Source organism: Ahaetulla prasina, chromosome 2, assembly GCF_028640845.1.
Source record: "Ahaetulla prasina isolate Xishuangbanna chromosome 2, ASM2864084v1, whole genome shotgun sequence".
Lineage (NCBI taxonomy): Eukaryota > Metazoa > Chordata > Lepidosauria > Squamata > Colubridae > Ahaetulla > Ahaetulla prasina.
The window spans coordinates 145,751,100-145,997,876 of NC_080540.1; the positions used below are offsets into that span (position 1 = coordinate 145,751,100).

Below are 246,777 nucleotides of genomic sequence, written 5' to 3' on the forward strand. Positions count from 1 at the left end.
ACAAGAGTTGGAAGGGACCTTCGAGGTCTTCTAGTCCAACCTCCTGCTCAAGCAGGAGACCATACATATATATATGTTGGTATGTTCGGGTCTTTTCCCGTGTAAGATTGGAAGTATTTAGGCAACGTTTCGATGAGATCTCACTCATCACCTTCAGGCTTTGGCTTTGTTCTTATGTGAGCAAATTTTTGCTCACATAAGAACAAAGCCAAAGCCTGAAGGTGATGAGTGAGATCTCATCGAAACGCTTCCTGGACTCCGCAGATTTCTAAACTTACCAATAGCCCTCCACTACTCTTCAGAGCGCGCGCGCATACGCGCGCACACACACAAACTCATTTTAAAAAAAAAACCCTGCGCTGATTTTGTCCCTCTTGCCCTCCTCCTGCTGCCTAGCGTGCAAGCGGCTTTCCTCTCCTATCCTTTCCTCGCCGCCGTTTCAGCCGAGGCTGGCTCTGCTGTTTCAAAGGGTCGCCTGGCTGGCTCTGCCTCGTCCCCATTGGCCGGATGGGGCCCTCCTTCCTGCTGGGGCTGCTGATGTCAGCCACGCTCTCACACCCTTCCTAAGCTTGCAGCCGCCGCCGCCGCTCCTGCTGCTGCAGCAGAACCTCCTCGGCGCGATCAGCCAAGACCCGGAGAGCGGCAGCCTCTCCGCCGGGGCGAGGCCAGCCCCGCAGCCGATCCAGGGACCGGGCTCCTTCCTTCCGTCCTTCCTTCCTTCCAAAGCTCGCCCGGAGAAGGCGGAGGACGCTTGTTTACCAGGCGGAGAAGGAAAGGAGAAGGTAGCGAGCCGCCTTTTGTCTTTGGAAGGAAGCATCTCCTTTTTGGCGGCTGCCGATCTTGCCCGGGTCGGGGAGGCGCGCTTTTTGCTCGCTCCAGCCTCTTTCGCCCGGACTTCGGCTTCGGGCAACAATGTCTTGAGGCTGCGGCGGCTCAAGAAATGCCTCTGGCTGTAGCGGTCCCGGCGGATGCCTTTGTATGATCGCCGCCGCCGCCGCCGCCTTTGGCTCCCGAGCCTCCTTCGGCGTGTGCATGTTGTGAAAGGCACAGCAGCGCCTGACCGCGGTTTGAAGCTGCCAACCTGGAAGATCGGATCGGAGCAGAGAGCATCGCGGGCTGTTTTCTCCGTCTTTCTCCCCAGCGGGCTGGGTCAGGCTGCTGCTGGATGGTGGTGGTGGCGGCAGCAGCGGCGACGTCTACGGCCCCAATTGCCAAGCAGGCGACCTCCGGGGCGCTGTAGACCGGTGGCGGCGGCGGCTTTGCCTTTTGCAGGATCGGGGGTGCCCCGCGGTTCGCGTTTTCTCCTGAACTGCTGGGTTGCCTTGAATGTGTCGGAATATGCTCATGAAGGAGTATCGGATCTGTATGCCTTTGACAGTTGAGGAGGTGAGTGCGCCTTGCCTCATACGGGCTGAGGGGAATCGCTTCAGGAGGGGTCCTTATGCGGGGTTTGTGTGTGTTGGGGTGAGGGTTTAGAGAACCGTCGGCGACCCAGTGGCAGTTTTTTCAATGAGTTCTTTTTATTCCTTGCAAATGCACGGTGGGGGGGTCAGCAGCCTCGTTCTGCAAGAAGGTAGGATGTCAGGCACCGTTGCATCAGAATCTCCATTGGCCACCCAGCTTTGCTATGGAAAAAGCAAAAAAAAAGAAAGAAAGAAAGAAAGAAAGAAACACTTTCTCACACACATACCTTGGGTGGCCCTGATGTGGGCTGCAATTAATGTAAGAAGAATGTATTTGGTAAACAAAAAACAAAAAAACAAACCTACTAAATTAACAAGAAAACATTCGCTCTTCCTTTCCTTCCCCCACCCCCAACCCTTTCTTTCCATTTCCCAAGTTTATTTAGCTAATAATGCTTGGACGTTTCTGTTATTTAAACTTCTTTTAAAGAGCGATTGCCGCTTTCCAATACGTGGAATAAAGTAGCCACAGCCTTTCTTCGGGTATTCGACTGAAAGCAATGCGTAGCATAAGCATGTGCGTGCTGCGCTAAGATGCCTAAATCGAAGCGGGGGTGGGGGGTGAACGAGCATGACGGCGGAGATCTACATACAGGTCGTGTGCAGAATGCAACAGGTTTCGGGGGGGTCACACCAGCTGTACAGTTTTCACCAAACTGATAATAGTCGCTTTACTGACATAAAAGTTTGGATGTTTGCTTATACAGTAAACTTCAGATTGTCTTTCTTTTTTCTTCCCTCTTTCTATTAGCCTTCGCGGGTTTTGACTGTGAAACTGAAAGGCTGTGATCTGAATCGGTGAACAGTTTTAAACTGCAGTTACTGCTTTAATGGCAAACCAGTCAATACCATTCAAGTTTCTTTTTCGCCTTCATTCGTTTGGCGCTGCCAAATGTATATCGGTCTCTCCCTCTCGTTCTTTCTTCCAAAATATGCTATGCGCCACAAGGGGGCACGTTTTGGATAGAATTCTCTCTAGAGCGTTGTCCTTTTCCTTTCTGTTTAATGCAGATACTGTAGGTAAGGTGGGAAGAATCCTTTATTTGTAGGGGGAGGATAGGTAGGTAGGTATTTTTTTAATATAATGTTTTATTCTTGCATCCCTATATTTCTGGCTCCTTGCTACGACCTAAAATGAGTTTTCCAGCTGCAGAAAAACTAGTTTAAATTAAATATTCTGGTGATTGCAATTTGTGTCAGGAGAAAATAAAAATGCAGATGTCAGTCATATAATTCACCTTATTCCACATCTATATTATTTGAGCCAGCCCAAATTCAGTACAATCTGTTTTGTATTTTTAATACTGCGGGCTGCCTGGATGTTGTAGGAACTTTTCCTCCAGCAGCTTTGTGGGGTTTTTTCCTGGCTCTTCTTTTGGAAACCAGCATTCTAATAATTAGGAGACTTTTGCCAAGAATTCAGCAGACCTTGCTGTTCCTTAAAACGAATGCATCTAAACCTGTGTTGTTAATGTTCCTCTTTAATTTCTCAGTAGTTAAATTTTAACACCACCTCTTCCCCCTTTCCATTTCAAAACTTTTACAGCCTGGTTGCCTGGAGCCTGTCACAATCAAACGAGACAAATGGCTGTTTACAAGCCTGACTTAAAATGTACTTTATTATAGTTCAATATAGAGGACCAGTTTGATGTAACGGTTAAGGCAGTGGGTTAAAAACCAAGAGGCTGAGTTCTAATCCTGCCTGGGGCATAAAGTCAGGGTCATCTATTTTCTCTCAGCTCTAGGAAGAAGGCAGGAGCAAACCGCTTCTGAAAAATCTTGCCAAGAAAACTGCAGGGACTTGTCCAGACAGTCACCAGGAGTGAACATTGATTCAAAGGAATATACTCACATAGACTAATATAGTTCGGTAGAAGTAAAAAGCCAATTATTTTTAGCTCTTTGCACAGATGTGAAAAACATTGTACTTCCTTTCCTGAGTTATGCCTGAATTTGCAAATTGTGGCTCATGCTTTCCTTGCAGAATAGGACTGGCGCAAATTATTTTCCACTTTGGGAAAAACACAAAACAGGTTTGTTTAAAGTGAAAGAAGGAAGCACAGAAATGTTCAATTCAGATTTGGGCTTGTGTCGCCAAATCAAAATTTTGTGTCATATATGAATGAACGTTAATGAACTCTTGGGGGCTAAAAATATGAATCGGGAACAAAACGCTGTGGATTTTAGGTCCACCTTTTTTTTTTTACACGTAATCTCAAAGGATTATGTTTATGATTGTGCAGATGATGCGAGGTAAGATTTTTCTGTATTCACAAAAAGTATAGATATGCCATTCCAACTCCTGGAGACACGTGAGTCCTACTCTCAGTCCTGCTTCTAGAACTGTGGTGGATATCTCAAGGTGGATATCCCATCTTATCTCAAGGTTGTAGAATTTCAGTTCTCAGTACCTACACCCAGCATGGTCAATGATAGAGGGATGCTAGATGACCACTGGTTGCCCCTTTCTATTACAAAAAGCTTTTGACACTCACCTTGCCATCTTGGCTGCTTGCACAAGGGGATAAAGTTCAGTAGTCTTTACTTTAAATCTGTTCTTCAAATTGTGCTTAGATATCAAACCCAGCTTAGAACGATCATACCAAGAACGAAACAACTAATCCTTTATGCAGATATAAATTCTCTACTCTGTGGTTTTGAATTGTGCTATTAGTTGAAAACCATAGCCGTCAGAGACTGTACTTGTTTCTTCACCGAATACTGGGAAATGTATTTAAACGAGTTCCCCCTGATGTTCTTTATTTCCCTCTCAGAAACTGTCACCTTCTCGTTAATGCTTGGAGTCTTTTGCCATGTTGTACTATAAGCAGTGATAAATGCACGAGTACATTATGTGACTGGGCTTATAGCAACAAGCTGTAGTTTTCCTTGGATCCTTGACTACTTAAGTTGCTTTCCTTTTATTTAAAAAAAATGACTATGAGTATCTGACCTTTAAATCATCAAACTGGACTTTTTCCTTGAATATTTTGTGTATTTGCTGTAATCCCCATGTGACCTGAGTCAGATTGGGATAAAATGTCAAAAGCTCAGATTTAGACTGCTGCTATGATAAAATTTCCGGTAAACTTTCTTCCCAGATGGGAAGAAATATAATATAATGTAGAAAATCTGACTTTGTTAAATTGCTGAGTGTATGTTGACTAAGGATCTCATTACTCGGTTTCTATTGCTTTAATTAAATACAGGTAGTCCTTGACTTACAACAGTTCATTTGGTGAACTTACAGCGGCATTAAAAAAAATGACTTATGACTGTTTTTCACACTTATAACCGTTGCAGCATCTCCGTGGTCATGTGATCAAAATTCAGATGCTTGGCAATTGGTTCATATTTGTGGCAGTTGCAGTGTCTAAGGGTCATGTGATCACTGTTGCGACCTTCACCTAACAATTGTGGCAAGAAAAGTCATAACATAGGGGGTGGGGAACTCATTTAATAATTGTCTCGCTTAGCAACATAAATTTTAGACTCGATTTTGGTCATAAATCATGCACTACCTGTACTGCATTCTGAGCAAATTCTGTCACTCAATAGTATTTCAAACAGACATTCACATAATAGCCACTTTAATACAAAAATACCCTAGGTTGAAAGCATTAGGCTGCTTCCTGATAACTATTAATGTTTGCTTACAATAGACAAAGTCCCTTTGGCATAATTAACATTTAGGATTGGAAAAAGGTCTGAAATAAATTTTCCCTGAAGATTTAATTGTTCCTGGTTTTTGTGGCATGTAGGCAGGGCTTCCTCTTAACACAATTCCCCAGACTTCAACTAAGTTACGCAATGCTGTTTTAATTTCATGATTGCTTATAAAAATAATTTTACCCTTCACTTTCAGAAAGCGATAAAAGAACCTTCACGGCAGCTGTCAGAACTGATAAAAACAATTCATTATAAATGAAGCATCACAATGAAACATGCAAACTAAACATAACTGAGGAGCAAAAGGGACATAGAAGAAAATATTCAGTTATTGAAACAGATGCAATAGCAGTAGCACTTATATTTATATACCGCTTCACAGTGCTTTACAGCCCTCTCTAAGCGGTTTACAGAGTCAGCCTATTGCCCCCAGCAATCTGAGTCCTCATTTTACTTACCTTGGAAGGATGGAAGGCTGAGTCAGTCTTGAGCCTGGTGAGATTTGAATTGCCAAATTGCAAGCAGCCAGTAGTCAGAAGTCGCCTGCAGTACTGCACTCTAACCACTTGTGCCTAGTATAGTAGAATTGAATTGATCTGATGATTGAATTTAATAAAAAAGAGCTTCCCAGGAGTTCTAGATCTTAGATGCTGAATCGAAACATAATTCCCTATTCAAACTGTGTCGTTAGAATCTTAAATGAGAAATACTGCCCAACAAAAAACAATTTTGTATTCCTATTAATGTTGTGCTGGTTAAATGCATCCATAGATTATTGGTGTCTGCAGCTCTCATAGTGGAATGAGCTAGTGAAAGAAATGAGATGCTTGATGCAAAGCTTAATCGGCTTCAAGATGTCTTAAATTGACTACTGGTGATATTGCAGGTTGGCCAGCTATGATAATTTACAGATAGTCTTTGACTTATGACCACAGTTGAACCCAAAATTTCAGTTGCTAAGCACGTCAGTTGTTAAGTGAGTTTTGCCCCTTTTTATAACCTTTCCTGTCACTGTTGTTAAGTAAATCACTGCACCTGTTACGTTAGTAACACCATTAAGTGAATTGATTTCCCCATTGACTTTGCTTGTCAGAAGGTTGCAAAAGGTGATCACATGACTACAACCATCATAAATACATGCCAACTACCAAGCGTCCAAATTTTGGTCACGTGACCACAGGGATGCTGCAATGGTCATAAGTGTGAAAAACAGTTATAGCAATAGCACTTATATACCGCTTCACAGTGCTTTTACAGCCCTCTCTAAGCGGTTTACAGAATCGGCCTATTGCCCCTAACAATTTGGGTCCTCGGAAGGATGGAAGGCTGAGTCAACCTTGAACTTGGTGGGATTTGAATTGCCAAATTGCAGTCAGCCAGCAGTCAGCAGAAGAAGCCTGCAGTATTGCACTCTAACCACTGCTCCATCGTGACTCTTATGTCACTTTTTTCAGTGCTGTTGTAACTTCAAAGGGTCACTAAATGAATGGTTGTAAGTTGAGGACTACCTGGTGAGATTCCATGTTGGAGAATGGCCTTCCACCTCAGTTTTCCCATTCTAGGTCCCATACTATACCTTAACTATACCATCACTTTCTAGCTATAATCATTTGGGTCAGAACTTTTCCTCAGTTTGGTCTTGTTATAAAAATGGCAACATTTTTGCTTCCCGGTAATCTATTTCCTTTTTTGTACTGTCCATGTGGTTTTCCCAGTTGCAATGTATGGCTGTGAAAGTTAGACCATAAGAAAGGCTGAGTGCCAAAGAATTGAGGCCTTTGAACTCTGGTGCTGGAGAAGACTCCTGCGAGTCCCTTGGACTGCAAGGCGAACAAACAAGTCAGTCCTAGAGGAGATCAACCTTGAATGCTCTTTAGAAGGCCAGATCCAGAAGATGAAACTGAAATACTTTGGCCACCTAATGAGAAAGAAGGACTCACTGGAGAAGAGCCTAATGCTGGGAAAGATTGAGGGCAAAAGAAGAAAGGGACGACAGAGAATGAGGTGGCTGGATGGAGTCACTGAAACAATAGGCGTTAGCTTAAATGGATTCCAGGGGATGGGAGAGGACAGGAAGGCCTGGAGGAACATTGTCCATGGGGTCGACATGGGTCGGACATGACTTTGCAACTAACAACAACAACAATAAATCTATTTCCAATTGACCTTGGGAAGTGAGGTAGCTCTGAAAATTATTTAGGTATGGAATCTGTCAAATGTCCTCTTTAATTCAAGGAAGTGGAGGTAGATGGGTTTTTCAAAAGGATTTTTTAAAAATATTATATTCCCCCCCCCCCCCACTTCTTAACCTTTCAACTCCCTCAGCGAGAAGAGCTCATTGGTATTTCTTTTTGCCAATTACAAATACTCAAAAAGGGATACATGTGACATTGGCATATCTTTTAGTTATTCTTGCATGATATTTTGACAATGTTCTATGGTATTTTTAGGATGCTGCAAACTTTTTCCTCCCTTTTGATCTGCTCATTTTTTTATTTCAAACATGTTTTATGTTGATGACAAGCTGACAGCAAGAAATACTCTAAAATTCTCTTTTGCTGGGTGTCTGTAACTCTTACCCAACCGGCAAATTATTAAAGTCATCTTTGCACAAAGTTAAATTTAAGCCCTGCAGAAATAGAAGGTGGTGAGACTCCTGATTATTGCAAACACTGCTGCAATTTCCAGATCTTCCCATTTTGTACGATATCTGTATACAAAGGGTACATAACTAAATAATGCTTGCCCTAGGAGAAATATATAGCCATATCCCCATCTGGTATCATTCTATGAAGATTATAGGTAGACTTTTGGCCAAAATTGAGCCCAACATTTCCGTTGCTAAGTGAAACATATGTTAAGTGAGTTTTGTCCCATTTTATGACCTTTCTTGCCACAATTGTTAAGCCAATCATTCTTCTTCTTTTTGTGCCAAATGTGTCACTAGTCCCTTAGATTTTGAAGCCATGATGTTCTTCTTCTGCCTGGACCTCATTTGCTTTCAATCTTTTCTTGAATCATTACAGTTGTTAAATTAGTAACACAGTGAATTTGTCTTCCCCATTGACTTCACTAGTCAAAAAGTCACAAAAGATGGGCACATGACCCTGGGACACTATAACTGTCATAAACATGAGTCAGTTTTCAAGCATCTGAGTTTTGATCGTGTGACGATGGAGATACTGCATCGGTTGCAAGTGTGAAAAACAATCATAAGTCATTTTTTTCAATGCCATTGTAACTGCAAACCGTCACTAAATGAACTGTTGTAAGTGGAGGACTTACAACAGTACTTACTTTTAATAGAGGAACACATTGCATTGAACTGAACTGCTTTTTTGACTTCTGCTATTTACCTACCGAGAAATCCATTGTAGCAATGCTAAGATGTGTGGCAACTGTGTTTACTAGGCTCTAAGAAATGTTTCATTCAAAATACGTTTTAATGTATTTTACACTCTTATTTTTTGAGAGTCTCATCTTTCTATTGACTTTCTTTTGCCATCATACACGTCAGCACTGCAGTTTTCAGATTCAGATCTCTCTCTTGTTTGTTTGATTAATTCATGCCTAAGCCTCATTAGCTATAATATTTCTGCACCCATACAAATGAAGTTATACTCCATCAGGAAAAACAACAACAACCAAGGTCCTTATGGTGATTTAAAGCCTACTTTATTTAGTATTACATATTTCAGGGATGATATCCATTTCATTATGGATTTTTATGCTAAAATTGGCATTTCTATACGCCCCTACTTTTGAGACACTGAGAACTGTAAACACTGAGATTAGACAAAAATGAGATAAAAGAATAGAATGTGATAATTACCTTATTGGTTGTGGGTATTCAAAAGACAGAGCAAAAGTCTAGTTTTTTCCCTACTGTTTTTGGGAATCTTAGCTGTAGGCATACTGTGCAAGAGAAGCTGAGTTTCAGCCATCTTGTTCTGTCCCCCACCTCAGTCCGGGAGGCACGCGAACTGACTCAATTAGCCAGCAATTTAGTCCATGGTAACTATCAGCTCTGGCAGCAAACCAGCGTCCGTCTGCCAAGGTTCTCTTTATCTCCTTAATGCCGGCGTCGCAGAGCTCGTTACCGGAGCAACCAGGAAGTCAGGAGCAAAAGAAGCAACTCAGGCCAAATGCTCAGTCAGATAGTTCAGCTCAAGTTTTCTCCAGTCAGTTGATTTGTTCGTCACGAAGTAGTATAGCAGCCCCTCCTGCTTTTATACCCTGTGGGGTGTGACTCCGTGACTCAGCACTTTCTAGGCCTGCCCCACCCCTGCTTCTGTTGTTCCCGCCTCTCTTGTCTACAAAACCTGGGATTTAACCAGGGCTGATTGTCCACAGCTGGGTCTGGAAGCGTTTCCTGGGCGAGGGGAGATACAGGAGACAGAGGCCTCATCACCTCTTCCACCTGGCCTGCCTCTGGCTCCTGGAGCTGAGCCAGAGAGGCCGGCCCTGCAGAAGGGAGCCCTGATGGCCCTTCCCCCTCACTCTCTGAGTCACTTTCAGGCAGGGGGCCAGGCCCGGGGGCGGTGGGGGGGGGCTGGAACCACAACACATCTCATACCTTCCTTTTGGGAAAAGTACAGAATAGAATCAATCTAATGTAGTAGCTAAAATATTGGATTAAAACAGGAGACTCACTGTGTAATGTTGTCGCTTGAACCAAGTAGGAGAGAGTGTCATAAGAGAGTGCATGGGGAGAGAAAGGGAGGGAGGAGAATATCTGTCTCTGCCTCTCTCCATCCCTATCTCTAGTTCTATTCCTATCCCTATTTGACAAGTACATTCAATAGGGAAGCCAGATTCACTTGGCAACTGTGTTTCTAACTTAACAATGGCAGTGATTCACTTAACAACTGTGGCAAGTTTGGTTGTAAAATGGGGCCAAAGTCACTTAACAGCTGTCTCACTTAGCAACAGAAATTTGGGGCTCAATTGTGATCGTATGTCAAGGATCTACCTGTACTTACGCTTGGGGGGGGTGTCTCTAGTCGATTTCATCTATCAGCAATTCCCGTCTTAATCTTTCTGGTTGGTTTGAATCGGCAAAAACCACCTGGCTCCATTTTTGTCGTTGCTGTAAGCAGCCTGCATTGAACTCTTGCTCTGCCCCACTGCCCTGACCCTGGACTCACATGAGCCATTTCTCACTCATCACCCCCTCTGCTGCGACTTACAATCCCGGCTGCAGCTGTTGGAAAAAATGCTCCTGCTTGTAAAGCAAGGCTATCAGGCCATCTTCACAGCTTCTGGGAGGAGGGGAATCTATACACAGGAAGAAGGAAAAATTGTGATGGCTGGGCAGCTTTCTCTTCCTACCAATTCATATTTTTCTCCCGCAAAGCAGCTTCCACTGAAAGCTATTAATAAACCGTTTTTAATTCTACCATGAGTAAAAGGAAGTTGCATAGACATACCTTTGATAAGAGATTAGGACATAAATAAGTAACAAGGTATTATACAGCCAGAGAAAAGAGAATTGGACTTTAATTGTCAGTTTATCCACGTAGCACTACTCACAGTCAACCATTAACAAACATGACAGTGAAAATGTATTCGGTCTCGCACGAGTGCTGCCATTTATAAGTGAGGAGATTCTGAGAAGCAAGGCAGCATCCTAGTCCCACGGAATGGGACTTTGTGGCTCAAACCATTCGCCTTGCCTGTTTCGCCTTAAGTTTTTCGCCTCTGTGTTATTAGCCACACACTTTTCTCCTCGGCTGGCCCTCCCCCAGTCTTTCGCACCGGCAAATCGGCCACAGCCAATCTCCCCCAGTCCCTTCCCCACAGCCCATTTCCATGTGCTTTATACCCAACCCAGGTGGCCAATTTAATTGCAGCCCTGAAAATCTCAAATCAAAGCGGGTTAATAGAGAATATATTACAGGTAGTCCTCGACTTACAATAGTTCCTTCGGTGACCATTCAAATGGCACAAAAAAAAATGACTTATGACCGTTTTTCACAATTATGACCATCGCAGCATCCCCATATTCAGATGCTTGACAATTGACTCACATCAACAGTGAGATGGGTGGCAAATAAATTAACAAATAAATAATAAAAACAAAATTATGAGGCGATATCCTCGGAGAATGATTAGTGGGGCTATTCCAAGTCATCATTAGCCGTCTTTGTGCAGTGGGTGAATTAAGTCTAAGTGTAACAGCATTATAGGAAAAGTACCACCAAAGAAAGCCCATTTCAAAAAAGATTTTCCCACTTGGGTACTCTCCAGATGAATGGGCTTTAGCTTCCATTATTCTCAATGACAGTCATGCTGATTAGAGAATTTTTGGAACTTTAAGTCCAGTTCAATACCAGGGAAAAAAGGCTAAAATACAGATAGGCCAGAGGTGGGTTTCAGCAGGTTCTGACCAGTTCTGGAGAACCGGTAGTGGAAATTCTGAGTAGTTTGGAGAACTGTTAGTAAAAATTCTGACTGGCCCTGCCCCTATCTATTCTCTGCCTCCCAAGTCCCAGCTGATCAGGAGGAAATGGGGATTTTGCAGTAATCTTCCCCTGGAGTGGGGTGGGAATGGAGATTTTACAGTATCCTTCCCCTGCCACGCCCACCAAGCCATGCCACGCCCACCAAGCCACACCCACAGAACTAGTAGTAAAAAATTTTAGAACCCACCACTGAAATAGGCAACCAAGCGTAAGATGTGTAAAGAATGAAACTCTTCTGCATCACATGTATAATTTGCTATTAAATACCAAGGCAGTCTTGCCTGTTGAAGCATATGTTTGATATTTGTAAATTTTGTGTCACCATGCCAATAATGCATACAGGTAGTCCTCAACTTATAAGCATTTGTTTAGTGGTTGATGTGACTTGAAAAAAGTAACTTATGACTGTTGTAAACATTGCTGTGCTCACGTGATCAAAATTCAGACACTTGGCGACTGCATGTATGATGGTTGCAATGTTCTGGGATCATGTGGTCCCCTTTTGTGACCTTCTGACAAGCAAGGTCAATGGGGAAGCCAGATTCACTTAACAACCATGTTTCTTACTTAACAACTGCAATGATTGACTTAACAAATCGGGCGAAAAAGATTGTAAAATGGGACAAAACTCATTTAACAACAGTCTTGCTTAGCAATGGAGATTTTTGGTTTACTTGTGGTCGTAAGTTGTGGAATGCCTATATTTATTTATTTATTTATTTATTTATTTGATTTTTATACCGCCCTTCTCCCGAAGGACTCAAGGCGGTGTACAGGCAAGATAAAACCAGCAATACAATATACAGGTCAAAATACAAGTTAAAAAACTTATTTAAATTAGCCTGGAGATTAAAATTTGCCATACTAAAAAACCCCGTTTAAAAATTAATCAATTTAACATTAAAATTCCAATTTAAGCCAGCCCCGCGCGGATAAAAAGATGTGTCTTCAGTTCGCAACGGAATGTCCGAAGGTCAGGTATTTGGCGTAAACCCGGGGGAAGCTCGTTCCAGAGTGTGGGAGCCCCCACAGAGAAGGCCCTTCCCCTGGGGGCCGCCAGCCGGCATTGTTTGGCGGACGGCACCCTGAGAAGTCCCTCTCTATGGGAGCGTACGGGTCGGTGGGAGGCGTGTGGTAACAGCAGGTGGTCCCGTAAGTACCCAGGTCCCAAGCCATGGAGCGCTTTAAAGGTCGTAACCAACACCTTAAACCCTTTGGTTTCTTGAATTTGTTCCTAGCATCATATGACCTTGCATGTATATAATCCCTGAATTCTTTTTCAGCATAAGGTGTTTGTGATTTACTAATCATAATAGTAATTTATTAAATAATAATTTATTAAAATTGTATGCTGTCTGACTCTCAGTGACTTTGGGCAGGTCATAATAATCTAGATTTATACCTCATTTTGCACTCTGTTATAAAATCACTAATTAGTGCTTGTACTTGAAAGCTTTTATTTCAGTGATGCTTAATTTGGATCAATAAAGGTTCAGGACTAATTAGGATCTTGAGTTTTTAGAATTTTTCTGAAACAATTTGTAGATAAAAAAAATTGCCAAAACTAATTTAAATGCTGATTTTTAAGAATAATACATAGATATCTTAAAGAGAATCCAATTATATTTTAGTTAATTACTTCTTCTACGATAAAGTTATTTATTTGCTTTAATTGAACTGTCAGCCAACATCAAAGTGAAAATCTTTTGTGTTCTCTAAAATAGAGATTTTAGAATGTACTAATTAGGATTGCTTTTCCCATTAGTAAACAAATTGGAGGGATATTTTGATGTGACAGTTTGTGGTTTAATCAAGATTTATTATTCTAGCTCTAAATAATATGGGAGTATAGTAACGATATTTATTGAAATTATGCATGTAATTTTATTAATTTTATTAAGGATTAGTCTCCAAATCCTTTCCCTCCCCTAAATATTGGTTTGAGTCTTTCTTAGAACTATGTGTCTAAAAGCAATCATGCATTAGAAAAAACACAAACAGAGACAAAAATATGGAATAATGGAACTCAGATTTGTATTAGAAAGGCAAAGTGCATCTAATCCAGACACTAGACAGTATTTCAATATTGACAAGGGAGTAATCCTGCCTGCCCTTTTATCCTAGGGTAGTAATGAGTAGGAGTAATTTTTATTGCTAGTATTGTTTTAATATATTGTTGTATATTTTTTTAAATTATAAACCATCCAGAGTATTTTATTGAGATGGGTGGCAAAAAGAAAAGAAGAAGGGAGGGAGGGAGGGAAGGAGGGAGGAAGGGAGGAAGGAACAGGGAAAGGGAAAGGGAAGGAGCTTTTAAGGTATGAAATGCATTGTTGTTCACTTGGCATCTGTCCTTTGTAATAAGGGCAAAATGTCATTATGAGTCCATTAACTGAGCATGTCTGACTCTCAAACAACTACTCAGCCTCCTTCATCTCTGTCCTGAGTATAAAAGAAATGTGGAGTTCAAGTGTGGTAGGAGAGCTTTGCCAAATCAGACCAATATAGCACAGTGTAATTCAAGTTCGGAATGGGACAACTTGCCATAGCCAATTTGCCGGGGCCAACTCACCACAGCCAACTCGCTGCAGGACAACTTGCCACGGACAACTTGCCATGGGACAATTTGCTGCAGGACCATTTAACAATTCTATTTGATTATTTAAAATAAATTAAACATTATTTTGATGTTTGCAATTCACATTTCATTCTGCCCCTCCTTTTACATCCTTTCTTTGATATTAGTGTAACTCTTGTCCTGCAGCGAGTTGGCTGTGGCCAGTTATCCCGCAGTGAATTGCCCAAGGTGAGTTGGCTGCGGCAAATTGTCATAGACCCATTCAAGTTAACATCACGATCTATAAGCTGGCATTATTCTCACAGGTATCAGTATTTTTTTTAAAAAAAACTACTGCGGTTAAGAGTTGAATGTTTAAAGGGATAAAAAAAGTTGCATTTAATTAATTATAATTAATCAATTCAACAAATGCTCTGCCCCCTTTCAGTTAAGCAAATCAGGATGTCCCATTCCAGTGGTGGGATTCAAATTTTTTTACTACTGGTTGTGTGGGCGTGGCTTGGTGGACGTGGCAGGGGAAGGATACTGCAAAATCCCCATTTCTTCCCAATCAGCTGGGACTCGGGAGGCAGAGAATAGATGGGGGCGGTGGTATTTACTGGTTGTCTGAACTACTCAAAATTTCCACTACCGGTTCTCCAGAACTGGTCAGAACCTGCTGAAACCCAACTCTGTCCCATTCCCTTCAGCCAAAGTCAGCCTTCTGTAAAATTGATGTCCTTCCAATGGCTTGGAAGTACAATTCAGAATGTCTGAGTGAGGACAAGGAAAGCTGAGAGTCTTCCGAATGACATCAAGTTGAAAAGGATGACCCTAAATTATGACTATATGTATGCATATATATTTTAAAACTTATATTAGTAATTCCTAGACAGGGTGCAGGTTTTCCAGGTTTCTTTTCCAGCAGCCAACACATTTCTCTATCCAGCCTCCCTATTTGCAGGAGAAAGAGAAAAGCTGACTAGGAGTAGGAATTTTCTACTGCTGTAAGGCCTTAAAATATCTGCTATTTTACATGCATGCATGGGAAAGTTTTCTATAAGTCTTTCTTCTCCAATGTCACTTTAATCTAGCGGTGAAGGCACCAGGCTACAAAGCGCGAGACCGTGAGTTCTAGTCCTGTCTTAGCCACAAAACTAGCTGAGTGACTTTGCTCCCACTCAGCTCAGCCACCTCACAGGGTGGTGGTTGTGGGGAAAATAGGAATGTGGAGGAATAGGATGTGTTGGATATTATGATGATGATGATGATGATGATGATGATGATTCGTATTTTTATACCGCCCTATCTCCCTAGGGACTCAGGGCGGTTCACAGCCAGATAAAATATACATATAAATACAAGATAAAACATCATTAAAAACTTATTACAAATGGCGAATAATTAAAAATAGCAATAAATAATAAAACCCATTAAAACCAATTTAAATTTAAAATCTAGTCCAGTCCTGCAGATAAATAGATGTGTTTAAGCTCACGGAAGGTTGGAGGTCAGGAAGTTGGCGGAGTCCTGGGGAAGTTCGTTCCAGAGGGTGGGAGCCCCACAGAAGGCCCTTCCTGGGTGGCCAGCGGCACTGCCTGGCGGCACCCTGAGGAGTCCCTCTCTGTGAGAGCGCCTGGGTGAGAGGATTCGGTAGCAGCAGGCGGTCCCGTAAATAACCGGCCCTATGCCATGGGCGCTTTAAAGATGGTTACCAAAACCTTGAAGCGCACCGGAAGGCCACAGGTAGCCAGTGCAGTCTGCGCAGGATAGGTGTCATATGGGAGCCACGAGGGCTCCCTCTATCACCAGCCGCATTCTGAACTAACTGCAGCCTCCGGATGCCCTCAAGGGAGCCCCATGTGAAACATTGCAGTAATCCAGGCGAGGCGTCACGAGGCGTGGTGACCGTGCATAGGGCATCCCGGTCTAGAAAGGCGCAACTGGCGAACCAGGCGAACCTGGTAAAAGCTCTCCTGGAGCGGCGTCAAATGATCTTCAAAGACAGCCGTTCATCCAGGAGGGCCAGTTGCACCCTCTCCATGGGGCCAATGGACTCAACAGTCAGCGGACTCAGCTGACTGTACCGGGATGCCGGCATCCACAGCCACTCTGTCTTGGAGGATTGAGCTTGAGCCTGTTTCTCCCCATCCATGGGGATATGTTTGCTGCCTTGAGTTATTTGTAAAAATAATAAAGCCGGGCTATAAATTAATTTTTTTTAATTAATTAAAATAAATGTCTTCCCTCTCCCCTCTCCCCTCTCTCTTGATGAAGGAAAGGTTAAAAATATCTTCCTTGACCAATAAAAGGGAGAGGAAAAAAAAATCAGAAAATATTTTCTGCTTTGTAGGAAGAACTCGTCCTTGTTTTCCCATATTTTAAACCACACTTGGAAACCAGTCTTTTCCCCGCCACCCCACTCACTGCTTATAAGTTTTGTTCTCTGGCTTTGCTTCTTGCTGTTGTGCAATCCTGAAACAACACCCCAATCAACTGCCAACTCAAAGGAACAATCAAACAGTATACAGCCTAATCAGGGAATCTCCAAGACACTGACAGAGCGAGCCACTTGTACATAACCAAAGAACAAACCTCACTCCTTCTAGCATTGATGATGTTACCTAGTTTGGTAATAAAACATCTACAGGAAAACAACCAAGATGTGAGAGCATCAAGGACCCCACCCTTTGCCACAAATGTTCTCTCTTATTAATCCTGCAATTGTTTGTCAGGAAATAGTTTGGCTGTTGAATTGCAGCAAGTGGCTTGCATTCTTTTTAGACCACTGGTTTGAATTAAGCATGAAGAAACAACCGTGGCAGTTTGATCAGAATTGAGAAACTGCTCTTACAATGGTGATGGGGAATAGAATAGAATAGAATAGAATAGAATAGAATAGAATAGAATAGAATAGAATAGAATAGAATTTTTTATTGGCCAAGTGTGATTGGATTGGACACACAAAGAATTTGTCTTGTATTCCTTCAATACCTGAAGGAACTCTGCTTCAAGTATCTAGTATGGGTACTGACAATTTTTGTTAAGCCTCTAGATTTATTGCTGTTTGCCTGGCTGACTCATGGAAACTATGGGGCTTTGAAGACCTCCCTCCCCCTTCCTCTAATCTCTGTTTTATCTACCCCCCTCATCTTTCCAAAGGCTGAAAAGGAGGTAGTGGAAAAACCAAACAATTGCTGAGTCTCCAAATGTTCCTGGTAGAGCAGGGGTCTCCAACCTTGGTCCCTTTAAGACTTGTGGACTTCAGCTTTGCTGGCTGAGAGACTCTGGGAGTTGAAGTCCACAAGTCTTAAAGGGACCAAGGTTGGAGACCCCTGTGCTAGAGCACTTGTAACTCCAGCTTTGCTTTAACTCCATGCAGGATGGAAGGAAATGAGTGACATGGAAGAGGGTTGATTCTAGGCATGGAACAGGATATTTCCTCCTGTAGGAATTTAGCACCCACCCCCCTCCTAGAAGAATGAAATATTCTAGGAAATATTTTAAAAAGCAGAATATTATACCTTCCTGGATGAGAAATGGAGAAACATATTTTAAAGACAAAGGAGCTCCCTGCAACTTCCTGACTCCCCCCCACCTTTGTCAATGGGCCATTAAAAGCCTCAGCTAAGCTCACTCATTCTCCCCACCTTTGTCAATGGGCAATTAAGGCTTCAACCAAGCTCACTCAATCCCCCCATGATTTGCAACACAATACAACTGAAACTCACCACATGGCAAGGCTCAAGCAAGCTTGAGAGACAGCCAGCAAGGCTAGCTAAGACCCCCACCCCCTGGGAGTCTGACAACCAATCAGGATACTCTTCCTGTGCCCCAGAAAGGTCAAAGCTCAGAAAATCATAAAACCAGGGAGCACACAGGATCTCAGCCCTTTTCTGTTCAGGAACTCAAGCCATGTGATCCTGACCACCATTAAACCATCTTTCCAAGCAGCCTCCATGTTTCCAGTGTCTTTGTCCCCACTTGGAACTGAACCCAGATGGATATTTCTTCCAACAATTGGCACCCCAGATGGGACTCCAAGCTAACCTAACCAATGGACCTGGCCCAGGTAAGCCTCCCTTGCTAGCAGCAGACCCATTGAGTCTGTGGGTAAGTTTTCCTGGACCTTGGCCATTTGGAACTAGGTTTTAAAGCGGTTTTGCGTGTTGGGCTGAAAGGCTGCTTGGAAAGAAGGTGAGTACCTCTAAATTTTAATTTTAAGCATGGAAAAGTATGGGAAATATGTGTATGCCTGCATGTGTGTGAATGAGAGAGCCCTGCTCCCAATCACAGCTGGATCTTGCATCCTCTGTGCATTTCCTAACCGCAGAAAGACCAAAAGTCTGGAGAGCATGGGGGTTTTGCCAGAGCACAGGACCTTCTGTTAGGGAAGGAAGAAGTGTGTGATAGTGGGATTCCACCTAAGGAAACAGTCTGATTCCACCTCTTTGAGCAACCTCTAGCCGCACCTCTGCCTACTGCTAGCTCCACCGAGCCGTGACCGTAGGATAGAGAAAGCAAGGGGAAGCCAAACGTGGAACTTTGTGTTTATTGGGAACGGAAGCCGAGCGAGAGGAAAGTAAGTGTGAATGAAGCAATTAAGAGAGTAAAAAGAAAAAGGAGAAAAAAGGAAGCAGGAGATCTGCTTGGGGCCCTGGATGCCCGGAGGCTGCCAGTACTGCCTGGTATGCTAAAAGGAAGCAGGAAGCAGTGTTGAAGAGGTGCTCGTACCTACTGGCAGGGCAGTAGGTCCTCTGGGATCACCTTTTTGATCCAAACTGAAGCTCCCTTAACAGGAAGGTGCCCATACTTCGACAGAAGGGAGTCAAGTCCTTCCCAGAACTTTTTTCTGAAAATTGTAGGAGGATCCACCCGCTAGCCAAAGTGAAAATAAAACCTCACATCGGAGAGGGAAACATGGGAAGCAGTAGCTCGAGGGTGGAGGGAAATCCCTGGAAAACCTGCTGGGGCCTGGAGTGCCCGGAGGCTGCCAGTTTTACCTGGTATGCGGAAAAGAAATTGAGGAAATTGTGTAATAAAGATGAGAATAGGAAACAAATTTGGCTAAATAAAGGTACTTAAAAGAAAGGAAATATATAAATAGGAATGTTTGGGTTTTTGTTTTGTTTGTTTGCTTGTTTGTCTCTTTCTCTTTCTTCTATTGAACCACGTGGTCTGTCTGTTAAGATTTGTGCCTTCCCTAATTTAACTGAGATTTATGGGAATGATCAGTGTGTGTGTAAATCTCAGAGTTTTGTTTTCCTCTCTGTCCTCCTTGTTTTTATGTGTGTATGTCTGTCTTTGTGGGCCCTTGAAGTAATTGTAACTGTAAAATGTATCTGATCTCTAGAGACAAGAATTTTAAATTGTTAGGGAAAAACAAAAACAAAAGGTTGAAGCAATAAAATAGGGAAAAGAGAGAGAGAGAGAAAGAAAGAGCCTTTGCCCTATTTTCGTGTGGCCACCAAAATAGTACAGAACTTTTCATTTCTGCTTTTTTCTCCTCCTCTTTATCTTAAAGTAACAACTCAAGTTTATAAGGAAACATTTTAAGTTCACTTACAAGAGAAAAAAAAAATTCAGTCTTGCATTTACTGTGTGTTTAAATGATTTTACCTGTTCCTGAAGCATGTGAATCCAGTTTTTTCTTTCTCATCAGTTGTTGAAACTGCATTTTGTTGAAACTGCATTATCTTTTAGTAACTGCAATATTGATGTGTTGTTTCTTTTCAAACTCTGCCTGCAAGATATCTACCCCCCTCCTTTTTTAATCCTGTTACAATGCCTTTCCTGAGAAGATTACCCACAAAAGTGGGGAGGAGATCCTGTTCTAATGTCTTTCAGCCCTGAAAAGATGACTCTGCAACTGTGGAAGCAGAGCACATGGTTCCAGATGCTGCCCCCAGAGGAGACCTTCCATTTGTTGGAGCCAGGAATTGAGTTTGAATCCAGCCCCCACTGAAAGTCATCACAGCAACCAGATTGGAGCAGACCTTTCCAAACCTGACTGACCAACAAGCATGCCACCCAAAAGATATGAAAGAAAGGACCCTGAGATGTATAAGTAAAGACTAAAAGACTCTTTTCAATTCCCAGAAGACAACTGGAAAGACTATGGGGAGGTGGTAATTCATTGTAAGGTTTTCTGTCTTGTCTCATTTACATTGTAATCAGTCTAAAGTACTCATGTAAGGATTGTATTTGAGTGGCTACCACAGCAAGTTCTGAACACCTGAGATTTCTGTCTAATGGTAGGGAAATTTGTCCAGCATGTTTGTATTGTTTGTATTGCCTGTATTGTAAAGGTAGCTGCATACACAGGTACACACAGAGACACACACCATTCAGAATTAGTCTATTCCCTTCACTTACCTCCACACAAGACTTCTAGGTTGATTTTTGCTCTGTGGCACTAAAAGCCCAAGGAGTCAGATCTCCCTGCTAATTCCATAGGGGAGGGGCATCCCCCTCAAGCAATTCCTCTCTTGAAGAGATAGCAGAAAAAGTGATATCCAAAACCCAAGCCCTGACTATGACTCACAAATGATGCTGCCCAGTTGCCCAGTAAAGCAAGATATGTTGCACTGGTGGTCTAATGAGTAGAAGTCCCAGGGCTCATTGTGCGTAATTTAAAAAAAAAAAAAAGAAAGGAAAAAGCCTGGATTGCACACTGATTAACCTCAATTTGGACTGAAAAATAATCTTGGATGCACTAAAGTAAGAGCTAGGGCAGGTTCAGTAACCAACCCTTGGAAATGGACAGCCTGTAATTTAAAGGAAAACCATGGCTGTGAAACTTTTGGGATGTGTGCTTGCTTGACCTGACTGGAAGCTCTCAGAAAGTGATATCTAACAGCTGAAATTAATTGGCATAGAAAATTGGATACTGTAAAATTCTTACCAGAACTTTTCCCCTGGCTGCTAGACCTTCATGGTTGAAAGCTTTTGGGAGCCACTGAAGGAATCTTTTCCAGCAGCCAACACATTTCTCTATCCAGCCTCCCTATTTGCAGGAGAAAGAGAAAAGCTGACTAGGAGTAGGAATTTTCTACTGCTGTAAGGCCTTAAAATATCTGCTATTTTACATGCATGCATGGGAAAGTTTTCTATAAGTCTTTCTTCTCCAATGTCACTTTAATCTAGCGGTGAAGGCACCAGGCTACAAAGCGCGAGACCGTGAGTTCTAGTCCTGTCTTAGCCACAAAACTAGCTGAGTGACTTTGCTCCCACTCAGCTCAGCCACCTCACAGGGTGGTGGTTGTGGGGAAAATAGGAATGTGGAGGAATAGGATGTGTTGGATATTATGATGATGATGATGATGATGATGATGATGATTCGTATTTTTATACCGCCCTATCTCCCTAGGGACTCAGGGCGGTTCACAGCCAGATAAAATATACATATAAATACAAGATAAAACATACATTAAAAAACTTATTACAAATGGCCGAATAATTAAAAATAGCAATACACATAATAAAATCCCCGATTAAAACCAATTTAAATTTAAAAATCTAGTCCAGTCCTGCGCAGATAAATAGATGTGTCTTAAGCTCACGGCGAAAGGTTCGGAGGTCAGGAAGTTGACGGAGTCCTGGGGGAAGTTCGTTCCAGAGGGTGGGAGCCCCCACAGAGAAGGCCCTTCCCCTGGGTGTCGCCAGCCGGCACTGCCTGGCCGATGGCACCCTGAGGAGTCCCTCTCTGTGAGAGCGCACGGGTCGGTGAGAGGTATTCGGTAGCAGCAGACGGTCCCGTAAATAACCCGGCCCTATGCCATGGAGCGCTTTGAAGATAGTTACCAAAACCTTGAAGCGCACCCGGAAGGCCACAGGTAGCCAGTGCAGTCTGCGCAGGAGAGGTGTCATATGGGAGCCACGAGGGGCTCCCTCTATCACCCGCGCAGCCGCATTCTGAACTAACTGGAGCCTCCGGGTGCTCCTCAAAGGGAGCCCCATGTAGAGAGCATTGCAGTAATCCAGACGAGACGTCACGAGAGCGTGAGTAACCGTGCATAGGGCATCCCGGTCTAGAAAGGGGCGCAACTGGCGAACCAGGCGAACCTGGTAAAAAGCTCTCCTGGAGACGGCTGTCAAATGATCTTCAAAGGACAGTCGTCTATCCAGGAGGACGCCCAGGTTGCGCACCCTCTCCATCGGGGCCAATGACTCGCCCCCAACAGTCAGCCACGGCTGCAGCTGACTGTACCGGGATGCCGGCATCCACAGCCACTCTGTCTTGGAGGGATTGAGCTTGAGCCTGTTTCTCCCCATCCATGGGGGATATGTTTGCTGCCTTGAGTTATTTGTAAAAATAATAAAGCCGGGCTATAAATTAACTAATTAATTAAAATAAATGCTACAGTCTTCCCTCTCCCCTCTCTCTTGATGAAGGAAAGCTTAAAAATATCTTCCTTGACCAATAAAAGAGAGAGGAAAAAAAATCAGAAAAGATTTTCTGCTTTGTAGGAAGAACTCGTCCTTGTTTTCCCATATTTTAAACCACACTTGGAAACCAGTCTTTTCCCCGCCACCCCACTCACTGCTTGTAAGTTTTGTTCTCTGGCTTTGCTTCTTGCTGTTGTGCAATCCTGAAACAACACCCCAATCAACTGCCAACTCAAAGGAACAATCAAACAGTATACAGCCTAATCAGGGAATCTCCAAGACACTGACAGAGCGAGCCACTTGTACATAACCAAAGAACAAACCTCACTCCTTCTAGCATTGATGATGTTACCTAGTTTGGTAATAAAACATCTACAGGAAAACAACCAAGATGAGAGAGCATCAAGGACCCCACCCTTTGCCACAAATGTTCTCTCTTATTAATCCTGCAATTGTTTGTCAGGAAATAGTTTGGCTGTTGAATTGCAGCAAGTGGCTTGCATTCTTTTTAGACCACTGGTTTGAATTAAGTTGTGTGGTTCCAGCATGAAGAAACAACCGTGGCAGTTTGATCAGTATTGAGAAACTGCTCTTACAATGGTGATGGGGAATAGAATAGAATAGAATAGAATAGAATAGAATAGAATAGAATAGAATAGAATAGAATAGAATAGAATTTTTTATTGGCCAAGTGTGATTGGACACACAAGGAATTTGTCTTGTATTCCTTCAATACCTGAAGGAACTCTGCTTCAACTATCTAGTATGGGTACTGACAATTTTTGTTAAGCTTCTAGATTTATTGCTGTTTGCCTGGCTGACTCATGGAAACTATGGGGCTTTGAAGACCTCCCTCCCCCTTCCTCTAATCTCTGTTTTATCTACCCCCTCATCTTTCCAAAGGCTGAAAAGGAGGTAGTGGAAAAACCAAACAATTGCTGAGTCTCCAAATGTTCCTGGTAGAGCAGGGGTCTCCAACCTTGGTCCCTTTAAGACTTGTGGACTTCAGCTTGTGGACTCTGGGAGTTGAAATCCACAAGTCTTAAAGGGACCAAGGTTGAGACTAATGCTAAACACTTGTAAGTCCAGCTTTGCTTTAACTCCATGCAGGATGGAAGGAAATGAGTGACATGGAAGAGGGTTGATTCTAGGCATGGAACAGGATATTTCCTCCTAAGCACCCCCTTCCCTTTTTGCAGCTTGCTTTAGGTAGATGACTGGCAAAATCTGATCTATAAGCAATGCCCTATGTTCTTTGCTCCATATGATTTAGCCCCTTTTCTCCCATAACTTAGAATCATTTCTACAGGTAGTCCTTAACTTACAACTACTTGTTTAGTGACTGTTTGAAGTTACAGTGGCAATGGCAAAAGTGGCTAATGGCCATTATTGACACGTTGCAGCATCCCATGGCCCTGTGATCAAAATTCGGATGCTTGGCAGCTGGCTCATATTAATGACGGTTGCAGTGTCCATGGGTCACATGAACACCTTTTGTAACCTTCCGATAAGCGGAGTCAGTGAGGAAGCCAGATTCACTGAACAACAACCGTCATATTCACTTAACAACTTCTTTTTTTATTTGCATTTATATCCCTCCCTTCTCCGAAGACTCAGGGTGGCTTACACTATGTCAAGCAATAGTCTTCATCCATTTATATATTATATACAAAGTCAACTTATTGCCCCCAACAATCTGGGTCCTCATTTTACCTACCTTATAAAGGATGGAAGGCTGAGTCAACCTTGGGCCTGGTGGGGCTTGAACCTGCAGTAATTGCAAACAGCTGCTGTTAATAACAGACTGTCTTACCAGTCTGAGCCACAGAGGGTAGTGGTTTACTTAACAACTATGGCAAGAAAGGGTGTAAAATAGGGTGAAGCTCACTCAACAATTGCCTTGTTTATCAACGGAATATTTGGGGCTCAATGGTGGTCATAAGTTGAGGACTACCTGTATTTGCTCTTGTTTTGGGGCTGCCCATATCAAGGGCTAAACCACTAAAATATCAGCAGTCAGTCAAAGAGCATGAAATGGAGACATTTATTGTAACCACATTAGTAGATGGGAAGCCAGTCATTTGCTGATGTGAGAAAGAAGTTATGTCATGCTCTAACAAACTGAATGAAGAAGGCAGAAAACGGTTAGTCTTCTGCGCACGATAACACTGGTGCTTAAAAATAATTTTAAGTTTTACATATCAGTCTCTGCTTTCAGATATTACTTGAGTTTTGACTCCCACGATTTGGAAATTCTAGTTGATATTTTGCTTCAGGCAAAGATCAACTCCTCCTTTTGATTGCTTTCCTTTCCCCTGCGGCTTTAGAACTGTACAACACTGACAAACCTTTGGAGGAAAGCAAATGTAAACTTCTCCTGTTTTATCCAGGAGACTTATTTACGGTACATGAACCACACAAAGAGAAAGTGGCTTTCGGTGCTTACTGTCATATGACATATAGTCCTTCCTTTCAAAAATTAAATAAATAAAGCGGAGATATATTTGGCAGACAGTGAGGAAGAAGTACCTGATCATCATTGCTTTAAAAATTCAAGTTAGCTATTATCAAATTGATTCTTATTATGTACAGTAATTTTCTTTGGACAAACTGGAAGCATGAGTGAATCTGGATTTTGATGCAGAGTCCTAATGTATTCAGAGTTAGGAGACATTTTTGAATTCAGATTTAATATAAAATCATGTTTCTTACTTCGGGACTGATCTTGCTGGAACCTCCAGACTGATGCATATTTTATCTTGCCTGTTCATGAGAAGATAAAACGTTGGCTACTGTTTTTAAAATAAACCTGTTGTTTGGGGTTTTTTTTGTTTGTTTCATTTTTTAAACGGTCTACTGTTTGTGGCAAAATTCCATCTCTTTTGATGAAGTCAATATTATATTAAAAACAACATATAGGAAAAGACATGATATTTACTTGTTTTAATAATATGTTTTGGAACAAACCATGGGGCCCTGGTTCACATATCACTCACAACCAAATTGTATTTGTGACATAAAGATAGTGTGCGAACTCAACCACTAATTAGGTGCCTTTTGTGAGCAGAAATTCATACAATTCATGCAATTATGACGTCAACTTGCATGTAAAAAGAGATGCCCTAAATTAAGGTCAACATTTGGTGACTTCATGGGCCGAACTATTCAGTCTTCATGCCTTTGTCCAAATCTATTATTCTATCTATTGGTTTTCAGTATTATGAAGAGTAGCCCTTAATATTAACAGCATTCATTCACATATGTAGCCCATCTCATTTAAACTTGGGATTGTCAAAGTTGAGGAATTGAGCTAAATTCTTCTGAGATCCTATACATTTTTGTGATTTATAAGACTGGCACCATCAGAATGTCTCCATCCAGGGTGTGGACTCAAGAGATCTTATTTTTCACCCCATGTCTGGGGAACTCCAAAGCCTGTTCCACATAAGGTGTAAAAACATCATACTATACTATACTTCCGTGTTGGAAGCCTGAGGCGCTCCCATGGTGAAAGAATCAACCAGTGACATCACCATTTCCAGGAGACACCCAGTTGGGGGCTCTCCTGCCATTAAAATTGCCCACCAAAGTGGTACCTAGGAAGGTTACAAATGGGGATCATGTGATCCCAAGACAGTGCAATTGTCATAAATACATGCCAGTTAACAAGCAGTCAAATTTGATCATGTCGTTGTGGAACCACTGCAGTGGTCATAATTGTGAAAACATAATTTCATAATTGTGAAAACCAATCATAACCAGTTACAACCAGTGCTGTTGTAACTTTTGTGAGAAGACAACTGCTAGGCCATGATTGAACCAAAAAGCTAACAGGCCTCAAATGAATTGCTATATAATAAAGTACCAGCTAGAATGATTTCCTAAGGATAACATAATATTTGTAATTTGCTGTTCTAGCTCAATGTTGCAATTTGCATCTGCAAAGTAAGTAATTTTAGAAATTAATTTTGATTAGGAACTTCAAAGATGTGTTGGAAGAAATATCCATCTGGGTTCAGTTCCAAGTGTGGAAAAAGACACTGGAAACATGGAGACTACTTGGAAAGATGGTTTAATGGTGGTCACATGTTCAAGGCGTTGGGTGAAGAACCAGAGAGGAGAGGAGAAGAGAAGAAGAGGGTAGAAGGGTAGCTGAGTGCCTGAGTTTATACTCTCTGTGGGGCCCCACCTTGGTGTTTCCTGTTCCTGTATAAGAAATGTACCCTGATTGGTTGTCAAACTCCCAGGTGGTCTAGGGGTCTTAGCTAACGTTGTAAGTTGTCTCTCAAGCTTGCTTGAGCCTTGCCATGTGGTGAGTTTCTGTTGCTAGATGAGTCCTATTGTGTTGCAAATGATGGTCCATTGACAAAGGTGGGGGGATTGAGTGTCTGGACCTCATTGCAATGTGTTACTGATGTAAGTAATGCTATGATGGCTGCTCATGTTCTAAATTGAAATATAATGAAATAAACGTTTGAATCTTAAAGTAAGAATTGTTTATTGTATTACTGTCTCCTGTTTCTTCTATTGGGATTTGTTTTATGACACTTTGAACAGTCACTAAATGAATGACTGTAAGTTAGTACCATCCAGTGGAGCAGGGGTGGGGAAATATGGCCCCCTTTATGATCTGTGGACAAGAACTCCCAGAATACCTGAGTCAGGATGGCTTAGGTCCTAAAGGGGCCATAGTTCCCCAGTCCTGCATTGGATGCAATGGAACTTGACTCTCTTTGAAAACTTGCTGTCTTAAAGTAACATTAACCTGGCTGGTTGCCTCTTCCTGACTGAGCCACCCAAAGTCCTCTCTCTGGTTAAATACTGTATTTTTCGGAGTATAAGATGCACCTTAGTTTTTGGAGAGGAAAATAAGAAAAAAGCTGATTAGCGGGTGGATTGGCCTCCTGGAATACCCCCAATCTGCTGTTCCCAGAGGTGAGTTTTAGCAACAGGTACGTTGATTGTGAGCTCTGTGCCTTGCTTATTTTTTGCCTCTGAAACTTCTGAAACACTGTTTCAGAAAAAACTTTTTTTCTGCCTCTGAAAGCCTCCAAAACAGAGCTTCAGAAAAAAAGCCTCTGAAACTTTGTTTCAAAGGCATTTTTTCTGAAGCTCTGTTTGGAGGCTTTTTTTTTAATGAAGCTTCATTTCTGAGGCTTTTTTCAGCCTCTAAAACCTCCGTTTGAGAAGCTGGGCAGGGCTACATTCGGAGTATAAGACGCACCTAGATTTTCACTCTCTTTTTTTGGGGAAAAAGGTGCGTCTTATACTCCGAAAAATACGGTATCTCCATGTCTCCTCCTTAATTTGTGCTGCCTCTGGAAATGTGCTTCGCCTCACCAGGTCCCTCCCTCACTTGAGCTCTGCTCTTTCTTGCACTGTTGTGGTGGATGTGGCCTCTACTCCCCCCCCCCCAGATATCTTGGAAGTTTATTTTCAGCATACAAGTAAACATTAAAGCTATCATTCCTCTTCCATACCTTGCTTGGTCGATGCTTTTCTCTGCCACTGCAGAGAGGGAATCCTTGCAGAGCACAAATGGTCTGGTCCCTGTTGCTGGAGAGAGAGAGGAACCTCCATTTTATCCCTAAAGTACTTTTCTCTCCTTGCTCCTTTTATTTAAACCACCCCTCTCAACCTCCTTGCCTTCTGGCCAATTTCTGCTGTGCAGGCACCTTCTTGCTTTGCTTCATCTCCTTCTCCCTTTTCTTTCATCAATGTCTGCTCTCAATTTTCCACTAAATTTAATTTTGGCTCCCCTCCTCCTTGGAAAAAAAACCATCCGTCTTGAAGACTTTTTGACTTTCATTTCTCTTCTGTTTATGTTTAACTCACAGAATCATTTATGTTTATGTTTATAAACATATATATGTTTATGTTTAACTCACAGAATCATCTATTGTAATGTCCTTCCTGTTAAAGACAACTTCAGCTTTAATTGCAATAATACAAGAGCAACCAATAGATTTAAACTTAATGTCAACCGCTTTAATCTAGATTGCAGAAAATATGACTTCTGTAACAGAATCATCAGTGCTTGGAATACTTTACCTGACTCTGTTAAGTTCTGGAAGTAACGAGGCTGGAGACCAGGGTAGTGACAACAGCTCTTTAATATAGGGTGAACCCAGCAACTGGCTGGGGGAAAAACCTCTCCTTTTATACAGTTCTACTGGAGGCTTCGTCCAATCAACAGCGTGCTGATTTCCGCTCAAATATTTAAAGGTACAAACATGAATACATAACACTCCTCCTCCCAGAAAACACTTTGCCTCTATTTACATATTTATTTACATGTTATTTTTCGGCGTAGTCACGCAAATAACCTGGGCGTCTCCTAGTTCTTTCTGACCTCGCGGTTCAGTTCTGGGTGGTGTTTTGAGCTGGTCGGAGGGCTGTTTTCTCCTCCCAGCTCTTTCTCTGAGCCAACGGGCTCCGGATTATTGGCCGACTCTTTTTCTTGGCCATCCGGCCTTGGATTATTTTGAATTTTCCTGCTGTTTCCCTCGGGAACCTGATGGCGTCGCTGGAACTCTGGGACCTCAGCTAAGTCTTGCGCCTCCCGGGTCATTGTCAGCTGTGGATTCAAATTGGTATTGGTCATGATCTGTTTCATTTGGTTGGTTTGATCAGTTATTCGTTTCCTTATCTGATCTATGTGGCGCCTCCACACTCGGTTGTCTGGTAGCTCTACCACGTACGATTTTGGGCGGTTATCTTTATTATTTGTCCTGCGAACCAACTAGGGCCGTCCCCATAGTTCGGGCCCACACCGTCGCCTATGCTCATTTCCTTGTCTTTTCTAGTTCCCCTTGTAACCCTCTGGTGTGTAATGGGGTTCAAGCGGTCAAGTGGGCACGGGTTTCCGTCCCATTAGTAATTCGGCTGGGCTTTTTCCGGTGGCCGTGCTTGGGGTTCTGTGCTGGGCGGCTAGGAAAAAGTCTATCTTTGTTTGCCAGTCACCTGGCTTGAGCCTGGACAATGCCTCCTTAGCGCTCCGGACGGAACGCTCTGCAAGGCCATTCGGCGCGGGGTGGAAAGGCGCAGAGAGGGCATGTCGGATGCCTCCTCTGCCAGGTATTCTTCAAACTGGGCTGCCGTGGTGGGGCCCATTGTCGGACACCAGAGTGTCCGGCAACCCGTGAGTTGCGAATAGGTGGCGCAGGGCTGCGATTACTGCTTGGCCGTAGTGGATTTCATGAGTATGATCTCCAACCATTTGAGAATGCATCAACAACCACTAGGAAGTTTGGCCGTGGAAGGGCCAGCAAAATCAATGTGGATTCTTGACCAGGGCCCTTGGGGCTTTTCCCATTCTCTGACTGGGGCCGTTGGGGTAGAGGTCTGGACTCTTGGCAAGCCTGGCATTTCCCTACCCTCTCAGCAATCTCTGCGTCCATGGTGGCCACCACACATAGCTTCTAGCTAACCCCTTCATCCTTACGATCCCTGGGTGACCCTCGTGGAGGAGGTCCAATACCTTTCCCTTAATTTATCAGGAATTATTACACGATCACCCCATAACAGGCACCCCTTGAGCCGAGAGCTCATCTCGTTTTTAACAAATTCTTTGAACCGTTAAGCCCGGCGCAGCGGCCACCCTCTCTGTACCCAACCGAGTACAGTCCTTAACACAATGTCGGTATGATGCCGAGCCACTTCCTTAGATGTGACTGGGCCAGAGTCAAGAGTCAATAAGTAGGATGGGCGTCCCGGGTGGGGTCTTGATGCCCCTGGTAGTGGGCATCGGCTTAGCGTCTGCATGCCCACTTCTTTTCCTGGTCGATGCTGCAGCTTATGCGAATAAGCGGCTAGAATATAGTCCATCGGGTCAGCGTGGCGAAAGTGCCACAGGCGTTGGTGATCGCCAGCCAGTATCCTAGTAGCGGTCTGTGGTCAGTCACGATTTCAAAATTCCGCCCAAAGACATATTCGTGGAATTTTTAACCCCTGACACAATGGCTAGTGCTTCTTTATCTAATTGGCTGTAGTTCTCTCTGGGAGGACATCGTTCTAGAGTAAAAGCTATAGGGGCTTCTGTGCCGTTTGGAAGTCTATGGCTGAGTACAGCCCCACCCCATAAGGGAGGCATGAAACCAGCACTAGGGGTAATGAGTTGTGATATTGGATGAGCAGGCTATCACTTGAGAGCAGGTTCTTTACTGCTTCAAAAGCCCTATTTTCTGACTTTCCCCAAGACCAAACAGTATTTTTCCTAAGAGCCTATGCAGCGGTTCCATAGCAGTTGCTTTGTTCTTTAAAAGACCGCGTAAAATTCACCAATCCAGGAATGCCTGCAGCTCTGCTTTGTTTTTGGGCGCTGGAGCCTTCCTAATTGCCTTAACCTTGCTCTCAGTAGGGTGAATTCCTTTCTTGTCTATCCGGTAGCCCAAGAAATCGACGGATTCGACCCCTATCTGGCATTTGTTTGCCTTGACTTTTAATCCGGCTGTCCGGAAAATGCCCAAAACCTTTCTTAACCGCTCCCCCAATTCCTCCATGTTTTCCCCTGAAATTAGGACATCATCGAAGTAGGGAACTACCCCTGGGAGCCCTTGCAGTAGTCGTTCCATTAGGTTTTGGAACAGCCCTGGTGCCACACTAACCCCAAATTGCAATCGGGTGCACTTGAAGGCCCCCCTGTGCGTTACAATCGTTTGGGCTTCGGCTGTGCGGGCGTCTACGGGCAGTTGTTGGTAGGCTTGGGCCAAGTCTAACTTTGCAAAGACTTGCCCTTGCCCCAAAGAGTGCAATAAGTGTTGCACCACGGGAACCGGGTAAGCGCTTTTCTGTAAGGCTTTGTTAAGCGTCGCCTTGTAGTCAGCGCAAATTCTAATTGACCCGTCCGGTTTATTGGGGTGACGATTGGCGTCTCCCACTTTGCGTGATCGACTGGCACCAAAATCCCTGATTTATGAGCTTGTCCAGCTCCTTATCGATTTTGGTTTTAGGGCAAAGGACTCTCCTCGCCTTAAGCCTAATGGGGGCTACCTGGGGTCTAAGTTGAAGGAAATAGGGGTCCCCTTGTACTTGCCCAGGCAGTCCTTGAAGACATCTTGACCTCGTTAAAGAGAATGTCTTTCAGGTTACAGTCACTTCTGTAGATGCCAGTCACTCCCATGCCCAGGGCACGAAACCAGTCTAGTCCCAACAGACTGGGCAGAGTTCCTCCGACGATCGTGATGGGCAGGGTCTTCTTGTGTGGACCGTGCTCGACTCGGACGGAGGTGGTCCCTCGAACAGGGATGCGATTCCCTGGTAATCGTGGACTCGTAGCCGTTGTGCTTGCAGGTGGCGCTTGCGACGGACGGCAGCGACTTCGCCAAAGTGTCCCAGGACATGATGGTGATCGCTGATCCGTGTCTACTTCAAGCCGGCACCGTACTCCTCTATTTTGGCTTGGTGAAGATCTTCTTCTCCACTTTGGTTGGCGCGGCCTATGACCACAGTTGTTTGGTTGGAATCGCGCCTTTTTGTTTGAGCCAATCGCGGGTCGCCTTGCCGATTCAGCGCTCTGATTGGCGATTTGAATTTTCGGCGGGAAGGTTGGGCGCTCGACAAACTTGAGCTAGGTGCCCTTTCTTCCCACACCGCCGACATGTCGCGTCCTTAAACTTGCAGCGTTGGCGCTGGTGTTGACCACCGCAGCTTCCGCATTCATCTCTGTCCCCTTTGTCGCGTTTCTCGGTTCGGCAGACCCTTCCTCATCTTCACCGTCGGATTCGGTCTGAACCTCCTCCTGGTGCACGGGGTTGCCTTGCGCTCGCCTTTGGTGGGACAGGCTTCTGCAGTGTCTCCGCCGCTTGGGTGGACATTTCATGTGCTCTGGCTTCGTCCAGGCGTTGGCCAGCGTTAGGTTGCTCTTTGCTAGCAGCCGTCGCCGCAAACGGATGTCTTTGACCCCTCGGATGAGTTGCTCGAGGAGCACCTCGTCTAGGTCACGGTATCCGCAGTCCTTGGGCGCCTTTCTTAGGGCGGCCATGGAGGCACCAATGGTTTCGCCCTCCATCTGCCTTCGCTCTCCGAATTCAAACCGCCGCGTATTTGGGCGGCGTTGGTGCAGTGGTTTTAGTAAAGTCTGTAGAGTTGGCCACGACACCGACTGCAACGGCGTTGGCTCTGCCAGGGCTTCCGCGATATCAATGACCTCCGGACCACAGTGGCTTAAGAAATAAGCCCTTTTTCGGTTATCTGGAACTCCTTGCAGTTCGTTGGCTTCTAGAAAGCTTTCGAAACGGGTCATATACGTTCCCCATTTCTCCTTAGCCGGGTCAAACGGTGCGGGCGGAGTGTAACTGGCCATCTCCGCTTTTCTGCCCTGAGTTTGCTGGGTTCGGGTCTATCGTGCTTCAGCTCGGTTCTGGTTCTCCTTAGCCTCGAGATCCCACCTTCGTCGCCAATGTTAAGTTCTGGAAGTAACGAGGCTGGAGACCAGGGTAGTGACAACAGCTCTTTAATATAGGGTGAACCCAGCAACTGGCTGGGAGAAAAACCTCTCCTTTTATACAGTTCTACTGGAGGCTTCGTCCAATCAGCAACGTGCTGATTTCCCGCTCAAATATTTAAAGGCACAAACATGAATACATAACAGACTCTGTGGTCTCTTCCCATAATCCTAAAAGCTTTAACCAAAAACTCTCTACTATTGACCTCACCCCATTCCTAAGAGGACCATAAGGGGCGTGCATAACGCACAAACGTGCCTACCGTTCCTGTCCTATTGTTTTTCCTTTCTTCTTCCTACATATATATACGCTTATACCTCCTCATATTTACTCATATATGTGTTTATATACTATATAATCTTTTTTGTATGATACCTACATATATTGTTGTGACAAAATAAATAAATAAATAAAATAAATAAATGTCTTGCCACAATTCTGCTGGCACCTAACAAGCAGAAGGTTGCCCAAATGGACCTCTACAGCAGCATCTGCTTATCAGAGCATTAGATTAATGGGGCATCCAGGTATCTATCAGAGGAGTAAATTCACAGGGTACAGGTAGTCCTCGACTTACAATCACAACTGAAGCCAAAATTTCCATTGCTAAGCAAGGCAGTTGTTAAGTGAGTTGTGCCCCATTTAATGACTTTTTTTGTCACAGTTGTTAAGTGAATCACTACAGTTCTTAAGTGAATCATATAGGCGTTAAGCAAATCAGGCTTTTCCCACTGATTTTGCTTGTCAGAAACCAGCTGACGGTTGCAAATGATGATCCCATGACCCTGGGACAGTACAACTACACGTCAGTTGCCAAGCATCTGAATTTTGATTACACAACCATGGGGGTGTTGCAATCGTCATGAGCGTGTAAACTCATCGTAAGTCCCTTTGTTCAGTGCCTTTCGAATGGTCCCTAAAACAAATGATTGTAAGTCAATGATTATCTGTACCTTTTTTTGCCTTTGTGCCATAATCTATACCTATGTAATGTTTTATTTGTCTTTCGGCAAGTTATTTATTGCTCTTCAGAGTAGAGGTGGATGAGAGGAAGCCAAATGTATACATTCTGATTGCTGAAGTCTTCATTCATCTTTTCTAAACGATTCAGCTGCCTAAAGCCTTTGCCAAGAAGGCAAAAAAGTAGAAAAGATGCCATTATCTACAGACGCTCTAGCTACCGATAGTTATTCAAAAACAGCACTAATTTCTGGGCAAATAAATACTATTTTGTTGACCGTAAACCTTCAGGTTTTAGCAAATTATTTGGAGGCACAGGGGCATGGGGCTTGGGATAGCTAGGGCCACATAAACAACATTTTCAGCCCTTATAGAAGTAATGTGGCACTGAAACCTGAGTGGGTTTTCATTAGACGGAAGAAGGCAGGCCCTGAGTATCAGATAAATGCTTTGCCAAGCAAGTCAGCAGAAAAAGACTGTGGTGTACTATAACTCCAGAAAAGGAGTTAGTCTGTAATCAAGGGCCTAGTTGCTTAGACTGAAACCACAGATGGAGATTTATAAGCTCAGATGAAACTTACTGATCCTTGTATCACCTGACTGTTTTACAGGGACCTCTTGTCCTTTGGATTATCATCCGATTTTGTAAATTGTGACTACAGTTTACATCCTCGATTTACAACCATTCATTTGGTTGTTCAAAGTTACAACAACAGTGGGGGGGAAAGTGACATGATCGTTTTTTCACCAGACCATTGCACATCCTCATGATCACTTGGTCAACATTCCAGACACTTGACAACTGACATGTATTTATGACATTTATCTAGTGTCCTAGGTCATGTGGACAAGGGCCCATTGAAACTGTAGCTCATATCCTGCTATACTGCGTCTTCTATAACAGGGGTCTCCAACCTTGGCAACTTTGAGCCTAATGGACTTCAACTCCCAGAATTCCCCAGCCAGCTTTGCTGGCTGGGGAATTCTGGGAGTTGATGTCCACCAGGCTCAAAGTTGCCAAGGTTGGAGACCCCTGTTCTATAAGGACTCATGGACTCAATACACCTCACCTAATAAAATATCTGGGAAATATTGATCTGTTTTATGTGCAACTACTGTTTTCAGATCAGTACAAAGTAGTTTCTCTGAACATGTCCACATTCTGTTATGCTGTATGCAAAATTAGACAGACTAGCTACCTACTGACAATCCACCACCAATCACAACATATTATTCTGTCTATCTTCTATTTTTTTTGTTACTATTAAAATGTTTTTACTTATAATGCTGGTCTGTAATAAAAATTGATTGATTGAAATGAATGCATGAATGAGAACTATAGGAAGCCAGGAGTTTTAAGCTCCACCAAAAGGAATTTCTCATATTAAGTTTTGGTGAGTGCTACTATTAAATCATTGTTTAGTGAAATAAGTTTCTCAACCTCAAAGATTCATACTCTCAGCAGAAATTGACTCAATAATTTTGCTACATATATCTCTCTCAGAAACCTCATCTGGAATTCTCAAAGAATTGTCCTTTATCTATGAGCTCCAGGCAGTATTTAAACTCTTCTTTCTATACTGTAAAAGATATTTACTGTCAGACAGCTTGAAAGACCAAGTTAAGAGTAGATCATCACATAGAAAATCTATGTACGTGTTCATTACAAATAAAAAATGACTTGGTGGTACACAGTCAGAGAATAATTAAGAGCAGTGAAAGAAGTTTACTAGTTCAATTGGTTTTTTATTCAAACCTATTTCTGATCATTTCTTTTATTAATTGTTCCTCATATAACTCTTCCAGAATGGCACTGGCATAGCTTAGTTGCTCAAATTAAGCTTTTCAGCATGTTCTACAGAAATATGGTCAACAAAGGTTAGATGAATTTGAATAAATATACTAAAGTGGTTATTTGACTTTCAAGATTAATACATTTAAGAAACATTTTCACACATTCTTAAATGAGTTTCAGAATACCTGATGTTGATATTTATCTACTTATTCATTTGTACTATTTAAGCCCAGGAATACTATACCCAAGCTTGTCTGTACCCTGTTTTCTCAAAAATAAGGCATCTTCTGATAATAAGCCCAATCGGGCTTTTGAGTGCATGGCAATAAGGCCAAGTGCTTATTTCAGGGTTCAAAAAAATATAAGACAGGTTCTTATTTTCAGGGAAACATGGTAGACATTAAAGTATGAGGATACACAGCATTTCTTACTGTAGAAAGATCCATCTACTTCTAGAATTTGTATTGCTTTTTTAAAAAAATGAATGATTTTTTTTGGTTAACTTGATTAAATGGGATTTTAGTTTCAAAATGGTATCTTTTGAAACTGGCCTTTTTCCCAAAAAGATGGTTGAAGGCAATGAGAAATTTCAGTATTTATGGACAAGAGTTATTATTATGGGAATGTCTTTTTGAGTATCTATTTTTTGAATTTCATTCTCAAAATCAGAAGCCCTTGGTAAAGTTTATTACATCAAAGTTAGTGAAAAATTTCCGTATCATTATACAGAACTACTATTATTCAGGATTAACAGAGGATGCTGCAATTCTGTTGGTTTAAAGGTGTGCAGGCTCTCATTCATTTCATTAAAAAAAATCCAAACTTGCCTATTAAAAATATATAATATTTCGTATAACAAAACACAATAAAAATTTTTTTTTTTGTAAAACTATAAAATAAAAAAAATTATTAGCAACAGCTAATAGTATGACTGGTGAAAGATTTGAACAAACAAATAAATAATTACTTATTATTATCTTGATATGGACACTGAAGAAATAATTTCACACAACAGAGGGCATCCTTCTCAAAATCCTCACTGAGTGGTCAGCAGTCTTTGCTGTGGAAACAAAAGCATAGGACCCAAAAGATTAGGCAGACCTTTATAGAAGAAGGAGATTCTTCAGATCTGGGCTATTTCAATCAGAATAGAGCTGGAAGGCACCTTAGAGGTCTTCTAGCCCAACCACCTGTTCAAGCAGGAGCCCCTATACCACTGATGGCTAATCCTTTTTTCCTCGGGTGCCAAAAGCGTGTGAGTGCACCCTCTATCACACGCGCGTATGTGCCCACACCCATAATGCAATGCCCCTCCCACACGCCACGCTCCCTGCACATGCGCATGTGACCCCACGCATGTGCACGCGACCCCCACATGCACACGTGACCCCTGCTCCCCTCCTTTTTGGGCCTCACATCCCAAAACAGCATTGTGGGGGGGGGGGAAACTCTCGCCTCCCAAAACAGCTGGAAGAGGGAAAAAAGCTTTGCCTCCCAAAATGGCTGGGAGGAGGGAAAAAGCCTCCCAAAATGGCTGGGAGGGAGAAAGAAGCCTTGCCTCCCAAAACAGCGCTGGGAGGGGAATCTCTGGAGATCTGGGAAGGCACAGGCAGCAGAAAGTGAGGAGAAAGGTAGGTCCCCCTGTGCATGCGCGCGCGTCTCTCGCTTGCAGGGTAGACCCGAAAATCAGCTGGCCGGTGGGAAGCGTGCATGCATGTGCAGTGAAGCTGAGCTGGGCGATGGCTCCCATGCCCGCAGGGAGGGCTCTGCATGCCACCTGTGGCACGTCTGCCATAGTTTCGCCATCATGGCCCTATAGCTTTTCAGACAAGTGGCTGTCCTGTCTTTTCTCAAAAGGTCTTTGTTACTCAGCTACAAAGCTGAACATGGATTGGTAAATAATTATAAATCAGTGCAGAGTTTTCAAGCTAGGCATTGTTTGGGTACAATCAGAAGATCTGACTTAGCTCAGATTCAGAATCATTTCTGAACTTCCATTTTTCAAACTAAGTTGGGTGTCTTCATTCTTTCCCCTCTCTTCACTTTAGTTTGCTTCTTTACTGGGGCAAGATCTGAATACACAAAAGTATTCTCTCCAAGGTGAATGTGCAACAGAGGTGGGTTTCAGCAGGTTCTGACCAGTTCTGGAAAACCGGTAGTGGAAATTTTGAGTAGTTCGGAGAACTGGTAAATACCACCTCTGACTGGCCCCGCCCCTATCTATTCTCTGCTTCCGGAGTCCCAGCTGATCTGGAGGAAATGGGGATTTTGCAGCAACCTTCCCCTGGAATGGGGAGGGAATGGAGCTTTTACAGTATCCTTCCCCTGCCACGTCCAGCAAGCCATTTATTTTATTTATTTATTTATTTTATTTCCTTGATTTTATATTCCCTAGTGGGAATATGTTTCAGGTGTTGTTTTTTAATCCTGAGGGTGTTGAGAGAATACTTGTAGAAATGTACTTTAGCATACTTTAGCTTTATTAGTTTAGCTTAATTTAGCTTAGTTTAGTTTAGCTTAATTTAGCTTAGTTTAGTTTAGCTTAATTTAGCTTAGTTTAGTTTAGCTTAATTTAGCTTAGTTTAGTTTAGCTTAATTTAGCTTAGTTTAGTTTAGCTTAGTCTAGCCTAGCCCAGCCCAGTCAGTCCAGTCTAGTCAGTCCAGTCTAGTCAGTCCAGCCCAGCCTGGCTTATCCCAGGGCATTTTTTTCTTGCTCAAGTTAGTAGAGATAGTCCTTGACTTATAACCACAATTGATCCCAAAATTTACATTGCTAAATAAGGCAGTTGTTACGTGAGTTTTGCCCCATTCCACAACCTTTTTTGCCACAGTTGTTAAGCAAATCACTGCAACTGTTAAGCGAATGATGCAGTCATTAAAGTTTGATCTTGAAAATCATATACTGATTTTCTTTATATGCGGCGAATTTTGTTAATGTATAATTTTTCTTCCAGATTTTTTTCCCAATCTTCTAACTCAATATTATGTCCCACATTTTAGCCCATGCTATCATTGGCCCCTTTACGATTTCCTCTTCCAGATCAAAGTTTAATAAATAATGATATATTTTAGATAGTAATTTCTCTTCTGGGCCTGTTAATAATTTGTCTAGTTGTGTTAAATTTGGTTCAGATCCAAATTCCTCTAAATCTTTTTTGTATCTCGATTGTAGCTGGAGATACAGCCACCAATCTATAATTATTCCCTGCTCCTTTAATTCTTGGTTGGATTTTAATCTTCCCCCGTTATCTAAAATTTCGTTATATTTTACCATAGATAAAAAGAAGACATCAATTGTGTTTACATATATTGATCAAGTAGGAATATCTGGGAATATATGAATAGAGTTAAGATTTGTGTACTGTCAGTACAATTATTATGGACGTATTCTTGTTACAGATGAATTTGTATTTGTATTTGTATTTTAATATTTTAAACTGAAATAAAAGTTTTGAAAATTAAAAACATATTATAATGTGGCGAAATAATTAAAACAATTTAAAATCTTAAAATATAAATAACCCCAATAAAATTCTATTCTATTCTATTCTATTCTATTCTATTCTATTCTATTCTATTCTATTCTGCCTTCTACTTACCAGTAGCTTTCCAAGGTCCCAAGAGATTCCTAGTATTATCTTTATTCTAAATACCATTTTACTGAGTATTACATTATGCCTTGATAATGTTAATTGTTTTCTTCCTCAGCCTTAACTACAAAGTCATTACTTAGTCTTAGCTTATTAAGACAGAGCTTAATTCTTAACTGCTAAGGTTAAGTAAGCATTGTGCTCAGTGAAGCCGATGTATAATATAGCAGGATCACTTTATTGGAACAATAAAATATTCCATTATTTTATTTCCTTGATTTTATATTCCCTAGTGGGAATATGTTTCAGGTGTTGTTTTTTTTAATCCTGAGGGTGTTGAGAGAATACTTGTAGAAATGTACTTTAGCATACTTTAGCTTTATTAGTTTAGCTTAGTCTAGCCTAGCCCAGCCCAGTCAGTCCAGTCTAGTCAGTCCAGTCTAGTCAGTCCAGTCTAGTCAGTCCAGTCTAGTCAGTCCAGTCTAGTCAGTCCAGTCTAGTCAGTCCAGTCTAGTCAGTCCAGTCTAGTCAGTCCAGTCTAGTCAGTCCAGTCTAGTCAGTCCAGCCCAGCCTGGCTTATCCCAGGGCATTTTTTTCTTGCTCAAGTTAGTAGAGATAGTCCTTGACTTATAACCACAATTGATCCCAAAATTTACATTGCTAAATAAGGCAGTTGTTATTTATTTTATTTCCTTGATTTTATATTCCCTAGTGGGAATATGTTTCAGGTGTTGTTTTTTTTAATCCTGAGGGTGTTGAGAGAATACTTGTAGAAATGTACTTTAGCATACTTTAGCTTTATTAGTTTAGCTTAGTTTAGTTTAGCTTAATTTAGCTTAGTCTAGCCTAGCCCAGCCCAGTCAGTCCAGTCTAGTCAGTCCAGCCCAGCCTGGCTTATCCCAGGGCATTTTTTTCTTGCTCAGGTTAGTAGAGATAGTCCTTGACTTATAACCACAATTGATCCCAAAATTTACATTGCTAAATAAGGCAGTTGTTACGTGAATTTTGCCCCATTCCACAACCTTTTTTGCCACAGTTGTTAAGCAAATCACTGCAACTGTTAAGCGAATGATGCAGTCATTAAAGTTTGATCTTGAAAATCATATACTGATTTTCTTTATATGCGGCGAATTTTGTTAATGTATAATTTTTCTTCCAGATTTTTTTCCCAATCTTCTAACTCAATATTATGTCCCACATTTTAGCCCATGCTATCATTGGCCCCTTTACGATTTCCTCTTCCAGATCAAAGTTTAATAAATAATGATATATTTTAGATAGTAATTTCTCTTCTGGGCCTGTTAATAATTTGTCTAGTTGTGTTAAATTTGGTTCAGATCCAAATTCCTCTAAATCTTTTTTGTATCTCGATTGTAGCTGGAGATACAGCCACCAATCTATAATTATTCCCTGCTCCTTTAATTCTTGGTTGGATTTTAATCTTCCCCCGTTATCTAAAATTTCGTTATATTTTACCATAGATAAAAAGAAGACATCAATTGTGTTTACATATATTTGATCAAGTAGGAATATCTGGGAATATATGAATAGAGTTAAGATTTGTGTACAGTCAGTACAATTATTATGGACGTATTCTTGTTACAGATGAATTTGTATTTGTATTTTAATATTTTAAACTGAAATAAAAGTTTTTTGAAAATTAAAAAAAAGATACTTCATTTAATGACCAGTGGCTTCATGTAGGTGTTAAACAAGTGGAGAGTACCAACCCCTATGGAATCCTGTAAAGGAGGGGCCAAGAATGGGATCTCTCAATTAACACCAATTAGAACTGATCCTGGAGGAAAGACACTAACCAATGCAATCTCATGACACACACACCCGCCCTAATACCAAGGTCCATGGTATCAAAGTGGAAACACAAAAGGCTACCAAGAGGTCTAGAACAGTAAGGATGGATGTACTACCCATATCCCACTCATGCAGCAGGCCATACAAAAACAGAACCATTGCTGTTTCAGTCCCAGGCCCAGACCTGAAACCAGCCTGAAAGGGATCCAGATAATCCACTACATACAGGATTCTCTGAAGCTGTTGACCACCACTTCTCAACAACCTTCCCTAAAAAGAAGAATGGATAACTGGTCAAAACTTCCCCAGTATGGTTGTGGGTCATGATGAGAAGGGAATCGGCACCTCATTTCATCTCTTTTTCTCTTAAAATGGTCAGACATCCTTTAGTTTTCCACAGCTACAAGGGGTTTCCACAGAGATTTTGAGTGACTGCCCCAATGAAACACAAGATCAGTTGGATGAAGCTGCCAGCAGCAAAACAGGAAAGAAGAAGAGGCAACATTATTCTTGCTGCATCCCAGCATTTGAGTGAGTTTCTGGGGGAACAAGTGATGGGCAGCAGCAAGGCAGTTCATGTAAGTTAGCAGAGGATGCTGAGAGGTAATGCCAAGTGATAGGTACCAAGAAAGGGCTGAAACTGCTGGTCCAGTTTTGTTCCAAGGAGTTGGTTGAAAATGACAGGTGATCAGCTCCTACCCACGAGACCCCAGCTGATCTTGTAAGGATTGAGGACAATCTTGAGTTTCTTGAGTTTCCATCGAATATTGATAAGACAGTTCTCTCCCTTTCAGAGAGGTTGATCTTAGACAAGATCTAAGAAAAATGTTCTCCCCACCACCATTTTCCAGCTTTTCTGCTATTATTTCCCAAGGGTGAGCTCTTTGCTATACTGTAGGCACAGTCAAGAAACAGTCACACCAGGGATTTCAGGAGTGACTTTTAATGTAAGAAAGAGCAACAGAATCTTGAAAGGCTGTCAGAGTTTCTTTCTGTCTCATCTTATACTTAACAAAATCAAAATGGGATTTCTGTTTCAATTCCAGAACAATCTTTTATTCCCCCCACCCTTCTTTTAATGATTTGCTCATCCCTTCTCTATTTTCAAGGCTGGATCTACATTCATGCACACCAAGGACTGCAAAAATAACATTGTGTATCTCGTATCTACAGCCGGTTCACCCTTCAATGTTTGTTAGCAAAAGAAAAATAAAAATAAAAATGAAAGTTTCCTATAGTTTTCTGTTAATACTGGAGCCTCCCCCCTTTCTTTCTTTCTTTCTTTCTTTCTTTCTTTCTTTCTTTCTTTCTTTCTTTCTTTCTTTCTTTCTTTCTTTCTTTCTTTCTTTCTTTCTTTCTTTCTTTCTTTCTCTGGCTGATGGAGCATAATAGGGTGTCCGACCTCATGGGGTAAACCAGACAGAAATCACAACCTAATTCTTTTTTAATTGAACTACATTGACAAAATCTTGCAAGTCTGAAAGTACAATCTTTCCCCCTCCCCCCCTCTTCTTTACAGCTCAAAAAACTACGGAAGACTCTTCTGAGCCTTTTCCCTGCCCTTTTTCCAGCTGCAGGCTATGCCGTCTCTTATCTGTCAGTTCCCTTGGCAGCCTCTCTGGGGCCAGCCTTTCAAGGTCTTCACCATGTACCATCATAGGTGGACACAGGAGGGAGAGGCCAGAGTTCCCCATCTTAGTGCCCCCCCATATTCTGGAAAACAACTGGTGCTTGGTTTTTTGATTGTAATTGATGGAGGAGGAATGATAGCCAAGAGTTTACAACAGGGGTGGGAAACAATGGCTCTTTTATGGCTTGTGGTTTTCAATTGGAATTCTGGGAGTTGAAGTCCCACAAGTCATAAAAGAGCCATAGTTCCCCACTTCTGGTCTACAAATTGCATCCCTAAAATTCCCAGTGTTACCTTGGGCGGAGATAGGAAATAGCAACACTGCCTAATAACAACCCTTGACAGCACAGTAATGGGATGCTCTTGGCAATACAATTTAGGTCAACAACTTATCTATCTGTCAGCCTCAAGGACAGAAGGCAAGCATGTTAAAGCAGCTGCATCCTCATGGCACTCTGGAAGCCTCATTCTCTGAATCGCATGAGGTTCGGGGAATGACACAAGGCATCTTTGGGAAAAGGCCTGGTGCAATCAGAAGCTGCCTCGAACAGGATGCATGGGCTTCTCAGTAGCAGGAGGAAAATGGCTGAAGGTGAGCAGCATGTGGCATATTCCGAGAAGTGCTCAGAAAGCAGGGCAATTGAACCAATTCTCAAGCCTTGCACGCCTTGAAAAATGGCAGGAGGTGCCATTTTTCAGGGGCAGCAGTACCGCAAGGGCTGAGGTGAAGGCAGGAGGGTGGTGACAGTTAGCTGAGCCCCAGGTTTCTACTTTAGGCCATGCCATGATAGTCGCAATGCAGGGTGGCCTAGATGGAGGGGGGGAATAGGCCGTTGGGTGAGGGGGAGAATTGCAAAGCTGCTACTGTCATAAATGTGGGAAGTTGCCAAATGTCCAAATTTTGATCATGTGACTGGGTGGTGGTGGTGTCACTTCATTCAGTTCCATTGTAAATTGGCCACTGAATGAATATTTGTAAGTCAAGAAATATCTGTATATATTTTACCAGCATTTACGGTATTTATTTATTTGTTTGTTTAATTTATATTTTATTTATTTGATTGATTGAGTTTTGTTCAGTGGTGGGTTTCTACCAGTTCGCACCAGTTTGGGAGAACCGGTAACAGTAATTTGGCCAGGGTCGCTGAATTGGTAGCGAGTGGCTGGCCATGCCCCCAAACCAGTCGCTGCTCACTTGCCCCACCTGACTGCCAGAAAGCGGCTGGCAAAGAAGTGGCAGCTGGGACGCTTCTCGCAGTCACATCAAAAAAGAAAAAGACTCCCATTAAAAGCTGCTTTGTGGTTGTGGCAGCTGGCTGCAGGCCACCGAAATCTATCGGAGGTCATTGAAAAAGCTGCTTCCGTTTCATCCCATTGCCTCGCGCTAAGACTGATGCATCCCATTGCCTGCTGCGTCAGTCCGAGTGCAACACAGCAGGCAATGGGATGCACGTGCACGGCTGTGCAAAGAACAGGGTGATAACGGCAGCAGCTTTTTCGGTGACCTCTGGTAGTTTTCTCTTTTTCGATGCAACTGTGAGAAGCCTCCCAGCTGCCGCCTCTTTTCCAGCTGCTTCTTGGCAGTGGTGGCTGGCTGGAGGCCGCCGAAAACTACCGGAGGTCAGTTTGCTTTCTGGACTCTGGACTAGCCACCGCGGGAGGCAGGCAAGCACCTGAAGAAAGAGATGGTGATGGGGGAAGAAACGGGGCTAGCGCTGGGGCCGCTGAAGGAGGGGAAACAGGGCAACATGTGTGATTGGTGAAGGGAGGGCGGGGTGGCATGCAGGAAGAGGCCTTTGATAGATTAGGCCAGGCCTGGGCAGAAAATAAGTAGATAGGTAGAAATTCAAAAAAAATTCCTACCTTTTTCTGTGGGCATGGCTAGGTTGGGTGATCATGTGACTGAGTGGCCATGACCATGAGTGATGTCAAGTTGGTAATGCCCACTCGGTCACATGACCACCAAGCCACGCCCACAGAACCGGTAGTAAAAAAATTTGAAACCCACTACTGGTTTTGCTCCACCTTTATTACTTTATAAGTAACTTGAGGAGGCAAACCTTCATAATATTCCTTCCTTTCCTGTTTTCCCCACAACAACAAGCATGTGAGGTGGGTTGGGTTGAGAGGGACTAGCCCAAAATTACCCAGCCAGCTTTCATGCCTAAAGTGAGACTAGAACTCACCATCTCCTGATTTCTAACTCAACATCTTAATCATACCAAACTGGCTCTAGTCTGTAAAAAAAGATTAGATAATAAACAAAGCATAGTAGATCAGATATTTTTCAAACTTACTATTGTCCTTAATCTTTCCTTTGATCTCTTGGAGCTTTGCTTCATGATAATTTATTTGGGTAATTCACTTTTTAGACAATAATTAATAGGATAAGAGATTGCTTTAAAAAGATTCTTAAACATAAGTATTATCAAAAGTATTTTTGATACTAAATTTTGATACTAAATTTAGATAGGGTTAATATGTACAGTACATGCTTGAGCCTAGTGAGATTCACATTTGGAATAAAAAGATAGATCTACAGATCTCTACAGATTCTGGAATCAAGTCCATAAAAGCACGTAAATGCTAAGCTAGAAGTGTGATTCCTTCTACTAGTGATTGAATATGATGTCCAAATAGAAATCATGGGTTGATACACCCTTTATAAGCCAGGAGAAGAATCTAAGCTTTGCTCCTGTCTTTAAAAGCTTTTTTTTTATTTGGAAACAGCAAACAGCCCCAGTTTTCGGCAAAAGCTTTGCTGTATAAAATATGAAGGACAGGAATAAGATCTATAAATTGCTATGCCAATAGATGTCATGCCCCAGTGAATTTGTGCAAATATTGAAAAGCGGTGAAGAAAAAGAGATCTTGAAGCATTCCACAAAGTAGGGGCTCTGTTCCTCCTATCAACACTAATGAGAGCTGCCCATTCAGGAAAAAGAACTACTGCAAATCACTCCCCCTGTTCCAGTCTCTTGGAAACAATCCAGAAGGGTACCAGTTTGGTCTAGTGGTGAAGGCACAGACTAGAAACCAGGGAACTGGGAGTTCAAGTCCAGCCTTAACAATGAAAGCCAGCTGGGTGATCTTGAGTCAGTCAGTCTCTCAGTCCATCAGTCATCTCTCAGGGTTGTTGTAGGGAAAATAGGAGGAGGAAGTTGTGTTGGATATGTTCGCCACATTGAATTATTTGTAAAAATAATAAAAATAAAGATTTATTAAGTTAATAAATTATATTCATAATTTGATATACATACATGCATGCATGCCATGGTTGATATATCAAAAACCACTGAGAGGTCAACGAGAACCAAGAAAGTCGCATTCCACCGGTCTTAACTTCCATTCCTCTACATTATCTGATTTTGGCCTAGCTATTATAAATTATAATACAGGATTGCATTAATAAAAACAATAGTTAACCCTATGGAGTTGTCATAAGCTATGTTTAGTTTCAGCTGTATCTCCAATCTGCATAATGAATCTAAAACTTCTGCACAGCTGCAGAGTTGCTGTAATCTGATATGCACCATTAATTCTTGGGCATAGATCTTTCAATATAAGGGCAGTAAGTTCACTGGTTTAGAATTTGCATTGGTAGGGCTATTTTCAATTATTTTACAATTTACACAGAAAGATTTGCATGATTCTATAATCGTAACCCATTTCAATAGAATAGAATAGAATAGAATAGAATAGAATAGAATAGAATAGAATAGAATAGAATAGAATAGAACAGAATATAATTTTTTTATTGGCTAAATGTGATTGGACACACAAGGAATTTATCTTGGTGCATATGCTCTCAGTGTACATAAAAGAAAAGACACGTTCATCAAGAATCATAAGGTACAACACTTAATGATAGTCACAGGGTACAAATAAGCAATCAGGAAACAATCAATATCAATATAAATTGTAAGGATACAAGCAACAAAGTACAGTCATACAGTCATAAGTGGAAGGAGATGGGTGATGGGAACGATGAGAAGATTAATAGTAGTGCAGACTTAATAAATAGTTTGACAGTGTTGAGGGAATTATAAAGTAGAGTTCTAGTCTTCCTATGGATTCAGTTTCCTGGTCTGTCTCCTTTGTAAATCTGAAGGGACTCTTGGCTTTAGTCAAGAACTTTTACCATTCACTTTTTCTGAATCTGAAAATTGGTAGGTTGCTGTGGTCCTATTCACTGGTCTATGTCAGTTCATTCAAGACAAGATTTTTTTTTTAATCTGGCAGCCTGGTGCTCTCCAGATGGTTTGGTTTTAATTCCCATCGGCTCCAAACAATTCCCATCCGCTCCATGCAAAGAGCACGGGGCTGCAAAGTATGTAGTATAAACATCTGGAAGATACCAGGTGCTTGCTTCTGATCTATGGGACAACGTTTCAATTCCTAGCAGTTAAGTTTGCCATCTGTTATCCACTGGCTGAGATTAGTTTGCTCTTGCAAAAACGTATCATGATTCATGTTCTAAAATATATCAAATTAAGTTTTAAAGAAGACATTGTTGTCACATCAATCACTTGGTGTTCTAGCTAAGTATTCCAGCTTGAGAATGCTAATGATGATAATTTTAGGCAGCAAGTAAGCTTCACAAGAAAATGTTCATTCTCTAACGGTTGCCCTCAAGTTGATCTTCCTTACATAATGTCTCATGGCCATGAGATTAGAAACACTCTTCACAGTTTTGTCATTCCTAATACGTAACATGGTACTGACAGAAAACAAAGTGGTTAAGTACTATCACTAATGATATCAACATGAGTTGACAAGACCTCAGAGGAGCTAATAGTGACTGATAATCCTGATGAAATTATGCGCAGCAGGTAACAGTAGTCAGAGGCAACTGAACTGCTGAACAAAAATATGTTATGACACAAAATAAGGTTTTCAGGGACACACCATCTGTTTTTCTATCGAGGATAATACACATAATTCTGTCACTCAAAGAAGCATTTAGTTAGATATTTTTCACAAGTGCATAGCCTCAAGTATAAATCAGTTTTAGTACATGCAGAAGTAAATGTTTCCCCTGTCCAGTTGTGTCTGACTTTAGAGGGTAGTGATCATCTCCATTTCTTAGCTGAGAGAAACAACATTGTCCAAAGATGCTTTCATGGTCATGTGGCTGGCATGACTATATGCCGAGGCGCACAGAACAGTGTTTCCTTCCCACCAAAGTGGTATCTATTTATCTACTTGCATTTGCAATCTTTTGAATTGCTAGGTGAGCAGGAGCTAGGGCAAGAAGTAGCTTTGTGAAGTAGGTTTTGATGAGAGAGTTACTGGTTCCCAGCTCTGTTGCTGAATGAGAATTTGAACTTAGGTTTCCTGGGTTACAGGCAGTGGTGGGATTCGGCAGGTTCGGGTGACCCGGTTGTTAAATTGCTGGCTGGCCCCTCCCTTCCCCACCCCTTCCCTCTCTGCCCCTTCCAGGAGTCCCCACATGCCCCATTTTGGCTCCCAGATAAGTGCAGGGAGGCCTACTAGGCCCAAAATGGGGCACGGGGAGGTGTAGCGCGCCCACCCATGGCCAGTTTTGCTCCCAGGGAGGTGCAGGAGGCTGAATGCTGCCTGTCACACCCCCTGGCCATGCCCACCATGGCCATCCCCATCCAGCCAGTCATTAGGACAGATAACTGGTTGTTAAATTATTTGAATCCCACCACTGTTACAGGACAATGTAACTACACAAACACACATACACACCGTACGATTACTTTATGATAACTATATCAATCCATTATGTGCAGTGTAGGTAGTACACTGTATACCGGTATTTGTTTTATCCTGGAGAAGATCAACATTCTTTAATGATAAATTGGAATACTTTTGTATATTGCAAAATACTTCTGCAGAACTCTTATTTGTCATTATACTATCTGTTTCTTTTACCTTGCTTTTTCCCCCCCAGAGACTCTAGGATAGAAACATCCTTCTGTATCACAGCCATCTCTTACAATTGTTTTCTAAAGATCTAGGTGCTTGTTCAGTAAGGTTATCCTCACCAGAGGTTATTTTCACCATGTTCTTGTTCCCTGAAAATGTTCCTTTCCAAAAATCTTCCATTGCAAATCTTTGAATGTTTCCTCATAGATTTTTCTGGACAATTTACAAGATTAAAGGCAAATGAATGTTCCACAAAATTTAGTGAAAGAGGGGATCTTTAGCATTGAATAAGCTATAATGGCAGTGTGGGTAATCTAGAACAGCGGTCACCAACTGGTGGTCCGTGGACCCACTGGTGGTCCGCGAGAAAATTTTGGTGGTCCACAGAAAAATTATTTCCATTTTTATATTGCACTAAATCAGGGGTCCTCAAACTACGGCCCCTGGGACAGATACATGCAATGAACATCTTTGTTGCTGCAGTGTGTCTCTCCCTTCGGGGTCTTTTTGTGTGGTTTGGAGTGGGGCAGAAATTCCAGCTTGGGATCTGCTTTGGCCTCTTAGTGAAGGGCTTTGGATGAAGGCTGGAAGGAAATGTCACTGGTGGCGAAGAGCTGGTGGGCCTTGTTCCAGTGGGACTGCATCATGGCCTGGACCATCTCAGCCCGCTGACCCTCCAGGCGCCGGTACCTGGCCTTGTACTCCCACAGGTCTTCCCTCTGCTTGGGAAGTCTATACTCGTAGTCCTCAGTGAATTGCTTCTGCTGAGCCTCCTTCTTGGTCAGATCTAATTTGAACTGAGCAGTTTTGCCAACTCTTTCTCATGGTGGCTGCTTAGCTCCAACAACTGCTTCCTGTTGAGGCCCTAAGAAACTGGGGTGGGGGGGGAAGCAAGGAGTGGCTGTGAGGGGAGGGGCGAATAGAGGCTGGTGAGGCACCTCTCGAGGTGAGTGACATCGAGTTGGCCATACTCACCCAGTCACATGACCACCTAGCCACGCCCACCCAGGCAGTCATTAGTGGTCCATGGGATTTAAAATTATGAATTTAGTGGTCCTTGAAGTCCGAAAGGTTGGTGACCCCTGATCTAGAGTGATAAAGAATTCTGGAACTTCAACACTATTTGAAAATGTACAAGATCCCCATCTTTTCTGTATTAGGATTTTGCTTTTCTGATTTTAATTGTTACTTTGAATTCCATAGGGATGTGTAAAACTAGCTTTCTCTTACCTGAGAAAGCTTCTATTTTATGCAAACAGCTAATGCTAGTGCTTACTGGATGTGAATATAAACTTTTGTTTTTCATTTTCCATGGAAAGAACTGAGAGTGAAGCCACAACACTGTAAAACATATGAATGGTATTGCTATAAAAATACATAGAATATTTATCAGCTATGTTTTGTTGAGCTCAATTCTGCGAAAGTAACATGTCTATGTAATTTTGGAACCAATTTAGTGGGACCAGCTGCGTTTCATGGCAGACTGGGCCTGCCCAAACCAGGAGGCGGGAGGATCAGCATCTGGAAGAACAAGCTTCTGAAAAAAATGTTGTTCTTTGGCATCCCGCTGTGAACGGGCAGAGGCTTCCTTTTTTTTTGTCCAAAAATGCATCTTACTGAACCAGAGCCTTCAGAGAATTGCAGTAGTGCCGTATTTAACACTTTGCAGTAGTTTTCACAAAGAGCAGTACACCATTGCAGGTTGCTTAGCACTGGTGGGTAGCTTTTTATATCTATATATGTTTAAAATATTTATGAAGACTAGGGGTAAGATTATCGTCTCTTTGTTCTTCATACTATTTGTTTATTCTTCTTTAGATTTAAAAAGGTTTACAATATTGTTAAATTGATACTTTTATAGGACTTTTTAACTTTCAACTATAAATCTCTGGAAATAATGATGATGGTGGTGATTAGTTCAGTTAAACGGAACTTCGGGCCCAGTTCTAGGACGAAGAAAGTCTTGCCTGACTTATTCACAGAATTATAGATTTGGAAAGTACCTTAGAAGTGCTACTCCAGCCATCTATTGTGTGTAAATTTCACTATTTGTTGTATATTTTATATACAATGTATATTTTATGTACAATGAGAGCATATGGACCAAGACAAATTCCTTGTATGTCCAATAATAATAATAATTGGCCAATAATATTGGCCAATAAAAAAATTATATTATTATATATTATATTTTCCTGTAAAATTCGGAATCTATTCTTCTGCTTTTCCATTTGTGTAGATTTTTTTAACCCCGGTCCTTGGTTTTATGTTTGCCACCATCCATCTTTTTTCTACTTTTAGCATCTTCCTGATGAAACTACCGAGGCACCTGTCAAACACTTTCCTCCCAGTTTTTGTAATAGGCATTTTGTCTTTTTTAGGCTTCCTTCATGAAGTTATGCAAGGGCCATTATTATAGAATCCAGTTCTTTTTTGCAGCATTGCATAGCCATACTTCCAAGGTTCTGTTTTCTCTTTTTTTTTTGCCTTAATCCTCAACTTGGGAACTGAAGAAACTACCTGTGGTCTCAATTCCTTCATTTTACTGACTAAAGTATCATTGTATTTGGAAACTCTTTCAAGATTTCTTCTGGCTCCATCCTTCTTCTGTATGTTTATCAAGAAGAAGGGTAGTTGTTGGTGGGTGTGGAAAAAGGAGTGGCAGAACCTGGGGATGGAATCAAAAGAGGAACCAGTCTAGAGTTTCTTTAGAGTCATAGACGGACTTAGACTGATTCCTCTTTTGACTCTGTCCCCAGGTTCTCTCCTACAGTGAGCTTAAATAGTCAGGTAATGACTCCATCATGTCCTGGATATAACCATTAGGAAGACAATATATCTTCTCCAGCAGTATATCACACTGTGTACATCTGCCTCTGTTCCTCTTAGCAGGGAAATCGTCTATTGTTGTGATGAACCTCTTCTTTCTCAGGGTGGCTCTTGAGGTGTTTTTTTAAAAAAATTCTTAGGAGCCTACCTTCTCTTACAAAGATCTATGGCACTTGTGTAGTTTGCTCCGATGACTGTCTTTTATTCTCTAGAAGGAGAAATTGATGATGGTTCTCAAGTGTCTTATATTTTTCTTGTTGGAAGAATGTTGGGTCACATTCTTCCATGTATTTGGAGGAAGAGAATGAAATGCAAGTGTTTCCATCGAACCAGATGCCAAGAATGCTCTGTAGAAACAAATTTCCTAAGGCAGTTGGCATATTCTGAAATAATCGAATGGATGGAAATGAGATTGAAAATGAGCCGGGAACATTGTGTAAACAATTGCTTAGGAGAGATGTGAGACTTAATAGCTTTGTGCTTTGTGTTAGCTCTGTTATTTTATATGGTCCAAGTTCTAGTCTTGTGAATCATTAGAAGTGGGCGGACATCTTAACCTATGCTTCCCTTTGCCAGACAAAAGTAGAAATAATATGAAATGGCAGTATGTCATCCAGGCAATCATTGTGGGAGTGGGAGGAGCATTTCCTTTTGTTTGCTCTTTATAAGAAGTCTGCTTGCATTTCTACTGAGTAAAGTCTAATTTCTAAGCCCATATTATTACTCTTAAATACATCGAAAAAGGAATCAGCCAGATGTTAAGCAAAAAGTACCATTCCCAGCAGTCCCAAGTAGAATAGGCTCTACAGCGGGCTTCTGGAAATTGTCTCTCAGCGCATTTGGAAGATCAGAAGATCCTCATCCCAAAAGGCACAATAGTAATTATTTAAACCAGGGGTCTCCAACCTTGGCAACTTTAAGACTTGTGGACTTCAACTCCCAGAGTTCCTCAGCCAGCAAAGCTGGCTGAGGAACTCTGGGAGTTGAAGTCCACAAGTCTTAAAGTTGCCAAGGTTGGAGACCCCTGATTTAAACCATGTCTTCTACCTAACATTCCAGGTTAGTTTGTTTTTGAAAGCATCCTCATCAATCATCACCACCACCACCATCATCATCCCTGTGTTTCTCTGCCAGGGAAGATTAATGTACAACCAGAAGTTTAAGAATACTTCAGAATTAATCTAGAGCTAAATTAGCAGGGTGATAAGGAGAAGCTTGCAAACCACGATTTCTCCTTCGGAAAAACTAGAGACAATTAATATGTAGATTTGGCAGTTAATTTATTTCTTTTAGATAATTGCAGTTTGTTCTTTAGAATAGCTTACATTTCAAATAAATGACTATCTTCTCTAATCATCTCTGCTTGGCAGCCACAAGCGCAGTTAGCCATGAACTAGAGGACTTGCTTCCATCCACTTCTCTGTGTTTGAAACATGTCAAAAATTAAGAGAAACAGATTATCTTTCACACGGGAAAGTTTCTTCTGATCGGAGACACATTTCAGAACTTGAAAAGCCACAGTGACCAACTACACATCCTGAGTATCCTTAAGAAACGGCATTTCTCAAAGAAATATTCTTTGGTTGGTTTGTTCTTTATTAATGAAATAAAAGTTGCTACTTTGTTGTGGATAAACAATGACAATAAGTTACCTGTACCCATTGTATTAGGAGCTTGATCTTTGCTCTCTGATTTAGTGATGTGTCTTTGTAAGAACTCCATAAGAGAATTCAGATTTAACATATATAGACTTTATTGTAAAATTCTATGGATGCCTGTAATACGTCTGAATTTCAATTTTCAGTTATATTCCAGCCAAGTTTAATTATTACTTGCCAACAAGGATACAAAACAGGAATCCTGATTGCTAAAACATTTTTAAAAATAAAATTATTTGTTTACACGGAAATCATTGCACCTAGTAACGGGTGTTAAAGAACGATACTTTGAGTTCTACGTGAATTATAATGGAATTGTTTACCTTTATGAAACTGATTTTTGTTAATGATAATTTCCTGCAATATGGCTGAGGCTAGCAGTGTGTCAGCTTGGGACCATATTATTATTTTCTAGGATTGTGGATAAGTCAGACATGATTCAGAACAGCTTTGGACCCTGCCCACCATAAGCACAATCCCTCAATGCTCATTAAAACAGCTGTGTCTTTTTCAGGCTTTTGTGCAAACTGAAAGATGCTACCGTTTTAAGAGTCACTTTAATGAATTGAATATTTCTTAGTACAAAGAGGTTCCCAAGGTGCAAAGCAGTCATTCCAGATCATTTTTTTATCTATATGCAGGGCCATAATTTCTACTCTTCATACAAAATAGATGACCACGTGGACCACAATAAACTAAAGGCCTGGTGCTCTTCCTTGGGATTTTAAAAAGTGCAATTCATATTTAAGTTATTGCTAATATTGCAGTCTTCTTGCTCCATCGTTCACCAGGGATAGTTTCTGTGGTTTTCCTCTGATCTGCTTAGACTTTATCCTGCTATTAATAGTTCTGCTCTTAAAGTACTATAATGAAAGTAATGGTTTCAGCCAACTAGTTTCACTGTTAAATATTTGAAGCAAATCTATTATTTCCTTTTTTTTTTGTTCCTCCTACCACCACTGGAGTTAAATAGCATTTGTTTTTCCTCTCATATTTTCTCCTCCACATTATCCTACCAAATATTTTGGTAAGTTTTGATCACTTTTTTTGAGAAAATGGTGAGTTTTTTTTACTCTAAGAATTCAGCAAGCTACAGTTCTGACTTTCTAAAATGAACCATGGGCGGAGGATTTCCAATCACTCCAGTCTTGAAGTGTTAAGAGACTTCCCATCCCCCACCCCCAAAAATCGCTTCTTTGAACCATTTTTTAAATTGGCTAATTACTGAATTCTCTTTTAATTCACAGATATTTTGCCTCTATTTTCTGTTTACCCTTAACATAATGCTTCTATTGCACTTATTTCCCCAATACCTTAAATAGTTCTTCAGTATTGGCAACACATTTCTCTAGCAGTTATTGGCATCAGGAGAGCTGCAGGGAAAAAAAGCAGAAATCAGTTAGTATGGAATCAAAACAAAACAGATTCTTGGCCTATTACATTTTATTTGATTATTTGGCAGCACATATTAAGTGTCAAGGATATAATTAAATTCATAGCAAACATCCAACATCCAAATGTGTTTGCTTTTACTTTTATTATATTTTCTTAGTTTTCCATGCAGTTTGAGAAGCATAAAATATTTAATCTTGCTATTCTCTGGATTCATTTAAAACTCTTAAGACTGATTCAAATCACATTGAGACAGAGGTGGGTTTCAGCAGGTTCTGACCAGTTCTGGAGAACCGGTAGCGGAAATTTTGAGTAGTTCGGAGAACCGGTAGTAAAAATTCTGACTGGCCCCGCCCCCATCTATTCTCTGCCTCCCAAGTCCCAGCTGATTGGAGGAAATGGGGATTTTGCAGTAACCTTCCTGTGGAGTGGGGTGGGAATGGAGATTTTACAGTATCCTTCCCCTGCCATGCCCACCAAGCCACACACGCAGAACTGGTAGTAAAAAATTTTAAAACTCACCACCGCATTGAGAGATGAATATATTGAAATCTAAAGCTCATATCCTAGCATATAAGACATATGACATTCTCAAGGAATACCTCTTCTCTGTGTGGAATCTTTTATATATTGAATCAAACAAACTGCTCCAGGAAGTTGCCAATCTCATTTGGTCAGGTCATACCCTAGTTCTTAAAAAAAAATAATTTGAAGAAAACCATTTTAGGCATGACACTTAGGAGACTTGTTAGGGAATTGCGCAGCAGGCCTGCAAATGAAGTCAGAAACACTGACACAAACTTGTAGTTTTATATAAATACATACATTTTATATCTATATTTACAGCAGGGAAGATATCCAGGCAAACAGGAGCATCATGAGGTTTATCACAGAGCACCCAGATAGTAAAAGGCAGGGAAAAGGGGACACTTTCCCTCCACACCCACAGCAACAAATTACAGTGCAGGAGCTAGCCCTCTCCAACCAATCAACACAAGGGGTGATTTTATTACATTAATTTATTTGATTTCTTTTGAGTTTTACTGTTTTTTAAATGTGGTTTATTATATTCTGTAAACCGCCTTGAGTCGCCCTGGGTGAATAGCAGTGGTGAGACTCAAATAATTTAACAACCGGTTCTCTGCCCTAATGATTTCTTCCAACAACCAATTCACCAAACTGCTCAGAGAGTTAACAACCGGTTCTCCCGAAGTGGTGCGAACTGGCTGAATCCCACCACTGGTGAATAGGCGCAATATAAATCTAATAAATCTAATAAATAAACAAACAAACAAACTATAAATATCTGTTCTCTGGCTCACTACACAACGCCACGGCTCCAGCTACTAAATTTAAAGAGGACTCCCTATTTAAAAGTATTTGCATCTCCAACTTTTGAAAATATACTCAAGTAAGTTTCTTCAGTGAGAGCAATGCTAAATTATTTAAAGAAGAATTGTGGGACTAACTCTCCATTGAGGAGAACATTTTCCAGGAACATTTTCTAGGACGGAATACAAAAATGTGATTGAACCTTTGTTCCTTTTTATGGATATTATTTAAATTATTTAAAAAAAAAACAAAAGGGTCAGGGATTCAATCACATGGTTGTGGCCACCAACTTGACTTCTTGTTTTTTTTAACTTATCCCTCCAGATTATTCTGGATAGATTGAAAATTATTATCAGGCCTGAAGAATGTTGAATTTTCAAGCCCCTTAGACTCCTATTCTTTGCAAGTGAGATTTATCAGCAGCAAGTTTAGATAGTTGTTCAGAAGACCTGTGATTTACAGTTAATACTTGATTTACAACTGAGCCCAAAATTTCCATTTCTAAGACAGTTATTAAGTGAGTTTTGCTCCATTTTACAACCTTTCTTGCCACAGTTGCTAAGTGAATGACTGCAATTGTTAAGCTAGTAATATAGTTGTTAAGTGAATTTGGCTTCCTCATTGACTTTGCTTGTCAAAAGGCCTCAAAAGCTGATCACATGACCCCGGGACACTGCAGTCATCATATATACAGTACATGCCAATTGCTAAGTGTTCAAATTTTGATCACATGACCATGGGGATTTATTTATTTATTTATTTATTTATTTATTTAATCGCATTTTTATACCGCCTTATCTCCCGGGGGACTCAATGCTGCAAGTTTTTTAAGTATGAAAACCAGTCATAGCCGTTGCAAGTCAAGTGGTCAATAAACGAATAGTTGTACGTCAAGGACTACTTGTATTGATTGTAATCTGTGTCTTCGTTTTCCTGTTTTAAACTTCTCATTTAGGACTTCCAAAGCCGCCTTTAGTTTAAAAAGAATAAAATAATTTTTTAAAGGAAATTAATAAAAGAGCCATTTTGTTTATTATTCGGGTATTTTGATGGATCACCATAAGGCTATATATATCATTCAAAGCAAAAGATAACTACCAGTTGGATATTTAGCGCTCATAAGTGCACCCACGTGGGAAACTGTCATTGGAGAATGTTACTTTCCATTTGAGGAAAAATATATTTCTATGTCAAATGTAGCAAAAGGGTTAGCATATTTTTCAGCTGTATTTTTTTTAAATTGACTAAAAAGGAAGCATATTTTCCTGGAAATCTTAGTTAAACATGGGAGCAAATCTCTTATAAATATTTCTGTTCTGGAATTCATAGCTTATGTGAAAGTTTAGCTATACTTGTCCTAAGTCATTCTGGGGAGAAATAGTTATTTTATTATTATTATTATTATTGAGTGCAGAATTCATCTAGGAAATTGAGGAGAGTTTTGTAAAATGCACCTCCTCCAACGTCAATGATTTTATTGATCCCTCAATATATTTATTTGAGAAGAACTGCTTTTTAATTCAATAGAATTCATTTTTGATTCATTGCATTTAGGATTGAAATGTTAATATTGACTCTGTGTCCATTTTTTTACAATCCAAAAGCATAGGATTAAAACAAAACAAAAACCCTCACATTTGGTTTATTTTCAAATGAAGCACACCTGAGGGCTTATTATTTGTCCCTTGCAAGATACAATTTTAAAAAGAAAGAAATCCAGATGTATTTTTTTTTAAAAAAACCTTTTATTCAATAGTACAAATTTTGAACTGTCTGTTTTAACACTTAGAGCAGGGGTAGTCAACCTTTTTATACCTACCATCCAGTTTTGTATCTCTGTTAGTAGTAAAATTTTCTAACCACCCACCGGTTCCACAGTAATGCGCCATGTATCGTCGTCTGTGCATGCCTCTCGCGCATCGTGGATTGGGTTTGGGGGGGGCGCTGGCTACCAGCTCTGCTTGTCTGTTACAGCTGGGTGGTGTGGGGGGAGATGTGCAAGCTATTCTGGGACGAGGCTGTTTTGTTTGTGGTCGCACTATAGCGCCATTAAGTTTCACTTACGTAACGTGAACTAAACTTATGCGCGGACCATACAAGCAGTATATTTTCAGAAATTTAAATTGTCACGGGGAATTTTATGAAAACCTAATGACAATGTTTGTAAATAATGCTATTCAAATTTTTTAAAAAGTCAAATTAAAAAAATGAAAGTGCTTCAGTATCGGACAAAACCCCTACCGCCCACATGAAAGCTGGAACGCCAACTAGTGGGGGGTAGGGACCAGGTTGACTACCACTGATTTAGAGCATTCTATTGACACTGCCCATTCGCTGGAGACCCATGTAACACTGCACTGCTAAAATAAAACAAATAAAACCCATGGCCCACCAGGAACTGGGCCGCAGAAGCGAGCGAAAGCCCATCCTCGCACACGCAGGATCCATACAGCAGTCAAACCTCCCCCCCACCTCCGATCTGTGGAAAAACCACCCTCCACCAAACCAAACTCTGACCCAAAAGGTTGGGGACCACTGTTCTAGTGTAACCCCCTCCTACCATCTCGGGCAAATGATTATCCAATTGTTTGTTGAAAACCTCCAGCGATGGAACACCACAATTCCAGGATTCTGCTGTTCTCATTTTCAAATTTTATTTATTAATTTTGTTGGAAGAAACATCCATCTGGGTTCAGTTCCAAGTGGGGAAAAAGCCACTGGAAACATGGAGACTGCTTGGAAAGATGGTTTAATGGAGGACAGGATCACATGGTTTGAGTTCCTGAACAGAAAAGGGACCAGATACTGAGTGTGCCTTGGTTTTATGCTTTCTCTGAGCTTTGAACTTCCTGGGGCACAGGAAGAGTATCCTGATTGGTTGTCAGACTCCCAGGGGGTGGGGGTGGAGTCTTAGAATAGAATAGAATAGAATAGAATATTTTTATTTATAGACCACCCTTCTCCCGAAGGACTCAGGGCGGTGTACAGCCAAGAATAAAATACAGAAAGAAAACAACAATACAAAACTAAAAACAACCCTTAACAAACCTATTTGATATGGCTACTTATAGATAAAATATTACCCTCTAAAATTTACAAAAAATTTAAAACCCATAAAATCAATTTGATAATTTAAAATTTAAGCAAGTCCAGCAAGATGAAATAAGTAGGTTTTAAGTTCACGGCGGAAGGTCCTAAGGTCAGGTATTTGTCGGAGTCCAGGGGGAAGCTGGCCTTAGCTAGCCTTGCTGGCTGATGTAATCTTCCCAGGTGTCATGTGGTGAGTTTCTGTTGCTAGATGGGTCCTATTGTGTTGCAGATGATGGTCCCATTGACAAAGGTGGGGAGAATGAGTTTCTGTCTCTGACCCATTGACAAAGGTGAGGGGAGGCAGGAAGCTGCAAGGAGCTGCTTTGTCCTTAAAACATGTTTCTCCATTTCTCATCCAGCGAAATATAATATTCTGCCCTTTTTAATATTTCCTAAGATATTTCATTCTTCTAGGAGGGTGGGTGGGTGCTAATTTCCTACAAATTTTTTATGCCATCCATCTCCCCTACAGTGACTCAGGGTGGCTTCTCATGGAAAGAATGTCGCTCCTTCCCCCTCTATTGAAATTTCTCCAAAGCAAAGTAATAAATGCTGAGGTAGAGAGTGAATAAAATGCACCTTTTCCAATTCCAACTCTATTCTTCCCCAGCTTCTGCTCCACCTCCCTATCTTGAAATGTGGATCCTTTGATGACTTCTTGGTCAACAAGTCTTAGGCAAGGATTCAAAAAGCACCAAACTAGTTTGCATTCCTAAGTCAACTTTAGCCTGTGTTCTGTAGCACTGGTTCTCTGACAATGTATATCCAGATCAATCAAAACAGATCACGGTATCAATCAAAGAAAAGTCAGAATTTGACTACAGTACATGTTTGCCTCTGAGTATGCCTAAAGCTGTTCTTTAGATCTCAGTATTTTTCCTTTATGTGCATATTTGAAGAAAGAATGATGAATTAGAATTTCCTCCAGCAAAGCTTGTTTCATTTATGAGAGTGCTGAAATATTTGCAACCAGGTAGAAATGTCCCTGTGGCATTCCTCCAAGTTCCAAGAAGACCTAATATAAAGTAAATTGTGGACATTTTCCCTGTCAGTACAACTGTTCTCTCTACGTGCCTGCATATCCCTAGCCAATTTTCTTTTTGTAAAGATTGGAAATCTGTACTTAGGACCTGGGTACTTACGAGACCGCCTGCTGTTACCCTTTGCCTCCCACCGACCCGTACGCTCTCACAGAGAGGGTCTTCTCAGGGTGCCGTCCGCCAAACAGTGTCGGCTGGCGGCCCCCAGGAGTAGGGCCTTCTCTGTGGGGGCAGTGATGCTCTGGAACGAACTTCCCCCTGGCCTGCGTCAAGTGCCTGATCTTCGGACCTTCCGTCGTGAGCTCAAAACACATTTATTCATTCAAGCGGGACTGGCATAACTAGTGTTGGATTTTAATTGGGTTTTCTTACTATTTTAAAATTTTAAATCTAATTTTTAACTATCAGCCTTTATAATTTGCTTTGTTTTAATTGTTATCTTAATTGTATATATTTTGTTTTACCCTTGGCTCCCTGAGTCCTTCGGGAGAAGGGCGGTATAAAAATTTAATAAATAATAATAAATAATAATAATAATAATTAGCAAAAGGGGATTCCTGTAGCAATACTTAAAAATGGGAATTGACACTATTCAGATTGACTAATGTTGACCCTTGAACGTTTGCCTCTATAACTTTGTCTGCCTACTTTATCACAGCATAGTGGGACATGTGTCAATGACTCAGCATCCCTGCCAGAAGGCAGATTCTTCCTACATGAATTTAGTTTTGAGAATTGCTAATAGGGAGAAGTCAAACTTCATTCGTATGAAAGCCCTGGGGTACCCACATACTGCCAATTGCTCAAGGTACTTAACTGATTGAAAATGGTTCTTAGACCTTCCCTTAGGGGTTTTCTATTCAGAATCCTTTATTTAAGCTTTGCATAACCTACTTGTAGCCCAAAGGCAGAAATATCCTTCAGAGAACCATCTCCATGTGGAAAGTGTCACTGAAGCCCTATTTTAGGAAGATTGATAGTCATGAACCATAGTTAGAGGGGTCTTATGTCAGAAAAAATAATTTTACCCGATCATTGAATCCCAGCCTGTATTTTATTTATCAGCCCCTCTTCCATATGAATTACCTTGCTAGAAATGCATTGTACAATCTAAAACAAACTTTCTTAGAAATTTGGATTGAACTGCCTCAAATTTAGCTTATTTAGAGGTGCATGAATAATACTGGGCCCCACAGACAAACGATGCAAGTGCCTTGATTGCCAATAATTTTACTGTGATGAAAAGTATTTTACACTAACTAGTACAGGTAGTCCTTGACTTACAACCACTACTGAGTCCAAGAGTTCCGTTGCTAAGCAGGACTATTGTTAAATGAATTTTGGCCCATTTTATAACGTTTCTTGCCACAATTGTTAAATGAATCACTGCAGTTGTTAAGTTAGTAATGTTGTTGTCCGGTGAATCCAGCTTCCCCACTTACTTTGCTTGTCAGAAGGCCGCAAAATGTGATCACATGACCCCAGGACAGTCTAACCGCCATAAATACATGCGAGTTGCCAAGTATCTGAACTTTGATCATGTGATCGTGGGGATGCTGCAACTGTAGTAGGTGTGAAAACAGGTCATAAGTCACTTTTGTTTTAGCTGTTGCTTCATGGTCATACTACAGATTCTTCAGCAGGCAGATGAAGGGACCTTTTATACCTATATTTATAAGAGCCATCGACAATTTGTTCTAACAGTTAAAAGTCTTTGTAAAAATCAGGAAAGCAAAAACAAATATTTTTCACACCTTGCCTTTTTCATTATTCATTTGATATTAGAAATTTGTCCCCTCGGCATCTAGCTTCTACAGCTTGCATTCTTGTTCCTTGTGTTGTGCTGGATTGCAAAATCTTGACAGTATTTTACTAGCATGTAAGAAAAAAATGTTGTTGTTGCTGTTAGTTGCAAAGTCGTGTCTGACCCATCGCAACCCCATGGACAATGTTCTTCCAGGCCTTCCTGTCCTCTATCATCCTCTGGAGTCCATTTAAGCTCACGCCTACTGCTTCAGTGACTCCATCCAGCCACCTCGTTCTCTGTCATCCCCTTCTTCTTTTGCCCTCAATCTTTCCCAGCATTAGGCTCTTCTCCAGTGAGTCCTTCCTTCTCATTAGGTGGCCAAAGTATTTCAGTTTCATCTTCGGGATCCGGCCTTTTAAAGAGCAGTCTGGGTTGATCTCCTCTAGGACTGACCGGTTTGATCACCTTGCAGTCCAAGGGACTCGCAGTGTCAACATTTTCAACTTTCAATTTCCAAACAGTAGTCATGCTCAAAAGTTGTGATATGTCTTGGGGATTGTAAAGATATTTTGGTTACTTTAATATAATTTAGATTTGCTTGGCAAGTAACTACATAAATATCATAACTTTTTAACATTTTGTTGTTTCATTTTGTAAGATAAGTGCAATGGTTTGTTCATTTAGGCATTCTTTAGCACTGTTCTTTTGTGTTTTGAAATATAAATTGATTTTTCCCCAATTCCTTGGTCACTGCTATGTTCTCCATACCTAATTATAAATTACAAGTGCCACTTTAGTTGTAAGATTTTAAATAATCCTCCAGTAGTTCATGAACTCATGCAACTTCTTTCATATTCATTTTCCAGAATTTTTGGCTTTAGTTCAAAAAAAAGTTTGTTAATATCAGTTTTGGAGTCTTTTCCTTACAGTTCTTCTCTTTATTTCATCTTTTTGTATCTTCTTTCTCTTTAAAAATAGAACAGAATTCTTTATTGGCCAAGTGAGGACATTGGACACACAAGAAATTTGTCTTGGTGCATACGCTCTTGGTGTACATAAAAGAAAAGATACAGCCATCAAGAATAATAAGGTACAACACTTAATGATAGTCATAGGGAAACAGTAAATATAAGTCTTAAGGATACCAGCAACCAGGTTACAGTCTTACAGTCCAGGGGTGGGTTCTACTTACCTTTACTACCGGTTCACAACGGAAGCGCACATGCGCACTTGTGTCATGCGCAGAAACCAAATATGACATCAGGACGGGTGGGCAGAACCTCCCGCTGCTTTTACTACCAGTTCTCAAGAACCGGACAGAACCAGGAGCAACCCACCACTGATACAGTCATAAGTGGAAGGAGATGGGTGGTGGGAACGATGAGATTAATAGTAATGTAGACTTAGTAACTAGTTTGACAGTATTGACAGAATTATTTGTTTAGCAGAATGATGGCATTCAGGAAAAAACTGTTCTTGTGTCTAGTTGTTCTGGTGTACAGTGCTCTATAGCGTTGTTTTGAGGGTAGGAGTTGAAACACTTTATGTCCAGGACGTGAGGGGTCTGTAAATATTTTCACAGCCCTCTTTTTGACTCGTGCAGTATACAGGTCCTCAATGGAAGGCAGGTTGGTAGCAATTGTTTTTTCTACAGTTCTAATTATCCTCTGATGTCTGTGTCTGTCTTGTTGGGTTGCAGAACCAAACTGGACAGTTATAGAGGTGCAGATGACAGACTCAATAACTCCTCTGAACTGTATCAGCAGCTCCTTGGGCAGTTTGAGCTTTTTGAGTTGGCGCAGAAGGAACATTCTTTGTTGTGCTTTTTTGATGATGTTTTTGATGTTAGCTGTCCATTTTAGATCTTGCGATATGGTAGAACCTAGAAATTTGAAGGTTTCTACTGTTGATACTGTGTTGTCTAATATTGTAAGAGGTGGTATTATGGAGGGTTTCTCCTAAAGTCCATCACTATTTCTACAGTTTTGAGTGTGTTCAGTTCCAGATTGTTCTGGTTGCACCACGAGACTAGTTGTTCAACTTCTCGTCTGTATGCGGATTCATCACTGTCTCAAATGAGATTGATCACTGCTGTGTCATCTGCGAACTTCAATAGTTTAACAGATGGATCTTGTATAGCTTTGCCTCCTTTGTCTTTTATCATATCCCTCCCACTCCCCACCCCACCCCCGTGCATAAAATACATTTTGTGCCTAACTCTGAATAACAAGTTCCCTTGATTTATGTAATTTTCTAACATAAAACTCTCATTGTTTCCATTTGATTGTTAACCTCAATTTCTTTTATTGCGTCTTTAAATATAGCTCATCTCTTTTGAATATCACTTTGAATTCCTTTGAAAACTTTACAAAGTGAATGACTGTAGGCAGTGTAGTGGGAGATAGGATATGCAATTAATGCTGAGGAATTTAACATGGAATATGTAATTAGTTTAAGGTCTGATTTTCAGGAAACAAACTGCTTTTGATTGTTTCTTGGAATGGGTCAGTCTCCGGGACTCTTACATAACACCAGCATTTTTTTGGTTGTTATTGTTGTTTTAAGTCAAAACATGTGCTGCTCTGGTGGCTATTCCTTTGATTGGACTAAAGTTACTTTTCTCTAGTCCATTCTTTCCTAAGTGGTGTTCCCAAAAATTGAAAAGTGCTACAGCTTCTCTCATGCTGACTGGGGATGAACATAGTTGTAGTCCAACCCATGTGGAGCACATCAAGTTGGGAAAGATTGATCTGGTCTCCATTTTGTTCTGCTTGGAGTTTCAATATTTCATTCATTTCCTGCTCAATAGCAGCCCAGACTACAAGGGCGATTACATTTCTGAGAAGCAGAATACTGCGGTAGTGCAGTGCAAAATCAACAGCTCATTCTGTCTGGTTCGTTGACATTCTGTCTTTACAAAGCTAACTTTTTTTGTTCCAATGTTTTGAGGAGTCTAAACATATTCAGAATATGTTTCTTCGCCACTGTGTTTTTCACATCCTAATCTTTCAAGCAAGGTGAACAGACTTAGGTACAGTGGCAGTGGGTGTACTGTTGGAAGAACCGAAGGATCTGGTAAGGGATAGATGGTCTTGGAGAATATCTATGTGGTTTCTAAGAATTAGCACCAGTGATGGCACATAAACAGCCTTTCAAAGGCAGTTTTTAATAAACAAGGCACTGCCACTGAAGTTGTAGACCTAAGGCTAAGGAGGAATAATCCTTCATGCCCAAATTATCGCAGTAAAAATTTATTGACATTCAATGCCAAACAGACTGGAAAGAAAGAAAACACCAAAGTACCCTATTACCAGGGGTGAAATCCAGCAGGTTCTGACAGGTTCTGGAGAACCGGTAGCAGAAATTTTGAGCAGTTCGGAGAACCAGCAAATACCACCTCTGGCTGGTCCCAGAGTGGGGAGGGAATGTGGATTTTGGCAGTATCCTTCCCTTGGAGTGGGGTGGGAATGGAGATTTTGCAGTATCCTTTCCCTGCCACGCCCACCAAACCACACCCATAGAACCGGTAGTAAAAAAAAATTGGATTTCACCACTTCCTAGTACTTTCATGCACATGGTCCATTGCCAAGAAGAATATCTTATTTAACTTCCCTGACTTGACACTGAGGGGGAGATGTAAAGCTGTCAAGCCAACATTCCCTTTATAAGACCTTTTTGAACCTGACAGGAGAGTGAAGATGGAGGGTGAAGGGAAGGTCCCATGGAGAAAAACTGCCCGTGTTCTGCACAGCTGTGGCAGCTTTAAAGTCAGCTTCAGGGCAATTCACTTGCACTGCATTTGAGCCAGAAGTAAATCAATTTAGCAGCTAAAGAGAAACGATGGCATGGAATCAAGGGGACTATCACAAATACCTCTTATGGAAGTGCTGTAATAAATATTTAATTGCTTTATTGAACTGAAGCATTGATGTTAGGCCTAGAGAGGCCTTGGGACCAGCAGCCATGCCCCGTGTTCTCTAACCTTGTCAGTTTTCAAGCGTTCTGCTTCTGCGGTATAGTTAATTAACGTCTATCTAATTCTAGCTTCAGCTGCAGTATTAACGTTTTGCCCCATTAATGCTGGAATTGCAGGGCAGGCATTATCTCATTGGCTGGAGTTCTCGCTTCATCCTAACTCCTGAGTCCCATGACCTTCTCACTTGCCTACTGAAAAGGCTGTGGTTGTCACAATTTCTTACGAAGACTTATGAAGTCAAGGGGACAGAGAGCTCCTTGCTACCCTTTACGCGGACATCATAATGTTATTATTCATTTTCAATTTTTTTAAAAGTTATATTCTGCTTTTATTATTTTTATAAATAACTCAAGGTGATGAACATACCTAATGTTCCTTTTCCCCACAACAACCACTGTTTGAGGTGGGTTGGGCTGAGAGAGGGCAACTGGCGCCAGATCACCCAGCCAGCTTTTATGGCTAAGGTGGGACTAGAACTCTTGGTTTCCCATTTTTTAGCCTGATGCTTTAATGAGCAATGAAGACAGCTGGGGGAAGGTTCTGACATTTTGGGAGGTTAAAACCGGTGGCTTTATGAAAATACTCTGAGGGATGGTGGAAAAAGTGACATTTGCTATTATAATTACTTATATTTTTTAGGGATTGTTTTTATGCCCAAGATGACCCAGGGTATTATTGCCCTTAAATTTCTGTTGCTGTTTGATTCTGATGTGGCAGGAATGATGAACTATGTCTTTTACAACATAGTGCAAGCAACTGTTGTGTTTCTCAACATGGTCATTGCCCCTTCCTCCTTTAAGGTTTTCCATTTAATGTGAAAAGTACAACTTGCAGTCTTCAAAGCCCTATTTGGAGACCACCAAATAGAAGCGGCTCTGTGTCCAAAACGGTGCAGCATATTTTCTTTGTAGATAAGTCACAGGGACAATATCATTGTAATCTTCTCTCACGCATATGAGAGATTGTTTAACAAGGAGCTCATTGAAACTGCTGTGTCTCAAAAAATCTAGGGCAACTTTGGAAGGCTGAATTACTCCACTGTTGCACTAATCTACAAGGTTTAGAATGTTTACCCCAGTTAAGTTATTTTAATGAGATTGTCTTACTTTTATTGTGATCTGTAGGTCTTTATGAGGCGTCTTATTTCAGTAAACACAGCTAAAACACAGCTAAAAGCACAACTTAACAATGGGGTTAAACTTAGGAATAGTTCCTAGGCATTTGTGGGGCAAAGGGATACTTAAGCTTGGCTTCGACTCATACACAGAGATTCTCGTTAAATTCTTGGATACTGAAATAAATTCAATGGTTGGCAGCTCTGTTTTCCTTATCAACTATAAATAAATAGTTTCCCATTAACTTATCTACAAATGCAATCACCCCAGGGAATAGCATACTCAGGTCAAAAGAAGGCTGGTTAAATGAACTGTGATACCAAATTAACCCAATTGCTTCAGTCTGCACAATAAAGTGAACTATATGCTAATAACACAAGATGAATCTATGCAAAATATTGTCACCCCAATTTAAAAGGCTATGTTCCTGTCCTTGAGCTGGTAGAAAACTGTCCTTTCTCCTTGGTCTGACTGTCAGTAGTGTTACTCTTATCTACACATCCTATATGTGATAAGCAAAGTCATTAGTGGATTACTTCAACTTTGCAATCCTCTTTCCCTCTTCTGAATATCACCAGCAGTGGGGAAAATAGCCACCAATGATTGCTTTGCAAGTTTGCAACAGGAATGGATCAGATCCAGCATAATGTGTGCTGAATAAAGTTTAAAACCCTAGCACAGAGATTAGAGTAATAAAGGCAACTGACGCTTGAGCAGCATTTTTATATAGAATGTATCTCTCCTTTTTTTGTCCTCCCAGGATATAGGCAACAAATGCCAATTTTCAGATTCTTCCATGATCTCTTTAGGAGGCATGGAAGGGATACCTTCCATTGTATCTATAGCCATAGCACTTACTTATATACCATTCCATTGTGCTTCCAGCCCTCTCTAAGCGGTTTACAGAGTCAGCCTATTGCCCCCAACAACTGACCTCAGAAGGATGGAAGGCTGAGTCAACCTTGATCAAAGATCAAACTGCTGGCAGTGGAAAGCAGAATTAGCTTACAACACTGCATTCTAACTACTGTGCCACCTTGCCACTGATCTGCTATTTCAGTCTTAGGTTAATCAGTAAAATACCCCAAGTCAATAACACTTATGGGGCTGTTGGTTGATGCATCTAGTAGGAGGGCTGTCAAACTTGTGGCCCGTGGGCTGGATGCATCACACGCTGGCCACGCCTACCCCCGGTTTAGCAAAGGGGGGGAAAGTTGCGATACATGACGTGATGACAATGTGACACCACGAGTTTGACACCTCTGATCTTGTGCTATTATGCAGTTCTTGATTTAACTGTGACAGCCATTGGATCAACCCTCTAGTCCAGGGGTGCCAAACTCGCGGCCCGTGGGCTTCTTCATGCGCTGTCCACGTCCACCCCCGGTTTAGCAAAGAGAAAAAAAGTTGTGATACATCATGTGATGACAACATGTCATCGCGAGTTTGACACTCCTGCTCTAGCCCTTTTTATCGGGACTGAAAAGGGTCAGTTCCTGGTTCTTGAATATTCAGGAAAGGGGAGGGTTATTCTGATACTGCCAAACCTCACCAACTGGGAAAGATCAAGGAAGCAAGAACTAAAGAGATTCTGCTGTATTTTTAATGCTAGTCTTTGATAAATACAGAATCTTGGAAACTGCAGTAGAGGTTTCTGAGTCTTATTTAGGATGATTAAATTCAGGTGGAATTTCTTCCAATGATTTAAGCTTTTCCCAGGTTTTTCAACTGGGCTGAATTGCTGTTTATGGACAAGCTGTTGGCTGACACACCTGCAGCCTCTTTTTTTTTTTTTATTTACATTTATATCCTGCCCTTCTCCGAAGACTCAGGGCGGCTTACAGTGTATAAGGCAATACACTGACTCTTGACTTTCCTTTCTCAGCCTCCTCACAATCTTTCACAGCTGCTGCTCTCAAAAGTGTGTATTGTAGGCTTCTCTCTTTGCTTGCACTCACAAATATATTCTCTGCCATGTCACCGTGTTCAATCAAGGATGTAAGTTGAAATGACATAATTTTTTCTTCAGTATTATGAAATGATGCTGAACCGTATTAACATATTTTGCTTGTAATTCTAGAACATCTCTGAAAGTGGTTCTGATTTTTATTGATAAGTGCCAAGTTGGAGATCAGGGATCCCAAGAGATCAGGGCTCTCCAATCTTGGCAACTTTAAGATTTGTGGACTTCAACTCCCAGAATTCCCCAGCCAACCATGTTAGGTCTAGATCAGGGGTGTCCAAACTTGGTCCCTTTAAGACTTGTGGACTTCAACTCCCAGAGTTCCTCAGCCAGCTTTGCTGAGTGAGGAAGTCTGGCTGAGGGACTCTGGGAGTTGAAGTCCACAAGTCTTAAAGGGACCAAGTTTGGACACCCCTGGTCTAGATGCTAAGCACCTCTGCCAATAGATCATCATTACATTATTGGCAGTGGTGAAATGTAAAATTTGTTACTACCAGTTCTGCGGGCATGGCTTGGTGGGGTGGGTGTGTAATGTGACTGGGTGGGCATGGCCAACTTTTTTTTTTACTTTTAAAAGCATTTTTTCTACAACCTCTTTGGCCGAAGAGGTTGTAAAAAACTGTTTTTAAAAGCCTCTGACGATCAGGCAACTCAGCTGAGATTGCCAGAGCTTTTCAAAACGATTTTTTCAAAAGGATTTTTTCAATCCTGCGCAATCATCAGAGGCTTTTTTTTCCTTTTAAAAGCATTTTAAAATTCTTTTAAAAGCATTTTTTTGGCCGAAGATGATCGCTGACCCCTGATTATTGGTGTCTCCAGCACTTTAGGGAGACAACAACAGAATGGAGACAGATAAATTTGACTAAGGGACTGGAGGAGAGGAAATGTGTCCTCTGACCCAGCCAGTAAGCATTATTCTTATCCCACCAATTAATGGTCATTTCACTTTGCCTCTGATGAATGTATCTATTTAAATTTATTGGCCACCCAACTCCAGTGGACTCTGGGTGGCCAATTCATAGTGAAATATAGCACACTTGGGTGTTGCTCTCATATGCTGTGAATTTAAGGGAGGAAAGTAATACTGATACAGTTAAAGACAATTTGAAGGTGTCATTTTCATGGCTAGGTATAAAACGAAGATATGGGGACACAGTGGGGAAAAATGCTGGGCAAGTTGTGTTCTGTGAGTAAAGCCCCATATTATAATTTAGCCCAGTGGTTCCCAACCAGTGTGCCGCGGCACTAAGGGGTGCCGTGAGATCTTTTGAGGGTGCCGGGAACTTTTGAGCTACGGAGATTTTAAATATCTATTTCCTTATAAGGGTGCCGGGAACTTTTGAAAGGCTTTCCAAGGGTGCCTCAAACAAGAAAAGGTTGGGAACCACTGATTTAGCCTATTGTGCAGATCCAGCCTATATAATGACCTTAATCACAAACCTACCTTAAATACCACCCTTGTTTTTGACATGAAATGAAAAGCTTCGAAACTAGAATGGTTCAAACTGTGAGTAGGAGAGAAGTAAAGTTCAGTTCTCTTTTCATTCACACAGGATTATAGCCCCTTATACATATTATTTAGGGAGTAAAAACCAAGCACACCGAGGCTGTGGTTACAAGTTATATCAAGCCATGGTTTTCGTAAACATGGTTCACAGAATAAAGCTTTATTGATGGAGTTTAGGCTAAGCATAAAGCCAAAACCGAACAGTCAATGATTTAGGCATAGGTGTTCATGGCAGGATAGAGGGAGAGAATGCAAGTGACTAAAAATGAGGACACTGTAAATGCTGTGACCTGCATGTAGTCCTTTTGCCCTATATCAACCGGCAAGTGCAAAAGGCTGGGATTTGTGTCTTGATTTCATGAGGCTTATTTGTTTGTTTGTTTTTGTCCTTGCAGTTTATAGTGGTTGCCTAAGGGCTTAGTATGATCAGGCAGTGACTAATATAATAATGCAATGCTCTCTACATGGGGCTCCCCTTGAAGGGCATCCGGAGGCTGCAGTTGGTCCAGAATGCAGCTGCTTGCAATTACTGCAGGTTCAAGTCACACCAGGCCCAAGGTTGACTCAGCCTTCCATCCTTTATAAAGTAGGTAAAATGAGGACACTGTAAATGCTGTGACCTGCATGTAGTCCTTTTGCCCTATATCAACCGGCAAGTGCAAAAGGCTGGGATTTGTGTCTTGATTTCATGAGGCTTATTTGTTTGTTTGTTTTTGTCCTTGCAGTTTTTGTCCTTGCAGTTTATAGTGGTTGCCTAAGGGCTTAGTATGATCAGGCAGTGACTAATATAATAATGCAATGCTCTCTACATGGGGCTCCCCTTGAAGGGCATCCGGAGGCTGCAGTTGGTCCAGAATGCAGCTGCGCGGGTGATAGAGGGAGCCCCTCGTGGCTCCCGAGTGACACCTATCCTGCGCAGGCTGCACTGGCTACCTGTGGCCTTCCGGGTGCGCTTCAAGGTATTGGTGAACGTCTTTAAAGCGCTCCATGGCATAGGGCCGGGTTACTTACGGGACCGCCTGCTGCTACCGAATACCTCTCACCGACCCGTGCGCTCTCACAGAGAGGGACTCCTCGGGGTGCCGTCGGCGCGACAGTGTCGTCTGGCGACACCCAGGGGAAGGGCCTTCTCTGTGGGGGCTCCCGCCCTCTGGAACGAACTCCCCCCAGGACTTCGTCAACTTCCGGACCTCCGAACCTTTCGCCGCGAGCTCAAAACTCACTTATTTATTTGCGCTGGACTGGGTTAGCTTTTTATGGGTTCTTAATTGGGTTTTATCGATGGGTTTTTAATGGGTTTTTAATGGGTTTTATTATTTGCTAAATTTTAATTGCGGCCAAATTGAATAAGTTTTTTAGTGGTATTTTAATAGTATTTATTTTGTAATAAGAATGTTTATTTTATCTGGCTGTAAACCGCCCTGAGTCCTTCGGGAGAAGGGCGGTATAAAAATTTAAATAATAAATAAATAAAAAAAATAAAATAAAATAATAGACCTGTTATTAAAACAATATTTCATTTGACAGGAAATGGGAGGGAATATAATTGTCAATGAGGAGAAATAGGAAGTTTTATGTCTATATAGTGACTACTTGATTTGTAAGCAGATCTAGTAACAATCTGTGAATAGCCTTCAAAATCAACACTGCTGTCCTAAAATCATCTGAAGAATATTAACAACAGAAAAGACAAGCAACTCTGCGTATACCTTTATGCTTTTTTAGAAAGAAATATTCTAATTTTTGCAGCATGTCTACCATTTTAAAAATCTATTAACAAAATGTACCACAACATTCCCCTTGGGATGCAAACTGCAGCATACACTTGTTATCCTGTCCATCGCTGATATGATAAAACCTAGAACCTCTTGTAATATTAATGGATAATGGCATACGCTAGTAATATCATGCAGTAAATCATGAATGCTTGGACTTTACATGGACCTCTGTGGCTCAGACTGGTAAGACAGTCTGTTATTAACACAGCTGCTTGCAATTACTGCAGGTTCAAGTCACACCAGGCCCAAGGTTGACTCAGCCTTCCATCCTTTATAAAGTAGGTAAAATGAGGACCCAGATTGTTGGGGGCAATAAGTTGACTTTGTATATAAATATACAAATAGGATGAAGACTATTGCTAACATAGTGTAAGCCGCCCGGAGTCTTCGGAGAAGGGCGGGATATAAATGCAAATAAAATTAAAAATTAAAACAGATTTCTCCAGTAGATGTTTCAAGGATGCAATGCACAGATTCCAGCCAGCAGATTCAGAAGCAAAAGTTGGTTCCAGCTCCTCTAAAATGTAGAGGACCAAGAAAACTGCATTAATGTAATATTTTATCTAAAATTGTATTGCACTGTATATTATCTGACCTAATACATATATTTGAAACTGTTGTAACTCAGCTGCTCTAATTGCAATTTTTAAAAAATGATTAAGCTTAATGTAAAGTAGGAAAATCATGTAACACTGCAGCTTGTTTGTGTTATACCAGCTTCCCGTGATTTAAGAAATTGGGAATGCGCTGAATCAGTGTGTACATCCTTTAAGCAAATACAACTCCTAGTTCTACACATAGTCGTTGACTTATGACCATTTATTTAACCACCATTTTAGGTTATGATGATATCTCAAAAAGTGATTTATGCCCTTTACTCATAGTTACAACTGTCATGCCACCCTTGCAGTTGCAGGTTCCCAATTCAGGCGCTTGGCATCCAGCCCTCATTTATGACCAGTTACAGTGTCCCGCAGTCATATGATCACAATTTGCAACCTTTTTTTTTGCTGATCTGTGGCAAAAAAAGATTATCACGGGGAATGTGGGATTTGCTTAATGCCTATTGTCAAAACTATCATAAAATCAAGGCAATGTTATTTACGACTGCAACAACTTATGGTGGAAAAATCCTGTCCAAATTGTGGTCGTAAGTCAAAGACTACTTTGATAGACATGATGCTTTCTGTTGATGATTCTTTGTGGTCAAGAAAAAGGAGAAGCAAGAAATCCAAAATCATGAAATGTGTAGATGGGCAGTTCCACCATTTTCAGCACCACCACCAGCAGCAGCCCCATTCCCAGTATTTCTGTGAATAAGGCTAGGGCTGGTTGTAGAACAGAAGCATTGTTACAAACCAAGACACTTGTAATAGGAGCTGAACAAAGGTTGGTTCAGATCAAACACAATATGGCAATCTAGAGGGAAATTTGGACCAGCAAGGTCTTCCTTCTTTCGGTAATATGCATGTCTGGCACCATGTCCAGAGTAAAGAACTGTAGCTCCACATCAGGTAATTAAACAGGATCTTAAACCAACATTACACTGTGATTTGTAGGCTGATTCTCTGCATGTTTCTGGATCTGGTAGCTCAATGATGCTTCATACTAGCTCTGTTGAGGATGTTCTCCAAGCTATGGCTGTTGCCCTTATTCCCATGAGAGGCTGAAGGGTGCAAGCCTTGGATCCAGGACAGATTTGCTCCCTCAGATGTAGTCACTAATTTTTCAACTGATGACTGATGTTGGGGTGGGATGCCCCAACAAGTGACTTGCTTCAGGACCTAAAGAGCTCTGCTTGATTGGCAATGACAGCAGCACAGTCATGCTGATACACTTTTCTGACAGTACCAGGATGATATGATAGCAGTATAATTTGGTGCAATGGAAAGCTCATAATCCAAATTTAATTACTAAGAGCTTGCATTTCTATCTCTGCCTATATTCTAGGGACATCATCATGCATGTGTCATTTGCTCCACAGTAACCAAGGGGAATTTATATTATCCCATAATAAAGCACTATTATGATACATTATTTCTTCGGAAGGCAGAGACAATTTGGCTGCATATCACTTCACAGAAACAGGCAATATAAAGGGGTCTTCCAGTTGGTTGGTTGGTTGGTTGTAAGAAAGAATGCATTGTGTTTGCAGAAGCATATATGAATGTATTCCTGCTGATTTGAAGGAAGGGAACTATAGCACACACTCGGCTGCACATGTCTTCATTAAGGCCAAGAAAGCCTGTGACTTTGGGGAGAATTTTTAGCTTGAAAGACAAAGCTTGGCCAAGGTTTACCAAACAAGTATTTCAACCAACTTCTCACTGGGGTTGGTGCTCTGCTCAGTCATCACCCTGGTTAGGAAAGCTTTAGAATTGCAACTGCCATGAATGGCTTGTACTGTAAGAGATTGCTGGAACTTTGAAATGATGGCTTGCATAGACTTTTGAAATTAAGCCATGAATGGTTGCTTCCAGTTTTCTTACTGTTTTCCTATACAGGCTGTCTTTGCTTTCATTGCCTTCCTGCAAGTTCAATTCACATAGAACACAGGACTTTGAGGGAATTGACCCTACTTGACCTGGTGGATCTTGGTTGAAAGGTATGAGCAGGATTCAGTTATATGACTGAATATAAATCTAGATAAGTCTTTGCCAGAGAATTTGAGTCTGTGTATTCAGGGTGTGTTGGGAAACTGCCAGCTAGGCTGAAAGGTGGGGTCAAGTGAGGGCCTAGCTTAGAGTCTTTGTTCTGCCACAAGTCGCATAAGGTTGATTTCTCCCAAGATCCATGAAGCCTTATCTGGTTGTTCTCAGGGGAAGGCAAGTAGCCTGGGGAGATTTTTGTAACATAAGTGGTAGACAATAAAGTTGTTTACAGTAGCTATTTATAAGTGGCTCTGGTTGTTTGTGCCTGACAGGGTATTTCTCATACCAGTTCTTCAGAAAAGCTCCTTCCATAGGATCACAGCCACCTTTGATTTTAAACATCTTCTCAGGACATACATTTATTATTTAGAGAAGTGTCATAATCATCTGTTTCAGTGTAGCCAGATTCGCTGGTCTCTCTCACATCTATTATTTCTCTTTGGAATTCCCAATTAGTGCATTTGGCCTCTGCATGTTGCTATGTTTTAAACTGTACTAAATTCCACTTCTGGAACAGGGTGATTATTTAATATTTTCCTACCATAATCCCATTTTGTAAGTAAGCTGGACAAAGTAGTACAAAAACTCAGAAGTGACCTTTTCCATTTAAAAAAATTACACCATTTACAGAATGACGCAAACTAAATTTTTCCAGATGTTACCCTAAATAGCAATCAGTGCTTTTTTTTTAAGGTCAGATCCACACTTGGCACCAAGTGATGACATTCCGGATAATTCGATACAGTACATACAGCCAAAACTTGATGTTCCCGAAGTGCTAGTAACTTCAGATGGCAGTTCATAATTATTGTATGAAAACTAATATCGGGGAGGATTACATAAATGTTCTCCTTAAAAAGAAGAATGAAAGAAGAGTTGTGTTAACCTTTTAGATTGCTCTAAATTTAAACCCCATATTCTTGTCTTTAAAACGAGCCAAACAGTTTTGGATGAAATCAAAGAAAAGGGTTACTAGCAACTAATTAATTCCTCAGTTTAAAATGGCCAAATCTTGCAAAGCTCAGTAAATTCAACTCTTCTGTTTTATGCTAATTAGATAGTGATCTAGTCACAGTTGTCAATTTGTCTGGAAAACCTTATTAGGTGCCAAATTTGTAGTGCTGATGTGTTTCACACTTTTCAATGACCACAGCATTAGAAGACATATTGTATTTTCTTGTAATGACTCAATATTTTCATTTCTTCCATGTTGTAATACAATTACTGCTGATATTGTAGAACAATTACAAGGACATGAAAAGGATTTTAAAGGTCGCATTTTCATTTTATTTCTCCATTTCTTCTTCCTTGATCAAGACATTGCAATTTGGCTAAGCATGTTAAATCCTCTATCTGTCAACCAGACAGTATTTATTTATGATTTACAGGGCATCTGGATACTCCTGTCTGCCAGCTTTGAATGGCATGCAACTTCCCAATATATATTTGAGTTTTTTTTAAAAAAAAACCCTAATATCCAGTTTGCTGTAATTATTAAGATGTTGGCCTAGAAACCAGGAAACTGTGAGTTCTAGTCCCACTTTAGACATGAAAGCTAATTGGGTGACTTTGGGCTAGTCACTCTCTCTGTGTCCAACCCACTTCGCACTTGGTTTTTTTTTATATGTTTTATTTATTCATTTTTCTTTAACAAACATAAAAACTCAATATCTACACGAACAATGTGTTTCTGAATACAGTTAGTTTTAAAAAATAATAATAATATTCATATCATTGATAATAATCACATAGTAATATTTGCTTATCCCTACTAATAAACCTTCATTGTATAGTTAATCATTCTCTTAACCTTTTAAGTTTCTAACTTCTGGTTCTGTTAACTAACCATTGGTAAAATAAATCCCATGTTAAAAAGTATTCTGTTTCTCCTTCTCCTTTTTTAAAAGTGTTAATCTATCCATCTCTGTGCATTCTAATATTTTTTTTATTACTTGTGTCTTTGTTGTGGGGAAAATAGGAAGGAAGAGTATTAGGTGTGTTTACTGCCTTGAGTTATTTATTAAAATAGTAAAGACAGAATATAAATAAATGAATGGGCAAGCAACTGCATGAAATACTTCTGTGGAAGTGGAGCTGTAATGGAAAACATTAGCAATAATGAAAGGTATCCACTGTCTTCAGAGATAATTGCAGCAAACATACCACCTTGGCTTGACAGACCAGGTCATGAACTTCCCTAAAAGAAGGGGAAGGGGCCAATCCCTCTCATTTCCAGAGCAGTGGTGGGTTTTAAATTTTTTTACTATGGGTTCTGTGGATGTGGCTTTGTGGGCGTGGCTTTGTGGGTGTGGCAGGGGAAGGGTACTGTAAAATCCCCATTCCCTTCCGATCAGCTGGGACTTGGGAGGCAGAGAATAGATGGGGGGTGGGGCCAGCCAGAGGTAGTATTTACCAGTTCTCCAAACTACTCAAAATTTCCACTCCAGAACTGGTCAGAACCTGCGGGAACTCACCTCTGTTCCACAGCTATTCCAGATGAAGAGGGTGGGTAGTGAAAAATGTATTTACATGGCCTCAGATGCTGAAAGACTCTAATTCAGGAGACATGAATTGATCCCACTTTTCAACATCTTATCAGGCTGGCAAATATGGCAGGAAGAAGTTGGTTCTACAGACCCTGAATCTTAACCATGAAGGACAACCAGCCAGCCCATTATCTTTTTCAGGTGAACAGTTGTGATTTGATTGATTAATTGTTCTATGGCAGGCTAATTAAGCTGCAGTAGCTTAATTAACAAGACAGAATAGTAGTTAGAATGCCAATAATTTCTAAATATAAAGGTAAAAGGTAAAGGTTCCCCTCGCACATACGTGCTAGTCGTTCCCGACTCTAGGGGGTGGTGCTCATCTCTGTTTCAAAGCCAAAGAGCCAGCGCTGTCAGAAGACGTCTCAGTGGTAATGTGGCCGGCATGACTCAATGCCAAAGGCTCACGGAACGCTGTTACCTTCCCACCAAAGGTCCCTATTTTTTCTACTTGCATTTTTTACGCGCTTTCAAACTGCTAGGTTGGCAGAAGCTGGGACAAGTATGCACACTATCCAGCTGTTTCATATTATATTTCTACTTGTACGCAGGTACAGATGCACCAATGTTTTTTATTGATATGTCAGCATTTACAAGTAGTCCTCGAGTTACAACAGTTTGATTAATGACTGTTCGAAGTTACAACAGCACTGAAAATAGTGACTTAGGACCATTTTTCACACTTATGACTGTTGCAGCATTTTATGGTCATGTGAATAAAATTCAGATGCATGGCAACTGACTCGTATTTATGACGGTTGCAATGTCCCAGGGTCATGTGATCACATTTTGCAACCTTCTGACAAGCAAATTCAATGGGGAAACCAGAGTCACTTAACAACCATGTTACTAATTTAACAACTGCCTTACCAAATGTGTTAAGAAAAGTCATAAAATGGAGCAAAACTCACTTAACTAATTTCTCATTTAACAACATAAATGTTGGACTCAATTGTGGTCATAAGTTGAGGGCTACCTGTACTTTATTAAGAATATGTTGAATCTAAATACATTACTTTTATCTAACCCTAACCAGTGGTGGGTTTCAAATTTTTTTACTATCGGTTCTGTGGGTGTGGCTTGGTGGGTGCGGCATGGCTTGGTGGGCGTGGCTTGGTGGGCGTGGCAGAGAAGGATACTGTAAAATCCCCATTTCCTCCCGATCAACTGGGACTTGGGAGACAGAGAATAGATGGGGGTGTGGCCAGTCAGAATTTTTACTACCGGTTCTCTGAACTACTCAGAATTTCTGCTACCGGTTCTCCAGAACTGGTCAGAACCTGCTGAAACCCATCTCTGACCCTAACCCTAACCCTATCTGGCACTACCAAATAGGTTGATTTCAACTCTCAACAGTCATACTAACTGGAAATTCAAGGAGTTATAATCCCAACACATATGGCAATTCAACCAAATGGTGAAATAAATTAGGGATGGATTGATGTCTGTTACATAAAACATGAATTAAATCACAAGAAATCTTAGTTGACAATATTATTGATTACTGAACAATGTTCTTCCTTAAGTATCAAAGGACATAACAGTATCAGTATCATATTTGTGAATTGCAGTGTTACATTTGGGAGTTTGCAGGAGGACATGTTTATAGCTTAAGTATTTCTATAATTAGAAATATAAACCTTTTAAACCCATTAAAATTAATAAGAAAATGGTTAATTAATATTCCCAATGAAATTATTTTGATCAGCTGAGAGAAGAAAGAACAGAACAGTTTAGAAGAATGAAATAGAATAGAAAATACAAAATGGTTCACTAGAATCTATCTTCAGACTCTGGAAAAACGTAGAAAAAAAAATGGGATATTTTCACACATATTTTTATTCATAACCACCTATTGCACTTTGTACAGTACTAGAATTTATCGGAATAATAATATTTCACTTATTCTTTTACAATAATTTGCTTGTTGCAAATGAATGTTAATTTAGCTCCATATACAGCAAAAATATTTCCCTGGACAATGAGGTGGAAAAGTACCTTGTTGTGCTCATTGAAATCCAGATTTATTATGGGCTAAAAATATAGTTCCTAAAGTGCTAGGCCAGTACAAAGTAAAATGAGGCAGATATACCGAGTCCTAGATTTTGTCAAAGGATCAGTCATTGCAACAACCATTTCCTATGCATAGCCTATCATGTGCTTATTTATCTCAATCCTTAAATATTAAACTCTCAAATTGTGTCCTTATTTATCTCAGCCGTCCAACCTTGGCTCAAATCTCTGTATTCTGATGGTTTAATTGACCATTCGATTAGAAGACATTATGTACAATGTACAATGAATACACCTTATTAAACAAAAAACATTATTATGTTGTGTTAAAACTGTAAAAATCCCAAGTCATTCACTTTACAATGACCAAATAGTAAAATAGGGCTGGCAGAATAGGATTTGGGGCAATACCACTATATATTGTATTGGGACAATTAAATCCTTGTGGCTGGAACTGTTAATATCTGAAAGTACCATGTTTCCCTGAAAAGAAGACCCAACCGGAAAATAAACCCTAGCATCATTTTTCAGGATGCTCATAATATAAGCCCTACCCTACCCCAAAAATAAGCCCTAGTTAAGTTTGTTAGCCAGGTGGACACATTTAGTATCGTATTTCCCCAAAAATAAGACCTAACTCAGGGGTCTGCAACCTTAAGCACTCAAAGAGCCATTTGGACCCATTTCCCAAAAAAGAAAAAAACACCGGGAGCCACAAAACCCTTCCCGTGCCTGACTATTTCTTGAGCGGCCACAAAACTAGCATATGTTGTTGAATTAAATGTTTTGTTTTCTTCGGAAACTTTTTTTTCCTTGGGTTTATCCATGGTTGGCCTACCAGGGGTTGAGAAGCTCAATAAATCTCATGCCAGCGGGTGTTGCACATTGGCAGTTGTGATGCATATTTTGAGTGACAGGGAGCTGCAGCAGAGGGGTGAAAGATCCACATGCGGCTCCAGAGCTGTAGGTTGCTGACTCCTGACCTAACTGAAAAATAAGTCCTAATGCGTCTCTTGGAGCAAAAATTAATATAAGACCAAATCTTATTTTTGGGGAAACAGGAAATTTATCATTTGAACAAAGGTATATAGAGCAGTGATGCTGAAGATCATGTAGATAACCCTTCTTCAGGGCAATAGTGGTTCCCCCCAGATCTATTGGACAGGATTTCTATTGTGCCATGGAGGTTGTTTATCCCACTGCTCTTAAGGACATCAGACTGGGGTTGATTGATTTGTACAAAGCCCAGAAGTCAGCCCCAGACATGGAAACACCCCTGGGATGAGTTGCTATGGGATAAACAGAAGGATCTCACGCCTAGAGGATCTCAGGATATTGACATTTATTTTAGATCTCAAAGGCACACTTGCACACACTTGTAGCAGACATTAAGCAAAGGCTGTTTTCCTTTACAGAGGGGGGTACCTTCCATTCAAACCATGCAGGTGGAGAAATCTGATGAGGAACATTCCCTCCCACAGGTCTTTCAGAACACACCTGTCAGGAGTGTTAGTGAGTGAGGAATGGACAATGAACCCATTTTTGCAGGTAGAATAGGATCTGACTACAGAATGGCAGGAAATTTAACCTAAAGATACTTTTGGTAGCTGTAAAATTCTTAGTACAATCAGTTTGTTGTATTGTCTAAGGCATCAGTCCAGAACAATAGTGAAATCCACATTTTTTTTACTACCGGTTCTGTGGAAGTGGCTTGGTGAGCATGGTGTGGCTTGGTGGGCAAGGCAGGGGAAGGATGCTGCAAAATCCCCATTCGCTCCTCACTCCTGGGGGAAAGATATTGCAAAATCTCCATTCCCATCCCAGTCGGTGGCCAGGCAGAGGTGGTATTTGCCAGTTCTCCAAACTACTCAAAATTTCCGCTACCGGTTCTCCAGAACTTGTCAGAACCTGCTGGATTTCATCCCGGATCCAGAAACTACTGTAGGAGTGTGTGAGTTGTAGTCCCACCATTGTCACAAAGCTGGGTGACCTTGGCCCAAACCCTCCCTCTTAGTCTTAGGAAGTAGGCAAACCACTTCTGAAATCTTGTCAAGAAGACTGCAGGGACAATTGCGAGAAGTCAACATTGACTTAAGGGTGTACATGCACAACTATGCACAACGCAAATCCCTAGTGAGCTTCCTTTTTTTTTTTCCATCCCAGAAAAAAATCTCCTGTGAGAAGAGTTTTCCCCTTTTAAACCTACTTTTTAGCAAGTATTGCTTATGAATGTATTTAACAGAACAGAATAACAAAACTGGGAGGGATCTTGGAGGAATTCTAGTCCAACCCTTTGCACAAACAGGAAACCCTACACCTGTGATGGCGAATGCGGAGCCATATCTGTGGGCATGCGAGTGTTGCCCTAGCTCAGCTCCAGCGTGCATGTGCGCACCAGCCAGCTGATTTTCAGGCCTTCCGGTCCTACCGGAAGTCGGAAAACGGGCCATTTCCAGCCTCTGGAGGGCCTCCAGGGAGGGTGAGAAAGGCCATTTTCACCCTCCCCAAGCTCCAAGAAAGTCTCTGGAGCCTGGGGAGGGTGAAAAACAGGCCCACTGTACCATCACGTGCCAAAAATGGGGGGAGTGCAGGCGGGGGGTCACATGCGCATGCATGGGAGGTGGGGCTCATTGAATTATGGGTGTAGGCACGCACATGCGTGACCACCTCACCCCCGTGTGATCGCCGCTTTTGGCATGCAACAGCAAAAAGGTTAGCCATCTCTGCCCTACACTATTCTGGACAAATGGCTGTCCAGTCTCTTTTTAAAAGCCTCTAGTATTTCCAAATGCAACCTTTTCTCTTTGAGAAACTTTTGAATGGTTTGCAGGTAGCTCTGAGTTTATGGATTTCTATATATTTTGAACAACTTCAGTAGCACCCCCACTCCATACCAGTACCTCTGCTGCAACATGATTTGCCAAGTTATTGAAATAGATGAAATTGTTTATGTATCTGACTACGTAATCGATAAAAACGCTATCAGAACTTTGAAAGATGAAGTCTGGCAATAATAACACTATGACAAGTTTCCCATTTCATCCCCTGGGTAGGTAGAGCATTTTGAAATGTTTTGTGTAAGTGCAAAATATAAATATAAATAAATAGGAAGGGTTATTCCATGCGCCTGAAGTGGTTGAGAAACAAAACGGAAGCAGGAGTTACACTGAGATAGGAGCAGTTTTGCTTCACCAGGCATTCATTGGGGTTTAAATAGCTGTTGTTTTGTACTTAACCTAAAATAGATTGTGGCTACTCACCGAGCCCCATAATGACTATTCATTCAGGTTTAGATGAGACAATAAAACACTTCTTTAGTCAACTGTAAAATCATTAGAAGAGCCAGTTTGGTGTAGTGTTTAAGGTGTCAGGCTAGAAACCAGGAGAATGGGAGTTCTAGTCAGTGGTGGGATTCAGCCAGTTCGCACCACTTCGGGAGAACCGGTTGTTAACTTTCTGAGCAGTTTGGTGAACTGTTTGTTGGAAGAAATCATTAGGGCAGAGAACTAGTTGTTAAATTATTTGAATCCCATCACTGGTTCTAGTCCCACACTTTGATACAGCATAGCTGACTTTAGCATGCAAGTATAATCCACATGATCCCGGATGGCTACACCTTATGTTCATTGCTTTCTGATCTCCACTTTTTAGAATTCACACATTCATCCTTTTCCCACAGGAAAAGGATACACTGGTACCAAATGTATCATGTTCTACTTGTTTGTTCATTTTTTCCCTTGTAGCTTGGCATGGAAGCCCTGCTTTAAGAACCGAGAAAGCTGATCTCATTGTACCCTATATTTCAAGATAAATGGAATAAAAAAAATGTATATGAGAGTAATAAGAGCTCCATAACTCTTGTTTTTAAAATAGGATCTAGCAACACACTTTTTTGTTTTTTTCCAAATGGAGACAAAAACATAGCAGACAAGACATATTATAACTTACTTTACCATAGCCAGCTAGTTGTGGTTTGTTCCTAATTGCGATATGGAAGTTTTTGACTGCTTTAGTTCTCCATCTGCATAGCTAACCTTATCCCCACGCTCTAAAAATAACAAATGAAATTGTGACACCTTAATGACTTATCAGTTTATTAAACAAAAATGGATGTGCGTGTTTTGTTCACAAAAGCTGATGCCATAATAAGTCTAAGGGCCTTTAAAGGGCCATGGTGTTCCTCCTTGTTTTCATTGCTAGAGTTAATAGATGCAGTCATTAGGGTTTGGTCCAGTGTTGAAATCCAATTTTTTTCCCTACGGATTCTGTGGACGTGGCTTGGTGGGCATGCTGTGGCTTGCTGGGCGTGGCTTGGTGGGCATGGCAGGGGAAGGATACTGCAAAATCTCCATTTCCACCCCACTCTGGGCCCAGTCAGAGGTGGTATTTGCCGGTTCTCCGAACTACACAAAATTTCCGCTACCGGTTCTCTAGAACTGTCAGAACCTGCTGGATTTCACCCCTGGTTTGCTCTCTTGATTGGGGCACTGCCAATGCAAACAAACCAACAGTAAACAACAGCCTAAACTACTGAGATCACTCCCACCAATACTGACAGAGCAAACCACTGGTAGATAAATAAGGAGAGCAAACGCTGTTCCCTTCTAGCACTAATGATGTTTAGCTTAGTTTGTTAATGAAATGTCTGCAAGAAAGCCATCAAACTCAGAGAGCACCAAGGACCTGCAGTTCAGCCCTGAGCTACAAATAATTCTCTTCTGTTGATGCAGCTAGTGACCTACGGCTCAGGTCCAAGCTCAGCCAGATTTTTTGTTGTCAGCTTGGAAAGTAAAAAGCTAAATCACTTGCACCAAGGGCCCGAGGGGCTGGATCCGGCCTGCAGGATGCTTCAATCTGGCCCACAGGGCCACCCTGGAAACAGCGAAGGACCGGCCCGCGGTGCCTCTGCAAGAGAAAACAGAGGTTGGGAGGTTGTTTTAATTTGAGTTGAACAATGCTGGGAATGAGGTAATTCTCAGCTGTTCGAATAAAGGTGGTTTTTTTTCCCCCACGGACTGAGTTTCCTACTTCCTACTTGGGCCTGGGTCACAATAGACACAGCCTGTCCAGGACACCCTGAACTGAGTCCCTTTTGCTTTTTCCTGCCTCTTTTCCATGCAGGTTTCTCTAAGCAAAGCTGCTCTTCTACTTTGAAGCCTTGCACAACTTGCAGGCAGTTTGTGCTTCTGTGGGTGGGAAATCTTGTCTCATCTGATCACCTGCCTCTGAACCACAGATTCTCAATGTTTGACTGAGGCATTGCTTAGAAAGTATGTTTATGGAGATGCTCAGTCATCCAGGTTATGATTGTCCCAAAGGTGCTTTTTTCAAGGGCAACTGGACTTTCTGGTTTTTTTCTTTGAAGACCTTTCGCTTCTCATCCAAGAAGCTTCTTCAGAGCTGAAGAAGCTTCTTGGATGAGGAGCGAAATGTCTCTAAAGAAAAACCAGGAAGTCCAGTTGCCCCTTGTAAAAAAGCACCTTTGGGATGGCTTAGACAGGGGTAAAAAGTAAAGGCAAAGGTCAACCTTTTTATACCTACCACCCACTTTTTTATCTCTGTTAGTAGTAAAAATTTTTAACCGACCACCGGTTCCACAGTAATGGTGATTTATAAAGTAGGCTGGGTGGGGGGGGCTCCGGCTACCAGCTCTGCTTGTCTGTTACAGCTGGGTGGTGTGGGGGGAGATGCGCGAGCTATTCTGGGATGAGGCTCTTTTGTTTGCGGTCGCACTATAGCGCCATTTAGTTTCACTTACGTAAGGTGAACTAAACTTATGCACGGGTAATACAAATAGTATATTTTCAGAAATTTAAATTGTCACAAGGAATTTTAGAAAACCTAATGAAAATGTTTTTAAATAATGCTATGATTTTTTTTAAAAAGTCAATTAAATTAAAAAAAAGGAAAGTGCTTCAGTATCGGACAAAACCCCTACCCCCCACCATGAAAGCTGGAATGCCCACTAGTGGGCGGTAGGGACCAGGTTGACTACCACTGACTTAGAAAGTATGTTCTAAACTAGGGAGTCTCCAATTTTCTTGATTCTGCAGACCAGAGGTGGTGGCTTCTGCAGTTTCAGCGGGGGGGGGGGGAATGCTTTCACATGCAACCTAAATCCTGTGCATGCGCAAATAAAGCTTCGCATGCTTGCCCCACTGTTTCAGTGGCCTAGTTCCCAACAGGCCACAGCCAATAGCAGTCCATGACCTGGGGGTTTTGGACCACTGTTCTAAACTTTAGGAGTTATTATCCGATGCCATAGAGGCCTTAGAAAGCATTAGGATCTCTGTCTCGGGATTATTTGTGATATTTGAGCAATGTTGCAAATCATACAGTTCATGGAAAATATTAAATCAAAGTAAATTTGGCCCATTGAACCACAAAAATCTTATCTGATAAATAAGACCTGTTAAAAATTGTGTCTAATAGTGCCTTTTAGGGGATGGGGAGACTAGCCTTCTAATAGGGTTATTTGGATAATTCTGAGGAAGCTGTGATTTTCTAAAGAAAAGTTTATTTACAGCTTATTGAGAGTTGATTAAACATTTCTTACTTGGTTTATTTGGTCCAAGTGCTATTATTTCTGATTAACATTTGTGGAGAAATTAATTTTGGCATCTAGCTGAAGGAAAATATTTCCTCAGAGAGTGTTTAATAAGAGTCTGTTGCAACCACACTGCTGTTGAAGATATAATTCTGTTGAAACATTAACTCATACGGTTTTGTCTTGCCAACAACAGTATGGTCAATATGACTTTGGGTTATTCCCTCTGTATTAAGAATACATATCTTCCTCTTGGCTATATAAGGAAACTTTGAAATCTATGGAGCCATAAAGGACTTGGAATTTTCGGGCATAGCTGATGGTTGGAAGGATTGCCATACAACATTCAAAGACGAAATCTGTCCCTGATTTACTGTGGTATGATGGATTGTTAATATGTATTTTTTTTTGTCCACAGTTGAAATAGTATTCTTTCAACAAATGTGCACACACACATACACACACAAACTTTCCTTTCTATCCTAGTCTAGCCCAGTGGTGAAATCCAATTTTTTTCCCTACAGGTTCTGTGGGCGTGGCTTGGTGGGCATGGCTTGGTGGGCATGGTGTGGCTTGGTGGGCATGGCAGGGGAAGGATACTGCAAAATCTCCATTCCCACCCCACTCTAGGGCCAGTCAAACATGGTATTTGCCGGTTCTCCGAACTGCTCAAAATTTCCGCTACTGGTTCTCCAGAACCTGCTGGATTTCACCCCTGGTCTAGCCGTTGCCATAACAGCATGCAACCTTGGGTTGAATTGCTAGTGATAGTATTGATTGCAAAAATTGAAGTGCTCAGTCCTTTCATCTTCATCACTAGAAGGAGAATTTTTGAATGAGGAAGAAATGCAGTTTTGCAGCCAGAAAGCTGCTCCTAGTAGGAAGAAATCTAAGTTTTTGCAATTGATCAGCCTAAGGTAGGCACTGACCAATTCACTAATATCTTCCAGATTTTAAGATAGCTGAGGTAAACATGAAGTGGACTCCTAATTGCTTTGTGTGGACTTGGGGAAAGAAGTGGTGATGTGCAAATGCCACATGGTTTCAGGAAGTTTCTTTCCTCCTTTTTGATCATAATATGGAACCACAAAGCCCGAATCCAAGTTCCTCAATTTATGATTTCTATTCTGTTAGCATGCCCTTGTTTTCCAAATGTGGGTCTTCCACGTAGGTGTCTCCAACATTAACTATGAAAAGTTAATGTGGAATTAAGCAAATTTTAACGGATTTTTTTTTCTGATATAAAAAGTGATGGGAGAGCCCTGAAGAGTTAGAGATGAAACACAGTGTTCTCTGGATCTAATGTAAAATTCGCTGATGATAAAATAAAAGCTTTGTCTGGAAATAGTTTGTTTCCAAAGCTACTTTTAGTACACATTACTATTGCACACGGTGCATCCATGGTAGTTCATATAGATCTATGGAGGGGTGCATAAATGAATAAATTTGTATTGTGATACAAAGTAGGTAACGTAGGTATTTGAATTTGATACTGGGAGACAAGTATGAAAGGCATAGCTCTATCACGATAATGCACATATCCCTCCCTCCCTCCCTTCCTTCCTTAGAATAGAACTGGAAGGGACCTTGGAGGTCTTTTAGCAAGCAGGAGATCCTATACCATTTCAGACAAGTGGCTGTCCAGTCTCTTCTTAAAACCTCCAATGATGGAACACCTACAACTTCTGAAAACAAGCTGTTCCACTGGTTAATTGTCCTCACTGTTAGGAAGTTACTCCTTAATTCCAGATTGCTTCTCTCTTTGATTAACTCCCATCCATTATTTCTTCTGGTGCTTTGGAAAATAATTTGACCCTCTCTTCTTTGTGGTAGCCTCTCAAATACCGGAATATTGCTATCATGTCACCCGTACTCCTTCTTTTCTCTAGACTAGCCATACTCAATTCCTCCTAAAATAGTTTTCATATATTTTAGTGTCCAGGCCTTTAATCATCTTAGTTGCTCTTCTCTGCGCTTCTCATCTTTTTTGTAATGTGGTGGCCAAAACTGGATGCTGTATTCTTAAGTGTGGTCTTACTAAGGCTTTATAAAGTGGCCAGCTGTCTTGAAAAAGTTTCTCCTGTCCATCTTGCAATTGTATTCATTCATTCATTCATTCATTCATTCATTCATTCATTCATTCATTCATGGTTTATAGAGGCCTGTAGTAAATCATAGGAAACCAAGGAGGAGTGATTTGAGGTTTAACAATCTGTCAAAGGAAAAGAAATGGGGAAGAGAAAGACTGAAAGGATGAAGGCAAAAGTAGGGATGAGGATAAGAACTAAGGGATCTATCATAAGGACCACTTTTTTGCCACTGTGCCTGGAGAAATGAAAGGACAAGAGGGAAAAAAGAGGAGAAAATTGGAAGGGCACCCTATGTATGCAAAGCAGTGCAGGTCATTATTAAATAAGTGTGATATGTAGAATAATGCTCTGTTAAACATTGAGGGTTATCTGAATGACCATTTTAATGTTACATGGGAAATCTTTAACCACTTTAATATAACATTTGAGTTGACAGTCAACTCAAAAAGGTAAATTCATGTAAATAACAATTGAAATATATTAAGACAAAATCCAAAAATATGGTTTGATTGAAAAAAATCATGGCTGTTTGTTCAGTCAGGACAATGACCAATATAATAAGATTTATAGACCCTAATTGCTGCATTTATTCAACCATATTAAGCCTTAACATGGTGATTAAACTGCATTACGGAAGGTACTGCTTTTTTAATACTTGGGTTACAGGGAAATACATTTAGAGCCAAATTACTGGAAAGCCACTCCTTTTAAAGAGATTATGTCTCCATGCTATTTCTCTTCTGTGGGTATCCCACAGAAGATGGCTTATCTCCAGCTAATAACCCATGTTTGACTTCCTGGGTTGACATCCAAAAAAAGCCAGGTAAAGAATGGACTCACCAAAACATGTTATCTCTGAAACAGAGCTTGGCATTTATTGTTAGAGGTGCACAATGGACAAAGTAAATTTAGTACCCTTGCAGCTTTTTAGGGATGCCACTCCTAATTGTGCATTCTCTCTGTGTCACAGGGAAACACAAGGCTAGCAAATGTAACCTTTAAACAGCAGGGATGGAACAGCTGCATAAATTGTTGAATGTCACATAAAGCATTGTCAAAGCAAAGCACAGCCAGTTCCTCTCTGTAATCTGAATGTATTTATAACATTAAAAATGAAGATAAAACAAGATTCTGTTCCCAATTACAAGCAACAAGGGGAGGTGGAACCACTGGAGTTATTCGTCCAAGCATAGAAGAAGCAAAATTTAGCTGTCTTTAGATCTCAGCTCCTGGGAATAGATTTTCCCACTACCGTGGTAGGCAGCAAGCAGGAAAATAGCTACATCTGGATGGATATGTCTGTATCAGGATCTTTAGGTTGTCGAATAGAATAGAATAGAATAGAATAGAATAGAATAGAATAGAATAGAATAGAATAGAATTTTTTATTGGCCAAGTGTGATTGGACACACAAGGAATTTGTCTTGGTGCATATGCTCTCAGGGGACATAAAAGAAAAGATATATTTATCAAGAATCATAAGGTAGAATACTTAATGATAGTCATAGGGTACAAATAAGCAATCAGGAACCAATCAATATTAATATAAATCATAAGGATACAAGCAACAAAGTTACAGTCATAACTGGAAGGAGATGGGTGATGGGAACGATGAGAAGATTAATAGTAGTTCAGATTTAGTAAATAGTAAATTGGGATACTATAGGAAGAATTTTGAATGGGCTGGACACTCCCACTGCAAGAGACAGCTTCTGTGTTAGGTGTAGCAAGTACAGCATTGGCCAACTTGCCTTTGCAAAGTTAAAAATAGGGAGAAAAAGAGTCCGTGATGCTCATCTGAACACTTCACTTAAGAACAAGAAATTGTACATCACCGTGGAGAAGTGTAATGCATGATCATTCCCATCTCTCTTTTAACTTCTTGACTTCATTGGAATGTGAAAAATGCTGGTAGTCCTCAACTTACAACCATTTGTTTAGTGATGGTTCAAAGTTACAACAGTAATGAAAAAAGTGACTTACAACCGGTCCTTTCATTTACAACTGATGTAGCATTCCGCACGATCATGTGATCAAAATATGGGTGCTTTCCATTTGGCATTTTTTTTACAATAGTTGCAGTGTCCTGGGGTCATGTGATCACCATTGGCAACCTTCCTGGTTGGCTTCCAGCAAGCAAAATCAATGGAGGAAGCCATATTTGCTTTAATAACCACACGATTCACTTAACAACTGCAATGATTTACTTGATAGCCATAGCAAAATCATAAAACTGGGCATGATTTACTTAATAACAGTCTTGCTTAACAGCAAAAATTTTGGTCTCAATTGTGGTTGAGGATTGAAGACCACCTACATAATCCAATGTACAGGTACTCCTCGATTTACAACCATAATTGAGCTTAACAATTGTTAAGTGAGACATTTGTTAAGTGAATTTTGCCCCATTTTACAACCTATTGGCCTCCGTTGTTAAGTGAATCACTGCAGTTGTTAAGTGCATCTGGCTTCCTCATTGACTTTACTTGTCAGAAGGTTGCAAAAGGGGATCACATGATTTTGGGACACTGCAACCATCATAAATATAACTCAGTTGCCAAGCATCTGAATTTTGATCACATGATCATAGGGATGCTAAAAATGTTATAACTGTGAAAAAAGGTCTTAAGTCACTTTTTTCAATGCCGTTTTAACTTATTGAATGGTCACTAAGCGAACTGTTGTAAGTCGAGGACTACCTGTATTTAAGTTCAGGCTCCTCAACTTATCTGCCCTGACTGTGATATAAACATATCTCTGTATAGTACACTCTGTATAGCCACACAAACCCCAACCCACAATTGAGGCCACTTGAAGTTGTATTTAGCTGTTCGATTCATAAATAGAGTTTTTACTCTTCCCTGGCATAGTATTGCCATAAATGTGCTGTAACACGCTTCACCGACAATGTGGTTGCTGGTATAGTCGCCCATGGTGAATAATGGGTTCGCTTAACAACCCTGACATTCCTGTAACATTCATAATGATTGCTTAACAACCATTGGGTGTCAAACTCGGTTGCATCACGTGATGTATCATGACGTTTTTTCACTTTGTGGAGCCAGGGTGGGTGTGCCCCGTGCGTGACTCATCCGGCCCACAGACCGACAGTTTTGAGAGGCCTGTGTCTAGGTGGTTCATGTAATCATGATTTAGCATAAAGCTGAATCCCTGGACAATCAGCACGGGATGTGAATTCATGTAAGTAGATAAGTAAGGAAGATTTAGCTCATCTCATTTCCTTATATTCCTTGAGTTGTAAAAAATAACCACAGACATATTCGCATACAGATAGTCTTCAACTTACCGTTGAACCCAAAATTTCTATTGCTAACCAAGGCAGTTCTTAAGGGAGTTTTGCCCCATTTTACAGACTTCCTTGCCACAGTTAAGTTAACCACTGCAGTTGTTAGTAACAAGATTGTTAAGTGAATCTGACTCCCCGACTGATTTTGCTTGCCAGTAGGTTGCAAAAGGTGATCACATGACCCTGGGACAATGCAACCGTCATAAACACAAGCAGTCGAATTTTGATCATGTGACCACAGGGATGTTGCAACAGTCATAAGTATGTACTCACAAGCCCAGTTTTCTCAGTGTCGTTGTATCTTCCAACGGTCGCTAAACAAATGGTTGTAAGTTGAAGACTACCAGTATAGGCAAGGTATTAATATATAGCTGAGAGAACCAGTTTAAATAAAAAACTATACTGTTGCAATATCTATTGTATCCTTTAAGAATTAAGAAGGAAGAGGCCAAAATAAAAACCTATATATCGTTGAGGGAGGTGCGATGTTATGATTAGTCACTGAACTAGGCTGAAAACAAAATCACCACATAGAAGCACTAGTTGGGTCAGGGTCATGTTTATTTCGATATAGGTGGAAATTAAAAGCTTGGGATTGTTTGATCAACTAAATGCCTAAGTGAAAGAATCTGATTGCATTAAAAATGTATCAGAGAAATTAATCCAATAAAAGTGGAATAATTTGAATTAAAATTAGCAGGGATTCAAGAGCAAATAAATAGGCTAATTATAGGTAAGGTAACTGGTGATTTGAGAAATGTTGCCATATACTGCAAATGAATACTGAACTTTCCAAGTCGATGTAAATATACATAGCTGTCATTTTTAAGTAGATAGCTCTACCCAGTACTCAGGAGAGATTAAGCTACAGGGAGTCACATAATCCCATGCTATGCATTAATTCAGTGTGCTAACCGAGTTTATCCCAACTAAAAAGGCAGAGATTACAGTCTTGCTTTGGGTGTACAAGTACATTTCTGTTGTATGGGTAAAAGCAAGCGTGGCAAAATTTACTGTATATATCTGTTGACATAATTTATAGGTTCCATTGTGCTAGCTCCAAGCAGTGAGTGTAAATGATATGCATACATTTCAGTAAAAGAAGAAAAATCTGTTGCCCTGAGCACCATGGCACTTACTTAAATGTGCTTAAGTTGGGTCATGGTCACGTTTATTTCGATATAGGACAATGACTGAGGTTGTGTAGTGGAATGGAAACCAGAAACTAATCCATCTAGTTATAGATAGCCCTTGATTTACAACCATTTGTTTAGTGACAGTTAGGAGTTACAACGGCACTGAAAAAAGTGACTTATGACCAGTTTTCACACTTAATGACTATTGCAGCATTCCCGTGGTCATGTGATCAAAATTCAGATCCTTGGCAACTAGCATGTATTTATGACGGATGCAGTTTTCAAGGATCCTGTGATCACCTTTTGCAACTTTCTGACAAGTCAAGTCAATGGGAAAGCCAGATTCACTCAACAGCCATATTACTAATCGAAAACGGCAGTGATTCCCTTAAGAACTGGGGCAAGGAAGATCATAAAATGGGGCAAAACTCAGTTCTAACAACTGTCTTGCTTAGCAACAGAAAGTTTGCTCTCAATTGTGATTGTAAGTCGAGGACCAGCTATATTTCCCAGCACATTGGGCATCCTGAGGTGCTCCAGTTTATAAAATGGTAAACGTGTATTAAATTGATTTATGTTCCATCGTAAATAAGGGGCTTGTAAGAGGGGGGAAAGCAACGTTAATGAGCATTTTAAAGGTGAACTCTTGCAGAGCAGAGAAGATGTGGGTCTGTATTTGCAAGTCAATTGCGTTCCCCCTTTTTCATTCTGATGCCAACTGCTAAGCAAGCTTTACTAATAGCATTTGACTGTTAATCATTAGATTATTTCTCAGAAAATGGGAACCATGGGTGGAAAAGTAGAAGGGATTACAACTTTTCCTAATGCTTTCTTATCAAAACAGTAGGCTCAAAACAATTCTGTGCAGGGGGTTTGGTTGGTGAGTTTCTCCTTGTTCTGACTGGCAAACAGGCTTCAAGGCGGCTGCGTGTGCTATTAAACACACTGCCAGCCCTGCTCCTCCTCCCTCTCCTCCTAAAAGGGTTCAGGCTCCCCCAAAGAGGACCCCACAATAGATATCTGATCTCTTGTCTTTAGGTAGCTAAATTTGGTCTCCGGCTAGAACTTGGCTGAAATCTTACAGAGATGCCTGAGTTAGGGAAAGGTATTTTGTGCAGGCAATAAGGGAGACCTACAAAACAGCTGAGTGCCCATCCTGTGTGTATGGGTGTTAAAATCCCAAACTGATGGTTCAGACATGTGGTGTTTACTTCCTGCCTTTTCCTAAAGCAGGACATGAAGCTGAGCAGTTGACTGTTTACACAGTTACCAACCCTGGTCTGAGATCTGCCAAGCTCAAGTTCACTTTTCAAATTTTGCATCCCTTATACTGGGTTTTAAATATTTAAGGAGTGCTGTACTTCCTTAATTGAGATATTAGCTTTTCTTCTTTTGTGTCTTGTTTTTATAAAGCGTACATTGTTAGCATGGAACTTGCTTTAAAAATATGGTAAAATGCCAAGAGCTACATTAGATGTGTTGAATATAAAAATGATAACCAACGTAGATTTTGGAATTGACTTTGTCCATATGGAGTCCAGTCCAATATGGAGATTATCCATGTGGGTACGCGTATGAGTATGTGTAAATAATGTAATATGTTGGCAGCTGAAAAAAGGGAATACATATATTATTTTTCCCCGCATCAGAAAATGTGGACCATTTGAAAGTCATGGAATTGAAGAAAAGCAGATAGTAAAGAATAATTAATTGCAGTGAGCTCAGAGAGGATGATAATAAAGATAAGAAGCTCTCTTGAGCTAGCAGCCTAGAAAACAAGTACTTGTGTACATTGCTTAAAATCTGTTTTTTCAGCAAAATACTGGTGTCATATTTGTACATACCTGGTTGCAATGGTGTCTTAGTATGGTGGTACAAAATAAGAATGCCCTGCCTACATCATGGCAAAATATTCCCGTTTTATATTACACTTTGGGTAATATCCAATTACTTGAAGTGGGCCTAGAAACAATTTTGCATGAACATAACTGTTGAAGTATTATATGTCAGGCATGAAGAATCAGGATCACACATAATTTCCAGTTCAGAAGATTTATTGCTCAAAGCTATACACAAGAATCTAGTCAACTCACAGTTGACATGAAATTAGCACCAAACAAGACAACGGAATTCAAAAAGAGCTGAACTTAGAGCAGGGGTCTCCAACTTTGGCAACTTTAAGCCTGGAGGACTTCAACTCCATATAAACTTAGAGCTTTTAGAGACACATAACAATTCTAGGTTGAGTCCTTTCTTGACTCTACCCTTTAGGCTGTGCCGACTCTTCTCCTATACTACTGAGCATTCAGCACCTCACTGTTGGCAACTTAATGCAATATATACGACTAACAAGCTCCAGACTCTTTTCAAGGGTTAACCCAGATAGCCCTGTAAAATATAACTCGGGGCTGTTAAATATTTAGGAACTTGTGAACATTTGTAGCCTCTCCTCTCTACAACTTTCAGAGTTTACAATAATTGTACATTACACATTCCCTGAAAACCAGACATTTTTTGCTCTAATCAGAATGGGTGGATTACACTGAAGGCTTTTCATTTCCAGAGAACATCATACGTTTCCAGTTGAATAGGTTTTGCACAAGCCTGTGAAGTGTAAGTAAAGAGAAAGGAATCAATTTACTGTATATACCACAAGTCATTATAGATCTTCGGTATATTCCTTTGGAGGGATTCCGGGCAATCCCAGCCCCTTCACTGCAATGAGCTCCAATATTAGCAGATCTGTTTTGACAGCTCAGGGTCAATATTGGTTGGTTGGTTGGTTGGTTGGTTGGTTGGTTGGTTGGTTGCCTAGCAATATCAGTCTCTTAGTCTCTTGGTCAGTTGATATTCCTGTGGCAAAAATAGCCTATATTTTCTCAAGTTGCTGCACTGATGCTCCCCACCAAGCTTTGTTGAACCTTCTTGTATCCAACAGAAAAGATATTTATTTATTTTATTTATTTATTTATTTTGTCAAATACATATTAAATAATATATATAAGTATAAGCATGAATTGAATACATAAAATGAATACAACTAAAGGGAACATTAGGACAGGGACGGTAGGCACGCTGGTGCTCTTATGCACGCCCCTTACAGACCTCTTAGGAATGGGGTGAGGTCAACAGTAGACAGTCTTAGGTTAAAATTTTGGGGATATTGATGGTGTCTTCATAAGGGATGACTAAATTGTGATTTAAATAATTTGATCCTTCTGATTAATGGTTTAAATAAACCCCACCCTGCTAATAATGCACTGTTCATTGTCTCTTCTTCCTTATTAATACATTGATGTTCCTAAATGCAAAGCCCAGAAGGGTAGCTCCTTAGGATTACTGAAGCCAAAGAAACAGATAGGTTTTTTTCTGACATGCATTTCTGAAGACTAGAGTCTATTTCATCAGTTCAGACTTCAATTTAGTTCTGTTTGGTATTTATGTGGTTAATGGTTGTGTATCAGTAAGGGTTTCCCCCCCCACCCCTCTCTTAAGTTCTGGGTGACGCACAACTCCAGATGACAATTAGAAAATGCTTAGTAAAAAGGTCAGTCATATGAGGGAGAGAGATGGGATTGTGGACAAAGTTCATCATTTGAAGTATTTTGCATACAGTAACACACCACACTGAGAGAATCAAGCACCTCAAATTGATCTACTATCTCATTCGCTTTCTCATGAGAAAATTTGAAATATGGCCCTGGTGTAAATTGGAGATGTGGAATTATTCAGATATCTATATCTTCTGCTTGGATGTTAGTAACCATTTTGGACTGTTTTAGGAATTGCTGCTCTCCTCAGAACTAATGTACAAGTAGTCCTCAACTTACGACCACAATAGAGTCCAACATTTTCTTTGCTAGGCAAGACAAAGGTTAAATGGATTTTGCCCCGTTTTATGACTTTTCTTGCTACAGTTGTTAAATCAAACACTGCAGTTGTTAAATTGGTAGCACAATTGTTAATGAATCTGGCTTCTCCATTGACTGCCTGTCAGAAGGTCACAATCGATCAGGAGTGTCAAACACATGACCCTCAGGCCGGATATGACCCGCTCAGGCCACGCCCACCCTGGCCCCACAAGGGCAAAAACAATCCTGATACGTCACGATACGGCCTGTGATGCAATCAGGTTTGACACCCTTGCAATAGATGATCACATGACTCCAGGACACTGCAACTGTCTTAAATCCATGCCAAATGACACATTTAGTCATGACTAAAGCAGCTTGTCCCTAGATATTTTTTGTCAGAAAGTCAAGGCCACAATCTTTTTTCTTTTCTTTTCTTTCCAGTTACTTTTGGGATAAGGAGGGTGGGAGAGAGGAGGAAACGTTAGTGTTGTATTCTATAATATGCAAGCCAGATCTTTTGACGTAAAATTATTCTTGGCTTCAACGGAGGAAAGGCTGGGTTTGGGGAGCAATCTGCATTTACGCTGTTTTAAAGAAGAAAAGTATCTCCGCAGGTCAGAAGACTCACAAGCGTTTAAATATTATGTTATAAAAGCGGTCGTCTGGGGAATTCCTTAATTATAACAAAATCCTTTATGCTCTTGTTAAGCACCATTTAAAAATAACAATTTAAATGTTAGTTCACGCAGCTGAAGAACTTGTTTTTTATAAAGCACTCAAAGGCCAAAATATTGTGCTTTGTTGTGGGTATTGATACAATCTCAAGTTGTAGTACTTGGAGAAATGGCCATCTCCACAGTTCTAGGAGAAATGCCTAATTATATCGCCCATTCTATCTTAAATAGCAGGATCTTTCCCTTTTACATTATTAGCAACTCCAACAGGTTTTCATATTGAAAATCACACCACAATTTGATACTAGCTCTTTGTTTAGCGTTGTCTAACAAGGCTAAACAAAATGGAAAACAACAAACTTTGAAAAATACCCAGTTTGGTCACACAAATATTTACAGCTGTGTCTAATTCCAATGAAGGGAACCAGTGCTACAGTGGACTAAAAAACTGTATTAAGAGTTGTTTTCCACTCCGCTAAATTAAAATCACATTCTGTTATGAAAATAGCTAAGTAACACAGATTTTAGCTGAATGATTTTTAACTAAAAACCTCCCCAAAATTGTACTGAGTTTCACATAACTGCAGATGCTTCAATTAGTTTCACATGATTTATTTATTTTTTTGTTATAACAGTTATGAAACATTGGGAAACTTGGACTTCTACTTGCAGATAGATTCCAAGGAATTTCCAAGCTCCATTGAAGATACCTTCAGTGTTTCATTATTATTCTTCTCTTCGATTGAAATGTCCAGGTTAATATGCAGAGCAGTGATGATGAACCATTTTGGCACCGAGTGCTGAAAAGGTCGCATGGAAACATTGTGCGTGCACACACATGTTCGTTGGGGCCACGCTCCGGCAAAGCCAAATTTCCGGGTTCTAGCCTGCATGTGCACCTGATGATTAGCTGGCCGGTATGCATATGCAGGCAGGTTTTCCTCACTGCCACACGAGTGAAGGGATTACACTCTGGAAAAGCCAAACTTCTGGGTTCTGGCTTGCATGCGCACCTGACAATCAGCTGGCTGGCGTGCATGCGCACACCAGTTTTTGGCACTGCCCCGTGCACGGACAGCTGATCATTGCACATGCATGTGCACCAGAAACCTGGAAAACAAACAGGCAAGGCTACGCATGCCAGGTGACATGGCTTCAGACGTCCCGCTTTTGGCGAGACAGTCCCGCTTTTTAATAATTTGTCCCGCGTCCCACGGCAATTCCAAAAAGTCCCGATTTTTTTTTGTTTCACTCTCATTCTGAAAATGGGAGGCGGCAACGCAAGAGGAGGAGGTGGAGAAGGGGGAGTGGCAGAGAAGGGGGCACGAGAGGGAGGAGAGACGCCGCTTGACTTCACCCGAGAGGAAGAGAAGAGCCGAGAGGAGAGCCAAGCCTGCCTGGAAGAGCCAAGAGAAGAGTGGAGAAGCAGCAGCCGCTCCTCCTCCTCCAGGCAGATGGCAAGACTCAGCACGCATGCGCAGCCCCTCCTCCCCCCCGTCAATGGTGTCCCGCTTTGCCATTGCTGAAATCTGGTCACTTTATTCATATACCACTTTGGGCACGCGTGCCATAGGTTCACCATCATGGATGTAGAGTCTATAAGGAAATCCCAGGGTTTCAGGCTATATGTCAGGGTTGGGCAACTATGGCCCCTTTACAGGACTTGTTGACTTCAACTTCCATAATTCCTGAGACAGCAAATAGAAGAAGGCAATGGTAAACCATGTCCATAATGTTGCCAGAAAATGATAGTTTGTAGGATATTTTACCTGTGTAGTATGTCCCAACTAGATCAGATCTGGTTCATCCACAAAATGAACTAAGTGACAAATGAGCTGTTTATATAATCTGTGGAGTATTTGCAATCTCTGGCTGCACTTAGAGTTCAAAGCCTATGTTTATATATGCAATAGGTTGAAATGCTACTCCCCCTCCCCCTTATATTCTTGAGACCATTTCATTTGGGATAATTTACAGATACATCATACTATAATTGTGTCTAGATAGTTATCAAAGCTTTCTAAGGGGGCTCTGTATAAAGGATTCACCAAAGATATTATTATAACAACAATGTAGAAGATGAGCAGGCTGACCTGGAAGGCTGGGTTAAATGTGTAATTAGTTTGGAATCATTGTACAGCCACAAGAGACCCAAGTCCACCCATCCACCTTGAATTCTTTTGAAACTTATCTAGTGCCAATTTAGCTTTGGCCATTAGTTGATTGGGTTTTTCTGTATAGGTAGCAAAAATAAACTCTACTGTGTCAGGAACAAGAAACAAGGTTGTTTAAATGAGTACAGGTTTATTCCATGCTAGCTCTCTACAAGAATCTGATCTACTAAGGGTCAAGACAAATTGGTAGATTAGAGACAAGGAAATTCAAGGTGGGCTGGATTTAGATTTTTTGTGGGTGCGAAGGAACTCCAAATTTACGACATGCTTGACTCTTCCCTCGAGCTCAACTGGGTCATCTCCTGCATCCTTTACTTTGAACTCAGTGAGTGTTCCTGGTTCTTTGCACCTGAAACAATCAGCTTTTAGCATTGTTAGTTGTTTCCATAATTATTTTTAAATGTGCTACTGTGAAGATGTTTTCCTTAACAATTTTGTAAAAAGAAAATAAACCCATCACCTAAATACACGTTTTCCTTCTTTTTGTATTGCAGTACAGAATTGGACAGCTGTACATGATCAGTAAACATAGCCATGAGCAGAGTGATCGTGGAGAAGGTGTGGAAGTGGTACAGAATGAGCCCTATGAAGATCCAAACTACGGGAATGGTCAGCTGACAGAAAAACGGGTCTATCTGAATAGGTAAAAATTCCTGTAAGCCTTCTGCCGTTGCATCCTCCCCTAAGGCATATGCAGCTTTGGGAAGTAAACTGAGGCTTTAGTGCACTTTGCACCAATCCTCTGTTTGTGGCTTTATGAGGATCACACGTTAGGACATACCCTGAGAATGGCCAGGACTCCTCCTATAAATTACATGCTTCCTGGTTCAAATATGTGGCCAGTTGCTTCCTTCCTCCAATGTTAAAAACTTTGGAGAAAGGAAAATTGTGAAAATGAATAGAGTCATGTCAGATGCTTATGGGTTCATACATTATGCTAAGTATAAAATAGTAAAAAAGCAATTGTAAATTGTAAAAAGCAAATTATAAATAAAACTAAGCAAACTATGTGTTCACATGGGAAAAAAACCCACAGAACAGATAGTCCCTGACATACAACAATTTGTTTAATGACTGTTCAAAGTTACACTGGCACTGAAAAAAAGTGATTTATGAACGTTTTTCACACAAGATCATTGCAGCATCTCCGTGATCACATGATCAAAATTTAGATACTTGCCAACTGGCATTTATGCATGACGGTTGCAGTGTCCTGGGGCCATGTGGTCACCTTTTGCAACCTTCTGACAAGCAAAGTCAGTGGGGAAGTTATATTCACTAAAGAACTGTGTTTCTAACTTGACAACGGCAGTGTTTCATTTAACAACCATGGCAGGAAAGGTCGTAAAATGGGACAGAACTCACTTCAGAACTGTCTTGCTTAGCAAGTGAAATTTTGGGCTCAGCTGTAGTCACAAGTCGCAGACTAGCTGTACTGTATGTGGTCTGGATCATCAATGGGAATTGGTACTGATCAAAACTTGTGCAATTTACAGGTTACACTTATCAATATTTGTGCAGATTTGCATGAGCAAATCCCCCACAATCTCAAAGATTTACATCAGGGTGTTATGTAAACAAACTCTTATAGAAATCCAACACATGTGAATGCTTGAAGGTAATTTTATGGGCCTGAGTATGATCATGCTTGACTTTCTGCTCAAAAGGAATCAGATATTAATTTGTTCATTTTTTCTATGGTTTTCAGACTACAGTATCTGATGCATTAGATACAACAGAAGAGAAAATGATATTCTCTTGAGGCTCAGTGAAGTAAATGCGTCTGAAACTCCCAAATCAGTAGCAAAAACCTTTGCAGGGAGAAAACTTGCTTTTAAAATAAAATTCTTTTTGGTACCAAGGTCAAAATCTGACCTTGTTTCCATTTGTTCAACATCAGCAACTTGGATAAAAATCAGTCTGGCTCACGGCATACGAAGAACTGCTTACAACAGGAATATCCAACCTAGCTTCTTAAGAAATATATTTTAGCGAGCTCCTTAGGCGGCAAAGTATCTTGGTAAAGAACAGCAGCATCATGAATGATTACTAACCTTGTGCATCACTGCCCCAAAGCAGCACTATTAATGATTTATCAAGTGAAATACTTTTTCTTGTCTGATACCTTCTTAAACAAAGCCTGCATATTTTGTAAGATACTTAAATCTTGTTACTTTTACTGACGTTCAAGAGATATATTGTAGTTTCTAAAAATTATACATATTGCTTCATCTACCACTGTCATTTGATTAGTGGTGGTCTAACTAAATATTGATGCCTTCCTTTTTTCTTTTCTTTTTTTGCCTCGAAGCCTGAGGTCCATTGACTTCTATTGAGCTTGTGACCTTGGTAACAGACATAGCAACTATGTGCCCCTTACATCATGCAGTGCAGCCCTAGAATCTTGATACGTCTGACCTTTTGCAAGTGTAGCATTTACTCTATCAGCTATGTTCAAGTTGAAAAATCTGTTGAGGCAAAACGTTTCTTTAAGCTCAACCACAGCATTGCCCTCAAACGAGAGCTGGGTGTGTTAATCAGCCTTGCGCACAGACATCTCATTCCAAGCATGGCTAGAATTATATCTTTATCTGACTGAACCTATTGAGATAGATGTTTCGGAAGGGGTTGTCAGAGCTTGTGTAAGACTGGATGCTTGCTAACTTTTATTGACATCAGCGGAACAGTTAAGTACCAACAAAATCTAAGAGTTACCTACCAGGATGAAACCTGTCAGACTTGGTTTGTTCAAAGAAAAGAAAAAGCAAGAAAGGTCAGTTGCCTCTTGAAAAGCATTTTTGGGACAACCATGACCTGGATGATTGAGTATCTCCATAGACATTTGCCAGGTTGAAAGCTTGTCTCCAGCAGCAGGCCTGATGATACAAAAAGAGGGGGAAAGTACTTTAATCATGAAAAGTATCCAGAAGAATGCATTCAGCATAATAACTCATCCACAAATAATATCAAGAAAACTTGCATTAGAATACCACAAGGAGGAATCGTTTCTTTAAACCAAACTTTAACAAGGCTTGAAGGCCACAGTATAGGCCAGGGCTCTGCAACCCATGACTCTGGAGCCACATGTGGCTTCTTCATCCCTCTGCTGCGGCTCCCTGTTGCTCAAAATATGCATCACAACTGCCGATGTGCGACACCCGCCAACACATGATTTATTGAGCTTTTTGACCCATCCTTTTTTTTTGGGAGGGGGGGAGTTCAAAATGTTTTTGTTGCATGCAGAAATAAAAATGTGCTTTCTCTGTAGCAGGTCATTGATTTCATAAATGCAACACACTATAGTTTTTTTTAGACGTAGCATAAAGGTAAAAAAAAAACAATATATGCAATGTTATCTTCATTTTAGATATCAAAAGGGTTTTGTGGCTTCCGGTGTTTTCTTCTCTGTGGGAAACGGGTCTGAATGGATCTTTGAGCGTTTAAGGTTGCCGACCCCTGGTATAGACTGTTAGAGCAAGCAATTGAGGAGGCAGGAGACAGGTTGTGTGTAACAACAGCTCTTTATTATATGGTGTGAACCCAGCAACCAAACCACAGGAGAAGCCCTCCTTATATACCATTCTGGCTGAGGCACAAGCCAATCAGTAACGAGTATTTTCCCTCCAAAAATTCCCTCCAAAATTCAAATACATTACACAGACCAAATAGATGTTTTTCACGGGAAATTGGATTTGCCTGTGAGAATAAACTGGATCAGGATTTCACCTCATCTATTTCACATCTTTTTTTGTTTTGTTTACATTTATACCCCGCCCTTCTCCGAAGACTCAGGGCGGCTTACAGTGTATAAGGCAATAGTCTCATTCTATTTGTATATTTTTACAAAGTCAACTTATTGCCCCCCCAACAATCTGGGTCCTCATTTTACCTACTTTATAAAGGATGGAAGGCTGAGTCAACCTTGGGCCGGGCTTGAACCTGCAGTAATTGCAGGCTTTGTGTTCTTAATAACATCTGTATTTCAAGTGAGACATCGCCATGCAGATCTCCACATCAAATAGCCTAATTCTAATCAAAGAACTTTATTTGACACAGATTGAAGATTGCACAATGTTGTTCTTATGAATTTTGTCTTAATTGCTTTTGTGGACATTTTATCTTTATTAGCATAGAGTGCTGTAGAGTAGGAGGCTTAGCACCTTTACTCTAAATAATTTAACTATTGCGGGACAAAGTTATTACCATTTGCAATGAAAAAAAGTAATTATAATGTTCTAAGCCTTTGGGGCACATTTATTGTAATTTCTCAGATTTTGCTGTTTCCAAGTACTAGGAGATTAAAAGTAGATTGCTAAAAAAAAATATGTGAAGAGCACAAAATATTTAGTACTGCACATATTAACCGCTGCCAGGATAGCCTTCGCTCAACGTTGGAAACAGTGATGTACACCCGCAAAGAAACTTGTCATACAAAAGGTCATGAATTGCGCAGAAATGGACAAATTAGCGCTGAGTTTAAAAGATAAAGAGGCATCGATATTTTACAATGTGTGGGAACACTGGTATAACTGGACAGAACAGAGATAGATTAAAGATAGATAGTTATTAAGTATAAGTAATAGATAAAATAATGTAATTACACACAATTTAATTTTTGTAAATAATGCACAAATTATTGTCACAAGAAAAACACTACAAATAGCTTGTGAGTGATATAATTTTTTATGTTTTTAACATAATAAAAGTTTAATAAAGTGTATTAAAAAAAGTAAATTGCTAAATATTTGAAAACCTCACTCTGTTTAGTGTGGACATCATCCCCCCCAATTATGATGGCAGTTGGAACGTCTCTTATTGAATATGACCACCTCCATTTAGAGTAAAATGAAGGTGTTGGTTTTTTTAAAAATTTTGGCAGAGTATTGCTAATGGCTGGAGACACTGGGTATAGGGTCTGTTTCTTGAGCAGAGATCCTTCCAAATCTGTTATTCTGTTATCCTAATCTCTGCTGAAGGATAAACCAGGTCATGGAAAGAATGATGACATCTGCAGAATGGAAGATAGAAATGGGCTGATGGGGAATTTAAATTTTGAGAAAGCCTGTACTATGGGATTGATATACAGGTAGTCCTCGATCTACACAAATTCATTTAGTGATCGTTCGAAGTTACAACAGCACTGAAAAAAGTGATTTATAAAAAAAGTTTTTCACACAGCCGTTGCGGCATCCCCATGATCACATGATCAAAATTCAGTTGCTTGGTAACTGACTTATATTTATGATCGCTGCAGTGTCCTGGGGTCATATGATCACATTTTGCGACCTTCTGATAAGCAAAGTCAAGGGAAAAGCCAGATTCACTTAACAATCCTGTTACTAATTTAACAACTGCAGTGAGTCACTTAACAATTGGGCAAGAAAGGTTGTAAAATGGGGCAACATTCACTTAACAAATATTTTCACTTAACAACATAAATTGTTGGCGCTACCTTTCTCACTGGGTGCTAACTTATGGCACTCCGCACTGGATATTGTAAAAGCCGGTGTAAATAGCTACGAACAGCTGTTCCCGACTTAATTTTCCCTCTCTGGTTGAGAGAGCAGGGGAAAGAGCAGTGGAGAGAGTGGTAGATTCCCCTAGGGGCTTTGTTTTTGTTATGCAAAGTCCCGAAAGGTCGAATCCCATTGAATTCCTCCTATCTCCAGTATCCAGCAAAAGCAGGAAAAGAGGAAGGTGTCCAAGTTCTGCTAACAATTGATTTCTTTTTGTAGATTTCTATAAGCAGACAGAAGAAGCATGAGTGAACAATTATTGGTTTGCAAGTATTGTTGATTTCCTGACTTCCTCCTTTTTTTAAAGAGAGAAAAAAAAAATTTCTTTCTCTTAAAATGGCGTTTGAGACTAACTGCAAATAGACCGATAGCCTTGCTGCAAAATCGAAACTGAATGGAGACGTCATCTTATTGTGTTGGATTGTGGATTGGTGGATTATATTACATTGTTTAAGTATTTCATAAGGGGATTTTCAGCAAGAACTTTGCCATGAAGGTTCTTTCAGAAGAATGGATTCATGACTTTATACAGGATTACACAGAAAGAATGTATTTAATTATTCAAAAATACGAACTGATAAAAAATGGGGACTTTTTGGATCAAGGCTTGGAGGAAATTAACCAGTGTGATCAGGACTTAAATGCAATAGAGGAGATACAAACAAAAGTGGATAAATATGAAGATATGATCGTGAATAAACAAGTTGATGTAAAGAAGTTTCCTTTAAATAGTTTGGATGAAATGTCAGAATTTGTGTTACAGGAGGCTGTCTCCCGAACCAAAAAAATTTACAGGCTTAATGCTTTTCAAAAATTCTCTCTTTGGACTGATGGAATATATGGTAGTAATTTGTGGATTTTTGGACATAAGGAACTATTAGGCAATATTGTGACTGACTTTTCAAAAGGAGTAATGAAGGAAAGACAGAGACTAATGCATCAAAAAAAATGGCAAGAGACAAAAGTATTATCCTTGAAACGAGGTTGTTTTGAATTATTAACAGACAAAAATATTACTGTCCCTGAAAGACAATATGTGAGGAAGATCTGGAAGAAATGGGTTGATTATATGTTTTATATCTATCATAAAAGACTAGGTATTTGGATTTATACTGGATTTTGACGAGGAAGGACTAAATTTGAATAGCTACTGTAATTCTTGGTATTGAAATTTTATAATGTGTTGTATTGTATTTTGAATAGAATATTTTTGAAAGAGTTTATGTAAGAAAGACCTGGCGGAAAAATTATATGGTTATAGAAGCTATAAGGGAGCTATTCTTTGAATTGGATTGGATTTTTATGCTTTAGTTGGTTTTAAATACTTTAGGATTAATTTGTTCTATTGATTTATATATTTTGTTACTGTTAATTGTTAATTTTTTTATTTTTTTTTCTCCTGAAGGATTTTGGTTATGTTAGGAGGAAGTCAGAGCTAGAGAGGGAAAATTGGTATAATAGTTTTGGGGGGAAATTTTCTTAGCATATGTTTGTTTTATTTTTAACTATACCTTGTGCTTCATCCGGGAAGTCAGGGGGGAGGGATTAGTGAAGGGAGGGGGGTTGGGGGGAAAGGGGGAGAAAATTTTTTTTTTTGTAAAACGTTTTGAATTAAAAAAAAAAACACCATAAATTTTGGGCTCAATTGTTGGTTGTAAATCGAGGATTACCTGTAATAGTTAAATAAGAAGGGCAATGATGTATCACTGTTTTAATAGTCTTTAGAGTGGGGAATGGTAGAGAAGGATTTCATCATCAGAGCAAGTAAGAATTCTCATGCAACGCCATAATTGGTCAGAGTAAATGATGATCTGTAGTTCTGGTTTTCAATCTCTGTCTAGGGATTAAATCAAATGCTATCTTTAGCTCAGAGAAGGCAGCACAGGGAGTTTTTTATCGGCAACTGCTGTATTTTTCTGCTGGATATTATGCAATGCATTGGTCAAAAGTTGATCCATTAAGTATATGAGCTGGCTTGTTCTTTAGCTGGCGCCTTTGCTTAGATAATCCAATCAAGGAACTTATTATAGAAGAATTTAGCACACAATTTACTTTACTAAGCAAATTAGGCCAAAAGTTAGTGAGATTGAATTATTGCAATTGGAATTGTTGTAGATCGACCCGCTCTCTGCCCATCTTGAAGGAGCAATCAATACGGTAAATAAAAATGCTAGCACAGGATCACATTGTTCAGAATTGTGTTTGAGGCATTCTGCCTTAGTCTGAAGGCCACATCCCAGAGATCCCCAGCAACTTTATAATTTTTCAGATCAACAATGGGTTTTGGAATTTTCTGGACTGATGATAGAAGGCCAGTCAAGAAGGGGACCAGAAGTCACCAGTTGTAAGATCTGCTTCGTTATTATTAAATAGTTCATAGAAGTGGTTAATTTATACTGTATACTGTAGGTAGGTTTAGAATCCTGGCCCCAGAATTGAACTGGACATCAGAAGACAGGAAAGCTTTGTCCTTGGGCTGCTTTGTATCAGTTTTTCCCAGTTGGCCAATTGTTGTATCAATTTCTTTTCCATCCCAGAATTGCAATAGAATAGAATAGAATAGAATAGAATAGAATAGAATAGAATAGAATAGAATAGAAATTCTTTATTGGCCAAGTGTGATTGGACACACAAGGAATTTGTCTTGGTGCATGTGCTCTCAGCATACATAAAAGAAAAGATACATTCATGAAGAATTCTGAGATACAACACTTAATGGTAGTCATATGGTACAAATAAGCAATCAGGAATTTAAATTTTTTTTCATGACACAAAAGTGAGCCAGTTTAGTCTAAGGGATAAAATGCTGGCCCTGAAACCAACAAACTGCAAGTTCTAACCTTGCCTTAGGCATAAAGCCAGCTAAGTAACTTTGGGTCAATTTTTCTCTCCCCCATCCCTCTCCCCTCTCTCCCTCCCTCCTTCTCTCTCTCATTATTTATAAAAATAAGAAAGGTGAGGTTTTTTTAATAAAAAAAAAGTATCCCGAGAATGTTGTTTACTGCCACATCCGGCCTTGTTGTTCCCTTTTTCTCATCCCCAGACTGAAGTTTAAGTCATCCTTAGCTGTAGTCTGATAACAACCACAAGGTATGTGAAAACTGTAATGGTTTGCCACATCTTATTTCAAAAGTGGAGTGACCAATACTCAAAGCATCACTTACTGACTGTTTAAAGTTGATGCGGGCATGCTCTGTCTCCACCATTCTGCAGTCAGCCGTGTCTGCTGTCATTTGGCTACTGTTTATGCTATTGGTTTAAAGTGTGGAGAGAGTGCTGTGACTACAGTCCATTGGCACTGTACAATGATGCTAAACTACCCAACCAACAGTATTGGTAGAACATAAGGAAGATAATCTTGACAGGCTAGATCTGTTACCATGCAATAAGCAGAAATGCTTGGCTTAAGTTCAAAACAAGTAGACAAAGGGGCTCAGGCAAATACCGCCCTAATTCACATGGGTATAAACGGGGGAGGAGGCCCATGATAACCAGACCTGCAAGATTCTGCAACTATAGCCACCGTCAGTAAAAGTGATCTTAGCTTCCTATGGAGTTGATTCTTAGTCTCGTCTGCCTGGTGGGTTTGACAGTACTACAAATGGTTCTACTCTGTAGCCTTCCTGACATTCCAAAAGGGTGAAAAAAATATAACAGTCTATAGTAGCACAACAATGCAGTCTTTTCATTGCATCCAAGGTGTATTGAACCAGGGGTGAAATCCAGCAGGTTCTGACAGGTTCTGGAGAACCGGTAGCAGAAATTTTGAGTAGTTCAGAGAACCGGCAAATACCACCTCTGGTTGGCCCCAGAGTGGGGAGGGAATGGAGATTTTGCAGTATCCTTCCCCTGCCACACTCACCAAGCCACACCCATCAAGCCGAACCCACAGAACTGGTAGTAAAAAAATTTGGATTTCACCACTGTATTGAACCAAGGCCTGCTAAATTGATGCTTCACTATAACCGGTTGCTGTTCAATCTGCACTCAACCTGCTTAATATATTGGTAGTAGGTGGTGTTGCACTTTCGATAATGAAAGACTTATAACTCAAAGAGAACATGAAAAGATAGCTAGGCAGTTGTTTACGGTAACAGTTTGCGAGTTTTGTGGTATCCCCTGTCATCATAATGGATGATTTGAAGTTGGAGTTGCTTAATGTAAATGGTTTAAAGACAGTGATGAAAGCACATAGAAAAACGATGTGGGGATTTTTGTGGTTGCTGCTGTTCGTGGAATGAGAGATGGGAATTAACATCCATCATTAAGAAATTGTTCATTGTAGAATGACTGCATACGGCATGGTACGTGGTATAGAACAGCGGTCTCCAACCTTGGCAACTTGAAGAGTTGTGGACTTCATCTCCCAGAATTCCTCAGCCAGCAAAGCTTGAGACTTGAAATACCTGGTCCTTTCTTCTTCTCCCACCCCTTCTCCTTTTTAGATATTTCTGCTTCTCCCCCTTTCCCTACTTTTGTAGTGTGGGGCTTGAGGAATACTTCTGGAGATGTCAAGAATCTATACTTTTTTATGCTATTGGCTTGCCCTAATAAAGATACAGGCAGTCCTTGTTTAGCAACTGCCATGTTTAGTGACCGTTCACAGTTGTAGTGGTGAGGAAAAAGAAACTTTGGTGACCCGTCCTTGTGTTTACTAATTTTGCAGGTCTGAAAAGCAAGGGAAAGCTAGTAAGATTGTAACATTGTGATATTTCACTTAATTGCTTTGCTTAATGACCAAGTTCCCAGTCCCAGTTGTGTTCACTAAAGAAGGACTACCTGTTCAGGAATACTCAGTTCTGGATATTGATTTTTTTTTCCTTTTGCTTTTTTGAGTAACATATCCAGTAACATATCTCCGATTTAAAAAAATGTCATGCTTGCAGGCAGGCAGACCTGATTCTTGGAATATTTATTTATCACTAGTTTGGCAGTATTTTTAATTTATTTGTCAGTAAAATCAAATGACTCATGGCAGTACCACCAGATTGCAAAACAAATCCAGGTGGCTCATAGCTTATAGTCACTGTAGAACAGCACAGTTGCAAATAAAACCTTATAACAAGATAAAAATATTTTCTCAAAGACCCATTAATCTTCCAGGAAAGAACATCCATCTCCTATGATTGCCCTGTTCATGTAGATGACACTACCATCCCACAAAACACCTTATGAAAAAGTGCTGTTTTTACTGATTTTCTGGAGGACATTAGGTGGGGCCTCTGATGATAGGCAAGAAAGTCTGCCCCTGCCACCCCTAACTTCATAGAGAAGAGAAACCTGAAATTTCCTTTCCAATACTGTGCATATAGGACTAGCATCTTCAGCTTGAAGAAGTCTTGGTGGTATTTAGGAGCCAGGCCATATAGAGTTTTACAGATTAATTATCAGCATCCTCAAATCTATTGGAAGCCAATGCAGCATCCACAAAACATGATTGTATCAATTTTCAGATACAGTAGACGGGCCATCCCATAGTGCAGCAGTTACAGGTTCTGAACAGTTTTCAAAGGCAGCCCCAGACCAATTACATTGCTCTAGTCCAACCTCACGGAGATCGTGGCCCCCTGAGTCAAGTCCCACGTAGCTGGCAAGCCAAGAAGTGAAAATTACACAAATGTGAGGAAGACACATCAGACTTAAAAATTAAATAGACTCTCCATCTTGAATCTCCCTTCCCATCCAATACCTTGTAAAGCAAATTGAACTATTGACCTGCAGATATACATAGTGAATAGAATAGAATAGAATAGAATAGAATAGAATAGAATAGAATAGAATAGAATTTTTTATTGGCCAAGTGTGATTGGACACAAAAGGAATTTGTCTCGGTGCATACACTCTCGGTGTACATAAAAGAAAAGATAGGTTCATCAAGAATCGTAAGGTACAACACAATTAGTCATAAAGTACAAATAAGCAATCAGGAAACGATATCAATATAAATTGTAAGGATACAAGCAACAAGGTTACAATCATACAGTCATAAGTGGGAGGAGATAGGTGATAGGAACGATGAGGAGATTAATAGTAATGCAGACTTAGTAACTAGTTTGACAGTGTTGAGGGAATTATTTGTTTAGCAGAGTGATGGCGTTCGGGAAAAAACTGTTCTTGTGTCTAGTTGTTCTGCTGTGCAGTGCTCTATAGCGTCGTTTTGAGGGTAGGAGTTGAAACAGTTTATGTTTAGGATGCAAGGGGTCTGTAAATATTTTCACAGCCCTCTTTTTGACTTGTACAGTATACAGGTCCTCAATGGAAGGCAGGTTGGTAGCAATTGTTTTTTCTGCAGTTCTAATTATCTTCTGAATGTCTGTTTTGTTGGGTTGCAGAAATAAACCAGGCAGTTATAGAGGTGCAGATGACAGACTCAATAATTCCTCTGTAGAACTGGATCAGCAGCTCCTTGGGCAGTTTGAGCTTTCTGAGTTGGTGCAGAAAGAACATTCTTTGTTGTCCTTTTTTGATGATGTTTTTGTGTCCATTTTAGGTCATGAGATATGGTAGAACCTAGAAATTTGAAGGTCTCTACTGTTGATACTGTGCTGTCTCGTATTGTGAGAGGTGGAAGTATGGAAGGGTTTCTCCTAAAGTCCACCACCATTTCTACGGTTTTGAGTGTGTTCAGTTCCAGATTGTTTTGGTCACACCACGAGGCTAGTTGTTCAACCTCCCGTCTGTATGAGGATTCTTCATTGTCTCGAATGAGACCGATCACTGTTGTGTCATCTGCGAACTTCAGTAGTTTAACAGATGGATCGTTTGAGATGCAGTCATTGATATAGAGAGAGCCTTATGGGGCTCTTGTGCTAATTGTACAGGTATCTGATGTGATTCTGCTTAGCTTCACCTGCTGCTTCCTGTCTGTATGATCCATTTACAAGTGTGTTCAGGTACCGCTAGCTGGTTTAGCTTAGTTAGAAGAATGTCTGGAATGATGGTGTTGAATGCTGAACTAAAGTCTACAAAGAGGACCCTTCCGTAGGCCTTTGGGATTCAAGATGTAGGATGTAGTGCAGAGCCATATTAACAGCATCATCTGTTGATCTATTTGCTCGATTTGCAAATTGCAGGTGGTCTAACAGTGGATCCGTGATGGTTTTCAAGTGAGACAGCACTAGCCTTTCAAAGGTTTTCATAACTACAGATGTTAGAGCAGCTAGTCTGTAGTCATTCAGTTCCTTGATGGTGGGCTTCTTTGGCATTGGGATGATAATAGAGCGTTTGAAGCAGTGGGAGTTCCAATTTTTTTTACTACAGGTTCTGTGGGTGTGGCTTGGTGGGCGTGGCAGGGGAAGAATACTGTAAAATCTCCATTCCCACCCCACTCCAGGAGAAGGATACTGTAAAATCCCCATTTCCTCCTGATCAGCTGGGACTTGGGAGGCAGAGAATAGATGGGGGCGGGGCCAGTCAGAATTTTTACTACCAGTTCTTCAAACTACTCAAAATTTCCACTACTGGTTCTCTAGAACTGGTCAGAACCTGCTGAAACCCACCTCTGGTTTGAAGCCAGAAGGAATATAGCACATCTCTAGCAATTTATTGAAGATATGGGTGAAGATAGGGGCCAATTGGTCAGCACTGATTTTAAGCAAAAAGTAGTTATCTTGTCTGGGCCTGGAGCTTTTCCTGGCTTTTGTCTGTGAAATAGGTCTTGTACTTCCTTTTCTGTGATCACTAGGGGTTGTGAATCCAATGGGATGGGGTCAGTTATAGGAGGTTTGGCTGTTGTTGGTGTGTCTGAGATGGGGTCAGTTGTAGGAGGCTTGTGTCGTGTCCCACTCCTCCGCTGACGGCTGGGTCCGGGAAATCCGAATCAGGCGTGCCTCCGCAGCTCTGCCAAAGTCCTAGCAAAGTCCTCAGGGCAGGCAGGAGACCAGAAAGTGACTTCAGCAAGATATGTTTAGACTTTGCCTGACTCAGAGAATGCCAAAAAGCAGATCCTTTATATAGGCCATGGGGTGTGGCTCCATGACTCAGCACTTATCCAGGCCTGCCCCTCCCTTCCTTCTGTTGCCTCCGTCTATCAAATCTTCTGACGCGTGGGTCACTCCAGTCTGCATCTGTTGGCAATTGACCTCCCTCAGGCTCACATGCTGTGGAGGAGGGGGAGGGGTCTAGTTGTTCCGTTTGCCTGGGCATGGAGCCAGAGCTGGGGGCTGGAGATACTTCCTCCTCTTCAGCCTGTCTGGGCATGGAGCCAGGGCTGGAGCCGAGAGGCATACTAGGACATTCCTCCGTGTTCGGAAGCAGATAAGAAGGCCCTGGCTGTGGTGAGATCGGACGAGACACAACAGCTTGGCTGTTGTTGATGTGTCTGAGATGGGGGTTGTGGAGATAGGTGGCTGTTGTTTCCTTTCAAACCTGCAGTAAAAAAATGTTCAGGTCATCTGCCAGTTGTTGATTTCCTTCAGCCTGGGAAGGAGGTCTGCCACAAGCCGTGATATTTTTAAGAGTTTTCCACATGTTTGCTGATTCATTTGTTGAGAACTGATTCTTTAGCTTTTCAGAGCTTTGCTGCTCTGATCTTAATACATTTCTGGCCTGATTGTACAGCATTTTATCACCTTTTCTGTAGGCTTCCTCTTTGGAACAACGTAACTGCTTAAGTTTACCTGTGAACCAAGGTTTGTTGTTACTGTATATTCACAAATTCCTGGTGGGAACACATAGGTCTTTATAGAAGCTGACATATGATGTTACAGTATCTGTGAGTTCATCTAAGTCTGCAGAGCTACTGTTGAAAACATTCCAATCAGTGCAGTCAAGGCAGGCCTGTATCTTTAACTTTGCCTCCTCCATCCAGGTCTTCACTGATTTAATTGTTGGTTTTGTGGTTTTAAGTCTTTGCCTGTAAGCAGGTACAAGGTGAATCATGCAATGATCAGAGTGTCCCACAGTTGCTCATGGTAAGGACCGATAAGCATCTTTTAGTGTTGTGTAGCAATGGTCTAAAGCAGCAGTCACCAACTGGTGGACCACTGGTGGTCGCAAGAAAATTTTGGTGGTCCGCAGAAAAATTATTTGCATTTTTTTATATTGCACTAAATTAGGGGTCCTCAAACTATGGCCCCTGGGCCAGATATGTGCAATGAATGTTTGCTCGTTGCTACAAAGAGTCTCACCCTTTGGGGTCTTTTTGTGTGGGTTGGAGGGGGGCAGAAATTTCAACTTGGGGTCTGATTCAACCTCCTGGTGCAGGGCTTTGGGCAAAGGCTAGAGGGAAGCTTCGCTAGTGGCAAGGAGCTGGAAGGCTTGTTCCAGTGGGAGTGTATCATGGCCTGGAACTAGCTGACCATCTCAGCCCGCTGAGCCTCCAGGCGCTGGTACCTGGCCTTGCACTCCCGCAGGACTTCCCTCTGCTTAGAAAGCCTATGCTCGTAGTCCTCAATGAGGTGCTTCTGCTGAGCCTCCTTCTCAGCCAGATCCAATTTGAATTGAGCCAGCTGTTTTGCCAACTCTTTCTCATGGTGGCTGCTTAGCTTCAACTGCTTCCTGTTGGGGTCCTAAGGAACCCGGGCAGGGAGGCGAGGAGTGAATGGCAGGGGAGGGATGATAGAGGCTGATGAGGTGCAATGTGAGTGACATTGAGTTGGCCATCGTTGGCCATGCCCACCCAGTCACATGACCACCTAACCACACCCACCCAGCTGGTCATTAGGCAGATCATATTAGTGGTCCGCGGGATTTAAAAACATGAATTTAATGGTTCCTGAGGTCTGAAAGGTTGGGGACCCCTGGTGTAAAGTATTCATACCTCTAGTGGGACAATTGACATCGGAAAGTAGCTCTTTCCTTAAGTTTGCTTTGTTTAGATCTCAATAATGGCCAGTGAATTGGGGTATTTGGCTTCAGCCAAATATAGATTATTATTTTAATTTTAAGATACTTTCTGTCTTAAAGAAGACATTAACCGCCCTCTGTTCTCCATCTCCCTTTTCAAATGCCAAGTAAGGTGCTAATTATATTTCATTACTTAATATAATTTCAGCTGAAATTGGGTACTGAAAGCAATACTGTATGCTAAAATGCATTGTTCCATTTAAATCAGTTAAATTACTGAGGCTGTTAATTCCTTTTTATTCAACTGGTACAGCCTATTATTTTCACAGATAAGAACTTGTAAGACTGTTTAGTGTATCCAGAAAAAGAAAGTTTTTAATAAGGTCTCATTCCATCTTGCGTGAAATTTCCCAAACCCATATGTTAATATTTTGTATAGCCCCAATTCACATTGCATTCACTTTTAGTTTGATTACGTCCCATCAAGTCAGTTTTGAACGTTAGTAACCATGTAGATATTTTACATGATTAAACTGATTAAGCTTTATTCATTTATAAATTGTAAGCCAGCTTTTGTCTAAGTAGATACTAGAGTAGAGTATGACAACTTCTGGAGGCAAGTTGTTCCCCTGATTAATTGTTCTAACTGTCAGGAATTGTTTTCTTAGTTCTAGATTGCTTTTTTCTTTGATAAGTTTCCATCCATTGCTTCTTGTCCTGCCCTCAGGTGCTTTGGTTATTAAGTTTCTTCTGTTACCTAACCAAAAGTCTAGATCAGAAACTTCAAGCTAAAGTCAGGAATTTGCAAAGATTTTCTTAGAAAGAGGAGTAACATGATCAGATTTTCTCAGTTGATCCATCAAAACAGTTCTAGGTTAGTTAAAATGTAATCACTTATGTATCTCAGATTTTATTCACTTCGAATAAACTTCAAGCAACTGAACTCCAAGTAGACTTGATCTCAGCACACCCAGAGAGACCCCATGCCATACATAGGCCTTGGATTGAAGACCAGGGGGTTGGACTAGAAGGCCTCCAAGATCCCTTCCAACTCTGTTGTTATATTATATTATACTTGATCTCCCTTATTTGAGGCATTCTAGGCAGACTGTTACCATTTCTATATCTACTCAAGTGCAAGGAGCCAGAACAAGATTGTGAGCTGATCTTTATTATTACTTGCCTATTTATCTCACCAGACTGACTGCATCTCTTGGAAACAGTCAGGTAACTAAGTTTCAATGATTTTTTTTGGGGGGGGGGGTGTTTCAGATTTCAGTCTCTTTCTTCCCTGCAACCACTCCAAACTTGCCAGATTCATAAATCCACTCCCCACTCTAGCTGAAGATTCCACTACAACTTTCAAATATTACTTAATGTTTTATCTAATATTATGTTAACTATTTAAATCTTATAACTATTAAGTCTCTGTATTAGTCTTAATACACTTCTATATAGAAATACAGGAGTGTATCTAATGAAGAGTTAAGTACAGTGTTCTTCTATGTACTTTAGATCCATATTTGTTTTTGTGTCCCTCAATCTCCCACCCACCCACCCTTCTTTCGTTTATGCAATCTGCATAACTACTCCCCCTCCCTTTTTTTTCCTCTACCCTGTCTTTCTGTCAAGGAACAGTTAGTTTGGTCACTAACTGCAAACAAAAAAAATAAGCGCATTAGCAATCTATCTCAGTGACATTCTCACATTTGCAATCGAATAGATTTGGAATCAGAAATGTGAGACTTATAGGTACAAGAGACAAATACCAGACAATAAATACAAAAAGATTAATTGGAGTGGATATATTAGTACTACAGAAACCATCGTTTTCCCTTTTTTATTTATTTATTTATTTATTTATTTATTTATTATTTAAATTTTTATACCGCCCTTCTCCCGAAGGACTCAGGGCGGTGTACAGCCAAGATTAAAACAATTAAATATACAAAATTAAAATATCAGTTAAAATACATATTCAATAATGGCCAAATTAAAACCGTCAAATTGACCCAAACTAAAATACCCCATATAAAATTAGTAAAAATAAAAAATTTGAAAATTTAAAAATCAAGCCAGTCCCGCTTGGATAAACAAATAAGTTTTCAATTCACGGTGAAAGGTCCGAAGGTCAGGTAGTTATCGCAAACCGGGGGGAAGTTCGTTCCAGAGGGTAGGTGCTCCAACAGAGAAGGCCCTTCCCCTGGGGGCCGCCAGCCGACATTGCTTGGCAGACGGCACCCTGAGAAGACCCTCTCTGTGAGAGCGTACCCGTATTTTTGTGCTAAAATAGATACCGAGGAATATTTATCTTTGCAATAGTGGCAAATATTTATCTTATATATTGTTAGTCATTTCTCCTGCCTTGTGCAGTTGAGAGAAAAAGTAGTGGACACAGCACTAGTGGGATCAGAAGCTAAGCAAGGGTGGAACTAGGAATAGGAAACCATCAGGGGATAATACGTTCATAGAGGTTTGATGAGGAAGTAAAAAAAGGGCCCAGAGGACATAAGAAATCAGTGACGCACAATTCTGTACTTCTATGCATAAAACTGCATAGATGTATACATATCAGGAGCTGACCTGAGAGAGACTCTTTTTTGATCAGTACATTCACAGCAATAGAAACATCAAATGAAGTTTCCCATATGTTTATGGCAGGGGTGTCCAAACTACGGCCCGCGGGCCAACTGGGGCCCGCGGGTCAGTTTTTATTGGCCCGCAGCAAATTCTGGAAGTATAATTTAATATGGCCCTTTTCGTGCTGCGAGGCTCGCGGCTCCTCCCCATGGGCGGGGAATAATGAAGGGAGGGGGCAGAGGAGGCGGCGAGCGGGAAAGAGGCTGCTGGCCGTGCCTGCCCCCAGCAGTTCTACCCTCGCCTTCCTCGGGCCGCCTGGCGAGGCTCCTCGCGCCTCCCCATGTCGGACACGCGTGGCGGCAGTGACAGCCATCGAGAAACAGGTGAGGAGGCGGCAAGCGCAAAAGAGGCTGCTGGCCGTGCCCGGCCCAGCAGTTCTATCCTCGCCTACCTCGGGCAGGGAATAACGAAGGGAGGGGCAGAGGAGGCGGCAAGCGCGAAGAGGCTGCTGGCCTTGCCCGGCCCAGCAGTTCTATCCTCGCCTTCCTCGGGCCGCCTGGTGAGGCTCCTCGCCTCCACCCCTTGGGCAGGGAATAACGAAGGAGTTTCAAGTTCATACCAAATACAAAACAAAGTTAAGATTGGTGTCCAAACTTGGTCTCTTTAAGACTTGTGGACTTCAGTTCCCAGAGTTCCTCAGCCAGCTTTGCTGGCTGAGGACTCTGGGAGTTGAAGTCCACAAGTCTTAAGGGACCAAGTTTGACACCCCTGGCCAAGATGAATGAATATGAAACATTTTCCCCTTAAATGAAGATGATATCCACATATTGTTGCTTTTAGTAGACTGACTGTATCCATCTGTATTGTAATGTCCCAGGTTTTCAGGCCTCTAATATAGTCCTAAATATTTACCACGAGTCATCAGAAATGGCAGCAATCAAGAAACGCAAGCTAGCAAGTGAGTGTAGAAGATTTCAAACACGGTGGGAAAATGAATATTTCTTTAAAGAAATCAACGGAAAGTGTGTCTGTTTGATTTGCAATGAAGATGTTGCCGTGATGAAAGAGTATAATGTCCGTCGGCACTATGAGACCAAGCATCAGAGCTACGATCGTACACAGGTGCCAAACGAGCACAGAAATTCAAGCAAATGGCAGCTAGCCTGCAAGCTCAACAACAGTTTTTATTTCGTGCTAACAAAATACAGGAAAACGCCACAGCAGCAAGCTATGAAGTCGCAAAACTTATTGCCCAGCATGGCAAACCGTTCTCAGACGGTGATTTCATAAAGCAGTGCCTCATCAAAGTCACAGAAGTAATGTGCCCGGAAAAAGTGCAGGATTTCAACAATGTGACCTTATCCAGAAATACAGTGGTGCGGAGAATCGAGGACTTGTCAGCTAACCTGAAACTTCAGCTGAGAGAGAAAGCTTGTGCTTTTGATTTTTACTCGATAGCATGCGATGAGAGCACAGACGCCACAGACACCGCACAGCTTTTAATTTTTTATGGGAGTCGATGATAATTTTGCTGTACGGAGGAGCTGCTTGATATGATGAGCCTAAAAGGCACAACGACAGGTGGAAATATTTTGACGCTGTGTCAGAGGCAGTTGAAAAGATGGGGCTTAAATGGGACAAGCTCTGTGGAGTAACAACGGATGGAGCTCCGGCCATGACGGGTGAGCGCAAAGGAATGGCATCCATGGTGTGCGTCAAGGTAAAAGAGAGCGGAGGTGAGGCTGTTAGGATGCACTGTATAATCCACCAAGAAGCACTGTGTGCCAAGACTGTGCAGCTGGGCAATGTGATGAACACTGTTGTAAAAACTGTCAACATAATTCGAGCTAGAGGACTGTACCACAGGAAATTTCAAGCTTTCTTATCTGACTTGGATGCTCAATACGGGGATGTACTCTACCACTCTGATGTGCGCTGGCTCAGCCGTGGCTCTGTGCTGCAGCGGTTTTATTCGCTGAGATCAGAAATCGACAATTTTTTGAAAGAGAAGGACCGACCTCTTCATGAACTGAGTGACCCTCTGTGGCTGGCAGACCTGGCATTTTAGTTGATCTTACTCATCATCTGAATACACTGAACAAGAACCTACAAGGCAAAGAACAGCTGGTATCACACCTGTATGCGCACATGAAAGCCTTCTGTGTAAAGCTCCGCCTGTTTGAGACACAACTACGAAGCTTTAATGCTGTACACTTCCCTCGCTGTCTGAAATCAAGTCTGCTTTTCCAAAGGCAGACCTTTCTGCTAAAAAGGAGAAATATGTTTCTGTAATTACATCTCTCGTGACAGAATTCAACCAGCGTTTTCAAGATTTTTCTGTCATTGAAAAACAAATCAAGCTGTTCTCGACCCCCTTCCTGGTGGATGCAGAAGAAGTGGAGGAGAGTCTGCAGTTAGAACTGATTGAAATGCAATGTGATGATTCTCTGAAGAGTCAACATCAGCTTCTCTCCCTCCCTGACTTCTATCAGAATTTGGATCATGCCAAGTTTCCTCTGATGAGACGCCATGCAAAAAGAATGATGAGCCTGTTCGGCTCAACATACATATGTGAACAAACATTTTCTCTGTTAAATCAGAACAAAAGCAGACTGAGATCCAGAATGACTGATAGCCATCTCTGTGAAGTCCTTCGTGTCTCAACTACCAAACTTTCCCCTTACATCCCAGCCATCCTTCAATCAAAGGACAGCATCACTGCTCCCACTGAGAGCAATGTATAAACTCATTATAGGTGAGTTAGAAATACACACAGTAATCATGTGTCAATATTTCTTGTGTGTGTGGCCCGGCCACACATGAATTTACTAGGCTTATATACTGTTTGTTGTCCAGCCGCATGCCTTTCTGAATAATTATATTTTAAAATATTACATTAAAAATCAACATAACACAAACACACACGTACACAAACATAGAGATACACATGCACATATATATAACTCACACACATATAGTATACTTAAGCCTAAACTGTGCATAGGGACTACCCAGACGGCTGAAAAAAGTGATTTCTGACAGGTTCTCACACTTTTGACTGGTCCTCACACCTACAACTATCTTTACATTTTGCACCCTATCTTGTAACCGTGGTGAAGAGAAGCAGTTGTGAAATGAGTGATATGGTTGTTAAAAATGCTGCAATGGGCATAAATGTGAGGATGGTCATAAGTGTGAGGACTGGTCAAAAATTACTTTTTTTAGCCCTCTGAGTAGTTTCTATGCCCATAGCCACATCCACTCAGTCACATGAGCAGTTAGCCACGCCCACCAGTCACATGACCACCAAGCCACACCCCAAAATAAGCCATGCCCATTCCCCTCCCCCCCCCCCCGGTGGCCTGGGCCTTTGCTTATTTTTCTGTATTTGGCCCTCACTCAAAAAAGTTTGGACACCCCTGGTTTATGGTATAGCAAGACTAGGCACATTAGTGCCTTCTGGAAGATTTGAATGTCAGTTATGACTAGCTGGCGTGTTCAGTGGTAGAGGATTGTGGGAGCTGCAGTCTAAAATCTCTGGAAATCTCTCCGTCATAGTCCATGGGCTATTATTTCCCTGACATGCAGAAGAGTTCCTGTTAAGACAGGTAAACACAAAAGGCATTGCCTGTGTGTAGAGAGAGAAGGATGGATAATTATAGTTTATCAAGACCTATGAACTTAACTCTAGTGAACATTTTGGCTTGGGAAAAAAAATCTGCAAGAGCCAGTGTGGTTAGAAGATTGGATTCGAACTTGGCAAACATACCAAAAAGGTTTAACTGTGATGTTAAGGGAGATTGATTTGCTTTTCCTTCCACTAGTATCACCCTGTTACATTTAAATGTATTTAAGACCATGAGTTCAAAAATCAGTGAAGTGATCAATGCAATGGGTGTTTTGAAAGGCTTATCAAATAATTACAAATGCCCAATCATAAACTGCCAAAATTACGGTTACCGTAAGAGGCAAAAGCAAACATTGAACCTTCACAGAAATATTTCAATTGTAATCTCAATTTGTTTAAGAAAAGCACTTGTGGGAAACCCAAATAATTGCCTTTCAAGAGGGAAGGCTGTGTACATTTGCCAAATATGTAGCAATAAAAGCAGGTGCTGTTGAAAGTGGAGAGGAGTCATCAAGGGAAAACAGGAAAAGGCTACTAACCCCCATTCCTCTTCTCACTTTCCAATGTATGTCTGTATAGTGGGAAGCCTCTCTGTCCATGGAGGCTCGCCCTACAAATGAAGAGTGCATGGAGAATCTCCATGAATAGAAAAGACTACCATATAGTACTGCCATATCCGAATTGCAAACTCCAAACACCCACCAGAGGGCAGCAAAGAGATACAAAAAATGAACTTTGCTGCCATCTGGTGGCTCTTTAATTTTTGTAGGTGAGATACAGTATTGTACTGCATGTGATAGAGGCCCTTTACAGGTGAAAGGTAATAAGGAGAAGGGAACTAGCATTCAGACTGAATGAGACTAGAAATCCTAAGTATTTCCCAGATACTGTAATTTGCACAGTTGAACTCTCAGCACACAGTAATCAGATCTAGATTCCTGTTTGCCTTGCAGGCTTGCACAAATCCCCAATTATTTTCCTTTTTGAAGACCGAAAGAGACACAGTTTTAAAGTTCTCCAGTTTTCATTAGAGCCCCATAGAACAAGCTGGCTTACACAGAGCTATCTACAGCATAGCAGGTGCCTCTGCCCACAAGCCTGGGGCTGAGAATCATGGACCAAAGAGAATCTTGCTATAGAGCAGGGCTGTCAAACTCCCAGCCCACAGTCCGGATGCATCACGTACTGGCCACACCCATGCCTGGTTTAGCAAAGGGGGGAAAAGTCCTGATATGTCACGTGACGCTGCCATGATGACGTGAGTTTGACACCCCAGCTATAGAGTAAGCCTGCAAAAGTTTATACTCAGAGTCCTGCAAATAGATGCATGAAAGAGAGAACTGTGTTTGTATATGTGGGCTGGAGATAATTAACGTTACAAATTCGTTTCCCTATTTTGCAGGCAATTTTTAATCAGCAGTTATTAATTCAATTAACATATTTTGCTTTCTTGGACCAGGAAAGGTGTGTGTGTATGGGGTGGCTTTTTTAGGTATGTATGTATGTATGTATGGACGAGGTGGCTCAGGGGCTAGGACATTGAGCTTGTCGATCGAAAGGTCAGCAGCTCAGTGGTTCAAATCCCTAGTGCTGCCGTGTAACGGGGTGAGCTCCCGTTACTTGTCCCAGCTTCTGCCAACCTAGCAGTTTTGAAAGCACGTAAAAATGCAAGTAGAAAAAATAGAGACCACCTTGGTAGGAAGGTAACAGTGTTCTGTGCGCCTTTGGCGTTGAGTCATGCCGGCTACATGACCACGGAGACATCTTCGGACAGCAAGGGCTCTTCGACTTTGAAACGGAGATGAGCACCGTCCCCTAGAGTCGGCAACGACTAGCACGTATGAGTGAGGGGAACCTTTACCTTTATGTATATATGTGTGTGCCTGTCTGTCTGTATATGTATATGTATATGTATACACACACACACACACGTGTGAATAGCAGCAGGTGTATCTTAGTGGCTCCAGAAAAGAAGGCCATTTTAAATATTTTTTTTCACCTTTGGTTTGCCTGAGGCAGTTTCCCACTTTCTTATCCAGCACCTTTGCTACTATATCACATTGTCTCAGTATCACAAGAACTGGACTTTCAGATAGATAGGCCCTAACCCAGGTAAGGTTTGCTAGCAAGTTAAAATGTGTCTGAGAAATCACTGTTTTAGACCATCTGTGTTCTTTCCATTAAGTGTCTTTGCTCCAAGTGGGCCCTGCTTAACCAATATGTGGTTAGCCCAAGAAGGCATGCTACCAAGTCCTCCCCACACCTCTTTCCCAAGGAAGTAAGGAAGCCTGGAGGATGATCTTGGCAATATTGGTGCCTCACTGAAGAGTAGTGGGCCTGTAGGTCTGGATGGCCTTTACTTAACCTGTTCTGATTTAAAAAAGCAGTAAACCCCATGCTTTTCTGCAAGGCTTTCAGAGGGCTGAGCAGTGAGCACCATATAAGGCAGTCAGCATTTTACTGGGAAGTTTTTGGCCCTGCCAATACATACAGTATGGTGGACTAGTTTTGATAATGTTATTCTTTTAGAATTGTAAGTTACCTAGAATTAATTGTGTGGGAGGCACATTCTTGCGCTCTGTTTTCTTCAGTTCTTTATGACTTTATTAGTTTTCTTCATTGCCTTTGATAGTTTACAAACTTGGTTTAATAGCTCTAAATTTAAACCAGAATCTTGTTGATGGTCTCTAGCCAGTGTGGTTTTAGCCAGTTTCATTTTCTAGCACCTCCATTCTTAGCATAGTTAATGTAAGGAATTTGAATAAATGATATGAGCAAAATAAAAGTGCCTGAGCTTGGTAAACATAGTTTTCAATGATATTTATTTCTTGATGTTATTCTCTCCCTCTTCTTCTCCCTTCCCCCCATCTCTCATGTTCTCTTTCTCTCCCTTTGTGTCTAAGCTCTGCACAGTAGCAATCTCCTTATCCATAATTTGAAGGAATTTAATTTCCATCTGTTCTTGTTATCCATTTTCCACAACTTAGATAATTACAGAAAAAACAGTAGCATTTATTATTCTGCACTTGGTATTAAGACTGATATCCTTGCTTTTCCAGATCTTCATATGCTGGTCACCACAGTCCACTCAAGTGATACAGTATTCTGAAAAATCACATAAATCAGTTTAAATGAATCAATGAAGTCTTTTTTAAAATGTCGACACCAGCAGTGCAGAAGGGATAATATCTTCAATGTTGCATTTTACAGTAAACGGCGCTTCTGGATACCTCTCAAGATTACACTCCCATAACAGCATCTGACAATAACGGCAATCATGACTGTTTCCCCCCCAACCAAAATACTTTTTATGTTTGGAAAACACATTGCTCCTTTATCTTAGCTCAGTGAATGCATGAAGAAATGTTCCCCATGCACAGTAGCCCTGCCCCCACGTTTTCTGTGCATCCAGTTAGTAAGCATATCCCAACTCATTGACTACCTCAATTTTTCACGTTGTCTGGCAAAATTCCCTGTTCTGTGGTTTGGGCATATTTGAACCGAACCTTATTCATCTTATTCACCTTCTGTTTAAGCTAACCACAATCCAATTCCTGTAGGGTTTGCCACCTATCTCTTTATCATCTTCCCTGCTCTTTGTTGGATCCTTACCAGCATATGAGAAGGATTTATACTGACGTCAGCATGCAAGCAGACTGCATTTTTTCCCATGTTAGGAGTATCATCACTCATTCAGCCACCACTCGATAATAAGAAAACAATTTTAGAATTGGGAGAGCAAAGTAAACCTTAAAAGTTATTAGGGTGCGATACAAAGCTAACTTTTTGGATCGTTAATCAGAAAAATGCTACCAGGCTGTACTTTTGTTGTTGTTCATTATTCAGAGTTTATACAGCACCTAAACATTATGTCGTGTCGGGAACACTGGTGTGATTATTTAGATGAAGACAAAGGGTTGAGTTTCTAAAACGTACAACTCATATTTGAAAAATAATCAGAACATTTTCATTTTAATAAGATACTTATTGTGGTCCTTTACTCATTTATAATACATTATTGATGCCTGAAGTGTATATTTGTTATAATAAGTAACTGGCTTATTAGAAAAAGGGTTAAGTAGGGGAGGGGATCCCCTGCCCTCTGGAACGTCTTGCCCCATACCTCCTATCCGTTCATAAGGGCCTAAAGAGTCTGCCAGTTAGCTCGGGGCAAACATATATATATGATTGTAAACTACCCAGAGTTAGCCTGAGTGGGATAAGATGGGAGGCCAATAAATTTTATAAATAAATAAATAAATCATGGGAAACCCCAGGTGTAGGCTAGAAATAAACCCAGGTGTAGGCTAGGAATAAACCCAGGGATAGGCTAGGAGAAGGTAGTGGCCAAATCAGTTGTAACTTGCTGCCAGGAAAACTATAAAACTGCATTTCAAACTATATTTACTGAATGGTAATGCTGGGAAAAATAATCCCAATTTATGGCTATTTAAAACTAAGCTTTGAAGATACATTTTGAGCAGTTGCCACTGTTAAAAAAAAAAGAAAGCTGCTACACACTGTGTGGACAACAATTTCCCAATTTATAACTGCAACATCACCCATTGGGAAGATACATCTTCTTGGGGCACTACTGTCCAAGTTCTAAATGTGCGAATGAGAAACATGGGAAATTTTAGGCTTCCGTTTTGTAATGTTTAGTAAGAAATAGTTATTTGTTTGCTTATTTGTTTAATTCATTTGCCACCCATCTTCTTTCAAACAGCTGTGGGCATAAAATATATATCTGCGCCACCACCAAGAGCAGTACAATGCAGTATGGCTCTTGATGCAACAATACAGTATTGCATGCTAACTTACTGCCCACTGCCAGCAGTTCAATCCTCACCAGCTCAAGGTTGACTCAGCCTTCCATCCTTCTGAAGTCAATGAGGACCCAGATTGTTGGGGTCCATATGCTGACTCTGTAAACCGCTTACAGGGGGCTGTACAGTACTATGAAGCCATATATAAGTCTATATGTCTTCAACTTTAATACAACTTTATGTCATCTACTAATTATTATTCATTAGGGAAATTAACAGGGTGGATTGTGTTTGTGATTCAAGTTTTTGTTTCTCTTGTAGCAAACTTCCAAGCTGGGCAAGAGCAGTTGTCCCCAAAATATTTTACGTCACAGAGAAGGCATGGAACTACTACCCATATACAATTACAGGTATGTTTTAAAGGGGTTGTGATGGTAAAGAAAGTAGATGTTTTAATTATTTCAGTTGTTACATGATTCTGCTATTCTATCTTGGATTAAAAATGTTATTACCATTTAATATTTTAGAGACTAAATGCTCCATCCAATGCGTATTAATTTTCAGTTGGCTATACATATATTATTAGTTTGGGTTTAGAACTGTAAGCAGTGAAATCAGAGGGAAATGACATGCAAAGTCTACACAAGAGTGACAATTAGATTGTAGGTTGGTGTTAAGCAAAATAATCACCGTGACTTTTTATAATGGCAGTGACAGTTGATATACAACACTGCTGAATTAATTACCCTCTGCAGTGAAATGGGAAATCATGGATTCTATTGAGACAAATTAATAGAATGGAACTTTAGCCAAAGTCTTCCCTCAGAATTTCTTTGTTCACGAATGACCACAGGAAGGATAATAGCAGGCCAGTGGAATCCTGAATGACTCCAGCTGACTCTGAAGATTGAATTTCTAATGTCTGATTTGCATCACTTGATTCTTTTCCATGTCCTGTGCAAATATAAAAAGATATGCAAATGTAAAAGAGGGGCATTTTTTAGAGTGGGGGTTGTAGATTATGGATGTGAACAGGATATTTTTTTTCCTTCCCCAACACTACCTGCTCTCATTTCAGTTAACTTCTGTCGATCCCCCCTCCAAATATAGAAACTGCATTTGGGCCCATCACTAGACAGCCTTCTGGGTAGCTGAATTTTGGACTTCACTCCTGTTTTGGTTCAAGAAACTGGAGCTGTGGGCCCTTTAAATAGCAAATGGGTAGCCTCCTGTGCCCAGTAGTAATCACCTGGTCCCTGAGAGCCAATAGAAATAAAGAAGATTTGAGATTTTTTTTTTTTGAGATGGCCAGATAAGGAGGGATTACCTCAGGCAAGACTGAGTTGTTTTATTATAGACCAGGGGTCTCCAACCTTGGCAACTTTAAGACTTGTGGACTTCAACTCCCAGAATTCCTCAGCCAGCTTTGCTGGATGAGGAATTCTGGGAGTTGAAGTCCACAAGTCTTTAAGTTGCCAAGGTTGGAGACCCCTGTTATAGACTACAGGTAGTCTTTGACTTAAAACCATTCAAAGTTACTGTGGCACTCAAAAAAGTGACTTGCAACCATTCCTCGCACTTATAACCATCATAGCATTCCCACAATCATGTGATCAAAATGTCAGCACTTGGCAACCATCATGTATTTATGACAGTTGCAGCATCCTGAAGCCATGTCATTTACAACTTTCCCAGCTGGCTTCTGGCAAATAATGGGAGAAGCCAGATTTAATGGCTTAATGACCACATGAGTCACTAAACTGCAGTGATTTGCTTAATGACCATGGCAAAAAAGGTCATAAAATTGGACGTGACTCATTTCACAACTGCCTTGCTTAGCAGCTGAAATTCTGGTCTCAAGTGTAGTTGTAACTCAAGGACTACCTATGTTTCTCTCTCTCTCTCTCTCTCTCTCTCTCTCTCTCTTTTTATACTATATGTCCAGTGTGAGCATTCTTATCTTGCCTCACTTGTAATAAAATTATTTCTTTTTTTTAAAAAAAAATCTGGAGTTGACAGGCTGCCTTCCAGCTCCCATTTCAGCTGCAGATTTTTCAGTGCCTTTGTGACTTTGAACAGTGGCTTAATGAGTGGTTGTAAATCGAGGATTACCTGTCGTTGAAGAAGGCTGGCTTATTCTCTAATACATTTCACAGCCTTAAAAGTGCCACACAAAACTGTTATTTTCAAAGCACAAATTCACAGATAGTCCTCTGGTCATTTTTGTTGTTTATTTCCCCTTAAATTTCATAAGTGAAAAGTTTTATAAATTACTGATTAGAAAACTCCCTAATCCCTTCAAAAATAATGACTGCCCATATTTTTGTTTCTTGGTCTAGTTTTTGCTAGATACGTATTGCCCAACTCTTTTCACTGCTGCTTAAGTGTTGCACTACGTAAAATTGTGAAGTAGGTTTGATAATTCATCTGGTTGCTATAGCTGATTTCTCTCATAGTTAACCTAATAGCTGTATTGCACCAGGGATATTATTTAGTAGGGGTTACAAGGATGAGGCACTGCTTCATTCAGTTCATCCAAGGACAAGTTACCATTCTTCATAATTAGAACTTTTGCTAACTGGAGAGGCAAGCTGAACACGAATTAGTCATATGGCTACAAATTATTGTTTATGGTACCAGGGTTCAGTTTGCTCTCTCTACATACCTATCTGAAAATTGCTTTACATGTCCAGGGCATACCCAGTGTTCTTGTAAAAAATAAAAACAAAAACTCTGCTCTCACTTCTGTCATCTGAGGTAAAATGTCAAGGGCATATTTCTCCTGGCACCCTAGAGTTTCTTTGGCACCAGAGGAGGAGAGCAAATGTGCTCTAACTTTCAGCTAACAGGGAATTGGAGAATTGTGCTGCCTGAAGGAAAGCTGGAGTTGTGAGATGTATACATTCTCAAAAAGCCACAATGAAGACCTGACTACTCTCCCAGGACAGAAATGATCTCCTTGGGTTGTGTTATTCCCATCGACTACTCCCTTTAGATTGTTGTGCGGAACTATCCTTGCGATCTGCCTCATAAGAATTTCCAACTGCATCAGCACCATTTCCAAGAGTCCGCTGGAAAAAAGGGAAGGTAGCCTAGTGGTAAAGCACACATTGATTTCTCCAGTTTACAAATTAAAAATGGAGGAGGTATCATGGAAGTCTTCTGCCTAAGAGTGGAGCCTTGGAGAGCAGTTGTCAGTCAGAAGAAAGAATACTGCAGAGGGAACAACAACAAAAAATCTCTGGACAGATGAATCTTGAGGGACTTTTGCTGTATCCCATCAATTTAGTTGTCTTATATGGTGCCAGTTTAACTTTCATGTCCAATTCTTCACCCCAAACTGTCGTATCTACTTTCCTAAAAGAAGGCAACTATTCTCGCAGATGAAACAGGATTAACAAAATATAACCTTCTCTAAAAAGTATTTTGCAGTTATTTGAGGCAAACTTGTTATGTTCTCCATGCTGATGGGAAGCTTAATCTTTCCCTTGCCCTCCAAAGTGAATGCTGTAAAAAATAGATAAATCATGAATTGGAAAGACATTTTGGAGTAATATTTTTAAATTTTGTTTCCTCCATTGTATTTCTTGTGGGAGACTGCAGGGTTAAAGTTTCTTGTACATATACACATGCACAGTTTTTATGCTTCCCTTGGTGTTGTACAGTTAGTATGTTGATATAAACCATAAATTTACATCACAGAGAAGTGCACACATATTTGTAGATGCATCACACACTGGCCACACCCATCCCCATTTTAGCGAAGGTGGAAAAAGTTGCGATACTTCACATGATGTGATGACGCGAGTTTGACACCCCTGCCCTAAGGACTATGCCTGACTCACATTTGCCATTATTAAGATAGCATTTGACACAAATTCACAATGCTTCGATACACTAGCATTTGACTCTAACTTGAATTTTTATGCAGTTTGCTGATTGGAACCCTGGAGTATTCTTGATATATTAATTCAATTGATTTTCCAGTAAAATTTTGAATAACTTATATACATTTAAGATAAAATAAAACCATCTAATTTGTATGGTGTATATGTGCATACATGAACACACATATATACCATATACACATTTAAACAATTCTGTAACGTCAACATTTCATTAAGAGTAGGGAAGCTGAAAAGCAAAATTATGCAAAAATGACACCCATCAAGTTCAGTTCACAACTTCCAATAATTTCGCTGCCCATTCATTATCGAACAATTACAAATAGTGCCCCTTTGAATTATGTTCAACTCATGTGATTCTTAAGGCTTTGTATCATGCATCAAAATTAGCAGTGTATTTTGCATTTTATTGAAACAATGTGAACAGTGAAATAATTTTATGCCATTATTTTTCCTTTTCTTTTATTCCCATCGGCCGAATGTGGATCAGAATACACGGTGAGTTCTGATTCTTCTTTGTCGTGTTAAATAGTATTTAAAAGCTATGATTAGAACAAAACAATAGATTCTTGGCTTTTTAAAAGAATAAAAATACTGATCTTCAACAGCAGATTGCTCCTTCTTTTATGTAGCCGAAGAAGAATAGTGCTTCTAATATTATCAGTTATGTCACTGATATAAAAAATGTAATAATTTCAAAGCTTGATATATTTTGTTGCCCAGTAGCTGTAATAATAATAATAAAAACCTTTCTCTCTTTATATATATAAAAAAAGAGAGATACAGGTTTAATATGCTGGTTATTGCTAGTAATAGAGAGACAGTTTTTCATTTTATCTTTCATTAACTTATAAAACAACCATCTGTCTTGATACAGTACCTGGAAAATGCTGCAATCTCCAGACAGAATTAAACAATTCTGGGCTTGGTGCCCAGAAAACATAAGAACTGAACTAGGCAGTATAAGACAGAAGAGATACAGAGCATACTTAAAAATACTGTACCCTGCTCTGAGCAAAATCAATTTCTGTTTCATTGTCCCCTATGAAACAAATCGTGTAGAAATATATATCTGTAGTCTGCACCCTTCCCTATAACAGTTTGATCAACATTCTAGAAAGAAAAAAAAAGATTCCATAGCTAGTTTAAGCAAAAAGATGGGAAGATTGACCTTCACAAATTCAAAATGTAAAGATGTCCTTAAGTCAAGCTTCTCATATTGACTACTTGCATCTGTTTATTATCGCCAAGCGCAGTTAGGAATAATTCAGAAGAAGTCAAATATGTATGAAACATCTGTCAGCTGCTCATTAAAATGAGCCTGAAAAGGTCTGTGTCAGATGTAACTTTTCTCATAGTAGAAGCACTTCTTCTAAACTATTTTGAAGCATACATAATCCTACGGTCCATGTAGATTTCTTGGTAGCAGTATGGTAGCGCCTTTGTTAATACTGTCTTCTGGGATTCTATAGTTTACATCCCAGTCTTGGCTATGGTCTTCGGGATCCTTCCATCCAAGTAGTAGCCAACCCCAATGGTAAGTTTTGTGCCTAGACAAGGTTGGGTCAGGTGCTTCCACATGTTAGGAGGTTTGATAATTAACAGAGCTAAACATGAGGTTTTAACAAAATGTCAACCAAAAATGAGTCCAGTCATTGTAGGGTTAGAGATGTGTGATACAAAAAACTTAAAGACTGCTACAGAAAACTATATCTCTTTGCTCTCAAATTGTCCAAATTTACTCAGCTCGGACCTGGTAAATCCTGGGAGTCCTAGAAAAGCCTAGGATAGGGGTATAACATTTGCTTATGCTTAGAGTCTCCAAGAGAGTTTACGTGAGAGTTTAATCTCATCTTTGTTATATTTAGTTTATTAATTATTCCCTTGACGCATTCCCAAGACAACTAGTGCTATTTTCTCTCCTTGTGAATGTTTCCTCTTCTGGATATGATCTTTAATATTTGTTTTGAAGAATAGTGACTTAAAGCACTTTATTGTTGAGATAATTACAAAGTATATTATTGTGAGAACCATCAAGGCTTTCACTGTTGAAGACACGAGGCTGTATGTGTTTAAAATATTCTTCAGTGGGAAGGAGGGCAGGAAGAAACAGGTAGATATAAAGTCCCAATGCATGAAAAATATCAGAAAAACTTGATTTTGTCCACTAAAAATAGCTATTATCTCTCTATGGACAGAGGGAATTGCACTGTCAACAGGTACTTTCCATTCCTCTTGCAAATAGCTAAACCCTCAGTATATGTGGTCCTGTTCTCTGAAGTACAGCTATTCCTGAGCAAATACATAGTAGTAGAAAAGCAAATTCATGTGCAGGAGCTGTAACTAAGACAGCTATATCCATGCTTGCATTGTGTAAAAAGCAGAAATTCTACTGCATTCATTTTCTCATGCCTAGTGAACATAACTGCAATTTGAATGGAAAATGCTGCATGGCCAAATGGCTACCAATGTAGAACTTACTTTCTTGAAAAACCAATTATAAAGCTGATGTGTAGTCCTGGATTTTCAGCTGCAGCCTCATTGTTTTTATTCATCTCAGCTAGAATATAAATTGTGTCTGTTTGCAATAAAGGTGGTTCTACACTAGTTATCCTATTATAGTGAATCACACTAAGGCTTTTTAATTGGGTCTGTTCTTGAGGAATGTTTGGTAAGCCGGTGAAGATGGCTGCTGCAAGACTTTTGACCAGAGCTAGCTATTAGAAAGTCTGACTCTTTTGTAAATCTGCCCTCTGCTCTTAAGAACATTTCTCATGTGGGTCCACAAGATCTATTTTATTCCTGCTTTTGTTTAGGGCAGAGGTCTGCAAACTTGGCTCTTTTAAGACTTGCAGACTTCAACTCCCAGAGTTGAGCTGGTTGAGGAACTCTGGGAGTTGAAGTCCACAAGTCTTAAAAGAGCCAAGTTTGCAGACCCCTGGTTTAGGGTGTCTGTATAAAGCTATAAAAAGTAAGACATCAAACACACATTGAACAGGTTATCCCAGACCAAGTATTCCAAAGGCACCTTGAAGGCTGCCTTAATCTTAACAGTTTGTTCTCCTGAACCATCACTAAGATCAACTGAGACAATCTGTTTAAGAGCATCATCTATATAACATTACATACCCAATTTCAAATGTATCACAAAGGCTTACAGAGGAAAACTGTGATCTGGATTATCTTATCGTGAGATCAGATACAGTTAATAGCCTATGCATTCGGCAGAATTATTTGCTGCTTGTAGCTAAGCAGCAGTTGATAGCAAAGTTTTCTGTTTTATGTTAAATAACAAAAACTAAAGTTAGTATTTACACATATGTCTGGTGCATAATTTAATGCTAATTGGAAACCATTCTGGAACTGCAATTTTATATGTGGAATTTGCCATATCCAAAATTTGGGTTTAGAATCCATATTCTAATTTGATGTATAATTTATACAGGGTGGAATGCATTATTCATTACTATAGTTTTCTTTCAATGATGTGAACAATATGAACCAAGCATTTTTTAGCTTAAAAGCTGATGGGCTTATGGATTTTGACTTAAAAAATGGATATAAAATACACTACTATAAGTTTCTAATGATGTATTAAAATATATTAGCCTGATGATACTTAACATTTGTTGTTTATCTGCCCATTTCTCAATGGCTAGATAATATTTCTCAATCTGTAGCTCATTTTCTTATTTGTACTACCTATTTCTTGTATTCTTTCAAAATATATACAGGTAGTCCTCGACTTACAATTGGAATCAGAACTTTTGTTCTGATCTGAACTAAGCAAGGCAGTTATTAAATGAGTCATGCCCAATGTTATGACCTTTTTGCCAGAATTGTTAAGAGAACCACTGGGGTCATTAAATGACTCACCCAGATGTTAAGCAAATCCAGCTTCCCCCATTGACTTTGCTTATTGGAAGTCGTCTGGGAAAGTCACAAAATGGAAACGTTGCAACCATCATAAATACATGCTGGTTGCTGAATTCCCAGATTTTGGTCGTGTAACATGAGGATGCTGCAATGGTTATAAGTGTGAGGACTGGTCATAAATCATTTGTTCTGCACTGTCATAACTTAGAATGGTTGTTAAACAAACAAAGTCCATTAATCGTGGACTTCTCTGATAAGGAAATGGGAAGAGAAATATCTTTTGAAAAATAAGATTTAAAATGTCCTGAAATCCTACGAACATATGAACTACCTTTCTCTGAGTCAGACTCTCAATCTATATCAATCCAACTAATAATATGTTATACAAACCAAAGCTATTAACTGAAAATACCAGAAATTATGCAAATTATGTTTCCCTTTGCCCCAGCAACTTTTTCTAACTCTTATTTGGTTTTGATCTTTTTCTGTTTAATATATTTGTTCTTCCTAATATTCTGAAAGAAGTGGGAGGTTGAACCATGCTGTCCATGATGCTTCAGTTTCATATTGAGGGAGACTGATCTGTTATCTTTCGCATTTATATTAACCATTACTCAAGGACGCTTGGAAGTTAGAATATATCATATGCACAATAAGTAGCTTTCAATCACCATGAATCATTATTGTGGTAATGAAAGAATTTAATCAGCTACTTTAGAACTGTAATTAGACAATTTCAGTTGAACTGTAAACCTGCATTGTAAAAACTGTTTATTTCAACAGTATGATTACACTTACTAGCTAATATTATTGATGGCTTCTTGCATTTAAATTGGTGCATAAAGTAATTGAAGAGAAGATTGATAAATTGTCTTGGAATGTCAGACAAAATGCTTGCACTTTTTATTATAATCTGGCTGGGTTCAAAATCACTGTGTTTCAGAACTTTCACACTTGAAATGTGAAATATTTGTGAAATATTGTGTCTCTGAAGTAAGATTTGGTCTAAAATATAGAGATTTGTGGCCTGAAGTTTACATTTCCAGACTAAGTCTGAAATATATCCATTACTTTTTAAAGAGTTGGGAGAAAACAGAGATATATACAAGGACAGACCACACAGCTTCTCTGTTTTCCCCCCCACCCCGTCCTCTCAGGAAATCATGTGCATTTATTTGCTGTCCTGAGGGTAAGGCTTACTCATTTCCTGCTCCTGTGTTTAAAAAAAACCTCAGTTATCCCATTACTTTTCTTAGAAATAGCATAATAATAAACCGTTTTTATGTCGTGATGGGTGAGTTAAAATGCTAAAACATCAGCATTTTAATGATTTGTGTACATATTCTTTACTGCCAGAAATAATGAAAATAACAAGAGCATTAACCACTGTTGTCCCCAATTCGGGTCAACAACCAACACAAGGTGCAGGTTTTTTTATTGCTTTTTATTGGAGTACTCAAAGGAAAAGGGCTCCTGGCCAAAATGCCAAGAACCAAGAACAAAGGATTAAGAAAGCTTTATACATTTTCACAAAAGAAGAAGGCGGGACAAGGCGGGATAATAAGAAATATCATCTAATAAACATTTTAGTAATAATTCTACAATTTGTTCTATTGGTCTCTAGAATAGAATAGAATAGAATAGAATAGAATAGAATAGAATAGAATAGAATAGAATAGAATTTTTTATTGGCCAAGTGTGATTGGACACACAAGGAATTTGTCTTGGTGCATACGCTCTCGGTGTACATAAAAGAAAAGATACGTTCATCAAGGTACAACACTTACAACACTTAATGATAGCCATAGGGTACAAATTTAACACTTAATGATACAACACTTAATGATAGTCATAGACTACAAATAAGCAATCAGAAAACAATCAATATCAGTATAAATCGTAAGGATACACGCAACAAAGTTACAGTCATAAGTGGAAGGAAATGGGTGATGGGAACGATGAGAAGATTAATAATAGTGTAGATTTAGTAAATAGTTTGACAGTGTTGATTTAGTAAATAGTTTGACAGAGTGATGGCGTTGGGGAAAAAACTGTTCTTGTGTCTAGTTGTTCTGCTGTGCAGCGCTCTATAGCATCGTTTTGAGGGTCGGAGTTGAAACAGTTTATGTCCAGGATGTGAGGGGTCTGTAAATATTTTCACAGCCCTCTTTTTGACTTGTGCAGTATACAGGTCCTCAATGGAAGGCAGGTTGGTAGCAATTGTTTTTTCTGCAGTTCTAATTATCCTTTGAAGTCTGTGTCTGTCTTGTTGGGTTGCAGAGCCAAACCAGACAGTTATAGAGGTGCAGATGACAGACTCAATAATTCCTCTGTAGAACTGGATCAACAGCTCCTTGGGCAGTTTGAGCTTCCTGAGTTGGTGCAGAAAGAACATTCTTTGTTGTCCTTTGTTAAATTGGTCTCTAGTTGTCCCTATTCCTAAACCTTTGCTAATGAATGCCCCAGGAGTTATCTAATACATATTTTATTTGCTGAAGGCCATCTCTATTCCTCACTTTTAACTGAGGTCTTCAGGTTGGGTAACTCTTTGTTACTTTTATCAGTTTTCTAACTACCCAGCATTGTTACAACTTTACACATGCATATTTCTTGTGAATAGGCAGTCTTTGTTCTTGTCAGACAAGACTCCACAATTACAGGCTTCCTGATTTACTTTCAAGTGTGTGCATGACCTTGCTTTATTTTAGCAGACAGCCTATCACCACCCCCAGAAATATGCTTTAATTACAAAAAAAGTTAAAGAAGAAAAAGAAAGAAAACATAAAAAGAGTGGGAAAAGAACACACACACATATTTTAAGTTACATGTAGAAAATCTTTCAGCATAATCAAAAACATTTGTTTAACTCCTGACCAGACAAAACAATATTGATCAATCTTTCCATTATATAGATAGTGAGAACCAACCCATACACTGAAAGCAAATTATCTCTTAATTCAGGATCTGTAAATCTAGGATAACACTTTCTTCTAAACTTGAAGAGTAATATTTTTGCTGTTCCTCACCACCTTGATTGACCCATAATACTACATTGAAAGTTTTGGATATATAATTCAAAAGTGTTTTATGAATGTCATATTATGAATATTTAAGCAAAACAATGCAGTAGTGGGAGGAACTTAGATGAATAAATGGCCCCTCACTAATGTTGTAGTTTTATATAAATAAATATCTATATTTACAGCAAACAAGATAAGAATACACCAACATCAATGAGGTAAATCACAGATCATAGAGAGCACACATAAGAAAAAGGTGGGGGAAAAGGGAACACCCCTTTTACATCCAAGCTACCAATCATAGATTGCCTCATGCAGGAGCCGGCTCTCTCCAACCAATCAACTACAGTGTGTGTTCTGGCCCATTATACACTTTACTGTTCCAGTAAATTCCTTTACTAAATTTAAATATCCTAACAAAAACATTGTCTAGGATGTCTAGTGAATGTTGAATTAGACTTTTCTTGAAATAATAAGAAACATATTTTATACTGTACTTATAAAACACATTATATAACCCCTAGCCCTTGATTTGGATTTCTAGGAAAGAAATGACAAACTGAAGATGAATTCATTTAAAGTTTAGCCAGTGACTGCAGTAGAATCAAGAGCTGCTGAACGAACTCGCTCAAACCATGGTTATACCTTTCAAAAGGATACTGGATTTGCATACTTCCTTTTCTAACCACTAAAATCACTTGTTAGCTACTTTTCAGCTATTAGGACCCTATGGGCTGACACATTTTATAGCACTGGATGAGTTTCCTTCAATCCTTAGAAAAAGAAGTTAAATTCCAAGTTTAATTTCTTTTTCTCTTTTGGAATAAACAGCAAAAGTGTGATTAGAACTTGGATTTTAGAAAGCTACAAATGGACTAAGGGTCCATAGAGATTTAAAACAAGATTTTGGAATTAATTATAACAATCCTTCCCATGGGAAAAATGTTTTTGTTTTGAATTTTCTTTAAAAAAAACATGTTAGGAGGAGAGTAAGGAGCTAAGAATAACAATTAGAAGACTACTTAAATTTGACTTAATAATACAGAATGGAGCAAAATATCTTAACATTGGATGTATTAAGGGATATTTTTGAACAATTGACCCAGAAGTTAATTTTAAGAATGTTTGTACTAACATAGATTGTTAATGTTAAACAAGATAGACTGAAAGATGTTATGAAAGAGGAACACGTTTTACTGAACAAGACCTAGACTGATCTGAACATGGATTTAAAAATGACACGCAACAAGAATGACATGGAAGAAGATGCTACACTTGGATATACAAATTATTAAGTTGATGTCTTACTCATTAAAAGAAATATAATACAAATGACAAACTAAAAGTAACCTGGATAACTTTCATATAATGGAAGCATAGCATAGCATAGAATAGCATAGAATTCTTTATTGGCCAAGTGTGATTGGACATACAAGGAATTTGTTTCCGGTGCATAAGCTCTCAGTGTGCATGCAAGCAACAAATGTTAAATCAGGATCATAGTCATCATAAGATATGAAGATATACCACTTAGTGATAATCAAAGGATACTAAATAAGCAATCAACATAAATCATACTAGGTTACTAAATAAAACAATTAATATAAATCGTAAGATGCAAGCAACAAAGTTATAGTCATAAAAAGATAAGGCAATTTTAATTTTTGTGCAATTGTGTTTTTATCTGGCTGTAAACCGCCCTGAGTCCTTCGGGAGAAGGGCGGTATATAAATTCAATAAATAAATAAATAAATAAATAAATAAATAAATAAATAAATAAATAAATAAATAAATAAATAAATTGGTAATAGGACAGATGAGAAGAATAATAGTAATACAGCCCTACTGGGTAGTTTGATGGTGTTGTAATTAGTTGTTTAGCAGAATGATGGCACAGGGGAAGAATCTGTCTTTGTGTCTAGAAAGTTAAAATTTTGTAAGAAAGAAAGGACAAGGAAAAAATGAAAAGAGATCAAGTTCTAGAACGGGTGTCAAACTCACATCGTAACATCATCATCACATGATGCAGCATTACTTTTTTCCCCTTTGCTAAAGGGTGGGTAGGTGGGGATGCCCAGCACGTAACGCATCCGGCCCGTGGGCCATGAGTTTGACACCCCGTTCTAGAACATTATTTGAAGGGCTGAAGAATAAATATTATTAAAAGTAATGTGAAGGAATATAAAGTTGGTTTATTTCATCAAAATTAAAATAGATGTGTTATCTCTGGTAACTCTTAATGGGCTTTTCCTGGTCAAGATTGAACTAGGAGGCTTAAGGATTTGATAAGAGATAAGAGATGGGGTATGGGAAGACAACATCACTTGTTATTAGAGATATCACTAACCCCTGATAGTAGTGCAGATTATGCAGTTGAAGGACATAATTAGTATATGAATATTCCATGTGTTACCTTGAGATGGGCAGTTACGTAAATATGACAAATAAATAAATTTTTACTCCTGTTATTTGACAGACTCAAAATAATTTCCAGTGATTCAGAATTAATGCTTCTAAAGAGCAGAATAATGAGGAATGACTTAAGAATCAGTTCAGCTGTTCTGTAAACATCCCATCAGATATTACCACACAAAACAGGTTCCTCAAATGAAAGAGTGGAGAAACGTTAGCTGTCTTCTTTTTCAATATTTCTATTTCAGAATATTGTAATCTCATTATCATTGCAAGTGTGGTTGGTATGGAAAGGCTATAATTATAGCAGTCACCACTGACTGATAAAAAAATGTCATGTGTTTTCTGTTTAGTGTCTTTAATTCTTTGGCACTTGTCCCTAGCTTGTGCAAATTATACCATGTTCGTGCTGTTGCTTCTTATTGCCATGGCAACGTTAATCAATCATCATCCTAAAAATAGCCTTAATTCTTTTTTTTCTTTTCTTTTTTAGTAGAAGGCATCTGTAGTGAATTTAAAACTTGACTATCACTATGTGTTTTCCATGGCTGTTTTCTCTTTTTCCTCTGTCTAGTAGGGAATACTCACAAAGCAATTAATTAAGTCAGAGTTTAATCTGCTCCTTCTCCACTGAGGTATGCTGAAAGCTATTCTCTACTGGTTGTATGTTAAAATATGTGAAGATAAACAGTTCTGTACACATAATAGCTGGGAAACAAGCGCAGCCCTTTGTAATCATGGGCATAGAATCAGTATGCATTTCCCCATTGCTATTAGACATCTGAGAGAGGGCTGAAAATTTAAGAACTTGTCTGCAATGTCTATGGAGATTCAGTTCTGATGAGAAGCTAAATGTTTTCAAGGGGAAAAAAAAGAAAGCTCTGGTTTTGTTTTTGTTGTTTTGTTGGTTTTTTTACATTTATATCCCGCCCTTCTCCGAAGACTCAGGGCGGCTTACAGTGTATAAGGCAATAGTCTCATTCTATTTGTATATTTTTTACAAAGTCAACTTATTGCCCCCCAACAATCTGGGTCCTCATTGCCTTTTGAAAAGCATTTTTGGGCCAACTTAGCTTCAATTGTATGCAGAGTTATACATTTTTAAATAAATATCACTAATATTTTCCCCAAAGACAAAATGATAGTATTTTATCAGGGTAACTCAGTAATAAGGATTATTACTAGCTAATACTTTAGAAGACAGAAATGATTTACAAAAATGGGTGGATCATGTCAGTATAAAATTCATCAGAGAAGAATGCATTGTTTTTCTTCTAGGAATAAAAACAAATGATGCCAAGCTATGAGTCAGCAAGTTTTTGATTCCATCAAGAAAAAAATAGTTTTCAAACCAAAGAGTTGCTTTCTGTTCCGCAATGGCAAAACCACATATTTTGGGCTTTGCATATTTAGACAGGTTGGAAAGAGAATCAAGATTATCAGAGGAATTTAGATGAGTACTAAGAGGGGATGTGTTTAAAATAGGTAGGGTATGACACCAGTTTTCAAATATGCTGAAAAATGTATACATAACTGCATGTGGAACAAACTGATTTTGTGGCAAAAACCCAAACAGAGGAGGTTGAGTAATGTTGCCTTAGGGGAAATTGTTAGCATTTAGTAGTTTTTCTTCTCAAGTTTCTCAAAAATTTGACAAATCGGACCCTTAGAATAAGATTCTCTCTGTTGCCTGCTTCAGACTGTGGCAAAGTATTGTGGCTTTCTAAATCTCTTACAAATATTATTTTGATTATTATTTATCTGTAGAGCAGCACCTGGCCACTTCTAGAAATGTTAAATAGAAAATTGGAGAATATGCTCTGTGTATTCCTTTATATGCCATGTGTGCTAACAAAAATGCCAATTTAGTACTTGAGAAGTGTATGCCCATGGGAAATGAAAGAAGGAATCTTTAAATTTGTTTAAATTTCAATATGCTTGCAACATTAATTTTCTGCATTTGTATCAGATTTCTTGTATGAATTAATATGTTGTCAACTAAGATACCATTCTGTATGTTGCAATCATTTACTATCTTTGCTAAAGTACAATGGATGCATAGGATGAATCCCAAAATATGTTACAATGCAGGTAAAATTATTTGCATTGTAATCTTAGCTAATTCTAACAATCTTAGCTTAGCGCTCTTTGAAGGGAGCATTAAACACCTGCCCCAAAGTAGTCCAGCTAACAGGTCAGAAGGCTGAAGGGAGGCTTAAGAAAAACACCAGGGTCACTCCCTATCACTCTCCTCTGCACCATAGCAACCCCAGATGTTTTTGTAGATGTCCAAGAGATGACAGAGCTAGGCCCTGTCTTTTATTTTTTTGAACCCTGAAATAACTGCTTGGCCTTATTGCCATGCGCTCAAAAGCCCAATTGGGCTTATTATCAGGGGACAATAATAACAACAGAGTTGGAAGGGACCTTGGAGGTCTTCTAGCCCAACCCCCTGCCCAGGTAAGAAACCCTACACCATTTCAGACAAATGGTTATCCAACATTTTCTTAAAAATTTCCAGTGTTGGAGCATTCCCAACTTCTGCAGGCAAGTTGTTCCACTGATTAATTGTTCTAACTGTCAGGAAATTTCTCCTTACTTCTAAGTTGCTTCTCTCCTTGATTAGTTTCCACCCATTGCTTCTTGTCCTTCCCTCAGGTGCTTTGGAGATGTCTTATTTTGGGAGAAACAGGGTTGTAGATTGACATCTTACAGAAGGAATGGGAAACTATGGTCCCTTTATGACTTATGAACTTCAATTCCCAGATTTCGTCAGCCAGTCATGCTGGGGAATTCTGGGAGTTGAAGTCCGCAAGTCTTGAAGTTGCCAAGTTTGGAGATCCCTGTCTTACAGGGATGATGATAATAGAATAGAATAGAATAGAATTTTATTGGCCAAGTGTGATTGGACACACAAGGAATTTGTCTTGGTGCATATGCTCTCAGTGTACATAAAAGAAAAGATACGTTCATCAAGGTACAACATTTACAACACAATTGATGATCAATATATCAATATAAATCATAAGGATTGCCAGCAACAAGTTATAGTCATACAGTCATAAGTGGAAAGAGATTGGTGATGGGAACTATGAAACGATTAATAGTAGTGCAGATTCAGTAAATAGTCTGACAGTGTTGAGGGAATTATTTGTTTAGCAGAGTGATGGCCTTCGGGAAAAAACTGTTCTTGTGTCTAGTTGTTCTGGTGTGCAGTGCTCTATAGCGTCGTTTTGAGGGTAGGAGTTGAAACAGTTTATGTCCAGGATGCGAGGGATCTGCAAATATTTTCACGGCCCTCTTCTTGATTCGTGCAGTATACAGGTCCTCAATGGAAGGCAAGTTGGTAGCAATTATTTTTTCTGCAGTTCTAATTATCCTCTGAAGTCTGTGTTTTTCTTGTTGGGTTGCAGAACCGAACCAGACAGTTATAGAGGTGCAAATGACAGACTCAATAATTCCTCTGTAGAATTGGATCAGCAGCTCCTTGGGCAGTTTGAGCTTACTGAGTTGGCGCAGAAAGAACATTCTTTGTTGTCCTTTTTAATGATGTTTTTGATGTTAGCTGTCCATTTGAGATCTTGCGATATGGTAGAACCCAGAAATTTGAAGGTTTCTACTGTTGGTACTGTGTTGTCAAGTATTGTGAGAGGTGGAAGTATGGAAGGGTTTTCCTAAAGTCTACCACCATTTCTACGGTTTTGAGTGTGTTCAGTTCCAGATTGTTTTGGTTGCACCACAAGGCTAGTCGTTCGACCTCTCGTCTATATGCGGATTCGTCATTGTCTCGAATGAGACCAATCACTGTTGTGTCATCTGCGAACTTCAGTAGCTTAACAAATGGATCATTGGAGATGCAGTCATTGGTATACAGAGAGAAGAGAAGTGGGGAGAGCACACAGCCTTGGGGGGCCCCTGTGCTAATTGTACAGGTATTTGATGTGATCTTGCTTAGCTTCACCTGCTGCTTCCTGTTTGTTAGGAAGCTTGTGATCCACTTACAAGTCTGTTCCGGTACCTGTAGCTGGTTTAGCTTAGTTAGAAGAATGTCTGGAATGATGGTATTGAATGCTGAACTAAAGTCTACAAAAAGGACCCTTGCATAGGTCTTTGGAGACTCAAGATGTTGTAGGATGTAGTGCAGAGCCATATTAACAGCATCATCTGTTGATCTATTTGCTCGGTATGCAAATTGCAAGGGGTCTAAGAGCGGATTCGTGATGGTTTTCAGGTAGGAAAGCACTAGCCTTTCAAAGGTTTTCATGACTACAGATGTTAGAGCAACTCGTCTGTAGTCATTCAGTTCCTTGATGGTGGGCTTCTTCGGCACTGGGATGATGGTAGAGCGTTTGAAGCAAGAAGGAACATAGCACATCTCTAGTGATTTATTGAAAATATGGGTGAAGATGGGGGCCAATTGGTCAGCACAGACTTTTAAGCAAGAAGGAGTTATCTTGTCTGGGCCTGGAGCTTTTCCTGGCTTTTGTCTGTGAAATAGGTCCTGCACTTCCTTTTCTGTGATCACTAGGGATTGTGAACCCAATGAAATGGGGTCAGTTGTAGGAGGCTTGGCTGTTGTTGGTGTGTCTGAGATGGGGGTTGTGGAGATAGGTGGCTGTAGTTTCCTTTCAAACCTGCAGTAAAACTCATTCAGGTCATCTGCCAGTTGTTGATTACCTTCAGCCTGGGAAGGAGGTTTGCCATAGCCGGTGATATTTTTAAGAGTTTTCCACATGTTTGCTGGTTCATTTGCTGAAAACTGATTCTTTAGCTTTTCAGAGTAGCTTCTTTTTGCTGCTCTTATCTCCCTTGTTAGTGCATTTCTGGCCTGATTGTACAGCATTTTATCACCTTTTCTGTAGGCTTCCTCTTTGGAATGTCGTAGCTGCTTAAGTTTAGGTGTAAACCAAGGTTTGTTATTACTGTGTATTATTTCATTCTATTCATTCATTCCATCCAGATTTATTTGTCATAAAACTGGAAGTTGTTAACATCAATGAAAAACATCTCCAAGTATACAATTCTGTGGCAGGAAAAATAATTTGGATAATTGGGCAATTGAAATATGATGGGTGGCAAAAAGATTCAGCTTCCTTCAGTTCATATGCCTATTACATCCGCTCTTCTGCTTTTCCTCTCAAAGTCTGTTTTCTCTAGAAATTGGTTTGCTTTTATTGCTTACCCTTGCAAGTGCAGCATAACTATCTTCACATAAAACAAATGCTTCAGTTTTGAGGAAAGTGTAACTTGCCAGCAAAATTTAGGAAACTATCCATGAGCTGAAAAATTCATGGAGAATGTTAAGACTGTTGAACTTGTGAAGTATTTTTCCCCCTCTGTCCTTATAGAGATTTTGCACTTATAAATGTCAGGCTAATTCTCCCAAATATGAAGCAGATAGAAACTATAGCCAGGATACTGTAATGGAGAAAGGACATCATGAAACTGTTAATTGTTGCATTATATGTTATATGTTTTCTTTACAGTGCTCATTTTTGCCCAAGTTCTCCATTCACATAGAGACCAAATATGAGGACAACAAAGGAAGCAATGATAACGTAAGTATTCTCTCCTTTCAATAATTGAATGTAAAGTACATTTAAAGGCTGGGGCAGTTAGCCCGGAAGGAGTCAAGGTGTTAGGCACAAAAAAATCAGGTCAACACGAGAAGGTTCTAACTATCTAATGATTCTAAACTGATACCTCATTTAACTCTTCCCCTTGGCTCTGTCAGTATCCTTACACAAGGGGAGGTTGTGCATGGCAGCACCATGTTAGGATACCACTTATATGTAATTTAAATAATAACTATCCAAGGTTTACATTAAAAACCCTTTAAGCTTGAATGTCCCTGTTTCACAGATAGTTAATACTTTTTATGAAAGCAACACTTCCTGAGGATAATTATTTCTATTTTTTTAAATAGCAAAACTGTATGTATGAACTTGCCAGTATGTTAGTTCAGAAATGATATGTGGGTAACTAATACTGGTATATCCCCCCCCCCAATCCTTGGTAATTGTATTCATAGGCTGTTTTTGTAGGTCATAGGTTGGATTTCTTATTGTTCCTATTGAATAATACTATATAAAATTCTACTATATAAAATTTCTCCTAAAATTCCTCCTAAATGCCATCAAACAAAGGAGGACAGAACCTAGTCAAAACTACCAAAATGGTAGGCAAAGAAGCATATTCCGGGGTTTCAGGTGCTATAAAAGAGCTGATCGTGAGCAAAATACTTGAGTGGAATTATAGTTTTTAAGGTGTTTGTATGTCTGCACGGTGTTTCCTTACAGTTCAGCCGGTTTCTACAAACAGTTCTTAATTTTTCCCCTCATATTTGAATGGCAGCAATATGGCATTTGATGGCATACAAGTAGAATCCAGGTGGGAAGAAATAAAATATACTTACATTACTTAAACTTTGCACTAAACTGATGAGGTCTACAGGCTTAAAGTAGTAACGTATTGTTGGCTAAAAAGTCATAATGCCTTGGGCAAACTCAAAGGATCTACAGTTTTTTAGAGAGCAAGAACAGAATGGTGGCAGATGGCCAATTAGCACCCCTCTGATCACACCCACTGCTGGTCACCTGATTTTGCTTCTAGGGTAATAAGGGTGAAGCGTAACATATTTCATTCATCTTGAGGCTGCATATAAATGCTCTCTGTACCACAGCAGTCATTTAATTCTCATGTAAACAGGAGCAATTTAATGAAATCATGAGTTTGCAAACTTTGTAAAAATTTTCTCATACGGATCTCCAATAATTTTCTGTCAAGAAATAATTCATTAATTGTGCTTCCTGTTATATATTAGAAAGCAAATAAGATAGCAAACATTAATCAGTGAATTAATTAAAGCTCCAGATGATTAATCAAGAGTACCGTGCTAATTTTAACATGGAGACATTTTTAAGGCTGTTTTGTGATGTGCTATGGTAATAGAGAATGAAAAATAAATATTAACTTAGATTAACAGATCAGAGATCTGCCACAGTCTAAAACTTATTTATGCATGTGAGAGTAAATATATGAATGCATTACACAAACAAGAACAAAAGATTTATGGCACATTTAAAATGAACAGATTTATTTAGTTTCTTATAAAATAACATTTATTGTCACAGAACCTTTTGTGGATTCTAAACATTAACATTCAAGGCATCAGAAGTATCTTAATTTTCTTGATTTATATGATATACTATGTAGATATTGTACTACAGTATATGTACATGCTGCCAGAAAAACTCAGAAGTATGTCTTGCTCATCCATCAAACTAAAGAATATTCTTAAAACGATCTCTTTTAAAAATAATTAGTTAAAGCTGTTTCTGTCTTTAAAGGGAATGTATTTGTTTCAACCTGGAGTGGAACAGACTTCTGTTTCTTAGTTATCAAAATGTTAACTCTTTAAAAATGAGATATATAGAGATACTCTTACAGGTAATAAGAGTAATATACGGCAACACAATATTTGGACTTATCATAGAAATTTTATAAAATGTCCATTTCAGAACAGAATATTTATCAAACAGACATAGAGAATTAGTTTTTCAATATATCTCCTTGATATAGATCAATATAGTTATTATTTTATAAATAAATAGTTATATATTTTGATATATGTTAAATAATATATATCAGGGAGATATATTGATTTTTTTTTTTAAAAAAGGGATACACACACGGACAAATCTCTTGAACAGCAATAGCATTTGACGAAAATCAGAAAATATTTAAACCAGCTTTATAGTAGTAAATGTTTTTTGTTGTGATCTATTAAGCTGTATCCTTTGCTTACTTCCTGCCTCTGCTTGCTTTATACATGTCATCACATATTTATTTAGGTGTTCAAGGAGGTATTCCCTACTATCTTCAGATAGAATTAGTCTCTAAAGAAAACATTTTGTTTATTCTGCCAGATTTCAGCCATACCTGCTATGCCCATCTTCCTATAAAACTAAAGCACTCTAGCACACACACATACTTGGGCTTAGTCCTTTGTAAGAAACATTTTCCTGTGGCATCCTCAGAATGTTGGTAGCATTTGACTTTCCTGTTTGTCTTCCTCCTCCTCCACTTGGAAGGAAACATTTCATTTAGGTAGATCAGCATCTTACTCTATTTAACTCTAAAATGAAATTTGATTAATTTGCAGCATGCTAGGTCTTTGCCTTGGAAATGCTGACACAGTGTTGATGACAGGAGTTTCTATATTAAGTTGAATACGATGCTGTAGGCCTGGGTTAACGCTGGTCCACAGAGATAGAATTGCACACTGAAGCTTATTGACCTCTAGCCATATACTTCCAAGTTCTTATTTCGTGGGCAGAGGTTACCAGAAAGAGGGAAATGTTATTACTTGCATTCCGCTCACTAAGCTACTCTCAATATATAAATGTACACAGTATATACGCTAATACAAGACAATATCAAGACATATCACTTTCCATAGCCTTAATTCTAGTCTGATAAAATGTATAAACATGATTGCTTTTCTTGCCTCTGCTCCAGATTAAGGGATGAGTTACTCAATTGCAAGGCTTTGTCAGAGTCTAGAAGTGCATGCAGCTCAGCAGGTTAATAATAGTTCTAACATAAAACTGCAAGCAGACAACTGGTAATTCTTCAAGATTTATAACCCATTCTACATACTTTTACTTGATAACAACTTAGTTTGTTTGGACTTGCTAGTAAATACTTAGAATTGCTAAAAGCAAAAATGCACTTCTTATAAAATGTACTTTTTATAAAATTATATATAATGTTTCTGCTTCAAAGAGTTTAGATCTATAATATATAGAATTCAAGTTATTATGTTACTCCTTAGGGAGATACTTAATTGGCCAAAAATTGTTTTGTAATTTGTGATAATATTAGCATATGATTTAGTAGAAAAACTATTTGTTCCTATGTTGGAATTGCTTGTAAACACAATTTGTCATGGTTATTTGTTTCTTATTTATCAAATTGGGTGTGATGCTGTTCTTATTCTATTTCATTTTTAGTTGTTTGGAATGTAGTATACATAATGACTTTAACAACTCATTAGTATAGGAAGTTTGCATTGGTCAAATGTATCTTTTTCCGTATTAAAGTCCCCTTTGAACCAATGCTGAATCCTGGTGACTGCAAGGACATGTCCTTTTCTCTACTTTGAACAATTATAAATGGTTTTCTATTGCTTTCTTCCAACATAATTTTTCATCTGTCTGTCCGTCTCTCCATCCATCCATCTCAATTTATGTGGCTGCTCCTCTCACCATGATGACACTGGACAACTAACAATGGTTAAATTCAGTGGTGGAATTCAAATAATTTAACAACCGGTTCTCTGCCTTAATGATTTCTTCCAACAACCAGTTCACCAAACTGCTCAGAAAGTTAACAACCAGTTCTCCCGAAGTGGTGCAAACTGGCTGAATCCCACCACTGGTTAAATTCCAATGTAATATACACCACGAAAATAAATACATAATTGTCAGTCATGATAAAACCATAAACACACATCAGCATACTTTCTCATGGGCTCTGTCTTACAATTTGATCCCCGTGCCTGATGACGCAGCCATGTCTTCAGTGCTAATAAGGTCAGGATCAATCTAATCTCCACATGGATGATGTTATAAAAAGTGGATGCCATGACTGAAAAGCTCTCTTCCTGGGTCCCGTTAGATGGCACTCTTTAATAAATTTAATAAATGGGACCCATAGCATCTAATCTAATATCAATTCATTCTTAATAAATCTGAAGAAGTTATTAATAAACAATTTTTATGATATAGTATAATAAACAATACAGTATTTTTCATTTAGCTATATTGTGGCCAAGAAGAACTGCTATTTCCTTCACTTCTAAAATGAAATACTTTCATTTTTTACTAATTCCTCAATTCATCTGTGGGGGAATGTATAAATAACTAATAAAACTAATAGGAATTTTCTTGATTGAATGGAACTTCTACACAGGACTTAAAATTTATGAAAGAGCCAATTAGTTGAATCAGATTTTTGTGAGTTGACAAATATGTACTAAGAACTGATAAAAACAGAAAAATTGGAAAATTGGATGGAGTTTTTATAACATCTCTTGGAAGAAAAGTTTCATGTAAAATGTCCTTATCCAAGACAAAAGGACTTTCTGTGTTGCCATAATTTGTTTAGCCATAATCAAGTTTATTAATATGATCAAATATGGCACAGAAGATAAAAATGTTAACAGTGTACAGATAAAATAAAAATAATTGTAAGAAGTTATGTCAGCCAGTCTTGTAAATGAATTTTTAGAGTGATTCAACCATTTCGTAACAGAGATTTCACAAATGGCTATTAAGTGACTTTGAATTAATTAAATTAATGATAGCATTTAAGCTAAACCCACAATTTGTTATATTTTTAATTACATTAAGATTATTAATTGACTGAAGCAAGATTTAAGTTAATTTAAAATTAGTGTGCTAATAATAAAGGTATTTCCTGAAATCTGTGTTGTCAATATGGCGTTATCCAAATATAAATGGCACATACTATTTTCCCATCTTCAGTAAATATTCCAACTAGGTAGACACAGTGGTGGGATTCAAGTAATTTAACAACCGGTTCTCTGCCTTAATGATGTCTTCCAACAACCAGTTCGCCAAACTGCTCAGAACAACCGGTTCTCCCGAAGTGGTGCGAACTGGCTGAATCCCACCACTGGGTAGACACGTTCATTTATTTGTTTTAGGGGTGTTTTTTCCATTGACTTGCCCTCGTTCACTTAATTTTTTTCCTGTCAAAAACAGTTACTTTGACTTTGTGATACATTAATGTTCAGATCCATAATCCTTGTAGCATTACACAGTCTAACATTTGTTCTTAAATCCTTTGGGTATTCAGCCAACAACATGGCATCCTCTGCATACCAAAGCATACCAACACCACTAACATCCCGACATGCATTATTACATTCATGTCCATAAATGCTTCAAACAATCAAAGAGACATTCCATATGAATGAAGGCAAATATACATGTCCTAGGATATTGTTGAAGGAGCCAATTTGGGTTGGTCACCAGGACCAGAGATTTAGTCTTTCAAGCTTTCAGGAGTGTACTGGAGCCCTTCCTCAGGGAACTCCTCTGTAGGCTCCAGTATGAGTCCAAAAGCCCAGAAGACTTAAACCTCTGATCCCAGTGACCAACCCATGTGACATGGGATCCTGCAGACATTCCACATCTTTGACATACTCCCTATTCAGCGTTGGACCATTTGCTAAGCATTGTTTCTCACTAATGTTTTATTTCCATCATATTCCATTCTTAGAGCATACAAGAAAGCAACTTTGAAGTCCACATTTATGCAAAGCTTTCCATGACATGGACCAATCAATTTTATCATGTTTTCTCTGGATCAACAAAACATACAATAAACATTTTGACATTCAAAAATTTTCCCCTCTGACATTGAAGTGCAAATTCAGGTCTGCAAAACCTCTGCCTGGCATAAAGCCACAGTATTCTTTCCAGCCTTGGCTCATTGTCACATCTCATACCCTTCTGTGTCAGATTTCTGCCAAATACCTTCCTTTCACCCAATCCCTTAAATATTATTGACGTGTATTTTTCTAATTCAAAGTTTTAATGTTTTAATTAATGCAAATTGGTTAGGGTCTTCAGTTGATTTAATCTCATAAGGGAAAAAATAAATTTTTATGGACCCCAAACTAGGTCCATTAATATGGTGGGTTTGCATTAGCACAGAATGTTGAGTATCTTTTATGATGAGGGTGACTTAATATTGGGAGGACTGATACTGTGAAATAAGATATGGACCTGTGAATGGATTTTTAATGCAGACAGAGCAAAAACAGGAGTACTGGCAGTTATTTGTAAGGAAATTTTAACTCCCTAACCAGAGGATACTTTGTTGGAAAGATCGGAGACGAAGAAAGGAAATGGCATTTTGTTCTTTGAAAGTGAAAGTTAAGGAATTGCTTGTTAAAGCAGTTGGTGTTGAAGCTACACGAAGTATATAAGAAGAGATTAAGTAAATGGAATGAACAAGAACTGATTTATTTTTTATTATAGTGTTTAACAGGAGAAGATTTACTGAATTTTTTTCATTTTTTTTATTTCTCTTTGCTATTTGGCATATTATAGCTTAACAGGAAATGGCTTTTAAGCAAACAAAACCAAATGTTATCAAAGACTGTGAAATCTCTCTAGTTCAAATACAGAAGTTCAAAGAAGATCTTAAGGAATATTTAAGGTTTTTTTTAAAGGAATTCTGGGAGGCTCAAATTTCTGTAATAGATCAAAAATTTAATGAAATGGAAAAAGAAATACTGGATTTTAAAGATATAGTGGAAATTCAGAATAAGGATTTGGAAAGTGTAGTGGATGCATTTAAATACTTAGCGGATTATACTATTAAGATGAATGAAAGAATGGAAGAACTTAATCAAGTTAATTTGGATTTGGAAAGGAAAATAGAGGAGGTCCAAATGAATCAAGTTAATTTGAATTTAGAAAACAAAATAGAGGGAATACAGGTTAAGGTGGATAGGGTAGATGAAGAAATGGTTATATTGCAATATAGGTCAATGGAGTATGCTGTAAGGGTGAGAGGATTGAAGGAATGTAAGCAGGAGAATTTAAAAAAGATTTTTACACAGGCTTTTGCATAGATAACTGGAGAGAATCCAGAAGATTTTGAAGTTAATATTGAAAAAATTTATCGTGTTAACTCCTGGCTGGCTAGACAGAGGCAATTACCAAGAGATGTGGTGATTTATTTTACAACTAAGAAGATTAGGTATGGAATCTTACAAGCATTTTATAAAAATAAATTTCAAATACTAGGACAAGATATAATAATGATGAAGGAAATTCCTCCTAAAATGTTAAGAAAGAGAAAAGAATTTGCCTTTTTAGTGGATGAACTTAAGAAATATCAGATACAGTTTAGATGGGATGTTCCAGCTGGTTTAACAGTGAATTATAAAGGAAGAAAGTATTGCCTTAGTACAGTTCTTAAAGCAAGAGACTTTTATATTAATGTATTAAAGGCTGGAAATCCTTTGTTGTTAGAAGCTAAGTTGATTGGTATCGAGATTGCAAAAAAATGGGATAAGGATGTAATACAAATATAAGATAATGTGAGGGTAGGAGAAATATTGCAGAAAACGGGAATTAAAAGAACAAGGAGAGATTCGTATAGCTTCTAAATTAAAGGATGTTTCTGTCTATGAGAAAGGATAAAAAAATTTTTGAATATAATAAAAGAAGAAAGTTTAAATAATAATTTAAATGTTGGAGATGTGATTGTAATGATGTTATTTGTTTATACATGGTTTAATTGATAATAATTGATTTATTTTGGATATAAGTTGGAGATGTAATTTTAGTAATGTTATTTGATTAATTAAGACTGAGAGATATAATTGGAATTTTATTGTTAAGAAAAGTAACTGGTTAAGGATTTAGAAAATGCTTATTAATTTAAATGTTGGAATTATATATGTTGAGTTTGTTTAGAAAATGTTTAGAATATAGTGCTGGGAATATGGGAATGAATTGGAATTAAATGTTAGATTTAAATAAATTAAAAGGAGGTTTATTTGATGCACATACAAATATGGACTATAAGGTATATTTCCTAATTGACTTTTGATCGCCAACTACATTTTAGAAAGCAAACATGGATTATATTGAAGAATAGCTCTTGATGGTGTAATATCGGAAGTTGGAATACCGCTTATTGTTGAAGAATGGACAGTAAAATTGATGAACTTAAATGGCAATGTGGAAATATCATATTTGAAGGACTGTTTATGCAAGATATATATAGGAATGGAGAAGATAGACTGATATTTAAAAATTGGACTGAAAGAGTAAAAAGTTAAATAGTTTATGAATGGAAAGATTGTAAATTGTATGGCTACAATCCTTACTTCGTTTTTATGGAAAAGGGGAGTTAAGGGCTTAGAGAGGGATGGGAGCTTTTGGATGATTAGTATATTTTAGTTTGTGATTGTTGACACTATACCCTGTATTTGCTCTGGGAAGTCTGGCGGGGGAGAGAGTGGGGGAAGGAGGGAAGGGGGATGGAAGAGGGTTAGGGTGGGAAGGATGGGGGGATGTATGGGGGGGAAATGTTGTAAAACTTTTTTAATAAAAAAAAACCAATATCAGTATTTTTGATTTGTACTCTTATCATCCAAGAGAGCTTCCCAGCCAGGTCATGGTTTCTTTCTAAGCTCACCATCTTAAGTGCTTCATGCTGTATATTGAATTCTTTCAGGGAACACATAACATTGTCAAGAGGGCCACAGCAAGTTCCCAGCAGTCTGAATGAATTGCTATGAGCAATTAGTGTTGGTTGGCTAGCAAGCCAATCTAAGACCTTTGTGTTGGATATTAGTTTTCTTTTATACAAACTAAACAGTTCAGTGAGCTGTTCCTGTTCAATTAGAAGAGCACAAACAGTTATCTGTAAATGATGTTTTTCAAACAAGACATTGATGACAAGCTCTGAGTAGAAGGCTGGAATTTCAAGAGCTTAAGCCTCAATTCATACATTACTCATCCTTTAAATGGTGGATGAAAGTCATTATGTACCTCTTATGCAGACCAGTGCTCTAAGCAGCTTGCCTTAATTTACTTCTACCATAAAAAAAAATCACAGGAAAATGTGCATGAAAATTGTGTCTCACTGACTGGATTTTTATGTTTTATTTATTTATATTCTGCCTTTATAATTTTTTACAAATAACTCAAGGCAGAGAACATATCCAACACATCTTCCGCCTACTATTTTCCCCACAACAACAACACTTTGAGGAGAGAGAGAGAGAGAGAGGGAAAGAAAAAAAAGAAAGAAAGAAAGCAATTTTTTTAAAATTTGCATTTATATCCCGCCCTTCTCCGAAGACTCAGGGCGGCTTACACTATGTCAAGCAATAGTCTTCATCCATTTGTATATTATATACAAAGTCAACTTATTGCCCCCAACAATCTGGGTCCTCATTCTACCTACCTTATAAAGGATGGAAGGCTGAGTCAACTTTGGGCCTGGTGGGGCTTGAACCTGCAGTAATTGCAAGCAGCTGCTGTTAATAACAGACTGTCTTACCAGTCTGAGCTACAGACTGTATAAATAATTATATAGTAAATAACAGTATCATGGTTTGCTTAACCATGATTTGTTCAGTAAATTACTACTTGGCTGGACTCACCCAACTTTCTAGTCCAGTGATGGTGAACCTTTTAGACACCAACTGCCCAAACTGCACAGGTGCATGCCCAAATTGAAAGGTACGCATGTAAACATGCACGGTGTCAAGGTTCCAGAAAAACCTCTTCTGCATAAAAAAACCTCAGAAGCCATTGTCTTTCAGAGTTCTTTACTAGCATGAGGAAACTGGCACACGATGAGTGAAATTCCAAAACTGAACTTCCGGATTCTTTTCCCAGTTATACAAACCCCAAGAGTCCCACCCCACAATCCCTTTGCTGGTCATATGGTCCCACGTTCTCCCAGTTCATTCGAATATCTTCTCGCCACTCCTCCTGCAGATGTGAACACCATCCGACCTTGACCGCTTGAAGAATGTTACCATACCCCTCAACCCCCCTTCTTCCCCTCAGGGGAAAAATGTGGCAGCGTCTGGAACCCTAAAGTCTAGTATGGTTTCCAGGCCTGACAGGCGTCCCCCCTTGGAAAAGAAGCTATATCCTAGGAAAGAAAACAAAGAATTAATAAAGAAGAGTGTCAGTGGTCCACACTTCCCTTCTACCCCCCTCTACCCCCTCCAAGAGGTTTTTAGGTTTGTCAGGAAAGTGTCGTGAAATTGTTTAATCAAATTGTCGCATTTACTTTCCAACTTTTGACCCAAGTAGATTCAGATAATGGATATCCCTTCCAGTGGACTAAATATTGTAATTGACCTCTGTATAGTCTAGAGTCAAGGATTTTCTTGATTTCATAGTGGGTTTCACCTTGGATTATCAAGGGTGGTGGGGGAGCAGCAGGTTGAGGTCTCAGACCAGATTGTCTAGCAGGTTTTAATAAGCTGGTATGGAATACCGGGTGTATTTTCCCCAACATTCGAGGGAGCTTGAGTTGGACGGTAACGGGATTAATAATTTTTACAATGGGGAAAGGACCCAAAAATTTTGGACCGAATTTTCTGCTGGGTATTCTCAACCTCAGATACTTAGTAGATAAAAAGACTTTATCTCCAATGCAAAAAGGGAGTTGAAGGGAACGGTGTTTGTCAGCTTGGGCTTTGTAATTTCAAGCTGTCACAGCTAAGGCCTTTTTTGTATTTTCCCAACCTTTTTTCAACGAATTCATCCAGTCCGTTAGGGAAACGGAAGTGGGGGGTTGCACGGGGAGTTCAGGCATTGGAACGAAGTCCATGCCGGTGGTTATTTGAAAAGGGGTTAACCCCGTGCTGCTGTGTACAGTATTATTATATGCGACCTCTGCAAATGGTAACAAATCTGACCAGTTTTCTTGTTGGTAATTTACATAACACCGTATGTATTGTTCCACCATCGAGTTCAATTTTTCAGCCACCCCATTGGTCTCCGGATGGAACCCAGAACTAAGTCCTTGAGACGACCCAATGGACCGTAGGAACTCCCTCCAGAACTTGGCTGTGAATTGAACACCCCTGTCGGATATTATCCTTTTAGGAACTCCATGCAGTCTGTAGATGTGTTTCACGAAGAGCTTTGCTAATTTTCTCGCCGATGGCAATCCGCTGCACACAGTGAAGTGGACCTGTTTAGAGAACAAATCCACTACGGTCCATATCACCGTATTTCCCCCACTAGGTGGGAGTTCAACAATAAAATCCATGGCAATTTCTTCCCAGGGTCTGGTGGGTTCGGCTACAGGTTGTAGGAGTCCAGGGGGTTTCCCTGGTCTGGACTTCATGGTGGCGCAGGTAGCACAGCTCCGCACATAGTCTTCGACATCTGATTTCATTTTTGGCCACCAGAATTGTCTTCTAGCCAAGTGGCGAGTCTTTAAAAATCCAAAGTGACCTCCTAGGCGAGAGTCGTGGCTTCTCTGTAGTATAGGCAGCCGCATAGCGATGGGTACATAAATCTTGGTTCCCTTCCAGGGTATTCCATCCCTTAAGGTGAGGTCTGGCAAGTTTTCTTTAAACCAAGCATCGTCAGTGAGTGCTGATTTTAATTCCGCTAGTAGTTTATTTGGTGGGATGTTAGTACCACGGCGTGATCGCGGTCGAGTAAGTGCTTGGCTGGCCGGTTCGCTATCGGGAATCATCGCATGTATTACCTCTTCGCGTTGGCTGTCAAATTGCGGTTTCCTAGATAGGGCGTCAGCCAGTAGATTTTGGTCGCCGGGGATGTATTTGAGGGTGAAGTGGAACCGTTTGAAAAACTGAGCCCATCGAACTTGTTTGGGAGAAAGCTTTCGAGGGGTTTTTAAGTATTCGAGGTTTTTGTGGTCCGTCCACACCTCGAATGGTTCCTTTCCCCCTTCAAGGAAGTGTCTCCAGGAGAGGAGTGCCCAGCGCACTGCAAAGGCTTCCTTTTCCCAAACTGCCCATCTGCATTCAGTGTCCGTCAGTTTTTTAGACACGTACGCACAGGGCATAAGATTGTTGTCGGTATTCCGTTGTAATAAAACTGCGGCTACTGCTACATCACTTGCATCAGCTTGGACCACAAAAGGTTTATTTGGATCTGGGTGTTGAAGTATTGGTTCCATCGAGAATAGGCGTTTCAGGTGTTCAAAGGAACGTTGGCAGTCCATTGTCCAAGGTAGGGGCTGGTTAGGTTTGGGTTTGGCGGGTAATGGCCCAGTTTTTAGCAATTCTGTTAATGGTAGAGCTACTTCTGCGAAAGAAGGAATGAATTTGCGGTAAAAATTTGCGAATCCCAAGAAACTTTGAAGTTGCTTATGTATGCGTGGCGGTTGCCAATCCAACACCGCTTTTACTTTTCCTGGGTCCATATCGATATCTTTGTTTGATATCCGGTAACCTAGGTAGTCTAGGGATTCCTTATGGAATTCGCATTTGGAAAGTTTGACATATAGCTTGGCCGCTAAGAGCTTTTTAAAAACTTGTCTGACCAATTTGATGTGTTGTTCGATATTGTTTGTGTAGATAAGAATATCATCTAAGTAGACAAGAACCCCATTGTAGAGATGGGGGTGGAGGGTTTCATTAATTAGTTGCATAAAAACAGCTGGAGCCCCTTGGAGGCCAAAAGGCATGACACGGTATTGGAAACTGCCCAAGGGGCAGTTGAAAGCCGTTTTCCATTCATCACCTTCCTTGATGCGGACCCGGTAATAGGCTTCCCTTAAATCCAATCTGGTGAAAATTTTGCCTTTCGATAAGTGGTTCAACAAATCGTGCATAAGTAGTAAAGGGTATGTGTTTTGTATGCAAATTGCATTGATATTTTTGAAGTCAATACATAATCTAAGCGAACCATCTTTTGTTTACATAGCACGGGTGCAGCTACAGGTGATTTTGCTGGTTCAATGAACCCTCTGGCTAGGTTAGTGTCAATGTATTTTCTTAGTTCAGACATTTCGGCTGGCGTCATTGAGTACATTTTGGGTTTTGGTAATTTTGCCCCCGGGTGTAATTCAATTGCGCAATCAGTTTGTCGGTGGGGGGGTAAGAGGTTACATTCATCCTCGCTAAAAACGTCTGATAAATCCATGTATGCTTTAGGGATGCGTGGTTCATTAGGAGATGGATTGGATATGGTGGTTGTTGGTTCCCTCTGGTGGTCATTTTGGATAAGGTTTTTTTCGGCAGGGGAAATTGGGTCTAAGGGTCTGAAAGTCCATATAATTTTCCTGAATCCATCCCCCCATTTGATTGTGGGTTCCCATTTGTCCAACCAAGCTAAACCCAGGATGATGGATTCTGACATCTTTGGAATTACTATGAATCTTATAAGTTCATGATGGGCTCCAATTTCCAAGCGAACCAGTTGTGTGATTTGGGTCGCTGGAATGCCGCCAATCAAGGTTCCATCTACTTGGTGGAATTTAATTGGGTGTTTCAAGGGAAATGTTTTATACGGAGTTGGGCGACTGTAGAGGTTGAAATTAGGCATCTGGTGCATCCTGTGTCCACAATAGCCTCTAAATCTTTTTTGGCCCCTCCCCCTGGAATTATTAAGTTTACTTTGATAGCAAAAGGAGGAATGGGTGCACTCACCATTGGGTCGTTTTCTGCTTGGTTTGAGTCGTCAGGAGGTGAATCAGATGATGGAAGGTTAGTGGATACGTCTGTAGGGAGGTCTATGGCTTGTCTTGCAAAGCGACTGGTATTCGGATTTTTTCGAGGGGGTTTGCGTGGTCGGGTAGCAGTTGGTGGGCGATACTGTGGGAGGGGTGTTGGGGCTAGGCAAACTGACACCCAATGTCCTAGTTTTCCACAACGGTAGCATTTGATTATTGTTGAAGGCTGAAAGGTGGAGGGTGTGGTTGGTCTTAAGAGGGAGGGTCTTGTAGGTGGTCGTTGTGGAGTTGTAGTTGGTGATTGGCTTTGGAGGGGGTTGAATTCTCTATCCAGAGCTATGGACACGTTGTACCAATCATTTAGTTGTACTGAGATTCCTCTGGTGGAGCAGGCTTTTCTGATGTTTTGATCGATTGCCTCTTTGAAGTAGTGGAGGAGGATGCAATCTAGCCAATGTCTAAGATTACCAGCAACCCTTCGGAAATCCCATACAAATTGTTTTAGAGGCCTGTTACCTTGCTTCATCGTTTTTAAGGTGGTTTCACATTCTGCAATTAGGTCATCATCTTGAAACTGGTTGCGAAGCAGTGCCATAAATCCGTGAACATCGTTTAGTTCTGGTGTACGTTCATTGTGTAGTTGAGCTATCCATTCTGAGGCTAGCCCCACGTTCATACCATCCGAGATGGCGTTGATTAGGCTTCTTTCTGATGGGTATTGATGTCTAAATTGTTTAACGTAAGCCTCAATTCTGCTGAGAAAGTAAGCCAGGTGGTGTGGATTCCCATCAAAGGTTGGTTTGAAAGGGGGAGGGGTTGGGTGAGGGGGTGCAGGTGGGTTTAGCTGGCCTGCTTGCGGTTGAAGAGGGATTTGTGGGAGGACCGTTGCTATTGTGGCTGGTTGCTGAGTTGTAAAGGGGGATGGAATTCCCCCTGGCTGCTGAGAAGGAAGTCCTTGAAATGCTTCAGCTGACGAGGCAAAAATCGGCCTGGGGCCCCCAGGAAAGAAAGGTGCTGAACTGGCTGGTTGCCATTGGTATTGGATCCATCCTTGCCCAGGATAAAATGCCCAACCAGGAGGAATAGAAGCAGCAGGAGGCAGTGTAGGCCTCTGTTGGCGGGAAAAGTCAATTGGAAGGTGGAGTTGCGATTCCCCCCCAAGTCCCTGGTGCTGCCTGAACTCCCTGCCGTCTGAAGGAGGGAAGGGAGGTCCTCCTGCGTTCATCGGAATGGCTTCGAGCCTCAGTAATTTCTCCCTCTCTGGTGGGAGGGAAGGTGAATTTAGGCTGAGCTAAAGGCTCTCGAGGTGGGTGAGCTGAGCTTATACGAGGCCTCACTTCCAAACGCTCAAAAGTTTCCGGGAGGTCTAATAAGGACTGGGATTTCAGGGGGTTTCTCAGGTCCCAATCCAATGACTCTCCCGATTCTCCGGGTTTTACTGTCCTCCATCGAGGTTGAGAAGAGGGAGGGGGCTCTCCATTCCGCCCCGGGGAAATGTTTTCTCCCGAACGACAGCTTACCCATGAATCGGAGTCTTTGGGCCGTGCACCAAGCTAAGCAGGGTCTACCACTTCGGGTTTTTGAGTCATATCTTCCGATGGGAAGTAGGTGATTTCGACTACGTCCTCAGATTCCAACCTCTGTGCTACTTCCACGCTTTCAGCTTGCTACCCTTCCATCTTTGCTGGGTCTTTGCACCGCTGTGGAGGTTGCGGAGGCTGGGGCCCAGCACCCCCCTAACGGGCCCCCTCCGAGCGGAGGAGAGGGTACCGTTAAGCAAAAGAAAGTTAAGAGTTTTGGAATAATGTCAAGGTTCCAGAAAAACCTCTTCTGCATAAAAAAAACTCAGAAGCCATTGTCTTTCAGAGTTCTTTACTAGCATGAGGAAACTGGCACACGATGAGTGAAATTCCAAAACTGAACTTCTGGATTCTTTTCCCAGTTATACAAACCCCAAGAGTCCCACCCTCCTAACCCCTTTGCTGGTCACATGGTCCCACGTTCTCCCAATTCATTCGAATATCTTCTCGCCACTCCTCCTGCAGATGTGAACACCGTCTGACCTTGACTGCTTGAAGAATGTTACCATACCCCTCAACCCCCCTTCTTCCCCTCAGGGGAAAAATGTGGCAGCGTCTGGAACCCTAAAGTCTAGTATGGTTTCCAGGCCTGACACATGGACATACGCATGCGCGGACATGCACATGTGTGGACATACCACATGCACAGCAGAGACCCGAAGACCAGCTGGCCAGCGGGAGGCGGGGCATCCCAACACCAGCAGCATGGCAAGCGGTAAGATCTGTTTCTTTAGTGAGCTTCTGTTTCATCATTTGCAGGTAACAGAAACTCACGAAAGAAACGCTACGGAGATCTGACCTGGGGCGACAGTGCATGTGCTAGCAAAGAGGGCTCTGTGTGCCATCTTCGTCATGCGTGCCATAGATTCACCAACATGGTTCTAGTCTATAAGTCATGATTTGTTCTGTCCCCTCCCGACCTCAGCCATGCGAGCTGGCTAAACGAGCCAGTAATTAAGTTCACGGCTGCTATCAGTCCTGGCAGGGAATCTGCAGCTGCCTTCCAAAGTCTCCCTTATCTTGGGGTTGCCGGGCAACCAGGAAGTCAGCAATCCAGGCCGAATGTTCAGCTCAATTCTCCGCAAGTCAAAGAGTTCAGCTCACTTCTCCACGAGTAAAATAATTCAGCTCAATTTTTGCTCGTCACAGAGCAGAAGAGCAGCCAGGGCTGCTTTTATATTCTGTGGGGTGTGGCTCCATGACTCAGCACTCTCTAGGCCTGCCCCACCCCTTCCTTTGTTGTAGCCGCCTCTCGTATCTCTGAAACCTGGGATCTAGCCAGGCCTGGTTGCCATCAGCCAGGTCTGGAGGTGTGGCCTGGGGTGGGGAGAATCAGGAGACGGAGGCCTCGTTATCTCCTCCACCTGGCCTGCCTCTGGCTCCTGGAGCTGAGCCAGAGGAGCGGGTGCTCCAAAGGTAAGTCCTGATGGCCCTTCCCCCTCACTTTCCGAGTCACTTTCTGGCAGGGGGCCCGGCTCAGGGGGCGCAGACACAACATGATTTTTAAACCAGAATGGCCTGATTCATACAATGTATTAAACAATTAAACCAAAACCATATAACAACATTATGGCTTAGTTGTGTGAATTTAATGAGTGAATTCACTCACCAACTTGATTCACATATTTTGGTTTAACCACAAGCTATTTATTAAGTAACAGTTGGAAGGATTAATGTCATAAGCTTAACACTAAAGAAATTGCAATATGCTCAGTAAACCCAGCCATGTTATCTGTAAGGAGAGAGGAATCGGCTATTGTATGCTAGTGTATAAAGGGCTCAGAGAAATTATGAATTGAAATGCATACTCTGTGTTATTTTTCGTCGACTGAAAGTAGTAATCTTAATTAAATGGTTGCTTAAGCAGCAAATGAACAACTTTCTAGGCAAAACAAGCTCAGATTAAATCCTACCAGGACAGATTTGGTTCATAGACCATAATCTTCGCAGATTATGGTGATCTTGTAACATCTGGTCCCATAGTTACTCTGGGGGCTTTGGTAAACCCAACAGAAATTAGTTTGTGGCTTGGTTCTTCTGCTCCTGTGGTCCCTTTTTAAACATGAAAGCTGTGACCTGCAAAGATTTTGTCAAGCTTTAGGTCAGGGATCTCCAACCTTGGCAATTTTAAGACTTGTGAACTTCAACTCCCAGAACTCTGGGAGTCCGCAAGTCTTAAAGTTGCCAAGGTTGGAGACCCCTGCTTTAGGTAGAATACTGGTTGTGACTCTACCTGAACCAAGATGCCCTGGTGATAATAACCATAACCTGGATGGATTGCTGCTATCCATGGTTTTCACTGACGACTCAAAAGCTATACCCAAAAGCTATACTTGGTATAAAATAAAATATAGTAGCTTAAACTCCTGATAGCTTCATCAAATGAGATAACACCCATTCTGAAGTTCATTCCATCAGCAGCCAGTTGCTTCCAGTTCAAAATGCTGATTATCTCCTTTAAAGGGCATGTCCTCTTTACAGTTTAGCATTGGGGATCACTAGATAAGACTTTGCCAAAATCAAATCTGCCCAACCAGTGCAGACAGAAGGGGCCACTTGCATGACTTCCCACTCATGAGTTTTATATTCCATAAATCATTGATGAGTCATCACCTTCTCAATGGTGGCTCCCATTTCATTGAACCCCTTCTGCTGGGGCAAAGTAGAGTTTTTGGGGGCCTTAAAGTTTTCAGGCACTGGGCCCCCACTAAATTTAGGACAGACTGGAAGAAGCAGGAAGAAGGGTTTGCTCCACTGGTTTAAGCTCTGTAAGAATCTTCCCAGTTCTTCTATCACTGCACATGAAAACTCTGGGGCTGGGAATGAAGTAGGAGTATCTCAAAACCTAAGGAATAAGCAGATGGATATTTCAGGATTGAGGAAGCTCCCTTTTTTTCCTGGAGAAAAGCAATTCAAATAGCTCTCAGAAATCCCACCTTAATGAATTCTCTACTGAATGAATGCTAGAGTCCTGGTGTATTCCGTTTCCAAGATTCTGTACATTAGCCGTATATTTTTTTTTACTCTTAACCGTAAGTCTACCTAATGAGACTTATAAAATCCAGTCAATAAATCCAACTTATTTTCTGGACTGTACTCTGTGATAGGGCTTAATAGCATGCCTCCCCCAGCTAAGGAGAGGAAATACTGCAAATTGGCAGAAGTACTGCTGCTGCCTGAAATAATGACTAATGCCAGGAGCAGCAATGGAAGAGATGGCATAACAGCAGGGGTGGAAGCTATCTCTCCCCCACTCGTGCCTTCTGCAACCCTCTTCCGCTACAACTCCCATTAGGATCCTGAACAACTAGGTGTAAGGTTTGAGGCAGGTGAGACAGGAATCGGCAGTTTCCAGTCCAGGACCTGAGAGAAATTCAATACCTGTACATTTTTACAGCCACAAAGCATCAAGTATCCTTTAATACTGAAGATATGGGGAGGAAGAAGGCATGATTCTGAACCATCAAGGATAGGGGAGGGCAAGGAGAAAAGCAACCGAGAGTTGGAACTAGCGATATCCAGCCAGACGCATGCGGCTTTTTATTCCTAATTGTAATGTGAAAATACTCCTCTAACCAAGCCGTGCCCAGCAATCTTATGCAAAGAGATGGGTCAAGCCAGAATATGTGTGATTTACCACTGAGTCCAGGTTTGCCATCACATATGTTGAGGATGTGAATTAAAGGGAAGCCTGAGGGCCCCTGTGGGTGTTAAGGCACATGCGGAATGTAGCAGAGACTGCCTTAGAAATGAAGCTGCTATTCCAGTAAGACATTTTGCTTTGCAATGTGCCAGCTTCTCTGCTTTTTGAAATTAAAGAATCTAATTTGGTTTTTTGGTTGTTGGGTTGTTGGGTTGTTGGTTTTTTGTATTTTTTTAAAGAATCAAGCAAAGCAGACAGTTTGACAGGTGCCTAGGGAAATGGCTGCAAGAACTGAAACAGCTCATGTGCAACCCCAGGGTACCCAGATTTAGAATAGTGGCAAATACAGATAAGACATGTTGTAGCTCAGACTATGCAACCTCTCGGCTTTGATTTTTAGTTTGTTTGTTTGTTTCTGGCCAGCCACACATACAGCATATACTGAAAACTGTGGCGAGAGAAGCCCTAGCAATTAATTTCACGTCATTGTTATGTGTAAAGTAGTAACAACAAGGAGACAATTGTTGCAGGACTGGCCAGAACATTGATCAGATGTTATTTTTAAAACTCATCTACTGGTCATTTGTAAGGGAAGAGTCCGAACAGTGATTGACTGATGGTGCTCTCTGTGCGTCCTTTGTGTTTCAAAATTGGCAGAAGAGAAGGCTGATGATAGGTTGTTTCCTAATTACTTTGGGATTGGAAATGCTCTTAAACAAAGGCCTTTTTAAAAAGTCTGAAGTCCAGTAGAAACAATTGTTATATTTAATCAAGAATGTATTAATAATGTTTCGTTTGTTAAGTTTAATTTTAATTAGTAAGTGTGGAATATGCTAGAGAGATGATGTAGTGTAGCCATTAAGATTTATTTATTTATATTTATTTATTTAGTTTGTCAAACATGTACAAGAAAACAGGTATAAGTATAAACATGGACATGAACGCAGGAAATGAGTACGAATAAATGGGGACAGTAGAGCAGGGACGGAAGGCACACTGGAAGGCACCTCTTAGGAATGGGGTGAGGTCCACAGTAGACAGTTTAAGGTTAAAGTTTTGGGGGTTTGAGGATGTAACAACACAGTCAGGGAGTACATTCCAGGCATTGACCACTCTGTTGCTGAAGTCGTATTTTCTGCAATCAAGTGTGGAACGGTTTACCTTGAGTTTGTATCTATTGTTTGCCTGTGTATTATTGCGGGTGAAGCTGAAGTAGTCATTGACAGGTCGGATGTTGTAGCAGATAATTTTGTGTGCTACTTTTAGGTCAGACCGTAGGTGGCGTAGTTCTAGGTTGTCCAAGCCCAAAATTTCAAACCTGGTGGCATAAGGGATCCTATTGTGAGCAGACGAGTGGAGTAGGCATGAGGAAACCTGTATTCTAGTCTTCTTTTAAGCACAGAAGCCAGCTGAGCAACCTTGAGCCAGTCAGTTGTCATTTGTCATTGTCGTTCAGTCGCTAAGTCATGTCCAACTCTTCGCAATCAGATGGACTTCACATGCCAGACCCCTTCCCCCCACCGTCCTCCACTGTTTCCCGAAGCTTATCCAAATTCATGTTCATTGTGTCGATGACACTATCCAATCATCTCATCCTCTTCTGTCCTTTTCTCTTTTTGCCTTCAATCTTTCCCAATATCAGGGTTTTTTCCCCAATAAGTCCTTGCTTCTCATTAGGTGGCCACAGTATTTGAGCTTCGGTATCTGCCCTTCCAAAGAATCACTTGTACCACCCTAATCAATGTTAGTCTCTACAACTAACCTGCTAATATCTTTCCCTCCTCCTCTTATGCATTGATCGATTAGTAGTAAAGGCTAAGTGAGCACAGAGCAAAAGTAAGCAGGATCTGCAACCTTGAAGGCTAAATGGTAAGAACACAATCATATATACTATACATTTCTAATCTTGTTACATCTTATTAGTACAATACATTAAAGATAATGGGAAAAGAGGACAACGTTCTCTAAGCCACAGAAATAGCCTTTCAAAGATTTGATCCTCTGTTTATTTATTGTCCCTTGGGAGGACCAGAAGGTTACATTACTGTATTACATGTGGTAATACAGTATTTGGGGAGTAGCTGGCAGTACATGCAATTTATTTTTTAAAGAATCAAGCAAAGCAGACAGTTTGACAGGTGCCTAGGGAAATGGCTGCAAGAACTGAAACAGCTCATGTGCAACCCCAGGGCACCCAGATTTAGAATAGTGGCAAATACAGATAAGACATGTTGTAGCTCAGACTACGCAACCTCTCGGCTTTGATTTTTAGTTTGTTTGTTTCTGGCCAGCCACACATACAGCATATACTGAAAACTGTGGCGAGAGAAGCCCTAGCAATTAATTTCACGTCATTGTTATGTGTAAAGTAATAACAACAAGGAGACAATTGTTGCAGGACTGGCCAGAACATTGATCAGATGTTATTTTTAAAACTCATCTACTGGTCATTTGTAAGGGAAGAGTCCGAACAGTGATTGACTGATGGTGCTCTCTGTGCGTCCTTTGTGTTTCAAAATTGGCAGAAGAGAAGGCTGATGATAGGTTGTTTCCTAATTACTTTGGGATTGGAAATGCTCTTAAACAAAGGCCTTTTTAAAAAGTCTGAAGTCCAGTAGAAACAATTGTTATATTTAATCAAGAATGTATTAATAATGTTTCGTTTGTTAAGTTTAATTTTAATTAGTAAGTGTGGAATATGCTAGAGAGATGTAGTGTAGCCATTAAGATTTATTTATTTATTTAGTTTGTCAAACATGTACAAGAAAACAGGTATAAGTATAAACATGGACATGAACGCAGGAAATGAGTACGAATAAATGGGGACAGTAGAGCAAGGACGGAAGGCACACTGGAAGGCACCTTATAGACCTCTTAGGAATGGGGTGAGGTCCACAGTAGACAGTTTAAGGTTAAAGTTTTGGGGGTTTGAGGATGTAACAACACAGTCAGGGAGTACATTCCAGGCATTGACCACTCTGTTGCTGAAGTCGTATTTTCTGCAATCGAGTGTGGAACGGTTTACCTTGAGTTTGTATCTATTGTTTGCCTGTGTATTATTGCGGGTGAAGCTGAAGTAGTCATTGACAGGTCGGATGTTGTAGCAGATAATTTTGTGTACTACTCTTAGGTCAGACCGTAGGTGGCGTAGTTCTAGGTTGTCCAAGCCCAAAATTTCAAACCTGGTGGCATAAGGGATCCTATTGCCTGACTCAGAGACTGCCAGAAAGTAGATCCTTTATATAGGCCATGGGGTGTGGCTCCATGACTCAGCACTCATTAAGGCCTGCCCCTCCCTTCCCTCTGTAGCCTCCGCCTCTCCAATCTTCTGATGCGAGGGTCACACCAATCAGCTGTTGGTAATAAACCCTCCTCAGGCTCACCTGCTGTGGAGGAGGGGGAGGGGTCTAGCTGCTCCGTTTGCCTGGGCATGGAGTCAGGGCTGGGGCAGGGAGATTCTCCTTCTGCAGTTTGTGTGGGCATGGAGCCAGGACTGGGACCGGGAGGCATACATTCCTCAGTGTGCGGGAGCAGGTAAGAAGGCCCCGGCTGCTCTGAGGGCGGGCAAGACACAACAGTCATTGTCGTTCAGTCGCTAAGTCATGTCCAACTCTTCGCAATCAGATGGACTTCACATGCCAGAACCCTTCCCCCCACCGTCCTCCACTGTTTCCCGAAGCTTATCCAAATTCATGTTCATTGTGTCGATGACACTATCCAATCATCTCATCCTCTTCTGTCCTTTTCTCTTTTTGCCTTCAATCTTTCCCAATATCAGGGTTTTTTCCCCAATAAGTCCTTGCTTCTCATTAGGTGGCCACAGTATTTGAGCTTCGGTATCTGCCCTTCCAAAGAATCACTTGTACCACCCTAATCAATGTTAGTCTCTACAACTAACCTGCTAATATCTTTCCCTCCTCCTCTTATGCATTGATCGATTAGTAGTAAAGGCTAAGTGAGCACAGAGCAAAAGTAAGCAGGATCTGCAACCTTGAAGGCTAAATGGTAAGAACACAATCATATATACTATACATTTCTAATCTTGTTACATCTTATTAGTACAATACATTAAAGATAATGGGAAAAGAGGACAACGTTCTCTAAGCCACAGAAATAGCCTTTCAAAGATTTGATCCTCTGTTTATTTATTGTCCCTTGGGAGGACCAGAAGGTTACATTACTGTATTACATGTGGTAATACAGTATTTGGGGAGTAGCTGGCAGTACATGCAATTTATTTTTTTTAATTTACATTTATATCCCGCCCTTCTCCGAAGACTCAGGGCAGCTTACAGTGTGTAAGGCAATAGTCTCATTCTATCTGTATATTTACAAAGTCAACTTATTGCCCCCCCAACAATCTGGGTCCTCATTTTACCTACCTTATAAAGGATGGAAGGCTGAGTCAACCTTGGGCCTGGTGGGATTCGAGCCTGCAGTAATTGCAGGCTGCTGTGTTTTAATAACAGGCTGTCTTACAGCCTGAGCCACCACGGCCCTTATAATATAAAAATTACTCTCTAGAAAACTGAGGCAAACCGTGTATTAATCTAGGCTGGGGGGAGAGAACCCTCTCAGTCTGGATATTTCATTTGGAGTCTGTTGATGAACATTAGCAGTTAAGAATTAAAATATTCATTAGCTCAGAGAATCTTTTCTCTCATTAATGCGATTTTTAATATATTGTAAAAAGTGGCTCCTAATCATAATGAACTGATTTAGGAACACAGAGAATGCAACCTGAAGATTTTATGTGTGTGACTTGAATTAAAATAACAGCGCTTCTAGGATTCTGCTAACATATTTTTAATGGCAGCACTTTATTTTATATTCTACTAATATAACAGAGTTCTTGCCAAATCCTATAGTTCCTCAGCCAGCAAAGTTCAGGGATCACAGCTAAATTTCATTTGGAAATTTAAAATATGGGTTGTAGTCGACTAGGGGTGACATGATAGCAGTGTTCCAATATCTCAGAGGCTGCCACAAAGAAGAGGGAGTTAAACTATTCTCCAAAGCACCAGAAGACAGGACAAAAAGCAATGGGTGGAAACTAATCAAGGAGAGAAGCAACCTAGAACTAAGGAGGAACTTCCTGACAGCTAGTAAAATTAATCAGTGGAACAACCTGCCTTCAGAAGTTGTGAATGCTCCAACACTGGAAAGGATTAGACAACCATTTTTTGATATGGTATAGGGTTCTGTTATTCTGTTATTCCTATATTTCTGTCTGTACAGTATTTGATCCCTTGGTCCAAATTCTGTCTTGACTGTGCAATAAAAAATCGATTCAGACTACCTTAACCATTTCTGCTAAAGAACAGGGCAATTTAAGTCAATTCCCCTATGCTTCCTAAAAATCTGCTCTCGAAAAGATGTGGAATGTTCCAGAACATAAGAGAATGAAGAAGAAAGAATGTGCAAAAAATGCTTTCTTCCTTTTCTTCTAGTGTGAGCCTCCACTTGATTTCATTACCATTGAAAATGGGCAAATAGCTTTGTAAATACAATAATAAAAAAAGAAATGGCTGACATTTTTACAAAGGTTATAATTTACAACTCACTTTTGGTTCTTGAGAATTCTTGATCTGGTTTAGTCATAGGTGTTTTATATAGCTATATTACGTTACTTTTGAAAAACAAGCCTCTCTAATTTCTCTTTCATATCATAATATTTATGAGTCTGTTCTACAATCCTGACATTGTTAAGAACACAGAATGTTCTTGCCATTTGCTTTCTGCTCTTTGCCAGCACAAAAAAAGTTGGTTGGAAAGCCTTCTGCTTTTCCCCATGAACTTTAGTCTTCCTTTTAAAAAACTTTTAAATATCCCCAGCTCAACTGCCTAATTAATGAAATTATCCCCTCTACAGACTCTTAAATATTTCAGAGAATATTTGGCTAGAAGCAATAATTATCTACATTGATTTAGTATATAAATAGCTCCATTTCTTACTTCTGATGTAGCTATTTATTTACTTTAATAAATTTCACAATATCAAAGCAAAAGGTACCCTCTAAAATCATTTAAAATACAATAAAATATTATATAACCTAATCAAAGCAAAAATGCACAGGCCATGTGGTCACAGCAGAGAGGGTTTCAAGCTAAGAGATTAAACCTCCACCTGAATACAAGAGTAAATTATACAGGAATAAAAACTTCAGACATCCCAGGAGTGAACTCTATTAGATTTAGGATCCACTTAAAATTGATCGGGAAGATGAAAGTAATATCTTATGGATAGCAGAGTTCTTTGCCATACAGCTGTTAGGCAGATGATCTGTAACTCAAATCTCTCATCAGACATTCATATTCAACTGATGACCTTAGTCAAGCTACTGCCTCCCTATAAGACAAGGCTATCGCACTAGCCCACTTTACAAAGTGGTGATGAGATTGGTCATCCAATGCGTGCACAGTGCTTTGAATGTTTGCAAATGGGTATGTTGAAAAGCCAATATAGATTTAACTTTTTGTTGTTGTTGTTGGCCAGCAGGAAGAAGGAATAGAAAAAAGAAAAATAAATCATTTGTTTCAACGAAAGGAGTTTAGTTTAATTTAGTTTCATTGTTATTTGTGTGCTAGCTCAGCTGACAATTCTGGGTGATTTTATCATCTGATGAAGCCATAAAAGGTGCAATAAAATTACAAAATAGTAAATAGGTTCCATTCCAAAGTTTTTATAGAAGAACTGCCTTAAGTTAACAGCCTTCCTAACAGTTCTAACCAGGCATGGCCGATTCTAGAGCAAGGAGTTATAATTGAAAAGGCCTTCATCTAGGCTCCTGTTCCCTTAATATTCAGAGAGTTGTAAGCATCCCATATCAGACAGCCGCAGCACCGATTCTCCCTGGAGCACATGGTTCTGAAGGTACTAAGGACCTGAACATTTGTATGGGTAATAACCACTACCTAGAATAGAATCTCACAATACTCTGTTGGGATTATTCTATTCATTTGCTGTCACCAATCTTGCCATTTGTACTTTCCAAATCAACTTCAAGGGCAGCCCCATGGAAAGCAAATTGCAAGAAGATTCCCTTGAGAAAAGTGTTTAGAGGCCTTTGCCCTATTTATATATAACATTTACTTAGCCAGGAAGAGAGGGCAGAAAGGCAGTTCTGAGCACCGGGAATATTTGATTTGCTTTCCATGGATAATGGGGTATCTTGATACCAGAGCCTGTCGCTCAGAGGGACTGGCTGATTAGGGCTAATGGTTAGCTTTCCACTGGAATAAGTGACACATCAGAGGTTAGGAAAGATGAGGCAGCTTTATAAGAAATAAATTGTTGTGGCATACCACAGCCAGTGGAGCTAGCAGCAGATTCAGAGAGTGAGGAGATTGGGGAGGAACATGGGCCAGTCTTAGAGTCTGGGGAAGGCTCTGATGAGGGCTCTACGTCGGAGGCAGGGAGGGGGCCAGGGCTGGATGCCAGTTACCAGTTGCCTTCGGAGTCAGACATCAGTGAGGCAGACGAACAGCTGGAGCCTGTTCCCAGTTTGGGCATGCGCAGAATTGCCAGACGAAGGGAATAGCCAAAGAACAAGGGTCGACTTAGGAGTAAGGCCACAGGTGGACGATGAATAGCCCCTCCCAGAGAGAATAAAAGAGGAGCTTAACGGGAGTGGAGTTTGCAGTAGACAATTAGTTCGCTTAACTGGTTCAGTTTATGACTCTCCGTGACTCCTTGCCAAATTTTGAAGATCGGCCTGTGACTGTAAATTCACCCTTGAAAGACTTTGCTGGATGTGAATAAGAAGAATTCACAGTAACTTAATAAAAAGGGGTTTTTGTCGGGACAAGGAGTCTGCTTCATGGTTTGGGGAAGCCTAGGTCAGAACATAAATGAAGCAAATTCTGTAAATTTTCAGTGGCCTCTGCTCCCCCAAATTCAATCCAATTGGAACATTCTTTTTAGCCCAGAAGTTGTAGATTGTACGATATATATTTATTCATTCAAAAATAGCATTAACATTTTATAAGCATATATCAAGGTCATAGAAATGGAGAATAACAATAGGTTTACTCTGAAAGTGGGTGCGGTGGCTCTGCAGTTAGCTTGTCAGCTGGAAAACTGACAGGCCAGGTTTGAGACCCGAGCGCCACATAATAGGGTGAGTTCCTGTTACTTGCCCCAGCTTTTGCCCACCTAACATTTTGAAAACATGCAAATGTGAGTAGATAAATGGGTACCACTTCATTTGGAAGGTAACAGTGTTCCGTGCGCCTTTGGCATATAGCCATGCTGGCCATATGACTACGGAAAATGTCTTTGGACAACACTGGTTCCCTTGGTCAAGAATCTGAATTGAGCACCTTGTGCTAGAGACAGACATGACTTGGCAGGGAAACCTTTACTTTTATTCTGAAAGGGCTAAGAAAGGGCTGCTTGCCTCTTGTTTTTTTTCCCCATCTTACCTCTTAAATCACATTTTCATTCTGTCACTTATGAGAATAACATGGAAAACTGGTCAGAGGCATGAAGTAAATTTGGGTTTGTGCACTGAAGTTATTGCCTGCAACCTGCATAATTTGTGTATAGCTAACCTATAATTAGGATCCAAGACAAGAACATATCATGCCACTTTTGAAACTAGTAGTTTTGTTCCTTGAAACAAGTTGTGCCAGTACACAACGTTCATAGAATTTAGCTTCAGAATATGTGGGTCTATTAAAACATTTCAGAGTTTTTGTTTTAAATCTTGCAGATATTTGATAATGAAGCCAAAGATCTTGACCGAGAAGTCTGCTTCATTGATATTGCCTGTGATGAAATTCCTGAGCGCTATTACAAGGAATCGGAGGTAAGTAAAGGACACAATGCTTTTGACTTATATTGTGCAGGTAATTCGTGGAAACACCCAAGCTACTTTGGGGAGAATGCTCCCATTCTGGAGTGGCTGTTGTTGTTTTTTAAATCATGCTACCAGCTGGAACCAAGAAATATTTCTACATATCATATGCAGATATGTGATAATTTGGATTGTACATTTGTGCTGTATTTAAAGCACACAACAAAGATTTTGTTAGAGCAGACCAAAGGCCTCTCTAACATCCTGGGCCATCAAAGGCCAACCAGCTATGTCCGGAGAGCACAAAGGCAACATATACCATAGCAATGGCTGCCCGGAGTAGGTAGTAAGTTGCATGTTGTTCCTGCAATAGTAATATATAACTTTTCTGCCCACGATTCCTAGACTTCTTCCTTTTCATCTATTTGCCTTCATTCATCTACTTGCACTTTTTAAAATAGGTGCTCTGGGATTTGACTTCTTATTGCCTCTATTAAACAACTCTTTAAATCTTCCCTCTCATTGGCTTTTACACATTACTGTATAGGTAGTCCTTGACTTATGATCAGCTGCTTAGCGAACATTCAATGTTAAAATGGATCCCTCTCCCCCTCAAAGGTACTTAGGACTTGATTTCAAAGTTGCAAGGCCACATACACAAGAATATGGACACACAGTCACATGATTGCATTTTGGATAGTTGGCAATGGCTCACTTTTACGGCCACTTGTACATCCCAGTCACATGACCACAATTTTTTTAACTTTTTTGCCGATTTCCGGCATTTCCTTCCAGTTTTCAGTAAAAAAAACACCTATTGGGGTAAAATTGATTTGCTTAATGGCTGTGGTGTTTGTCTAATAACTGTTATAAAAAATATTCTAAAATTAGGGCAAGTAACATAATGAACCTTTTAATGACTGTAATGACTTATGAATGCTGGGCTCAATTATGGTCCTAAGTCAAGGACCACCTGTGCTGTTTAAATGATGTAGCAATTTAGGAAAGATTTTTCATGATTAGAAATCAAATTTCTCTTCTTTATAATTCAGACGCTGTTCCTATATGTATGTGTATATTTTGAAAGCAACTCATTAGCGGTATCTAGACTTCCATTTATTTATCTATCTAATTTATACAGCCACCTTTTCCATCAAAAGTGACTCTGGATGGCATACAACAAAGTTTAAACTGTTAATTAATACATAAAACTACTTATCATTATTAATTACAAAAAAATTTAAAACTTTTTTTTTAAAAAAAGGGAACAAAACATGGAAATAACAGCAAAGGGAAGTTAATAATAACAGAGCCACCTCACAAATTTATCATCCCCTGGCCAGGGCTTGCTGGCATAACCAGATCTTAAGAATCCTTGGAAACTCAGGAGTGATGAGACCAGGGGTGAAATGCTACCGGTTCGGACAGTAACGGAGATTAGGGCTGGTTCGCCAAACCGGTAGCAACCGCTGACTGGCCACGCCCCTGTCGATCTGGCCACACTTACTCCGTTGGCTACACCCACCCAGTTGGCCACACGCCCCGGCCCCCCCAAGATCAACCACAGCCCTGATGCAGCCCTCAATAAAATTGAGTTTGACCCCCCTGGTATAGGGTCTCCTGCTTGAACAGAGGGTTGACCTCCAAGGTCCCTTCCAACTCTGTTATTCATGATTCCATAATATGGGTGCCACATTAGAAGAGGCCAACTGCCAAGAGCCCTGCCAAATGTAGCTTCTTAGCTGATGGAACCTGTAACATATCCTCTCTCTGCTGGATCTGGTGGGATGGGCAGATGAAATCAGGGAAAGCCCGTCTCTCAATAATCTGGCCCCGTACCATGAAGGGCTTTAAAGGTCAATACAAGCACCTTGAATTGGATCAGGTAATCAATCCACTTTGCTGATATTCCACGTTTTTAACTTCAGCCTTTGAAAATCCTTTAACAAACCTTAAATAGAGAGATATCATTTGGATGCAATGAATTTTCATAATTCACTGCACCGTGTGTAAGTCTACACTGTGTGTAGATTGTCAATCTAATGGCATCAGTTCCTCAGATCATGTTCTGGAAAATTTTGGTTCAACAGGCGTGGCTTAGCCACACAGCCAAATTTATGAGTGTTCCTCTATCCTTGAGACAGGAAAGAAAGTTTGTCAACATAAAAATCATGTCCTTCTCATCTGCTTTTATCACTCTTCAGCAACAAATAATGTCATGCAGAATAATTCCAGAGCAGCAAGTGATAGATTGCTTCTCTTCCCACACAATGTCACCTATCAACAGGAAAGTTAACAACCGATTGCTTTCCTAAATGTGTGGTGGGCAGAATTCAGAATTCCAAATTTCACCTTCACTAGGTAGACTCCTTATATTAGCAAGAAGGTAGAGAGGATTGTGGGAGTGGACTGCTTTTTCTCTTAGGGGGGCTCAAAATCACATTTTTTTTAAAAAAAGATGTAACTATTGGAATTTGATATTTCACTCAGAATCAATATTCCTATGGCTAGAACTTTTTTTTTTTTAAAAAATCTCCTATGATGTCCACATGTCTTCTGATATTTTTCGTTCGATCCTATAAATATACAGATAGATGCCAAGTGTGTTCTGGGACAGCATGCTATGTTCCTGCAATAGGTGAACCCCCTTCCAAACTATAGGACCCGTTCACTTGCTGGCTGGCTCACGCGCAACATCTATTAAAATGTCTTAAAGCCCTGATATAAGAACCAGGGCTAAGCAAGCTAACTCTCTTAAAAGAAAGAATGCATTGCAGGTAATTCTCACTTAATAATGGCAAGTCAGACCAGAATTCCCATTAGTAAGTGATGCAGTCATATGTTATATGACTACATCACTTAGCCACGGAAATCCAGGCAGTCCCCAAGGCATAATAAGTGGGTAAGCAATGACCTCCTTGCAGCTGCCTGACAGCTTCCAGCAGGCAAAATCAGTGGAGAAGCTGCAGGAAGTTGCAAGTCCTGCCAGGAGGCCAGTAGTGGGCAGCTAAGTGCCTGCTGTAGCATATGCATGGTGGGGCCGGAGGTGGCTGCTGCCAGTTGCATGAAGGGGCATTGGCGGCCATTGCGGGACTATGCCATTGTGGCCAAGCATGTATGAACTATGTGTCAGGGTTCCAAGTAACACCCCCAACAAAAGAAGACTCTAAGGCTAGAAGTTCCTCAAAGTTCCATTTTATTAAAGATGTCATATTGGCACATCTGGAAAACCCAAATCTGAAAAGTTCCGTGTTTTCCCCGGCCAAAAGAAAGTCTAAATCCCCTCCCCTCCACCCACATGACCATCACATGGTCCAATCAATGCACCATCCCAACTGGAGATGCCTCCCAGGCATGCCACTCCAGGTGCAGGACAGAATGTCCTTGACCCTCAGAGAAAAGAATGTTATTATGGCTAGATATCATCCCAGCTCCATACAATCCCCCCTCCCAATTTCCCATAGCACTAAATGTGGCAGCCCTGAAAATCCAAAGAAAAGATAGCCTCCAGGGCTGACCCCAGGGGTGAAATCCAGCAGGTTCTGGCAGGTTCTGGTGAACTGGTAGTGGAAATTTTGAGCAGTTCAGCAAATACCACCTCTGGCTGGCTCCAGAGTGGGGTGGGAATGGAGATTATGCAGTATCCTTCCCCTGGAGCGGGGAGGGAATGGGGATTTTGCAGTATTCTTCCCCTGGAGTGGGGTGGGAATGGAGATTTTGCACTATCCGTCCTCTGCTATGCCCATCAAGCCACACCACGCCCACCAAACCACGCCCACAGAACCGGTAGTAAAAAAAATTGGATTTCACCATTGGCTGACACTATGAAGTGTGGGCAGGTGATGCTGTGGATGTACATCACGGAGCTATTCTGTAGCTGGGGTCCTCGGAGAAAGAGCAGTGAAAATGGGGGCAACTTAAAGGAGCAACTTGCAATCTTCTCTGCTGGTTTCTCCATTGACTTTGCTTGTAGGAAGCCAGCAGGGAAAGTCACAAACGGCAATCATAAGATCATACGTGTGAGCCAGTTGCCAAGAATCCCAATTGTGATTATGGGAGGGGTGGGTGGGAGGGGTCTGGGATAGCCAGAACTTTGAGGACTATTGTTCAGTGCCTTCATAACTTCGAACGGTCGCTTAACAAGTCATTAACCAAGGATTACCTGCACAGCAGTAGGAACACAGTCAGTCCTTTTACTATTAAAACAGCTTTATGACTCTCTCCTGGTAGAAAAAAATAAAGATCTGAGTCCTGTATTGCCTCTTGAATACAGAGGAAGGAGACAAGACATTCTGGAGATAGGTCAGCAAATTTTTGCTGAACTCATAGTTGCTGAAAATAGCCAGAAATTGTCAAATGCGACCAATCAAACTCAAATCAATCAAACTCAAACCAATCAAACTCAATCAATCAAAGCTCAAACTGCCCAAGGAGCTACTGATCCAGTTCTACAGAGGGATTATTGAGCCTGTCATTTGCACCTCTATAACTGTCTGGTTTGGTTCTGCAACCCAACAAGAAAGACACAGACTTCAGAGGATAATTAGAACTGCAGAAAAAATAATTGCTACCAACCTGCCTTCCACTGAAGACCTGTATATACTGCATGAATCAAGAAGAGGGCCGTGAAAATATTTACAGATCCCTCACATCCTGGACATAAACTGTTTCAACTCCTACCCTCAAAACGACGCTATAGAGCGTTGCACACCAGAACAACTAGACACAAGAACAGTTTCTTCCCGAATGCCATCACTCTGCTAAACAAATAATTCCCTCAACACTGTCAAACTATTTACTAAATCTACACTACTATTAATCTTCTCATTGTTTCCATCACCAATCTCTTTCTACTTATGACTGTATGACTGTAACTTTTTGTTGCTATCACTAAGGGTTAAATTGCAACCTATGACCATCATTTGTGTGTAAATGTTGTACCTTTGATGAAGGTATTTTTTTTCCTTTCTTTTCTTTACTTTTATGTACATTGAGAGCATATGCACCAAAACAAATTCCTTGTGTGTCCAATCACACTTGGCCAATAAATTCTATTCTATCAATCTTTCCTTCCTCCCTTCCTCTTAAATGCCACTCCAAACACTGGAATCTGAATGGCATGTTGTCCAGCCTCACATAGTTGGCAAACCAAAGAAACAAAGAAATCACTCGGATTTCAGAAAGGCCTCTTGGATGCAAGTCTACTAGATACTAATCTTGAAAACTGTAAGAGTACATTCCCAGCCAGACTTGCTGTGAGTTCACAAAAGTGGATTCTTTTTGAAGCCCTTTCTTTCCAGAGCTTTCACAACTGGCTTAGGTTGCCTCATCTCATATGTCCTAAACCTTCTGCTCCTTGGTTTCCTTCACACGCTCTCACACACCTGAACTCCCAATATAATATTTGGATTAGAACAGTAAACATGACATAGATATTGCTGCTAGCAATCAGTCACGAACAGCATTCCTTCCTGCTTTCTAAAAGTTGAGAGGATGCAGAAGTTCAGCTTTTCTTAACAATAGTGCTGAGCTACTGTACGGATGGCAGTAACCCTATGAGAAAGCCGCTAACAAATGCATGTTCTTCATTAAGAAATGTTGGATAACCATCTGACTGAGATGGTGTAGGGTTTCCTGCCTGGGCAGGGGGTTGGACTAGAAGGCCTCCAAGGTCCCTTCCAACTCTGATGTTATGTTATGTTATGTTATTTACAAAACCCAGCACCTCTTCACTTTTCATTTTTTTTCTTCACAATTTGCTTTAAGGAACCAAAAAGTTAAGAGCTGTTAAGTTGATGCAAATAAAGATTATGTTCCTGCTTTCCTTGTGTTTACGCTGTTTTATGTTGCTCCTCCCACGAGGAGATTGTGTAACACACATTAACTACTTTCCTGTTCACTAGAAACGTTATTTAATTGTTTCTAAAAAATTTATTGCTGGCACATATACACTCCTATGTTTTCCTTTAACCACAAGGAACCACATGAAAATTCCATTTGAAAAGATAAAAGATTTCAAGAAGCTGAATGTTGCATCCAGTATTACGTTCAGCCATAGTTATCCATTTGCATAGTATCACTGTATTAAAATAAAACAGATAAAAATATAATCCTAAGAAAAGAGGCACTAATTTCTATGGGCAACTCAAGAAGACAGGGGACCTGATTTTACCATGAAAATGAAGCAAGGCTGGAATGGCCTGTTCTGATTATTTATAATATTTTTTCTAATATTCAGTTGTGTCTGATTCTTGGGAAACTGCCTGGCCAAGTCGCTGCAACTTTCTTGGCAATGATTTTCAGAAATAGTCTTCCACTGCCTCTTTCCTAAGGCTGAGAGAAAGTCACTGGTCCAAGGTCATCCAGCTGGCTTTGTGCCCAAGGCAGGACTAGAACTCAGTCTCCTGGTTTCTAACTTGGTGCCTTAACCGCTACACCAAACTGGCTCTCTAAATATGTGTGTTCTTTTGACTCAATGTTGAGTCCTTGGTCCTTGCCTGGATAGGTCCCTGCAGTTTTCTTGTCAAGGCTTTTCAGAAGTGGATTCATTTATTTACCCATTTATATCTCATCTTCATTATTCTTATAAATAAACTGAAGGTGGAAAACATACCTAACACTCTATGGAGATTCTGTCATCCAAGTCATGGTTGTCCCAAAGGTGCTTTTCAACAGGTGCTTTTTCAGAACTGAACCAGCTTCTTGGATGAGAAGCGAAACATCTACAAAGAAAAGCAAGAAATGTCCAATTGCATTTTGAAAAAACACCTTTCAGATACCTAACACTCCTTCCTCCTTCTATTTTTCCCACAATAGCAATCCTGGGAAGTGAATTGGGCTGAGAGAGAGTGATTGGCCCAAAGTTACCCATCTGGCTTCCATGGCTAAGGCAGGAAAAACTCAATAGTTCCCAGGGTTCATACGTCATTCCAATCCAGAGAGATTGTAAGGGGCTTACATTTCCTTCCTTCCTTACAGTAAAAAGATCAAATAAAACAATACAGGCCATCCTCAATTTACAGCCATTCATTTAGTGACTGTTTGAAGTGATTTATGACCATTTTTCACACTTAGGATCATTGCAGCATCCTTGTGGTCATGTGATCAAAATTTGCACACTTGGCAACTGGCTCGTATTTGTAACGGGCACCATGTCCCATGGTCATGCGATCAGTTTTTTGCAGCCTTCTGTCAAGCAAAGTCAATGGGGAAGCCAGATTCACTTACCGTAACTGTATTCCTAACTTAATTGCAGTGATTCACTAGAAAACTTTGGTAACATAGATCAAAAAATGGGGCCAAACTCAACAAATATCTTACTTAGCAGCAGAAAGTTAACAATAGGAAAAAAAAAAACACCAAAAAACCCCAACAACCACCAAATCCCATAACAAAAAGGATATCATAAAAATGTTGCAACAGTAGCTTGATGAAGTTAACTGAGATCTCCCAATTTGGAATCTTGATTTATGCACCCTTCATAGACTAAACTATAAACAAGAAGTGTGTGCAATAAGAAATATCAGAGGTGTGTGTCTCCTCCAGGCTAGATTCTAGCTGAATACGCTTCGCAGATGCACACAGATAGTGTTGTGACTCATCCTCCCTCCTCTCCTCAGCCGGGCCCCTCCCGTCTCCAACCGGGCCTTTTATCAGACTCGGAAGATGAACGGACTGTCATGACTCCAGACCCAGGCCCTGGCCCCGAGAGAGGATTCCAGGAGTGGAAGGACAAGCCCGATAAACCTCACTCATACAGCGTGTGTTCCTTTGGCTCAGCCTTCAGAGCAGGAAGTCAGCCAGGTGCTGGAATTACTCGGCCCTATTCCCTCTGACCCCTCCCTTTCCCAGAAGCTGCCAGCAGATCCAGCTGAAGACAATTCAGAGTAGGAGGACCCTCGCTTCCGGAGATCTGAGAGGCGACGCCAGCAGGAGGGCTGGGGCAGGCCTGGATAAATGCTGAGTCATGGAGCCACATCCCAGCCTATATAAAGGACCTGCTTTTGGCATTCCAACCTTGAGTCAAGCAAAGTCTCATCTAGTTTGCTGATATCAGACTCTATTGCTGAAGTCACAACTTGGACTTCTGCCTGCCCTGATAAACCTCGAAGGAACTTGGCAAGCTGCAGAGGCTTCATTGCCAAGTTTGTTACGGACTTCCTTGACTCGTTCGTCGGAGTCGGAGTGGGACACGACAGATAGATGCTAGTTTAGTAATAAAGGGAAGAAATCCTGCAGTAAAATTTTACTTTGTAAATGTAATACAGATAGTCCTCCACTTACATTGACCATTGAGCCCAAAATTTTTGTTGCTAAGGGAAACAGTTGTTAAGTGAGTTTTGTCCCATTGTATGACCTTTCTTGACATTTGTTAAATGAACCACTACAGTTGTTAAGTGAATCTGGTTTCCCCATTGACTTTCCTTGTCAGAAGATTGCAAAAGTTGATCATGTGATCCTGGGACATTGCAACCATCATAAATATGAGTCAGTTGCCAAGCATCTGAATTTTGATCATGTGATCCTAAGGATGCTGCAATGGTCGTACGCGTGAAAAAGGATCATAAAAAGGACACTTTTTTTCAATGCCGTTGTAACTTCGAATGGTCACTAACTGAACTGATATAAGTGGAGAACTATGTGTATTTCATTATTATTTTTGTCTCGATTAGTAGATTCTATATCACAGATTTGCAAGAGTTTCCAAAGCAATTTGTCAGGTGCCTTAGGATGTATGTGTGTGTATGTGGATGTATGTGTGTGTGTACAAACACCCACATACACACATACATACATTCCCTTAAGCATACAGAGTTTTTCTTATAATATCAGTGGTACCATTTATATTCCTAAGCCTTCAAGAACAGTGAAATTTTTAGCCTTGTTAAAGTTTTCTCATACACATGTTTTTCACTGTGTTCTTTCCCTATTGTCATAAAGTACCTGTGAAAAGCAAAATAACCCACTTACGTTTAACTTAAGATTCGCTTTATAATTGTTCTGCAAGTGCTATGTTAAAGACCTTTTTCAATCACTCTTCTGTTAGAATTCTCCTTTGCTCCCTTCAGGGCTTCAGTCAAACATAATTTATGTGGCAAACTCATTTTGATGGAATAATTTTCTTTCCAAATAGCACAAATTGCTCCATGTTTTCAGTACATTGTGATGCCAAGCACAGGATGTTTTAAAATAGCACTTTCAAGCCTTGAGCGCTCCCAAGGCAGATGCACTGGCTTTATCGGTGCTTTATTTGCTTTGGAATCAAAGGGAAGGAAAAGAAGAAGCTGCCAAATGTAATTATTTTTGTTGTGGGAGTGGAGGAGAGGAGTGTGCCAAATATGTTTTGGAAAACGTACTTCCAAATACATTGAATAAGCTCTTTTAGATTGTCAGGATTATGAATGAGATGAGCACTTGGAGAATGGAAAGCAGAGAATTATCTGGTATCAAAACTACCTGAACTAGTTGCAAATCTACCTGAAATGTCAAAATTAAATTGTGCAATACATTATCCATTAACCCAAAGGGTATTTAAGCAGGTTAAACATTTCAAAAAGATCTCACCTATTAGTAAATCTTACTCTGCCCCAAACAAATACATACATTTACAACAGAAATAATATTTGATAGAAGCTTATTAGAATGTGTTCATTTTTAGCCTATATTTATAATTTTGAACTGGAATGTCAACACCCAATCAGCATCCTACCTCTGCCCTGATCCTTGTACAGCTTAACGTAACTATACTATGTATACTAAACATTGCAAAGCTATTTTTATTTTATACCCACGAAGATACAGGTAATAGTCCTTGACCTATGACCACAGTGGAGCCTGGAATTTTGATGGTAAAACATTATGATCGTAAGTCAAGGCATCATTTGACCAGACTTGATTTTACAACCATTTTTACAGAAAGTCGTTAAGCAAATCACGTGGTTGTTAAGCAAATGTCAGGCCCTATCTCAAGACACAGGGAGCTCCAGCTGGATTCATGCATCAGATATAAGAAGTTAGGAACCAGGACAGAATCAAAAGAACTACAAGTTTATTTCATGCTATCTATAAACAAGAACCTCAACTAGTAATGGTCAAGGCAAATTGGTGCCAGATAGAAGTCAACAGAATTCAAGGGGAGTTAGAAATAGGTCTCTTACAGGGAAATAGTGTCTCCAAACAGTGGCGGAATTCAAATTTTTTTACTACCGGTTTTGTGGGTGTGGCTTGGTGGGCGTGGTGTGGTGTGGTGTGGCTTGGTGGGCATGGTGTGGCTTGTGGGTGTGGCTTGGTGAGTGTGGCAGCGGAAGGATACTGCAAAATCTCCATTCCCACCCTACTCCAAAGGAAGGATACTGCAAAATCCCCATTCCCTCCACCACTCTGGGGCCAGCCAGAGGTGATATTTGCCAGTTCTCCGAATTACTCAAAATTTCCGCTACCAGTTCTCCAAAACCTGTCAGAACCTGCTGAATTTCACCCCAGCTCCAAACTGATTCATGTAGACTCCTGCCGTCAGGCTCAGCCTGGTCATCTCCTACAATCTTGTCAGGCTCATCCATACATGGAGATTTATTGATTTATTAGTGTAGCCTGTGCTGCAAGAATCTTCTCACCTGACAATCAACACCTTCTCCCACAGTTCAGTTCTTTATTTGCTTACACCTTCTTTATTTTATTTTGTTTCATCTCATTTCATGTATGTGGCTGCCAAACTCACAAATGTAATTTAGAGAGAATGTTAAATGGGGCTAAGAAAAATGCTTTAAGTATGATTTAAGAATAAGGATTGGGATTAATACAGTTGTTTTGCTAAAATTTCCAGTCTGCTTTTCCAAGCAACCAGTTTCCAGCCCTAATATTAATAAATATAGAAAAAAAAACAAAGTGAACATTGTTCCTGATATAGATAGAAATAAGGTTGTGAAGTTTCATTCTTACTAGTACAAGTAGTCCTTGGCTTACAACAGTTCATTCAGTGACCATTCGAAGTTACAACAGCACTGAAAAAAATGATTTATGATCATTTTTCATTTATGACCATTGCGTAATAATAATAACAATAATAACAATAACAATAATAACAATAACAATAATAACAATAATAACAATAATAATAATAATAATAATAATAATAATAATAATAATAATAATAATAATAATAATAATAATAATAATAATAATATTTTTATTTGTATACCGCCCTTCTCCCGAAGGACTCAGGGCGGTTTACAGCCAAGATAAAATACAATGAAAACACATGCAATACTAAAAACAGACATTAAAAAACTTATAAAACTTATAAAATGGTTATCCCATGGTCATGTGATTAAATTGGCATTTGATTCATATTTATGACAGTTGCAGTGTTCTGGGGGTCATGTGATCACTTTCTGTGACCTGACAAGCAAAGTCAATGATGAAACCAGATTCACTTAACAATCATGTTACATGTTAAACTGCAATGATTCGCTTAACAAATGTGGCAAGATTGTAAAATGGGGTAGAATTTTCACTTAACAATAAAAAACTGGGCTCAATTGTGGTCATAAGTCAAGGACTACCTGTAACAACAAATAGTTCTTTTTTTTTCAAAAGTAGATTTCTTAACTAGGTTGCTCACTCAGTCTTCTTGTTCTCAATAGGATCCTAAATGCTTCAAATCAGAGAAGACTGGGAGAGGTCTATTAAAAGAAGGTTGGAGAGAAACACAAGACCCTATTATGTGCTCCTACAAACTTGTATCTGTGAAATTTGAAGTATGGGGACTTCAGACTCGAGTTGAGCAGTTTGTTCATAAGGTAAGTAAAGGACAGTGTCCCCCCTGCCTTTCCTGTACAGCTTTTATGTGGAGAAAATGGTGGCAAGTTGAACGATCAGCAATGAGAATTATTCAAAAAGTTGATGAAAAGCCTTGCTTTGCTTTGCTGGCTGAGGAACTCTGGGAGTTGAAGTCCACAAGTCTTAAAAGAGCCAAATTTGCAGATCCCTGCTCTACCACAATAAGGAGAATACAGTTCATTAGCCAGCTAAGAAACACGAAGAGGCGGGGAACATACTGCTATCTTGCCAAGAGATTATAAAGCTACAGAAAGGACTGACATTTCCTGGTGAGGAAAGTCTCTCTGATTATATGTTTTCTAAGGGTCCTAATGCGTAAAACCCTACCGAAACTAAAAAAGAGTTTGCATCACATCAGGATCGCAATAATTTGATTCAAGGATTAAACACAACCACAATGGATATCTATTAAAAGTTAACAATGAAAAAAAAAAACCTCACAGGAAATAGTGTGTACATTTATTCCAAAATATAACGTTCTTTAACCATAATGAGAGTGATTTCCATGAAAATCTACATGCTTTACCATGATGTTGCAAATCTCGGCCTGATAGAGATGCATCATGATAATTTATATATGAAAATCCATTTATAAATCCACTGAGCTTTCACTGAGTGGTGTATAAGGGAAAGAAAGAGAGAAAGAAGAATTAAGGATGGCAGAATTAAAAGCAACCAGAAGGCAAGGAATGATTGACTCAGAAAAATAAACAATGGAACTATGAAACAGTGCCAACAAAAAGAAGTTAGGGCAGGAGCTGAAGGGAAAAAGTTAAGACTGAGATGAATTATGTCCTTCTGAAAGCTCATAACGAGAAGCAATTATCTGGTACGACTTAGTTTTCCAGTATTCAGAATTGCATGTCATTCTGAATATAAGGAATCAGAATAATTAAGATTTCTTTTAAGAAGAAAAGAGGAGGCAGATACTTCTAAAACTTCAAGGCAAATCATGACTCCTGTCCAGGAGATCACCTACAGCCTTTGTCTTCTCCATGAATTTACCTAATCCATTTTTAAGACTGCAAAGTTGGTGGATGCCACCAATCCATCGAGTGGAGAATTGCCAAGTTAAGCTGGCCACATTTGAGTCCATCTCCCTATAATTAGAGAAAAATAATAAATAATCTCTGTCCACTTTCTCAATACAACACGCATTTTCATTGAATGTTATTTCCTTTTACGTATTTCTTAAAAACAATTAAGTTGTACAGTTGAAGTATTTATCTTGAAGGAAGTTGTGCTGGTTCCTTGGCCCTAATCAGATTAGCTTTATCCTATTGAAAGAATACACAGCTTATTAGAAAAAGCTTTCTTAGAGGCCCTGTCGTTATTTCAATTTACCAACACTAATTTTCTTTCAAAATTGCATGATTAACGCTTTCCCAGGTAGTTTCTGCTGACAAGCACCATGGCTGCTGACCCACAGCAGCACTGTTTTTTACTCTATTTTGACAGAAACATGCATAAAAGTTTGAATGAACACATGAAAACTAACCAACATTTCTCTTCCCTTTGATGCCTTTGATGTGCATGAAAGAGAGAGATAAATCCTTAGCTAGTGTTTACTTGCTAATTTAATCTGCTTGTAATTTATGTCCTCGGATTCTGAACATTTTTGGCTTATCTTAGATTGAAGGTCTGAAACAGACAAGGAAGAACAAGGAAATTCTGCAGAGTATAAGAGGATATGGATGTTATTTTCAGGGAATGCAGGACTATTTCTGATGATTATTTGCATCTAACTGAGTATACATGGAGTCCAATCTACCCTGATGATAAACAGCTGTTCCATGTTTCAAAGAGAATGAATTTCACTTTCTTTGAATTATGTCCCAATTCTTGACTTGCTTTTTGGAGAGGAGGTTGCCTGGATTCTAAATACCCCATTTTAATACCTTTCCCCAGGATTTAGAAGCAAAACTAAATACCGTATATCAGGGGCCATGTTGCTTTGTTTTAAACAGAAATATTTAACACTAAGTCAAACCTTGTACTCCATCTACTAAAAGATTGTATCTTAGTATATAGGTACAAGTAGTCCTCGACTTACAACCACAATTGAGCATAAAATTTCCATTGCTAAGCAAGACAGTTCTTAAGTGAATTTAGTCCCATTTCGTAACCTTTCTTGCCACCGCTGTTAAATCAATCATTCAGCTTTTAAGTCAGTTAAATGCATCTGGCTTCCCCATTGACTTTGATTGTTAGAAGTTCGCAAAAAGTGATTGCATGACCCTAGGATAGGACAGCTATCGTAAATACATGCCAGTTGCCAAGCATCTGAATTTTGATCACGTGACCATGGAGAAGCTGCGACAGTCACAAGTTACTTTTTTCAGTGCCATTGTAACTTCAAACAAATGGTTGTAAGTTGAGGACTACTTGTATATACTGTTTTATGTCTTGGGATCCAGTAAACAAGAATGCAATGCATGCTGTTAGTTTATGAGCCCTCCCTCAAAAGTTGCCTGCTGCCATGACCCTAGTTCTCCTCTGCTCAGTTGTACAAAGCAGGAACTTGCTTTTCCATCTAGCTACTCAAAGATAACATGCACTTCTTATTGCACAAACCACTTTATTACTACTTGCTATTGTTTTTTCCCCACCCTTCTTCACTACTCTTCTCCCTCTTCCTCCCCACTGTTCTCTGATTTACTTTTAAATTTGGACCTTATTTTATCTTATAACTCAATAAAAACGTTAAGCCAAAAGAATTATCATTCACCCCATGTGATAGATGGGAAAGTAAGCTAATAGTAAGCCTGTCAATGGGTGTTTAGTTCTAGCCACAAAGTCACTCGCCAACTTCACCCTAAGAGGATGGGAGAATTATCCAGGGCTTGCAGAAAATATATTTTCCATTAAGATGCCAGGAATATCAAGGGGATCCTTACCAGACGTGGTAAAATCAGTTTTCAGTCCCTAAGAATCCTTGTATCTTTTTGACACCTTCCTAACTTCTCATGAGGGCAAGCAGTTGAATAGCAGAGACATAATTGTCACTCCTCAACCCCCCAAAACCAACAGAGTAGGGCAGGGGTGGTATTCACTTACTTTTGCTACCGGTTCAAAAATGTGCGTGCATGCACAGATCGTCAAAAACGGGACATGATGACTTCCAGGCGGGTGGGTGGAGCCTCCCGCAGCCTGGTTCACATGAACCGGATAGAACCGGCTAAATTCCACCACTGGAGTAGGGCTCTTAAGCCTCTGACAGTTTGAAAGTGCCAATTTTACAGAATTTCTCAAAACCTAAACAGTGCAAAGGGTAAAATCAGGTGCTGCCCTCTAATGGCTTCAGCTTGTTACCACCTTGTCTTCTTTGGCTCTTGAAGGTAGGGGAAAAAAACAATTGAAAAAGTGTGATCTAGGGTTCAAACCAGGGGTCTCCAACCTTGGTCCCTTTAAGACTTGTGGATTTCAACTCCCAGAGTTCCTCAGCCAGCTGCTGAGGAACTCTGGGAGTTGAAGTCCACAAGTCTTAAAGGGACCAAGGTTGGAGACCCCCTGCTTCAAACAGTTTGTCACTTGGTTCTAGTTGTAAGAATTCTCTTAGGCTGCCTACAATCTTCAGGAACATGGGAGAGGAATGCTTTCATGTTGCTGATCCTATTCAAGCAAAGCTGCTGTTGCTGCTGTTGTTCCTTCCTAGGATGGTACCCTACAGAAAGGATAAAATATTTATCAGAAGATTTAAGAGGGGGGGGGGCATCAAAGGCAAGCACAAAGAGCAAACTTCTCCACCTGACTTGCTCACTGTAAACAATGTGGGAAACTGCTGGGAAGCCAGAGTCACATGGCGCGAAGAAAAAATTGAAAATGGGAATCCCAGAAGCAGAGAGAGAATTGTGCAACAAACTAACTCTGGGGTAGAAACCACATTGGGACAGTCAGGGAAGGCACTTGTACACTCAAAAGGAACCCCCTCCTCTAACTTAAGTATATTGAATAACATTACAGGGGGTCCTTGATTTATGACCACAGTTGAGCCCAAAACGTATGTTACTAAGTGAGAAATTTGTTAAGTGAGTTTTGCTCCATTTTATCATTTTTTTCTTTTGCCACGTTTGTTAAGTGAATCACTGCCATTGTTAAATCAGTAATATCTTTGTTAAGTGAATCTGGCTTCCCCATTGACTTTGCTGGTCACAAGGCCACAAAAGGGGATCACATGACCCCAGGACACTGCAACCATCATAAAGGTGAACCAGTTGTTAAGTATCCGAGTGTAAATCACATGACTACGTACAGGGATGCTGCAATGGTCATAAATCAGGGGTGAAATCCAGCAGGTCCTGACAGATTCTAGAGAACCAGTAGTGGAAATTTTGAGTAGTTCGGAAAACCGGCAAATACCACCTCTGGCTGGCCCCAGAATAGGGTGGGAATGGAGATTTTGCAGTATCCTTCCCCTGACACGGCCACCAAGCCATGCCCACAGAACTGGTAGTAAAAAAAATTGGATTTCACCACTGTCATAAATGTGAAAAATGGTCATCAGACACTTTTTTCAGTCCTGTTGTAACTTTGAACAGTCACTAAACAAACTGTTGTAAGTCAAAGACTACCTGTACTCTACTTTCTAGACCTGGATTTCATGGTTTTCTTTAATTAGAAAGCCAAATTAACAGTTCCTGAAGGTCTCCGAAGACCATTCCTGAGGCTTTCAGAGATCTTTAAGTGATCCTGATACTTTTTTTTTTTTTAATTTATATCCCGCCTTTCTCCGAAGACTCAGGGCGGCTTACACTGTGGTAAGCAATAGTCTTCATCCATTTGTATATTATATACAAAGTCAACATTTATTGCCCCCAACAATCTGGGTCTTCATTTTACCTACCTTATAAAGGATTGGCTGAGTCAACCTTGGGCCTAGTGGGACTTGAACCTGCAGTAATTACAAGCAGCTGTGTTAATAACAGACAGACTTAGTCTGCTGAGCCACCAGAGGCCCATACTCCATGTTTTTTACCTCTATCACAAACTATTGTTTGTGGCTCGTGTCCTCTCAAGTCTTTTAATCTTTCTTAATTCTCCTAGGTGGTCAAAGACATATTGCTAATTGGTCACCGACAAGCATTTGCGTGGGTGGATGAGTGGTATGGTAAGTCATGGTGTTTTTTTTCTTTAAGAGAACTATTTAGAAGCACAAGAACTATTTCAGACATCTACTGAGTGACCTGCTTATTTTTATTCAAGTTGTTTTATTAGAATAGTTAACATGGAAGAGAGGGTGTTCTATCCTTCAGACAAAATGCTAAGAATTTTAGAATGTTTATACTTGTTTGCAGCTCTGGGTACAATCCTGCTGCAATGCTGGCTTCATAATTTTATCAAATGTGTACTTTAGTATCTGTAACTCTAAGTAGCAACTTTAATTTGAATTAAATTCTAAATTTATCAGGGTTCAAATCTAACATACCTGTTTTAAAGAGTAGTACTAAACTCCATATTGTGATATTAAAAATCTGGTTTGAATTTCAACACCAGCACCATGATGTAATGGCTAAAATGTCCTAGGAATAGTTTCCATTCTATCACCAATCATGGAAACTCAATGCATGGATGAGTTTCAGCCAATCAGTCTCTCAACTAATCTATATAAGGCTAGGGAATTTTTGTGGAGATAAAATGAAGGGAGACAGTAATATCGGTGGCCTTGAGTGCTTAGAGTAAAGGAGAAATAGAAATCGTTAATTGTGTTAGGGATATCCTTGCCAAGCAACAATTCTGCAGAAGTTTCCACTTCTCCAAACTTGAGACAGGCAAACATTCAAGTTTATGGCTTTGTTCCAAGCTCCAAACCATAATTCTGTATTGTTTCTGCCCTGTTTCATAATGTTCACTTGCATGCTGAATAAGGGCATTCATGGATCAGAAAAATTGAAGATTATGAAATGGGTTGAAAAACCTCATTCAATAGATCCAATTTAAATCTACTGCTTTGTTGCAGTGGATAATAAATATAAATATACATTGGTATAAATGCAATAAATCAATTAAATAACTAAGCTTTCAAACTTATATTGTAAAGAGATATCAACTATAAAAATTAGCATAATGATTAAATTGTAAACTTTGGTATAATTAATATTATTTTATATTAGATAAGTTTATTTTTTCTTTAATAAAATAAAAAAAGTTATTCACTGTAATAAATATTTGCAATCAATCAATTGTCCCTATTTGTCTAAGTTAGAAAACATGGAATAAGGATAGGAGAGTGAAATGAGTCTGGTCATCAGGAAAATTGACATTTTGCTCCATTAAATGCACTGTAATCAATATTAGAACTTATTCAGATTTATAATTGAACCTCCCAGCCAACCTTTATTATCCAGACCTGAACCACTTTTCAAAAATTAAAATTTCATTTAGGTATAAAAAGATAATAAATCTTTAAAGGAAATATCACTGGAGTTTGTTTCTCTCAGGAGAATAGCTGTTTTATCTGTTTTATCATTTGACATACCGGTAAATGTCCTGTTGCAAAAGTCCTTTCGTTTTAGCTTTTAAGGTCTTTTCTTATAACTGAGTTACCTGCGATGATGGTGCTAATAACTTTTTGGCAGGCCCCAAATAATTACTGTAAATACATGAGAATCATGAGCACTTACATTTTCCTGTCAACTCTGTATTTGGATTATTATTGTTGAATAACAGTAGATGAATATAAAGAAATAGAATATTTTACAACTTTGACCAATCTTCAACATTTCTTAGAGGTATCAGATGAATTCCTTAGACTAATATAGAACTGCTCAAGATCTAAATTATTTTGAAATGCATATTTTGTTGATGCAAGGGCTTCATCTTCTAATTGCAGACTAATCCTCAATCCTAAACTTGTTTACAAAGACCTGTTGCCATGATTTTAGTGTGACTTACTATCCTGTAGACATGTGTAAGATCCTTGACTAATACACCGTTAGCTTTGCCGTAAGGCAGCCTTCTTGCATTAACTTCAAAGTTGCTAACGAAGAACATGAATGCTGCTTGGCAGAAATGCTTCTGATCATGCTGGTCCCATTGCTTATAAGCTGCTTTGATCAGTGCCTTTTAATGCGCCTTAATTTTAAGTGAGGGAAAAAATGGAAAACGTGATACGTGAATCATATAAGTACTAATGGAACATATTATGAGAGTTGAACTACTAGAATGTGCTAAAACAGGAAAATGCTAAAAGAATATAATTTAATGGCATCTACTGCAATATAGGAACATTCTTTCCTCCAGAGGAGAAAACAAATTTCAATGTGCACATACTCCTGTAGATATTTTTAATATTGCCCACATATTCATGTTACCACTATTGTGGGAGAACTGGATTGTGTATAATTCTACTGGATAGCCTTACTATTAAAAAAAATGAAGAGATACTGACGGTAGCTTGACTTTCAAAGCATTTAAAATTTTCAGTTAATCTATTACTCGCCAGTACTCTGCTATTAATCTACATCAGGGATGTCAAACTCAAATTGTCACGGTGGCATCACGTGACATATTGGGACTTTTTCTCCCTTCACTAAACCAGTTGTGGGCATAGCCAGCGCATGACGTATCTGATCCGTGGGCCGGGAGTTTGACAGCCCTGATCTACATGGTTCAATATTCCTTACAGTCTAAACCAGGCAGTGTGAAAACAATTTCATATATTAATAGGGAGCATAATGTTATTTAAAGTAGTACTCTATAATTGTGTTGCAAAGTTCCTGATAAGGTAAGTAGTTTTTTTCAGCTGTTCTTTAACCCTTCCTCTTTTTTCCACCAGGAAATCTTCTAAATTTATTTTAGAAGATGTCTGCCTTTGGCAAAGCCTGCACCCTGCATTCTTCTTGCCTAGCTCATTTCACAGAAATAACCACTTTCCAAATCTGTGCGATTCCTTTTAACTGATCCTTCTTATAACTTACCTTCCTTGGCTGGTTTATCTAGCTGTTTGCCTACTGATGCCCGAATTGGCTTCCTGCTTTTGTGGCTTTTGCTAGGAAGGATTTTTTTTCCCCCTAGAATTTTTCCTTTGATTAAAAAATGAGCTTGAATTAATGGGAGGTCCCATCGTCTTGAACTTTTTTCAGATATGACTTTCGGGGATGTTCGAGAGTTTGAGAAAAATATGCATGAAAAAACGAACATTAAAGTGTGCAATCAACATTCATCTCCTGTGGATGAAATAGAGAGCCATGCCAAAGGAAGTGTATGTAGTGCCTTTAAAAATATTGCCCACCATCTCCTAATGCAAACAAGGAACAGAACATGCTGAGCTTTAGGAGATTGCTATGGGAATAGGCCTGGTCACTGCCACTGTCTGCCTCTCACATTGCATTTTCCCCATCAAGTTCTGGAAGGATCAACACAAGGTTGAAAAAGGTTTTGCAAGCTTATATATTTTGGTGGGTTGGCTCAGAGTAGAAGCCATAGATAGATAGATAGATAGATAGATAGATAGATAGATAGATAGATAGATAGATAGATAGATAGATAGATAGATAGATAGATAGATAGATAGGGGTAGAGGGATACAGATAGAGGGTGGGATAGAGGAGGGGGATAGAGAGAAAGAGAGAGAGAGAGAGAGAGAGAGGGATACAGATAGAGGGTGGGATAGAGGAGGGGGAGAGAGAGAGAGAGGGATACAGATAGAGGGTGGGATAGAGGAGGGGACAGAGAGAGAGAGATAGAGAGAGGATACAGATAGAGGTGGGATAGAGGGGATAGAGAGAGAGAGAGAGAGGATACAGATAGAGGTGGGATAGAGGAGTGGGATAGAGAGAGAGAGGATACAGATAGATGGAGGAGGAGGAGGAGGATAGAGAGATAGATAGATAGATAGATAGATAGATAGATAGATGATATAGATAGATAGATAGATAGATAGATAGATAGATAGATTATAAATAGATAGATAGAGGGATACAGATAGAGGGTGGGATAGAGGAGGGGAGAGAGAGATAGATTATAAATAGATAGATAGAGGGATACAGATAGAGGGTGGGATAGAGGAGGGGGAGAGAGAGAGAGAGGGATACAGATAGAGGGGGGGATAGAGATAGATAGATAGATAGATAGATAGATAGATAGATAGATAGATAGATAGATAGACAGACAGACAGACAGACAGATATAGTGATATAGATAGATACAGATATATAGATAGATATACTGGTAGATACAGATATAGATATAGATGTGTTTCCATGTATAATTATTGCTTAAAAATTGAATTCTCAGAATTTTCTGAGACGGCTGGACAGAGGTACTGATATCTCGTTTCCCTGTGATGCCTTCAGAACATTCCTTTTCTCTTTTGTCGAAAGAGTCTCTTGTCTTTTTAACAATGGGATTTAAAAAAAAATTAAGGGGCTTTAAGGTGTACGTGTTTCAAATAAAACAAGAAACCGGTGCTCATTTTTGAACGAATGTTCTGCTAAGCTTTAAAAAAATAGACATGGCAAAGCGAATGGCATTTGAGTTGCTGATTACATCTATCCTTGAATTATGAATCAAAAATAAACCCAAGGGACGATGCACTGCATGTCCATACGCATCTTTGGTTGCAGTGAGTTATCTCCAAGGAAAATGAAATTGTCAGGTTCGGCTTAACTGAATGTACTATGTGGCAGTTTTGTCTCTGTTCGCTCTGCCTATTGATGGAACAATCCTTTCTGTCACTGGCTGTGATCTATTAGATCAGATTCAGGCAATTAATATCCCAATGCTACAGTTTTCTTCAGAAATAGATAATAGTATCCTGGTTCAGATGGCTGAGTTAGGACTTCTTTTAAATTTTGGTTTATTTAACAAGCTATAATGGTCCAGTTTGTTGGCATATAATACTCAGACATAATGGATGGGTTCATTCTTCATACCATGCTGGGAAAAAATTAAGTAATAATACATGTTTTGTTATATGCAAATCAGACTGGTATTTTATGCAAGTGGGCATTATCACTTTCTCATTCCGTTAAAATTGTTGCATTTCAGTCAAGGAGCAGTAACCAAATAGGAAAAAGAGATGGAAGCGGCACTTTTATCTCCAAGGAAAAAAGCATTAATTTGGGATAAGTAAACTCTCCTTCAGTCAAGCTCAGCTCTGGATGACTTCATAGATAAGATTCTTGGCAACAGTACAGAAGCATTTTGCCATTGCCTTCTTCACAATTATTTTTAAACCATCCATTATACTTTCCTGGTTTTTCTTATACTCCCCCATCCAAAGACTAAACCAGGTTTAGTTTTTGAAAATCTAATAAGTTTAACTACTGGTAGATGGTACCACCTAGCTGGATACTGGAATAGACAAAGAATAAATTGTTTAATGGCAATGGGAATTCTTGCAAAAAAACAAACAAACAATTTTTCATAAGAATGTACCTTTTATGCTCTCTTTTTTCATATAGATAGTCCTCAACTTATGACCACAATTGAGCCCAAAATTTCTGTTGTTAAGTGAGACGTTGGTTAAGTGAGTTTTGCCCGATTTTATGATCTACCTTGCCACAGTTGTTAAGTGACTCACTGCAGTTGATAAATTAGAAACCGGCTTGTTAAGTGAATCGGGCTTCCCCATTGACTTTGCTTGTCAAAAGGTTGCAGAACCTTAGGACACAGCAACAGTCATAAGTATAAGCCAATTGCCAAGCATCTGAATTTTGATCACATGATCATGGGGATACTACAAAGGTTGTAACTGTGAAAAACGATCATAAGACACTTTTTTCAGTGCCGTTGTAACTTGGAACAGTCACTAAATGAAATGTTGTAAGTTGAGGACTACCGGTATTAAGATCTCACATGGTCAAAAGTAAATAATCCTAAATTAGGTTGTTATCAAAACTAGAAACCGGTGGAAAGGATACCTCTTCCCCTGCTGGCCCTTGACATATGGGCGGGGGGAACAGGGACAAGATATCTCAATGATCATTTTGGCCTAAATGTTCAATAAATGGGGGGCCCTGGAAATCTTTCATAATTATCACCACAATTTTGATGCAATAAAATCCATATGTCTGAACTTTGTTTTCCTGGAATAAATAAATACAGATAGAGAATTTTATCTTGTCAGCGAAGATTAAATGTAGGTAGTCCTCAACCTACAACAGTTCATTTAGTGACCGCTCAAAGTTTACAGTGGCATTGGAAAAAAACTGACTTACGACTCTTTTTCATACTTATGACCGTTGCAGCATCTCTAGGATCACGTGATCAAAATTCAGATGCTTGGCAGCTGATTCATATTTATGCTGGTCGCATTGTTCACTTTTTGCGACCTTACGACAAGCAATGTGGAAGCTAGATACACTTAGCCACCACATTATTAATTTAACAACTGTAGTGATTCATGTAACTGTGGCAAGTAAGGTTGTAAAATAGGGCTACATTCACTTAACAAATGTCTCTCTTAGCAACAGAAATTTTGGGCTCAATTGTGTTTGTAAGTCGAGGAATACCTGTAAATATCAATAAATCAAGAAGTAATAAAGCCAGTCTTATGGTAGATTTCCGTTTCCATGCTTCTCTCTTGCCTTTGTCATGACTTTAATCCAAGTTATTGAGAAGCCATATAATATTGATATCAGTACCAATTGCTCTTTTTTAAGTCTTTCACACTATTCATCTCCCAGAAGTGATGAGTGGTAATTTAAAACTTTATTAATTAAATTTTCCCTGAGTATATGGTTTCAAATAGCTCATAACAACCATTTGTTTGTTATTTGTGTTTGTACTTCTCTTAGTTACCTTCCTTAGGAATCCATGCTCACTGCAGGAAAGTTGAAACTCAAAGGAAGCTGGAATTTCTTGTGATTAAAGAAACTCTTCCCCAATATTCAAAACATTAACCTGGCTTGAAGTGCAGAAACCTCAAATGACCTTTTCCTGAACCCATCTTGAATTTTGAACTGTTAGAAGGAAAAAAAACAAAGGAGATATTTACTCTATGAAATTTGTAATGTATGTTTGAAGGAAACGCACATTACAACAAAGTAACTCTGCCATCTGGTGGAATTATTCAATATGTAATATTTTATGTATCTGAATAAAAATCCAAGTTCTTTCAGTTAGGTAAAGAATCTGACCTGGCTACATTGAGCTTTTGTTATAGCCATAATTAGGCAGTGCAGTTATTTCAGGTGTACTACATGTAACAACTGAATTCTAACAATTCATGGCTGTTAGAAGAAAAAACCACTATATATTTTTCAATAAATTTTAACTAGCAGGGGGCACAGTTCATTTGTTGCCTTCACTTGAGTTCCTTCTCATGTTAGGAATGAAATGTGTGTTGACTTTTTTCAACTGTTTACTTAGATTGAATTTTTTAATAATATTTTTGTTGAATTTTAAAACACTGGAGCTTCATTTATAATAATCTCAACTATTTTTAGTACAATATTGATATGCTTTTCTGTAGGCATATGATACATATGTGTGCACAGAAAATTTCACACTGTATCTGGAAGATGACAGAATTAAATTATTCTCCTTATCTAAACTTTAATATGAGGTTTGTTTAGTGATTATTCAAAGTTACAACACTGAAAAACAACACTTATGATAGTTTTGCACAGTTATGACCTGTGCAGCATCCCCATAATCATATGATCAAAATTCAGATGCTTGGCAATTTGCTTCATATTTATGACTATTGCTGTGTCCCAAAATCATGTGATCATCTTTTGCGACCTTCTGATGAGGAAAGTCGATGGAAAAGCCAGATTCACTTAACAACTGGGTTACTAACGTATCAGTTGCAGTGATTCACTTAACAACTGCCCCGTAAAATGGGGCAAAACTCATTTAACAAATGTCTCACGTAACAGAAATTTGGGGCTCAATTGTGGTTATAAGTATATTTGTATATTTTTAAAAATACATGAGAGAACTGCAGCTATGTTGTATTCGACAGCTTGGAAACCGATAGAACAATAAAACATCAAGGTTTCTTACTGCAGTTTTCCTATTCACTTTTTTAAAAAGGTGAAATTATAAGTGACTCTTCTTGTCCTAAAAGGCTTAATTATGACCATACCACATGCCCCCCTCCAAAAAAAGAGGAAAAATATTCCATGCTGGTGAAAGATTGCACAACTATTAACAATTAAGACTAACAGTATGGGCATCATTTACCCACTGTATTAACAAAGCAGCATTTAACAATATAAAAGTGTCCTTGTTGTCTAGTAGGAAATGCCAGTAAACCCTAAAAGTTATTCCATTTGGGCAAAAAGATCAGCAGATGCAAATAAAAATAGAAATGCTTCCATCGTGAAATATAACTTACCGTATAAAATATAAGAGTACTTTAAACTCTTTCAAATTTTTATTTTCAACCTGTATTCAGAATTACATTACTATCTGCTGATGAATAATTGCAAGCAGTGTCTCTTTGAAATATTCCCATGGAACTTAATTTCTTTTTCCAGAGGTTTGAAGGCAGCACCTCCAGAGAAGATGAAGGGAAAGGCAGGCAGGAGAGAGATGAATACAATTTTACCATACAATAAAACTATTTCATAAAGTGGGTGCAGCCCACTGGATATATGGCTATGGCTACATTATAACTCATTGATAAGAAAATCCTATACAAAAGAATCAGAGAACCCTATAATAAGCATGATGACCTAAAACAGTGATGGTGAATCTATGGCACGCGTGCTGGAAGTGACATGCAGAGCCATCTCTCCAGGCATGCCAGCTGTCGCCCGTTGCTGTTTCGGGTTCTGGAGTGTACATGCGTGCCGGCCAGGTGGTTTTTGCACATGCATGCGCACCAGAAACTGGAAGACCATTTAACCAGCACACATGAGCATGCTGGAAACTGGAAGCTCAGCTTCCCAGTGAGCGCATGTGCACCAAGGAACTGCTCTTCTGGTATCCAGCGCTCCCATGCGTGCATGCCGGGAAACTGCTCTTTCAGTTTCTGGCGCTCCCCCCTGGGCACGCTCCCGTTTCAGCAGTCGGTGCTGAAAAGGTTCGCCCACACTGACCTAAAACAAGTTAGAATGACCACTAGATACTAGCTGAAGCAAAGGCTCCATCTTATCTCCGATAGTTTGTTTCAGCTTTCATTTTTGTGACTTTCATCCTTGTTTTGAATGAAACCAGATAAAAATATACTGGTAATCCTCGACTTACAACCATTGATTGAAATTACAACAGCACTGAAAAAAATTGACCTATGACCATTTGTCACACTTACGACCATCCCCCTGGTCACGTGAACAAAATTCAGGTGCTGTGATCCACTTAACAACTGTGGCAAAAAAAGGCTGTAAAATGAAGTGCAACTCACTTAACAACTGCCTTGCTTAGCAACAAAAAATTGTGGTCTTAAGTCGAGCACCACTGTAATTCTGGAAATAAACAAATGTTGCTATCTTATGTTTTTTGCTCAATATGAAAAAAATAGTTCTGTTTTGCAGTCCCAGAGTCTTCTTTCAGTGGTTAGCAACTCTAACAGTGAGATGAATGCTGTTCAGATGCGGCTGCTGAGATTTCAGCATCACTTCTGAACTAGTGGCGGTATCTCCTCTTAAGTAAATATACACACTTGGCGGGCATGACTCCTTAAAGACACAGCACCTGAATAAAGCTTTGCGCGGATGCCAACTTGCACAGTTGTCCTAACCCATTCTTTTTTTCCCTTCTCCTTGAAGACATGACTATGGATGAAGTCCGAGAATTTGAACGAGCAACTCAGGAAGCCACCAACAAGAAAATTGGAATCTTCCCTCCTGCGATATCCATCTCGAATATCTCCCTTCCCTCTTTGATCCGCAGTGCTCCTTCTAGTGCTCCGTCTACACCTCTGTCCACAGACGCACCGGAATTCCTAGCGGTTCCCAAAGATCGTCAGCGGAAAAAGTCTGCCCCAGAAACTCTCACGCTGCCAGACCCAGATAAAAATGCTCTCTAAACCCAGCATGGCTTTTTTTTTTCCCTTATGACAAGCTATGACTGACAGAATATCATTTGCAAAGTTCATGGTAGTTGTTTTGATTTTAAAAAATATTGATCTGGAATCCTGCCGTTTCCCATTCCCCCATTCCCTTAGGCTTCCCCTGAAACTAGTTAGCTAAATGCATGCAAGGTCATAGTTCATGTGCTCTGATTCCCAGACTAAAGCTCTAAGCCATATGACAAATGTTGCTATCAATCCAGAATGAAGTAGCTTGTAAAAAAAAAAAGCAAACGCGGCCTCTTGTAGTGATGGCTGCAAGCAGAAGATCTAAAATTGCAGTGTTGATGACTGGAGAGGGTTGCAGGGATTTCATGAAGCTTGCGAGGACATCCCAAGAGAATGAGGTTCTCCTTAGCTACATTTCTCATTTCAAGCCATTATATCTCCATTTCTGAAATCCTTTTTTACTCTCAGGCCGAACGCACCTTAAAGTAAACCTTGGAACTGCTGATTCACTGATCAACACTTGAATACTAATAGATTCAGATTCCTTTTTACAGATTACAACTCAGGATTTGGGTGTAGCTAATGCACACTTTAATGCTCTTCAAAAATTAAAGAACCAACGTGCTCTAGCTTTGTCTTAAATTATAATCATTTCGAGACCCTGGAACTATTTGTATCTTGCACAAAAATTTGTAACTCCTTTTTATTCTGTGCTGTTGTGAAGCTTTTCTGTGTTGGTTTTGGAGAACTGGGACCTATTGTAGGAAGAAAAATGGAAACACAAACAAATAAAATAGGCTCCAAAGTCCATGGGACAAATATATCCCAAGAAACAATGCTATTATTAATTCATAATTCAATGCAGGTCTTCTGAGTTCCTATGAAATTAATGAAAGTCGAGATTGAAAACCCCCATTAAAAAGTCAGGCCATTTTTTGCAACGTTGTAAGCAATTCATCTATTCAACAACTTGAAGTTTTGCTGAGGGTGTTCATGCTGGACAGTTAAAACAAAAGCAACAAATTGTAGCATAAAATATGTTAGGCTTACTGTGAGGATTCTTTCTCTCATTTTAAAAATTGTGTGTGTGTGTGTGTGAATACACACATACGTACAGGATTTTTAGAACAAAACGCACACACAAGATTTTTAGAATCTTGCACTTGCATATATAAATATATGAAATAGTGAATACATTGTAAGGCTGAGCCATGAATAAAATTAAGAAAGAAAACTTGGGGAGCTCCAAACAATTTTTTAAAAAGGTGTGTCTACCAGTACGTCTAGTATATCATGCTCAAGAGAGTGAGAATCAGTGCTTTGTCCAAAAGAGGTACTTTTTTTCAATTATGCTCATTATTATTACTTCCTTTGAATACGGGTAGTCCTTGACTTCCAACCAGTTTTTAGCGATTGTTCAGAGTTAGAACAGACCACCTCGGGGAACTTACAACCTGATTCCAAAGTTCCAACAGCTGCCTCCCCTCCCCATCACCACCACTGTGGTCACATGACAGCATTTCAGCCACTCAGCAACCAACCTGCATTTATGGCTGTTTGTAGCATTCCACGTTCCAGGACCGTGTTTTATTACATTTTTTGCCCAAAAGTGGCATTTGCTTCTGTTTTTTGGCAAAACCTACCCATAGGAAACAATTGGTTTGCTTAACAACCACTGCAGAAAAGGTCATAAAATCAGGTCAATCATGTGGATGACCACTGTACAACTGTCACAATTTACGACCCTAACCGGCAGCTCCATTACAGTTGTAAATCAAAGACTACCTGTGCCGGCACCTGAATTCAAAATGAAAAGGAAAATATGGTGCACTGCTACAGTTGACAACTCATTAAGAAGCCTCCATCTAGTCCTTGTTTAAGAGCAAAACAGTTAATGTGGGAATCTTCTGACATAAACAAAACAACATGCCAGCTTCCTGAGCAACTTCAATTGTATTATTTTCCAACAATGAAAATAGAAGTGTTTTTCTTTTGGCTTTTGGTACCTCAGAAAGAGATATTAGTTGTATCCAGCCACAAAGTTTTGAGAGACAAAATATTGGCCTGCTAATTCCATCACCCTTCAGTCTCAGGAATTAAAGATACTTCCCCATATTAAATTTAGGATACTTGGCATCTGTTCCTTTCCTTACAATTCATTCAGAATCTAATTTAGTAAATTAAGTCAGTAGTTAACCACATCTAAACTAGAATCATTTGTGAAAGTGTCATAAACATATAGCATTAGTACAAGGGGAATATAGAAATATATATCCAGACCTCAGGGGGGATAAAGATAACTTTGAATAATAAAAAATTTCTAGTAAGCACGCAGCATGAATTTTCATATGAAAAAGTGTAGCAGACCTAAATCTCCAATTAACTCTCAAGTGACTTACTTAAATTGTACATACCAAGAGAACTGTTGTTTAGGTTTTAGTCATAGAAAGGTAGAGTGGGAGAATAGAATGCACTATGTGCATTTGAAAACTCAAAATATGTAGTAGCTCTAATTCTGTATTTAATTCCCCCCATCATTTAGCTTCATGCCTTTTCTCAGTTATTACTCAAAATATATTTTTCTGTCTTGCTCAGCACTCTGAAGTTTGTGTGACACTTGTTAATACATGTTTCACTATTATTATTATTATTACTATTATTATTATTATTACATTTCTATACATACATACACCCTGAGTTTGCGGCTTTAAGTTAGCAGAAAATTATGATAATTTCTGTAATTTTAAGCCAAATGTTTCTTTCTCTGTATCTGCTGTTAGAATCTTGCACAGATCGATAAGCCAAGACATCAAATCATTGTGTTGATTTATATTAACTATTTCACTTCTTCCTCAATACTTTGGCTTGGGAATAAGATCAGGTGTTTTTCAGTTATAAAGAATATGCTTGTTAAAAGGCTGCATAAAAGTACAAAAATGAAAGGCAATAGCATGCTATGGAAAAATAATGGACTTTTCTATGATACTTTCTGCTCTCAATGCTGCAGCAAGAATTATTTGTTCAACTTGATGTGCTATCCAAATTGGGTGCTTAATAATGAATAGACAAAATTTGATTCTTCTGCATGTCTAAATGATGGTTGACATAATCCCTGTGTCAATCTGCCTACTCTTTGCTTTTCCTATATTTCCAGGAATTGGCCAAAATAAAATGGATGTTTCTTCAGCATATACACTTTCAGGCTCTTCATAAATGATTTTACACTCTTTTGTCACATTCTGATTTTCTTCCATAGGTTTTGCCACTAAGGTAGTCAATTATCCAATTTACTTTTCTTTCTTGATTTTTGTCATCTGTTTTTTGAAACAAAAAACATAATTTCTGACACAAGAAGAATAACTAAATTAAATTTCTAGCATATTTTTGGTTGCACTAATGTGTCTTTTCCATGGGAAAAAAGTTTGGCTGAGTTGTATTGTTGACTTGTCTGGTTTAATTTGTACAGAATCTGCTGTATATTTTTAGCTGTATGTTTTTTGTGAGGATCAGACCTGTGGATGTTTAACTATTTGTTTTGTGGAACAAAGTGGCACTTTCAATAAGGTCTGGTGCAGCAAAGCAAACTGAAGCCTGACTAGGCCTATTCCCTCTTTTTTCAATGAAAACATTTGATCAATGCTAAGAAGAGGAAGGAGGACTATGTTCTGAAAGGAATATGTCCTTCTGGCATTAAATTAACCTTTCCTATCAAAAAAGAGGGTCCTGAAATTATCTGTTTCAAGACCCATCTTGGACCTCCTAAGCAAAAGAAGAAAAGCTTTTTTTAAGTTTATTCATGAGAGTCTCAAGAAAGTTGCTCAAACTTTATTGTTGAAAACTGGTTTCCATGTACACAGAACTTTAAAAGTCCATGTACATGTTCTAGAAATCTTCATGGGGTTATATTTGCTAGGAAAGTTTGCAACGAAAGTTGTTAAATTGCCATAAAATAAATTTGAGCCTAGCTGTTTTTCATATATCAGTGTACATACCTCAATTGGTGTACGTTTAGATCAATTATTTCATATTGAATAACTAGAAACCGTCTAATCCATTTTCAGGTAGAGACTTCACAAGGTTGTTGTTCTAGGGAAAATAGGAAAAGGAAGGCATATTAGGTATGTTTGCCACCTTGAATTATTCATAAAAGTTGGGATAATAAATAAATCAAGTTACTGTTAAAGAGCCCAGCTGGAACGGTATCATCTAGAATAGAAATGCTCTGGGCAATTTTTCTTACTGTAAACATTGGCAATGTTTCATTTTTTTTAAATGAAACTTTTTAAAACTTTGTTAATAAAAATGAAAATTACTCGTCTGTTTTTATGTGAACGATAATAAGAGATGTGTGTCTTTAATCACACATAGGTTGGATCCTGAAGTTCCTCTCTATGAGCAGAAAAAGTCAAAACAGGCTGACGAAACTCATATTAGCCTTCCCATGCTTAGCTGAGGGCCTATAGTCAAACAAAATTCCTCTCATGCAACTTTGGGTTGGGATTTGCTGCACTGGAACTTTAGAACATGGCTGTTGTTTAAAAGACATCCAATGTATGCACTTCATGGTAGTTAAATCATAAGATGGGAAAGGTTCATGAACTTGTCATTAGGAACTCATTAATTACCATCCTTCAGTCTTCTGTTTTCATAAAGGCTTGAAGCTAAACTAATCGTGGGGAAGGGTCTTATTGTTTGGATGGCATCGTCTTAAAATTACAATTGTCTATGGTGTTTTTTTAAATGTTCCTTCTAGAAATAAGTTTTTTGGTTTTTTTCCTGTGACAATCTTTGTGACTTTGAGTGTTGTGTATAGTAGTGAGATTTTCTGAGGGTTTTTTTGTTTGTTTGTTTGTTAGTTTTTGGTGATAAGGTTAGTGTAATGAAGGAAGGACCAAATGCTCCAAGTTACACAATACAAGACGTGCATAGAAGAGTCAGTCTCATGGTTTCCATACTTACATAATTGTTGCTTTTTCAGTTATTTATTATTGTTTGTAAAACTGCCTTTTCTTACATTCTGTTGTAAATAAACTACAAGCAATCTTCTTTCCAAGACTGCCTTGCTTCATTTCTGAATTCATGTAATGGCAAAATGCTCATCTTGCTATATTTAAGGCTTCAGCTCTAATCCATGGGGTCAAAATATCTAGGATAATATCAAATGAACCCAACATTAGAATGGTCTCTGGTGGAAAAAGGGTGAATCTTTGAATGATGGATAAGAAGATAGTAGAATTTCCAGAGGAAGACATGATGGACTTTTGATGCCAAATCAATGAATTGTTTTTGAATACCTTAAAAGACCAACAAATGCACAATCTTTCATCAAGGGTTTACTGGAATGAGTGCCATATCAATTATAAATAAATAGCTTCATCAGATGTATGATGAAATGAATTTGGATCAGTTCAGATCAGTTTTTAAGATACAAGAAGATGTTTTTTGTTTGTGTAAACAAAAGATTCATGTAATGGAAGTGTAGGCTTAGAGAGAGCCAGGCTGAAGTTCATTCTCAACTATGGAAACTCCCTGAAAGAATTTGGTCAGTCACTCTCAACCAATCTACTCATAACATTGTTGGTTGTGGTGAAAATATGCAGAGGGAAATGCCATGTATGACTTTTTTCTTTCTTTCTTTCTCATTCTTTCTTTCTTTCTTTCTTTCTTTCTTTCCTTCCTTCCTTCCTTCCTTCCTTCCTTCCTTCCTTCCTTCCTTTCCTTCCTTCCTTATTTATTTATTTTGAAAAATATAATATTTATACATTTGTAAAATAAAATAAAGTAATTCCCATGTTATTACAGTTTTATAATAGATAGCAGCTGCCAAAAAGTTGTGACATTCTGAATATAAGATCTAGGCAATTGGGAAGCTTCCTATATAATGTTCTGTATGTATAATATGTATAATTAATGGGATTCAGAGATGAAGATGTGGGGTTAATTCTGCAGTCAGTTAAAGCTAAAGTCATAAAGGATGACTTTGTAAGGTGACTTGTTTCAATTTCATTCATAATGTAAATCAAATGACTGAGAATGATAATTTTAGATATGTTGAGTGTATAAGCAATGAACTTATGCTAAGTAAGACCTTTGATCCCTCTGTTATTGAGTCGTCCAGAAATAAGGACCTTTTCACTGCAAGCTTTTTAGTGTATTTTTAATTTAAAATGAAAAAGCCTGAACTTGGAATTTTCTGCATAGAAGGAATGTGCTGGGTCACTGCACTCTGCTGTTTATGTTAGGAAATCCTTTTCTGTGGTTTATAATTTACAGCTTCTTTCCAACACTTAGGGGTTTTTTGCATAAAACACACTGCATAAAGGTTTGTGCTACCCTGTTCAAGCCAACTGAAGCTGATGATATGAAGGCCGTTTATTATTATCAATGCCCAGGGGTGAAATTCAGCAGGTTCTGACAGGTTCTGGAGAACCAGTAGCGGAAATTTTGAGTAGTTCAGAGAACCGGTAAATGCCACCTCTGGCTGGCTCCAGAGTGGGGTGGGAATGGAGATTTTACAATATCCTTCCCCTGGAGTGGGGTAGGAATGGAGATTTTGCAGTATCCTTCCCCTGCCATGCCCACCAAGTCACACCAGGCCCGCCAAGCCCCGCCCACAGAACTGGTAGTAAAAAAAATTGAATTCCATCACTGTCAATGCCTATGTAGCTTTGCTACTGTAGTAACGTTAATATATTACTTTGGGACCATGGTTCATAGTAATTAAAACCAAAGCTCATTAAAAAAAACAATCCGTTTTTTAAAAATAGCTGATCAGTTTAAAATAGCAGTAACAGGCAGCAGCAATATGGAAGAGGTCCAGAGGAAACCACTCATCCATATCTAACAAGTATCATTTTAAAAAACTCTTTTTATGGTTGAAAAAATAAAGGAGCCATCCAGACTTCTGGATGTCATCAGCAAGGAGGTCCTGTTCCAAGTCCTACAACTTTACATCTAGAACCTTCAGAAAGAATGGAGCTTCATCCAGAACAGGCTGGATCTATTTCTAGATCAGTGTTCCTGTTGTTGAAATACACCTCTGTTTAAACTTGGGCAAAACTAGGATGATAAAACTAGACATTTACTTCCCCGCTTCAAATAAACAAAGAAGACTGTGTAACTTTTACACTGAGAGTTGATTCTATATGACAGGGGCTGCATTCTCTCCTCTGCCCTCATTTCCTTTGTGTCATCTGTTCAGACGTCTTTGATCCATCTAAGTTCAAATAACAAAAGTCAACAAATGGAAATAAAAGATGCTGAGATAACTTGGAAAATAATCCACAGAAGAAGTACTGAAGATGTTTCATATTATCTGTAAGGCAGATTATTTCTGAAATGTGTAGATTTGTTTGAAACCAAGGGAAATTTAAGTGCCAACTAAAATAAGCAATGGTGGATGTGCATTCTGATAAATTATATAATCTAGCACTTAGCAATAGCAGTTAGACTTATATACTCATTTCACAGTGCTTTACAGCCTTTCTAAGTGGTTTTACAGAGTCAGTGTATTGCCCCTAATAATCTGAGTCCTCATTTTACTGACCTTGGAAGGGTGAAAGGCTGAGCCAAACTTGAGCTGGTCAGAATCGAACTGCCAAACTGCTGACAATCGGCAATCAGCAGAATTAGCCTGCAATCTTGCATTCTAACCATTGCGACACTACAGCTCCCAATATAAATATATATGTTGGTAAATATGGCAACAATAACATAATGTTTTCATTTATTGGAGCACTCTTTTGAACAGAAAGAAAGAAACCTTGTGATCCACAAATTAAAGCTAGAATACTCGTTGAAATACCTTAAAGCAGAGCTCCTCGACCTTTCTGGGTTGGCAGCCCAGAGTGGGGTAGAGGAGATGGTTTTGTGGGAGGGGTAGGTGCATGCATGTGCATGAGCACCCGTTGCTTGTGCGAGTGGGGCTGCGAGCACTGACACTTGTGTGGCCACAAGTGCCTGTGATACTCACGGGAGTGGGGCTGCAAGCGCCCACAACACTCGCGTGAGTGAGGCTCCGAGTGCCTGCAATGCTCACACGAATGGGCCCCCAAGCGCCCCCAATGCTCCTGCGAGTGGGGCCATGAGCCCCTGCAACGCTTGGGCACATCAGCCAGCGATTCACGTGTTTCGGTTGTGAATAGGTCGCAGCCCAGTAGGCCGTGGCCCACAGGTCGGGAACCCCTGCCTTAAAGCAAGAATTTTGAACAAATTAATTACTGTAGTAAGCCTGCTTTATACACCATAACAGCAACTGCCAAAGTTACAATCCAAACTTCAACCGAACTGTGCATTATATCTGAAAGAAAAAAGTTCACTTCATCCCTAAAAAAATTATAGTAGCAATTTTATTTTTAATACCCAAACACTTTATGATATTAATACAAGTCTGTACTGATTCTAAAGAAAATAAGGGGTTTGTAATAATATTTTTTTATTTCTTACAACCAGATTTCTCTAACGAGGCAGTAAATTTAATGTGAAAATAATTCAGACAAGTATGGCTTTGCGTGGGCTGATCTTTTCTGAAGATTTTTATCAAATGTTGTAGAACTTATCCATAATATACAAACAAAACTTCTTTGCCATGACTAACCATCCATATGGCAGTTTGAACAACCACTACAAAATTCTTATTAATTCATGGGGTGGGGGGCACATAATAGATCCCATCTCCATTTCTAAGACCATAGTCTTACCCCAGCTTGTTAATACACAAAGGGAATTCCATCATGTGGAAAACTGAGGCAGTCACCTTGGGTGGCACAATTGGGGGAATAACTGAAAGGCCAAAAAAAAGTCCCTTATTCCTCTCTAAGCCCTGCTGTATTACCAAGCTGAAGTGCTGTGAATCTGTTCTTTGGGTGGCAAAAGACTAAGCCCAAATATATTTGTTCTCCCTGCTGCTGATCCCTATCCTGCCTCTGTTTCGTTTGCTCCCAGTCAATGCTAGTCACTGGACTTCCTACACAACTTGAGGCTGTGATAGAATAAGGTAGAAAAAATACTTTAATACTAGTACCTGTGAGAATTACTTAAGATCATTTTATTCATTGGCTGAGGGTATAATGAAGAGATCATGGGGATGAAGGGGAAAACATGTTTTCGAAGCATGGTAGTGCAGTTGGGGACATTGCTGAGATAAAAACCACTTTCAGTTAGTAATATAATAGTAATAGTGCTTAAGGCACCAGGCTATAAAGCAGGAGTCCGTGAATTCTAGTCCCACCTTAGTCATGAAAGCCAGCTGGGTGACCCTGGACCAGTCACTCTCTCTCTCTCAGCACAACTCACCACATGGTTATAGTTGGGAGGAAAATAGAAGGAGCAGGAGTATTAAGCATGTTGGCTGCCTTGAGTTATTTATAAAAATAATAAAGGCAGGATATAAATAAATTAAATAAATTAAAGCATGCATATTGTCTAAAATGAAAATATTTTTTTTTTTTTTTTTTTTTTTTTTATTCAAAAAGTTTTTATTAGTCAAAAAAGGTTTATACAAATACATATCAGGTATGGTAAATTTTCATTTTTCTTATCTAAAATAAGAATTTTACTCAAATTTTTTAACACATACAACAGCCATAAGGCAAGCAGGTAACACGAAGTAGCTAAGTTTGCAAATTTTAAATACGTAATAAAGAAGAGTCAAGAATAATCAGAATATCGTACAAAAGAGAATAAGGAAAACCAACACAATCCCAAATATCTTTATCACTTCCTAGTTTTGGATCTCAGAACTCTGGGTTCAGCCTGACCCAACTCCAGGGCCGCAACAGCGGCAGCCGCTTCAGCCCCATGATCTATAACCTCCCCTTCTTCAATTCCTGGATCATCTGATTCCAGGAAGGCTTTGTGTTCCTCCACATAGGCCGTAGCCTCCACAATTGTACTGATTTTTTCGTAATGCCCTCCCGGAAAATCATCAATCCCTCTGGCATCAGCCATCTGAAGCCCACTCCTTCTGGTACAATTTGCTTGACAAAAATAATATTTCTTTCTTTTTCACGCACCTGTCTGGGAATCTGCCTCAGAATGGCTATCTCCTGCCCCTGTAAATCAGTGCCCCACTCCTATGTTTTCTAAGAATTTCATCTCTCGTCTCTCTTCTCACAAATTTGACATGAACCTCTCTGGGAACTGCATGCGTGCGTGCATATTGTGGATTAACTCTATAAACTCGATCCACATCCCAATTCATGAAATCAACACCTCTCCCAAGAAATTCTCCCAACAATTTAGTCACAACATCTCTCAAGTCTTCTTGGTCCACTTCTTCCAAATTTTGAAACCTAAGGAAATAAGACATTTTATCCATCTGTAGTCCAAGCACAGCATTGCCTGTCGTCTCCTCTCTTTTCTGCACTGCCCGCATATCACCCTCCAGACCTTCCACTTTCTGCTTGTTTTCTGCTGAGACTTGTTGAGTATCCTTTAAATCCTTTTGGATAGTCACAATTTCTGCTCTTATTTCCGTTGGCCTCTTTGCAAATCATCCAATTTCTTGTCCATATTGAATAACTTTTCCAGAATTCTCTCCATCTCTCCAGCAGTTGGTCTCTGACCTTTTGCCATTTGAAAAAAAAAGTATTCAAAATCCACAGGCAAGCACAGTATCCTTGTAATTTCCTCCAGATCCACCAGGGGGCACTCACAGGAGCAACGAGTCCAGAGTACAGTTAGTCAACCAGGAAGTCAAGGAAGTGATGTCATCAAAATTCTCATAGTGAAGGCGGAAGCTGGACGCCACCACTGTTCCCCAGAAGGAGGGGGCCTCAAACCTTCCCTCCTAAATTTCTCCATCACCTCTTCTCTCCAGAGCTCCACAAAACCGTAATCTTCTTATTTTAAGTTCTCCTCTCCAGAATAACTCGTGCTCCTTCCAACCGCAGGGGAGAAAACCCCGCACTCCGGAGCACTCCACTCACGCCACCGATATCCCTTCCTTCTCCTCCTCAATTCTTCTCCGTGCCCTGTTCACCACCAGGCTGCTGCAGTTATAAATCCAATGCCCCGGTATCACCGGGCACAGCGGCCCAGGCGACGACCAAAATAATGGCCGCGGCCTGTGGCCTCCGAACCCCGCCAAGCCTAGGACGCGCCAGCATCGGTCCCCACAGTCCTGTATATCGGCTGGGAGACCCCTGGCGAGCCGTCCGTACGGCAGGTGTCCTTTTCGGAACACCTGGCCCCTGAGGGCCTCGGCGGCGGCCGGATTCGGGCACTGGAGGCAGGAGAAACCTTCCAGACGTCCGTTGCCGCTGGATACCGGAAGTCGTCTCGAAAAAATATTTCTTTCAATACTACTGAATGACTACAGACCAGTTGCTTTAACATCTGTAGTCATGAAAACCTTTGAAAGGCTAGTGCTTTCCTACTTGAAAACCATCACGGATCCGCTGTTAGACCCCTTGCAATTTGCATACCGAGCAAATAGCTCAACAGATGATGCTGTTAATATGGCTCTGCACTACATCCTACAACATCTTGAGTCTTCAAAGACCTATGCAAGGGTCCTCTTTGTAGACTTTAGTTCAGCATTCAATACCATCATTCCAGACACTCTTCTAACTACAGGTACCGGAACAGACTTGTAAATGGATCACAAGCTTCCTAACAAACAGGAAGCAGCAGGTGAAGCTAAGCAAGATCACATCAAATACCTGTACAATTAGCACAGGGGCCCCCCAAGGATGTGTGCTCTCCACACTTCTCTTCTCTCTGTATACCAATGACTGCATCTCCAACAATCCATCTGTCAAGCTACTGAAGTTCGCAGACGACACAACAGTGATTGGTCTCATTCAAGACAATGACGAATCCGCATATAGACGAGAGGTCGAACGACTAGCCTTGTAGTGCAACCAAAACAATCTGGAACTGAACACACTCAAAACCGTAGAAATGGTGGTTGACTTTAGGAGAAACCCTTCCATACTTCCAGCTCTCACAATACTAGACAACACAGTATCAACAGTAGAAACCTTTAAATTTCTAGGTTCTATCATATCGCAAGATCTAAAATGGACAGCTAACATCAAAAACATCATCAAAAAAGGACAACAAAGAATGTTCTTTCTGCGCCAACTCAGTAAGCTCAAACTGCCCAAGGAGTTGCTGATTCAGTTCTACAGAGCAATTATTGAGTCTGTCATTTGCACCTCTATAACTGTCTGGTTCAGTTCTGCAACCCAACAAGAAAAACACAGACTTCAGAAGATAATTAGAACTGCAGAAAAAATAATTGCTACCAACCTGCCTTCCATTGAGGACCTATATACTGCATGAATGAAGAAGAGGGCCGTGAAAATATTTACAGATCCCTCACATCCAGGACATAATCTGTTTCAACTCCTACCCTCAAAACGACGCTATAGAGCACTGCACAACAGAACAACTAGACACAAGAACAGTTTTTTCCCGAAGGCCATCACTCTGGTAAACAAATAATTCCCTCAACACTGTCAAACTATTTACTAAACCTGCACTACTATTAATCTTCTCATCGTTCCCATCACCCATCTCCTTCCACTTATGACTGTATGACTAACTATGTTGCTAGCAATCCTTATGATTTTTATTGATATATTGACCATCATTTGTGTTGTAAATGTTGTACCTTGATGAACGTATCTTTTCTTTTATGTACACTGAGAGCATATGCACCAAGACAAATTCCTTGTGTGTCCAATCACACTTGACCAATAAAAATTCTATTCTATTCTATTCATCCTGACTTCAGACTAAGAGCTTTTGAAATATGCTCTTCCTTTCATTACATTTTGAAAATGATTAACTTATTTACATTTCCTGTTCAGCTTCTCTGTTGCTATTGCTGCCAAATGATTTGCACAACAATATCCAGTCTTGACAATGAATAACAATAATCCATTAAATAGCCTTTTTAAAAAATAACCCTAGCAGGCAAAAACAGCCTCGGTTGCAATTTAAATGTCAATCACCACATTAATTACCTAAACCTAGGTTCACTTGCAAGGCTCAGCAAGTATTGTATGCAACATGATATGATGTAATGAAGTTGAACCTTTGCACACGAGTGAGAATTTCTTTTCCTGTCAAGGAACTATATTACTACTGTCCCTCAATTAGGAAGAATACCAAAGTCTAAAGGATGCTATTCTTAAATCTTCTAATAATCTGGAGACAGTGTGTATGTACGCCAAGCATATAAAATAACTACATTAACGGCTGAAATCTTATTTGTTTGCAACTTGGGGAAATAAAACTAGGAACAATGGAATAATAGCCAGAGTCTCTACTGTTTGGGGCACTTTCACACACAGAGGATTCTGTGCAGGGGTGAAATCCTCTTACCTTCCTTATCGGTTTGGAAGTGCACACACCACGCACAGACCTGAACATGCTCAAAACCTTCTGCACATGCACAGAAGGTAAAAAACACATTATTTCCTCATTAAAAAACCAGGAAGTAATGACACTCAGGCGGTGCTCCGCTATCGCTACCGGATCACCGAACCACCGGCCACGATCACTACCGAATCACGAGGTCCGGTCAGAACCGGAAGCATTTCACCCCTGATTCTGTGTCAGTTCAAAAGAAGCTTAAGAGATGACTCCATTTATTTTTGGCTTTCAGGTATATGGGGTATCTGAAAGTGCATTAAAAGCATTTTAAATAAGCAGGCGGCCCTATGGAGTTTACAGACGGTCAGTTTCCCTGCTAATAGGAAATCATGCTTTCAAGTCTGGAGCTTTCAAGGATAAGAATGGCTTGATGTGTTTGCAATTCCTCACTGTAGAAACTACTGTAATTTTTTTGCATACAAACAGGGAAGTTGAAATAAAGTCGGGGATGAACATGTAGGTGTAGGGTTAAGGTTCTGGCCTAGAAACCAGGAGACTCTGAATTCTAATCCTGCCTTAAGCATGAAAGTCAGCTGGGTGATTGGGCCAGTCACCTTCTCTGAGCCCAGCCCACTTCACAGGGTTGTTGTTGTGGGGAAAACAGGACGAAGCAGTATTAAGTATATCACGGCCTTTAGTCATGTATTACCGTATATACTCGAGTATAAGCCGAGTTTTTCAGCATGTTTTTTGTGCTGAAAAACGTCCCCTCGGCTTATACTCGAGTATATACGGCTTATACTCGAGTTTGTTTTTTTTTTCTTTTTTTCACATTATACCGGATGGTGCAAACTTGGCGGGCTTTTGCATTAGCGCGGGGAAGCCCTGCCGGTGCAGTGAGAGGGGCGGGGAGCCAGCCTTCTCAGCTGAGGGAGGAGGCTTTCCTGACCGGTAGCTGCCTCATTTCCTCGCTCGGCTTATACTCGAGTCCCCAGTTTACCCCAGTTTTTTGGGGTAAAATTGGGGACCTCGGCTTATACTCGGATCGGCTTATATTCGAGTATATACGGTAATTAATAAAGGCAGGATAAAAATATGTGTGCATACAAACAATTTCCCCATTTTTGGTTTTCCATGTAGTGGGATGAGAGGATTTTTTTTACTGCAGTATTTGCAGCAACTCAAAGCAAGCTAATGATCCTGGATTTTGGCATTTCAAGGGTGGCAGATATGAAGACAGATGGGAATAGTCTTAATTGGCTTTACAGGAATTGGAATGGAAACAATGGTAGCTTAGAAACCCTCTTTGTGGCCGCTTTTATTTCCAAATCACGAATTAACTGTCGGTTAACAAAAACAGGCAGCATTCTGCCCGAATCATAATTTAATCTATGGTCTGCTAAATTTCCTAAACCTAACCTCCCTGTGGCTAATGTGCCATGTGAAATACACCAGAGTGAAATTCAGTTCACTTCATGAATTCCACAAAACAGCTAAACTGATATGGGATTTAAACTGGAATGATGCAGACGGGAAAAGACTAGCTTGTAATGTAGATGCATGTGAGACAAATGACAAATTAGTTAAGTGTAATGTGTTTTTTAAAATCCATGTTGAGACATTTTGGGGAACTTGTTGATGTATTCAGCATGTCTTGCTCAATTGTGGAAGTATTGGTAAAGTTTATTTTTTCAGAAAATGGCTGTTTTGTGATGGAATATCCTAGGGGTTTAAACTGTTCACATATCACTTTGTCCTTGATTTGAAACCTAGTGTCAAATTGTGTGTGTTTTCCAATCAGGGTTGATTCCTGGTGACTGCCTGAACAGTTGTATTGGTAAGATTACAGAAGCCCTTGCTTCTTTTCTAGGGCTGAGAGAGAATGATTGACCCAAAATCACCCAGCTGGCTTTTTGTGCCCAAAATGGGATTAGAACTCCCAAATCTCCTGGTTTCTAGCCAAGTGTCTTTAACCACTACTACTTGTGGACTTCAACTCCCAGAATTTCCCAGTCAGCAATTCGGCATGGCTGGCTGAGGAATTCTGGGAGTTGAAGTGCCCAAGTCTTAAAATTGTCCAACCTTGGCAATTTTAGGACTTGTGGATTTCTTTTCTTTTCTTTTTTTAATTGAAAAAGTTTTTACAAAAAAAAAAAGTCCCCCCCCTTCCCCCCCCCCCCGACTTCCCGGAACAAACACAAGGTATAGTTAAAAATAAAACAAACATATACTAAAAATTTGTCCCTCCTAACTCAGTTATACTCCTGCATTTCTCATCAAATCCTAACCTCCCCCAATGTAATCAGAAGTAATCCTAATCATTCAAAGGCAGCCTGATATCTTTTCATCTGATATCTATTTTTAATATAGTCAATCCATTTTTTCCATTCATTTAAATATCTTTCTTGCGTATTGTCTTTCAAAAAGGCTGAGATTTTTGCCATCTCAGCCAAATTGGCAACTTTCAATATCCATTCTTCTATTGTAGGTAATTCTTTTTTCTTCCAATATTGTCCTATCAGTAATCTTGCCGCTGTTATTAGATTTAAAATCAATTTAGTCTCAATTACTGTACAGTCTGTGATAATTCCCATAAAAAAAATTGCGGCAGGAACTTTATCTTCTTTTTCAAAACATTTTGTAAAATCTACCAAATTCTTATCCAAAAAGCCTTAATATTTTTGCAAGTCCACCAAATATGAAAATATGTAGCATCATCACAATTACATCTCCAACATTTTGCTTGCATATCTGGATACATACACAATAATTTCTTAGGATCTAAATGCCATCTATAAAACATTTTATAAAAATTTTCCCTTAAATTCTGTGCTCATGAATTTAACATTTCTAACCCAAATTTTTTCCCAAGTTTCCAATAATATTGGCTCCTGAAAATTTTGTGCCCACTTTATCATACAGTCCTTTACCAAATCCCTTTCAGAATCTATTTCAAGTAACACATTATACAATCTCTTTATATGCTCCTGAGACTGATTTCTAATTTGCTTTACCAAATTTTCCTCATTCTGCACTGTACCAGTTTTCTGATCTTCCTTCCATCTAGCACATAATTGCCCATATTGAAACCAAGTATAATTTTTCCCTTCTTCTTTTAATACGTGCAGAGATTTTAATTGCAAATTACCTCTTTCAATATACAAAAGATCTTTATATGTAATCATTTCCTGATTCTGTTCTATATTTATATTCTCTATTGTATGCCTGGGACATAGGAACCTTATAATTTAGTTTATAAGAATATTTTTTCCAAACACGCAAAAGAGCAGTTCTTAACACATGATTTTTAAAAGCCTTATCCACATTTTAGTCATAAATTAAATATGCATGCCATCCATATAGCAAGTCATAACCTTCTATATTCAGGATTCTTTCCTCCGTTAAATTAAAACAATCACTTATTGCAGAGAGAGCAGCTGCTTCATAGTATAATTTAAAATTGGGCATTTTTAAACCTCCCCTTTCCCGGGAATCTTGAATTATTTTCATTTTAACCCTCGCTTTTTTACCTTCCCATATAAATTTATTAATTCCAGTCTGCCATTCCTCCAAATTTTTATCTTTCTTAATTATTGGTATCATCTGAAAGAGGAATAAAAATCTAGGTAAAACATTCATTTTGATAGCAGCTATTCTCCCCAACAGCGATAATTGCATTTTTTCCAATCAACTCCTTCTGAACTTTTTGCCATAAGACCTCATAATTATTCTTGTACAATTTCACATTTGATGATGTAATATAAACCCCTAGATATTTAACCTTTTTTACAATTTCAAATCCTGTTATTTCCTCTAATTTTTCTTTCTGTTGCCTGGTCATATTTTTTATTATCACTTTTGTTTTATTCTGATTTACCTTAAACCCTGAAACCTTTCCATATCGATCAATTATTTCCAACAGAGAAACACTTGAATTTATAGGATTTGTTAAAGTAATCACCAAGTCATCTGCAAAAGCTCTGAGTTTATATTCATGTTGTCTAACTTTAATTCCTTCAGTCAGGACTTGTGGATTTCAACTTCCAGAATTCCCCAGCCAACCATGCCGAACTGCTGACTGGGAAATTCTGGGAATCAAAATCCACAAGTTTTGAAGTTTCCAAGGATGGACACTCCTATTGACTAAATCAAACTTGCTCTCTTGATAGCAAACTAGTGTCCATTAATTCTTTTGCACCAAGTTTACTGTTTGCCCTAAATAGAATCCATCAGGGCATTGTTGGCAAATGATGGCATATGCCACATAGGATGATGCCTCTCTGAATTCTATGTAGGACAAGGTGACCCTTTCTATGTCTTTATTTATTCAATTTGTTGCATTTACAAATGAAAACTGGTACTAATCTTGGTGATTGCCCCTATTTGTATTGTTTCTATATTAATATTATTGCTTTCTGTCTATTTTTTACTTATCATTTTTCTTATTTTAGACCTACAACCATTTATTTAGTTGGCCATTTGAGGTTTACAATGGAACGGAAAGACGTGTCTTATGACTGTTTTCACACTTGCATCCGTTGCAGCATTCCAGTATCACGTGATCAAAATTCAAAATGGCAACCGGCATATATTTATTATGGTTGCAGTGTCCAAGGGTCATGTAAATTACCTTTTGCGACCTTCTAACAAGCAGATCAATGGGGAAGCTAGATTCACTTACCCGTGTTATTAACTTAACTGCAGTGATTCACTGAACAACTGTTGCAAGAAAAGTCATAGAATGGGGCAAAAGTCACAAACTGTCTTGTCTAGTAACAGAAATTGTGGTCGTAATTCAAGGACTACCTGCATGCCTGTTTTTTGTCCTATAGGCTGTAATAAAGGTCCTGTCTGTTAATACAATGCAGCTCAAATCTAATTAAATTGATTCACACTGGCATCATGATTGTCAGGGTTTATTTATTTTATCTACATTGTACATAGCATCCTAGCAAAAAAAAACAACACCAACCCCAAACCCTAACAAATTAGCAATAAGAATACATACTGAAGTACTGAAAACACACAATAGCTACAATACACTGCAGTAAACCAGGACCACAAATTTCCATCGCCAGTTTCAGAAAATAAATAGATTCTCTAATGACTGCATCACACACACATTGGGTTTGCACAACCACACAACGATCAGTGGCTAGTTTACTGTTGCGTAAAACCAACCTGTATGTCTAGTTTACGGTTCAGTCTTTCGGGGAAATTTACAAAACCGGGTTATAGAAATAAGCAGGTCAATACGTCTCTCCGAAAGAAGTAAAGCAATCCCAGGCACTTTCCTTCATCCAACGTTAAAGCTCCCTAGAGACCTATGCGGCCCATGTACTCTAACGCTTGCGTCGCGTTCGCTTTCCAACAGGGAGCGCTGCAGGTCTCCCGCGCCACAGAAAGCAACCGCGCTTGCGTACCGCTGGGAGTACGGCGCGTTGGGGAGGAGAGAGAGAGAGAGAGAGAGAGAGAGAGAGGATCGTAACGCAGGCGCATTGCGGGCTTCCCTCTCGCGAGGCTTGACCTGCAAGTTCTCGCGCGCTTTGCAAGATGGCGGCTTTCCGAGAGCGGTTCACGTTGTGTAGCTTGCCCGGGAGTCCCCCTCAGGCGCCGCTGGGACTGGAGCCGCCGGACGAGGACCGGGTGCTGGTCACGGATCGAGGTCGGACGGTGACGCTGTATAAGGTAAAGGCCAGACCACTGGAGCTAGACCGGAGGGCCGATGCCCGCGGTCCTGGGGCTCTGCGGCGAGATAGGGACGGGGCCGCGCAAGGGCTGCTGAAAGGGCGAGCGGGGTGCGATTCCACAGGCGTCGTCGTCGTCGTCGTCAGCAGCAGAAGCAGAGAGAGGATTTTCGGTGTCTCTGCGGCCCGGATGCGGCGTGTGCGCCCCTTTTAACGCGGCTAAGGGAACTCCGGGCTCTTAGTGCGCAGCCTCGTGCTTGGGAAGCTGAATCCCAGTGATGTGACCCTGGCAGGGGCGATGCGGGTTTGGTGTCCGGTCCCCCTGGAGGACCCGAAACCGAATCTGTGGTGACCCTTTTAAATCTGTATTTATCACCTCGCCACGTAGAAGGTATTTCTCTGCTTTGAAGATTTCTCAGGGTTTAACCTCTTTCACCTGTTCCCACGTGAAATGACAACTTGCACGCTTCTGTTGGACTGGGGGATTCTGGGCACCGAAGTCCTGGCCTTGTGGAAGACGCCAGTTGGGGTCTATGACAATTCACCACAGCCAACTCACCATGCCTAACTCGCCACGGTCAACTTGCCATGGCCAACTTGCTGCAAGACAACTGGCCCATCTCTCCTCAGGACAACTCTGTGCGGGACAAGTGTTACACTAATATCAAAGAAATGGTGGAATAGTATCATTAAAGAAAGGATGCAAAAGGAGGGACAGAATGAAATGTGAATGACAAACATTAAAATATTTTTTATTTATTTTAAATCATTAAATAGAATTGTTACATTGTCCCACAGCAAGTTGGCTGTGGGGAGTTGGCCATGGCGAATTGGCTGTGACAAGTTGTCCCATTCCCACTATAGGTAGTCCTCAACTTACAACAGTTCATTTAGAGACCATTCAAAGTTACGACAGCACATGACAAAAGTGACTTAGGACCATTGTAGCATCCCCGTAGTCACGTGATTTACATTCAGATGCTTCATAAGTGGTTCATATTAATGACGGTTGCCATGTCTCAGAGTCATGTGATCCTCTTTTGCGACCTTCTGACAAGCAAAGTCAATGTGAAAGTCAGAGTCACTTCACAACCGTGTTACTGATTTAACAATGGCAGTGATTCACTTAAAGAAAAGGAAAGTCGTAAAATGGGGTAAAACTCGCTTAACAAGTTTTTCACTTAGCAACATAAATTCTGGGCTCTATTGTGATCATAAGTTGAGGACTTCTTGTATCCTGCATACAGGCACACACACGCATACCATTTATTCTATTTGTTAAAAGTTTTAAAGGACATTTTTGCATTGTTTTTGACCAATATTATAAGGATTTGCAGCTTCAAATGATCAAAATTTGGACACTTGGCACCTGGCATGTATTTATGATGGCTGCAGTGTCCCAAGATCAGCATCATTTCCAATCTTCTGACAAGCAAATTCAAAGGGGAAGCCAGATTCACTTAACAACTGGGTTACAAACTTAACAACTGCCATGATGTTAAACAACTGAAGTTTGCAGATGACACAACAGTGATCAGTCTCATTTGAGATAATGATGAATCCGCATACAGATGGAAGGTTGAACAACTAGCCTTGTGGTGTGACCAGAACAATCTGGAACTGAACACACTCAAAACTGTAGAAATGGTCATAGACTTTAGGAGAAACCCTTCCATACTTCCACCTCTTACAATACTAGACAACACAGTATCAACAGTAGAAACCTTCAAATTTCTAGGTTCTATCATCTCACAATATCTAAAATGGACAGCTAACATCAAAAACGTCAACAAAAAAGCACAACAAAGAATGTTCTTTCTGCACCAACTCAGAAAGCTCAAACTACTCAAGGAGCTGCTAATACAGTTCTACAGAGGAATTATTGAGTCTGTCATCTGTATCTCTATAATTGTCTGGTTTGGTTCTGCAACCCAACAAGACAGACACAGACTTCAGAGGATAATTAGAACTGCAGAAAAAACAATTGCTACCAACCTGCCTTCCATTGAGGAACTGTATACTGCACCAGTCAAAAAGAGGGCTGTGAAAATATTTACAGACCCCTCACATCCTGGACATAAACTGTTTCAACTGCTACCCTCAAAATGATGCTACAGAGCACTGCACACTAGAACAACTAGACAGAAGAACAGTTTCTTCTCGAACGCCATCACTGCTAAACAAATTATTCCCTCAACAGTCAAACTATTACTAAATCTGCAGTACTATTAATCTTCTCATCGTTCCCATCACCCATCTCCTTCCACTTATGACTGTATGACTGTAACATTGTTGCTTGTATCCTTATGATTTATATTGATATTGTTTCCTGATTGCTTGTTTGTATCCTATGACTATCATTAAGTGTTGTACCTTAGAATTCTTGATGAACGTATCTTTTCTTTTATGTACACTGAGAGCATATGCACCAAGACAAATTCCTTGTGTGTCCAATCACACTTGGCCAATAAAAAATTCTATTCTATTCAATGATTCACTTAACAGTTGTGATGAGAAAAATTGTAAAGTGGGGCAAAACTCAATTGTCTTGCTTAGAAGTGAAATTTTGGGCTCAGTTGTGGTTGTAAATTGAGGAGTACCTGTATGGTCTTTGCTTTAATTTTTAATCTGGTTCTTGAAATATTGTTTTCTTCAATTAGATCTGAGATTCATGCAATGGGCCTTTTTAAGAGTAGTATCCCTTGTCAGAAAATTGTATTGAAATGCATAAAATAAAATGCACAGGCAAAGACTCTATTGTAAAGAAAATCACTTATGCTCAAATATAATTCAAATAATTTTAGATAGTGGGATTTACTGAAGTTCACATTTTGGGACTTACTTTGCCTATATTCATGCAAACTAAAGTTGTTAATGTATGCAACTGGACATGTACTAACCAAACAATCTAGCCTGGAAACTAGACGTCTCCAAGATACCTGCAAATTGATATCCTTAAGAGATACCGCTCTTAAATAGATTAACAATTAAATTGTATAAGGAATTAAAAAGTAAAATGAAAGTTGGCATTAGTTATGTATCTGAATTGTGGAATAATTTTAAAATACCCATTTTGAACACAGTGGGGTCCACATATTATGTAAAATAATATATCTCAGTATTCTTACGATGTAAAAATTAATCCATATTTCATGTTTATTAAATGTTTCAAAGAATGCTTAAAAGGATATACATTTTTTCCCTAGTGGCTTCAAATAATGTACTTGAACTCAGAATCGTGATATTTTATTCTGATTTCCTTAATTACTGATGAATTACTGAGCAGCTCATTTTATTTGGAACTTTCTTTTTTCCAAGGTATCTGATCAAAAACCACTGGGTTGCTGGTCAGTGAAACAAGGGCAAACAATTTCATGTCCAGCCGTATGGAACAGTGAAACAGAAGAATTCATTCTTGTTCATGATGATAAGGTATGATATCTAATCCAGATGATTATGGGCGTGTACCAATTCATATTTTATTGAACCTTATCAGAAGTTAATGATAGGATTTAAAATTTGTTTTCATTTTCTAGTACTTTTCCTTTCTAGGGAAGGAGAAAAGGGAAAGGGAAATGCCTATGTAAATAAATGGTTGTGACATTGCATGCTGTGGGAATGCTAAATGTGTCGTCTATGTTTCCATTAAGTTGATCTTTTATTCCTTAGTAAAGTGAAGTTGAAATCCTAGATAAGAAACAAAATGTTCATGGGAATGAGTTATCTTGCCCGGGAAGTCAGTACAAGAAGGAAAAGAAAAACTGCGTCCTTCTCTTTGCCCGTGTTTCATGCCTCTAATTGATGTATGTATTGGATGCGGCTCCAGAATATATAGGCAGCGTGATGGCTCAGTGGTTAAAGATGCTGGACTTGTCAGCTGGCAAACCAGCAGCCCAGGTTTTTAGACCCAAGCACCACGCAATGGGATGAGCTCCCATCCTCATCCCAGCTCCTGCTGACCTAGCAGTTCAAAAGCATGCAAATGTGAGTAGATAAGTAGTAGACCTTTGGTAGGAAGGTAACAGTACTATAATGTCATTCTGGCCATGTGACTGCAGAAATGTCTTTAGGCAGCGCTGGCTCAATGGCCTTGAAATGAGCACCGCACTCTATAGTTGGCAATGACTGGCAGGGTAAAATCCACAGGGACTCCTTTATTTTTACCACAGTATATGCAGATATATTTCAGTACTTCAGCCAAGTTCTTTTGTGTGTCATTAAAATCAAATACTTTAAGATTGATCATCTTAAATATATGTCAAAAGTATTTGATTTTCTCCAAGCTTCAAGAGGGATAGTTAGCAAACACTTTATTGTGATCTGTCTAAAATGATAATTCTGTAAATTTTAAAAGGTTTTACAGATCTGGAAAGAAGATGACACTGACTTGGATAAAGTTTTTAAAGCCACAGTAAGTACTGATAATATATTTTAAAGTAATTATCTCGTGCAGCTGAACTCTGAATTCAACAAAAAATTCTATTGAAGGAAGTTGTGGATTTTTGCTTGTAATGATTATTATTTAGTTATATTTTTCCTTCAGTTCAAAACCTGCTGTGGAGAAGGCTGCTCAGATTATGCAGAATTGTGTAGAGAATTACATTTATCAGGAATCAGTAAAAATGTCAATTTTTCTTTCTCCTCTCCCTCTCTATGCTGATCTGTGACCATAAGACTGTACTCAACTCTTTTACACACCAAAGTGGGATGTCCTTGATCAAAACAGGGACCAAAAGACCAGATTATCTCCAGAGATAAAGAAGTGGATTAGCTCAATTGAGTAGAATCCTTTTGCCAGTGAAGATTCTTTCTTTCTTTCAAATCATAATCAGATTTGTTTTGCTGAAACAAGAAAATATTTCCATTTTGGAAAAGTGAATGAATAGCAAGTGACATGAATCTTGTGCAGGTTCACTTATCTAGAGAATTGGAATGAAACTTATTCCCCTGCTCATTGGGAGCATAAGGTTATTGAAGCTGGAGGAACAAAAATTATCATTTAGAATAAATATTTTTTCTGACAATATGAATATATATATACACACACATGCACACGCACACACACACACATATATGTATATATGAATATATGTCTCATTTCATTTTTTAAAATTATCTTGCAGCTGTCATCAGATGTATATCGGATACATTCATTACCACACACTGAGCCCTTAGTCCTGTTCAAGGGTGGAGCTGTTAAAAATTTGGATGCTTTGCTAGCTGATCCAAAACAAGAAGTTGAAAACGTTATTTCCAATGAAGTTATTAGGTGAGTGCCATTCCCTGTAGTAGCTTTAAAATTCAAAATTTAAATAGTGATCCTGATATTTCATCATTTTGAACCCTTCAAATGAAGGAATTAAGATTCTTTCCGCACTTGAACCTAATCACAGAAGATTCCCTCTTCTTTCTGCTACATTGCTTATTTGTAGCCTATGACTATCATTAAGTGTTGTAAGTATTGTACCTTGATGAATTTATCTTTTCTTTTATGTACACTGAGAGCATACACCAAGACAAATTCCTTGTGTGTCCAATCACACTTGGCCAATAAAAAATTCTCTTCTCTTCTCTTCTCTCCCCATGATATTGCCTTATCTTGACCCAATCCATAACACATAATGCTAGGTAGCTGCAATAATATCTGATACTTTATTTGATTGCATTTTCCCTGTAGCAATAACCATGTATTTTATTTTTAGGTGGAGCGATGCTTTAATTGGAGTTGAAAAGAGTATTCTTTTATTTATTACTGAGCAGGTGAGTGTATATCTTAGATAGTTGTAAAGTAGTCAAATGATAGATACTTTATGAATGTGGCAAGGCTGCTGCTTCTAGTAAGATAATAGCTATATGTTCCATTCTTGATTGATGCATCTTTGTACTGTTTTATTGTTGATGTGTCTTTCATTTATATCAGTGCAGTAAGTGTTGTGACAGAGTTCCCTTGGACATTGGTATAAAAACATTCAGCTCTATTTCTCAGTATCGACAAATACTGACTTTCTGAAGGCTGAATAGTATTAATTAGCACTTTAAACACTAGAGACATATTTGAGAACTTCATTTTATTTCTTTATTTTTATTGCATTTATATCCTACTGCAGTCAGATGACTCTTGGCAGTTTTATGAGGACTAAAGATTTGATCAAATGTTCAGATGATCTATAAAAATCAAGTGTTTCTCTTTATTTTTTTTTAAAATCAGTGTCAGTGTTACGGATCTGATCAACTGCCCTCTGAAAATATTTGTGTGCGCTAGATAATTAATAGAATATTTTAAAAACAATATGGTGAAGCAGTCTTCAAATTTAGAAAAGCTATTTTAATTTCAGTAATTGAGCACCATAATTTACCAAATTGAATTTTTAAGAAATTCTTCTGCTGAAATACCATATTTATGAACCAGGCCTTGCCTTGAGTGGAAGAGGATAGTTTTTCTGTTTGGTTCATCTTCCTTACAGAAACAAAGATAAAAGGAACACTGCAGCCAGTGCTTGACATGTCCATTTGTTTGGCAACCATTCAGGATTATGATGATGCTGGGAAAAAAGTGACTGACAACCAGTTGGTCATTTAACAACCATTGCAGTTATCTGCAGTCACATGATCACTATTTGTAACCTCCCCAGCTGGCTTCCGACAAGCAAAGTCGATGGTGGGAGCCAGAATTGCTTAACAGTCATATGGTTGCTTAACCACCATGGAGATTCCCTTAACAACTGTGGCAAAAAAATAAGGAATAGGATCAGGCATGACTTATTTAACAATTACTTTGCTTAGCAGTGGAAGTTCCAATCCCAGTTATAGTCATTAGTCAAGGACTACCTATACATTGTTTAGACTGCCTTCCTTTGACACTGCTTTTTTCACAATGATTATATTGGCATGTGTTTCATATTGGATTGTCATTTCTGTTTTTTAATTGGGGTTTCAGTTACTTTGGGTATGTGATGTAAACTATTACTATCTTGTTTTTGTGATATTTTATTGAGATAGATGTGGATATTTTAAAAAGCCTTTATTTTTCAGGATGGGAATTACTTCATATATGTGCAGCATTGCAATCCATACACCCTTCAGAAATTTAAAGTTGAACAAGGAGTTGAGTCATCTACTCCACTGAGTTTTGCGGCATATTTGAAAAACAAAGTTATCACACTCTTTTGCTTGTGTAAGTATAACTGTAGTTTCCAATTCTGTTTAATTTTAAATAAGAGCTCCTGTTTAATACATCATGGACAATGTTACTTTAGATACCAAAAAAACCCTGAGTGTGTGCTTTGTAAATAGTATGCTTTCTGCTTCATTAGTCAGTAGTTACAAATGGTCTTATTTTCTTTTACAGTCACATAAGCATATAAAATGCATTTAGTTCTAGAAACTATGATTAGATTTACACATGATGCTAAACATTGTTTTAGTAATCTTGGGCCTTTGGAGAAGTCATAATGGTCTGGTTCACACATAATATTAAATATAAACTATGATTTACAAATTATACCAGCAAAATTCCCATATGCCAAGCAAGAATGAACTAAAAACACATCATATTGTATGATATGGATCAATATTACAAGAGAATGGTATTTATTTTACTTTTAATTGCTGTTTTAGATATTGAATATTTAAGGCTGCTTTAGAATCTCTGGGAGGAGTTATGTAAATGTTTGGCCAGCTATATTACTATAAGGTTGATCGTTACTAGTCATTTTACCATGAAACACATGGCAGGGAAATAAATTTTCTTCAGCTCTTGGAATTAATCTGTTAAGTGGCATACTTACATTATTTTTAATTATTTGATTATAATTTCTTAGCTTAGGCTTGTATTTGTGTGTATACATGAACTACATACTGTAGGTCACTCATAGCAGAGGGAAGAAAAGGGATGGCTGTACCAGTGGACGAAGTTCATAGATCTGTATTAACTGTCAATTCTAGTTTTCGTATTTATTATTGTAAATCAAGATCGACTTGATTTTATACAGATTCCAATGGCTGTGTTTATAAGATTCTGGTGCCACTACAAGAGAGTAAAACAGCAGAAACACAGATTTTACCAAAATCAGTTCTACTCAGACTCAGTATGGGTGGAAGTATTCTTAAAGGAACGTCAATTGTGATTCTTGATAAAGACCATATTGCTGTAACAGGATGCCTGGATTCCTCAGAAAGTAATGTCAAAGGTAAACCATTGATCAATTGGACTAAAATAACTTAGCTTAACAATTGGATCAAAACAAAAGGAAAACATCCAAGCGAAATTTGGAAAAGCATTAACAATAAGGACCTCAATTTACCATACATAGTTTGCAACACAAAATGTAGAATTAAAAAATAATGGAAACTGATTGGAACTTACTGATAATCATCAACAATGAGGGACGTCAGGAAAGATTCTATAAGGTGATAGAAAAAGAAACACGGATTATTTTGATCTGATAACTCACGTTTAATGACACACTGATTCCAGAAAACATTATTTTGATACTGTTTTCTTTCCGATGCTCTAGTGTAGACCTGGGCATTTTGCAGCCCACAGGCCACATCTGGCCCGAGGGCAGTCCGAGTTGGTGGTGCAGCATGGGGGGGGGGGGCAGTGGCATCAGCCATCCACACCAGTCTCCGTTTCTCATGTGTCCACTTGGAAAATTGATTGTCCGCCTCTGCTCTATTGAAATGAGACACTTGATTATTAATAGCATTCAACAAGAATGATCTGATGTGTTAATTACTTTGGGGACACAGTTTATTGCCAGAATACTTTTAATTAGCTTCCAAGTAACATTTTGTAAATGAGAACTATGCATATGTAAATCGCACACAGTTTGATAAATTTTGTCTTTCCTCTTGGTAGACTGCTTTTCAATATGGAATATTAAGTTTCAAACTCTGGAAGCAACAAAAGATTTGCCACAAGGAACAACAGGACAAGTAAGCTGAAACCAGTTACTTGATTTTAACGTATCTGTAGCAATTCTGTCATAATAGATATCCATGCTTATCTAAGAAGAAATGGTTTCAGTCAGTGTTTTAAATTTTTTCCCTTTTGTTGATGAATATATTAAGCCATTAGCATAAGTGAATCTCAAGCCTAGGTGCTCCCTTTTCTTGTCTTGCTAATAGAGAATAGAACAGCATAGCATACTTTATTTGGCTAAGTATGGTTAGGCACAGAAAGAATTTGTCTCCAGCGCAGACGCTCTCAGTGTACAACAGAGTAATAATAATCCTAATGAGAGAAGGTAGTAGAAAAGATGAGAAGGATAATAGTATAAAAGCCATATTGCATGGGTAAATATACATAAAACAGTACTGTGGGAATTAGGTGTTCAGCAGAGTGATGACACAAGGGAAAAAAAACTGTTTCTGCGTCTAGTTGTTTTGGCATGCAATGCCCTGTAGCAACATCTCCCGGGGAAGAATGGAAACAGTTTACATCCATATATTTGGAAGCACTTATTTCTGCATTCTATTTTGTCACTTGGATTCAGAATTGTTATTAAATTTTGACTTTGAATGCACTGGTTTATAAAACACGTTTAAATTTGGCTCACTTAGAAAAAATTTGTATCCATTTGCTGCATTAAATCAGATGTTTTATATATAAAACTCAGGGTGTGTTAACCCACAACAATGCTTCCAAAGTCACCCAGAAGAGAAAGGGAAATGCATTATACATTAGTTTTGTCAAGGGTTGTACTGTCAGAAACTTCAGTGTCCCATGTGGGTCACAAAATCAGCTGTGACCTTTCAAATGTTTTAGCAAAAAACAAATTTTAATTTGATTGATGAGGGAAATAGTTTAATACATGGGGAATTAGCACAATGAATATATTTAATTCAGTAACAATTAATTGAAAAAAATTAAATCAGCTTTCACTTTGCTCTGGCTTCATCTTTTTTAGAGAGTGCTACCATCAGCATTCCATTCAAAATCAAATACAGCTTGATAAAGGTTGTGTATCCCATGTGAATATAGCTGTTACGTAAGGAAATAAAGCAGTGAATTTCATTATTTTATTAAGTGAAATTTGACAGGGGTTAGACCAAGCATCAGAGAAGGTGGAGTGCTAAACCAATTGCTCTTCTTTCATTCAGCTTTTCAGATTATTTTTGCTGGTTTCCTTTGACTAATATCCAACTAATTGGCAAAATGAGCAATAAAATGATATCTTTGAAGGGTAATTCCCTGATCAGACAAAGAATTAAGCCTTATTGGATGAGTCAAGGATGGCTGAGACACTTAGCATTGAAGAAAGACATGGGTGGTAGAGGAAAACATTAAACAAAAAATAATAAATAAATTAAAATTAATATAAGGACAATGTGAACTGAAAAGCAAGGAGCTGAGTTTTGTTCAGCATAATGCTCTTAAATTAGATCTGTTAAACAATTCACATACGATCTACGTGTGTTGGGGATTAAGATGGAGAAGAGATCTCAATCAGCAGTCTTTACAGGAATCATATATATCAGATAAAATTTTGAACAGATTATTTTTAGTAAGAGGGCCTAGCAAGTCAAAAGTGGTAGCCATTTTATTTAAAACCAATGCAGATTTTATAGTAGAACTTATTTTAATTAAAGGAAAGGTTGGTAATAAAAAAGTATAACATTGCCCCTTCCTCCCTCTTCCTCCCTCTCCCCCCCCCCATATATATATGAGATGAGACTCAATCAGGATTTACACAAAAATTTGGTTATCAGAATTTCATTCTAGAAGTCAGTTGAAATATTTTTTACACTTCTGACTGTTGCAGCATCTGCATGGTCATGTGATTTATATTTAGATGCTTGACAACTGAATTCACATCTATGATGGTTGCAGTGTCCTAGGTTCATGTGATCTCCTTTTGCAAACTTCTGACAAGTAAAGTCAATGGGGAAGTCAGTTTCACTTAACCACCGTGTTACTAATTTAAGAATTGCAGTTATTCACTTAACAAATGTGAGAAAAGTTGTAAACTTTGTAAAACTCACTTAACAAATTTCTCGCTTAGCCACATAAATTCTGGGCTCAATTCTGGTCGAAAGTCGAGGACTACCTGTAGTAACTTTTAGGACAGGTTGTAAATCATTTTTTCAAGACCATTCTAACTTTGAATCATCATTAAACAAATGATGTTTACATTTGTAAATTGAGGACTATCTGTGCAGTTTATTAATATTTGGAGTATTATGCATCAATTAACAAAAAGCCTATTTTACTTATTTGCTACAATAATTTTGGGCTTTAATTTGAATGTCAAAATCCAATTTATTTAATTTTAATTTGCTATATAATTGCAAATAAAATGATTTGCCCCAGAATGTGGGCAATTTTTTCCCCCAAAAAACAGCAGCTTTACAATTGTTGACCATAAAATGGGGCACCATGCAGGCAATAACAAGATGAAAGTTTTTAAGTCAAGTAAGCAGAGTTTATCAGAAATTTACAATGATGAATGTATTACATTCCAAAATTAAGTATTTGTGGTTAGGTTATAATGAAGCCTACTTTATTAGTATTTACGGATATTTTGGAAAGTGATAAGAACAGCTACTATATAATATTAGCCAAAAGGTTTTGTGGAATAAAATCCCAGAACAGCAGAACACCAATATTGGAAGGAGCTGGCCTAACTAATGTGTTCCATAGATGTTTCTGGTACAGGGACAGTAATGTCAGGTACAAGCAACCAGAGCTGCCCATAAAGAACTATAATAAGCACTTTTATTGTTCTCTATCTAAGTTACAAGAATTTCCCCTAGGAAGGACCAGATAAGGCTTCATGGATCTTATGGGAGATCAAACTTATGCCATTTGCAACTGTGCAAAGATTCCAAGCTGGGTCCCTGCTTGACTCCTCCATCCAGTCTTGGTGGCAGTTTCCCAACAGAAAACAGAATAAAAACCTAAAAGGACACATTATAAGACAAAGCTTGATAAAAAATATGCAACTCTATGAGGAAAATAGTAAGTTCAAAAATATCACCATTAGCTTCTCACCTAAATGGTTTTCATGTTGGAAATAATTACAGTGAGAAAAGTGTAAATTGCATATCCAAAAATGGTCCAACCAGGCCCCATAAATAAATTAAACACAGTAAAAATTACTCTGCAAAGGTTGGAATATACCATGGCTGACATATCTACAAATTGCTGGAAGAATGAAATCTGGCCTCAAAAAGGAAAATACTTTTGTTCAATACTAAAAAATTAAAAGAAGCATATCTAAGCCTCAGAAACAAGGAAAATGGATAGTTCCATTTTCAAATTACATTATTTTGAAGGCAAGTCATTTGGGACATATTACCTTCATAATTTGAATATTCAGCAAGGCAATGGATACAGCTACAAAATATATAGAAGATGGAGCCATAAGCCATTTTTTAAAAAAAATATTTTAAAAATTGTATAATATAATACATCAAAAAAAAGTTACACTTTTGGTCTGAAAAAAAAGACATGCACCTTTGATAATGGGCATCTCCTTCCTAAGCTTTTTATTGATACTGTATATCCAGGATCCTGTCATTAGGACATGTGACAATTGATGCCTTAAATCCCAGTTTCAGTAGAGTAAGATACTTCTACAGTAATAAGAGACCAGGGAATAATGAAGAGATTGAGTTGCAGATAGTGTTTCCTCTCTCCTGGCTAACATAGTTCCATCCATATATGATGCCATACATTAATTAAACAAACATAGCTCCAATGTAAACCCTTTCTGAATAGAACCCTTTTAAAATATAATTAATTTAACGCATTTAGATGATACACAAAAAACATTTTTATTTGCTCCTCTATCCACAGTAGAGATTAAACAAAGAATGTTAAAATTGGCAAGTGGCAAAACACCAGGACTAGATGGGCTCCTTTTCTAGTGTATAAAATATAAAGGAGGTCGCATTTCTTCTGAAAAATTAATCATTAATTACTCTTTCCAACCCAAAGGTACCATTTAAATTATAATAAAAAAGATAAAAGTTGAAAGTGTATATGTTCACTATTTCTGCTTAATATATTCTAACGTAATATATAAAAACTATGTGTATTTGTTTATTTCAGTGTTGGGCTTACAATGATAAACTATTTATAATACACGGCAGAGAATTAGAAGTAATCCTATACAAGTGTGAAACATCCTCTTTGGCTGCTGCAGTTGGAAAAAGCAAGGATACATATATTTCTGGTAGGAACTTGACTGCAGTGTTTTTCAATTATAGCAATAGCAGTAGCACTTATGTACAGCACCCTCTGAGTAGTTTGCAGAGTCAGCATTATTCTATATTAAATATATTAAAGTGCTTTTCGAAAATTACTTGTTAAAAACAGTTAAAACCAAAAGACTTTATATTATGCTTTGTTTATTAGTAGAAGGCATAGTTGAGTAGTGTGGTGGCCTAGATACTCGCCTCCCACTCGGAAGGTTTCAGAGTTCAATCCTAGGTAGCAACAAATGTTCTTTTATCAGGGTACAATGAAAAAATATCTGAAAAAATATCTGCTGTGAATGCCATAATAGGCATCAGGAGAGACATCTGGCCCGTAAACCCTCAGCTCCATTTAGTCTCCCTGACTTCACCCCGATAAAAGGCATTACAAGGTCATAAAGAGGTGTGTGTGGGGGGGGAATTAGAAGGCATAGTTCTCAAACTTTTTAGTACAAAAGCTGTAATGACTTCCTCCAAGTTCTAAGAATGCAGTTAATAAAGCTGGTGACAATTAATTCTCTTCCTGCTTATTTCTTAAGTATAACCAACTGTAATATTTATTAGTCAATTAATTGAAAGTTCTGAATTGATTTTAAAATGCCCCAATATAACGGTTTCTTAATAATTGAAGTTCATCTGTGTTTATGGTTCTTTAAATGATAAGGAAAGGAGCTACTGACCAGCTTACAACTTACAGGGGAGGAGAAATTTGCACTGTGGAAGAAGAGAACAGGCAAATATGAGGAAGTTTATGCAGGACTTTGAAGCTGTGGGAGGCCAAAAAAAAAAAAAAGGACTTGGCAAGCTTTAAAAATGTTTCAGAAGAGGTATTCTAGAATATGTGAGAGTGCAGCACCTTTTTAAAAGCACCCACATCTTTTTTTAACAGACACACACAAGCCTGAAGAAAATTGCATTTAGTTTTTAGAACCAAGGTCTACTTTTTGCTGCTTATATTTCTCTTTTAACACTACAGTATTACTTCTACTAAGAAATCAGGGAAAAGAATCCAATTAAATGATCCAGGTAGTCCTCTATAAGGTGAAAGAATATCTAATTAGATATTTTCTGAATGATAAAATGCAGGCTCTTTAGAATTGGATGACAGAAGTTTTGTCATCACAGGATCCTAAATAAAATGTACATTTTCTTGTACATTTTTGAGTCATAAGATGAACAAATTGCCAGGAACTTGGGGTGGGGGGAAAAACATAACAAGAAATATTTTGCATCCTTTAAAATAAAATTATACTTTTCCAGAAATGAAATCTATGCTTGTTGATTGGAATAGGCTTCAGGAAGATGGCATATTCTGTGCCGAACCTGATAAAGCTGCTAAAGATGAATCTAAGAGGCTGGTATGTTTATTTTGATGTGATTATTTTTAACTTCCTTTCCTATGTGTATAATACAATTTCTTATATAATACATATTCAGCACGGTATTGATTATTAATATTCTGATTGTGCTGAGTAATAGCAAGGGTCTCATGACCCCAAAATTGAATGGTTGAATTAATACTAAAGTAATATGGCAATATGAAATTGCTTTTCTTTAACTATTTTGGTTTCTGAAAGGTTTTTCTTCAGATGACTTGGAACAAAATTAATCATCTATGCTGCCTAAACTTGATGTGAAAAATTATGACCAGTCAAATCTGAATTTATTTCCATGCAGGCTAAGCCCGATAATTAACTTCTTGGTATAGTAGAACCTCTGGTCACAACCATAATTCATTCCATAACTTTGGTCACAACCCGATTTGGTCGTGACCTAAACCTAATTTTGGAAATTTGGCATTTACAAAAAACATGGCCGGAAGGGGAAATCAGCCACACACAAAAAATTGTGAATTTTTTAGTCAGAACCCAATTTGGTCGTGGTCTGTATAATGTACATACTCATTAACTATATTTTCAGGCCAAAATATTTTATACTACTACCTTAATACTGTTTTATAGATCACTGGATTGTAGTTGATACTGCATAGTGGAATCTACAATTAACAGCCATCCCCTTAACCCTAAAAATTCTCAACTGTTTTTGTTAATTGTCCAGATTTCTGTGAACAGTGGTGGATGATGTGATTGTGTTTTCCCCAAAGGGCCAGTGTGTCACCTTGTGGATGGACAGGAAAGCATAAATGTTAATGGAATTAATGTGAGCTAGCGTATTCCACTTGCGTGTTTTTATCAATATCAAGGAAGATGAGCATTCAAGCATGGCTAATTGTTGCTTGGGGTGGTGATTATGGGGAATTAGCTTGAAAATGGAAGAAAAGAAAAATCTTGAGTTGGGTTTTTCTCCTCTGTGGTATTCTGAGATACAAAATTGATGAGAGCAGAGCGCTTGCTTTCTCTTCCCTAAATGCAACTTCTTTCTCCAGGATCAATGTGCCGTTGATCTTATCGTGCATATGTTGAGTATACTAGCATTTAAAAGGTTCAACATTTGTGCATGTGTATATCATTTACCTTTATATTAACATGTATTTCAACATTTAAAAAATGTATATAGTAGAAAATGGAATGTAATTAACCAGTGAATTATATCTCAGCATTGTTTCTGAGGCTTATTTATTTCCAACCTAGAGCATGAGTGTGTGTTATATGTGTATGTGTTATAGGAGAGGCATGTGACAACTACTAGGTAAACTAAGGAACATGTGATATTATGGTTGGTTGCATAATCAGCTAGCTGTTTGGATTGGAGCTGGTACTTGTATTTGTCTATTGAGTCCTCCCTAAGGATCTGGGATGGGCAGATGTTGTCAGGTTGATGTTAAAAGTTTCATTGCATTGATGTAAGCTGTTCCAAGTAAACTGCCTTTTGCAATTTACTGATGGTGATTTTGTCAAAGCTGATCTTGTGCAAGTGGTGCTCCAGATGTTTTGGATTGCACCCAAGGCAAACCCACTATAAGTATTATCTTCATTTTCTTTTGCCGTAGTCATTCTACTTCTGTTTGCAAGTCTTTGTATTTTGTGATTCTCCAGTTTTTTCTCTTCTGTTCTGTCAGTTCCACTATCTAGATTTTTTTTGTCTTTCTTACTGATAGTTGTTAAATCTGAGGTGTTACACAGCAGGTGCCAGTCTGTTTGAATTCTAAGGTCTCAGGGCATTTTAGGGTCTTCATTTTCTATTACTTTCTCTATTTTGTGATCCCACCAATTCTTGCTTGCAAGCCAATTACATTTCTTGCAGATAGTCCAAGTACTGTTTTATTATTTTTGTTATGCTCATCTAAGTATTTCTTGAATCTTTCTGCCTTTTGTCAACCTCTTTCATTCATCATATGATTCTGACAGTGGGGGGAAAAACCTATTTCAGAAGCTGCAGAGAAAAATTCATGCTGCCAGCATGTTTGTGTTTAAAGGAGTATTAAAGTCACCCAACTTTAAAAGTGTTCCCAGCACGTTTTTTAGGAAAAGCCTTCCATAGGCTTTGATGGAAGTTTCTTTTCCCCTTCTTTAATGCCATTAAAAGGTGTCATTTTGGAACCGATCGCACATGGCTGTTCTAAATGGGGTCACTAGGGGGCTCCCATCAGTAGAAAGAAATAGTGGAAAAGCTGTTCTCTCTGAATGCACCTCTCAAGCAGTTGTCATCAGCTCTCACACAAGTCTCTAATGTGGCTGCTAACCCAGGCTTTCTAGCCTTGATTCTCAGAACACCATTTCTTTTTTCAAAACATAAAATGTATTAACTGAGTTGAGATATTCACATAAGATTCATAATCTTATAATTTTAATATGATTTGTCACACAGTCAGCCAGAGGGTCAGATTAGATTTGGAATTTTTGTCTGCCTAGTGAGTCCTTCCCAAGGATCTGGGATAAGCAAGTGTGGATGTTTGATGAAGTTACAGATACATCACTGCAGGATGTAAGCTGTTCCAAGTAAAGCTGCCTGTGGCAATTGACGGATGGTGAATTTGCCAGTGCCAATACTGATCTTTTGGGATTGCACCCAAGGCACTACTGCTTTCTTTTGCCACAGTTATTCTATTTCTATAATATTTATAATATTATTTAGCTCATCACAGTCCTTCCCAAGGACCTGGGATAGGCAGATATTGATTGATTAATTAATTATAGTATAATAATACATAATATTCACATAATGTTGAAGATTTCTTCAGATTTTAACTCGCCTTACCCAAACAATCCAGTAAGTGACATTTACTGGTCTAATCCTAACCAGAAAGTTGTGAGGGGAGGGATGTTTTCGCTTTTTGTGATTTTGACTCATTTTATAGTTCATATACATTGTTTTCTTAGCATGATTTTTGGAAGTGGTTTGCTATGGCCATCTACCTAGGGTTGAGAGAGAGTGACTATCCCTAAGTCACCCAGATAGTCCTCAAGTTATGATCCTTTGTCAGCAACTGTTCAGAGTTATGGCAGTTATTAATGAGGGACGTATGATTGGTCCTCAAAGTTCCCGCTATTGCAAGGCCCCCCACAGTTACATAACTGCCAACCAACTCTCATTTAAGAATGACTGCAGTGTCCTGTTATCATAAAATTGCCATTTGCAATCTTTCCTGCCAGTTTCCCACTAGCCAAGTCATTGGGGAAGCCTGCTGGCAAGGTTAAAGTCACTCAGCTAAATCTCCCCCCCCCACCCCCCGCCTGTCTTTGCACACATAACACCATCCTTTCCACCTTTACTCAGTTATACACAGAGCACCTTCCTTCCCCCTCCATTCACACACACAAACACACATCCTTTCCAGGCCTCTCTGCTTTCTCATGCACTTGCATCCTCTTTCCCTGGCCATCCTGCATTTGCACCACACCCCAGCACCTCACTTCCTCAACTCATGCATGACTTGCCCCGCAGTTCTCAGGGCCTAATTTTGGTTTGATGAAATAGAGGCATCCAAACCACACCCTGTTCTATTAACAATTTCAGCGTAATCTAACAAGGGCCAGAGATGGCATCCTATTTCTTCCTATTACACAGTTTGTTTTGGATCCATTTTGTAGCGTGAGTTTTTGTGATATAGAAGAGACTCTTTTAAATGTATTTGTTACATTTTGCAGTGAGTAAAATCACTGCTGACATATGTGTTAAGAATGCTTGTATCAACCCGGAAGTGAGCCTGGCTGAAGCCATCTTGGAGGCTTCAGGGTTGCCACACAACTATGGGAGGGAAAGAAATAGTTAGATGGGATTTTGTAGCCAAAACAATAGTTTTCCTGTGGGAACTAAGGATATTTTCACAGGTGACTGGCCGGAGGAGGAGCAAGTAACCAAGCGACTGGCCAGCAACTTGGATTGGACAGCATGACCAGTGACTTGGGAGGAAAGGGGAAACTTTTACTTTTAATCACATGAAAACCATGGGAAATTTCAGAGTTGGCTTTCACCAGTTGTGCCAATATGATGTAGCCAATAAACTGTTCTTTGAGGAACTCATCTGCCTCGGAGTTCTGTTTTCTTTGGATGCATTACTTGGAAGGCTGGCAGCGTGGGTCACATGATCCTTTTCATCTGATAATGTCTTTCTTACCCAGATAGTACCTTCATAATAAATGAATCAGGGATTCTTGTTAGAATGGAGATCTCATTGAAGGCATAATCTTAATTACCAGTTTTGAAGGCATGTTTACTTGTTTCAGAGAATCTTAATTTCTTTGTCAAATATTGCAGTTGAGATCACGAAAGAATGCTCAAGAAGGGACCCTGACAGTTGAACAACTTCTTAACATTATTAAGGTAATTATGAACACTCCCTATTGAAAACAAAAGGTGACGTGGCAATCTTGAGTGGCATTTTCTCTATGTATGAATGCGTAGTGAAACATGTACCTAAATGAGTAGTTAATTTGCAATTCTCCTTTAAGTATCAGCAAAGCAAATTAAAGATGAATATCATGGTTATATTAATTAGCATTTTTAAGTGTAATTAACAAATCTGGTCAGTGTGATTCTTTAAAAAAAAAGTTGTTCTGTAAACTGCAAAAATAGAGCCAGAGATAAAATATTTCTTAATCTATGATACATGTAAGTATCTAAAAACGTTTCTCTTTACAGATTTGGTCTCATGAAGAATTAATGGACCAAATTCTTACAATAATCATGTTGGGCGACTAGTCCAGTAGTTAATAATTTTAATTAGCAAAGAAGAAAATAATTAAGTTGGAACCAATAAGTAAAATATTTCTTTTTTTAGGGTGCTTCTCAAAATACTGTAGAAGAAAAACTACTGGCGTTTTTATCTAGCACTCCAGTGACAGTCTTTCAAGCGTCAATTGGATATATAGTATCTGCTCTTGTGAACAGATGTAAAGCAGAATCTTCATTCTATCCTCACAGATGCTTGGTACAACTGATTCAAACACAAGGCCTCTCTTATAGGTAATTAATATTTAATCTTTTCTAACAAACAACCTACTTTACATTTTTATAGCAATAGCTCTCGGGAATTGGTTACGTTATAAACCACAAACTTTTAAAAGGTGTATGGAAATATGTATAGAAAAAATAATAAAACACTAACACTAACCCTACTTTGGTATCGTGGGTAAAGTGCTGGCTTAAAAACCAGGAGACTGAGTTCTAGGCCTCCAGCTGGGTAACTTTGGACCTGTCGCTATCTCAACCCCAACCTACCTCACAGGGTTATTGTTGTGAGGAAAATAGGAAGCCAGGAGCGTTAGATATGTATGTCATCTTGAGTTTTATATATAAACAAGGGCAGGATAAAATAAAAGTAATAACAGGGACTCAGTGGGTGGACACAAATGCCAAATCCAGTCTAAACATGTGGCTGACTGTGCAACCAATCATAATAATGTTAAATATATTAAGAACTTCACTATTTTATCTTCCAGTATGTGCCCGGAACTGATGACAATTGCAGTGGAGAAAACAGATATACATCTCTTGCAACTCTGTCTGCAGCAATTTCCTGATATCCCTGAAGCAGTTATTTGTACTTGCCTGAAGATTTTTCTGAGGTAAATATACATACTTCTGTTTCTATTTAAATTTATTAATAGTTCTTGCAAAAGTTTGTTTTGAAATAGTGGGTTTCCTCAGTTTAATTTGTGTTTATAAAAAGGCTCTGAAAAGATGGCACTAGTCTTAGATCTGCATGTAGACAAGCTGAAGAAATGACAGCTACTATAAATCATCTTTTTTTCTTTGGGGAACTTTTCATTTTACAAGCTTATTTATTCAGGTCTACTTAATACTGCACAAACCTAAATAATTCTCCTTTTATAAAATCCAGATTGTGGATTCTTTTTTCTTTTAATTGATTCAGTTTGTGAAAAATTCATCTTCAAGCAATTACCGTATTTTTTGGAGTATAAGACGCACTTAAAAGAGGCTGAAAATTTGGATGCGTCAAGCTTTTTTTCAGCCCTAAAGAGGCGCTAATGAGTGAAGCAATCTCCTTGCTTTGCCTGCTCCCTCTGACTCTCAGCTGTGCTTTAGCAGCTGTTTTTTACCCCCAAGCAGGGGATAAAAAGCAAGTGTGTGCTTAAAACCAGCAAACTAATGTGCTGAAGCTGACCAGACTAAGGACACTAGCCAGATGAATATCTGGTAGGCAGATTTTTTTTCTCCTGTTTTCCTCCCCAAAAACTAAGCTGCGTCTTATACTCTGGTGCATCTTATTCTCCGAAAAATACAGTAACCAATAATGGCTTTTATCATCCTTGATGTACTATTACCCCTATCAGTTTTGCCTGCCAAAAGCAAATTTTTCCCTATGTTCTTCTATTTTAATAGCAAACAATCTGTTTTAGATTTATTATGGTTTCAGGTTAAAGATTAGTTTTAAATAACATTTTAAACAAATTTGAGTATCCGTGGACATTTTGTTTCTTTGTAGCATTGGTGATGACCACCTTGAAACGATGAATATGAATTCAGATTTTGTACCAGATCATGTTCATACTGTTGAAAAAAACAAAATGGATGAACTATCTAAAGTTGTACAGAATGGCTGCACTTTTGAACTCATGGAGGAAGATAGCTGTGATATGCAGACAATACAGAAATCCCAAGAAATTGAACTAAGTGAAATATGTCCAGTTGGGCCACACAAAGCAACATTACTGTATCCTTTGGAATATATTTTTGATGTGAATGATTAAAAGAAACTATTATTCTTCTTATACAGTATAATCTGAATTGAAAATGATAACCCTTAGATATAGTCTTTGCCTCTGAATTGATTGTGGTATACAATGTGGATGTAAAAAATATTAATTGAAAGCAAAATGTAGCAATGCACCAAAAAGCAGTGAACAGATTCTAGCAACTTCTTTCAGTCTCAGCTCCAAAATTTACATAAAAATATACATTTGGGAAACCACTGCATAAAATAACATTTGTTGGAATAGCTATATCTAAAAAATATATTAAGGTATTTTTTTAAGTCTGAATAAAATATTGAAACTCCAATCAATGTAGATTGTTTTTAATCGAAATAATTAGTTGACCTAAATAATATGTGAGAGTAGACTTTGATATGGATTGTATTTAGATTGTTTATCATTTCCCTAACAAATTTTATGAGTATTGTTACAAAATATGTATGCAGCTGAAGCAAAGTTGCGTATGAGATTTATTTACTCAAGTCTGAAAGTGTCTTAATTGCTAACCTCATTTGTCTTGTGGCTATTTTTCAACAAAGTGCTATAAAAGTAGACTTTTTGCTAGTGCACCACACTAGAATATTAACAATTTCGCTTGAGCCACACCTTAGGCAATGTGACTACTCAGGAATGATATGTTTTGGAAATTACAATAGTAATTACAAATTACAACAGTATCCCACTATTGTCCTAGAATCAAATGGATACAGCGAGAAGTAAATTTTATAATTCCTCTGAAAAGTAAAGGATTACATGTACTGTTTTCTGCTGCACTACTACGATATCTGATTACAGAGATAAAGACCAAACAAGTCTTTGCATTCCTTAATTGCATTCCTTCTTTGAGGAGCCACTGCTCAATATATGTTTATTTTTAACTCATGATCCTCAGTCCCAACTTTCTCTCTACATTAAACTGCCTGCAGTAAGGAATTCTTTTTTCTTGAATCAAGAAGTAGCAATACTATTTGGTTCTGCTAAATCTTCACTGAAAAATTGATGTTGCTGTTCATGATGTATGCATAAAATTGTTGCTAGGACCAGCAGCCTTAATTTGCAAAATGCCCAGGTTTTGATTCTTCTTGTTCTGCAATTTGGCTCACTCAATTCTTTGTTTGACAAACAAAAGCTGCTTTACTTGTTTGTTTGTTTTTAAATTAGTTTTAAAAGTACTGCTTTAAAAAAAGGGGGGGAAATAAAATAAGACACAAATCTGAATAGAAGTAGATCCTTGACTCAGGTGTCTCTACTTTATGCAGAAATACAATTATTTGTTCAGCTTACAGTGAAACATTTCTTTTACCTCATTTGAAAGACCTCTCTGCAAAGGAAGTCATAGTAAGTATTGGTTTTGGCCGTCAGAATTCAGTAACAGTGTTAAATTAATTTTACACTTGATTATGACGTCACTGAAGTTGTCCCTTTTATATTGGATAGTTTAATGTTAAGATACAGAATATATTAAGATACACAGTTGTAAGTGTAAAAAAACGGTCACTAAGTAAAAACTATTGTAAGCCGAGAACTATCTGTATTCTGTTCTAGCAGAAGAGATGCCTGTTATTTATGAATGTCTATTAAATTTCAATTGTATCAATATAAATGATGCACAGATAATATTTGTGTAATCACGTGAACATCATAAAATTAAGAGAAATTTAACTCTCACACCTGGACTGCTTTATATGTATCAGACTTTATCTGGGAGGAGACTCCCGACTGAAATTCACTTCACTGTATTCCAAAAAAGGTGACGGGTCCCCAACTCCCGGGATGCAGCCCACTACCGGGCCTTGAGCCCTTTGGAAATGGGCCACAGAAGTGTTGGGCAAGTGTGTGTGCATCCTCATTTGTGTGAGCAGCAGACAAGCCTGTGTGCAAATGGACTGTGTGCACTGTTGCCTGTCACTCATGCTTAACTATCCCCTCCTCCTTCACCCACTCCCCTGGACCGGATTGCAAAGCCAGAAAGGTTGTTGTAGGGTCTTTGTCTGGAAAATATTTATTTTGCTTATTGATATATGGGGTGTGTCAGTTACACCACCAAATAAAACAAGTCATTCTTTTTTAAAGGACTGAAGGGTTCTTTGCATATATAGTTGTATTCAGCGACATCTAATTTTCTTGTTTTCTTTTTAGTTATTCCTCCAGTATCTTCAGTACGTATATGTGCAATGTAGTAAAGAGTCTTCCACACACTTCCCTGGAATATTTCATCTGACCATACAACAGGTAGAGAATTTTTCCTACAAAAACTATGCCCAAAGAAATCTTTTTAGAGCAGCATACTCAGATTTAGTGCCTTTGGAAAAATGAGATAATTATTCTTACTCTCACTGGAATAATATATACATATAAGAAAATGATTAATTGGATGTGTTTGCCACCTATTACTAAATTCAAGGCAGGTAAATTCAGATTTGGCCTATTCTAATTAATATGGGATGGCTAAATTTGTTTTCAATGTATTGTTCAGTGAAAAGTGAAGAAGCCATTAATACAGAAAATCTAGTCTTGCTTTTAGCTCACGAGTGGCATCCCGTAAACAATATAAGCACATTGATGATTAGTGATTGCATTAGAGCTTCACCTATAATGCCTTTGTTTGTTTTTATTTGGTTTACCATATGTGCTGGGAATATCCTGTAATATGATGTCCCTTTAAACTAGTTTTCAGTAACCCAAATTGTACTTCCTATATTAAAAACTAATGCATAGCAAAAATTTTCTAGTTAAATGTATGGCAATGAATTGATCAGCTAGCTGTGATTATGAGTGAGATTGCATTGATGGGAAGCCTGTAATATTTCTATATTTCATGGGGGAAAGGGCATTGGAAATTGTGGTAGAAATGTATTCGCGCTGACGGGAATGAAGGTCACTCTTGCCTAGGATTAAAATGATAGAAACACCTAATTTGGTAAATTCTTCACAGATTTACCATGATTGCAAACAAATAAAAGTAATAATTATGCTGCCTTCTTCAAAATGTTTAGTTTCAACACTGAAATTAAAAGGCTGAACTGCAAATAGGTAAGCAACAAAATTCTGTATAGGTAGCGGACTGGCTTGCATTTTAATGGCTAAATACTAAAATGTTCATTCATGGTGACTGTGTTTGTGTATTTTGACTTTATTTTCAGATTATGGACTGGTTGTGCCTCCTACTAGATGCTCACTTCACAGTTGTTATTATGCTGCCAGAAGCAAGAGGGTTGCTTTCAAAGCTACACAAGTTTGTTAGAGCCCAAGTAAGTTTTCCTCCATGTTAATACCATAATCATAATTAATTAATTAATAAATAAATAATCACAAGCAGAAATTGATCATAATTATTGTAGACAATAGTGTTACTAGATCTTCCCATTCCTACAAAAAACATAAATCTCTGCTGTTTTACTCATTCCATATAGACAGTTATTATGTGCTTCTCATGAAGAATGATACATTAAAATGCAGGTTTATTTGTTGACTAAATCTTTACTTTTACTTTTTAGGTACATTTTTACTCAGAATTGAACAAGATTGAAGGAAGTCTGAAACATTTACAGAGAATAAATCACCCAGAAGACAAGGGCTTATATTCCATAGAAGTTATAAATCTTACTTGAAATTCGCACAACTTCATTAAATTATTATTATGAATCTCTTGTAAAGAGCCTTGTGGTGTATTTCTCACCCTGATGAACATTTATCCTGTCCCTATTAAGTCATATTAATCATCTTATCTGAAGACTACAGATATAAACATAATTTGGCTTTTCTTAAACTAAATATACCAAATGATGTTATAGGGGAAATATACTGTCTCTAGAATGATGTTCTACAAGTTACATTTATAGTTTCCCATGGCATAAATTTGAGCAGCTTATAAACAAAACTACTTCACAATTCTACAGCAGTATAATGAAAACCTATTAAATTGATACTAACCAACAGGAACATGCTGGGCTTTGGATCCCAAACCAAAAAGGGATTTATAAGCAGGTATGGAATGCTCAGTTGGTACTTCCATAAATCAGATGCATGTTTTCCTGGATCATGGGGCTAGCAAGCAACTACAGGATAAGATGCAGTTTCTTAAGGAGAGACTCATGAATGTGGAGTGTGCACCTGAACCTGCTCTAAGACAACCTTTTAGCTTTATATCTGAAATGTACTAAGAACTTGTGGCAGGAGTTCAAAGTTCTACAGTTATCCTCGTCTTTAAAGTCTTTAAAATTCTACAAAATCTAAAAAAGATGGCTTTTATAAACTAACTTGCACCTAAGCTGGACCTGGAAAGAAGCAGCATAACTCAAACTTAATTATGTAAATTGCTCTCCTTACATCTTGAGGAACATAAGAGACACATAAAAGAGGAACCCTCAGAGCAAGTCAAAAGAAGTCATAATTTAATTTGACAAGTTCCATTGCTTAAGATAGAGACTGGAATGCTTTACCTCCAACTGATAGTTTGGGAAGTCTAAAGGGGAATAATGTATCACCAAGATCAAAACAGTCTTTTGTCTCTTAGCGGGCACTCATTATTAGACTGGTTTGGGTAGCACAGCCTCCCTTAAGTTTCAGAGAAAAATGTGACAAATAGTGATATAACTGCTTTTCCCAATAGACAAAAGGAGAAGATTTAGTTATTCATTCAATAAACTAATTGGTTTCAAGTTGGGTGATCATTTTCACAAATCTCATCAAAACTACAACTTGTCCAAATCCAACCCAAAATCCAGAATAACAAAGACTCAAAGGTGCTTCTTCAAGAGGTAACCGGACTTTCTGGAGTTTTTTTTGAAGATACTAGCTTCTTATCCAAGAAGCTTCTTTAGCTCTTCAGAAGCTTCTTGGATGAGAAGTGAAATGTCTTCAAAGAAAAAGTCTAGTTGTTTCTTGAAAAAGTACCTTTGGGACAACCACAACCTGGGTGACTGGAGAATCTCCATTAACAGAATGACTCAAAATTAATTTCAATAGAAACTAGATGACCCTCATAATTCCTTCAGTTTTTCTATCTGATAAAGCCTGAACAAATTTCTGCCATTGAAGAGTCTGAAATTTACCCAGAATCATTTATCTCCTATTATTATTTAAATTTACATGTTGCCTGACTTCCAGTGATTATTAGCATAACAAGTGGTGCTGTTCTAGAGGCCTAGGAAGGTTCATAAATAATTGCACAAGTCTGCAGATGGGACTGGCATGGAATGCTATTTTATCTATGCAAGAACTCTTTTCTCCAGTACTGTATTAGGGTCTCCAGTAAGTAAAGTAAGCAACCAGGAGTAAGAAAAATCCCAGGTATGAACGTTCTACTCTGCTCTTGTAAAAATGAAATACTATCCCAATTTGGAAAACGATCGGTGTCAACATTAAGCTGGTAATGACTGAACTAGTAGGATTGCTTGAATTAAAACTTGAGAGCCACTTTTGTCTAATGGTTAAGGCACCACCTAGAAACCAGGAGACTGGGTGTTCCAGTCCAACTTTAAATACAAAAGCCAGCCAAGTGACTTTGGACCAATTATTCTCAGCCCAACCTGTCTCAGGGTTCTTGTTGGGAAAATAGGAGGAAGAAGGAGTATTAGGTATGTTTGCTGCCTTAAAATTTATAAAAACAATATAGATGGGATATATGTGTAAATAAATATAGTAAGGCTCTCGCACATTTCCCAAGAAGAAATGAAGAAAAAGATTCTAGTTTTTTTTTAACCACTCAAAAATGACTGGAAATCTTAGCTTTTCAATTTGGGAAGCAAAAACAATTCTGTGTATAGCCTTTTTGTCTTTATGACAATGTTCTATAAAACCAAGTGTAACAACTGATCGAAACTTTAATGTTCACCACCCAAACTTGAAATTTTAGTAGTCAAGTTTTTCAACATTCCAATCACACTTTTCTTGAAATGGATCTGTTTTTTCTGAAATATAGGTATATTCTCTTGAATTACCATTTTTCTGACTCTATACATCAAATAACTAAACTATCCATAAAAAAACCTTTTAGTAAATTACCAAACTTTAATTTTAATTAAAATAATTTTAAATTTTTTCACAGAAGTCCTGACCATTTGAGGAGAAACCATTCCAATGCCACCAGACACCAGTTATAGGAAAAAATCCAGTCTGGAGAGTCGAGCTGGAAGTACTTTGAAAAAAATCCATTAGTCTCTTCATAAGTTGTTTATAAAAAGTCACTTTATCTTCACTTGGGGCATAAACTTCCCAGCCAGAGGTTTAATTTAATCTAAAATTTAATCAATTTTCAGCAATTAAAACAAGTTCTGGGTTAATTGAGGATTAATATAGAAAAGAACTTTATTTCTCTTCCTAATATCTCCTGAGTATCTCATCCAAAGTTTTACAAATCAAATGTTTCACATCTTTTTTCCTAATTGATTTGCTTGTAGGCAAACAATATATTGTTTTTGAGAACACTTTATGTTTTAGCCCTAAGAATTTTATAAAATGATGTATCATTAGTATTTGTCACTAGAGAAATTGCCTAGAACAGTGATTGCTAACCTTTTTGCCGTCGGGTGCCAAAAGGGGGATCATGTGTGTGCGTGCCCACACCTATAATTCAGTGTACCCCGGCCCCCCCCGTGTTTCCTCCTGCTTTTGTCACGTGATGGCACGGTGGGCCCAGTAGCTCCATTTTTCACCTTCCCCTAGCTCCAGAGGCTTTCTTGGAGCCTGGGGAGGGCAAAAACAGCCTTCCCCACCCCCCAAGGCCCTCTGGAGGCCACAAACAGCTTGTTTTCTGACTTCTGGTAGGCCGGGAAGGCCTAAAAATCAGCTGGCCGGTGCATGCATGCACGCTGGAGCTGAGCTAGGGCAATGCTCGTGTGCCCACCGATATGGCTCTGCATGCCACCTGTGGCACGCATGCCACAGGTTCACCATCACGGGCCTAGAACATATAAAGATACTTTGAATTATGGCTGAAAGAGTGAACAAGGAGCATTTTACCATGATTGTTAAGCACACAAAAAAGTTAAAATATGTTGGATATATGTGCAACCATATATCCAGGAGATTTTAAAGGTTAAAGTATAGTTGAAATCAGAGACTTTTCTTTGGGACTAATGGATAAAAAACTAGAAAAGTCACAGAACGTGCTTTTAATATATGATAACCACAGTGGGACTATTATATGCGCAAAAGTGGAAAGGTTTAAGATTACCCATAACTGAGGAATGGCTGGTGATGGTGGAACTGGCAGAAGTAACTAAATTAGCATCTTTGATAATAGGAAAAAAACATTTATGACTGACTGGAATACCAAAGACTATTTGCATGAAACAGAAAGCATGAATTCATGTTGTGGTTTGGATGATTAGAAAAAATTGGGTAATAGAAAAAAGGGAGCTTTTTTATAATCATTGAATAAGAGACAATATTGTAATTGTGCTTATATTTACTGAAGGAGAAATTGAACGCTTTCTGTTCCTTTTGGTTTTGTTTTTCTGCACTTTTCTTCCTTCCTTCGCTTTTTTATTGTTTATTAATTTGTGTCAGTTTTTGTTTTCTTTGTAAAATCCTTAATTTTAAAAATTCTCAAAATTGGTTCTATCCAGTGTGCAGGTATAGAAAGACAAGCTAAGTAACTATAATATACAACTAACAAATAGTTTGATAGCTACAGGAAGTAGCTACCAGGATGAAGGTTGGTGTTCTAAATTTGGAATATGTAAAACACTTCAAAGTGCATTATCACTTTGTTTGAGGTTTGGACTTTTCTACTTCATCTCATCCCTTTCTTCTGGTATTCTTCCCTTCCCTTCCTCTTCGTCCTCCTCCCCATCCCCATGAAAAAAGTAATGGGCCAGGAAGGCATAGCATAATTTTGTCATTGCATTTCCATGCCACTT

At 39.5% G+C, this 246,777-nt stretch overlaps 2 protein-coding genes across 2 annotated transcripts; both read left to right on the forward strand.

The window, feature by feature from the left end:
- Nucleotides 1–430: 430 nt before the first annotated feature.
- PITPNC1 (phosphatidylinositol transfer protein cytoplasmic 1) lies at nt 431–203,634 on the forward strand. The gene is made up of 9 exons (XM_058166320.1): nt 431–1,386; nt 99,582–99,730; nt 125,685–125,773; nt 129,759–129,766; nt 144,063–144,134; nt 171,747–171,842; nt 183,473–183,628; nt 188,712–188,775; nt 198,329–203,634. Exons 1-9 carry the CDS (start codon nt 1,327–1,329, stop codon nt 198,586–198,588), a joined length of 954 nt encoding a protein of 317 aa, XP_058022303.1. The 5' UTR covers nt 431–1,326; the 3' UTR covers nt 198,589–203,634.
- A 13,796-nt stretch (nt 203,635–217,430) lies between these two features.
- NOL11 (nucleolar protein 11) lies at nt 217,431–242,568 on the forward strand. Its single transcript, XM_058170963.1, has 18 exons — nt 217,431–217,593; nt 220,911–221,024; nt 221,947–222,003; nt 222,716–222,861; nt 223,295–223,352; nt 224,625–224,766; nt 225,584–225,781; nt 226,453–226,529; nt 230,650–230,773; nt 232,056–232,153; nt 236,454–236,519; nt 236,977–237,161; nt 237,638–237,763; nt 238,645–238,872; nt 240,172–240,250; nt 241,052–241,144; nt 242,056–242,163; nt 242,410–242,568. The coding sequence occupies exons 1-18, from the start codon at nt 217,459–217,461 to the stop codon at nt 242,521–242,523; spliced, it is 2,148 nt and encodes a 715-aa protein (XP_058026946.1). The 5' UTR covers nt 217,431–217,458; the 3' UTR covers nt 242,524–242,568.
- Nucleotides 242,569–246,777: the final 4,209 nt, after the last annotated feature.

Excerpts from the sequence above, each read along its gene's own strand:
- PITPNC1 (XM_058166320.1), top strand. The coding sequence starts at position 1,327 with ATGTGTCGGAATATGCTCATGAAGGAGTATCGGATCTGTATGCCTTTG. Across the intron at positions 1,387-99,581 it reads TGCCTTTGACAGTTGAGGAG|TACAGAATTGGACAGCTGTA; the intron begins GTGAGTGCGCCT and ends TTTGTATTGCAG. Across the intron at positions 188,776-198,328 it reads GTGGGTGGATGAGTGGTATG|ACATGACTATGGATGAAGTC; the intron begins GTAAGTCATGGT and ends TTCTCCTTGAAG.
- NOL11 (XM_058170963.1), top strand. The coding sequence starts at position 217,459 with ATGGCGGCTTTCCGAGAGCGGTTCACGTTGTGTAGCTTGCCCGGGAGT. Across the intron at positions 221,025-221,946 it reads TTCTTGTTCATGATGATAAG|GTTTTACAGATCTGGAAAGA; the intron begins GTATGATATCTA and ends AAATTTTAAAAG. Across the intron at positions 240,251-241,051 it reads TCTCTGCAAAGGAAGTCATA|TTATTCCTCCAGTATCTTCA; the intron begins GTAAGTATTGGT and ends TTTTCTTTTTAG.